Source organism: Amblyomma maculatum, unplaced genomic scaffold (genome assembly GCF_055883805.1).
Source record: "Amblyomma maculatum isolate TAMU_Amacu unplaced genomic scaffold, ASM5588380v1 scaffold_39, whole genome shotgun sequence".
NCBI lineage: Eukaryota > Metazoa > Arthropoda > Arachnida > Ixodida > Ixodidae > Amblyomma > Amblyomma maculatum.
This window is the reverse complement of record NW_028146764.1, coordinates 487740-750100: the sequence shown is the minus strand read 5'-3', so window position 1 is coordinate 750100 and position 262361 is coordinate 487740. Positions and strand designations below refer to the sequence as shown.

At 46.3% G+C, this 262361-nt stretch overlaps 1 protein-coding gene, 1 long non-coding RNA gene and 1 other non-coding gene across 3 annotated transcripts; 1 reads left to right on the top strand and 2 right to left on the bottom strand.

The window, feature by feature from the left end:
- The first annotated feature begins 38683 nt into the window (after positions 1-38683).
- LOC146170822 (uncharacterized) lies at positions 38684-150425 on the top strand. The gene is made up of 6 exons (XR_014703103.1): positions 38684-38806; positions 60319-60415; positions 66251-66423; positions 91477-91559; positions 119310-119393; positions 150309-150425. It is a non-coding gene; the product is annotated as an uncharacterized LOC146170822 (long non-coding RNA).
- Positions 150426-232891: 82466 nt separating this feature from the next.
- On the bottom strand, positions 232892-233473 carry LOC146170821 (uncharacterized). The gene has a single exon (XM_084586754.1). It carries the CDS (start codon positions 233471-233473, stop codon positions 232925-232927), a length of 549 nt encoding a protein of 182 aa, XP_084442880.1. The 3' UTR covers positions 232892-232924.
- A 13725-nt stretch (positions 233474-247198) lies between these two features.
- Positions 247199-247271, bottom strand: TRNAA-CGC (transfer RNA alanine (anticodon CGC)). The gene has a single exon. It is a non-coding gene; the product is annotated as a tRNA-Ala (tRNA).
- Between the last annotated feature and the right edge of the window lie 15090 nt (positions 247272-262361).

Here is a 262361-nt window from a genome sequence, read left to right as displayed (position 1 = left end):
GTATAACGGTTATCCCCTAATGGTTCAAAATTTTTGTAACTAGCAGCTAGTTAGAGTTTATTATAGTAAAGCTTCAGACATAAATTTGTAAAATATTAGTTTGGAATAAAATTAGAATATTAAAACATTTTGAAACTAAAGGAGGCCTTGCCTCGGTAGGTCGCGAAGTTAGGGCCGCTCGTATATTGAGCGGGCCCTCCCTGGTCTGATATTGGCTGCGGCGGCCTAATTTTGATGCAGCTTTAATTTAACGATCACGCGTGAGAACTCGAGCAGTTGATTGGGTAAAGTTAATATTTTCGAAGCTCGATGCAATGTCTGGCATGTTTGCTGAACCCGCGACCACGATTCATGAGTTTTAATGAGTTAAAAACGATATTTATTATTAATAAAATCCCACTTGCTCTCTTAGTTATTCTCGCTAGATAGCAGTATGCGAAAATAAAATTAGGCCCCGCTGTTTTGCGGATACTCAGCCATGAATCGCTTTGAAGATGCCGCCGTTAGTAAATCAAAAGACACGTAACTTTGAGTTTCTTGACGATTAAAAGTGCTTCGATGCTGGGTTATGTTTTCTGAATATGGCGTGCGCGGCGCCCTGCAATTTGAAATGATTTATTTAATTGTTACCGTACAGCAACGCAGTCCTTTTCATTTCGCTTAGGGAAGCAATTTGACTGATTTAATTTATGTGCCGGTCAATAGTACTCTACAAGAAAAACCAGCTGAAGGGAAAGGAACGTCCAGCTTAGTCCTCAAATCGGGCCGTTACTCCCTAAGGGGAGCAACTGCGGCGAAAAGCGTGCCGTAATGTTTAGCCCTTGCTCGAAAAAGATTAATGAGAGCAGGAATGGAAGACGAACTATTCACTTGCTCCCTGGCCTATCCCCCGTCTCTCTTCCAACCTTTTTCGTTGCGTATTTCGGGTCCAGAGGATGTGTTTCTGGCTCGGTGGAAAAACCATGCATACTGTGTTTACAGCATGGGAAAGATAAGGGATTCCCTATCCTATTCATGATATCATCATCAGCCTGACTATACCCACTGCAGGGCGAAGGCCTCTCATATTTCTCCACTTAACCCGGTTCTGTGCTAGCTGCATCCACTTGACCCCTGCGAACGTCCTAACCTCATCCGCCCACCTAGCTCTCTGCTGCCCCCTGCTACGCTTTACTTCCCTTGGAATCAAGTTTGTTACCCTAAGCGACCATTGGTTATACTCTGTTCGCACTGCATGTCCTGCCCATGCCCAATTCTTCTTCTTAATTTCCACTAGAATTTCAGTAACTTGAGTTATTTCTCTGACCCACTCTGCACGCTTCCTATCTGTTAATGTTACCCCTACCATTTTTCTTTCCATAGGCCTCTGGGTTGTCCTAAACTTAAAAAGAACCCTCTTAGCTTCCATGTTTCAGCCCTATAGGTGAGTACAGGTAAGATGCAACTGTTGTATACTTTCTAGCGATACCGGTAAGCTGCTAGTCATAATCTGCGAGTGCTTGCCAAATGCGCTCCTTCCCAATCTTTTTCTTCTTGTTACTTTCTTTTCATGGTCTGGATCAGCGATTAGTACCTGTCCTAATTAGACATATTCGTCAACTACTTCCAGTTCTTCGCTGCCTAATGTAAACTGCTGTTTCTTCCCGAGGCTGTTAAACATTACCTTACTCTTCTGCATATTGATTTTTAAGCCTACTTTTCCACTTTTTTGGTCTAGGTCATCAATCATTATTTGCAATTCATCCCCCGATTTACTTAGCAAGGCAATATCATCAGGAAATCGCAGATTACTGAGGTATTCTCCATCTACCCTTATCCCTAACTGCACCCATTCCAAGTCTCTGAATACTTCCGCTAAGCAAGCTGTGAACAGTACTGGGGAGATCGTGACTCCTTGCCTAACAAATTTCTTTATGGGAATTTTGTTACTTTCGTGTATATATATATATATATATATATATATATATATATATATATATATATATATATATATATATATATATCTTGAAGGCTCCGCCTTCTAGAATACGGGTCCGCGAGCGATGGTCTCACCCGACGAGTGAAAACCAAGTCTTTCTTAAAAACACCGGTTTATTCCGGATTAACAGATAAGTATAAAATAGAAAAGAAACAGCATTGGTCAAAGCTGCGCTGGAAACATTCCGTCGAAGTGCGCGACAATGGACTATGCAGAATAAAACGAAACAAGGGTCAGGGCTTCACCGCGACAACACAAAACACACTGCGGCGCGGATAGCGCGAGTAATAGGGCCAAAGCGTTGATCACGGTACAAAAGCATTGCTACTCGCGTGGCATCACTCACACTAACACTCTTAAGGCTTCTTTGCAGGCGCCGCTTCCGTCTTCGCCTCGCAGGACTCCGCTCCGTCGTCCGTGTACATCCCGCCGGCTTGGGACGCTGCCACGCCGCCCCTCTATGGCCGGCCGCCCGGCGAAAAAGCCACGAGCCCTGCTTCCGACGCGCTTATCTACCCTCTGTCTCGCGCTGATAACATGCCGCCCCCGCTCCGGGCCGCTCGCTTATGCGTACTCGCGCTGCCCGGGCGGACACCAACACAAACAGAAAAAAGCACGCGCGGCTCGAAACGCTAGAAGGGGCTGTGGGGCCCCACACTCCCCCCCCCCCCCCCCCCCTCTCAAGACTGGACACCTCCCGAGGTGTAAAACAAAAATAACGCGGGATAAGGACGGAACTGGCACTGCTGCTGGCGGGGCGCATGCTTGGAGGTATCCGCCGAGCGTGGGTACCCATTATGCCTGGTAGGTCAAGAGGTTCTATGTGGCTAGTGGACGGCCGTGGTAAGCTTGGAGATCGGCCACGTTGACTGGTCCTGCTTCTCGACCACCCTGCACATGGCGAATAAAGTAAGAAAGCCGAGACGCGAGCTTTGTTATCGTGTAAGGGCCAATCCATCGTGGAGCGAGAGAAGCAGCAAACCCCTTTTGCTGCATCACTTAGTGGGTGCGTGCGGCGAAGGACTTTGTCGCCGACTGTGAATTCCGAAGGTCGCCTTCCCTTGTTGTACTGGTTCAGTGTTCCAGGCGGGCAAGGTCCAAGTTTTCCCTTGCCTCCTTCAGAGTCTCGGCCAAGCGGCTGGAAAGATCATGCGCAAATTTAGAATGGCTAAGACCCGGTAAATCAGAGCCATTCAGAGCATGCTCAATAGGGAACCTGAGCTCACGACCAAGGAGAATGGCTGCTGGCGTAAAACCTGTTGACAGGTTTACCGTGGTTTTTGTGGCGAAGGCCATCTCCTGGATACGAGTGTCCCAGTCCTTGTGCCGCTCCGTGAATGCCACCATCATAGTCTTGAGATTTCGATTCACTCGCTCTGAATTGTTTGCTTGAGGATGGTAGGGCGTAGCCTTTTTGTGCTGCACGCCAAGATCTTTGCAAGTGGCAGTGAATATCCTACCGATGAAATACGTGGCATTATCAGTGATAAGCTGAGCTGGGAAACCAAAGCGAGTGAATGTTTTTAGTAGCTTATCCCAAATTATTTTCGAGTCTAGCCTACTAAGGGGATACAATTCTACCCATTTCGAGAAATGATCAGTGATTACTAACAAGTAGCGATTCTCTTTTATTGATCTGGAATAGGGACCCATTATGTCGCAAGCTAAAATTTGCCATGGGTATCGGCTCTCTACAGGTTGCATGAGGCCCGGTGGTTTCCCTCCCCTCGGCTTCGCGGTCTGGCAGGTATGACAAGTGTGGACCAATGTCAGGACATCCCTTCTCATGCGGGGCCATGTTGCAACGAGACACAATTTGTCATATGTTTTCTTGCCATCGCTGTGACCTGCGAGGCGTGTATCGTGGAAGTGCTCTAGAAAATGCTTACGTAGGCCCTTAGGAACGACCACACGAAATGCGGACTCACCACTCTCGGTGTCCGCAGCAGGTATATACCGCAGGATCAAGCCATCTTCTGCTTCCACATAGCTGTCGTAGCTTCCGTTAAGCGCCCGGCTCCCTGCAGGATTGGCGCTGTTCAGGCTTTGGCGTATCTGGTTGCACTGTTCGTCTGAGAGCTGAGCGTCAGGGAGCTGTTGACGGGACACTTGTGTGCCCCAGGTGTCGGCAGGAGCTGTCACAGCATGGACCGCGGGTGTTCGCTCTCCCTCACCAGGAAGTGGAGCTCGTGAGAGGGCATCGGCCGCTTTGTTGAAAGTGCCTCTTCTGTATTCTACCCTGTAATTATACTTTTGGAGAGCGAGTGACCAGCGGGCTAGACGGCCAGCTGGATTTCGCAACCTTGAAAGACACGATAGGGCCTGGTGGTCGGTCTGAATAGTGAATTCTGCGCCATCGAAATACATGCCAAATTTCTTGAAGGCAAGCACAATCGCGAGACACTCTTTCTCTGTCACAGTATAGTTCCTTTCCGGTGCCGTAAGTGTATGACTAGCAAACACCAATGGGCAAAGCTTTCCTTGATGTTCGTGAAGCAATACCGCCCCAATTCCGTACTCACTTGCATCCGTTTGTACTGTGAATGGCCGGTTAAAATCTGGAAGCCGCAGGCGTGCAGTATCCGTGGTGGCTGCAGACAGTGATCGGAATGATCCCTGCTCGGGTTCTGTCCATGACCAGCGGGCACCTTCCGAAGGAGCTGATGGAGGGGTCACGCCAGGTCAGCGCAGTCCGGGATGAAGTGGCGGTATAATCCCACCATGCCCAAGAAACGCTGGAGGCTCTATGTTGGTGGGGAGAGCTGCAGAATGGCTTGAATCTTCTCTTCATCCGGGCGAACTGTGCCCTGTTTCACAATGAACCCAAGAAGGTTGATTGTGCTTGTCACTAACTGAACCTTGCCGGGGTTAATGGTGATGCCCGCCTTCTGCATTCGTTGGAGGGCATTTGTTAGATGAAGGAGGTGCTCTTCTAAGCTTTCTGAGAACACTACTACGTCATCCATGTAGGCCATAGCGTAGTTAAATTTAGCGTCTCCGAGCACAATATCCATTACCCGTTGAAAAGTAGCAGGTGAATTGCTCAACCCGAAAGGCAATCGCACAAATTCGAACAGTCCTCGGTGGCAAGTGAAAGCCGTTTTCTCAATGTCGCAGCGGTCAATCGGGATTTGCAGAAATCCCCTACTGCAGTCAAGAGTTGTAAAAAATTTTGCTGACCCAAGTGAGTACATGACAAAGTCAACAGACAGAAAAGGGTAAGAGTCTCGCACTGTCACAGCATTCAGACGTCGATAATCGACACACAACCGTGCTGTTCCATCCTTCCTAGGCGCGAGAACAACAGGAAACGCCCAGGGGCTTTTTGATGGTCTCACCGCACCGGTAGCCACCATTTCGTCGAGGGCCCCATCCAGGAGCGCTCGCTTGTGGACACTCAAGGGCCTTGGATTGAATCTTATTGGACGAGCATCGCCGGTGTCGATCCTGTGGGTTAGTACGTTGGCCTTCCCCGGAGCCTCCGTGAACATTGCTGCAAAGGGCCTGAGCATTGTCTCGATTCTGCTTTTTTCCGCTGGTGACCCCGTGAAGGAATTCAAAACGGTTAGAATACCACTTCCTGTGATATTGGTCGAATGGCCGTTCGTGGCAAGCAACTGTGACTGTGGCTCAGCGGCCTTAGTCTTGAACTGAAATGCTTCTGTACCGGTGCCATACCGGTAGGTTCCCTTATCGAGATCCATCACGATTCCTGTCTGCACTATGAAGTTACGGCCTAGTATGACTGGCCAGGATAGTCCGGGGAGGTGTAAGAAACGCTGTCTAATCTTTCGACCATTTATAGTAACTGTTAGGCGAGCTGCTGAGGTTGCGGGTACTATGTGAGTCGACGCCATTCGAAGGTTAGTGTTTACACTCCGCAACCGGACGCGTTTTGTCTCAAAGGAATTCTTCACCTGATCGCCGAAGACTGACACCGTAGACCCTGTGTTTAAAAGGGCTGGAAGTTCCAGTCCAGCCATTTTGACCAAGACCAGCGGGGTCTTGTCTGGTTGGCTTTCCTCAAAAGAAGTTGACGGGACTGCACTCACCGAGTGTTTGTAGGGTTTCTCGGGGTCTGCCTCACGCATAGCAGGTTGTGATGATGGCACCAGCATCAATGGCACCTGGGTCGAAGGCCCCTGGGTCCGTTCAGGCCGGAAAGGTAGCGACTGGATCAGCTCTCCCGGTAGTTGGCCACGTCTGTGCGGCCTGGCCGCTGGATGGTGTTATGACCAAAACACCCTCCCCTGCGTTGTCCTGAATCTACGAGTCGTAGGACAAGTTGTGCCCGGGGGCGACACCCACTTCTCACCTGATGGCGACACCGTTGCACCCGGTGGTGACACCCACGCTGCACCCGTAGGTGACATCAACGTTGCACCCGGTGGTGACACCCACGCTGCACCCATAGGTTAATGGTAGCCGGCAGCCGCTGCAGGTGATGTCCGGGATTGGCGCGCTCCGACGTGGGGTGTCCCAACTGCTGCCACACAACGGGTCCCAGCGCCTGCGTATGGCAAGAGGACACGGGGCCCCGTCTGACATGTCACCCCATGAAATCTGCTCGTCACCTGAGTAGACGCATCAGGGCTTGTGACTCCGTGCAAGCCGCCAGCCCCCGTACGGCAGCCTGGCGTCTCCAGGCTGCGTGCTGCAGGCCACGCACAGGACGGCTCAAGGCAAGTCTCTGCAGGGGGAGGTGGTTTGTACTGGAGCTCCGCCAGGAAAGATGCCTCGATGCGGGATGCTTCTCTAGCCATGTCATCGAAGTCCGCGAACTGGCGACGCCGGAGATATGGCTGGTACCTTGGATGACACCGATGTATAGCATGAGCCACCTTCTCTGGTTCCTGAACTGCAGGATCTGCTCGCTCATGCAGCTCTTGAAAATTGCGCAAAAACTTTAGCAAACCCTTGTTTTCGCCTTGCGTCCTGGTGCAAAGCTTGTCTTTAATACGGATGTCATAGTCAGGCGGCAAAAACTCTTCTCGAAAACGGTGTATAAAATCCTGTTTTGTTGTGAACGGCCGCTGTCTACGCCTCCAGGTTGCTGCGGAACCTAACAAAGCTACGGGAAGCACATGCGTGACCAGAGCGCTGTCCGAAATTTCCATTGCAATCTGATAATCGTCGATTTCATAAAGAAAATTGCAAACAGATTTCTTGTCGGGATATCCTTCAAACCTTGGCACGGCCAAATTCAGCCGCAGCTGATTATCGCAATACAAGGGAGTGGGCGTTAACGAAACTGCCTCGCTTCCTACCATTTCTCTGAAATGTGCCTTTGATTCAAGTAGCTCGAACAGGAGGCCAAGAATTCCGCTACAAATATCCGACGGTTCGCTTTTCCTGTCTTCTGATTGCTCATGCTCGGAACCCGCCTGTGTGGGAGGGCGAACTGTCTCCGTTAACTGGGCGCTTGCGCCCGGTAAGTCCGACATCGCTACGCACGAAACTGCATGAACCTCAAATTGGTACACTCGCGGGGCAAGCCAAAGGTCCAGCAGAAATCAACTTGGGTGCCAAATGAAGGCTCCGCCTTCTAGAATACGGGTCCGCGAGCGATGGTCTCGCCCGACGAGTGAAAACCAAGTCTTTCTTAAAAACACCCGTTTATTCCGGATCAACAGAAAAGTATAAAATAGAAAAGAAACAGCATTGGTCAAAACTGCGCTGGAAACATGCCGTCGAAGTGCGCGACAATGTACTATGCAGAATAAAACGGAACAAGGGTCAGGGCTTCACCGCGACAACACAAAACACACTGCGGCGCGGACCGGGCGAGTAAAAGGCCAAAGCGTTGATCACGGTACAAAAGCATTGCTACTCGCGTGGCAGCACTCACGCTAACACTCCTAAGGCTTCCTTGTAGGCGCCGCTTCCGTCTTCGCCTCGCAGGACTCCGCTCCGTCGTCCGTGTACATCCCGCCGGCTTGGGACGCTGCCACGCCGCCCCTCTCCGGCCGGCCGCCGGGCGAAAAAGCAACGAGCCCTGGTTCCGACGCGCTTATCTACCCTCTGTCTCGCCATAGAGAAAGAGATTGGTAAAGAGCGGACACTCCCATAGGGCCCAGCGGCTCATTTGACTGTAGTGCACCAAGCGGCCGGCGGCAACTACATCCGGTCTTGCTGAAGGGCGCGCGATTTGAATGCTAGCCAGGCGCTGCGCCCTTCCCTGCCCTTTTGGCGCATTATTTTGGTTTTAAATGGTCTGCTAGTGTTTCTATTTATTTTCAGCAGGCATAAAAACAGGAAAAGTAGATTCCCAGTCCTCTAAACTGCCCATCAACGAAGCTGCGTCACAACCTTTGCAAAACAGTAGTGCAGAAAAGACGCCAAGTGCTTCGTGAAATGAATTTATTTTGCTGCATATAAAACACGAGATGCAACAGATGTAGACGGATGCATTGACAATATTTGACACACATTAGGCGATGTGCACAATACAGAAAAATAAAAATACACAAGGGGAGAAACAGCACTTAGGTAGAGACAAAAAATAGCATAACTGTTTTCCGAATTATTGCAAATGATATATAACAAAACAGGCATTATACATAAACTACACAGTCCTAGTCGCGGCTACCTTAGCAAGGGTAACTTGTATTGTCCAGGGCAGAGAGGAGTACTGACGCTTGAGGAAAGGCCACACCATTCACTCGTCGCATCTGCCGTGCTTCGGCTGCAGTCCGTCGGTCCATGCAGTGCTGTTGGAAAAGGAATGAACAGGATGCAAAAGGTTGCAATGAAATGTAAGGCCACTGCACCGCGCACACATCTGTGCATGTGGGTGGGTACTGAAAACTTGGTGAGCAGCTGTTATGATCCAGAACAAAAAAGCTGTCATTCGTAAAATTGATACAAAAGCTACTCTTGCAACGTAGAGGTCAGGAAATGCAGGCTAACCGAACCTATCTGAAAATGCATGTCTACAGAGCGTGAAATAACAGCCACTAAACTAACAATAATCTTCAAGAGCACTGAACAGCTGAAGCAATGAAGCTTGCCGCATAATAAAACATTTTTCACTTTAACGTTGTCCTATTAAATGTAATGCGACACCACGCAAAACTATCCGTTCGCAAAACCGCGGCCGGCGAGCACGCCATGTTGGCTTGCCTTTCATACGCGACTTTGTGAAGCGCAGACCACCGCGCTGAGCTAAACTGCCCGAAATGCCTCGCAGTTTCACAAAAATGCAACATTTCTCACCTTGCGGTTGCCCTGTTAAACGCGACACCACGCAAAACTAGCCGTTCGCAAAACCTCGCGCCATGTCACATGTCATCGCGGCCGGCGAGCCATATTGGCGAGCGCCTTGTCATGCCTGCTGGCTGCCCTTCATGTGCGACTTTGTGAAGCGCAGACCGCCGTACTGAGCTAAACTGCCTGAAATACTGCGTAGTTTGACAAGAAAGTCAAGAATGAAACGTTTCTCACTTTACCGTTGCTCTGCTAAACGCGACACTTGGCAAAACTAGCCGTTCGGCAAACTGCGTCACCATGTCCGCACCGGCCGGCGAACACGCCATTTTGGCGCAACGGCGTGCCTTGATGCCTTCACATGCCACTTTGTCAAGCGTTACGAGCTAAACTGTTCAAAATGAAGCTGTTTCCCGAGAACACAACATATTACACCTCGCTGTGGTTGGGAACCGCCAGAGTTACGGCGTAACGAACTGCGCCTGAACAGCTGGCGCGGCTGTTCACGAGCTGCGAAACTTATTGGCACCGGCCGGCATGGTCAGCGTAAACTGCTTGAAATGCAGCGTAGTTAAGCGAAAAACGTTGCTCACCTTGCCGTCGTTTCAAACCGCTGTCGTTCCGCGCAGCAGCCCACGAGAGGTCTGTGCCGCACAAGCGCGGCGAGGCACGAGCACACAACCGCTCCCTTCGACAACTTCTTGTCGTCTGCTCCAGCGAGTGCCGTCGCGCGCGCGCCCGCGCATGCGCACGTTGGTGCCGCCATCCATCAATCGGCGGCAGCGCAAAAAGTTGCGCGTCATTTCCTGGGGCCAGTTTTCGCCGAGTGACCGCTCTTTACCAATCTCTTTCTCTATGGTCTCGCGCCGATAGCATGCCGCCCCCGCTCCGGGCCGCTCGCTCATGCGTACTCGCGCTGCCCGGGCGGACACCAACACAAACAGAAAAAAGCGCGCGCGGCTCGAAACGCTAAAAGGGGCTATGGGGCCCCACAATCTATATATCTTCCGGCACTTTCGCGTACCTATCGTCTACCCCTGATTTCGCAATGCCTGCATCACCGCCAAGGTTTCAACTGAGCAAAATGTTTTTTCGTAATCAATGAATTCTATGTATAAGGGCTCGTTATATTCCGAGCATTTTTCTATCACCTGGTTGACGGTAGGGATATGATCGATAGTAGAGCACCGTTTCCATAAACCTGTTTGATCCTTTGCTTGTTTGCAGTCTAAGGTTGTCCTGATTCTATTAGCGATTACCTCAGTAAATACCTTATAGGTATTTACTGAGTAGTAACCTATAGTAAACTGATTGGTCTAATTATTAAGGCCCTTAGCGTCCCCTTTCTCATGAATGAAAATAATGTTTGCATTCTTCCATTGTTCCGGTACCATCGATGACACAAGGCACCGCGTATACAGAGGCCTGTTTTTCTAGCTCGATATCCCACCGTCCTTCAACAAATCTGTAGTTATCTGGTCCACTCCAGCTGATTTCTCCATTTTCATGGTTTCTAATGCTTCCTTGACCTCGGCCTTCGTCACTGGTGGAATGTCTGACTGTATCTCCCTACCGTCAATCGTACTACGGTCCTGACTACTTTGGTTACTGTAGAGATCTGTATAGAACTCCTCGGCCACTTTGACTATCTTGTCCATATTCCTGATGGCGTTGCCCGCTTGTCCCTTATAGCATACGTCTGGTTTTTGCCTATGCCCAATTTCTTCTTTACTGCTTTAAGGCTTCCCCAGTTCTTTACAGCAGGCTCCTCCATGTTATACTTCCTTATATCGGCCACCTTGCGCGTATTGATTAGCTTTGATATCTCGGTCAATTCTATCTGGTCTGTTGGATTGCAATCTTTCATACTCTGCCGTTTCTTAATCAAATATTTCGTCTGCTTAGACAGCTTACCGGTATCCTCTCTAACTATCCTACCGTCTACTTCTACAGTGTACTCAGTAATGATATCTCTGAAATTATTGTTCATTGCTTCTTGGGTAATGTTGCCATCTTCGGTTACAGCTTAATATCTATTCTGTAGCGAGATCCTGCACTCTTCTGCCCTCCCCCGCACCGCTAATTCTTTGATGTGTTTCTTTCTTACTAATCTGTTGCGTTCCTTCTTCAAATTTAGGCTAATTTGGGACCTCACTATTCTGTGGTCACTGCATCGCACTTTCCCGATTACCTTTCATCATCATCATCATCATCAGCCTGATTATACCCACTGCAGGGCGAAGGCCTCTCCCATGTTTCTCCACTTAACCCGGTTCTGAGCTACCTGCATCCACTTGACCCCTGCGAACTTCTTAATCTCATCCGCCCACCTAACTTTCTGCCGCCCCCTGCTACGCTTTCCTTCCCTTGGAATCCAGTTTGTTACCCTCAGTGACCATCGGTTATCCTCTCTTCGCACTACATGTCCTGCCCATGTCCATTTCTTCTTCTTAATTTCCACTAGAATGTCGGTAACTTGAGTTATTTCTCTGACCCACTCTGCACGCTTTCTATCTCTTAATGTTACCCCTACCATTTTTCGTTCCATAGCCCTCTGGGTTGTCCTCAACTTAAGTAGAACTCTCTTGGTTAGCCTCCACGTTTCAGCCCCATAGGTGAGTACAGGCAAGATGCAACTGTTGTATACTTTCCTCTTGAGCGATACCGGTAAGCTGCTAGTCATAATCTGCGAGTGCTTGCCAAATGCACTCCATCCCAATCTTATTCTTCTTGTTATTTCCTTTTCATGGTCCGGATCAGCGGTTACTACCTGTCCTAAGTAGACATACTCGCCTACTACTTCCAGTATTTCGCTACCTAATGTAAACTGCTGTTCCTTCCCGAGGCTGTTGAACATTACCTTAGTCTTCTGCATATTGATTTTCAAACCTACCTTTCTACTTTTCCTGTCTAGGTCATCAATCATTATTTGCAGTTCATCCCCCGAGTTGCTTAGCAAGGCAATGTCATCAGCAAATCGCAGATTACTGAGGTATTCTCCATCTACCCTTATCCCTAACTGCTCCCATTCCAAATCTCTAAATACTTCCTCTAGACAAGCTGTGAATAGTACTGGGGAGATTGTGTCTCCTTGCCTAACACCTTTCTTTATGGGAATTTTGTTACTTTCTTTATGCAGAACTATGGTTGCTGTGCTGCCACTATATATATCTTCCAGCACTTTCACGTACGGCTCGTCTACCCCCTGATTTCGCAATGCCTGCATCACCGCAGAGGTTTCAACTGAGTCAAATGCTTTTTCGTAATCAATGAATGCTATGTATAAGGGCTGGTTATATTCCGAGCATTTTTCTATCACCTGATTGATGGTATGGATATGATCGATAGTAGAGTACCGTTTCCGAAACCCTGCTTGATCCTTTGCTTGATTGCAGTCTAAGGTTGTCCTGATTCTATTAGCGATTACCTTAGTAAATACCTTATACGTAACAGACAGTAAGCTGATTGGTCTGTAATTTTTAAGGTCCTTAGAGTCCCCTTTCTTGTGAATGAGGATAATGTTTGCATTCTTCCATGGTTCCGGTACCGTCGATGACACCAGGCACTGCGTATACAGGGTGGCCAGTTTTTCTAGCACGATATCCCCCCCGTCCTTCAGCAAATCTGTAGTTATCTGATCCTCTCCAGCTGATTTCCCCCTTTTCATAGTTTCTAGTGCTTTCTTGACCTCGTCCTTCGTCACTGGTGGAACGTCTGACTGTTTTTCCCTACCGCCAATCTCATTACGGTCCTGACTACTTTGGCTACTGTAGAGATCTGTATAGAACTCTTCGGCTACTTTGACTATCTTGTCCATATTAGTGATGACGTTGCCCGCCTTGTCCCTTATCGCATACATCTGGTTTTTCCCTATGCCCAATTTCTTCTTTACCGCTTTAAGGCTTCCCCCGTTCTTTACAGCATGCTCAATTTTCTCCATGTTATACTTCCTTATATCGGCTACCTTGCGCTTATTGATTAGCTTTGATATCTCGGCCAATTCGGTCCGGTCTGTTGGATTGGAAGCTTTCATACTCTGGCGTTTCTTAATCAAATCTTTCGTCTCCTTAGACAGCTTACCGGTATCCTCTCTAACTATCCTACCGCCCACTTCTACCGCGCACTCAGTAATGATATCTCTGAAGTTATTGTTCCTAGCCTCTAGGGTAATGTCACCATCCTCAGTTAGAGCTGAATACCTATTTTGTAGCGAGATCCTGAACTCTTCTGCCCTCCCCCGCACCGCTAATTCGTTGATGGCTTTCTTTCTTACTAATCTGTTGCGTTCCTGCTTCAGATTTAGGCTAATTCGGGACCTCACCATCCTGTGGTCACTACATCGCACTTTCCCGATTACCTCTACATCCTGCACAATGGCGGGGGTTGAACACATTATGAAGTCGATTTCATTTTTAGTCTCTCCGTTAGGACTTTTCCATGTCCATTTCCGGTTCTTCCGTTTGCTGAAGAAGGTATTCATGATTCGGAAGTTATTGCGCTCTGCAAACTCAACTAGTAACTCCCCCCTGCTATTCCTAGAACCAATGCCATAGTCACCTACTGCCTTGTCTCCTGCCTGTTTTTTCCCTACCTTGGCATTGAAGTCGCCCATTAGTACAGTATACTGCGTCTTTACTTTTCGCATTGCCGATTCTACATCTTCATAGAAGCTTTCAACTGCCTGGTCATCGTAACTACATGTAGGTGCATAGGCCTGTATAACCTTCAGTTTATACCGCTTATTAAGCCTAATTACGATGCCTGCAACCCTCTCATTAATACTATAGAATTCATCTATATTACCCACTATATCCTTATTGACAAGGAAACCTACTCCTAGTTGTCGCCTCTCTGGTAAACCTCGATAACATAGTACATGCCCATCCTTCAGTACAGTATATGCCTCATTCGGCCTCCTAACCTCACTAAGCCCTATGACATCCCATTTCATGCCCTCTAGTTCCTCTAACAGCACTGCTAGACTAGCTTCACTAGCTAGGGTTCCCTTACATTACCTTTACATCTTGCATAATGGGGGGTTGAACACAGTATGAAGTCAATTTCATTTTTAGTCTCCCTGTTGGGACTTTTCCATGTTCATTTATGGTTCTTCAGTTTGCCTCAAAAGCAAAAAACAAAGGCAGATGTATAGTTGCGCACAACTCGTAACGTTATCGGCGGTAAGCCAAAGCACACAATCTAACCTGCCAGACATGTGACTCAAATTATTAATGAGAGTCAACCGTCGTTGCACATTACACATAGCTTGCTTTTGAATTCCTTGATATCGTCGGGAAGTATCAGTGTACTAGGAAGGCAGTTCCACTTCGATGCTGTTTCAGCTATAAAGGAATATAAGGGGAAACTAAAAAAATTAGTATTCCCACTATAGAACAGTTATTGATACACGATGCGACATATACCAGGGCGTGATAAGTCAATTTTTGGAGGTTGGATTATTGTGATAAATTTCAAAGAAAATACATAACGGGAGATTTTCTGTCATTGCGACAAAGGTGCTAGTGACGCTGTAGCTTTCATGAGTGTCACGCTCTAAAAACAAACATAAACCCGAGAATAAAACGTTATTAACATAGTCTTTGCTCCATGCGCACAAGCTGTGTTGGCTGAAGTCCGCTGCATAGGAAAACGTCATGATCTCTATTCCAGAATCTCCAGCTACATTGCGCAAACGAAGTCTAGAAAAAGCTTTATGTAGCCATTGGGTAACGCTGCTAGTGCGGGCCAGCCACTTCACAGTTACATGCAATGCACGGGTCACGGGCTTAAATAACAACATCATCAACACAAGATATTGTGTAATGATGGTAAATTATCGCGCGTGGCTTGTTTCGTCAGCTAAAGATCACTACTTGTAATTAGCAATATAAATAATACGTTTTAATGTTATGTAAAGAAAAAGATGACCTGACGCGAGCACCAGCTGTTTGAGCCAACCTGCAAACGCCTACCTTGACCTAACCCGAGAAAGCGAACTCGCACTACAATAAAGCCCGTTATAATCTTGGTGGAGGAGGAGGACGAGGAGCAGGAAAAAAACTTTTATTTAGCGCATTACTAGCGTCAAGAATGCCCTGGACTAGGGTAAGTAAGGCCAACTGATATTTCAGCTGATCAGAGGCTAACCAAGCCCACCACATTGTGGGAGGAGTTGATTTAATTGCGGCAGGGCATGAAAAAATGCAATTTTCTAAGTCTCCATAGTCTTCAGAACAATTTGGGCATGCCAGGAATGTCCGATTGGAGCCGGAAAAGCTTAATGGCAGGCCCGAAAATAATATTGTGGAGTGCAAGTTACAATGCCCAAACCAACGAATGAACAGGTTGGCGTCTCTGAAGTTTTTGTAGGCTCTATTACTACTTTTTCTAAAAGTGGTCGCTGCTCAATGAAACCATCTGAACCACGGGGAAGAATTGTCTGAGGTGCTCGGTTGCTGTCAAGTAGCCGGTAACTTGAATATCGTGATTTTTTAGTTGTTGTGAGCTATGGATGGGTACTCCGCTTCTCATTCAGACCTCTAGAATTTTCAGATTTCAAGTTGCACAAGTCCTTTGTCATTCGATTCCTGAAGAGGAGGTCTTACCGGTTTCCTCTATTCACATTCCCCACCTTGTGTCAAGGAGTTCTCTCGACACTGTCTGGTAAGGGATCTATTCGAAAGGCGTTTTCACATATAGTTTGAGAATTAAGATTTTGTTCCACTTGTTGACAATGTCACTGACTTCCTCTTTCAGTAGTAATAGGGCACACTAAGTTATAGGTTCGGCAATTACGTGACGCCTACGCACTCGAAGGTGTAGAGGATACTGTCCGCTTTTCGGTGGAGGCGAAAAGCAAGGCGCCCGTGTGCTGTGCGATGTCAGTGCACCTTAAAGAACCCCAGGTGGTCGAAATGTACGGAGTCCTCCACTACGGCGTCTCTCATAGCCTGAGTCGCTTTGGGACGTTAAACCCCACAAAACCAAACCAAACCAAACTTTTATGTAGTGTTGTAGAAAACAAAATAGAGAGCAGAATATGTGTAAGCGAAGATATCGCTTGGCAGTTTTCATGCTCTAGCAGGCCACTGGCCGTTTCCGCCTTTTGTAGGTCGTGGTGAGTGTAGTCGTTCCATCAGAGCATAAGTATATCCGGGTAAGGCAATAGTCGAAAAAAAGCGGCACAGAAAATGAAGGTATCATCTTCGCTATACTAGGCCATAGCGCCATTAAGATAACAGCGCAAACTGCGCAGTCACAGGCCTCAATGATACGATGGTGTGACATGGCATTGCAGAAAGCGGGAGTGAACAGTAGAATGTGCGTCAGCAGGGATCTTGTGCCGATTTGTAAGCTTAAAAGAAAAACATGCACTTTCTTTCTGACACTACCGTATCGTCTAATCCATAATGCAAAAAAAAAAACAGTTTAGCCACAGAATAGTAATTGAATCCAATGTGAGTAGCTTACGATGCTGTAAAATTTAGTATGCTTTTCTATTATTGAAGATGCCCTATGAGATTTGAAATGCATGTCCTAGAGGCAATGAAAGCTCAATATTGTCCCTGGTGTTATGGACATTTATTTGCACAACACATTTTTGTTTCGTATTCAAAACCTCCTGCAAGAACATTCACATTTTCATGTTCGTGCTCTTCCAGTCTCAAATTAACTTTGCAAGGAGGCATTAATCAGAGTTATTGTGACACACCAAAGCTTTTTCCAGATATTTAGTTCTACTAGTTGCCGACATCTAAGTGGAGAAATTATTATGGTAAAATGTTCTAAATGCTGCGTGTTTACATTTTTGTCTGCTGGGCTTCGCACAGAGTGTGGAAGATACATGCATTGGTGAATAGCGTACTTCTGCGGAAAGGAAAGCGGTGTCTGTGTGGTATCGCTAAAAATATGCATGTCTTTACGTCAGTGTGTTGAATGTGATCATATCAGGAAAATTGCAATAAGTGAGCACACAGCGAAGGCACGATAAATATTGCATTCCCCAAGAAGGAGAGAGATGAGGCAGAAATGTTACCGCGCACGTGCCAGTCAAAACTACTTGTTCTTTACGTCTGGGTACACTCTAAGTTCAGGCAGAAAAATGAAATGTCAGGCAGCCCTTTGAATATTTGCTTTTTATAGCCTAAGTATTCTTGAAGCTGGCTACACGGCCAGTTCTTGGTCTCTCCTAAGATCAAAATTCTATTAGCCAGTGACGACGGGGCTAAAAGACTTTACGTTCACTACAATAACTTCCAACTGCCATACATTTCGTTACTCCTTTTATATATTTCAGGTAAAACTGTGCTTCATTGTAAACGAAGGAAATGCTACTTCAATTCTGGCAACCTTAGGAAGCAGCATTTTGGATATAAAATATATTGTTACGAAGCGGCAAGCCGATGAAGACAGGAGACAGAACATGACCGATGACGATGGTAGATGACGTTTAATGAATGTTCGAGGGCCTAGCGTGAGCGCTCCTGCCCGCGCCACTGCCCGCTTCTTCTTCCTTGTCGTCCGTAACACGACCCGGGGCCACCGAGCGATCGTCCCGATCGTGGACGAGGAAGTTTAGCGATGTTAATGATTTTATGGCATGATGATGGGCGTGTCTGGATGCTTGAAGAAGAGGAAGAAGGAAGAATAGAACGGCTTGCCGGTACGATGTCTGATGCGTGGGTGATCCGCCTCCCTTGGAGCTGTCAACCATCCGGGACCAGAGTCCATGGGACCGATGGCTCGAGGTCCCGTCGGGCAGCTTAGGCGGGGGTTGCGTGTTCGTGTCCATCGGTTCCTTCGGGTCATTCGGGTCTTTCGGGTTCTTCGTCTCGGTTCTGATTCGTATGTCTGTTCTCCTTGTCTTCAGGTCCGGGCTGGGGTCTGGGCTGTGGTAGTTGTTCAGGTCTGGGCTTGAAGGGCTGGGGCGAAGCTGCTCGGCGATGTCCCTGGGCCCTCGGTGATGGTCCCGGCTTGAAGATGGCCTCGATGCTCCAAGGCGAGGATGGGGATGTCGTACGCCGCACCTCCAACCAAATGTTACGAAGCGGCAAGCCGATGAAGACAGGAGACAGAACATGACCAATGACGATGGTAGATGACGTTTAATGAATGTTCGCGGGCCTAGCGCGAGCGCTCCTCGCGCTCCTGCCCGCGCCACTGCCCGCGCCACTGCCCGCTTCTTCTTCCTTGTCGTCCGTAACAACATCTAAACACTAACATGTGTTATTGATTGCGAATTTTTAAATTTTCTGCAAATATCAGATGCTGTCTTATAACCTCCATCTGTAAGTTTGCAAAGAACTCTAATGATGGAATTATTTAAAAGCATTCGCGCTAATATTTTATAAACATATCGTCTGAAATTACTTTTCTTCAACTTCACATTAGTTTGCGTTGTACAGGATGTAGTCAATTGCCTTGACCTGGTTCCGGCTGCTGGACGGCCGTTGCCTAGCTGCGGCGTGTGTTGTAAAGTCGCTTCGGCACTGGTGGCGGTGGTAGAGGGATTGACGGCGCCGCGTCCCCAGAGCTTTTCGAGGGCATTTGTTGCGTGAAAAGAATGGGATCGGCTGCCAACGTTGAAGCGGCTACTCGAACTCCGCCTTCAAGTGGGGAGCATGCAATCCGACAGCTTCACAGTTCATGTGGCGACCATCAGCAGCAAGGAAGCGCCAAAGAGGCTTGGTTGAGAACCAATGTATGACATAACGGATACTGGGAGCCCGTTCTCTGCACATACAGAGATGCCGAACTTCAGTCCTGATCCTCACCACCTGACTGTTAAACCATATCACAAAATGTTAGTTCGATTCCCTCTGATGACAATTTGGGGATTGGGAAAAAGCAAACTGGTGGTCATCTTTTTGATGTCCGGTCGGTTATGTCAAATGGCCTGACGAGTTAACGCCGGTGAACAAGCGGCTAGGATAACCGATTTCTGGCAACACCAACAATCCCAGCGGGTAGGATTTGTTCACTCTCCCAGGCACGTACTCCAACATCCTGGGGATGTCTTTAAACGTTAGGCCCCAGTACGAGATGACACAGGATCAACAAATGGTTCTGAACATACTTGATGACGGAATCACCGATAGCAGCACATTTTAAGAATGAATCAGGAAGTCTGCAGTTGTATTGCTGACAATCATGGTGCGTTGGTGTATGCAGTAGGTTTCAATGAGCCAGTTGACTGCAAATGTAGAACGTTGCGAACATCTTGCTTCTTTCACTGTTATTTACATGTAAATTAAATATCGGCCCCACGATGCTCTGATTTTATACTGTGCCAAGCCGGTCGAAATATTCTGAATCTTCATTTTGTTTCCGTACATATTTTTTTTAGTAACATTAATGCCGTTTTTGTACCTTTCGTTCTCCTCTTTCCTTTGACCAGCATTCCTTCAACTGTTTTTGTTGCGAAAACTTCACTGCGGTAGGTACTCAAGACCTCGGGTGGACGCAGCTACGTTGTGAAGAGGCGTATAGCTACGGTCTCCTCATAAAATTAAGCCTGCCATGACATTGGAATCGCGTTAAGCTCTAGCGCCCTCTTGTAGGCTATGCGAAGTATGGTTTCGAGTTTCTTGAGATCGTTCTTTCGTAACTTGAGGTGTCGGATTGCGTACGTTATGCGGTTGATGATAAAGGCCTGGAGTAGTCGCAACGTGTCGGTCTCTCGGATAACGTTCATCTTTTTCGTAATAAGTGAGATCATTCTGCTGGCTTGCTCACACGTCGCCGCATTGAAGCCTTTGTTGCTAATGCGCAGTCCGAGGATGCGAATGGTATGTCTTTCGGAAACGTGTGTTTCGTGAATCTTAATTTGGATCGGTTCGTTGCTACCACGGGAGCGCATGACTAAACGTTTTGACTTGCTAGAAGACAAGGTGAGTCGGCAGTTGGTGATATAGTTCTTCACAGTGTTGGCGGCTTCTTGGAGCGCCTTCTCTATCTGTCCTGCGTTACCTCTTGTTGCCCAGATGGTAATGTCCTCTTCATATAAGGCATGTTGTATGCCTTCTATGGCATTGAGTTGGTCCAGTAGAAGCAAAAAAGCCAGAGTAAAAAGAAGCGGTAAGTGTACTGCTGCTTTCGTGTACACCTCGTGTCATGGTGGGCGAAGTTGTATCTTCTATCGCCTACACTGATATGTATTTGACAATTCTGCAGGAATGTTTTTACGTAGTTATAGGTCCGGAATCCTCAGTGCGTGCTTAGAAGTATTTTCCAATATTTGGAGTGCCTGATATTATCGAATTCTGCCTTTGAGTCGAGTGCCAATATGGCGCTAAGTGTCGTCTACGGCCTGAGTCAATGCCCTCATGTTTGAGTTTCAGGAGGTCATCTTTTGTTGATAGGTGGTTTCCGAAGCCAAACATACTGTGGGGCAGCAGGTTGTTGTATTAAAGGTAGCGAGAGAGGTGGTGTTGTATAGCTTCCTCAAAGAGCTTGACTGTGCGAGTTTTCTGGGATATCGGGCAAGGGTGCCGGAACACCAGCACTCGTTGATATATAGCGTGAGGCTTTTGAGCGCTTTGCTGTTGAGGTTAGCAAGGAGGTCAACTGTGATCATGACATGGTCAGTGCCATGATGCATTGTGATGAGTGCGGCTTGTATTTCGCTGATGCCGAAGACGTATATGGTGATATGGATTGTTGTTGCCTCCGTATTTTTTTTTGGGGGGGGGGCGGCGTCTTGGTTGGTATAGAGGTAGGTCACTACTTCCAAGACTGCTCCCTTACTGCTCCTTTTGTTTCTCACCTAAAGTCTTTGCTCATCACATATAACAACATCTCAATACCCGCCGTTGCTTCAAAATCCTGTCGCTTGTGCAATTTTATTTCAAGTGGTTCAACATATAAGCAGCACTCTACCTGAGTATTGTCGCTAACATTCTTCTGGTAAGTGAACTCAGTTCAGTTCAGTCGTTCAGTCATGTCCGACTCTACGTGGCCCTATGGACCATATCACGCAACGCTTTCCGGTCTCTCACTATCTTCTAACATCACATATCTTCATCTGCAGCGCCTCGAGGATGCCATCTAACCATCGCGTTAGCTACCTACCCCTTCTCCGGGGACCCTCAACCTTTCCCAACATCACATCTTTCTCCAGCGACTCCTCTCTTCTCATCAGATGACCAAAGTAGCTGAACATTAACTTTAGAATTTCACCCTCCAATGAGCAGTCAGGGTCTATGGTCGACAATATCGACTGATTTGATCTTCTGGCCGTCCAAGGAACTCTCAAGATTCTCCGCCAGCACCACAATTCAAACGCGTCAATTCTTGGCGGTCAGCCTTCTTCACAGTCCAACTCTCGCATCCATACATCACAACTGCAAATACCATAGCACGAGTTATACGGATCTTGGTTGGCAGACTAATGTCTCTGCTCTTTACTAGGTGGTCAAGGCTAGCCATGACTCTCTTTCCCAGAAGTAGGCGTCTCCTAATATCATGGCTGCAGTCTCCTTCCGGGGTTATCTTGGAGCCCAAGAAGAGAAAATCTGTCACAGCTTCCACTTCTTGTCCCTTGATGCTCCAGGCCTTGAGGGGCAAGACGCCATGCCTTTGTCTTTTTAATGTTCAGTTTCAGCCCAAACTTCTCACTCTCTTCTTGTACGCGCATCAGAAGTCTCTTGAGTTCCACTTCACTTTCTGTCATTAAAGTGGTATCATCCGCATGTCTAAGGTTGTTGATACGCTTCCCAGCAATCTTCACTACAGCTGAAGACTCGTCCAGACCGGCCATCCTTATGATGCACTCAGCATATAGGTTAAATAGGCAGGGCGACAGTATGCAGCCTTGTCTCACTCCTTTCTCAATCGGAAACCAATCCGTAAGACCATGCCCAGATCTGACTGTGGCCTCTTGCCCTTCATACAGGTTCCTGAGGAGATAGATGAGGTGATCTGGAACTCCAATCTCTTGGAGAGCTTGCCACAATCTGCTGTGATCTACGCAGTCAAACGCTTTCGCATAATCAATAAAGCAGAAGTAGATGGGTTTTGTGGAACTCTCTTGCTTTTTTCATGATCCAGCGAAGGTTGACAATCTGGTCTCTAGTTCCCCTGCCCTTGCGAAACCCAGCTTGCACGTCCGGAGCTCCCAATCCACATACTGCTGCAGCTTACCTAGCAGGATTTTCGTCACCTTGCTAGCATGCGAAATAAGCGCGATCGTGCCGTAGTTGGAACAATCCTTGGCACTGCCTTTCTTTGGAATAGGGATGTATACTGACCTCCTTCAATCCTGTGGCCCCTGCAGGGTTGTCCAAATTAGCTGACATAATGTATACAGAACGTTAACAGCGTCGTTATGGTTGAGCTTTTGAAGCAGCTCAGCTGGAACGCCATCAATTCCGCTAGCTTTGTTCTTGGCAATGCTGGCTAAGGCCCATTCAACTTCTCTCTTCAGGATGCCCGGCTCAAGATCAGTAATCACAGCAGTCTTATGTTGGGTTTGCACATCCGGGTCCTTCTTGTGCAGTTCTTCTGTGTATTCCTGCCACCTCTTCTTTATCTCTGAGGCATATCCGTGAGGTCCCTGCCTCTTTTGTCCTTTATCACGCCGAGCTTAGCACAGAAGCTTCCGTTGATATCTTTGATTGTCTTATACAGAGCTCTTGTGTTCCTCAATTGGCTGTTGTCCTCAACTGCGTGGCACTGTATGTTCAGGAAGGCATTCTTATCTCTTCTTGTGATTTTCTGAAAATCCGCATTGAGAGCCTTGTATCTTTCTTTTCCCCCATAACTTTTGCCATCCTCCTTTCCTAAGCTATTTGCAAAGCCTCTTCAGATAACCAGTTTGCTTTCTTTTCTTTTGCTTTGGAACTACATTAGTAGAAACTTCTTGTATTATATCACGCACACCAGTCCACATCTCTTCAGGCTCTCTGTCGTCTAGATCTAATTCTTGAAATCGATTCCTCACTTCAACAGGATATTCTGATGGAATTTGATCCAGATCATACATGAAAGGCCGTCTAGTTTTCTGCGTTTTCCTCAATCGAAGCTTAAATTTGGCAACAAGAAGCTGATGATCGGTGCCACAATCGGCTCCAGGCCTGGTTTTTACTGCTTGTATAGCGCTTCTCCATCTCTGCCGGCAAAGAATATAATCAATCTGATTCCTGTACATACCATCCGGTGAAGTCCATGTGTACAGGCGCCTCTTGTGCTGTTGAAAATGAGTATTCGCTATGGTCAGGTTATTTTCTTGACAAAACTCTACTAGCCTCTGCCGAGCGCCATGCGATGCTCGACCTCTAGCTCCTTGATCACCCCGGGTCGGAAGGAAAGGTGCTGGTCTATGTCCAACCCCAGGTACCACACCGAACGTCGCCTCGGCAAGAGGGTCCCGTCCAGAGCGGCGGTGGTCGCTTGCGCGAGCTCGGAACACAGGCCATTGCGACGGATTTATCCGCGCTGAGCAACAGACCTAGGCCGTGCAAACAGTCGCTCACCGCCGTCAGAGCTGCCTGCAGGCACGCACGCACCCGTGCTGTCTCGCCCGGCGGCACCAGGCACCACAGAGCAATGTCATCTGCGTATATGGAGATGTACACATGATGCCGGCATCCTGCAGGCAGGCAGCCCGGCACCAACGACATCGCCACATTGAACAGAAAAGGTGACAGGACAGAGCCCTGCGGCACGCCTAGCCCGACCGGGCGAGGCGCCGAGAAAGTACCCCAGTTAAATTGCGTTACGCCGGATGATGACTGTCGAAGTGATCACAATGACGTTGGTGATCGCATAGGGCGTCAGTCGAACGAAGAGCGCCAAGCTCCTTCCTCCGCTCGTCCGGCGACACGTTGCAAGTTGGAGACTTCTTGAATATGTAAGGCGTTTATTTAAGACAGCCAAAGACAGACGTACAGGGCAGAGGAAGAAAGGCAGTTGAAACGATGGCTGTCCAGAGGCGGCCGAGACCCGGCGTGCTCTCCCCTATTTCGCACCAAAAAACCCTTATACAGTTTTCCCAGGTTTCTGGGGCACCTCCTACGCATCAATCACAGTCCTACTTTTGGTAGCCAATCCGAGAATTTAGTCAAAGTGAAATAGGTCAATGGCGTGTCGGGGCAAACGAAGTTTTTATTTTTCAGCCCCGCGCGTTTCCTCGAAACTGTGGGATGCCTAAACACATGGCCACAGCCCCGCGGACCGACACGGAAAAGCAATCAACGAACAAAAGCATCTCGCAGCAGGAGCCACACCTACGGTCCAAGGAGCAGTAGCCGTAGTAGCGGTCCCCATCCCGTCTCCATTTCTGGGGCATTCGTGCACCGCATCTTCGAGGGCCATAAAACACAATTCTCAGAAACACTGCGGGGTGTCCCGCCGGACGCAGAAGGGCTTGCTTGTCTTCGTCCGAGTCGCACACGGCGACGGCCATTAAAAGAGGGGGACGAAGTCAGTGAGCAAGGGGAGGAGGGGGAACCGGGACGGCCGGAGGCTCGCAACCTAGCAACCTCACACGCGAACGCGCATAGAGCGCGCCTGGAAAAAGTTCCGAACGTATTGTAGCAAGCGTCCGCCCACGCCAGCCCTCTCAAGCGTCGCGAGAATGGGAGCGCGGCAGACGTTATCAAACGCGCCCGACACGGCCAGCAGTAGAAGCAACGCAACCTGCCTAACTGCATTCGCGTGCTCGAGCGCTCTGACAACATTGGAGGTGGAATCCGCAGTGCACCGCATTCCGCGAAAGCCCGTCTGTTCACGTTTCGCAGTTGTCCATTTTCGTGGTGAGGATGTGCATCTCCACGGCACAGAACCGGGACCAATCCGAGATGCGAGCTTATTCCCGGTGTGTGCGTTGTTAGTTAGATGCAAAGCTAATGGGGAGTATATAATTATCGCTACCCAGAGCTTCCTGCGTATTGCGCCATTCGTAGTGTTCTGCATTCTTTACTAACGAAAGGCCAGGGCAGGTATCTCTGTAGACGATGTTTCCAACTCACGTGGGAAGCTGCGGGTGCGGTAATATCGCCAGGACGACGTCAGAAATCGCCGCTGTTTATTGACGACCTTTCACTGGTCTCCTTACTTTAGTCCCACATTCAGTTATGTGCGTCAAAATTCCTGACTATAAAACGAGGATATGCTTTCGCCATCCTTACAGCCTTTATAAACATATCTTCAAAGGTCGGCATTCGGTGCTGCAGTCGACTAAAGATATTAAGTGAAAACGAGCTTATTCTCATGCGCGTGCTTGTTTATAGTTGAATAAAGGTATAATGTACCCCATTTCTGGGTTCCTAATCTATTGTAACTGCTATAGGGGCAGTCCTTGTGAATCAAAATACATGTAGAAGAGTTAGTTTGGTGTTGTAGGAGCTAATACGAGGAATACCCAGCTCTGACAGCGTTGGGTTTCGAAATGTTTTTTTTTTTATTGCTGTGGCGCATAATGCCACCTCTCTTTCAACCAGTGCCGTGTCATGGCTTGCGATTAGAGCGTGGCGTGAACGGCGCTACATTATGTAAGAAGGAAGAGACAATCCGGTCAACGCCTTCATGACCACACTAGAATGGTACTTCAAAGGGGTGGCAGCGACATCAACCACGAAGCAACCTGTTCGTCAGGACCCAGATCGTGAAAATATAAACGGCCATAGCAATGGGCAAGTACAAGTCACCCTCACTGTCTTTGAGGGACAAGTCGTACCGAAGCGGGGTGCTACTACCGGGGAGACATCCCGTGCATTCCGTACAAGCTAACGAAGCAATTGCCAGGGCAGCCAATGAAACAACGAAGCAAGGACACCGAGCATACGTATGCCCGAACCCGTCTATCAGGGCATGCAGAAAATGCAACAAGCAAGATCCGGGGGATGGTCATGAGTGCGAACCCCAGTGCGCTCTTTTGTGGAGGAGTACATGCGACTGGCGTCCCCGGCTGTCGAAGCAAGCTCAAGGAGATCTCAAAGAAGTCAGAGGGCACCCAAAGCCACATCGGAGCCGCCCATAGACGAGAGCAATCATGAAGAAGCATCCGAAGTAGTCCAGAGATGGTGGTGAAGTTGATATCGCGTGAGCGGTTCAGGTCCCCATCCCATCCCAGGTTGGAGACCAAGGCGGAGTCCAAGACGCCGGCAAAGAAGAGTAAGCCAGTGTCTGGGAGAAGAAAGAAGAGAAGAGAGAAGACCTTGATCAGGTGAGCTGGCCAGCATTTGCTTCCCAAAATCAGCTAGAGAAGGAGAGAATAGAAATTCTAGCAGAGCTTAAAGCAATAAGAATGGAGAACGTATGAATAATAAACGATTAGATCAGGTGCAGAGCAAAAATTAACATTACAAAAAAACATTCACAAAAATCGATACCCTCGGAAACTCAAAGACCCCTATGACTGCCGAAAACGTAAGAAGGAAGGAAGAAGAGAAGCTAACGCATCTGCTCCCGTACATAATTGACCAAATCACGAAGAAAGCCATGGAGCAAGTAAAAGCCTCTATAGAACAAGGGTTCCAGGCGATGCAAATCGAGATGAACAAACTCATTAGGAAGCAAAGAGCAGCCTCCACACTAAGAGAAACGGCCAAGAAGCCGTACTACAGGCCGGGACTGACCTGCTTGCAATCTGAGGCTGATCACTACTAGACACTACAAGGGCGAAGTAAGACCGCTTAGAGATATGCAAATCGAGATGAACAAACTCATTTGGAAGCAAAGAGCAGCCGCCACTGTAAGAGAAAGGGCCGAGAAGCCGTACTGCAGGCCGGGACAGACCAGCTTGCAATCTGAGGCTGATCACAAGGGCGAAGCAAGACCGCCTAGAGATTTGGCAGTGGAATATTGTAGGAACATCAGACGCAAGAAGGGGATGCTGTCACAGTTGCTGGCCTCACAAGCGGAACTATCGGCTGTGATAGCTCTACAACTAGTATGAAGTTCCCCTTCATTTCGCGGGTACGAGGTCTTCGCTGCAGACGGCGAGAGCTGGAAGGTGGCGACAATGGTAGAGAACACCATTATAAGAATTCGGCATGACCCACTCAGAGGAACTTAAACACCCTATCTGCTGCTGGAGGCGGTGCAAACGTGTGACAAAAAGGGCACTTTTATTCTAAATGCCTACAGCCCCCTCGCAGCGTAATATGGACTTCGACAGGCTGCTTGAAGAAACATTGAACTTGGCAAGAGGATATTAGCTAAATATATTAGACAGCTTTAAAGCAAAAGACCCGAGCTGGGCATACATGCGATAGGGCAAGAGAGGCCGCCTAAATAGAGAGCTAATAGGCAGGCATGACTTCGCACTGGTAACGGTCACGGGAGTAGCCACGAGAAAGGGCAACAGTGTGCGCAAGGACACTACCCCGGACCTTACGATGGTGAAGAACTGCCGCGACGTTGAGGGGATAAACACACTTAACGATCTGGATAGTGATGACTATATAGCGAAGACGACCATTCGCACGTACAAGATCGGGCATAAAATTGGTGCAGTCAGGATTACAAACTGCCACAAGTTTAGGGGAGAGCAGGAGGAGGACCAAGGCGAGATCCAGGATATTGATAACTGGTTGCGGGTCGCTCCGCAAAAGCAAAAAGAGATTTATACTGGAATTGACACGCACAAATAAGGCCCTGGAAATAGACGCCCATCTACTGCACCTGTGAGAAGCGAGATGGGGTATGTAAAGAAGACGGAAGAAACAAAGGCAGAATCGAAGGCTTAGGCTCAAGATCGTGGAGATAACACAAAATGCGGCGCTGTGCACCGAACAACTGGCGCGAGGCAACTAGGTCCAATTCCGCGATTCTCTGCAGGGGACGCTCATCACTTCCAATAAAGGCCATCATGAACCCAGCAAAGACGAATCGAGAGCGACAGAAGTCGATGGAGCGGTTGCTACAGGCATTCCCAGGCACGAAGAAAGATTTGACCAAGACTGTCCATGGCAAATGCTACTGAGTAGAGAGAGGATCCATCTCCACACACAGAAGAGTACAAAGGGGACTCATATCTGAAAATGGACGAGTCGATCACGGAGGAAGAAGTCCGGGCAGCAATAGCCAGCGCAATTCGAAACACGGCGGCTGGCGACAAGATGGCTAAAGGCATACATCGAAACATGAGCAACAGCGATATCAAGGCACTGGCAGAATTCATGAACAAGCATTGGGAAGCAGGAATGGTTCTAGTGGAGTGGAAACACTCGGTGATCATCATGATCCCGAAACCGGGAAAGAAATTAGCAATAGAGAATTTGAGGCCTATTTCGTTAACCTCGTGTCCGGGGACGATTTTCAAGAGGGTTGTCAAAATTACTTGAGCGGGCAAGGCGGCAGGCTTCCTCGGCAAGGCAGACTGTCTCCGCGAGAGAGGAATCTTCATCAGGTCCAGCAGGAAGGGGGAGGATTGTGTTTAAAGTGTACGGTGGGGAACGAACATGAAGTAAACATAATAATCTAAAGATAGTAGTCTCACAGTTCCTGCGCGTGGAATCAGCGTACAGTTAGGCCGTTCGTCTGAGGATTGTAAGGCGATCAGAGCAACTTCTCCGCAGCGTCGGCGTAGAACTGGCGAGCACGGTCAGTAATAATACCTCGCGGGGATCCGTGGCTGGTCCGGAGGCCGGACCCACCACGGGGTCCGGAGAAGAAAATATTACTTGAGATGCAGTAGCCGCCGGTAGGACTACCATCTCTCAATACCGAGTCAGGTAGTCAACACAAACCACAATCCAGCGGTTTCCATTATAGGACTGCGGTAGGGGGCCGAGGAGATCAACGCCCAGTTGCTCAAATGATACACATGGCAAAGGTGCCCCACTGCAACGCATGTGGCAAGTTTATAGCGCTGACACCGAGGGCAGCTAGCTTCGTATTTCTCAATCGTCTCTCGCATTTTAGCCAACAGAATCATTCCTGGGCGCGGTGGAGATTTCGCGCTGTTCCGAAATAGCCGGATGTAGGTTCATCGTATATTGCCTGCAAGACAGAGGTATACAGCCTCTTCGGAACAACTAGGAGGAAGCGGGGGCTCATAGAAGAATAGTTTTACTTCCATAGCAGGCCACCACGGACACAAACGTTGTGTCGACCTGATGGGTGTTGAGCTTCTGCGAAGAAAGACTGCAGGTTTAGATCTTTTGCGCTTTCTTGAACGCTGGCATGTCATGAAGAGCCGGTGGCACCGACGCGACGCAATTGTCGAAATTATCGGCAGCAGGCTCCGTCGCAGAAAGGGGCAGGCACGAAAGACAGTCCGTCAGCGTGCTGCGGACCATTTCTGTACACGATTGTGGAATAATACTCTTGTAGCCACAGGGCCCATCACGCAAGGTGGCCGCATGGGACCCTGAGGTTGAATTAACCAACAGAGCGCATGCTCGTCGGTAATGGCATTTAACCGGTGTCCATCAAGATAGGATCGAAAACACTGCGTAGCAAAGACGACGGCTAGGCATTCCTGCTCTGTAATGGTGTAATTCTGTTGCGGCCTACTAAGTGATCGACTGGCGCAAGCAACAACCTGCTCGTTGCCTTCGGGGTGTTGAAAAAGACTGCGCCGATTCTAACACTACTGGCGTCGGTAAGAACATCTGTGGGCGTTTATGAATCAAAGTGTCGGAGCACGGCATGCGACGTGAGAAAAAAAATTAAGTTGGTGGAATGTGAAGTCGCACTCAGATGACAATTCGAAAGGCACATCATTGTAAAGGAGGCTTGTCAGGGGGCGCGTGATGTCCGCAAAGCGATGAATAAAACGGCTTAAGTACGATCATAATTCCAGGAATCTCCACAGCTATTTGACGGATTGGGGTAGCTGGAAGGACGCGACCGCTTCAGCCTTGACGGGATCAAGTCTTACGCCGTCTTTATCCACGAGGTGCCCGAGAACAAGCATTAACGAGCTCCAAAGCGACATTTCTTCAAGTTCAGTACAGTGCTTGCTTTACGCATACAGTCGAACACAAGATCTAAACAGTGTGCTCGCTAAATGTCTCCCCGAAAATTACCACATCGTCCTGTAGCACAAGCAGACCTACTGTTCTATTCCGCGAAGTATAATATATATGAATCTCTCGAAGGAGGCTGGTGCATTACAGAGGCCGAATGGCATTGGCTTAAATTCGTAAAGGACAACGGGTGTAAAAATGCAGTGTTTCCTTTTTCGGCTGTATGCATTAGAATTTGCCAATAACAGGATCTCAGATCTACAGAAGAAAAGTAGGACGCTGATGAAAGGCAGTCAATGGCATGATATATACGGGGAAGAGGATATCCGTCTTTCCGAGCGACCTCATTTAAACGACGATAATCAACACAAAATTGCCTTGTGCCGTCCTTCTTGCACTGGTGCAGCCCAAAAATTAAAAGACTCTTGATAAACGCCCTTCGTTAACATCTCCTGAACTTGTTTGTTCATCACTTTTCATTCAGCTGGTGCCACTCGGTAGGGTTGTTGTTGGATTGAATGTGGGGCACCGGTGTCGATCCAATGCAGGGCCCAAGAAGGAATTAAAGATGGCCCATTTGACCGAGAAAGTCAAACAAGGAACAGTGTCTCCCTAGAATAGCCAACAGAGCACGGCGCTCATTCGTAGAGCGCGAGGGGTCAATCATGCAAACTAATCGCGATTCATCGGGGAACTCAGTCACTTTCGTGTCGATGGCTTCTGTAAAAAAGGCTGCAGATACAAGCTGGTCGGCTCTAGGGGATGCAGTTTCAAGCCTTTGGGCTGAGCAACAGGCGCGGTGGAACAATTCACTATCTAGATTGCAGTGCGACCTTTGGCGACAGGCACCACGAGTGAGGTTTTATTGCCCGTATGAGAAGCGCCGGAAGCTTTAGTCTGCTTGCTAGGTCCCCCAGCACGAGCCGACCGTTCGTACTGTTCACTTTTTCACGATCGTCCCTTTCTCTTCGTTATCTTAACCTGGGCGTCCCAATATATCACTGTAATAATGGGTTTCTGTTTTTATAGACTGCGAAGTTCCAGTGTAGGATCTGGACTCCCTTGGCATCATCGGAGGTGGAGGTTGGTGACATCGAACAAAGCGCTAATACCCTAGGTAAAGTTTTCGCTGCAAGCGACCTGCAGTTCACATGGCTTATAGGTTTGTGCAGTTTTGAGCAACCGCGATTGCGGTTGCTCAAAACTGCACACTGATACAAACTCATACAATCTCATGTGTTTCTCAACGCTGAATGATATTTGTATGAGTTGATATGACATTTGTACGAGTTTAGTATGCGATTAGTATGAGAAATTTGTATCAGGTTATTGTTACTCATAGAGGTTTTTCACTAGGGGAATCTTGAGTTCTGGAAGTTTACGTTCAAGGCTCATCTCAATGGCTTTAAGGTTTGAAATAACAGGCAGTTTTCTGATCAACTTTACTTCTACGGCGATAAATCTCGCGACAAATGACTGTATAAGTTGTGCTGTCTTCACCACGAGGGGACCGAGGTAGTTGTTTAAGGTTTCGTGAACAATTGCTGCTACCCTTTTTGAAGGTCCTGATTTTAAAGATTCTATATTGAACTGGAGGAGGCCTGTGGTGTACTCAGCTACCCGCCCGCGAGTTTGGCAGTTTTTTTTTTTCGATAACTGAGATGAGAGCTTGCTCAGTATTGTTTGGTGGCGGTGCGCTGGCTACTGAATCCCAGTTTTGGCTCACCTGCATTGGTATAGGGGTTTGCCCGATTAGGCAAGGCTCCGCTTTGAGGTTCTAGAATGTGGCAGTAGTGGACTAGGCGTTTCTACTATCGGCATCCTAGCATGCATGGTATATATCGCTAGTATATATTGCATGGCATTTTCGCTAGTTCTCCCTTAAGTATTACATTCTCTTCTATAAATGTGTGTTGAGCCAATATGGGAGGTAGTGAAGCGGCAAGACCAGCTCCCGTTATTTCCGTTCACACCAGTGCCTCCCAAGTTGACACTGTGGTTCTCCTTTTTGGGTGTTCTACGCCATGTAGCGGGCGGAGTAGTGTGCGGGTGGCTGACCGGCTACTTAGTTTTGATTTTGGGTTCAGTTCTTTCGTGCATTCTTTACCTTCTTTATCATTTCAGGGAGTTGATTACTTACACAAGTCATTTGTTGGACTATTTTTAGAGCGTCTTATTCCGCTTTTTTCCGCACTTTAGGAGCATTCTATATCGTGCAAAATCCGCATTGAATGCGCCTTAGCACAACTTGCAATTACTGATATTTTTGCCAGCTAAGGAAAGCTACGGCACGTGTTCAACATTGGCTTCTTTTATTCCGCGCAAATTCAACGGGCAACTCACCCTCCCCTGTCCACATGGACTGGCAGACTGCGCTCGTTTTTTCAATGAAGAAATGGCACATTAAGTTAAATTCGGGGCTCATGTGCGCACAACTCTGCCCCATCGTGCACAACTATGTCTGAGAAGCGGTGAATACTCGTCTGTTTATGCACGCAGAGAGCAAAGCGCCTTACTTCATAGACTGCGTCACTCCTTCTATGCACAAGAACCTGTATTTTAGTCTATGTGCCATCGATACATCCCTCATACATCGTCATGCTGCAGAGAAAGAAATTTCATTTCATAAAAGCATGCTCGGGTGGTGGCCTGTACCTTTAGCGAGCCACTGTGTCTGCGCAACTTTAGATGTGTTGCGCACTTACGCTAAGGATCACTGATAGATTCAAATGCATCTGCATGTATTAACGCTGATCCTATTCGTCTTCCAGGCGTAGCACAGGTAGTGTGAATGTATATTTGGCAGTCGAAATTACTATGGAGCTCTAAGTCAGTCACGCTGACGTTTGCCGTAGCTCAAAGGAATAGTCCACGCTGCGCCTCGCCTAGCCATGACAGTCCATAGATTATCAGTGGAGCTTTAAAATTCAAGAGTTTCGCCGGAGTTTTCGAGTCAGGTGAAACCATAACTTACGAACCGAGTGTGTCGTTTAAACGTTATTCCCGCAAATGCTAAGGCGGGCCTCGCCCAACGAGCCTATCGGCTACGGAGAAACTGCGCTCTCGGATATCAATATACTTGCCCGTCGAGCTTTACAGGCGCTAGCGAAACCGTCGCAAATGCATTCAGAACAACTTTGCAATGCACATAAAGCGTCCGCTGACGCTGTTGTTACATCGGACTACGATGGCATACCAGCGCTATAGCCTGTATTGTAACCGTGCAGCACACAGCACAAAGCGGTCGGCACCTTACTCCAGGGGCTTCTAAATCGTAGGGCGCAAATTCGACGAAAACGAAGCGGCGCTACGGGGAACGCACAATGCTACAACAGGAATGTGTCGCGCGTGTCAGTATACATCAGATCGCAAACACTGTTCAGATCGCAAACACTTGTATGGTATTAACAAGGAAATTCAAGAAATGTTCGCTGTCGCCGCAGAGAAAAGGAAATCGAATTTATTGTAAAATTATTCCACATTTATGCAAATAATGACATTGATGAAGGATTGTGATGGCACTCATATGCGCTGATTCAACGTGACAGCACGGCTTATTAAGCGAACCATTTTTCGATGCACTGTGTATCGCTTAAACATTCATTTGCTTTGTGATGTTGGCTCTACCTTTGCCTCGCGATCTTTGTCTTGCGAAGGGACTGTGACACATCGTTTGAGCGTTAGAAGCGAGGACCTTATCAGCTATCAAACGCCTGAAGTCCACTCGAGCGAAGGTAGCAAACATGAACCGCATAGCAGCGCCTCCGGTGACATCACACCGTGAAAAATTCTTCGTGTGTTCGGCAAGTTAGGCTTGGTTGCCTGCAGAGTGGGTCTCACTCCACTCTCGCCACTGAAGACAGAATTGGCCTATTTTCGGCCCTCACCTCACGCTTCGATTTTCAACAGAACTTACTTGCATTTAAAACTCAAAATACTGAATTCATAGATAAAGTATTCTTAATGATATAACTTATGCTTTAGCACATCGAAAAAAAGAAAAGGGTTGCCGGGAGCGCATATATCATATCGACTGTTCGCCTTCGATAGTCGATAGACGATTATGGTTCAAAGAGGGAACACGCCCTCGATCCACCCGAAACAGGCATAAGAAGCGGATTTCATCGTGTGTCAATAGGGATAGTGGGTAGGTATTGATAATGTGATTTTTAGTGCTGTGTTGATAGTATAAGCGGGCGTTGTTCAGTCCGCTTTGTTTAAAACGAGGAAGCAGCCTGCGCAGGGTGCTCTAATCTTCTGTTAAAATGGTCGCTGTAGTACAGTACTAAAAATGACAGTACAAGGCACAAGCGCAGACTATCATCTACTCTTCCTTTCGTCCTCCCCAACATCAACAAGTTTAATATAAACCAAAACCAAAAACATGAAAACAGAGCAGAAGAGAAAAAAGCAATAGTAAAAGTAGAACTACGAATAAAATTATGTGACAGCCTTCACACTACATTTCATTTTGTACCTTTCGCTGTCAACGCAACGAAGGACTGCTCACGTAAGACAACTTCATTTTTCATCAATGCCATTGAAAGTGCCTCCCATATCAAATGTGTGTCCTGATGTCTTGATCTCAGCAAGATAGACGTTTTTTTAAACAGTGGTTCCCATTCGTGGTCGGGGAACTTCGTTGCCAGGTTGCCAGTGCCTCGCGAGACTTTGTTGCAGAGCTCTCGCAATCTCTCAATCACGCGCTTGCTCGTCTCACCCAAATATGCTGCACCACAAGAACGTGGTATGATGTACACCACTCCCTCATAGGTTACAAATGAGCTACAAACGTTTTCTTGTGATTTAGTGCGCAATGCCATTCTTGCGTCCCATTTTTGTGCTGTCAAGTTTTGCGCAGACGATTTTCAGCCTTTTTGGTGCAGAAAATGTCACCAACACTTCATGCCTTTCTGTTGTTCTGCCCTATGTTCATGCGCCTTCAGACAGGTTGAAAAATGGGCAAGAAGGGATGCAGTATTGACAGTATTTTCTGTGCCATGCAGGTGAAAACCTTATGCGCAATAGTTAGCAACAGAAAAAAGGAGAAAACGAGTGGTACTGCGGTGTAAAGCACAAAGACTAAATTTGTGTCTTGTGCATGAGGAGTGCTGCACAAGGTACAACTTTAGTCTTTGTGCTTTACATTGCAGTACGACTCTTCTGTCTCCTGTTTACTGCTGCTAACTATTGCGTATAAGATTTTCTCCAAGACCAAATTTGTATATTGTGCATGAGGAGTGCTGCAAAAGATACCACTTTCCTTGTGGTGTGGCATATGTGGGTGAGACGAGCAAGTGCATGAATAAAAAGTTGCGAGGCAGCAACAATATTTCAGAAGTCATGACTATCAACCTGGAACCACACTGCTCAAGGCATAAATGTGAACCCTTATTTAAAAGAACATCCATGCTGCAGAGATCAAGAAATCAAATCACACGTAAGATATAGGAGGCTTCCTCCATGGCTTTGATCAAACATGAAGCCAGTTAATTGAATGATCTATCATTTGTGTTTAGTGCGAAAGAGAGAACATTTCTATCAGAACAAAGGAGGACGGTATGACGACTGTAATATGTTTTTTATAGTATCTTTATATTTGGTTTATAGCATCCTCATTGATATTTCGAACATAGAAACGAAGTGTAGTCGTAACTTTGTCGTTCTGTCTTGTCCTTTCTTCTTCAGAATTATGCTAGTCTACCACTAAGTCAAGCAAAATGAAGGCAAATTAACTTACTGTAAAGGTTTGCTGGCGTTTAGGGAGCGCTCATGTGTCTTTATCGCATCAATTTATTGCCTACTGATTTTTCTCTTTACAGGCTACCAGCGTTCGGTGACTGCCGGCCATGCAAGCTGGAATAAAACTTGGGCGAGCGGGGAACTTGGTGCAAACTGCATTGAGCGGGTAGGCCTTGCTTAATGTAATGGCGGCAACCCACCTCGTTCCTCCTCTCCTGTCCTAACCCATCCCGGCACGCCCATTGTTATGCCATGCATCTGTCAAATTTTTCATTCGTCACTGTACACGGTCGGAGCAATTGAGCCCTGGGTAGTTTTATACAGAGGAGAAAGAAGAAGCTGGGAGTGGCGTTCGCAGAAAGCGCGATTCCGCTCTCTCAACGGTGCGGTCCTATTAGCAGCGTCACTTGGCGACAGATAGCGGAAATACTGTAAAAATGAAAACGAGCGCATTTAAAGACTGCCGTACTCTTTGCTTCATGGCGCAATGGATTGACACTACATACATAAGCATGGAGATAATGAAATATCTGTTCGAATCCTGTATATGCAATTTTGTTTCTGAATTTTTTCATTTCAACGTTAAAATAAGCTACCGAGCTGTTTTCTGGGGGGCGTTCCATTTTAGATTGCATTATGCAATCATTTTATTCTTAATAGCCGCAAATCATCCGTGAATAGAGCCACGAGATGACGGCATGATATATTTAACACTATTCCTTTACCTTTACCGTAGTCATTTTTTGCCTTCAGTGAGTGTATGTTACCTTTATATCGACACCTCCCGGCAACACTCGCCGGTTAACCCGCTGAGAGTCAACCAGTGAGGAGAAAGAAGTTACGGAACCCTACCGTTGAGGAAACGGAATTTCGCAGGCCGGAACGCTCGCTCAGGCCCGCCGACGTGATCAAACTGATCTCATTCGCGTCGGTCATGCTCTGCCTCCACTTATTCGCTCGAAATAACCATATCTAATATTCTTCAAATTTAATTGCGGCTTTCAGAGGAGTTTCTAGCTTTCTGGTGAAAATAACAGACAATAACTAAACCACGTTGCTGCATTTGTCCTCCTAACTTAGTGCCGCAACTCTTTACGTTTTTCTTCTCTGAGTATGCACAAATTTTTATGGCTTCGATTACATGCAAATATTTGATGTTTGGGTCATTTTATGTCAATTGATTACGTGTTTATTCAGTAATGTTTCGGGTAATATTTATCCAAATTTTCGGTAGATAATTACAGGTTACTGGTTATTTCTGTCTAGAAGAAGTCTACAGAACCGAAGCGTCTGTGATGAAGTCAGATTGTTCTGCTACACAAACTGTCGCATGTTGCCTGGTATAAAGCGCGCTCCGCGGTGTGCATTTCATAGTAATGTTTTTCTGACATATCTTAGAAATCGAGATTAACGGCCAAAATATTGTAGTTCGAAAGACCACTTCAGTAACTCTGCCAGTATTTGGCAGGAGAATTATGTCGAATTTGTTGTTTCCATACGACAGGCCGCACCTAATGTGCCATACAAAACAATCGACACGATTTGTTCAGCTGTATGCAACCTTACGTACAGTGCGTTTTCACAGTGTAAAACATTGGAACGGGGCGGTTCATACTGTATGTTTATATGTTTTGTTTTTCAATGGACTGCAATATTTGAAGTTCGAAAGGAACTCAGGCGCTAGTCGGAGAGGCCTTAGTGAATGGTCCCGGAAAGTTTGACCCCCTGGGGTCTTGATTGTGTACTTGATGCTTGATGGAGAGGCCGTCAACTACTGGCGTGACATACTGATTGCGGTTCTGCGCTCAATAAAGGCGGTATGATATCGGGCCTCGTATAATCAATTTCCGCCAGTAGCTCTATATAGAGTTGCATACATTGCAGGTAAGGTTGCTGCTGAATTCGTGGCATATATATCTTATGCGTGTTGGAAACAATGAAAGCGCATGATGCGGGAATGTATCGCATTCAGTCTGACAGGTCGTAAGTAGAGCTGCTGTTCGCACCAAGTTTCCTGCGTGTAAGATCAGTTTTGTGGTACGCTTTATGCGGAAAAACCGCTAGTTTTGCTTTTTGCGGCAGGAACATGAGATATTGTCTTTTAACTTTTTTAATAAGGAATTTCATAACTTGATCTGCGGTTTGGAACTGGCCATTTTCCTTAACCACCAATCTCTGTTCACAAATGTGCTTTTAGGGCACTTTACATAGCAATATAATGTCAGAGGTCCAGGTGAGTGACGGCCGCAATTGCGGATATGTTGTTGGTTGAAATGCCTTTTTTTTTGCTCTGAATTCCCAATTTTGAGTCTTTTTTAGTATTTTTGCTCAATTCTACGCTATTCTGGACGCAGGCATTAGAGCAGAATATAACTGATTCTAGATTTCAAACTTGTAAGTTATTGTTTAGAAGTGTGTCTCAAAAGGGTAGCCAGAAAAGGCCGAAACAGTTTGTAAGATACTTTTTTCATGTTTCGAATTTGTTTCCAGATATTAAAATATCAAACGGTGCTAATTTTGAAGTCAACGAGGTGATGATTTGCCATGATGTCCTATAACTAACAATGCAGATACGTCATAGACATCTGCAGGCGGCGCTTCTCACAGAATCGCAGCATTTACTCTGCTCCCGGATTAAAATAAAAAAATGCTTTCCTCCTTGCTTCATGCTGAATGAAGACACCCATATGTCAAGCTACATTTCAATGGAGAATAAATGTAGGAACTCGTTTGCCCGTGATCGTCACAACTAGCGTTTTCTTGATGGTTTCACCTTGTAAGAAGGCGGTGGAGAATGGTTGATTTCAAATGAGCATTGTTTGATATTCTACGAATCGGCCTATATATTTGTATGCAAGCCGCATTTTTGGAAAGTTCTCCGCCTTATGCATCAACCCTCCAATTTCTCAACGACAACCTTTGAACGAAGAGGCAAGTTAACAGCAGTTAGACTTCTCCAAAAAAGGTATTGATTGCCGGTTCATATTTTTGGCCAATTTCGACCACATAACTTCCATGACATTCTATAATTATACTGTTAGGATAACGATGACTGCTAAAAATTGTTTTCTTTTATGTGTTCTTCCTTTCAAAGACGCAGCATCGGCTCTTTGCGAAAGATTGGAAAAAAAACTACAGTGGATGGCAAACGGCGTTTTATTTGCAAGGAGTGAGAAGTTGGTTTATGTCTCATTAGGTTTAAACAAAAGGCATACGGAAACAGGAATACGGCTGCTTTTCATTGGATCATACAACAACGCCGGTGGTATGGGGATAATATCTGTATTGATCAAAAAGACTTTAATTGACATGCACAGTGGTGGCCTCTAAATAACCACATTCTGAGATAACGTTGTGAGAAACCCACATGCCATACTGACATGCTCTGATGAAAGAAAATATTTCATGGCGAAATAAAAATTTAAGGTAATATTGGTGTTGCATGTTTAGTGTAACCACCTTATATCTGCAGACAAAAGTAGATTGTTCTAATAACAACGCATTTTTAGAGTGATATAATGAGTATTTGCATATGGGATTAAAAAGTCTGCAAACGGAATCGACGACCCTCAAAAAAGTAACTTGATAACGAGGCACCAGTTTGGAGGTGCCGATGATACCTCTGTGAAGAGAGAGAGTGCCATTCAGGTATATTGTGTGTCCTTTCATGAAAGTGCTTCGTATCGCCAACCATTTGTCTGCAAGAAGTTTTGTTAAAACAACCTATTTCCACTATCTCTTAATCACGCTGTATCCGCCGTATAGGTTTATTTCCGGTGTATTACAGGGAACAGCCTACTAAGTATCTGTCGCGGAGATTTCGTGTCTCACCATCGACCTATGATATTTCATGTCCATCTCGATTTAAAAGTATAGCTTCATCCGGCGTGAGCATATTGTAACGACAGAAACTGACGTGGGGCTTTCGCCTCGCATGTGAAGTGCCAGCAACATATGCGTGCGGCTGTCGAACTATAGGTCAAAACAATATCTGCCACACGCTGCATGCGACCTCCGCCAAAGAGGCCAAAAGAAGGTATAAATGAAGTAGCCTGCACTGCTCCAGAGCGGACGCGTCAATGAATGCTTGAATCCTCGTATCCTGCAAAACTTACAGCCATGTCTATCGCGCTCTGTCCCTTTGGATGCTTCATTCTCTATTGTTTTAGTACCGTTGTTACATGCATTCTAATAATATGCCTGGCATGTGGTAGCCGGCAGGAAAGCAGCTCGGACATGCCGGTAGGAGGCCCAGGAAGAGTTTTCTTTCTTCTGTAATAGGCTATAGCTCTTTGAATTTGTATACCGGAGATAGGGATGATGGTCTTGTAGACCAGCGAGGCTCTTGCGTTCTCCAGTGGGCGTCTGTCGGAAGCTACAAATTCTAGAGAGGAAATGCGGTTTACATGCTGAACAATACCTATATCCGCCGCAGGTTTCCATAATGAACAGTCTCTAGTTTCTACACCAATGTAGAAAATGAAAGTCGGTAAAACAGACCCCTAACCTTCCATAAAGGATATCCTCTGAGGACTGAGGCTGTTTGGCTGGGGTTAAGAAAGCAAATTACACGGTACCAGGGGGGGGGGGGGGGGGGGGACTTGATGAGGCTCCTCGCCTTCAAAAGCTGTGAGGCAATGCCCGGGCCAGCGTCTGCAGCTTTGTATGGAAAGACATGTGCAGCGTGACTATTCCGGGGGCTTCCTGCCCAAATCCTTGCTCCAGCTGGCAGAAAGCGGCAAACGAAAAATTGGCACGGATCCGGGAATTCCAACTGCCTAATTCTAACAAGACATTGGATTGCTGTTGATTGCTTTTGAAGTCATATAGCGTTTTTCCACTGCTGCTATGGGAACACACACGTTAAACCTCACGAACCTAATGGGAACACAAAACAATTTAAAGAACTCGTAGTAAAGGGCTGACGTTACTACTCAAGTAGCACTCCATAAAGGATCCTGAAGAGATGAACCATGGGCGACAATTCGCGGGCATATGGATCCTGTCTTGTTATTTTGGCAAAGTCAAGCTTTTTACCAACGTTGCCCATGATTCACGGAGATAAATAGGCAATGCTCTGCCACAGTTGTTCATTGATCTTCGCCAGTGCTTGAACCAACATGGGCTAACAGTGGTTTACAATTATTGGCATATTCTGGCTAGCCGTCGACATTTTAAATATAAAACAATGTCGGTTTTCCCTTTAAAACACCAGAGAGAAATCACTGGACACAGATGTCCCGTCTCGTGTTTAACGTTGTGGCGCTTTTATGTTTATTCTGTAATTGTCCCTCATAACGGGAAAACTCTTTCATGTTAATATTGGGTTTGTTCTCCATCATCAGTCAGGAAGGAAACGAAGGTACTGCCAGTAAATTTTTATTTTTCATTTGAGTTTTGTCGTGCTTGACATTATTGCTGCTACCCGCTTGCTCTACCGAAGCCGACAATCATTTGGGGTTGAGTCCTTGGAATAAAAATGTACAGGTTTATTTTTCAAACAGATCAAGCAGAAAAGTTTCAGCATGCATACAAATATAGCTAATATGTTTAGTAGTTGAAGCAACGTTCCCGAGAAAAATAGTATTTTTACATTAATATAATTTTGTCAGGAAGCGCTGAAGAAAGAAACGAGGAAGAAGACTGCCATCTGTCCGTCAGCGCACAACGCGCGCAAGGCCCCCGCTTCGCACCATTATCGTTAGCTGCAGATCTTTTCTGCCAAGGCTGGGACGGCGTGGGATGAGTGGCTAACCAATTAGCAGCAGGTGAGCAAGTACACTTGCTAGTATGCCGCAGTCAAGCTGGACAACGTAGTTTTTGTCTTGAACTCCACAGAAGACATGGTTTGAGAACCATGAAGCCTCTTTAACTAGCTGAGGCCGCTTTGAAGAGGAGATTCCAATTATTTCGGTGATATCGCGGCAAAACGGAAATGCGATGAGCAGACTTTACTCCAGCGAGCGCAAGTGTCGGGTGAAACGTATGCAACGCACAGATAAGAGGTTCTAAAACTGCCAAGTGGTGAATCCCGCATGTCTGGGGAAGACAGAGTTGGAACCTCTTAAATGGCATCGAGGAGAACGTATATAACCTCTTGATCACAAAAGATACCTTGGATTCTGCCACGGCCGTTTAAAGCTCTATCGCACGTTCGAGGCTCTAAAGCTGCGCCGCATAGCACTAATGTCGGCCGTTTGTGTAATGTAACCACTGTGGCAAGCATGGATTCTCATCAGCATTCTCATTAGCCTCCGAGTTTACCTGGCGTGATTCGCCAGATTATCCGTCATCAACTCTCCCGCCATCAACATGTTGTGAACCGCTCTGCACTCCCTTGTGACAACTGCACCGTGCAGGCAGCTCCAATCCAGAGCTCCTCTTCTTGGGGTACTACCGCTCACACTCATCCGCTACGTGAACCCCGGAACGACTCCTACGGCTCTGCTCTAGTCGCTCGTTCCTACTACAGCGGCGCCACCTCCTCCGCAATGAGACCAGCGCCTAGACTTTGCTGATCGCTTCAATCCTGTCTCCGAGCACTATTATCCTGACCGCGCTCGTGAAACACAGCTGCTACCGCCGTTGTATATTCTCGGCCACAGATCCCGATTTTGCCGTCATCTTAACCAAGTTCGACGCTACCAGCACCAATGGTCGAATAGTGGATCTAATGTTAGTCCAGAATTCCGTGACCCGATGTTTCCACCACTTAGACCTCCTGCCGCTACGCACCACGAGGAAACGACCCTCCAGCTTCTGACCGGAGTCTGACTCCCCTGCTCGGCGTTCCCAACGTTCACCCTATGCCCGCCTTTCTTCTCTGCCCCCCCCCCCCCCGGGAAACTAGCTTGCGCGACCCGATGCAGGTGCGGTCACGAAGTCATCGATGTTGCCAATTGCTCTACCTGTCGTTATGCTAAAAGAACCACCCAGAGGTGTTAGTGGAGGGGGTTTTGCCTTAGTAAATACTGGTGCTACAGTGTCTGGGATGGGTTTAAATCTTAAGAATCGCCTGTGCAGTAAAATTATGTTTGGTTGAGATAGAACTGTCATATTTTGAGACGCAGGGAGAGAATCGTTGGTTTCATTTGGTATTTTTATGTAAATGTAGCGATTGCTGGCCACCTGTTTAGAACCGAATTTATGTGCTTCTTTGGTCTATGCATGACATTATTCTAGGCGATGACTTTTTAGAACAGGGTGGCGCAACTTTTGATTTCAACAGTGGCGTGATATCAATAAGCCCTAGCCTTCGATCGGCTCTAAAAGAGAGAGGAAACTTTATATTGGAAAAAGGTAATGTAGAGCGCCCGTGGTTGGGTCCTCATTCCAGGACTCCAGCGACCTTTGCTGCCCGGCTGGCCTGTTCAACCAGCCAAAGCTGTATCTTCGATTCCGAACTGAACTGCACCCTCCCATTGCTCCGAGGTGGTGTTGTGGATTATAGGCACTGCATCCATTTTCTGGCAGGCCCATGCAATGTGATGAAGTGTCGGTTTCTGTCCAAACCAGGGACGTGTTCCTGTATCTGGTCGGATGTACCTCGCTGTATAAAGACAGGCATGGATAATAATGTTTTTGCACCAGGCGCCAAGACATCGACTGCTCCCTGTTTAACAATTTGTGGGGTAGAGGATACCGCCTTCTGTCCCCCTGAAGTTCGACAAAATGTCTGCGTAGGTACGGGCCATGCCTCGATCTTTTCGGCCTGTGACCTCTCACGGCGTGCGTAACCTCGAGCTATGAGATCGGCCTGGATGTTACCGGCAATGCCGCCGTGCCCCGGAGTGCAAAGTATGAGTTGTGTTTTGTCGCTTTCCTCCTTTATCTGGAAATTGATCACCGTCACCCCCGCATCTATTTCTTTTCAGTACATCGCCGCATCTACAAAAACGGTGTTCGTGTTGTGATAGCTATTCGCTAAGTCATCCGCCCTGGCTCTACGCCTACCCTTACGAACGACAGGATGCGTGTTCTTGGGAACTGGAGCTACGGCAAATGTTGACCGAATCTTGTCCGGTATGTCTATCATTCGTTCAATCTCCAGTATCAGGTCATGATAGCCCAGATTCCGCCGGAGAGAGAGCTCTTCCGGTCGTAGTGCGTTGTAGCCTCATCGTCTGAGAGACATGCTGCGCTTCCCTGTGCTCTTCTTATGTGTTATTTAAGCCAAGGGCCAATAAATTTGCGTTTGCTTTTCTTATTGGTAACCCAAGCGCTGTCGTGTTCGCCTTCATGAGGATCGCTCCCACTTGCTCTTACTCCGTCTGGCTCAGGTTTTGATAGGGAAGACTAAGTTGCTCTGCATACCACAAGCGCCCTCACTAACTTAAGCGTGTCTACCTCCTTCATTCCATTTCCAATAAAGGTTACTCGCCTAATAATTCTCATTATATGAGCTGTGGATCCAGATAGCAATCTGGTCATGTGGTCTGAACTCTGAACTGAATTCACATTCCCAACACTCTAAGCAAGTGCACATCTGATATGCGAGCCCCGACTAGCATAACTTTGAGGGAAACTTTACTGTCGTATTATATACTCTGAGAATTTCAATTTTTTCGACGAAAATAAAAGTGTCCGCCCTTGCGTAGCAGTCGACTCAGTCGGCGGCTACTTGTAGCCTCTCCTCCTTGAGGCCTAGCGAACTATTCATCGTCCAAATCTGCATGTCACCGGCGTACATAGCGCGCCGAGTGCCCTGTATGGGATTCAACGTCTCCGGCAAACAAACCACATCAATTTTGAAGAGAAGGGGGGGGGGAGATTACAGATCCTTGAGGCGTACCCTTGTTAGGCGTTCTGAACTTGCTAGATCGCAAGTCGCGGATCCCTATAGTCACGGAACTATCCTAAGGAAGGCCCTGACGTAACCATCAATCTTTCGCTCGCGATTTAAGCTGTTCAGACCCAATAGCATGGCTTCATAACTAACATTTCTGAACGCCCCATTGAGGTCCAGAGCCATGATCACGTGCTCTCCGTACTTGGGCACGTTCCTAAGAACCTCTTTGAGGAGAAGAATGACGTCTTGTTTGGATAGCTGAGGCCGGAAACCAAACACATTGTGTGACATGAGATCTTTATATTTCAAATAGTTCTGATGTCAGGTCATCAAGATTTTTTCATACAGTTTTCCTGTGAGGTCAGTAAATAGGCCGCAGATTTTCCAACGTGTTTTCTTGCGTGGTTTGGGAAAGGCGATGATTTTCGCGTACCGCCACACCTCCGGCCCCGTCTCCTAGCATAATAGACGAATCGCCGCGGGCTGTCCAAGCATTTTCTGTCTTGAAATATACCGCCGTACCTGCGATGCCAGCCAGCTTCGTCTCAGTTGTGTTCCCGGGCGCGGGTCTCAATGTCTTTGACGAACTGGGGGAGCCTGCTTCCCTTGGGGCGCAAAAAAAGCGTATTAGTGACCTGCAGCGTTATTCGAGTGAACGAGGGCCGTGCTACGGTTTCGACTATCAATCGTTCCAATGAACCTCACATATCGCCTCATGATTTAAAACTTGCAGAGTTTGAAGAACGACTTTCTCTGCACAGCGCCGTGTTCAGTGAAGACGTTCGTCGTTCACCTTTATGTCCCAATCTGACTAATTCCCAATTTCTGTCCATGATGAGCAAAACGCTATCCACCAGCGACCTTCAAATATTGATGGAAGTGCTTTAGAAACAAGTGGAGGTGTTCAACTTTGTTCGAGATCAGCCACCACCAATTCCACATTCCCGCACCCATCACATGATCCACACGGGGTCTTCACACCCGATCAGACAGCCGGCATACCATGTCTCACTTTCAGAACGTAAGGTAACTGAGACATATGTTCGTGATATGAAGCAACAAGGAATTATTCAGGAATGCTCGAGACCGTGGGCCGCCCCTGTGATATTCGTGCAAAAGAAAGATGGCACATGGCGATTTTGTGCCGACTATTGCCGCCTCAACTCTGCCACAAAGAAGCATGTTTGCCTGCTGCCTAGCGTTGGTGGTGATATTGACTGCCTCCATTCAGCTTCGTACTCTTCCTTTGTTGATTTACGGTCTGGATACTAGGAGATACCCATGCATCGGAAAGACAAAGAGAAGGCTGCGTACGGGATTACATATCAGTAATATGAATTTAATATAATGCCTTTCGGGCTATGCAACGCTCCAGCTACCGTTGAAAAATTTATGAACACCATTTTGCTTGGATTGAAGGGGCGAATTTGCATGTTCAACCTAGAGGACATAGTGAGTTTCGCAATAACCTTCGCCGAGCATAACAGCCGTTTAGCTGTTGTTCTTAACCGCATGGAGAAAGCCGGTCTGGTGCTTAACTCTAAGAAGTGCCGCTTTTGTGAACGCCAGATCATTGTTCTTGTTAATCTGGTTGACAAAGACGTTGTTAGGCCCTACCCACAGTAGACTGAAGCAGTAAACCGCAACAAAGAACCCAAATCTGTGAAATAACTGACGAGCCTCTTGGGACATTGCTCTTACTTTCGGCGCTTTATCTCCAAGATTGCTGACGTAGCCTACCCGCTATTATGTCTCTTGCAAAAAGATATTCCTTTGAAATGAACTCCCGAATGTGACTCTGCGTTTCGACAGCTCGTTTCTTTTTACCTCGTGGCTCATACTGTGTTACTTCAACATAACAGCTACCACTGAACTCCACACTTATGCCAATGGCATCGACGTAGGTGCTGTGCTCATACAATGGATTAGCGGGAGTAAATCCGTTGTCGCTTACGCAAGTCGTACCCTCAACAAGTCTGAACGCAATTATAACGTGAAAAGTACCTTGCCGTCATTTACGGCATACAGCGGTCTCGCTCGTACATTTATGAACGTGCGTTTACGGTCATCACTGATCATCATTCGCTTTTCAGGCTGATGCATCTGCTCGAACCGTGCGGTGGGTTCGCCCGCTGGGCATTGCGCCTTCTGGAGTTCAGCTTTACAGCGTCGTACAAACGAAAGTGGTTGCCAACACGCTAACGCTGACTGCCTCTCGCTGCTCCTTCTCGCGACTACTGTTTGTGATGAGAACTTTCACAGCTATCTTGCTGCCGTTTCCATACTATTTTTGGGTCTTGCCCCTATCAAGTGACAACAACGCAAAGATCAAGGCTTGGTACTGGTTTTTGCAAAAAGCTTGTGATCCAACATCTCAAACCCTTTTTTCCGTTGCGATCGTTTGCTCTACCGGAAAAATTACTCGTCTCGCGGTGCAAGCTTTCTGCTTGGCACTGTGGCTAGCTCTGCACCTCTGTTCTACGCGCAATGCACGAGCCCATTGCAGTTGGGCACTTGGGCTTTACCAGAAACCTTACCCGCATCAAGGAAAGCTTCTACATGCCAATTATGCGTCGAAAGACAACGTTACGTGAGCTCCTGTGTGCAATGCTAATGGTTCAAGTTCCCCATGTCTTCTCCGCCGGGCCGCTTATATCCGGTGACATAACCGACCACACCAGGAGCAAGTTGGTGTTGACCTCATATGCGCGCTTCCCCGCTCGTCCAAAGGCAATTGCTGGGTCATCATATGCGCGTTTCGCGATGTTTTAAAAATACTTCGGCTCGGCCATGAGATTTCATACTTTCATGATCTGTTCTAGGATGTTCACGTTTACTGTGCACCAAATAAGGATATCATAGGTGTCTCGAGTAGTTAAAACACTGTTTAGAAATATTTCGGTTCCATGTATTCCTAAGCGCGCTAACCCTATTTCTTCACCCCCAGTCGGCTGCGACACAGCGAGCGCCCCTTTTGTTTGTAAACACGGTGTTGGTCTATAAGGATTTCCTGCACAAAATAAACAGAAAAGTATTAAAACCACTTTCTTCTCAGGTATGTGCGCTAATAAATTAGAAAGTCTATTGCTGCATAGGCATGAAGTGAGTGGTTTCAATCACAAGCGGAACGCAACTTGCATGAGAGCGGAGATGCCGAAAGCTCGAAGGCAACAAATGCAAGTAATCAAGAGGTCTACTAGATGCTCTGCTGCGGTGATGAGCATATCAGCCTGCTCGACGCGGAGCACGTAAACTGAAATCGTGTAACGGGTTAAAGAGCACGTGGCCTAAGTTAAAAGGATTATTGATATGACCGCGTGTCATGATACGCATTCGTTGCCCGCTTGTTTCCTCATAATAGGGAAAAGCGCAATTTTCATGCTCTCGAGAGCGGAAAAAACGTACCCAAGTGCTCAAAACCTGCCATGAAAGTTCATAATGCCTGCGAAAACATGAAATAGTTCGCAGAAGTCTAGGTAACATAAGTTACCTCGCCAACGCACGCCGAATTTCAAGTGCTTTAGAGCGTACGTTGGTGAGTTAGAGCACGCTGACACCATGTCAGAGAGCGAAATAGCAATTACACGTCCACAAAAACCTTTCAGAAACACAAGCAAACAATGCGTGCTCTACCGCGATTTGTGTCGAGTAACTTGCCAACAAGCAAAACGATTAGAGAATACACATTGACAGCCCCGCATGCTGTGAAAGAGCGGGTGTCAAGGTAAACGCATGTTATCGCATGCCAACAAAGCGAAAATTACGCAAAAGCGCAAACTAAATATGTCACCAACAAACGTAGAAAGCAGAAGAAAAACCGAGCTGGCACTTTTAATGAATCGAAGCCCGAGAGACGTAGACGACGCTCAGCCGCGTGCCAAGACATGTTTCGGCCACTTGGTGGCGCCAGAAGATGGACAGCCGTGCGGCACTGCTCCCCTTCAAGGAGGCATCGACCCGATGCCGCAAACGTAGAGGAACGATAGATAAGTTGAGCAGTTATACGAGGGAGTCTGTGGCTCTGCTTTGGACCGTACAAACGGTTTAACGATTATAATATGGCTTCATTCTGACGACGTTAACTATTTCAGTGACACACCGCTGGCCACCTTCTGGCGCCACCAAGTGGCCGAACCATGTCTGGGCACGCGGCTGAGCGTCGTCTTCGTCTCTCAAGTTTCGATTCATTAAAAATGCCAGCTCGGTTGTTTTGCTGCTTCTTAGGTTTGTTGGTCACATTTTGTAGATTGTGCAGGGTAAAATCTCATGTACGTTGCCCCCGAAGACGTCAGTGACGCCGCTCATCGACACGCAGACGCCACTCCCGACCACAAAGCAAGCCGTTGCGTCCGAGGCCTTCAACGAGAGTTTGAACCACTGATCACACCTCTGCGAACCATGACATCTACGACCGGCAGCTAGACAAGTCAGTATTCCCGCAACGCCCACCGTTCGTCCTTCTTGCACTTCGAACACCGCCATCATTTCACGGGGACCGGTTCGAGGATGTGGAAGACTGGTTGGCCAGTTTCGACCGTGTGCCCGCGTTCAGCCAATCGGATGACGAGCGGAAGCTAATTAATGTATACTTCGCGCTGCAAGACTCGGCTAAGACATGGTGCGGCCACTTGGTGGCACCAGAAGATGGACAGCGGTGTGGCATTATTGATTGAAACCAGCGTCACCCTTACTCTGGCGAACGGGTGTCTGCTGCATCACGGGCTGCAGCGCAACTTAATCCAGAGAAGGTAGCGCGAAAGTGCGTGCCGCACTATCTTCTTCACTTCTTTGCCATCATGGAGAGCGAGAAGGGGCCTCCTATTGGGGCCTGACCACCTCTCATCGCATACCCTCAAATCCGGCGCATCGCAGGGCACGCATCTGATAGCAGCGCCACGATAGCAGACAACAGCCGCTACCCGGCTATTCAGGGCAGTCTGGGAATTTCTGACTACACCTGTATATACTCAGGACTCCGCTGAGGCCTGCGATACACACGTAGCCATTTTGAATTTGAATATGCACTGAGAAGTCTAAAACGGCAGTCTAATCTGTATTTCCTCTAGATTATTCCAATGTGGGAATTCATAAAGGCTGGCTCATGTCAGCTGAAATAGGTAACGCACATATTGTGAGGAAACATACTTTTACTCATGCGTGCGTCCCTATACTATTCCACAGGGCTGCGAGCAGCGGTATGTGACAACGAAGCATCGCACGTAGTTCATGCAGGTGTGTCAGCTTGTCTTGCAAAGCTGTAACCAATACAATATGCACTCTGGTAGTAGTTAGTGAGTTGATAAGAGCACGCAGAGAACCTAGCGCCTAGCAACACAGTTTGCAGTTCACCATTAGGATATGCAAAAGCAAACGGTTGTTCAATCACGGAAACCAGATGAAAGGATGAATGGAGTAAACGGCAATTTTTTGGCCAACTGACGCCTTGTCGTGCCAATAACGCTAATCAAAAACCTTTCGGTGCGCATTGGCCACGCCGGATGGCGCCACCCATCAATGGTTGTCCACTAATGCCAAATTTTCTAACTTCGCAATTCGTCATTGTAGGTAGTACGTTCATAGACTACTCACAATTAGTACATCAGTATGGGCCTATGTCTACTACAACAATAGACGAGAATTGCTGAAAATAGTTTGATAGCGAGGGTGCCACCTTGGGATATCCATCTGTCTTAATGAACAAAACCGTGCCGTCAATAGAAGCTGAAAACATGGCCTTTAAATGCAATTTTTTTATTAGTATGCTTATCTAAAGCAATTTTTGTCTCTGAAATAAATATAAAAAAAATAATGGTTCACAGGAAGGGAAAGGCGCAGTATCTGTCACACTTACTCTGTGGACACCTGAACTGTCGAGCAGTGAGGCAAGCTCCATTCCGGCCGTTCGCGCGGTTGCCTCGCTGCCCGACAGATGACGCACCATGTCAAAATAGCTTTTCGACTCTCTTCTGCGAAAATTGTGCACGCCACCGAGAACAGTTTTTTCTCGATTTCGGAAAATCTAGGCAAGCACCGATGTTGAATCACTTATCAGATAACGTAGACTATATTTTGCTACTTTGTGAACGTTATTTCAGCACGAATGGGGTAGTAGATTTTGCATAGGAATTTTTTAAATCCCAGCCCCCAAATATTCAAGACCCTGTAGAGCTGTACTTCGTGATATAATCGCTCTGATTAGATTCAACATTCAAGTTGCGGCTTGATGTCGTGGGACGCGTTAATGAGCTGTGTTAAGCTGCTTTACATTGCTTTTTGTGTTTTTGCAATATTTTGGGCTTTTTACCTTTTTCATTGTGTTATCTGTTTTACCGACTTTATCTGCTGACCGCTAGTAAGTTTACTCTGACTTGTGCATCAACAATTTATTTTTTCTTTCGGACACTGTCGGCGCACTCTAGAATGGGCATTCAGTGCTTAAGGACCCTTCTGGCCATATTTGCCATGCAACCCCCAAATTTTGCAGACACCAAAAAGCCTACTACCTTAAAAACCTTTAGGCCTTTGCATCATATGCTGCATCTAATTAATGACATGCGTGAAATAAGCTTCGAGATTCTCCCTCCCACTATCTTATATTATGAGTAGCTACAGCCAAGGAATAAGTATTCTCATCACCAGCCGGTAAAGAAGACCTTGTTGAGCTTGACTGTAGTCTCGCTTTGTGAACAGGCATGAGAGGCAGAGCATATGTTAGAAGTCGTGAGGAACCTCGCTTCAGTGCGGTCCACGCGACCATAATTGAAATACCACTACCCTTCATCGGGTTTTGCTTACCCGAGTGAGTGCAAAGCGGACAATTTGGTTGTCCACTATCCTAGCGTCAAACACGGGGTCCTATGTTTCTTTCGAGGCTTTGCACGATCTGGTCCAAAGCGAGTGCCAAGCGGAGAGATTTCTTGGGTGGTACATATGCCAAACAGCAACACGGGTGCCTAAAGGCGAGTTCAGTGAGTGCGGAAATCTATCTTGGAGAGGAAAGTGCTGATGCTTGCTCTTTCCTAATTTCAGTACGATTCGAGAATGCAAAAGCTTGCATCCTCGATACTTTTCGCTTAAAGAATTTTAAGCAAGAGGTCTCGAAATGATTGAACTGGGATAACAGGCTTTTGGCCGCCAAACATGCATTGTTCACCTACTAATAGAGAATGTGAATTAGTCTTTAAGCGTTGTGAGACATTCATTTCATCCACCAATGAATAGTTGATGCGATATCAATGCTGCGACATACGAGAGGAACTCCACATTCGGAAACTTGCTTCCCTTGCTTGTTCGAGAGACCCGTGGGGTCAACAAACACTGGCGCGAGAATATCAGATAACAAACAGCCGGAACATTCAATCCTCCATTTTAAACCCTGCTGCTTCAACGAGTTGTAAGCATACCTCTGGTGAGTGATAGCTGGGAGTTGAGAAGTTTGGGCTTACAGATATCAGCGGTGCAACGTCGTTCAAGCATTGATTACTCTGTCGCTCACGTGATTCATTGCCGGGCTGTGTAACAATACGAGGCAGGGTGGCTGGTTTCAATTGGAAGCAGGTGAATACTTAGGCTGGTACTTTCCTCAGGAGGCAATGCTGACTTGAGTCTTGACCAGCCTAACCTTTCTCCTTTTCCAGCAGGCTGGAATCCTTTCGGATTCAGTGGTGTCTAGGGTCAAATCAATGATTTCTTTCGGAAGAGGAGCTTCGTGTTACTGGGTGGTCAAGAAAGCCTCCCAGGACTGTATATTACTGCCTGGTTCTTTGTAGCTAGGAGATATCCACACCATGTGAATCATGCCTTCAATTTCGGTACTGTGTTTACACCCAGGGTCCTGAATCGTTGGATGTCATCTGGTTACCGCGAATGGGTTGGGAAAAATACCCGCCTGCAACATTCCGCACAAGAACTCTTCCTTTCGGATCATGCATTTGTCTGCTCGTGGGTATGTCAGTCTTAACCTCTAATGAGTAAGGAAATCATGACGTGTGTTGCAGCACGTCGTTCTGAAGAGGAACCAGGCTCGAACTGGGACCCTGATGTATGTGTCCTCGAGTCTATACATGCGCTGTTTCGCTCCAACACAATCCCTCGCGATTCGAGCCCATCCTCCCTGGATGCTACAGCTACGAAACCCGTTCTGCGCACATGTAAACCATGTCCTTTGTGTTGGCTAGGTTTATCTTCAGAGCTTTCACTCTGTTCCTACCTCTATCCTCATGTGCATGCTTCTTGGAGTTAGTGAGTTTCTTTTTTGTTCCTTATGTCTGTTGAGATGTTCTCGATGATTTTGAGATTCGGTCAAAGTTCGAAGCTCAAGGTTTCCAGAGGTTTTAGCCCGATTGGCTGCGTAGAAGTCGTTGGTGTTGCACCACTGTGGTAGCTTGATGTGCTCGTCTAGTGTACTTGAAACTGCCAAACTAAGAATATTCTGGTTGGGTGTATATGGGGAGAGGCTATGACGTCTTTCCTGATTGGGAATTCAATCCGGTTCTTCTCTGCTTTGGCTAGCCATTTATATCTTGCCACGTATTTGATTCTCCCGATTATGAATGCTTAAATTATGCTGAAGAGGTTCGTATCCTTCATTTCCACGTATTTAATTCCAGTTATTTTGTGTAGCGCACGCGTCTGCCCTACATTCGATTCGAGGTTTTGTATCAGTCTGGTGATTTCACCTTTCAATTCTATCCTTTGACCCAGCACTTTATTTGTGTCTACCGAGGGTATTTGTCTTAATTATTCTTACCGTTATCCAATGTTCCTCGGCCTTTCTTTGCCTATTTTGTAGACCGCGGGAGACCGCTTCCGAGTTTTCGGCGCATCATTTGAGCCCTATTTAGTTTAGGTACGACTCAGTGTCCTCGATCGCTGTTTGGAGGGTGTTTTCGATGTGCGCCTCACTGCCCTGCTAACATAGAGGATGAAGCCGTCCGCATATAATGTGTGGTTGAGTTCTTGTATACCTGCTACTTTCTTCTGTATGCCGATCATTCCAATGTTGAACAGTTTTGGTGATAGCACCAAACACTGGTGAGTACTTGCGTTGCCCATCCTTACGCATTTCTCTCCCCTTCCTTCTGGGCTGATAGTAACGGTTCTATATGAAAGTCCCTGGCATAGTATATACCTTTGCCATACATTTGGAGTTTCTTGGCTTTCTAGTGTGGCGGCGTGTGGTCAACGTGGTCGGAAGATTTGGCTGCGTCATGTTGACTAATAATCTCTTGTATTTCGTTTCATTGCCTAGCACATGCTGAATAAGTTGAAGCATGACCTTTCATGTGCAAAAGAAAGGTGTGTCCCGAATTCGATCATAGTGTAAGGTTCAAGCTCGTGTTACTGATGAAATCTGTTAAGTCTCGTTTTGATTAAAAGTTACATTGCCTCACCTACACATGAGGTAAGCGAAATGGACCTCAGAGGTTCGCCGCATTGTTTCTTACATTGTTTTTGAATAAGGAATGTGTTGACCTCTTTACATGCAGGCAGCATTTGGCCTTTGTCCCATAATTCCCGCATGTAATCTATATTGATACATCATCCAAATATATTTGCATGTGACTGATAATTCTCTATGGACCTGCCCGCTATTGCGTTCTACGTATGTGGTGGCGCATGGGTACGACGTCCGACAACTGTACCGGAGTGCCCACGTTCGAATGCGACCGCTAGCGGCTGCGTTTTCAATAGAGGCGAAACGGGGTCATGTCCTTATGGTGTGCGAGGCCAGTGCATATTATTGAACCTCAGATGGTCGAAGTTTTGCGGAGTCCTCCACTATGGCGTCTCAAACAGCCTTAGTTGTCTTACGATCTCCATCCCTGCAAATCAAATTAATGACTTACTCTTTTAGATGCTGTTCGGACGTACGCAAGCATGTGCGGACAAAGAAATGGAAAGCAGTCATTGAAGAGCTTACTGCCTTATTGCCATAATTTGTCCACTATCCTCAGTGAAAGACACGTTTTTGGGCACCAGCCCAATGCTTGTTCTCTTTTGACGCACATAAAAGCAACAAGACTTTTGTTCGCTGTAGCCGGCCGAAGTCCATTTACAATCGGCGAATGAATGTAGAGACTAGAGTGACATTCTTTTGCCTGAAGCGCCTGCTGTGCCTCGGGTTCTATCGATGTACTGTACTTGTTTTCGAAGCCTTGTCTCCTGGATGCCAGGCTCTGGCCACGTAGGTGTTTAGTGGAGCCGCGGGATGCGATCTAGGACCAGGGAGCTTTGCTATGATCATCAAGCCAGTATCGCCAACCTGACACCAACCAGCGATCCTGACACGTGTCCTTTCATAATTATGGCAGCGGCCTGCGACCTTGATAATTTTCTAGCACTATAGGTACAGATGTCGAAGATTGGCTAAGCCGCTAACCTGCTGGTACGATATTGCCGCAAGCGTTTATTTGTGTTTTCAACTGCCACCAGCATGCGCGCCTATCATTTTAGGTACAGCGAATGACCGGAATCGCACTCTTTGCTCATGCCCGGTATCGCGAAAAGCGACTTTATCGATTTTATAGAGAAAGATTCTCCGAGATTGTACCCGAGTAAGCACAGCGAAGCAGAAATGTTTATTATTGTTCGAGACGTTTACAGGGTTCCTTGGTGGGTTATCTAGACGATTCTTTGTCAGCTTTAAATTGAGCGCCGCCGAGTATTTTACTTATTTCGCGGGCGCAGTCAGCCCAAATAAACTGTTAATTCCAGTCGTACACCTGTCTGTTCATTTGTGGCCTACGGCACTCCCACCCCCACGTGACAAGATTACAAATAGATATTACAAAAGAGTTGTCGTAATGTATTATATCTAAATTGCAGGACAAGGATGGCATGAAACCCACGAATAAATTCTAACAATTTAGGAGACGTGCAAATATATGCTTTGGATCCTGCATGGAAGCCCTGTTGGTGAACAGGTCAACACAAAACAGCTCGCATGTGACGTAAAATAGCTATGGCAACATACTTTGCCTACATCTAAGTGGTCTCGAACATTTGCTTCGAGCTTAACGCCATCATAAGGACAGACTAGGTGGGCCACAAGCACAACGGAGTTGCCGATTTCATTTGTTTGCCTGCAGATATCGCTGTACTGTAAACTCCGTTATTACCAAACCGTGGCGGTAGCGTTAGGATGCAAAAATCCTTAGTGTGAGCTAGCAGTTCTCATTCCTTCAAAACGAAGCAGCGATACTACCCTCCTGTGAGGAAAAGCTATCATGATTCGGAGCTCTTCGACTATCACGTCACGGACGCTGTGACCAGATTGTATCTGCGTGAACTGTAGCCCCTGGCAACTGTGAGGCCACGGGTGGCCACAAAAAACACCACCTTCGCCTTTGCGTCGCTAATACGGCTATTTTCCACCTTGGATATCCCTGCCATAATATGTGCTGTCAGTAGTCAGTCTCTTCGCCAAAATATTGCCTGTTGTATAGGCCGAAAAACTATTACCCTTCACATTACCGCAGTGCAGTGGAATGGCGCAGTGTCTGCCTAAAGTTTAGATACCTCCTTTGCCGACATTGCCACAGATCTTGACCTTCGTCTCACTGTAGCGAGTATTTGCCCCGTTGCCATCCTGGCTAGGCTCAAAACGTGCTGCCCCGATCAGATTCCAGGTCTTCTGCACAATCATTTCATCACCCTCGACGAGTTCCGGTCCTTATCGCGCCTTCTTACCGCCGCAGCCAAACCTTTCGTCTGCTTCCATACGATCACTCTTACCTTGTAAATTTGTTGAAGCAGCTTCTACAGGTTGTACTGAAGCTGCCTCCAACTGTAAACCATATAAAACGCACTTAACGTTTCTCCCGAATGTTTCTGCCGGCAATGTGGCTGTACGTTCTCGTAATGACGCAGGTGGACAAACATCTATAATATGTGCTCCTATTGCCATTCATTTTTGCAGTTGATCACGTCTGCAACGTCTCATGTGCGTGCCGCGGATGGTAGAAATTGTGCAATAAACATGCTATGCCCCTCTCCAGTCCGAATGGCCGGCCGGTGAATGCGGGTTCAGTTCGCTACTTTGATCAGCTGTGCCGATGCCCTCTTCCACGGTTTCAATTTTATAGTCAGTTATTGAGACCTCAACCACTATTCACAAGGCGGCTTCCGCCTTGAAGCTCTTGCAGCAACGAGCAACACCGACACCGGTATTGTCTATATTATTCGTTGTTGACCATACAGTTGTCCTTATATTGCGCGAGATTATGTATCCCGACGCTCCGAAACGGTTTCCCAATGTCACGAAGCCTTCGAACAGTCTATGGGCCTCAGTACGCCTCTAGGTAAAGAGCAATGGCCATCGCGTTTTTCTTTGGTTACTTAGGACCTAAGTAGGGTCCCCAAAAAGACGAAATTCTGCTGGCACGAAAAACGACCCCCTCAACTGTGTCTATGGTTGAAGGTATTCTCAACAGGTATCCGCTTCGACTATTGTTAAATTGTAGTGTTTGGCTTGGATAAAGAAAGACAGCGTTCGTAACACATTTTGACCTTTACTTGCCTTTTGTAGCTGAGTCATTTGATAGCCTTCTGTTCGACTATTCATCGTCACCTCGTTGACCAGCGCACCATAATTTTACTTTCGTCCAGGCGACGTTCAGAATAAGACATTCAAGTGCCCTTTCGCGCCTAATCAGATCAAAATATCAGGCCACATTGTTAACGCTATCGCCATTGATTTTTAGTTTGCCATAGTTCGAACAGTGAAGGATATTCCCTGCCACGTTACTGCAATGCCCTGCGCTGCTTTCCGGTGCTGTGCTTATATTTAAGTAAATTTTTGTAACATGTGAAAATATTACACACTCTCAAAGAGCTCATAAACACCATTTCATACTATGTTAATCAGTTCAAAAAACGGCGCGCCGGCCTAGTTTCCAAGTTCACAATCTTTGCTGTCTAGCCACACTTCAATATGGCGGCCTTAGTTAAGTGCGTACTTATAGAATTGTCACAGGGCTTCCTCAGCGCTAATTACAATCACATCGTGTCATTTCTAACGTAAGCCGTCTCGTCTTCAACAAAAGATTCAGTTATTTGTTTAAATAATACATGTGATTAACTTAGGCATGTGTCATTGGAAAATTCCGTCCGTATTTATACTGCCACCCGTCTACAGTTGTCACAAACTACGACGCGCGTTCGACTTTCCTGTTTGACAGTCCTTATAGGTTGTCCACGTAACTTGCAAAACGTATACAACTTTAGAATTAAATGGTGGCGTATAGACTGGTCGGGTGGACACCGATGATCGAATGTCTTCGCCGTAAAGAGACAAACCACTGGTCATGCTGGGAGCGGCTGAAATGCCAACGCGTACTCGGTCTATTATTGTGCACAGTTGAAGAAGGGCAGGCATGCAACGGTGAGGTCTGCACCATTGTCAACCCCTTAGAGTGAGTCCTTAATGACCGCTCAATGTGCTAGTTTGTCCTTTTTAGTAACACCGTATACCACTGCAGGGTTATCCTAATACTTTTCACCTCTTCTGTTTGGGAAAGCACTATTGCACTTCAGTGACTCATGCCATTATCTACCCACTGAAAGGCATTGCCTGTCGCCATTACTTAGTACAGTGCTTGTCATCGATTCTCACGGCTGTCCCTCTATCGCTCCGTGCTCTCTCAGGCTGGGACCTGCAAGCTATGGCAGTGCGGAAACCCCTTACTTTATTTTGATGGGGCCCTCTCTATGTATGTTTCCTCCGAAACCTTCACCGTCTCAAATTGGACCTTGTTTGACCATTCTATGGCCATTAAGCAAAACAATGTTTTGCCAGTGCCCGAAACCATGCTATCGATCCTGCGTGCAGTTCTGGCCAGCATTGATACTTATATCGCTGATTTGCTTCTTCCAGACCTTGTTACACGTCCAGAACCCGCCCAAATTTAAGGCACCAAGACGATGATTTCTTCTCGTCCTATGCTGTCAAAAACATTCTCCGTGCCTGATCCATTCGACACAATTTTGCCCTTATCACCCTAACTCTCGGCCTCCCTGTGGTGTGCCTCTTTCGATGTGCTTTGCTTGTCTAGGGAGTGTTTAGCGCCCGGAACTTCATAGCGGCGGACAGAATAGTATTACAGATGGTGAAACAGTGATTTATGTCTGCAGTGAAGAATAACACAATTTAGCCTAGCGTGTCATCTGCCTTGTAAAACTTTGGCCGCCATGCTATGCAAGGTAATTCCTGTAAATTTGTTTAGATTACTTTCCATACATACATTCTATAGAATACATTAGTAGATGATGGGATATAATAAGAAAAACGACAATAAATTCATCGTTCCCGATTGGTATGACCACCATCCAGAGTACTTTAGTTTTGTAATGTGATAGTATTCATAAGCAAAAATTGTGACATCGGTATTACAAAATTCGTGGGTAAAGTACGCCAATGATTCTGGCGTTAAAGTGGTCATGATAAAGTGGTCATGATTATTTCCTTCCGCAGAATACTTTAAAAACAGCTAGTAAAGCTTCCATACTATTGGCCCAACTACTCAAAGCTTTGTTGCTTTTCAACAGCGGGAGGAATGCTGCCTTGTCAATATGATTGTAACGCGCGGACCGATTTTGTGCTCTTTATTTCTTCATGTTTCGTTTTGTGAAACACGCTTTTACCGCTCTCTTTCTAGCGCGAGATGCGTCAAGATTAGTCTGAATTGACTGCAGGCTCATGTGTACCTGGGTTATTCTGCACTACTCCAGGATACCTAAGACGGTTTATCTAGATGTTTCTACGGCGACAATAAATTGAAAGCTGCCGATTTCATTTGTCATTCATAACTCGGTGACGATAAACACGCTTTTGCTATTATTGCCGCCGCTGAGTTGATTGGTACTTTTACGGGCGCACGTAAGATAATAAAAGGTTCATTTAAGAACAACCTCAGTCTCTTCATTTGCTGCCTTCGGCATTGTACGACTACGCAACACTCATTGCTGGCCCTACTTCATTGGCCGCTTTAAGGGAGAATAATGTGGGATATTTTTAATCTTTACAGACACTGGAAGTATGCGGTAAGTTGTGACCTAAAGCTTGCAAGCCGTAGTAATGAGAAATGAGAATTTTGTATTGGGACTATGTGAGTCCTAGTAGAGCTACATGTCTATACCAGAACCTGCGCACCTGCTTCGGTAAATGACTGAGATGAATAAATGACAGGCGTGTGTAAACGCGTCAATGGTTTCGTTTCGAAGATCATGCTATTGTTACACAGCATCAATAAGTAACAAAAAGAAACGATTTCAGTGCGTGATGCCCGAAGCTCACCAGTTAATATGATGCTTTCATAAGTATAAATTTTTAAATAATTCAAAGAGGTTGGCGCTTACAAATATATATCTCTGGGTGTGTATAAAGCACCAAGAAATGCTACTTGCTAGACCAGTCAGTAAATTAAAACCTGGCTTTTCAGTAAGGTTCCTGACTTGATTTCCGGAAGAGAAAGCCGTTGGTGAGAGGTCAAAATATCTCAAATGCATTGGAAGCTGAACAAGACGGATGGTGCGAACTGGCTGTAGCTTAAAAATCTTAATAAATAATAGAAAATGAACTAGCGAGCAAGAATATTTTTGCTACAGATATTTTTTCATTCAACATGCAGCTATAATCATGACGGTAATGGTATCTATATTTGATGTATTGAATACTTTTTTTTTTTCAGAAACTCCCTTTTAAAAACTATGCTGCCGTTCCAAGTCATCATTTTCATTGACTTTGCTTTCTGCATTTACGGTGTTACCCTGGACGACGCCCGGAAAGTGAGAAAACACTTATTACGCCTATACAAACGTATAATTTAAAAGATGTTGCCGTCCTAGCTCACATTACTATTCATTTCACACTGCCCAAACGCCGGAGCCAGGGGTGAAAACCTACGTCAGTAGGCACCTGTTCTTGAATAAATATACATGAAACACGACTGACACAAATAGATAAAGAACGCACTTCGTCTGGGCTGATACTTTGCTTTATGAAAAAGAGACCATCTATCAGGAAATTTATCATAACACGCAAAGCTATGCTAAAGTCACAGAAACAACTAAAATTTGGAGAAAAACTAACTCATTAGCGTCGGTGCGAAAGGACACTTGGCTCCTTGATGCATATTGTAGAAGTCGTCATTCTGCATCTACACACCTGAGAGATATTTCAGCCAAGTGCAGCACGTAAAAAAAAATGCTTTAAAGTTTGCGTACAACTCACATTAACACAACAGAATGGCGAGCATTCATAAACAGTTTGCGCGTTTGGATGTTGCTTGCCTTCTGAAACCGCTTATGAAGGCACTGACAAAAACTTTTCTGAAAAATTTTAAATGTCGCCAAGTACTACTTACGGATCCAAGGATGACAGAACAGAAAATTTTAATAGGATCCTTGGTGTGCATATGGTTGCCCACATTGAAAAACATTTGTTGAAAGGGAAGGTGTCGATATAATTTTTGTCAGCTAAATGCTAAAACTTCAACCTTTACTCACCGTCCTGCACGTGGCTGCACTAGTCCAGTGTGTACAACGCAGCTTAAAAACTGATATTAGTGCTTGCTACATGTCTGGGGTGTGCAACTCCACTGCCTTGTACTAGCACCATGCAGGCTCGTGCTTGATCGACAGGCTGCAAGAGCACCAGAAATATTTATTCTCTACAGATGGATAAAATCCCACCACTGCTAAGAACGCAACTGCTACACGTATTTTCCAGCTTCAGCTTTCTTGCTAAGTCGGAAAGGAACGTTACCCGCAAATTTCTCGAATCACAACATATCATTCAATTTGCTTCAGCAATACCGCTTCATTAACGATGCCGCATGAAATAAAATTCTTTCCATAACGTCCACAGGGCTTCGGCTTATCTCCACAGTTCGTGTTTGTGATGGTTAGGCTGCGAATGTTTTGTTAACGTCTGGGTAGACGGTCTGTTTTCAGCAAGTTAGTCCCGTTAACATGGCTGCCTAGTTCCTTCTTTGTTGTTCGTTTGTGACTAGTTTGTTTATTCACAAAAAGTTGTCTTCGCGTTACTGTTTTTCCTCCCATCCTTTGGTCAGTCTGTCTATTAGTACATCAGCCCAACCTGCGTTTTCCATGCGTCCTCAGTCCGTCCATCTCATGATCTTCATAAAGCCCCTTCTTGCAGATGACAAGGGCGGGAAGATCGAACAGCGCGCTTTGTGATGTCACGGAGGGACCATTTTGGTCGAACAGTCAGTAGATTCGTTTCCGGTAACTGTTCTAATGAATCTTGACCACACGAGATTCTGGAACTCTGTACCTGACCCGCGACTCCCAGGTCATTTTCGGTCGATCGTGCAGCGGGGTAAAATTAAGCTTTTCTATCAGTGTCAATCCTAAGGACATATAGTATACATCCTAAATTTCAGTCGGTATAAATGAAGCCAAATTAAGCAAATTCAGGAAACGTCAAAGCTGCTCAATAAAACAGATGAATAACCTTGCTGTCAACGATATTTCGCTCAATGTAAACCGACAAGTCTTAAGGAAAACCGACAAGGATGTATATTCAGATGATTGTCAACAATGGGTGTAAGCAAAGCAAAGTCGACAACACTGCGCTATTAAAAGTGCCTAACCTGCATGTGAGTGAATCCCCTGTTTACATTGGAAATGATGAAATATATATCACCTGTTATATTAGTTTTATTACCTCAAGCTGACTTCAACAGTTGCAATGTCCCGTTTTTGCTTAAAATACCCATTTTCAATAACTATTTCGGCACCGGACGCTCGGAACACCTGCGGCAACATACTGGCTCACTAAATGGCAAACGAAATCGGTTTCGTTTGGATGAGTCGCAAGGAGAAGAAACTGGATAATCCAGGAGAGGCGTTAGTTATAAATGAGCTGAGTGCTCTTGAATTAACAAATTATCTGTGACTTTTGGTGTTGCTGAAATTGAAGCATGAACGGATGATTACAAGTTAGCCGCTACCGCCAAAAAATACTATCCTAATTATTGTCAACGCAAATGCCCATGGCCTCCACCGTGGAGGTAAGGAAGCTCAGAGTAAACATCACACAAGAGAAATAGTTGTGAGAAGATAATTGAGCATTGAGCATCAACCAAGAAACTGTAGCAAGCTTCACGACATTTCAGTAGTCTAATGGAAGAATTGTCCCTATGTTTTGGTGCGCAAATGTGTACTTGTATAACTGAAAATTAAAATCCACAGCTTCAACACAGTTTCCGCTAGCGCACAATGTGGCGATTGGAGCATAGATTGTTCGCATCCAAGGTTTACTCCACAGATAAGCGTTGCTTTGACATTGTAACCATCTCGTGCACACATCACAGGCATCCACAGCCAAAACACCCAGGTTCTCTTCCGAGTGCCTTAGGCGTATGCTAACCTACCCAGCGTCAGTGTGCCGTTGGTCTGGGCCATTAGTTGGCCGATATTTCTTGGCTCTTCTGAGCATTTTAGAGAGACGTTGATGTAACGGTCTTTCCTGTGTAGTGGTTACCAGACTACTGCAGTCGAGCTAAAAATAAACTCCCATTGTACTTGAGTGCACCCGATTATGGATATTGTTATCAGATATACGAGTGAATCACATTGTACGAGGTGCTTTCCCGTCACCAAATGTGATACCCTACTACAAGCCCTATGCCAGGCATCTGAGGGCAGGCGTCGGGGATTGTCGTGAAAACAACTGATGCCATGTTGAGCTGACAGCCGCATAAATAGGAGCTAACAGGTCAAGGTTGAATTTAAATAGTGTCGCGTGCGAATTTTATTTATATATCCAACTGGACAAACATTTTTGCTGGAGAAAATATTAATTACAAACCAATAATATACTTGAAGCATGTGAATGTAAGATGTATCAAGCATAAATGAATGCTATTGAACTCATACGTGATACCACCACTGCAGTGTCTGGGCGTTCGTTGCTTTACTGCATGAAATAAACATATATGATTTGGAATTAAGTACATGTTTTTCCCACCCTCACAAAGTAGTGAAAAAGTAAAAAAAAACAAATGTCGTCAATCAGATAGCACAGGCACGTGATAACTACTTTACCCATGCAGAGTTCATAACCTCATCTTTCAGCCTAATTTTCTGAAGCCCCCTGTTATTCATTCGTTTCCATAAAATCGACATTGTTACCCTTTGCGACCATCGATTATTCTTTCTTCCCACTATATATCATGCCAGTGTATTTTGTCTTCTTGATTTCTATTAGAATATCATAAATTCGAGTTATTTCTCTAATACTGCCCCACCGCGGCGGTGCAGTAGTGAAGACGACCGGCAACCCGCGTTCGATTCCGACAACCAGCGGCTGTGTTTCGATGGAGGCGAAACGAAGAGTTGTCAGTGTGCTGTGCGTTGTCAGTGCGTGTTAAAGGCCCCCAGTTGGTCGAAATTACTCTTTAACCCTCCACTATGGCACCCCTTTCTCTCTCTCCGCTTTAAATCCCTTATTCCTCCTCTTACAGCGCGGTACAGGTCTCCGCGAGAAAGTGAAAAATACGGCGCCTTTCCTTCCCAGTTAACAAATTATTTCTTTAACCTGTTCTGGACGTTTTCTATCTCTTAAAGTTACACCTACCATTTTCCTCTCAATAGCTCACTGCATCTCAAGTTAAGTGGAACCTTTTCCTTAGCTTCCACATTTCAGCAGCATAGGTGAGTGCCAGAAAGGGGAAGCTGTAATACACTTTTCTCTACAGCGGTACCGGTAGCTACCAATTATTATCTGCGAGTACTTGCAAAATGCACTCTGCCCCAGTCTCATTCACGTATTATTTCCGCTGCGTGGTCCGGGTCTCCGGTTACTACCTGTACTAAGTAGACATCTTTACCTGAAACGTCCCTATTGTAACCAATTAAAAGTGCTGCTCATTTCCGATGCCATTGAACATTACCTTAACTTTCTACATACTACTTTTCAAGTTCTGCTTTCCCTGTCTAGGTCGTTAATTATATGCTATTCACGCCAGAGTCTTCAGCGAATCGAAGATCACTGAGGTGTTCTTCTTAGCCGTAATTCCTAACTCCCCCGTTCCAGCACGTTTTCCCGCACTCTTGAAGTAGGGTTGAAACCCGTCTCGCGACACCAAATGCCTCCTCTCTAAACTACTTCTGCCCGGAGGAACTCGTCAGGTCTTCTGGCGTTAGCTGTGCTTGCGCATGTGTCTTTACACGGGCACCGCTTGAGAGTTCGGTGGACCGTTCCGGTGTAGTAAAAACGGCTGCAGCGAACAGTGTTCAGCAACAGGGTTTGCAGAGCTTCGTACAACATAATTATGAATGTAACCTGCTAGGATGAGATGCTTGCACACATTTTCACCAGTGAGGCTCCAGTGATGGTTGTCGAATCGACCAATTCACGCTGTCGATGTGAGCTGGAACGAAAATCAGCCATGACTCACATCTTCGGCAGCAGTCTCTTGTGTAAAGACGAGAAAACCGACCGGAAAAGCATGGACCGCTGGGTGGTAGTTATTTTAGTACGTGGTAAGATTAGCTGCGACAGTGAGCCCTTGGATTTTTTGTCATGCCAGTTAACGTGTCAATGGACTTCAGTGCAGGACATTGATGGTTTTTCACCTAATGAATAGAGACCCGTTTGTTTAGATTTTAGTCCCCTGTTTACAACACTGTATCTGGAACCAGGATTGCATGTTCTGGTGTTTAAATATAGTTTATCTATACCGTCTTTTATATTGTCACGTAGTGGTGACGAAGTCGAAGACACAAATGAAGGGGTCGATGATTGAACTAAAGAAACTCTTTATTTGGGCTGACTTGCGCCCGCAAAAGAACTAAGCAACTCGGCGGCGGTGATAGAAACAAACGTGAACGTCGATCGTCGAACAAAGTATCCTCGTCACACCCGAAAACGCTCAATTTAAAGGCTGCACCGAACAATCTAGATAAAGTCGCAAACAGCTACCAGCACGGGCTGGAACATCGTGGAAAGACACCCGAGTGGCCAGAACCTTCGAGACAGATCTCGGTGCATCTTGCGCTACAAAGAAACTGATAAAGGTGTGACTCGCGACATCGAGCATTAACAAACACAGATTACGGAACTGATACGCGGTCCAGGATCAGAGTGATAAGCCTGTATGCCGGCGGCTGTTAAAAAACAACAAATACAGTTTTGAAGGTTTCGCGGCAATATAGCGCAACGGATTATAGGAAGGCTCTTTTTGTGCCCACTCCTGAGTGGGCTGGACTCTGGGCTAGGGGACTGTAATACGCAGTTTGGTCGAAGATGTCCTGTGAGGGGAGTAGATAGAATCACTTTCCGTAGAAGAGGTGGACGCCCAAATCACTATGCCACGACTGATATCTTTCTTCAAATGACTACTCTCGGCCCATTATACTACACTGGATTTCGCAAGTGGGCAATAACAAGGACTAAAACATTCTTGGAGAAGCTATGCAGGACGCTGGAAAAAGGGGATGGGTATTTATTTGTTAGATGACAGTTATTATTTCTGGTTGTTTCTGCAATTGCATAGATGTGTACAATACACTGCAGTTATTGAATAAACTTAGTGATTTATGACTGTGAGAAAAGGAAGTATCGTTCAGTAAATTTAATAAAATTATTCGCAGGCTCTCAACACCAGTGGACAAATCTTTCTGTACATTCGAAGCGCACACAGTATGTATCGGAAAAGTGAGAGTTGCACAAATATTAAAGTGTATGACAAAGTAAACGAAGACTTGTATTTCCTGGAAGTGAAATATAACCTTCAAGCAGGCCTCCACACACGTAAGCTTAACTGGTAAGTACAAATTACATGACCTCGGTGATAGTATCGAAACTTTTTGAAGGTTAACAACAACGAATTTCAGCAAGACAGTACGTGGAAATTTTATTAAAACGGCGGCCGCAATATTTTTGTTATTGCATACTTATTTTACGCTTCTTGCCTTTTACTATTTACATGCAAAATGGAAGGAAGTATGTGATGTGTTAAGTAGAAATACCTGCCTTTTATGCACCAATTTATCTTTTGCGTTACCATTATACGAACGTTTTAAATATAAGAACAGTTCATGAAAAAAGTTCTTATCTCCTTCATTGACATAGCTATGGGAAACAGGTTAAATGTTTTTCAGCTTGAATTGCGGACGCTGATTAACTGTACGTAGCCCTACGACTATGTACAATTCACTATATTATCACTGCACAATGTATCTAATTACCTACATTCTTGAGGTCTCTTTTTTGAACGAAAAATTCAAACTACTTCCGGAAATTTACCTTTTGGCCACTCGCAGTTAGACTCGCCTTTTCTTACAACCTATGTAGACCTTTTTTGTGAAGATGTTTGGTAGTCGTGTTGAATTTGTTTTTTCGCTCTGTTACCATGCCCGCTTCTCCCCCAGGAAAGAATATCAGAAATATAAAGCTTTGAAGGATACAGCATGGTATGAAAGTGCCTTTTCAGTTCACTCCATCACACTGTTATAATAATCATCCTAATCAATTAAAAATTATGATAACTATCTCCGGCGAATGCGTGTACACAGCAATGTATGTTTTTATCATTTCTATTGCCTTACCGACTGTCGCAATCTAGACGTTTCTTTCGCGCCAATTGAAGCAAAGTTCAGCATAGGTCAGAAGCTCAGTTCAGACGTCATACTAGCCTGTCACCATTAAATTTACCCAGCGCAGGCAAGTCAAGTTTTAAGCGACAGCACCGACTGCCGCTGCGGCTAAGGGTAAGGATAATTTAACCTTAAAATGGTTTTACGTTGCAATTTTTATTATCATAATTTTTTCCCGCAGAGTATGACAGTGTTTTTTTACTCTGTACACATTTGATTTTGTTAGGTATTGAATATTTTTTTTTATTTAAGAAATTGAAGCCAGCGCCTGTTGTGTATCTTTTATCCCTTTCAGTTTGCATAGTCTGGATCTGCGGTTACTATATGCCCTAATTAGAGATATTCGCCTGCAATGTCCCGTACTTCGCTACCTATTATGAACTTATGTTGCTTCCCGATGCTTGTGAACATTACCTTTGTCTTTAGTACTTAGATATAAAGCCCACTTTTCTGCTATTCCTGTATGGATCATCATTAATTATTTGCAGTTCATCTACTGGGTTATTTACCAACGCAATGTCATCAGCAAATCGCCGACTTCCAAGGTATTCTCCATTAACCCCTATTCTAAACTGCATCCATTAATTCTCGGAATACTACCTCTAAGCTAGCTGATAATAGTACTGGAAAGATCCTGTCCTGTCTCCTTACCTAACACCTTTCTTTAAGGAAATTTTGCTATTTTATTGATTCAGAACTATGGTTGCTGTGCAGCACCTATAGATATCTTCCATTACTTTGACATATGGCTCGTCTACACCCTGATTTCGCACTGCCTGAATGACTGCGATGTTTCAGCCGAGTCAAGCGCTTTTGCTTAATCAATTAATACGTTGTATAAGGGCTGGTTTTATTCCGAGCATTTTATTATCACCCGGTTGATGGTATGGGTATGATCAGTAGTAAAGTACCCTTTCTGAAAACCTGCTTGAGCTTTTGCTTAATTGAAGTCTAAGGTTCTCTTGGTTTTGTTAGAGATTACCGTAATAAGCACTTTTAATGTAGCAGTTAGTGAGCTAACTTGTCTGTAATTTGTGACGTCCTTAGCGGTCCCTTTCTTAAGAATTAGGATAATGTCCGCATTCTTCCATTAGTCCGGTACCGTCGATGACACCAGGCATTGCGTATGCTGGGTGGCTAGTTTTTATAGCAGGATATCTCCCCATCTTCCTACAAATCTGTAGTTATCTGAGCGTCCCCAGCTGCTTTACCAATTTCCCTAGTTTCTAAAACTTTTTTAACGTCGTCCTTGGTTACTGGCGGAACGTTGGACTGCTTTTCACTGCTGCCTATCTTATTACTGTCCTTCCAGACAGTAGATGCGAGGCATCAAAAAGCAACTATTTGCTGACCTGTTGTGAAACTTTCCAAAAAAAGTGAAGGAGTTCGTGAAATAATGGTCTGTTTTAGAAAAAACTCCTCGAGCTCCGGGAACACCAGTATGAATGCGCTGCCGATGCTCTAGTTCCGCAGCAAGGTCTTTGAACACGGAACACCTGAGGGAAATTATACGAGATTTTCCGCGACGAACTGCTCCACGTCCTTCCTTCGGCAATGCAAACAGAAGTAGCATCACTTCCGGATGTCGTCTGGAAAGAAGTTAAGCTGCCACTGGGCATTTTTCATATGATGACCCCGAAGCAAGATCAAGCTATGAATTACGCCGCCACATTACGCAATCCTGCATCTCTGTGAAACACCTCAAGCTAGCCCCGATGCCAACAAGCCTTATCTGAACTCCACCCCCTGGCCTTCGTCCGCCAAGCCTACGAATAATTGTCAAGCGCAAGAAGATGCGATCCATGGTGGACTCTGAAGAACCCCCTGTTACTGCGTTTACGCTACGATAGGGCCGGATAAATCCTTCGTCATTGCCCGTACAGGAGATTCGGACTACGGTTTTCGAATCAACGTCCCATGACATCTATGGAGGCTGCACAGCAAGCATAGTTCTGCACAAGGAAAGTGACAAAATTACCATAAAGGTGGAAGGCAAGAAGTCAAAATCTCCCCAGTACTATTGACAGCTTTTTTTGAGGAAATATTCAGAGAATTGGGATCAGAAGTGTTAGGGATAAGGGTTCATAGAGAACACCCAAGTAATCTGCAATTCACTGATGACATTGACTTGCAAAGTAACTCAGGGGATGAACTGTAAAAATGATTGATGACCTAGGCAGCAGTAGCAGAAAGGCAGGAGTGAAAATCAATATGCAGAAGACAAAGGTGATGTTCAACAGTCTAGGAAAGGAACAGCCTTTCACAATAGGTAGCGAAGCACGGGACGTTGTAGACGAATAAGCCTACTTAGCATAGTAGTGACTGCAGATCCAGTTATTGAAAAGGAAATAGCTCCTAGAATGAGATTAGTATGGAGCGCATTTGGCAAGTAGTCGCAGATTATGACTCTCAACCTACCGGTATCACTCAAGAGTGAAATATGCAACAGTTGCATCTCACCTGTAGTCATCTATAAAGTAGAAATACGAGGCTAATGAAAAATTGTTGTACTTATGTTGAGAGAAAGCAGAGGACTACGGAACGAAAAGTGGCAGGTTTAACATTCAGAAATAGGAAGCGTGCCTAGTAGGTCAGAGAAATAACTCAAGTTAATCACATTCTATTCGAAATCAAGAAGACATGGGCATGGGCAGATCATGTAGTCCCAAAACAGGATAACTTTGGTCGCTTATGATAACAAATTCGATTCCCAGGGAAGGAAACTGTAGCAGCAGGGGGGGGGGGGCAGAAACTTAGGTCGGGAGATCAGATTAAGAAGCTCGCAGGGGTTACATGTATGCAGCTAGCACAGGAACGGGTTAGTTGGTGGAATATGAGAAAGGCATTCGCCTTGCAGTGGGTATAACTCGGCTGATGATGATGATGATAATTTTGTGTGAGGAATATTCTCTGTTCTCCGCAGGGGAAACTGGAGAGGGCAGTAATGGGAAGAGAGGTTGTTTAATGGCAAAATACGAATATCATCTAACTCCGACTAAGTCATTAAACCATGGACCTTGACAACGAACTGACCAGAGATCAAACTTACACACGAAGCCCCAACAGTCTGCCCTGAACACGATTCTAGTATGCAATGGAGCCTAGATCAGATGCCGTGGCAAACTCGTAAAGCAAGGAGGCGAACGAGGAATCTGAAGTGGCTGTGACCGTCACCTGGTGACCGCCCTACAGAACATTAGATGGCACTCTTCAGCTATCAGTGTTCCGTTCGCCACTGAGCTCAAGAATGCAACGATCCCTTTAGGATGACCGGCTTATTCACACCGCTGGTGGTAACCTCATTACACTGTTAGAGGGTGCACCGCCAGAGTTGCCCTGAATGGACGTACCTATCCTGCTAACTTCGTTATCCTACAGCAGTGCTGCCTCGACGTGATATTGGGTATGGAGAGAGAGAGAGAGAAAGAGAGAGAAGGCAGAGAAGTTAACCAGGCAAGCTTCCGGTTTGCTACCCTGCACTGGGGAAGGGGAATGAGGAGTTTAAAGGAGAAAGATAGAAGAGAATTATAGGAAAGGTAAGGCGGCGAGGAGCACAGTCACAGTTTTTCAATCAAGTTTGTGTCTCTCATAAAACACATAAGTGCTTTGAAGGCTTTGCTGTTAGACGCCTTCTGTGCCATGGGCGGAGGATTTTCTCCTCTGTGAAAGGACGGCTGTCAAGATAGTCCAGAGCCGAACGCAGCGCATATCTTTCGCTTGAAAAAGCAGGGCACTCGCAAAGGAGATGCTGTGTGGTCTCTTCGCAGCCGAATCTTTCACAGTTAGGGCTATCCGCCATTCTCATCACATAAGCGTATTTTTGGTGAATGCAACACCGAGCCACATACGGCACATCAGTGTTGTTTCGCGCCGCCCTTTGTTAGGGGGAACACGAAGGCGCAGCCCATGGTCTAGTTCCCTGAGGCGTCGATTGGAAAATTCTCCTTTGTTCCAGGCTGAAAGCGTTAGCTACGCCGCTAAGGAGCGAAGTCAACAAGCTGCGTCAACTCTACATATAGGAATGTTCACTGTAGTTCCGTCGTTGTGTGCAGAACGGGCAACTTGGTCTGCCTGGTGGTTTCCTTCAATACCGCAATGTCCAGGTAGCCAGTGGAAAATTATATCATGACCTTTTGATGTAGCGTCGTGGTATAGCACGCGGATCTCTGCAGTTAGTTGTTCATGTGATCCACGACGTAGCGCAGCTTGAACGCCTTGAAGCGCTGCTTTCGAGTCCGTAAAAATGGACCAGACACCTGGAAGTTCCTGGCCGATGTATTCAATAGCTGCACGTAAGGCAGCCAGTTCCGCGCCAGTTGAAGAGGTGGGGTACGTCGTCTTGATGCTCAGCACGATGGACCTCGAAGGTATCACTACGGACCCCGCGGAGCTTGTTGAAGCAACTGAGCCATCGGTGTAGACGTGTTCACGATTATTGTGCATAGAATACAGGTGACCCAACGTCATTTGCTTCAAGACAGGCAATGGCACACCCGTTTTCTTTTTTACTCCCGGCATAGATAGGTAAAGTTTCTATTCATGTAGGCTCCATATGGGTAAACTCGGTCTTGAAGCTGGAGTGAACTGTGAAGGAAGGTAGGTGCGATGAGCTGCTATGGTTTTGGCAAATGCGGTATGTGGTCTAATTGTTAGGATAGTTGCCAGGTGGTGACGGGAAACCCGGGTGAGGTGTCGTATATGTGTCCTCATGGTGTCAACAGCAATATATGTAGCTATGGAATGCTCGCGGGAGAGAAGAACCGTTGCTGCCGTTGAGGTGCATTTTGGGAGTCCAAGGCAGATGCGGAGAGCTTGAGCTTGCACGCTTTGGAGGATCTCAATGTTCGTCTTCCTTATATTATTGAATATTGCAAAGCTGTACCGCATGTAACCCAGGAAAAGTGAACGGTATAGTTGCAGCATAGAGTGCACTGACGCGCCCCAGGACGTGCCTCCTAGAAAGGAGAGAACATGGGCAATCGCCTTCAGTCTTTTCTTTATACCACTGATATGTGGACTCCACGAGAAGTTCCTATCAATGACGATTCCAAGGAAGCGATGACTCTTCTCATAAGGAATAGCTTTGCCATTTATGTATACTGCGTAATGTGACATTGATTTTCGTGTGAAGGCCACCACAGAACACTTCTCTGTTGAGATAGTAACACCCTGTACACGAAGATAAGACGTCACAATCGATGCCGCTTTTTGTAGTCTTGCACGAACTTGGGGTCGAGTCACGCTTGAGGCCTAAATGCAAATATCATCCGCATATATGAGATCTGAGCTGACTGAGGCAGCAGGTCGACTAGGCCGATGAGCACAAGATTGAATAGAGCGGGGCTCAGTACCCCACCCTGCGGAACTCCGCGAGAGGTTCTATGTGAGGATGTTCGTCCGTCCTCCGTCTGGATGAACAGTGATCTGTCTGATAAATAACTGCGTATCCAGCTATAAGTTCGTCCTCCGATATCAGCAGTTTCCAGTGCATCTAGGATGGCTTCATGCGTTACATTGTCGTAGGCACCTTTAATGTCTAAAAACAATGCCGCAGTCAATCTTTTCAGATTCTTTTGGACATTGACTGACGTAACCAGGTCTACGACATTATATATGGAGGAGCGGCCGCGTCGAAACCCAGACATGAAATCTGGATATTTTTCGTGTCGTTCCAAGTACCACTCAATGCGCGTTAATAGCATCCTTTCCAATACTTTACCGACACAGCTGGAGAGCGCAATGGGGCGGTATGAATTAATATCGAGCGGTGATTTTCCGGGTTTTAGAAGTGGAATGATACGACTTGTCTTCCATTCACTAGGAACTTTGCCGTCGCTCCATGACCTGTTGTATGTCTGCAAGAGAGCCTGTCGAGCTTCTTGGCCTAGATTAGCAAGCGCAGAGTACGTCACACCATCTGGCCCTGGCGAACATGACCTTTTACAACAAGCGATAGCAGCGTCAAGTTCTTCCACTGTGAACAGCAGATCCATCCGTGAATCCCTCGATGGCGGAACATCACTACACTGCTGTGGCGCGAGTGTGTTTAAAGGTATTGTTAGTCTTGCGCAGAATTCTTCGGCTACGTCGGCCTCACTGCATCTCTGGTGAAGCGCGATTGATTTGAAAGGGTGTCGTTGTTGAGGTGATGTACGAAGGCCGCGAATGACAGTCCAGATACGTGACAATGACTTCCGTGGGTCGAGAGTTTCACAAAATGTCCTCCAGCGGTTAGACTCCAGTGATTGAACTTTGCGCTGGATCTTTTTCTGTATGCGCCTTGCGTATGTGAGGTCTAGACGAGACTTTGTGCGCCGGTATCTACGTTCCGCCCTGCGCCGAAGCGATCGTAGTCGCTGTAGTTCAAAGTCAAAATCTGTGTAGTTTGCGACAGGGTTAAAGGTACAGGTTGCACTCTCCATAGCGTCCTTAATTTTTTGTTCGAGACTTGTAGACAAGTCTTGGGTGCAAGTATCTTCCATAATAGTTTTAAAAAGTGTCCAAACAATACGCCGCATACGTGTCGCTGTGAGAGATGTCGAATGGCCGGTAATGTTGAGGTAGGTTGGGATATGGTCGCTGCCATGAGTTTCTATATCTGTAAACCACCGGACATGTTTTGTAAGGCAATGTGAAACGAAAGTCAAGTCCAAGCAGCTGCTGTAATTAACACCTCTAATATAGGTCGGCGTTCCATCGCCAAGTAAGAGTAGACCATTGTCAGAGGCGAAGGACACAAGCTTTCTACCTTTAGAGTTCATCCAAATGCCTTCCCAAACGGGGTGGTGAGCATTAAAGTCACCTGTGATTATCCGTGGTCCAGAAGTGATGGCTATAAGATCACCTAATCGGTCATCGTCGAAGTGACTTGATGGTTCCAGGTATGCAGCCACTAGCGTAAATGTCAGGGCGCGACACTTCACGGTCAAACACACATACTGGTTGTCATTGTTCGGGGGAACACAGTGGAGCACATATGTTAGTTCACGTCGTACGTAAACGACGACTTTGCTGGGTCTGTTGAGTGTTGGCGAAGGAAATGCCTCGTAACCGGAAATTCGCAAAGTATTTGGTAGATTCGGCTCGCAAATGACGAGAACAGGGAACTCATTTTCATAAACATGGCGTCGAATATCTGAAATCTTGGACTGTAGTCCACGGGCATTCCACTGAAAGATGAATGCTTGCTTGATCTTTCTGTGAAAAGGTAATCCCGAGAAAGCCATGGTACTGTCTACTGTAAAGCTGCAAGAACCGGTTGCAATGCGTCCAGTACTTGCAAGGCGCTGTTCGCTGCTGGCGTGTGCATGTTCGAAAGCAGGATTCGCATAGCGCTCATCAGAGACTTAAGCATGACAATCACTTGCTTATCTTGGCCGCAGTCTGAAACTTGCCCTTGGGATGGCTCAGTTGGACGGTCGGAGTGTAACAAGGTCTCCGGACGAGTGGGCTTACTTGGATTCGGCAGCGGTGGCCAAGACGTTTCTGGGGCTCCAAGTATCATGGTACGAGTGTGAGGGATGTTGTGGGTGGCTGTGGTTTTTGGTGGGCAAGCCGCAGTAGCGCTGGAGACCTGATCTTCAGAGCTGGTTACCTTCTTTGACAATCTTTTTCGATGTGAACGACGTCGTCGCACCTTAGCTGTGGCTTCCTTGTGTGTAGAATCGTCTCGAACCATCTGTCGGAGTACTGCCCGCTCAGCCTTTTGCCGAGGGCAGTCCTTCGAAGAAGCGTCGTGGGGGCCATGGCAGTTGGCGCATTTAAAGGAAATCTCTTGGCAAGCGTCACCACTGTGTGCCTCGGAGCATCTTGGGCACACAATGGAGTATTTGCAGACGCTGCTGACGTGACCGATTTTCATGCATTTCCTGCATTGTAGCGGTTTTGGTACGAAGGGTCGGATTGGGTGTCGGAAGTGCCCGACCTTGACGTGTGATGGAATGCAGTCACCCTGGAATGTGAGTTTGATGCAGGGAGACTTTACAAGGCGCTGAATTCGAATTATTGCAGTGCTGTTAGTCGCGGGCCTGATTAGCATGGGTAAATCAGCGTCACTGATTTCGACGCACACGTTGTAGATTACGCCAGCCCTGGTCCCGCTCTCTTGCACATCAAGAGGACGGACGTTAATGCTGCCGAGTTTGTTGATTTTACCCAAACTGTCGAGTGCGCTTCGGTCCGTAACATCAATTGCAATGATGTTTTTGTTGGGGTTTATCCTCACGTCCTTAACTCGTCCTGATACGAGGCTGTCAAGATATATTGATGTGACTTGCCTGTTAAGGAGGTTCAGGTTGTCCGTAGGTTGTGGCACAAACAAGGCAGTATGCACCACTGCACGACGCTCCGTGATGGTATGGACATTCTAAGAGAACACTGAGCAACCGTCGACCTCTCAATCGAGGCTCATCAAGCTTTTGAGAAAACAATACCAGCTAAAACAACTGTAAAGCAAAATTTTGCGTAAACCCTGAACGTGGGAATTGTATGTCCCGCCACAATGTGCCGTTATCGTTCAAATTTCTACCCAGGATCACAAATGCCACAGACGTTATTGAAGGAAGCACTCAGTTGATTTTTGATCTAAAATTCGGTATCTTAGAATAAGCGTGCATTTAGGAAGAGACAAGATAGCGACGAACTTCACCGAAAGATATCGGCATCTCAACACGGGCATGATATTCGCTTTCCTGGACGGCTTAGAAGACATTCACGAATTAGCCCTCATCGACCAAGCCCCATAAAATGCACCTGATTAATACCGAGTGCCCAAGTTTCACATTCACCAAGCACTACACCAGAGCAGACAAGAATAAATTTGTAGTCTACTCAAAACTACAGCAGGTGCTACTCGTAAGCTTAGAAGGTGAGATAAAAATTACTTGCCAAGCATTGCATTGTCCCCGAAGAACGCACCCGACCGAAAAGCCTACCCTGTATCGCCGCGGGTATGTCGATGATTCGTGAGGACATCATCCAGCCATCGAAGAGCAGCAGGGCAATACCAGTCTTTCGGGTCAAGAACGTCGGAACATTTAGCTAGTTGAGGTCATCAGGTTTAACATCCAAAAAAAACGCAGGCTATGAGGGAAGGCATAATGGAAGGATAAGGAAATCACGACCACCTGGGGTTCTTTAACGCGCACTTACAGCACAGAGCGGAAGAGTGCCTTGGTTTTCGCCTCCATCGAAATTCACTTGCCGCGGCCGGGGTTAGCGGAACGCACCGCAGCAATCCGCTTCGTGTTTCATTAGCATAAAGATGAATTATGTTTATCCCCTCTCCGTATCGAAGACACACTTGACGGACTCAGCAGCGCTGGGCAAGTCACCTAGAATTAGTTGAAGAGCGGCTGCTGCCTGTTTAATGGACGTAAGAGGTTTCGAGATGAACGCGTTCATCACGCCAGGCAAGATGAGATCAAGATGATGTCATTTAGCATCTGCTTCGTATAAGCGATGTTCTAGCGAATAATGAATACCATATGGGAAATTTGAAGTTGAAAATTTGTCTAGAATACGTAGAGCTCGTTCTTGGTTTTCTATCAAGCCTTGAATGCAAACTGAAACGACTTTTGATTTGATTTGATTTTGTGGGGTTTAACGTCCCAAAGCGACTCGGGCTATGAGAGACGCCGAAGTGGAGGACTCCGGAAATTTCGACCACCTGGGGTTCTTTGGCGTGCACTGACATCGCACAGCACACGTGCGCCTTGCTTTTCGCCTTCACCAAAAAGTGGCCGCCGAGGCCGGGATTCGATCCCGCGTCATTGGGAACAGTAGTCGAGCGCCGTAACCACTGCGCCACCCCGGCGGGGTGGAACGACTTTTAACGCTGCTGAAAGCAATGAAGTCGTCAGTTCTAACACTGAAACCGGAGAAGTGTCACTTCGCCTAGAAAGAGCCGCTGTTTTGGGTCATATTGTTGGCGGAACGTGTTCGGCTAGACGCACAGAAAAGAGCTGCGATCGGCTGTTTTCTCATGCGGCTTATAAAAAACGTATGGGCAGATTCCATAGACCATGCGCGCACTACCGACAATTTGTCAGGGACTTTATCTACATCACGGAACCTTTCCCCCAAATTACAAAGCTGACGCAGGTTTTAAATGAGAAACGTCGCGAGCAACGCTTTGATGGAAATTAAGTGCCGCCTATAGACCCTTCCTCTTTTTGGGTACTTTGGTGAAAACATCTAGATTGAAATTAGTACCAACACAAACAGCTTGTGCTTAGAAGCTGTGATGTTTTCGAGCACTGATGGAGAGGGGAACGCTATTGTGCACTCTATCTGGTGTCTGTCGGAAGCAGAAGCCAACTATTTGAAGCCGAAAAAGAATGTCGACGTCATCTGGGCAATGTCGAATTTCGCCTCTGCTTCTATAGACGACTATTGAAATTTTTAAGCTACCACCGTACTGTGTACTGACTCGTCAATACGAAAGATCGCAATGAGAGCCCTGCTCGAAGGAGCCTGTGTCTTCGGGAAATTGACATCAGTGTAGTTTACAAGTCTGACCGCAAGCATTCAATCACAAGCCCTCTTCGAACGCCTTCAAATGAAGGCGACAACGCCGCTTCTTTCGGCCCTCAAGCACCAGTCATTTCGAATGAACAGCAGCGTCTGTACCGTGGTTTGAGAAATATAACGATTACCTAGATGAAAAGAATGCATCTGCTCCTGCTGTCTTCAGGGTTCAGGTGTCGTCCTTCGCATTACGCGATGACAATCACGTGAAAACGTCTACATCCAACAGGACCCACACGTCTTTGCTCAAAATCATCAGAGAGGACATTTTACAGGCATTCCACGAGGACCCAACAGCTAGGCATCCCGTAGTTGCAAGCACGTGGCAATAAATCCGTGAAACGTATTATTGGCAGCAAATAGCTTCCGACGTCGTTCATTACATCAAACATTCCCTGACTGGTAGCCTCGCAAGACACCCTCGAAGAGACCGGCTGGGGTAATGAAACCGTTGCCTCTCCCAGGTAAGGCATTTAAATATTTCCCCTCCGCCCATTCAAAATTTTATCACGTAAAGTACGGTCGGTGCCGATTAGGGAGGCGCTACAGCGAAGCAAAAGACGTATATTCAACACTGCAGCAGATGTTGCTGAGCGTTTCGTGAATATATTGTCCTGCAACACGGCGCCGCCGAAGAGCTCGTCACGGACATGACTGTTTACTTCTAAACGGAAACTCTCGTATGGACATTTTGCAAGCTGGAAATAGCTTTTTCATGGCCCACAGGAAAATAAATTTTTAGCGCTCATCCGAAATCATTGAAATCGAAGCCCACTTCATCGGTATATAGAGCACACTCTATAGAAGACGAGCAGCGAATACCCGCCCACACATCTCCTGCGCAATACTTTCTACGAGGCCCACCCCAGGCTTTAACACTGAGTGGTATTCAGAGAGTGGACGACCATGTACAGTGTTTTGCAGGAGCAAAAAAGGAGCTATATAGCAGTCTCCAGAATTGTTGTGCGCCAAGTAAAGTTCTGTAGCAAGTTTTGCAGCTGAACAATACAGGCGCGTTTTTACAGCCAGAAAATCACTCAATGGCTTGTTGTGCCATGGAGCCTTAGGTTTCGAGAATATTGTGTATTCAGGAATATATATCTTGTTAGGTACTCAAATGTTTTTTTCCAACAATGTTCCAGTTTTCCTCAATGCTGCATCGAGGCTTTCCAAAGCGCATTTAAGAATGAGCATGCTGCATCATAAATAGCATCAACATATGCATGTTATTATCATTGATTATTTTGATTCTGTAGATGGTTATCATGCACAGATAGCGTACACTGCCTACAATATATCATGTGAGAAGCTATTATCATTCATCATAAACCATCATTATGGTTAGACACGGATGTGAGTTTTCTCTAGAAGGGAATGAACCGTAGCTGTATGATTTTTCTTAAAACAAGGCTAACAGATTGATCCTACCCTATACTGCAAAAGTATCAAAGTTCCTGTAAAAAAAAGAAACACAATTCTCTAGGCGCGTATAACAAACACTCACCTTCCTGTCTCACATAAGTGCATTGAGAAAGAAAGCTTCTAAATCTCTTAAGAATCTTAATGCTTTCAAGCTAGCTCTGGCGTTGTCACATGGGGTGCGGTTTACAGATTGACGGATCTGCTCAGTGCTAATCCCTACGCTATGGCTGCATAGTGCATAGGCTGCATGCATAGCATTCGGGCAGGCAGTTTCAATTGAAAATATTTAGACTCAGTATATGCCCCAGGAATGCGACTTTCATGCGCAGTGATAAAGCATTTCTTATTTCTAGCCTGCTTGCAGAAACAATGAAACTTTTCTCAAAAACAGAACAGCACCGTGTAGGTATCAGCATTCTAAAATTTTGATATCTGCATGAGCCCATCTGCTATTTTATTTTACTCAATTGTTAGTCTAGAACTGCATTCATCGAACACCTGAAAAATGAGAAAATGTGTCAAGATGATGGCCTACTTGATTTTTTACCTGGCATTGACAAAGGCTGGAACCCTCTATTAACTAGGTAGAATTTTCCTGCGACCTATAACTCCACCATTCCAGAGTTCTGAAATTCACCAACTGCGCTGTAGCGTATTGCCGTTCCCCGAAAAGTGCAGCCACGGAAGTGCCGGGTGCGCCACTCAAAATAAAACACAACCTTACGTTTTATTTGAGCATGAAGCGAGGTACACAAAACTGAAATGCAATATTAAAAATATAGTTTTATAGATTTAAATTACTTACTATAAAGAGCGTAATACATCGGTGGCGTCCGTCGCGCCATCTTTGCGAAGTTGAATAAGTTAACTTGAAACCTCTCCGTGGCGTAAATCCATAAAAAAGCGTTTAAAGAATGTTAAAAGGCGATTGTTGCTGAGAGCTGTCTCTGAATGCAACCTAAAGGTAACATACACTCACTGAAGACAGGAAATGATTACCGTGAAAATAATTGTATAGTGTAACTGGGGTCCTACCGTCCTATACTGGCTGCTTTCGCGCCGGGTGGTGCACATTTTAAATGCCTCTTATTCGTTTTGATTCACAGTACCAAAGATGGCGCGACGGACGCAACTGGTATGATCAGAGGATTACTGCAAGCAATTTTAATCCAGCAAACGATTTTATTGGGCATGCATTTCAGCTTATGCACTGCAATATATACTAAAAAAAAACATATAACTTTATTGACAATTTTTGTTGTTTAGTGACGCCACCCGGCACTTCCGTTGCTGCAGTTTTCAGGGAATGGCAATACGCTGCGCCGTAACATATCGACACATCCCATATATAGAAGGCGATGGAAACTGACACGGGTGATAGAGGAAGACGCCGAAGAACTGAAATTGTGCAAAAAGCCAACAAGAACAACTTCGTCTCATGCTCACCTGACTGTCTACTTACGTTTGTCCGTGCAAAATCACCTTCTGTGTAACTGTACGTCATTTGAGGCAGTGGCGGGTACGATTCCAGTCCTGCATAACCTACCGCGACAACGGGGATTACTCCGGTTCATCAGGGGACTCTGCCGGCGCCCACGCGGAGAGCCCTTCAATTTGGAACGTTTCTTGCCTCTATCAGGACGACGTATTCTCAGACGCCGTAGAACCAGCAGCAATGATATCTGAGAGCATACTTCCCACCACGCCCTGTCATCAGCCGCGGACACCACCTTCTTTTCAGGTGAGGCGTTAGAGGACGCCGAGGACTGACTTGAGAACATCAAGCGGAAGCTCCACAACGTCTACTTCGCTGTTGAAGAGTCTGCACGGACATGGTTTGAAAACCATCAAGCTTCTTTTCCATCCTGGGAAGACTTCTGTCGTGACTTCATGGCCACTTTCGTTAGTCCTGACCGCCGTCAGTGCACAGAAGCAGCGCTACCCCAGCGCAGCTAGCACCAAAATAAGAACGTGCTGCATTGTTTCTGAACATGACACGTCTTTTCAAGCGCGAAGTGTCAGACATGATGGAAACGAAGAAGCTCCGCCATCTGAAGCAAGAGCGTTTCGAGAGTTTGATACGCAACCCACCGTGCACTGTGGCGGCGTTTCTCAGTGAGGCTTGCACCATGAGCACATCTAAAACCGAGCGTGCCATTAAAACTCTGACGGGAACAATAATGGGTCCGATGCACTCTCTATGCGTGTCGGTGCCGACACGTACGCACTACGCAAACTCCTACTTTCGGTCGTGAGAGGGGAACTGGAAGCCCTTCGGATGCCTTGCAACAAGCCTGCCTTTCCTTCAATGGCTGAAGTCGTCTGGGAGGAGGTGCATATGGCAGCTGGGCAAGTACCTAATATTCCCTACCAGTTCGACGCGAGACCGATCTACGCGTCTGTCCTTACGTAAGACACCCAAGCCAGACTATGGTATGTGCGTCACAGCTCCAGCAGTGTTGCCACAGGGTCCTCCCCGTTACTGCACTCCGCCGACTGACGAGCGGCCACGTAAAGGTCAAATATGGCAGGTACCAGGTTGACGGCCCTTCTATCTTTATGGTGAAGCGGGTCACCCGTACAGGGCATGCCCTTACCGCAGCGTCGGCATGAAGAAGTTTTGCTTTGACGACCCCTACCCTCAGAATAGAGAACGGGATCTTGAAATCGCAAGCCACCTTCCTGCGCGACAGCAACCTATCACGTCTGGCTACACAGAGCGTCCGTTTCCATCCCCACCGATCTACTGTCCCAGCTATCCCGGCGCCTCTCCCAGTCCTCGCTTGGAAAATGATATGCCGTGAAATGCGAAGATCCGCCGTCATCGTCACGCCGATTTGATGAGATTTCGCTGGGGAAAGTAGTGAGCGCATCCGATGTGCTATCTCCAACCGATACGACGACATTTCGCTTCGTATAAGCAATTAGTGTAATCCGTCGTGGTACATCTGATTTGATGTCACGGTTGATGGAGTCGATGTCACTGCCTTACTCGACACCGATGCCTAATACTGAGTACTGAGCGATGGCCTCTCTCGAGAATTGAATGTTTGATGCACTGGTGTGGCCGAAGCATTCGCACGGCAGATATTCCCTTGATTACTCCAACAGGTAAGTCAACAGGGCTGATCAGCATCCGTGGTTTTGTGTATGTTGGTTAATTCGTGACACCTCCCGAGTGTTTGAAGGACTTGATCCTGGGCGTAGACTTCCTTGATAGAAGGGATGGTGTCGTTGATTTGAAAGAATTGCGGGTGACTTTATCGACGAAGCGGGCCGTGGCGCGCAATGAAAACAGATCCGTGACTTACCGTTTTGTGTCTAGTGGACGATGACGTGAAATAATTCATGCCGTAGAAGAACCAGCACACTAGACTGTGCTGGTTCTTCTAAGGCATGAATTATTTCATGACTACGAGGGCATCGCGCATGAGCGCGTTCCACTGGTGCTCCCGAAGGAGACAGCCGTCATTCGAGGACTCGGCCAACTCCATAACTGTTGTGCTGCTAGCCTTCTGACGAATTTCACTAAGGAGATGCGATGCGGCACCTAGCCAAGGGCATGGCTCTTGGTTCCTTCACAATGTTACAGCTTTGCCTCATTTATGCGCCGCCGGAGCCAGTAATCAAGAAGAGGCCACACCTTGCCCTGTACTTCAAACTGTTAACATCAGCACGTAATAGACGCCCGATCAGAGTAATTTGCTCTCAGCTCTTCTGACACATTTCGCAAATTTCTTTTATACGGGCAAATGTTGGTGAACTCCGTTCCGAAGTCTTACACCATCACGAATGAGGCCACGGTGCCTGTATGCCAACTCTCATGTCAGGTTTCGCCTAGAAAAAGTAATGCCATTAAAGCGCAAATAGATGAAATGCTTGAGTCGATTTGATCCAGCCTTGAAACATTGGCCGTCGCCAGTGGTTCTTGTCAAAATGAAAAATGGCACCTTGCAATTCTGTGTAAATTATGAGAAACTAAATAACGTGGCCAAAAAGGACGATTATTCACTCCCCAGGAGATTCTTTCTGCCGACCAAGCGATGCTAGGTACTACCCACCACACCCTAAAAGTGAATACTTGCAGATACAGGGGAATCAGAGAAACCGAGAGAATATCATTCGTCTCGTCCGACGGCCTACATGAGTGCTTCGATTTCGTCTTTGCTCTGCGCCAGCCAGGTTCCAGTGTATGATCGACACTGTTTTATCAGGTCTGAAGTGGTATCCGTGCTTGGTGTACTTAGATAATGCTATTTTCTCGCGTACTTTCGAGCAATATATGAAGAGGTTGCGCATTGGGCTTCAAGCACTCAAATTCGCACAACTAACGATCAAGTCTGAGAAATAACATGTCAGTTTCAAGGAACTTCGCTTTCTCGACAATGTCAGCGCGTAAGGCTTTCTTCTTTACTCGGCAAAACAACCGCAGACTCAAGCTTTCTACGCCCCACCGACTAAAAGGTATTCGGCGATTTCTCGGCCTTACTCCTGCTACCAACGCTTCGCCCAAGCTTTTTCCAAGACAGCCGAACCGCTGACATTATCAACCACAAAATGCATACTCTTGCTGTGGGGAGGCGACCAAGCACAAACCTTCCCGGAGAACCAATCCAAAGTTACATATACAGTCCCCCAATACCCGACCATTTCGACGAATGTGCTGCAACGGACATACAGCCTTTGTAAAAAATATACGGCCCAAGGGTATCGCTTCTAAGCCCCGTAATGAAGCTCGTTTTGCGTTTGCAGAATTCAAAATCTCGCAGATGACAAATCTTGTCCTATTCTACTCAAGCTCACTTGTATATGCCAGTACTGATTTAATGAGCCTCATTACAAGGCTGACAAGCGAACTCCTTGGGCCGTAAATATTTTTGACACAGATTGTACATGCTGATGTCATTAACGTTGGCCTTTGGGGCGTCACTTATCCAGTGAAAGACAAAGTAGAACGAGTTATCGCTTTCGCGAGCAGAATACTGCTGCGATGGGAGGTGAACTATTCGACGACGGAGAAGGAGTGTGTTGCGGTAATATGGGTTATAAGCAAGTTTCGACCGTATCTGTCAAGACGACCTTTTCTTATTGTCAGCGATCATCATTATGTGGGCTGGCTGGCACGCCTTAAAGACCCGTCTGGCCATGTGATTTGATGTAGCATCCTTCTGCAGGAGTATGACGTCACTGCTGTTTACAAGGCGGTACATAAACACCAAGATGTGCACTGCTTTTCACGCGCGTCCGTGGCCTCCGCTCCACTGAAAGTCGGCAGCGATTTCCCGGGGTCATTGCTCAATTCTATATGGCTGATCTTCAACTGGAGGATCTGTATCAGGTTCCGCTGATCGAATACCTTAAGGCCGTAGTGGTCGGCTACCGCTTGTTTTTCGTCATATCTTGCTGTCATACTTTTTATGAAGTGCCATTCTCCAGAAGCGCAACATTGAAAGATGAAATTAGACATTCCTACCAATAGAACTTACGCGCATACTGCCTGATATCTTGAGCGGTCGTAACGACAAACCGCTGGCTACTTTGCAGCTCGTCGTATGCTCGCACGAATTAGGGAAAGGTGCTTTTGGCCGAAATGATTATCCTCAGTATGAACGTACGTTAACACGTGTCGTGACTGTCAACGCCGGAAGTCTCAAGTCGTGAAACCAGCCGGATGTCTTCAACCCATCGCTCCCGATAGGTCATCATCATCATCATCATCAGCCTGATTATACCCACCGCAGGGCGAAGGCCTCTCCCATAATTCTCCACTTAACCCGGTTCTGTGCTAGCTGCATCCACTTCACCCCTGCGAACTTCTTAATCTCATCCGCCCACCTAACTTTCTGCCGCCCCCTGCTACGCTTTCCTTCACTTGGAATCCAGTTTGTTACCCTCAGTGACCATCGGTTATCCTCTCTTCGCACTACATGTCCTGCCCATGTCCATTTCTTCTTCTTAATTTCCACTAGAATGTCGTTAACTTGAGTTATTTCTCTGACCCACTCTGCACGCTTTCTATCTCTTAATGTTACCCCTACCATTTTTCGTTCCATAGCCCTCTGGGTTGTCCTCAACTTAAGTAGAACTCTCTTGGTTAGCCTCCACGTTTCAGCCCCATAGGTGAGTACAGGCAAGATGCAACTGTTGTATACTTTCCTCTTGAGCGATACCGGTAAGCTGGTAGTCATAATCTGCGAGTGCTTGCCAAATGCGCTCCATCCCAATCTTATTCTTCTTGTTATTTCCTTTTCATGGTCCGGATCTGCGGTTACTACCTGTCCTAAGTAGACATATTCGCCTACTACTTCCAGTATTTCGCTACCTAATGTAAACTGCTGTTCCTTCCCGAGGCTGTTGAACATTACCTTAGTCTTCTGCATATTGATTTTCAAGCCTACCTTTCTACTTTTTCTGTCTAGGTCATCAATCATTATTTGCAGTTCATCCCCCGAGTTGCTTAGCAAGGCAATGTCATCAGCAAATCGCAGATTACTGAGGTATTCTCCATCTACCCTTATCCCTAACTGCTCCCATTCCAAGTCTCTGAATACTTCCTCTAAACAAGCTGTGAATAGTACTGGGGAGATTGTGTCTCCTTGCCTAACACCTTTCTTTATGGGAATTTTGTTGCTTTCTTTATGTAGAACTATGGTTGCTGTGCAGCCACTATATATATCTTCCAGCACTTTCACGTACGGCTCGTCTACCCCCTGATTTCGCAATGCCTGCATCACCGCCGAGGTTTCAACTGAGTCAAATGCTTTTTCGTAATCAATGAATGCTATGTATAAGGGCTGGTTATATTCCGAGCATTTTTCTATCACCTGATTGATGGTATGGATATGATCGATAGTAGAGTACCGTTTCCGAAACCCTGCTTGATCCTTTGCTTGATTGCAGTCTAAGGTAGTCCTGATTCTATTAGCGATTACCTTAGTAAATACCTTATACGTAACAGACAGTAAGCTGAGTGGTCTGTAATTTTTAAGATCCTTAGAGTCCCCTTTTTTGTGAATGACGATGATGTTTGCATTCTTCCATGCTTCCGGTACCGTCGATGACACCAGGCACTGCGTATACAGGGTGGCCAGTTTTTCTAGCACGATATCCCCTCCGTCCTCCAGCAAATCTGTACTTATTTGATCCTCTCCAGCTGATTTCCCCCTTTTCATAGTTTCTAGTGCTGTCTTGACCTCGTCCTTCGTCACTGGTGGAACGTCTGACTGTATTTCCCTACCGCCAATCTCATTACGGTCCTGACTACTTTGGCTACTGTAGAGATCTGTATAGAACTCCTCGGCTACTTTGACTATCTTGTCCATATTAGTGATGACGTTGCCCGCCTTGTCCCTTATCGCATACATCTGGTTTTTGCCTATGCCCAATTTCTTCTTTACCGCTTTAAGGCTTCCCCCGTTCTTTACAGCATGCTCAATTTTCTCCATGTTATACTTCCTTATATCGGCCACCTTGCGCTTATTGATTAGCTTTGATATCTCGGCCAATTCAATCTGGTCTGTTGGATTGGAAGCTTTCATACTCTGCCGTTTCTTAATCAAATCTTTCGTCTCCTTAGACAGCTTACCGTTATCCTCTCTAACTATCCTACTGCCTACTTCTACCGCGCACTCAGTAATGATATCTCCGAAATTATTGTTCCTTGCCTCTAGGGTAATGTCGCCATCCTCAGTTAGAGCTGAATACCTATTCTGTAGCGAGATCCTGAACTCTTCTGCCCTCCCCCTCACAGCTAATTCGTTGATGGCTTTCTTTCTTACTAATCTATTGCGTTCCTTCTTCAGATGTAGGCTAATTCGGGACCTCACCATCCTGTGGTCACTACATCGAACTTTCCCGATTACCTCTACATCCTGCACAATGGCGGGGGTTGAACACATTATGAAGTCGATTTCATTTTTAGTTTCTCCGTTAGGACTTTTCCATGTCCATTTAAGGTTCTTCCGTTTGCTGAAGAAGGTATTCATGATTCGTAAGTTATCGCGCTCTGCAAACTCAACTAGTAACTCCCCCCTGCTATTCCTAGAGCCAATGCCATAGTCACCTACTGCCTTGTCTCCTGCCTGTTTTTTCCCTACCTTGGCATTGAAGTCGCCCATTAGTACAGTACACTGCGTCTTTACTTTTCGCATTGCCGATTCTACATCATCATAGAAGCTTTCAACTGCCTGGTCATCATAACTACATGTAGGTGCATAGCCCTGTACAACCTTCAGTTTATACAGCTTATTAATCCTAATTACGATGCCTGCAACCCTCTCATTAATACTATAGAATTCATCTATATTACACGCTATATACTTATTGACAAGGAATCCTACTCCTAGTTGTCGCCTCTCTGGTAACCCTCGATAACACAGTAGATGCCCATCCTTCAGTACAGTATATGCTTCATTCGGCCCCCTAACCTCACTAAGCCCTATGACATCCCATTTCATGCCCTCTAGTTCCTCTAACAGCACTGCTAAACTAGCTTCACTAGCTAGGGTTCTAGCATTAAACGTTGCCAGGGTCAGTTTCCAATGGCGGCCTGTACTTTCGATAGGTACTTTCGATCAACTGAGAATGGGTATTTTTTGTCAATTCCCCGAAGTCATCTAATGGAAAACTGCATTTTTGTCGCGGTGGACTACATGACTGGGTACGCTCAGACCGCCTCGCTCGCAAATGGTACTGCCACCAAAGTAGCAGAGTTTTTGTCCGCACTATCGCATTGCGTCATAGTGCTGCGGCAATTAGTATTACCAATCGTGGGGCAGCCTTTCGGCCCGCATATTGCTGTCTGAATCTTACACACGCTAGCCGTAGACGGGCCGCGGCGTACCGCCCTCAGACAAATGACTTGGTGGAATGGCTAAACAGAACTCTGGCCGACAGGCTGTCCATGCACGTGGTTGTAGAGCATAAGGCCTGGGATGAAATTCCCCCGTACAACACGTCCGCATACAATACAGCACTTCAATAAATGACATGGCTACCCCATTTGAGCTTTTCTTCAGCCGTCGAGTGACGACTGCCCTAGATACTAAGCTGCCCGTATATCCCGACTTCGAAAGGGAGTTTGTGTGGACGCCAGTAGTTTTGTACAGCTGGCGGAAAGCGCGGCAACTAGCAAGATAGCGTATACCCCTACGACACCAATATACGCTGACCGTTACAACCAGTGACGGCGCTTCGTTGCCTTCGAGCGTGGAGACATGTCTGGACTTGGACGTTCGTTAGTCCGACAGACTGTCAAAAAAATTACTGCACCGGTACTTGTCATTCGCAGTGTAAACGACGTCACTTACGAAGTTGAATCCTCAACCCAAGAACCCTCAGGTCGTAGATGATGCAAGGTCATTGAACGGCGTTCGAATGAAGCCCTACCACGACCACGCCCCCCCTCCCGCCTGATCTTGCCACTGATGGTGCCCAGTTCTGCGTTGTGGTCTTCCCGTCCTAGCACACTGTGTCAGCTTATCAGCCTGCTCCAAGTCGGCTGCATCGATGAGAGGCTGCATATAAGGGGGGCAATGACACATGCATTATACAGAAGGCTATGAAGAGCGACATGGATGATTAAGAAGGGTGGCGAAGAAGTGAGCCTATGCTCCGTATTGTGATTCCTGACAGCCTTCTGACATTCCTCGGTGCCAGTTTGCTATTTGTGTAATGTTATGATACAATAATATTCAAGGATCGTTTTAGTGGAAATAAAGGCGTAGCCGCTTCATGGACATTTACACGAACGGTTCAAAACAGCTGTTTGTGTTGAAAGTGAAGTAGTGCGAGAATAATATGAGGAACTGATAAGTCTACGCAGTGTGATTCGATCTAGCGGCTGAACGCAACACTGAATGCAACGCTATGCTTGTTGACAAAAGAAAAAAAATAAAGGGCATCAGAAGCAGCATTATTTATACACAGTTTTGAGTACAGTAATAGCACGTCACTCAAAAAATGCTGTTACACCGAGACTTCAGGACATCATACACAATATAACACTTACAGATGCAGGACGAAGAGTATATCTAGTGAGTCCCTAGTGAAGTTTGATGCAAATGTAACGACAGAAAATACATATTCGCAGGTTGGGCTCAAGAAAAGAAAATAATAAACATTAAAATAGCAATAAAAGTCTGTAATTCAACTTGATACAATCTTAATTTGCACTAAGCTGGTAAATGTAAATTGTCGCATATTGGCAGTGAACTTGGAACACTCATGTAAAAATAAACTGCAATTCTAAAGTCTACGGTAGAAGCGTGGAGGTCGAGCAACCATCAGGAATGTTGCAAAGAAGTGACTTTATGCCATCACCGAATAGGAAATATATATGTTGGTTCGTTGGTTGATTGTTTGTTTGGTTTATTGGGTTTTACGTCCCAAAGCGACTCAGGCTATGAGAGACTCCGTAGTGGAGGACTCCGAAAATGTCGACCATCTGGGGCTCTTTACCGTGAACTGACAGCGCACAACACACGTGCAACTTGCTTTTCCTCTCCACCGAAAAGCGGCAGCCGAGGCCGGGATTCGACCCCGCATTCTTGGGCACAGTATTCGAGCACCGTAACCACTGAGCCACCCCGCCAGGGAAACATATATGCAATGAATACCTTCATAATGATACAGGATGTGCTCTTATGTGATGCGTGCAGACATGAACTAACATTCAGCCATATTTTGCGGCCACGCAGGGAACCTTAAAGCTAAAATGTAAATATGTTGCGCTATCTTACAAGGAATATTTCCTCTTCACAAAGCCTTGATTTTAATTGAAATGCACTTATTGTTGTGTACGGCATATTTAGGATTTTAAGAGAAGCAATTAAAAACAAACATATATTACATACACAACATATAAATGCAACATACACCTAATGTTTTATTTGCCGTATGCTAGCCTCAGTTGCTTATGGTCCATATAAACAACACAGCACACCACCGGTCCGTCCTTAACTCCATCTATGAAATTCGGCGCTTTCTCTGTTTTCTCACCTGGTTGCCGTCTTTTGCTATATAGGAATAACTGTATGAACTTTGCTCAGGTTTTATAACAAAAACAATACCGGTGTGTAATGGCATCTCAACTACTTAAATTTAGGAGCTTATGAGCGCATGAAAGCTTCGTTTTATTCAGACTAAACAAAATTTAGTTTAAACTTGGTTATGTGCCCGTACAAACGACCTTTGAGCTGCTACCAATAATCCTAAAATATGTCACGGCTTCACAAATCTCCGTTCTTTAGTATCTTTTCAAATTCGTCATCCACCCAACATTAAATGATTTCTTATAATAAAAGCAAACGCCAAGCACCTTATCATCGTATTTTAATTTCGCGAACAATTTTATGTGCTTTTTACATTGTCCTTTTGAAATCACATCCGCAGTAGTTCACTTTTTGTTATACATATAAAATTTGTCAGAGGTACAAATGCCGTCATTTTAAATTTCTATTGCATATTAGTCTCCATAAAGACAAAAAAAGTAATGTTAAACAATAAATGAAATTATTTTACAGCAACCTGAACACTGCACAATGTATGGTTCGTGTCAGTTTTTATGTGTAGACGTCTAAAGTTCCGCTACAGCGACGGCGATGGCGACAGATTTTCAGGCAAACGAGCTCTACAACTTGGCGTAATATAAGTTCTTATCGTTTTGGACTTTTTCTTTGACATGCTTGATAAGGCTTACGTTGAAGGAAATAGGAATTTTCAAAGTTGTTTTTTGTGCACCGCCTCTGCAGACAAAAAGCTATCGCCGTGGTCTTAGCAGAAATAAATAAAAGGGTACCTTGAATTTAAGCACTAGATTGTCTATCAAATATTCGACAGCACTCTTCTTTGTGCAGCATAAAGGTTAGAGTCATGTCATTTTGTTTCTCATTTAGCATTTCGAATTAGGATAGTCGCAGGTTCCTTTCCAACAGGGATTCAAGATGACGACGTATGTACCTCGGATAAGTGTAAATGTCCGTTTTTTTTTCACTGAAAAGCGAGATAAGTAAATCGACTTACATTCCACAAGACCTCAACTAAGATATTAGATTATTAGAAGATCCGACGACCGGATTTCGAGAAATTCCTGTCCAGTTTGGAAGCAGAGCTTGAAGATCCTTCTAGCTTTAGCCCCTTTCTTATGCTGTGTTCTATTATGGTGAATCAATATAAACACTCCTGAACAAAGTGGATAGAGAGTGCACTTATAGTCTAATAATAGGCTCCTAAGAAAGCTCCCTTTCGTGATAACTTAAAATGTCATTTTTCAGGAACTATGATTATAAGGCCGCTACAATAGCAGCAGGAACCGGCATGGATGCGAACGCTACACTTACTGTAAGCCCTTTAGTTGGTAAGTTATAATTAAAGTAGGTGACTGTACAATTGCTTTGAGCTGAAATATCTATAGGCCTTTGGAAAGTCGGTACCTTGAAAACTGGAATGTATGAGCTTTCGTACCCGAAGCACAGATTACTATGCGTGTAAAAATGCAACGCCTGTACGTCCCACCATGATTGATAAACCTGCCTGTCTTTTTTGAATATTTATACATTTTAAAATAATATGTGCGTTATGTTTGGAGTGTTATTTTTCCACACGTCATAAACATTGTTCCATCGTGAGATGTTTTGCACAAGCAGGGTGACTAATAGATAGTGATAGATTGATCATTGGTATCTCGCAACAATTGGCACAAGTATGTTATTTGTGTGTCCTACGCATTCACCCGCCAGTCACTCAAAAGGGATAGCGATCGCATTGTGTGGGTATTGGGCAGGAAACGACCATGTGCAATTGGAATTTTTATTGCACCAGATGCGTTTACGTATTGTTACCGACTGCTTAAAGTACAGACATCATTAGACTTGGGAACAGTGGATTCAGCTTTGAATGTTCTTTGGTCATTGGAAGCACGGTATGAAAGCAGCGATCTTGTATTATCGCGATCCTTATTAAGACGCTCTGTTTTTTACGCTGCCTGCCGTGCCAACCAGCATATAATGACATGACCTCAAGAACACTTAAGAGCAAAGGACATCCACACTGGTCTCTCTAATTCCGGAGGAAAACGGCTACTCAAGTGGCTGCGACGCGTGATTCCGATATCTCAACTGTACGGTCCTCTGAGCAGCGTCAACTGGCGACAAATAGCGGAAATATTGTCTAAAATAATAAGAGAGCATATAAAGCCCGTCATTACCGTCGGTTCCGTTGAGCGGTATCAAGATTTTTTCTCATTGACAGAATGCTTCTCTTGGCAGTGTTACGTTTACCACCTCGTGCAGGTCCAGGAGAGGATGGGCTTAAGCGAGTAAAGAAAATGCCGCTATTACCACCTGTTAAAAAATTCTTCAAACTCTACACAGGTACACTCCCCATTACTATCTTTCATCTTGAAAGGGGTATATTCGTACCATGGACGAAGAGCTTTTTATTTGCAAGAAGCCGATACAATATAGCACGGATTCCTGCACCGCTGAGACCCAATACTTTTCTGGGATGTATTATAGTGGACAAAAAAGAAACGACTCCCTCTAGACTTAAATGACATACGTTTCTTTCCCGGTAGATGTATCGGATGATATGCCACGCAACTTCATTATGGTGCTAGAAAACGAAGATGCGGTTTAAACATGTCTAGTCAATTGTCAGCACTTACGCGAACACTCCATTAAAAGTGTTGTCTGTCTTCGAGAAGTGTATCGAGCGCTTCCAGATTCGCCTGAATGGAAGGCTGTACTTGGTTTTTTGGGATCACTGAGATTTTAAGGTTGTGCTAGCCGAAGTGAAGCCAAACGTTCCAGCTGGCAATTAATAAAAGAATAGCCTCTGTGTTGTAATGAATTAACACTACCTATCTCAGCACAGAAACAACTGTTCGAATCCTTTGAGTGAATTTTTTTCGGATATTTTTTCTAAATTCACGAAATTAAAAAAATACTAACGTCATTCCCTGGGTGTCTTTCCCTTTGGGTGGCAACCACCTAAAATTGATGTATATTCACAGACTCAAAGACTGCATTACAAACTTTAGAAAATTTCTTACTCCACACCACCTGCTTGTCTCTGGCACTAAACATAATGGTGCACCTTACATCTACCCGATTGCAAGGCCGCAGAAAAATATTTAAAGGGATCCTTGCTTACAAAGTCACGATGCTTTAAATACTCGGTTGATGGTCCTTTAGTAAAGTTATTACTACTTACATACCTATGTACTTGTACACACTACAGTCTTGCAAGTCTGTATTTGACACGCTCAATTCGGGAATTAGTAATTCTTATCCCACGATTTCAAACATGACTGCAGTGATCATATTCAACATAGATGAAGTGCAAAAAAAAACAACCTATATGTTGTGCGTTATGAGCGCACGTTTAGGGCGGGAAACAAAACTTTTGTTCCTACAGGTCATTGTAATGACCCGGTGGATGTCAAATAACAGCAACACCCACGTGGATGACAAGTAAATTAGGAAAATAATTATAACAAAATTTTTATTTTGTTCAGTTCCAATTTCTTAAATCGTCCTTTTCTGCTGCTACGTCTACAGCAACAGATATGCAGGAACGTAAGTGATTAGCTACGCATTATTTCCCTTGGAATCAACTTTGTTAGCCTAAGCGACCATCGGTTTTCCTCTCATCGCACTACATGTCCTGCCCATGCCCATATCTTCTTCTTGATTTCCACTATAAAGTCAGTAACTTGAGTTATTTCCCTGACCCCATCTGCACGCTTTCTATCTCCTAATGTTACCCCTACCAATTTTCGTCCCATAGCCCTCTGCGTTGTCCTCAACTTAAGTACAACCCTGTTGCTTAGCCTCCACATTTCAGCCCCATAGGTGAGTACAGGTAAGATGCAACTGTCGTATACTTTCCTCTTCAGCGATACCGGTAAGCTGGTAGTCATAATCTGCGAGTGCTTGCCAAATGCGCTCCATCCCAATCTTATTCTTCTTGTTATTTCCTTTTCATGGTCCGGGTATGCGGTTACTACATTTGCTAATTAGACTTATTCACCTACGACGTCTAGTTCTTCGCTACCTAATACAAACTTCTGTTCCTTCCCGAGGCTGTTGAACATTACCTTAGTCTTCTGCATATTGATTTCCAAGCCTACCTTTCTACTTATTCTGTCTAGGTCATAAATCATTTTTTGCAGTTCCTCCCCCGAGTTACTTAGCAAGGCAATGTCATCAGGAAATCGCAGATTACTGAGGTATTCTCCATCTACCCTTATTTCTAAATGCTCCCATTCCAAGTCTCTGAATACTTCATCTAAGCAAGCTGTGAATAGTACTGGGGAGATCGTGCCTCTTAGCCTAACACCTTTCTTTATGGGAAATTTGTTATTTTCTTTTTACAGAACTATGGTTGCTGTGCAGCCACTATATATATATATTTTCCAGCACTTTCACGTGCGGCTCGTCTACCCCCTGATTTCGCAATTCCTGCATCACCGCCAAGGTTTCTACTGAGTGAAATTCTTTTTCGTAATCAATGACTGCTATGTATAAGGGCTGGTTATATTCCGAGCATTTTTCTATCACCTGGTTGATGGTATGGATATGATCGATAGTAGAGTGCCGTTTCCGAACACCTAGTTGATCCTTTGCTTGGTTGCAGTATAAAGTTGTCCTGATTCTATTAGTGATTACCTTAGTAAATACCTTATACATAACAGACAGTAAGCTGATTGGTCTGTAATGTTTAAGGTCCTTAGCGTCCCCTTTCTTATGAATGAGGATAATGTTGGCATTCTTCCATGGTTCCGGTACCGACGATGACACCAGGCACTGCATATACAGGGTGTCCAGTTTCTCTACCACGATATCTCTTCTTGTCCTTCAACAAATCTGTAGTTATCTGATCGTTTTTAGTTGATTTCCTCCTTTTCATAATTTATAATGCTTTCTTGGCCTCTTGCTTCGCCACTGGTTGAATGCCTGACTGTTTTTTCCTACCGGCAATCTCGTTACGGCCCAGACTACTTTGACTACTGTAGAGATCTGTACAGAACTTCTCAGCTGCTTTGACTATCTCGTCCATATTCGTGATGACGTTGCCCGTCTTGTCCTTTATCGCATCTGGTTTTTGCCTATGCCCAATTTTCTCCATGCGATACTTCTTTATATCTGACACCTTGCGCTTATTGATTAGTTTTGATATCTCTGCCAATTATATCTGATCTATCTGGTCGGATGAGGTTAAGAAGTTCGCGGGGGTCAAGTGGATGCAGCCAGCACAGAACCGGGTAATTGGAGAAATATGGGAGAGTTCTTCGCCCTGCAGTGGGTATAGTCAGGCTGATGATGATGATAACAGAGATTAGCATCATTACCTGAGTTCAACGCACCCCCTATCTAGGGAGCGTCCGCTAATATGTTATTTCGGTTTTGCATTCAATCGTAATGCGCGTAGCGGCAGTTCAATCAGTAAATGGTCATGGAAAAAAAACTGTTCTTAAGAATGCATAATTATGTTGTATTATAAGTAGTACGTCATATAGGAAAATAATTTTTTTCTTTGACTTCGTATAAATGCCTTCGAAAGGCGTTGTTTCCAGATTAATTTGTTTTGATTGGCCGTTGCAAGCTCTCCGTGCCCTCTTCCATAGGTTTACTTTCTGGTTACTGGTAAGTTCCCCTGGAAGCGGCTGATTTCCCCAAAACTGCCTTTGTAACGCCCGAAGGCTTGTACGAATTTACAGTCATGCCGTCTGGCCTTTGTAATGCTCCGGCAACATTTGGGCGCATGATGGACACCATTTTGCATGGCCTAAAGTAGAAGACATGCCTCTGCTACCTCGACGACATTGTCGTATTTTCTGACTTTGACACACACCTCTACCGCCTGAAGCACGTTTTGACCTGCCTATCTGATGCCGGACTGCCTCTGAATTTAAAAAATATCCTTTTGCCGCCCACCCGCTCACCATCCTCGGCAAAGTTGTCTCCAAAGAAGGTCTACTTCTAGACCCTGCCGAATTTCGGGCCGTAGCAGCCTTTCGTAAACCGACTTCCATAAATGATCTACGTAGCTTCCTCGGGCTGTGCTATTACTTTCGCCGCTTTATTAGAAATTTTGCTTCCATTGCTTACCCCTTGACAGAACTTCTGTTCGGCAGTTCCGACCTATCGTCGTGGTCGCCAACGTGCGACCATATCTTCAATGCTTTACACTGCATCCTCACGGCACGGTCTGTCCTACGTCACTTCGACCCCACAGCGGCTATCGAGGTCCACACGGACGCCAGTGGTGTTGGTCTCGGCGCAGTGCTCGTTCAGCGCAAGTGAGGTTGTACTGAATACGTTATCGTCTATGCTAGCCGCACACTCAGGAAGGCTGAATCCAATTATTCTGTTACTGAAAAATAGTGCTTAGCGATTATTTGGGCTCTTACTAAATTCCGTCCTTACCTCTATGGCCGCCCTTTTGAGGTAGTGACGAGCCACCATGCACTTTGCTGGCTTTCCTCACTGAATAACCCGACCGGCAGACTGGCAAGATGGGCTCTTCGCCTTCAGAAATATGATATCCGCGTTGTTTACCGTTTTGGCCGAAAGCATCACGACGCCGATGCACTTTCTCGCTGCCCCCTTACATTACGCTGCCTCATCGCAATCGCTTCACATCAATGACATGCCGTCAGCACAGCGGCAAGATCCTTGCATAAATTCTCCCCTCGATTTTATCACCAATCCTACAGCTGCTTCTCCATCGCATGCTCTCCGCCGCCATGCTTCCCACTTCGCCATTCGTGATAACCTCCTCTACCGCCGCAACTACTGCGCAGATGGCCGCAAGTGGTTGCTAGTTATTCCCCGGCAGTTACGTTCCCAAATATGTGACTATTTCCACGCTGACCCCCCATCCCGTCACACTGCTCTCCAGCTGCGTTAGTACTTGCGAGGCATGTACACCTTCGTACTCAAGTACGTTCGTTCATGCCTCACCTACCAACGTCGCAAGCCATCTCCTGAACGTTCTGCTGGAGAGTTGCTGCCATTTCCTCCCAACCACGTCCTTTTGACTGCATCGGCATTGATTTGTACGGGCCGTTTCCCTAAACTGCAGCCGGCAACCGCTGGGCTATCGTATTACAATATTTTTGCGGGCGAGTTGGTTCATAGCAGATAAAAATGTAAACTGCGCGAAAAAAACGGGACAACAGGCGAAGGAACACAAACAAGACAATTCACGGGCGCACACTTCCAACTGTTTGTTGGTGAACGAAAGCACATGATATATACATGAGGGAACTCAGGCGCGTAACCACTGCTAAAGATAAAGATAGCAGTGGTTACGCGCTTAGTTCGCGTTAAAGATAGCAGGGGTTACGCACCTGAGTTCCCTCATCTATATAGCATGTGCTTTCGTTCACCAATAAACAGTTGGAAGTCTGCGCCCGTGTTGTCTTGTTTGTGTTCCTTCGCCCATTGTCCAGTTTTTTCGCGCAGTTTACATTTTGATCTGCTATCGTAGCGGTTGATCATCTGACGAGATATGCACAAACCTCCACACTTCCATCTGCCACAGCGTCAGGAGTAGCTTCTTTCTTTTTACAGCGATTTGTTCTTCGCCACGGCGCACCTCGAAAGCTGCTCAGCGACAGAGGACGCGTTTTCGTGAGTGGCGTTGTGAAAGCCTTGCTCACCAAGCGCAACATTATTCATAGAACCCCCTCCGCCTACCATCCCCAGACTAATGGCCTCATTATATATATTGAGAAAGAAGGCCAGGTCCAGACGGCAAGGTCGTGAAGGCAAGGCAAAGTATGCCATGTCAGCATTTATTCTGATGGAGAAAACTCAAGCGCGTGCCGGAGCCGGCGCCGCGGGACGATGATGATGGTATGTACAAGAGGAAGAAGATCATGGTATGTACAAATGAAAGAAGATCCGTGCAGGGCTCACACAATCTGCCCGGAGGGTCAGAAGCGGTCAGCCTGGCCGCTCCTAACCAACCAATGTACAGCGGCGCACAAACGGCTTCAAGCGATATACATGAACAATTTCAGTTCCACGGTGGCGTTGGTCGGCTGGGGGATCAACAGGTGTGACTTGATAGTTTACTGGGGAAGTTTGGTTGATGATCTTGTAGGAACCAAGATAGCGGTGCTGAAATATATCACTAAGGCCAGCGGTGCGCGGTGGTGTATAGAGCAGTACTTCGTCACCAGGACGAAAAGAGACCCCGCAATGCTTCGAATCGTAGCGAATCTGGCGGTCTTGCTGGCACGCTTCTGTGTTGAGGCGTGCAAGATGACGGCATCTGGCCACACGGGATAAGAGCTGGGCTGGTAATGATGAGGAGTAGCCTGGCGTAGAGAAGAAGAGTGTCAAGGATTGTAGTGAGAGGACGGCCGAAAACGAGGAAAAATGGGGAGCAACCGGTAGTCCGCTGTACTGCAGTATTAGAGGCGAATGTGACGGATGGTAGAACAGTATCCCAATTTCGATGATCCGGTGTGATGTACATGGATATCAGGTCCGATAGGGTGCGATGAAATCGCTCAGTCTGACCGTTAGTCTGGGGATGGTAGCTTGAGGTTGTCTTATGGAGGGTGGTTGACGCACGAAGAACTTCGGATACGACTGTCAATAAGAAGGCCGTCCTGCGGTCACTTAGAAGCACCCGAGGAGCGCCATGACGCAATACAATTGACCGCAAAAAGAAATTAGCTATCACTTCAGCGGAACCAGTCGGTACAGGGACCGTCTCAGCATAGCGTGTGAGGTGGTCGACAGCTGTTATAATCCAAGGGTTACCCCTTTGGAAAGAGGTATGGGACCATATAATTCGATGCCGACTACGTCGAATGGTGCGGCGGGACAGGGGAGGGGCTGTAGGAGGCCAGCCGGGGAAGAAGTCGGCCGCTTGCGACGTTGGCACAGGTGGCAGGAAGCAACGTATTTAGGTCGTGAAGGCAAGGTAAGGTATGCTATGTCAGCGTTAAATCTGATGGAGAAAACCCAAGCGCGTGCCGCAGCCGGCGCCGTTGGACGATGATGATGGTATGTACAAGAGGAAGATCATTATATATACAAATGAAAGATGATCCGGCAGGGCTCACAATATATATATATATACATATATATAGTGTAGGGGGGTGTTTATTCAGATGGATATAGCCGCTCAGGAGGAACTCACAGCGGAGCGTCAGGCGTGGCGAATCAGCAAATGCAGCGACCAACTTCTTCGTCCCCGAGCGCACCAGCATGCGATGCATGGCAGTGGCTATGAAGACGAAGATTACCGCACTACATGGGGGGAAAACCCCATGTAGAGAAGGAGCCATCCTGGCGACTTAGGAGCCGACAGAACAGACAGATCGTAGTATGGCTTGATTCGGTTCACATGAAATGTTTCGCGTCCACGGCGACGCAAGTCCGCAAAGGGCGTAACAGGCTCAACTACGTAATTGACTGGATATGTTTGTTGGAGGACTCGGTATGGACCTTGATATCGAGCAAGAAGCTTCTTTGAAAGGCCGGTAGTTGTGGCAGGGACCCAGAGCCATACCAGGCAGTTAGGTGCATATGTAGAAGGCTCGCCGGTGTTGCGGTGGTGTTTTTGTTGCCACTGGTATTCCGTTGTAAGCTAACGGGCGAGCTGACGGCATTCTTCTGCGTACTGGGCGGCGTCCGAGAGTGTCGTCGATTCAGAGACATCAGGGCGGTAGGGAAAGAGCGCGTCTATTGCACAGGTTGGCTCGCGCCCGTAAAGAAGAAAGAAGGGAGATAATCCAGTGGTGGTCTGTATCGCAGTATTGTATGCGTAATTTACGAAGGGAAGAACTTGGTCTCAGTTGAAATGAGCTTCATTGACGTACATGGCAAGCATGTCACTCAGAGTACGGTTGAAGCGCTCGGTCAGGACATTCGTCTGTGGGTGGTAAGAAGTTGCGGGGTGGTGAATGATGCGGCATTGTTTCAGTAGGGCCTCAAGTGCTTCGGACAAGAAAACGCGTCCGCGGTCACTGAGCAGTTCCTTCGGAGTCCCGTGGCGAAGAATCAAGTTGTTCAGAAGGAAGAAAGCAACGTCTCTTGCGGATGCAGAGGGTAACGGTGATGTTTCAGTGTAGCGAATAAGATGGTCTACCGCCAAGGTAATCCACCGGTTTCCAGCGCAAGTAGTAGGAAGAGGGCCATAGAGATCTATGCCGACGCGGTCAAACGGACGAGCAAGGCAGGGTAACGGCTGCAATAAAGCAGGGGACTTCTGTGGAGTTTTTCGGCGTTGACAAGATTCGCAAGCGCGCAAAAAATGTCGTACAAAGTGGTACATTCCACGCCAATAAAATCACAGACGTAGACACGTGTAGGTTTTCAATACGCCACCGTGGGCACACTGTGGGTCACCACGGTACGCAGCACAAATGTCGGCGCGGAGATGACGCGGGAGAACTGGAAGCCACTTCCGTCGATGAAGCAAATAATTGAGGCGATAGAGAAGACCGTCACAAATGGAAAAGTGGTGGGCTTGCCGGACGAGCGCTTTGGATGAATGCCCGGGTGTAGGATTTGAAAGAAAATGCAAAAGTTCACTGATCCACGGGTCATTCCACTGCTCGGTAACCATGTCGACAGTGCAAAGAGTTGACAAATGGTAAGCACAGACATGCTCAAACGAGGTATCAGCGGGAAAGAGCATCCGCGTCCGTATGCTTCAGACCTGATCGATAAATGACATGGATGTCATACTCCTGGAGACGGAGAGCCCAGAGAGCAAGGCGACCGGATGGGTCTTTCAGAGGGGACAGCCAGTACAAAGCGTGGTGATCGGTCACAACATAAAACGGTCGGCCATACACATAGATACAAAATTTTCCGATGGCCCAAATAATGGCCAAACATTCCCTTTCTGTGACTGAATTATTGTACTCTGCTTTCGTCAATGTTCAGGTGGCGCATGCCACAACATACTTGCTGTAACCAGGCTTATGTTGGGCAAGGACGGCACCAAGCCCAATACCGCTGGCGTCAGTGTGAATTTCCGTAGGCGCAGTCGGATCAAAGTGGCGTAGAATGGGAGCCGAAACCAAAAGGCGGCGTAAAGTGTCGAAGGCTTTATCGCAGGCCGGAGTCCAGGCTGAAAGGTCGGAGCTGCCGGCAAGGAGCTGTGTCAGAGGAGCGATGATAGAGGCGAAGTTCAAGATGAAATGTCGAAAGTAGGAGCAGAGGCCGATAAAGCTCCGCAGCTGCTTCAGGGAGGCTTGCTTCGGAAACTCTGCAACTGCGCGAAGTTTAGTGGGGTCGGTAAGAATGCCGTCCTTAGAAACTACGTGGCCTAAAATGTGAGTTTTCGAGCGGCAAAGCGGCACTTCCTCAAATTCAACTGAAGCCCAGTGTCGGCGAGACACGTGAGGACGTGCTTTAGGCGGAGAAGGTGAGAAGAAAAGACAGTAGAAAAAACAACGATGTCATCCAGATTACAAAGACAGGTCTGCCACTTGAGTCCACGAAGAACAATGTCCATCAGGCGCTCGAAAGTAGCCAGGGCATTGAAAAAGCCAAAGGGCATAACGTTGAGCTCGTATAAGCCATCAGGGGTTATAAAGGCAGTTTTCGAGCGGTCATCGTCAGCCATCGGAACTTGCTAACAGCCAGAGCGCAAATCCAAAGAGGAGAAATACTCGGCTCCCTGTAAACATTCCAAGATGTCGTCGATTCGTGGCAGAAGGTAGACGTCTTTGCGCGTGATCTTGTTTAGCCTACAGTAATCGACGCAAAACCGGATGAAACCATCTTTCTTGGTGACCAAAACAACCGGAGAAGCCCAAGTACTCTTTGATGGCTGTATGACGCCCCGGCGAAGCATATCGTCCACGTTATCAGCAATGACTTGGCGCTCAGAGGCCGACACGCGATAAGGACACTGTCGTAAAGGTGCGTTTGTACCAGTGTCGATTGTGTGCGTAACGACAGACGTGCGACCCAGAGCAGTATAAGGAAGGTCGAAGGCAGAAGTGAAGCTCTGTAGAAGGGCAGAAAGTTGATCGCGTTGCGCGGGTGGAAGATCTGCGTCAATAGCTTGTTGAAGGTCATCGGGGGATGTCGAAGGGGTCGCTATATCGCAAGAGCTGATAACATTAACGTCCAATGAAGTAGGCGTGGCAGAAAGAGTATTTACGCGCGGGGGTCAAGTTCTTCAACACGACCGAGACACTCGCCCCGTAGCAGGACGGATGGGTACGAAAATGAATTCGGTACATACATTGCACTAAGACCTTCTTCGAACTTGAGAACAGCAAATGAAAGCAGGAGGCACGGATGGCGTGAAGCGGCATCCGACGGTGTGAAGAAGACAGTCGAAGTAGTAACACTTTCACAGGATAGTGGAACGAGGGCAGCAGAAAATGGAAGAATGTCTGTGTCATTGACGACAAGGAGTTTTGCAGACCGGGTAGGGACTTCACACAAGACAGTATCACACACAGGAAAAAAGGAAACTTCCGCGCGGGCGCAGTCAATAACGGCACGATGAGTTGAAAGGAAATAGTAGGCCAGGATGATGTGTGAGCAGTGAGCCAGTACAATAAACTCGATGGTGTATAAGACGTCTTCGATGAGAACACGGGCCGTGCACGCTGCTGAGGGATGAATGCGTTGGGATGGAGCGGTGCGAAGCGAAAAGTCGGGTAGTGCGGTGATCACCTTACGAAGACTACGGCAAAGAGATTTACTGATGACGGATACGGCAGCGCCTGTGTCAATAAGAGTGAGTATTGCGACACCGTCGACGAACACTTGTATTACGTTAGCGGGAGAAGACGGAGGACTTGAAGTGTTCGAACCAAGCGCAGTTCTTGCCCCGGGAACTGCGACTGTTAGTTTCCCTTAACAGCGCTGGTAGAACGTCGGGGAAGCGGTGATGGTGAACGGCGACGAAGGGAAGATGATCGGCGAGAGGTATATGTTTGATTGTCCCGAGAAACGAAGTCGGAACAGGGTTGAGTTCTCGGCGAGGGTTGGCCGACGTCGTACGAGTCAGGAGTCAGGGCGAGAAGGTGGAAGGCATTGGCAGCAAAGACGGGCTGCATGGCCCGGTAGCCCGCAAGAGTAGCAGATTGGCCGGTTGTCCGCGGTGCACCAAGGGTTCGTAGGGCGTTGCCTTACCCTTGGAATAGGGACATGGAATGCCGACCCAGGCAAAGGTGAAGGATGGGTGGAAGGGGCGGGCTGGCAGGAAACAGGTGAGGTTGGCATTAGCGGCCTGGCTGTAACTTGGGCGTACATCAATGGTGCCGTTACTTGCGCCTGCACAGGGCTGGGCGGGAGCACGGGGCTGGTCGGAAGGACATCAGCGATATGGTCTTGCACGACACGCTATATGATACGGGCCAAGGATGGAGCCATGTGAGGAACAAGGCGACCAGTGTCTTGTAATTGAGGGACCAGGGATAGCTGGCAGGTGACCTCTTCGCGAACGAATGCTTTGATCTGTTGAATCAAAGGGCTGTCCTCTGATGAAGTAGAACCTCCTATTGCTAGTGTAGAGAGATGGTGTCGTCACTAGCACCGGATCGCACGGTAGAAGCGCGCTGCTTTCGAAGCTCGTCGTAGCTCTGGCACGTCACTGACGAAAGCAGGATTTTTCACCCAGAGCATCTGACACGCCTCCTCGGAGATACCTTTCAATATGTGTCCAATCTTAGCCGCTTCGGACATTAGTGGGATGACACGTTTGCACAGGTCAACGATGTCCTGTATATAACTTGTTAATGACTCTTCGGCATGCTGAGTGCGCTCACGCAAGCGTTCTTCTGCTCGGAGCTTGCGAACTGCAGGACGGCCGAACATTTCCTCAAAATTCTTCTTAAATGCAGACCAAGATGGCAGGTCTGCCTCATGGTTGCGAAACAAGAGATTCGCCACGTCGGTCAGGTAAACGATTACGTTACTTAGCTTGACTTAGCTTGATAGTGTCGCCCCATCTTTGTAACTGCTGACACGTTCATACGCCGACAACCAGTCGTCGACGTCTTGATTAGCCGTGGCACTGAAGAGGCATGGATCACACTGCCGTAGAACGCCAGAACAGAGTACCGTGGTTGGTATGGGCGGCGATGTCGAGGTGGTCTCGTCCGGTATGGTGGAAGCAGAGGGCAATGTGCGGCTTCTGAGTTCCAGGGTGGATTTGAACGTACCCAGCACCTCCTGCACCAATTGTAGGGATGTATTTATTCAAATGGGTATAGCCGCTCAGGTGGAACTCGCAGCGGAGAGTCAGGCGTGGCGAATCAGCAAGGCAGCGGCTATAAAGACAAAGATTGCTACACTACAATATATATATATATATATATATATATATATATATATATATATATATATATATATATATATATAATATATATATATATATATATATATATATATATGTGTGTGTGTGTGTGTGTGTGTGTGTGTGTGTGTGTGTGTGTGTGTGTGTGTGTGTGTGTGTGTGTGTGTGTGTGTTGTTCGGTTTATGGGGTTTAACGTCCCAAAGCGACTCAGGCTACGAGAGACGTCGTAGTGGAGGGCTCCGGAAATTTCGGCCACCTGAGATACTTTAACGTGCACGGACATCGTACCGCACACGGGCTTTTCGCCTCCATCGAAAAGTGGCCGCCGAGGCCGGGATTCGATTCCGCGTCCCTGGGAACAGTAGTCGAGCGCCCGTAATCCCTGCGCCATCCCAAAGGGGGGCTAAATATATATATATATATATATATATATATATATATATATATATATATATATATATATATATATATATTGTAACAAGTACAAGGCAGCGATCACTGATCGGAACAGTTCCACGCGCTACACTCAGTTTTGTCCTCTTTGTCCTCTGTTCTTCTTTGTCCTCTTTTTCAGAGAGGCACGAGGCATTACCCCCCTCTTCTAAAGCGGCGACTCGACGCTGGGAATGTCCTCAGATTATGCACACAGGAGAAGCAGGGAACACAAAGCTGCACATGCGCAAAAGATCACTGCCTCTCATAATACGGTTTCATCCGCACTACATGAACAGTTTCAGCACTTGAGCGCCGCCGTGTTGAAGGTCGGTGGCTCCGAGCAACAATTTCGTAAGTCACGTTACTAAGACGCCGAATGATCTCGTATGGCCCAAAGTAACGGCGAAGTAGTTTCTCGGAGAGTCCTCGACGGCGCACTGGTGTCCACACCCATACAAGATCGCCAGGTTGGTAGTGAACGTCTCGGTGTCGGAGGTTGTACCGACTGGCATCGCGATGTTGTTGTTTTTGAATACGGCATCGTGGGAGCAGGCGCTCTTCTGCGGCCCGCTGTAGAAATATGTCGACGTCTGCATAGGCGTCGGTGACATCGTCGCCATGACTTATGGGTAGCAGAGCGTCCAACATTGTGGTAAAGGGACGACCGTAGACTAGCTGGAATGGCGCAAGACGCGTCGTCTCCTGTTCAGCCGTATTGTATGCAAAAGTTGCATACGGAAGGACTTCATCCCACGTGCGATACTCAACGTCGACGTACATGAAATTCATGTCTGCAAGCGTTCTATTGAGGCGTTCAGTCAGTCCGTTTGTTTGCGGATGGTAAGCAGTAGTCCTACGATGACTTGTACGGGTAAGACTGAAGGAAGCCTGCATTAGTTCAGCCGTAAAGGCTGTACCGCGGTCAGTGATAATAACCGATGGGGCACCGTGGCGCAGTACGATGGTCTTAAGAAAAAACTGGTGCTACTTCTGCAGCCGTTGCACGGGAAAGTACCTGTGTCTCGGCGTAACGCGTTAAGTAGTCCTTCGCCACTACTATTCATCTGTGCCCTGGTGCGGACGTTGGGAAAGGGCCCAGAAGATCCATACCCACTTGCTGGAAAGGGGCTGTTGGCGGAGGTATCGGCTGAAGGAGCCCTGCAGGCTTCAGCGGAGGTGTCTTTCGCCGCTGGCAATCTCTGCATGTTCTCACGTAGTGCTGGACTGAAGGCAGCAACTTAGGGGTAATAGTACTTTTGTCGAATGCGTGGTAATGTTCGCGTGACGCCTAAATGTCCAGCCGAAGGCTTATCGTGGCATGCGTGCAAGATTTCTGGCCTGAGGTCGGACGGCACAACGAAAATAAAGGTTTCGTTGTTGTGCTGAAAGTTTCTCTTATATAGGATGCCATTGCGAATGCTGTAGGAGGATAAAACCCGTGCGAAAGCACTTGGGACAGCAACATCAAGGCCTTCGAGATGCTCAATAAGCGGGCGTAAACCGGGATCAGCCCGTTGACGTTGGGCTATGTCGGTGGTCGTGACGACAGCAAGAAACGGGAAGTCATCGTCTTCTCGGTCGGGAACGGCAGCATCAACTGGTGCACTAGACAAGCAATCGGCGTCGCGGTGCTTACGGCTGCTCTTGTATACAACCGTAATGGCGTATTCTTGGCGACGGAGGCTCCACCTTGAAAGCCGTCCACAGGGGTCTTTGAGGTTGGCTAGCCAGCATAACGAATGGCGGTCGCTCACAGCCCTAAAAGGTCGGCCGTAAATATAGGGTCGGAACTTAGTTATGGCCAAAACTACCGCGAGATATTCCTTTTCCGTGGTTGAGTAGTTTGTCTCTGCTTTTGAAATAGAGTGACTTGCGTAAGCGATAACTTTCCCAGTGCCATTTTGCCACTGAATCTGAACGGCACCGAGTCCAAAATTACTGGCATCGGTATGGATATCCGTAGCGGCATTATCGTCAAAAGGGCAAGTATAGGAGCGGCCTGCAGTCGCCGGCGCAAATCGTTGAAAGCATCCTCTTGATCATCTTGCCACGCAAAAGGAACATTGTCTCGGTTAAAACGCGTAAGAGGCTCGGAAATCACTGAAAAATTCTTTACGAAACGCCTGTAATAGGCACAAAGCCCCAAAAACCTTCTAACGGACTTTTTGTCGGTTGGGCGCGGAAATTTTTTCACAGCTGCAGTCTTGTCGGGATCTGGTTTCACGCCCTCAGAAATAATAACATGGCCAAGAAAGCGTAGCTCCTGGAATCCGAAATGGCATTTCTGTGGTTTTATCGTCAGTTGGGCTGAACGCAGTGCCTGTAGTACCATTCGCAGTCGGTCAAGGTGCTCCTCAAAACTAGCCGCGAAAATGATGACCTCGTCGAGATACACTAAGCACGTTTGCCACTTCAGCCCAGAGAGAACGGCGTCCATCATCATTCGCTGGAAGGTTGCTGGTGCAGAACAGAGACCGAAAGGAAGCACTTTAAATTCATAAAGGCCGTCGGGGGTGACGAACGCTGTTTCCTTTCTGTCCCTTTCGTCCACTTCTATCTGCCAGTAGCCATTCGTGAGGTCAAGCAACGATTAATATTTAGCATTCGGTAACCGGTCCAATGCGTCGTAACACGTGGGAGCTGGTATACGTCCCATTTCGTTACCTGATTTAACTTACGATAATCGACGCAAAAACGCAAGGTGTTGTCTTTTTTCTTCACCAACACTACAGGCGAAGCCGAGGGGTTGGTAGACGGCTGTACCACGTCATCGGTAAGCATTCCCTGCACTTGTCTTCGAATAGGCTCTCGTTCCGTTGACGACACTCGGTATGGGTCTTGGGAAATCGGCTTGGTCTCCGCGTCAACCATGATGCGGTGTTTGGCTACTGGGGTACGCCCAACTTTCGAAGACGTTGCAAAGCATCCAGCAAATTCCTGAAGGAGGTCTAGGAGTCACCGCCGCTCAACAACCGACAGATTGGCATTAATGTCCACAGTTGATAGAATGTCGGATGCATTACATCTGGCTGGCGACGGCGGCGCCAGAGTACAGATGTTCCCTGGCTCAATAAAGTCGGCAACATACGCGATGGCCGTTCCTTTCGCAATGTGCTGAAACTCGGTCCCGAAATTCGTAATTCAGAGCTTCGTACAACCGTCCTGTAAGCGCACAAGTGCTCTTACAGCGCAGATCCCTTTCTCAAGAAGCAAGCCCACGTTCGTCTCTGCCAGTACGTCTCGGTCGCATGGTTAGTCGCTTTCTACCAAGACAATGCTGCACCGTGGCGGGACCGTGACGTCAGCAGATGTAATACATAAAGCGGACGTTGATGAACCGTCGACGCTAGATCTCGCAATGGCTTGGCTCGGCGAAAATGTCACTCGTGATTCTTGCAAATTAATTATTGCACCATTACCCTGTAAGATGTCCAAGCCGAGTATGACGTCTCGCGAACAGTGGCTAAGTACAACGAAGTCGCAAACATAAACACATCCGTCAATTCCAACTCTCGCACCGCATCTTCCAGCCGGGGTAATAAGGTGTCCCCCTGTAGTGCGGATCTGAGGCCCAGTCCTCTCGGTTAAACCTTTCTTCAATTTCCTGGCTAACCCACTGCTCATAACTGAAAGTCCGCCCCCGTATCAACTAAAGCTGTATTGAGACAATCGTCGATAGAAACCGGTATGTCCCAAACTGCGCACTCAGGATCATCGTTACATGTCGCCGTCTGATAGCCGTTATCTTGTACTAAACTTGATGGAGGATGTTCAGCACTTCGCTCGTCAGCGGCCTCACCTCCGCAGGTCGCTGTTTCTAGTTTTCCCGAAGCCTCGGGGAGCGGGGCTTGTCGAGCGGCTGGTGCGGTATGTAGAGGGCCGTGGACTTGGAGAACGATAACGGGAAGAGGTAATGACGCGGGACCCATATTGTGGGACGTCCGGAGGATTCGTATGCGTCGACAGGTACTCCTCGATTTCGGGTGGTCGTTCACCACTACGGGGGCATCGTGCACGCGGATGGAAGCCAAGAAGTCCGGCGCGGCGGTATGGACAGAACCTTAACATGTGACCGGCCTCATCACAGTGGTAACAAAGAGGCTGATTGCCAGGAGCATGCCAGACGTCAGTCCTTCGAAATCGTGCCTCGGCTAGAAGAGGAGGATGGCGTGTGCTTGGATCAAGATTAGGGGGGTTCACTCTGGCTCTGGGAAAGCCGTAGTCACTATGGTGTTGGTTTGGATGCGGCACAGTGGGGTTCCCTCTTGGAGGATCACAGAGGTTATGCTGCTGAAGCACGGCCGCGTACGTTGGCACACTCGGTGGCGGTGGCTGGACACCAGACACAGACGGTTCCGGGACGGCTTGTCTAACTTCTTGACGAACGACCTCCGTGAGTGATGGAAGCCTCGACGACGATGTTAGACCCGTAGCTGAATATGTCTCATCTCTTCTCTGACCACAGATCGATTAAGCTCCCTGAGGGCATCATCAGAACCGTTGAAGCCGGAAGTGTAGATGATCGGTGACATGGCGGACACGTTACGGTTATAGTGGTGAGCCCTGTGTCGAAGTGTTTGTTCTATCGTGGTGGCCTCCGCTAGAAACTCTGATGCCGTGCCAAGTGGATTGCGCTCAAGCGCAGCAAATAGTTCTTGCTTCACCCCGCGCAATAGGTGGCGCACTTTCTTCTCCTCTGACATATTTGGATCAGAACGCCTAAAAAGGCGGATCATGTCCTCGTAGAATATTCCAATGCTCTCGTTTGGGGCTTGGATACGAGATTTCAGCGCCGACTCCGCACGCTCTCTTTGGCGGTGTAGGTCGCCAACAGCGAAAGAGGTCCCATGTTGATACTGCCGTCTCGTGGTTCACGAACCACGTCCGCGCTGAATCTTCGAGAGCAAAGTAGACATTATAGAGTTTCCTTCGCTGATCCCAGCCGTTGTAATTGGCGACTTATTCGAATTGGTCCAGCCAGTCTTCAGCGTCCTCATAAAGCTCGCCATGGAAGGACGGTGGCGTTCGAGACTGGAGGACGACGAACTGGGGTGAAGACTCTCCGTTAGCAGCAATGTTCGTGTTGGATCTATGCATGTTGGCCACAGGCGTACAGGAAAGAGGCCCGAACTCTGGCGACTGACCTCGAAGGCGGCGGCTGCAACTGCGATGGATCGGTGTCAAATCCGCAGTGGCTCTCGGTTGCCCTTGAGGGGTTGCACTCAGCAAAAAGGGAAATCGCACCCAGCACCTCCACCAGAAAACGTAACGAGTGCAAGGCAGCGATCACTGATGGAACAGTTCCACGCGCTACACTCAGTTTCGCCCTCTTTGTCCTCTGTTCTTCTTTGTCCTCTTTTTAGAGAGGTACGCTGCAATATTTATATATATATATATATATATATGTGTGTGTGTGTGTGTGTGTGTGTGTGTGTGTGTGTGTGTGTGTGTGTGTGTGTGTGTGTGTGTGTGTGTGTGTGTGTGTGTGTGTGTGTGTGTGTGTGTGTGTGTGTGTGTGTGTGCGTGTGTGTGTGTGTGTGTGTGTGTGTGTGTGTGTGTGTGTGTGTGTGTGTGTGTGTGTGTGTGTGTGTGTGTGTGTGTGTGAAGGAAAGAAGCAACAGTCGGCGAGGCCAAGGAAAGCATTGGGGATGGTACTTTGTGTCTTTTTTTAACGTTTACTTGAATACTCACAGATATTAGTAATGTAATCTGTTTAGGGGAAAGATAATTAAACACGAAGTAGAAGAAAAAACAACGTGCCGATGGTGGGAACCGAACCGGACGACCTCCGAATATCGCGTACCTATATATATATATATATATATATATATATATATATATATATATATATATATATATATATATATATATATATGGATGCGAGAACATTTAACGTACTTGGCCGCTTAAAAAATTATAGAGCGAAGGGTACGCTTCATTTAAAGAAACATTTTATTAGACTCGACGTTTCGACCAGAAGCTGGCCTTCATCAGGAGTGTGAATGCAAGCAATGGGAGTAGGTTTTATATGCAAAGAGTGGAAAGAGAGACAGGTGCGCAGAGTACAATGGCATTGTAGTGATGGGTGGGGTAAAAAGCAGGGGCAGGCGGGGAGTGGAAGAAAGTGCAGGTGGGGAAAAAAAAAACGGCACATGGAAGGAAGCACAGTAATAGGTATGACCCCAGGCGACAAAAGCAGGAATTGTGTGACCTTCATTGTGTGTATGGTGGGGGAGGCTGACATTCCTTTGGGCCACCTGCAGTAAGCTTGACTTGGATATTTTGGGTGTGTTTGAGGAAGGAATTTAGGGGGTAACTGAACTTTGAAGTTGAGAACGAATACCAGGGCTCTCATTAATACCAGCATGCAGGGCATTAAATTTAAATATAAAGTACGATTCTCGCTGTTCCCGTTCGCGGTTGCTATGGAAGCCGCTCTGGAGCAGGAAAACTAAGTTTGTCGAATTTGTGACTTTTATGTTGCAGGTGTTTGGACAGGGGAAGGTGGGGGAGAGATTTGGTGTGTGCGCGATGGTTGTTGAAACGAATTCGGAAGGGGTTCTCGGTCTGCCCTATGTATTGCATTTGACGCTCGCCACACTCGAGCATATATACCACGTTCCTGGGGTCACAATTCAAATTTCCGCGGATGGAGTGTTTAAAATCAGAGTGTGTGCTCTTTGCCGTGGCCGTTGTTTGCATGTGTTTGCAAACTTGACACCTATTTTTTCCGCACGGCATACAACCCACAATATCTGCTTTATCGATAGTAGAGTGTACTACATAATTTTGTAATTTTTTTGGTCGTCTGTATGTAACCCGCGGAACCACAGAAAAAATTTTGGAGAGGCGATCACTTTGTTCGATGATGTTAAAGTGTTCTTTTTTAGTATTTTGTTAATGTTCGGAAGGTTGTTTGCGAAAGTTAAGACCAGGTTTGAGCGGTGTTCATTTTGTGCTGCCGGCCGGTCTTCCCCAAATATTTCATTGCGATCAATTAACCCCGCGTTTTGGATGACGCTGGTGACGCTGGTGAACTCTCTCAAGGTTCGTATGCAGACAACATAAATACCCAAGCAAGTAGCAGGGGGAACAGCGGCCGAAGTAGCTCAGTATATTCGCTGTCTTTGTGTGGGGGTCAGTATGGGAGAGGACAAGCCGTACAAACCTCTTCCGTAGTGTTGGTAATGGAGGCCTTGGCTTGTCGCATTTATTCCTTCGGCAGGTAGTTAATCGTTTCTGCTTCCTTCGAGACGTGAAGGACACTTTTCTACGCACTGTGTTACAGATCAGATTAAGCAAACTCCTACTCGATTTTGTTGTTTCTACCGAATACGAAAGCAGCGCGTTTTGTTGGTTTTCTCAAGGAGGCCGCGGCGGCCTGTAATTTCTTAAGTGCGCGATTCTCACGCGATTATTTAGCTGTAGTAAAGCGCAAAAAGTTGTACAAGGACATTGCAGACGCAGTTTTTCCTGTATCTCTGTATCGCACCATGTACAGAGCCAATCCCGGTAGCGACGTTTTCAAGCGCGTAAAGAGATTGCATGTGGCTCCAGCCGCAAAGTCCTTTTTCTTTAGGCTCCACACCGGAACCTTAGAGGTAAAAACCTGGATGGAGGAAAAGGGACTGTACGTTCCCTGGGGTGTGCATTGTTTTTTATGCAGAAAGGCCGAAAGCGTCGAGCACGTCTTCTTGGAGTGTTTGGGTGGCGTGTTCGTTTGGGACATACTGCAAAGAATACTGAAAAAAGACCTGCCACTAGACCCCCGAGGAATTCGTTTCCTAGCTGTGGATAATGATGAAGGCATCCTTTTCGACGCAGTAATGCTGATGGGATTCCACTGTATATGGAAAGCCTGCATGGCAGCGCGACACGTCGACATTGATGCAAGGCCGGCACGCCAGTACTTCTGCGAATCCGTTGCGGCGTTCGTGGCAACCCACAAGAATGTGCACCCGGTGCCCGAATGGGTATCGAGAATTGAGTCCCTTAGGCACATGAAGAGTTTTTAGCCCATTTACATCAGTCAAGGTTTGGCTGGAAGTTTTAGCCCATACCGACGCTATGTACATTCTTCTCAAGTGTTCTTTCACTTTTGTTGTGTAGCGATGTATGTCTGAGTAGGCAATAAAAAAATGTAGCTCAGTTGGAAGAGCACCTGACGCGATATTAGGAGGTCGTTAGTTCGGTTCCCACCATCGGCATGTTGCTTTTTCTTCTACTTTGTGTTTCATTATGTTTCCCCTAAACAGATTACTTACTAATTTCTGTAAATTATCCAAGTAAACATTTAAAAAAAGACAAAGTACCATCCCCAACGCTTTCCTTGGCCTCGCCGACTGTTGGCTTCTTTCCTTCATGTATTATAACGAGCACCCTCATTTCCCCTCAATTGATCTGCTTGTAGCTTGCGGGGGTCTCGGTACTGGCAGTCTTGAAGCCATAGGTAGCATAAGAGGGTTCTAGCACAGCTTTCGCCCTCGCTCTTGAACACGTTCTACGTGACGCTGGCGGTAACAAAGGACGTTCCACGTCCGCCGCTATGGCTGAGGGGGGCGCTGGTGAACACTCTCAAGGTTCGTATACAGAAAACATAAATACCCAAGCAAGTAGCAGGGGGGACAGCGGCCGAAGTAGCTCAGTTGGAAGAGCACCGGACGCGATACTCGGAAGTCGTGGGTTCGGTTCCGACCATCGGCACGTTGTTTTTTGTTCTACTTTGTGTTTAATTAAATGTACAGATTCAACACTGATATCTTATGTATCAGCGAGCTCAAGTGGACCGGAATGGGAGAATTTAACTCCGGCGACCATTATGTCTTTTATTGTGGGCACGAATCCAAGAGAAGGAATGGGGTCGCTCTCATAGTAAACAGAAGAATGGGTAAAGCAGTGCTAGGGTACAACCCCAAAAACGACCGAATGATTTCACTTCGGATCCAAGGTCAACCTTTCAACATAACAGTTATCCAAGTCTACGCACCGACCACTACTGCTGAAGAAGCTGACGTTGAGATATTTTATGCGGACCTACAATGCCTTTTAGACCGCACCCCACCATCAGACGTCGTTTTTTTCATAGGAGACTGGAATGCTAAGGTCGGGAGTGAAGAAATATCCAAAATTATAGGCAAGTTCGGTCTTGGCGAGCCAAATGAAGCTGGGTAGAGGCTAGTAGAGTTTTGTCACGAAAACAACCTGACCATAGCGAATACTTATTTTCAACAGCACAAGAGGCGCCTGTACATATGAACTTCACCGGACGGTCTGTACAGGAATCAGATCGATTATATTCTTTGCCGGCAGAGATGGAGAAGCGCTATACAAGCAGTAAAAACAAGGCCTGGGGCTGATTGTGGCACCGATCATCAGCTTCTTGTTGAGAAAATGAAGCTTCGATTGAGGAAAGCGCAGAAAACTAGAAGGCCTTTCAGGTATGATCTGGATCAAATTCCATTAGAATATGCTGTGGAAGTAAGGAATCGATTTCAAGAATTAGATCTAGAAGACAGAGAGCCCGAAGAGATGTGGACTGATGTTCGTGATATAATACAAGAAGTTGCTACTAAGGTAGTTCCAAAGCAAAAGAAATGCAAGGAAGCAAACTGGTTATCTGAAAAGGCTTTGCAAATAGCTGAGGAAAGGAGGATGGCAAAAGTTATGGGGGAAAAAGAAAGATAGAAGGTTCTCAATGCGGATTTTCAGAAAATGGCAAGGAGAGAGAAGAATGCCTTTCTGAACATACAGTGCCAAGCAGTTGAGGACAACAGCCAATTAAGGAACACAAGAGCTCTGCATAAGACAATCAAAGATATCAAAGGAAGCTTCAGTGCTAAGCTGGGTGTGATAAAGGACAAACGAGGCAAGGACCTCACCGCAGCCTCTGAGATAAAGAAGAGGTGGTAGGAATACACAGAAGAACTGTACAAGAAGGATCCGAATGTGCAAACCCAACATAAGACGGTTGTGATTACTGATCTCGAGCCGGGCATCCTGAAGAGGGAAGTTGAATGGGCCTTAGCCAGCCTTGCTAAGAACAAAGCTAGCGTAATTGATGGCATTCCAGCTGAGTTGCTTCAAAACCTCAACCATGACGCTGTTAACATTCTGCATACATTACGTCAGAAGATTTGGTCAACCCTGCAGTGGCCACAGGATAGGAGGAGGTCAGTTTACATCCCCATTCCAAAGAAAGGCAGTGCCAAAGATTGTTCCAACTACCGCACGATCGCGCTTATTTCGCATGCTAGCAAGGTGATGTTGAAAATCCTCCAAGGAAGGCTGAACCAGTATGTGGATCGGGAGCTTCCGGACGTGCAAGCTGGGTTTCGCAAGGGCAGAGGAACTAGAGACCAAATTGCCAACCTTCGCTGGATCATGGAAAAAGCAAGAGTTCCAGAAACCAGTTTACTCCTGCTTTATTGATTATGCGAAAGCGTTTGACTGCGTAGATCACAGCAGATTGTGGCCAGCTCTTCAAGAGATGGGAGTTCCAATTCACCTCATCTGTCTCCTCAGGAACCTGTATGAAGCACAAGAGGCCACAGTCAGAACTGGGCATGGTCTTACTGAGTGGTTTTCAATTGAGAAAGGAGTGAGGCAAGGCTGCATACTGTCGCCCTGCCTATTTAACCTATATGCCGAGTGCATCATGAGGAAGGCCGATCTGGACGAGTCTTCAGCTGGAGCGAAGATTGCTGAACAACGTATCAACAACCTTAGATATGCGGATGATACCACTTTAATGGCAGAAAGTGAAGTGGAACTCAAGAGACTTTTGATGCGCCTACAAGAAGAGAGTGAGAGGTTTTTGGCTCAAACTGAACATTAAAAAGACAAAGATTATGGCGTCTTGCTCTATCAAGTCCTGGAGCATTAATGGACAAAAAGTAGAAGCTGTGACAGATTTTATCTCCTTGGGCTCCAAGATTACCTCGGAAGGAGACTGCAGCCATGAAATTAGGAGACGCCTGCTTCTGGGAAAGAGAGCAATGGTTAGCCTTGACCGCCTAGTAAAGAGCAGAGACATTAGTTTGCCAACCAAGATCCGAATAACTCGTGCTATGGTTTTTCCAGTTGTGATGTATGGATGCGAGAGTTGGACTGTGAAAAAGGCTGACCGTCGAAGAATTGACGCGTTTGAATTGTGGTGCTGGCGAAGGCGCTTGAGAGTTCCTTGGACTGCCAGATCAAATCAGTCGGTATTGTCGACAATAAACCCTGACTGCTCATTGGAGGGTCAAATTCTTAAGTTAAAGCTGTGCTACTTTGGTCATCTGATGAGAAGAGAGGAGTCGCTGGAGAAAGATTTGATGTTGGGAAAGGTTGAGAGTCGCCGGAGAAGGGTTAGGCAGCGAACGCGATGGTTAGATGGCATCCTCGAGGCACTGCAGATGAAGTTATGTGATGTTAGAAAGATAGTGAGAGACCGGAAAGCGTGGCGTGACATGGCCCATAGGGTCACGAAGAGTCGGACACGACACGACTGAATTGAACTGTGTTTAATTATCTTTCCCCTAAACAGATTACATTACTAATTTCTGTGATTATCCAAGTAAACATTAAAAAAAAGACAAAGTACCATCCGCAACGCTTTCCTTGGCCTCGCCGACTGTTGGCTTCTTTCCTTCATGTATTATAACGAGCACCCTCATTTCCCCTCAATTGATCTGCTTGTATCTTACGGTTGTCTCGGTTCTGGCAGTCTCGAAGCCATAGGTAGCGTAAGAAAGTTCTAGCAAAGCTTTCGCCCTAGCTCTTGAACACGTTCTTCGTGACGCTGGCGGTAACGACGGACGTTCCACGTCCGCCGCTATGGCTGAGGGTGACGCTGGTGAACTCTCTCAAGGTTCGTATGCAGACAACATAAATACCCTAGCAAGCAGCAGGAGGCACAGCGGCCGATGTAGCTCAGTTGGAAGAGCACAGGACGCGATATTCGGAGGTCGTGGGTTCGGTTCCCACCATCGTCACATTGTTTTTTCTTCTACTTCGTGTTTAGTTATCTTTCCCCTAAACAGATTACATTACTAATTTCTGTGATTATCCATGTAAACATTAAAAAAAAGACAAAGTACCATCCCCAACGCTTTCCTTGGCCTCGCCGACTGTTGGCTGCTTTCCTTCATGTATTACAACGAGCACCCTCATTTCACCTCAGTTGATCTGCTTGTAGCTTATGGGGGTCTTGGTTCTGGCAGCCTTGAAGCCATAGGTAGCGTAAGAGGGTTCTAGCAGAGCTTTCGCCCTCGCTCTTGAACACGTTCTACGGGACGCTGGCGGTAACAAAGGACGTTCCACGTCCGCCGCTATGGCTGAGGGTGGCGCTGGTGAACACTCTCAAGGTTCGTATACAGACAACATAAATACCCTAGCAAGTAGCAGGGGGGAAAGCGGCCAATGTAGCTCAGTTGTAAGTGCGCAGGACGCGATATTCGGAGGTCGTGGGTTCGGTTCCCACCATCGGCACGTTGTTTTTTCTTCTACTTCGTGTTTATTTATCTTTTCCCTAAACAGATTACATTACTAATTTCTGTGATTATCCAAGTAAACATAAAAAAAACACAAAGTACCATCCCCAACGCTTTCCTTGGCCTCGCCGACTGTTGGCTTCTTTCCTGCATGTATTATAACGAGCGCCCTCATTTCCCCTCAATTGATCTGCTTATATATATATATATATATATATATATATTGTGTGAGCCTTCCACGGATCTTTCATTTGTACATACCATAATCTTCTTTCTTTTGTACATACCATCGTCATCGTCCCGTTCCTGGGTTCGCCATCAGATTAAAACGCTGACACGGCGTACCTTGCCTTGCCGTCACGACTTTGGCGTCTCGACCTGGCCTTCTTTCACAATACATATATATAGTATTGCAATGTATAGAGAGCTACAGCATATGTAACAAATATTTTGATGAATTTTATCCTGGAACCGGGCGGTGTAAGGCAAGCACTCTCGTAGAGCTTGGAGTTTATTCAGTGTCCTCAAAATGTATTTCTAGCCGAGGTTGGTATGTAGCCAGCAATATTTATTCATTTGTAAAAATACCACGAACTGAAGCTCACTTCATTAACTAAGGAACATTTGGTAGGACATATTCGTAAATAAATGCCATAAATAAACGAAGCGCGCGTAATATTCAACGCACTACAGACTGGAAGATGTATGCATGAGTCACTAAATAGTATAGCATACTTGGTCCTCCTGCTTTAGCATTTTTATTGTGCTTATGATATGAGATGTAGGTGTCGGAATCTTGAGCGCTGGATCATAGGCTTGGTGCTTGTAGGTGATAGCTTCTAACTGGCATGGCCGAGAACTGATCCTTCGAGAGTTTTTACGACCTAATGAGGCCACATGATATGAAAACGTTTAGAAGTGCTTCTAACTCGCGAGTTTCATTGTATTATGAATCTGGCGCGCTACACCTAAGTTACTCAAGCAAGTACACAAGGCAGGTACACAAGGCTTGGATAAGAGGTGCTTTGTATAATTCCAGTGATCTGTCGCTGTATACCATTAAAGCCGGTGCTTAAGTGCACCTCACAATTTTGAAAAAAAGAGACTTGTCGAGTCATTGAACGCCACGAAAGCGCCTAATTTGCACCGGTTTTTTGTAGCAGGGAATAGGAAACGCTCAAAAATTACAATGACTAGAATTCGTTAATTTATAGTGGTCTAAAATTTTTTTATTTCGATCTTTAAATATAAACTGTTCGAAGCTTTGAAGCTGTAATAATTTTTTGATTCTGTAAGAAAAATAAAGCAATCTCTCTTCCTACTCTACACAACGTTACAACCATCATAATGAATTATACCTCTCCAGTTTTCTATAGTTGATTACCGCATGAAATGTTCGCAAGCATTGCACGTTAATGATAGAGGCGAGCCGTTCTATGCTATATAACTAGTCTCGTAGGATATTTTTCGCACTTCGAATCCAAAGTCTAGTTTCATCGTGCTTAATTGCTCAGCTTAAGCAGCTGAGACTGTTACCGCATTGAAATGCGGTGCAATGAAGATGCACAACGCGGCCACGAAATGGCCGTCATGTCAAAACTATGCAGCAAAAGCAGCGCATTGGAGTGGTTGCTAAACGTGTATACATCTGCCTACTAAAGATCTGAACGACGCCATTATCTGATAGAGCAGTACAACGTGACTTGAAATCAAATGCCCTAATCTGGTTTTAAGTGCTGCCGCTATCACTTCCATCATCGGGAAGTATGGTACGGTAACATCATCCTTGGGGATGACGTTACCATGCCACACGCATGCTGGGTTTTTCGTATACATTTGGCGAGAGGTTTCCTGAAGGTCACTGAAAAACGCGAGTTGAACGATTTCTTAAATGTTCTAGGTACACAGCCTGAAGTGTCATACAGAATGGTATTCTGGGATGAGGAACAGAAGTGCTTTCTACTTGTATTTCATAACCATAAAGGTAAGAACCAAACGTGGAGCGGTTTTCCTTTTATATACGAGTGATATTGATACCGTGCTGTGCATGGCACTGTAGTGTCATGCGCGTCAAAGTGGCCATTGAAATTGAAAATATTGTTAAGGGGCATTTCAGCTTGGAGCAGAGGGCGGACATGGAAGACAAGGCTTTCAAACAACAGACGTTTTCCGCAGGCACCAGCCGACACTGCTCGAACGTGTTTGTTGTCGTTGTTGTTCTCCTCTAAAGTGATGGCCCGTACCCACCCAGGGGGTCGGCCCAGAATTGGGGTGCAGAGATATTAGATATTGAGATGTTTAACTACATCGCAAAAAAAAAAAATAAAAAATGCTAGGGAATAGAGAAGAAAATGTAAATATGATAAACCAAAATGTAACGCACGCAGTAGGAGAATAGTAAGATTTATATGTACAGATTAAAACTTCAAAGCATTTTAGCAAAGTAGACGTTTTGTTTCTATTAAGAAGTTTTGAATGGCGGTAAAAACATGCCTGTGGCTGTACCCAAGCATGGTGGCACCGAGCGATAATAAAATTTGGCTGCTCAAATTAAGACCCAGCTGTTGTAACGGCTTCTCTAAATACCGTTTTCTCATCATGGTACAACGGCGGCAAAATATCAAGAAATGATCTATTATTTCCGGTTCCCCGCAGAATGCGCAGACAGAAGAAAGCGCCAAACCAGACCTCTGCATATAGAAATTTAGGGGCGGAATACGACAGCGTAGCCTGGTTAGAGAGACCTCAGTCTGCCTTGATTGACATGATTTCCTATTCCAGGAATACTTGAGATGCAGGTAGTCATCTGATGATAAAACAGATCCAGACTGCGTGCTTAATAAGGCACGCCGCCGAAATCGTGCTGCTGTTATGTACGCTGTTGCCGGGAGGATGGGCAATACAGGGCCGTTCAGAGAATCTTTAGCTAGTCTGTCAGCAACCTCATTGGCTGTCACATTGCTCTGTCCTGGTACCCACACTATATGTATGAGGCTCAAATGTGAGGGGAGCAATGAAAGAAAGGTTTTTTAAATTGGCGCATCCATATTCGAAGAAAGCGACAAGCACAAGGAATAACAGTCTATAATTACAGCCACTGTTGAGTATGTTGGGTCTAGTTTGCGCAGAGTAAGCACCACCGCCAGCAACTCCGCCTGGAAAATTGGAGTAAAATCCGGAAGACGGACTGAAAAAGCCGTCTAAAAGCGGACAGTATATTCCCACGCCGGCTTTTTCATTAAATTGAGAAGCATCCGTTGCTATCGTTATGTTAACGGGAAGACTTTGTAAATGATCTTCCAATAATCCATTTAAAATGTGAGGTGATAAGTGTTTTGCATTATTTGGGAACATGTCATCATAGACAATTTGAACCGACGATGCACTTACTTTTGTTGGAAGGATATTAGAAAGGACTACGTGCAAAGCTTGTAACAGGTTTTGCACTAGAATTACCTGCGGGGTATGAAACCGAGGCCATCCGACTCCAAAAAAGGAGTCTGGCTCGCAACAAAAAATTGATATGGAGCGGTGGAATTGTGATTCATATATTTTTAGATGCGTCTGGAGAGTCAAGAATTGTAATCTAGTTAACAACGGTGGTATTCGGGCTTCAAGGTATAATACATTATTAGCCACAAATTTGGGGAGGCCAAGGCATAATCTAAGCGCTTCCCGCTTTAAAATAACAAGCGGACGAATTTTGTAAGCAGGTGAAGCAGAAAATAACACAGATATAAATTCTATAATTGGGCGGACACACATAACATAAATCATTAAAAGTGCGTCTCGCCGCATCCCAGACTTTGGATTGCTTAACCTGCGCAACATACCCACAGCACGTGTCCCCTTCGCTGCAACATGTTCAATGTGATCCCTCCATGCCAGATCGTCATCGTAAATCACCCCTAGATATTTCAGACTTAACTTGAGGAATCATTTCCTGCTTAAATTTTAGTGAGATTTACCGGATCATGAATTTGGAAAACAAGGAACGCGCACTTTTTAACGTTTAATGTAAATCTTAAGTCACATAAGCAATTTTGAAGGGAGCTTAGGTACGATTGCAGGTGCTTGTTGAGGGATTGAATGTCAGGTGCAGCCGTAAAGAATGCGATGTCATCCGCATAGACATACGTGCGAACCTCCTGATGAGTTGGAATTGAACTCATTAAAATGTTAAAGAGCACGGGCGAGAGAACTGCCCCTTCAGGGACACCTGTGGTTTGTTGATATTTGTCAGAATGCACTCCATTCAATGAACAGTAAAATTGTCTGTTTTGTAGGAATGTAGATATATAATCAATTAAGTATTGTGGAAAATGTAGAGATTCTAATCTGTGCAATAAAATTTGGGGCTCTACACTACCATAAGCCTTCTCTATATCGAGAGTCACCAATGCAGCATGCATTTTTTTGCGCCGCGCAAGAAGTCGACTCTCAAGGTCGGTATGTGCATCCCTTATTGAAAATTTTGCTCGGAATCCGATTTGACAGGGACTAAGAATATGGTTTTGTTCGACAAACTCGGCAACCCGTCTGAGTACGACCCTTTCTATTAATTTTACCAAGTTTGATGTTAAAGATATTGGTCTGATATTTTCCAAAGTATAGCCACCACCATTATGTTTCCGTAAAGGAATCACTTTGACTAGTTTCCAGTCGCCAGGTATCCAAGAATGAATAATTGAGTAAGTTACCAATTCTAACAAGGAATTTGGAGACACCTCAAAGAGGATCTTTAACATTTTTGACGTTACTCCATCAGGGCCAGGCGCAGTTGGCAACGGCATTACAATCGAATGAAGCTGAGAAAATGTAATTTTAGGGACATCCTTAACCGTATATACTGGGCCTACAAATATAGGGGATTTGGGAAGTGTTGACAAAAAACGCTATTCTAAACCTTTAGCGATGTTTTCTACTGTTTTAAGAGCTTCTTTAGGAGTCGAAACACATGAGGATAAATTTTCTGAGACAGAAATCTTTTTCCGTGATTTTAAAAACCTGAAAAGTGCACATCGGTTATTAGATTGTGAAAGGTAATTGAAATACTCATTATCATAATTATCTTTCGCTTGTGCGACTGTGCGTTTAAATGTAGCTGCAAAAAATTTATATTCATCCTGATTTTTGGGGCACTGGTTGTAAAGGAGCTTCTTCCATGCAGCCTTTCTTCTATAATCGCGCGAACAATCTGCATTGCACCATTTTGTTGATGTATTGCCTTTAGATGCACGTACTAAGAATTCACACTTCTTACGACAGGATGCAATAGCCTGGCATAATGTTTGCGATTTTAACTCCTCCGTAGCCTCAACCACTGACTCAAGAGACGAAATCAAAAATGAGTGAAACTGGTTATAATTTACGTATTATCTCAACTGAGATGTCGGCGGAGTTAAGCGGCAGTTAACCTGAAAAACAATACGCGCTAGAGGTGTCACCCTCAATTCTCGACCAATTTAGTGTAGAAACATTAGTGCTGGATAAAGTTAAATCTATCACAGATTGACTGTGAGCACGTACAAAAGTTGGTGCCAGAATTCATGCTGTTAAGGTTATTGTCTGAAAGCCAATCCGACAGACGCTTGCCGCAGGGATCCGTCTTGTAACCCCACGAAGCATGGTGCGAATTAAAATCTCCAGCCAAGATAACCGAATTTTGACAATTAACTAGTAGGTGGTCTAGAGATCTGGTGTCCTGAACACCATGAGGGAAATAAACATTCGCTAATGTAAACCGACTGAACCCTGGAATTTCAAAATCTAGAGCCAATATTTCAGAATCTAAAGTAGCATATTGAAAAGAAATCTTAGCCCAATGACAAAATTTTGAAGAAACTAGAATTAGTAACCCACCACCTCTTGACTGCCGATCTTGTCGGAATGATCGATAATTTTGTAAGTGAAAACGTTTTTCAGTTGTAAGCCAAGTTTCTTGCAAAGCGATTATTACTGGATTATGTTTTAAAGAAAGATAAACTAAATCTGTAGTAGCTGAAAGAAGAGATCTACAGTTCCACTGAAGAACTTTAAACTTTCCTATGGTTATGTAATCCGGGCAGCAGCAACAGCCTGCCCCAAAATGTTTTCCTTTGGTTTAGAGCCTAGCTGTTGCTTTTTTGAATTTGCTTGTGGGCGAGGTGATGACGGGTTTGACAACGGCGATCCACTGCGTTTTAGAATTTGCGTATCTGTCTCTCCCATATCTGCATCATGATCCTCGTCTGACTTGTAAGAAAATTGTATAGGTGATGCGGAAAGAGACTCATTTTGCGAACAAGACATTGCAGCTAATGAGTGCTGCACTGATAGTGAATGCCCAGGTGCCGTAGGAGAAACCATAGCAGTTTGCACAGTCTGAGAAGTGTGAGCTGCTAGAACGTTAGATATGCATTCTGCGACTGTTGTCACAATCCTATCCACCATTTTGGTCATGGTTGCTTCCACAGCAGTTATTATGGTTTTAGACATCGTGGAATCTAATGATGATCCTAAATGGGCTGGGACACCTGCATACCCATGGGCTCTGTCTTTAATTTCTTGAATTGCCTCACGCCTCGAGCAACGTTTGCGGTCAATAATCTCCAGAATTTTCATTTCATGCGCTCTAGAAGGACATTGCAAAGAGTTTGCTGAGTGAAGTCCGCCGCAAAGACAACATGTGACAATTTTATCAGAGCATAAGTGTACTTTATGTGCATCACCGCATTTGCAACACCGCAAAGTGGATTTTCAACCGCCTGCAGTATGGCCATAATGCCAGCAGTTGTTGCACTGCAGAGGCTTTGGTGGTAGGGGATCTACTCTGAATATTAAAGACCACGCTTTAATCTCCGATGGACAGACTGTGCCTGCAAATGTAGCAATAACCGATTCTGTCGGCACACGAACATTATTGACCTCCCGGCTACAGCGGTATACCGCAACAACGCCTGCCGCGGAAAGAAGGTCAAGGGTTTCTTGTGGACTTAATAAGGAATCTACACCTCGGACTAGACCTTTTGTGCAGGCCAGGTGTGAAAGTATAAAACTGCTTACCTGATGAGAGGCAAAAGTAAAGCATTTTAGCAGGTCCTTTATACATGACAGGTCTGGTGAACGGCAAAGAATCCCGCCGCGACCAAATATGCGCACCTCTGCTATTCCTTCGTAGAAAGAAGTGATTTCCTGAAGGGCAGCTCGAACAGCTCCTGGGTTGTTCATTTTAATGGTGCCCCCATCCTTAGGTATGAGTGCCACAGGGATGTTGCGGACACCGGAGCTCTGAAAAGCTTCCAAAGGCAGATCATCGGTCAGGAGGGAAGCCGACTAAGGGGAGCGCCCTTGGCCGGGGGACTGCGTCGACATTACCTTAAATTGACAATGTCACCGCGTGCGTTAGTCAACAGAGAACAAATTAAACACAAGGGAAGGATAAAACCGGGACCAGCAACCCAATACTTAGCCGATCGTCAAGTCAGCTGCGCTGGGTGCTTGGTTCTGATGTGCGAACCAAGATAACGCCTTGAGGCAAGCTCTTCTACTTACTAGCCTTACTAGCTTACTGGAGCTTGCTGGTGATCGTTTTCTACTCTTCTTGGAAGAAGAAGTGGAGGTTTTCGAACGTCTGAAACTAGCGCTCTTCCACGTTTCTGGATTTTATATCGCTGTGAGCTATTTGTGATCTCGTCATCCTTCGGGATGGCGGGCGCACAACCCCTGCGCCCAGCCGCCACCATCCAACAGGCTACGGGTCACCTCGACGTCGCGGGCGTGGAGCTTCCAGACTCGGCAGATGACTCCACAGTGACTGAGATGGATTCTAACAACAGCTACAAGCCTGTACAGTCGCGCCGCCTGAAAAGGAAGCTGTGCCGAATATCAGTAATGAGTGAAACACCAAAGAAGAATGCTGAAAAACAAGGGATCTTTTCCGTGGCCTTCGTACCAACAACGGCAACGGCGAATCTGAATGTGATAAACAGACAGCACCTGACCCAGTTTTCGACCAGCTGGTTCGCGGTGAAGTTGACGAAGTCAGAATTAATCCCTGGAAGAATGTCCTGATCGTGGATGTCAAATCCCAGGCTACAGTGGACAAGCTGAAAGGAATTGGTGCGCTAGGCAACATGCCGGTCTGTTCCTTTCTTGCACATGGGAAAAAGACTACTGCAGGTGTAATCACAGACGTTGACCCCGAGTAAGTGAAAGCGATCTCTGCACGCTGATCAAATCTACGGCGCGCATTGTGGATGTTCATCGTTTCGGCCGCTCAAAGTGCGTTAAATTAGTCTTTGAAACTGAATCCCTCCCATCCCACGTTAAAGTAGGCTATGTGAGACACCCAGTTCGGATGTATGTTCCAAGACCTGTTCAGTGCCACAAATGCCACAAGATCGGACATGTGAGCGCCGTTTGTGGAAACGAGGTATTCGGCCGTCGATGCGGCGGTACACATCCTCATGGCACATGCCAGACGGAGACTGTCAAGTGTGCGAACTGCTCGGGTGCCCATGTAGCGACGGCTAAGGACTGTCCTAAAATTCGGAATGAAAAGCGTATACTAAAAAAGACGGTGAGAGATAACTCGACTCATCAAGAAGAGGCCGCGTCTATTCGTCGTCCTGTGACAGATTTTCTGTTCTTGGGCGCCAAGATTACCTCGGAAGGAGACTGCAGCCATGAAATTAGGAGACGCCTGCTTCTGGGAAAGAGAGCAATGGTTAGCCTTGACCGCCTAGTAAAGAGCAGAGACATTAGTCTGCCAACCAAGATCCGTATAACCCGTGCTATGGTCTTTCCAGTTGTGATGTATGGATGCGAGAGTTGGACTGTGAAAAAGGCTGACCGCCGAAGAATTGACGCGTTTGAATTGTGGTGCTGGCGAAGACTCTTAAGAGTTCCTTGGACTGCCAGAAGATCAAATCAGTCGATATTGTCGACCATAAACCCTGACTGCTCATTGGAGGGTCAAATTCTAAAGTTAAAGCTCAGCTACTTTGGTCATCTGATGAGAAGAGAGGAGTCGCTGGAGAAAGATTTGATGTTGGGAAAGGTTGAGGGTCGCCGCAGAAGGGGTAGGCAGCGAACGCGATGGTTAGATGGCATTCTCGAGGCATTGCAGATGAAGCTATGTGATGTTAAGAAGATAGTGAGAGACCGGAAAGCGTGGCGTGACATGGTCCATAGGGTCACGAAGAATCGGACACGACTGAACGCCTGAACTGGAACTATTCGTCGTCGCAAGCACCGTTCCCGACACCGACACAAGGAATCGGAAGGCAAGCCTAGCCTGGATAAGTCAACTTCCGAGCTAACGTCAGCTCAGATGCCACAACAGATTGAGTCTAATCCCGTTAAGAGTACTCTAGCTGTAATGTCGCAGGGCCAAGGATCAGACAGAAGCTGTTGTATTACCTACCGCCACTGATGGTGAGTGGCCTGCTCTACCATCAAAGGCCGACGCCAGGCCTCATCCCAGTTTGGTTGCCACGCGTACTGAAAATTCCGACAACGCCGACAGCCAGCAGGTGAAAGAAATGCTGAAACAGCTGGTTCGTTCAATGCGGGTGCTGCTCTCCAGCATCAACACGCAAACAGCAAAGTTTGCTGTTCAGTTTTTGGACGCATTTGAGCCGCTCTTGGCGGCATTGCAATAATTCACAATGGCGGAACAAACTAACCGCACCTCTGTGACGATGCACTTGCGCCGCAGTGTAGTGATGCAATGGAATGCCCGAGGCCTGCGTGGTCTACTAAGTGACTTCCGACAGCGGGTACAGAAGTACCGCTTTCCTGTGATTGTGATCTGTGAGCCCAACATGCCAGCTGCTTTCCGCATTTCTGGGTATGTTCTGCTATGGTCTAGAGAGGCAGACGAAACAAGCAAAGTGCTGGTATGTGTACGCCAAGACATTGCGCACGTCCGCCATGCTCTGCAGCCCCACAACACGAACCACTACATTTTTTTGACGTTAACCCTGAAAGGACGAGTATGTTCTCTAATTGGCGCTTATATTTCACCGAGGGATGGCGTGGACAAATCATATCTATTTTCAACAATCCATTGTTGTGCAGCTCCTCGTATTATTGTGGGGGACTTTAATGCTCACCACCCTCAGTGGGGTAGTGCCATAATGAGCAATAGAGGAAGAGACCCGGCAGACTTTATGCATACGCAAGATCTCGTCAATATAAACGACGGCTCACCGACGTTTCTACGCGGAAAAACCTACAACAGCTGCTTGGATGTGGCGTTTGTTTCCAGAAGCCTCCATCCCTCCGTTTCTTGGTGTAGTGATGTGGAAACACATGGGAGTGATCACATACCAGCATACATATGCATCAAGTGGTTTGCACCTGCCACTTTACCTCGTGTGCAATACACAGACTGGCCCGCCTTTAGGACAGCTGTGGAGACTTCCAGCGTGGACCTCCAGTCACCATCTCAAATAGAGGAACTCGTTACTTCCTCTCTCAGTGAGAACACTCACTATGTTAGTGTGCCAGTGTCAGTGTCCAGCATCGACATTGAATTCGAGCTCCTTCGCGCGATCCGTCGGCGGGCTAAAAGGAAGTACAGAAGAACGAAATCCGCGCAAGATCGCGTACTTTCTCGCCGAGCTAAACGTGCCCTTTTCGTGCCCTTGCCCTTTACCAACGCCGCAATGAAGTTGACGTAGCTGAAGATTTTTGTAAAATGGTTGTGGGCACAAACCAGGCACAGTTACCAATTTCAGAGGTTTTTGCGCCACCTTCGCCGAATGATCAATACGACGTGCCCTTTACAATAGCTGAAATAGACGCCGCTCTTGCTTCTTGTCGGCATTCATCAGCACCTGGTCCTGACGGGATTACTTATTCAACCTTATCAAACCTAGGCAAGGATGGTAGAACTGCACTACTTAATTATTTCAATGATACATGGGCTTCTAGTACTGTTCCTGAACACTGGAAAATTACCCCCTGGTTGCTCTTTTGAAGCCTGGAAAGCCTCCTCTCGAACTTACCTCATACCGGCCAGTTGCCCTAGCAAGCTGTTTTGGAAAAGTTATGGAGCGCATGGTGCTGGCAACACTTGAGTGGTATCTAGAGAGTAATGATCTTTATTCGAATATGATTACTGGATTTCGCCGCGGACGCTCTTCCATTGACAGCGTCATCGACCTTGTGGCGACGGTAGAACACGAAAAGCGTCACCGTCGACTAGTAACTGCTGCATTTTTAGATATAAAGGGAGCTTACGACAATGTCCTCTATAAAGCTATTGTTGATGGACTTGACGACGTGGGAGTTGGTGGCCGGCTGTACTTGCGGATTGAAAGTTATATCAGCGGCCGCTCTGTTTACATGACTACGCCTGAAGGAGATACTACCCGCTTTCAGGTCGGTCGTGGAGTTCCACAGGGAGGAGTTCTCAGCCCAACTTTATTTAACATTGCGCTAATTGGCCTGGTGAGTGAACAGCCAACTAACATGCACATAAGTGCATATGCTGACGACATCTGCATCTGAGCCTCTGGTTCGAAGCGCCCACAACTACGTGCGAGACTGCAACGAGCTGTGTCATTAAATCGATGTACTTACGGCGTCAAGGTTTATTTTCAGCGGCAGAAAAGTATGCAGTGATCGCGTTTACGGGAAAATGTGTCAGCCGCTACCCGATTACCCTTCATGAAGTCGTAATACCATACGTCTCCAGGCACAGATTCTTGGGAGTAATTATTGACCACCGACTATCTTGGTCGAAACATATTGCTATGGTGAAGAAAAGGCTAATTAATGTTTGCTATGTACTTCGTTACATAGCTGGCATCAAATGGGGTCCAACTGAGCGCTCCTTAATACGGCTTTACGAGGCTCTGTTTGTTGGCTACATCCGGTACAGTCTCCCAGTACTCTCCAGTATGAGCATTTCCTGCTTGCGTACTTTAGAGAGCGTGCAAGCGCAGGCACTGAAAATATGCCTTGGACTGCCCAGATGCGCCTCTAACAAAGGCACAATTGAAGAGGCACACGCTCGCCCAATGTCCATATACTTGTCACACGAACCACTTCGTGTATATTTACGAGCACTTACAAGACACCGTTTTCACCCACTCAGTAAGAGTCTGGATGAGAGGCCAGACTGCAGTTTTACAAGTGCACTCCGCTGCCATGAGTCACAAATACCGGCAGGATATGCCCTCCTATATCGTCCCACCCAACCACCATGGACGATGGATAAACCTTTGGTGCACCTTCGTATTCCCGGAATACCAAAGGAATCAATGGTACCAATTAGTCGACTCAAACAACTTACTCTGGCACACATCTGGTCAGAATATCCCATATATATTCACGTATACACCGATGGATCTGTGTCAGCACAGGCATCCGCTGCAGCTGTGGTCATACCAGCTCAGAAAACAACTCTGCATTTCCTTTTGGGACATACCTCTACATCAAATGCTGCCGAACTTGTAGCCCTTCGGGAATCTATTCGCTATATATGTAGGGAACCACCTCAAAAATGGTGTATATTCACGGACTCGAAGACTGCATTACAAATTTTGGAAAACTTCTTGCGCCACACTGCCTATCAGTTCCTGGCACTAAACATTATGGCGCTCATCCCATCTGCCCAGCTGCAAGGCCACATGATAATGTTTCAATGGATCCCTGCCCACTGCGGCCTCCATGGGAATGAGCAGGCCGATGTTGAAGCGAACAGCGCACTCATCAATGGCTTCCAAACAGCTGTGCCTTTTTCAAGAGCGGGTACGACGTGCCTTCTTACGAGTTGTATAAATAATGCTACAGCAGCTTACTGGGCCCAGCCAGACGGCCTACACATTCGTCTAAGAAGGCTCGATCGCACATTTAAATTTAATGTTCCGCGTGATATTCCGCGTCATCAGGCATGCTTGATACATAGACTTCGTTTAAACTTGGCTTTCACGCGCAAGTGCTTAAATTTAATTGGACAGATGGACTCACCGGAATATTCAACTTGTGGCATCCCAGAGACTGTAGACCGTGTATTATTGGGATGCCCAGTGTATGTGGCCGAAAGAAGTGTGCTAGCCGCTTCATTGAAGCGTTTGGACAAGAGGTCTCTGTCGGAGGAACTGCTGCTGGGCGCTTGGCAGGTCAAGGGGAAGACGTCCAGGCAGTGCGTGCTCTTTGCCGTTATTTGGGAGCCAGCGGACTTGATTCGCGCTTGTAAAGCAAGCTGCTGTGTCTGTATATATATTTCATATGCCTTCTCCCACATCGTCACCCATCATGACCTTCTTTCTTCTCTCCATCCCCTTTCCCAGTGCAGATTAGCAGGCCAGATTTGAATTATTCGGGCCAACCTCTCTGCTTTTTCATTTCAATAAATCCATCAATCTGTCTATCTACTCTTCTTCTTCCTTGCTTATGCGTATATAAGTGCATGCACCGCTTAATGTAACAATATTGTGAATAGTACAACACACACCTTAAATGGTATGTGTATTCTTCCTAAATTACAGTTCATAAGCAGTGAGTGCTACTAAAACGAAAAGCGAGGACTAATCTGCGACTGTTTGCAATGACACCTCTCTTATTGTCCACTCAACTACGTCGTGGATAAGGGGACAGGTTTAGAGCTGGAGCTCCATTCCTTCCAAGAAAATCTGAAGTCATATCGTTCCACACAGGTACTTTTAAAGCAACCCCCTAACCCCCTGACTTACTCGCTCGACGGGTATGCTAAAACATGATTCGCCGCTTGCTAGACGTCGCGCGCTCGCTTGGCATCAGGGTTGACAGCAACTAGATGACTCACCATCCGTCTGATATAAGCACTAGTGGTGCTTAATGTTTCGCATATCTATGGAAGAAGCGGTTCCAGGTGCTACTGTCTAGGCTATGAATCGAAGATGCCGGACAGAATATGATCAGCCAGCAGATGTTGAGCCCTGTTTTATATTTGCACCCCTTCACAACGTCGCAGAATAATGTGTTACTTTCACCTATTTATGACTAGGCGTTCCCTAAACGTGACATGAGTATTCGGAATTTCCTTCCCCTAAAACTATATTTAAAAATATTGTACGGAGAGGAACGAAGCGGGTAGTGGAGTTGGCAGGATCGGTCGTGCAATGAACATTGGCGGGACTAGTGCGAGCGCTTACAGACAGTGAGCTGATTGGTCTGTAATTTTTCAGGTCCTTAGCGTCTCTTTTCTTATGAATTAACATATCAGACACTGCGTAAACAGGGTGGCCAGTTTTGCTAGAACGATATCCCCCCCACCCCGGCGCGTCCTTCCACAAATCTAGTTACCTGATCCTCTCCAGCTGATTTTCCTTCTTCATAGTTTCTAACGCTTTGTTAACCTGTTCCTTAACCACTGGCGGAACGTCTGCCTCATTTTCCTTATTGCTAATCTCATTATTGTCCTGACTACTTTGGCTACTGTTGAGATCAGTATAGAACTCCTCGGTTACAATGACTATCTTATCCATACTTGTGATTACGTTGCCCGCCTTGTCCTTTAGCGCATACATTTGATTTTTACCTATGCTCAATTTGTTTTTCACCGCTTTAGGGCTTCCCCCGTTTTTCACAGCAATTTTCTCCATGATATATTTCTTTAAATTGGTCACTTTGCGCTTATTGATTAGCTTTGACATCTCTGCCAATATTATCTGGTCTGTTGGATTGGACGCTTTAATACTTTGGCGTTTCTTAATCCAACCTTTCGCCTCCTTAGACGGCTTACCGGTGTTCTCTGTAACTATCCTACCGCCTACTTCTGCAGCCCACTCAGCAATGATATCTCTGAAATTATTGTTCATTGCTTCTAGGATAATGACGTCCTCCTCGGTTGGAGCTGAATATCTATTCTGTAGCGAGATCCTGAACTCTTCTTCCCTCCCATCACCGCTAAATTTTTAATGGACTGCTCGTTTACTAATCTGTTTCATTTGCTCTTGAGATTTAGACTAATTTGTGACATTATCATCCTGTGGTCACCGTATCGCACTTTTCTGGCTCGCGTGCTTGTGTGAGCACTGTGTGAACGCAGAATTGGAGTACGCCCGCGTGCCCGTCGTGTTGTGGCAGCGGGGTACACAAGCGCTGCTGGCTAGGCAGGACCCTCAGGTTTAGAAAGGCGACCTGTGTGCAATATCTAAGCCCCGTTTTACTGCTGTGAATGGCCGTTCACGTTGGACGGCACTACTTGCCACTGCTGTGCCCCCGGCCGGCCTCAATGCACATTGACTGGACACTGGAATTTCCCCTCTCTTCACGGGGTGAAAGAAGAGGAAGCGCAGCGCTTGCGCGTGAATAAGTGATGATAGACGAAAAGGACGCTGGGTCGGTACCTGTGCATGCCTCTGTCCTTACTGGAATGATCACACTGCAACAATATCCTATATAAATACCCCAGTCACTTCCAAACAAATGTGGGAGCAGGTGCATACACTAAAAGTTACTGACTCTTCTTTCACAGTTCCGGTTTTACCAGCCTCAGAGGTGCGAATAAGTATGGATGAAAAGGCGGATGTACTAGATGAAGAAATCTCCAAACTGTTCAGTTATTCAATCTCCCCACGAAATAGACTTTCAACATTTGGTGGTAGAAACGAAGAACACAATAACGTATACACTTCAAGAAGTAAAGAAAATCTCAGCAGTTGGTGAATAGAATGCGCCCAGCAAGAATATGAAACTACTGAAATTAACTCTATATTGTGCTGACGTGCGCCCGATAAAGCACTAAGCAACCGCGCGGAGGCGATAGCAACAAACGTGCTTGTCGATCGTCGAACTAAGAATGCCGGTTTCACGCGTCAATGCTCTATTTAAAGGCTGAAAAAAAATCGAGATAAAACCGCGAGCAGTGGCTAGCCCCATCTAGAATATTGCAGAATTACACACGAGCGGCCGGCATCTTTGAGAAATATCTCGAAGCATCTTGCGCCACAACTGACAAACCTGTTTCTCGTAACAACGAGCACGATCAAACAAAGAAAACCGAAGTGATACGCATGCCAGAATCGGAGTGATTAAGCCACACGCCGGCCACTGTCGAAAAAAGAACGAATGCATATTTGAATGGTTTGCGGCAATATGATATATCATGAAATACTTCCATACCTGTCTGGTTTCTCGACGCACTTTTCAAATGATTAACAAGCTATAGATACTTAGAAAAATGCGCGAAGCCCAAGAAAGCTATAACCATTATTGGAATCCGAGAACCAACCACACACTTCGTAGTTGGAGGCCCATAGCTCTCACTAGCTGTTTAGCAGAATATTTTGAAACATTTTAAACATCTGATTAACTTTCGTTTCAGAATCTCGCCAACTTCTCATTCTTCATTAATGCGGTTTGAAAAGCATACTCAACCACAGATAACTCATCTCGACATGAAAATACATTCAGAGATGTTTCACATAAAAACAGCACTGCCTTGCTGTCTATGATCTGGTGAAGGCGTACAACACTACTAGGAGATTTAGAACTCTGCGCGACCTAGAAGAGTTGGGCATACGCTGCAAAATGCTGAACGTTTTCAGCGCTTTCCGGTCTTACTATAGATGTTTCAAATGCTTCTTGGTTTAGTCGTGTCAAAACTCCTAAAAAAATGGAGTCATGACATCTTTTTGAAAACATAATTTCAACTAGCAGAGTAATAACAAAGCATATTATGTATTCGGTCTATTTTAATGGTCTCCAGATAGCAGGCTTTTTAATTTATCAATATGTGAAAGACAAGTAAATAAACAACACGTAAATTAGTGCCATGGGCAGAAAAAAGGGAATTTCAGTTCCCCTACATAAGCTTTGACAGTCTTCTTTCTCAAACGAGGAAAACAAGTCATCCCTACCCTGCACGGAATTGAGGGTAAACTATCAGTGACTAATGAGCACAACTTTCTTGAGATTACTCTCGGCAGAAAACACTCTAGTGCACATATCAATGCCGGGAATAGAAACCTTCCAAATTCTTGAACCTACGCAGAGCACGTTCGCGAGAAAACTGGCGGTCCGACCGGTCATTTCTGTTGTGCATTTCTCGCTTTGTTGTACATCCTTGTTTAGGCTATGGTTGTGTAGTGTACGGATCAGCAATACCATCTTCAAGCCTAGGCTTGAAGCTATCATCAAGTGCTTACAGGACTTCTCCCATCAACAGTCTCTGTTGAAACAAATGAACCTATTCTTGAATGCAGCAGATCCATACCGAATGCTGATATAACGTAAAAATATGCTTCACGCCAAAACATATATGTTACACAATATTTATAAAAGAACATCCAAAATAATGTTGCAGGAAAGCTCAGCCAATCAGGACTTTATTTCCGTGCTTCAAAGAAAAATGTCAAGAACAAGGAATACTGGACAGATGTCCTCATATTGTCCCGACAAAATGTTTTACCAACCTTGTTAAACTCCCTTCTGTGTGAGATTTCACAATAACACATTGTCACTAAAAAGCTATCTCCACGTGATCACATGCTACAGCAGTTATTGGGTATTTAAGAAAGGTATATCATATCGGAAGCTCTATATTAGAGGACGAAGGGGAAGAAAGAATAGGACTGCATAAATGTGCATCTGATTTCACTGGTAAATTCTATGCCTTTTTGCAACAGTGAAAAATACAATCATCACTAACGTACATAAAAAGGGCATGTTCTTCAGTGATTTCACCAGTGCTATCGCAGTTCTACGCTCAATAGATTCAGTAGAGGCTTTAGTAGGAGACGGAATACACGCAATATTAGCCGCGTAAGAAATTTCATGGCTGCAGTCACCTTCATGGGTAATAGGGGAAGACGCCATGATTTTTGTCTTTTTATTGTTCAGTTTAAGTCCAAAGTTCTCACTCTCTTCTTGTACGCGCATAAGAAGTCTCTTGAGTTCCACTTCACTTTCTGCCAATCAAGTGGTATAATCCGCATATCTAAGGTTCTTGATATGTTTTCCAGCAATCTTCACTCTAGCTGAAGACTCGTCCAGACCGGCCTTCCTCATGATGCACTCAGCATATGGGTTAAATAGGCAGGGCGGCAGGATGCAGCCTTGTCTCACTCCTTTCTCAATCGGGAAGCAATCAGTATGACCATGCTCAGTTCTGACTGTGGCCTCTTGTACTTCATACAAGTTCCTGAGGAGGCAGAAGAGGTGAATTGGAACTCCCATCTCTTGGAGAGCTTGCCATAATCTGTTTTAAGGTACGCAGTCAAACGCTTTCGCATAATCAATAAAGCAAACGCAGATGGCTTTCTGGAACTGTCTTGCTTTTTTATGATCCAGCGAAGGTTGGCAATCTGGTCTCTCGTTCCGCTTCCGTTGCGAAACAGAGCTTGCACGGCCGGAAGCTCCCGATCCACATACTGCCGCCGCCTACCTTGGAGGATTTTGAACATCATTTTGTTAGCATGCAAAATAAGCGCGATTATGCGGTAGCTGGAACAATCTTTGACACTGCCTTTCTTTGGAATGGGGATGTAAACTGACCTCCTCCAATCGTGTGGCCACTGCAGGATTGTACAAATTTGCTGGCATAAGTTATACAGAACGTTAAAAGCGTCATCGTTAAGATTTTGAAGAAAAACAGCTTTAATGCCATCAATTTCGTTAGCTTTGTTCATAGCAAGGCTGGCTAAAGCTCATTCAACTTCAACCTTCAGGATGCTCTGCTCGACATCAGCGATCACAACCGTCTTATGTAGGGTTCTCACATCCGGGTACTTCTTGTACAGTTCTTCTTTGTATTCTCGCCACCACTTCTTTATCTCTGGCGCTTCAGTGAGGTCCCTGCCTCGCTTGCCCTTTATCACGCCACCTTAGCACAGATGCTCCCTTTGATATTCTCACCAACACACGTAGCAAACAGAAGAACAGCCGAGCTGCCATTTTTTAATCAAGCGAAGCTCGAGACAGACGAGCACGACGCTTAGTCACGCGCCAAGACATTCGGCCCCTTGGTGGCGCTAGAAGATTGGCAGCGGTGTGGCATTGCCCCCCTTCCAAGAGGCATCGACCCCATGCCGCAAACTTAGGGGAACAATAGAAAAGCGGCGCAAGTTATACGGGAGTCTATAGCTCCGGTTTGGACCCTAAAACGGTTCAACGAATGTAATATGGCTTCATTCTGGCGACGTGAACTATTTCAGATTTCGGATGCCAAGAGGAGCGGACAGTGCCTTGTGGTAGCACCACGTAGTTCACCACGCTCAGGCGGTGGAGCACCTCGTAGGGTCCAAAGTAACGGCGCAGAAGCTTTTCAGAGCGCCCTCGCAACCGTAATTGACTCCAAACCCAGACTTGATCGCCGGGTTTGTAAGTCACCTCTCGGTGTCGCAGGTTGTAGCGCTGGGCGTCGTGCACTTGTTGGTGCCTAATTCGCTGTCGGGCAAGTTGGCGTGCGGCTTCTGCGCCACGAATATAATTGGTCAGCCCCCACGACAGTTGAAGGAGCAGAATCCGGAAGAAGCATGGCATCCAGCAATGTCAAAGGTTCGTGTCCATGGACCAAATGAAATTGAGTGTAGTTTCCTGGAGCGCAGTGTTGTATGCGAACGTGATGTACGGCAGAATTCGGTCCCAGTTCCCATGATTGTCGTCTACATACATAGAAATCATGTCGGCAATTGCCTTGTTAAGCCACTCTGTTAGTCCATTAGTTTGAGGATGATAGGCAGTTGTCTTGCGGTGGGTGGTGCCACTGAGCTGAAGGACCTCGCTCGTGAGTGCCGACGTAAACGAGGTTCCCCTGTTAGTTAAGGCGACTGTTGGGGAGCCGTGACGGAGTACAATGTTGTGAATGAAGAAATGCGCGACTTCCTCTGCGGTACCACGGGGAAGGGCCTTGGTCACGCAGTACCGGCTGAGGTAGTCAGTGGCAACCGCTATATACCTGTTACCCATGGAGGACTTCGGGATTGGGTCCAGTAAGTCCATGCCGACTTGTTGAAATGGGAATTTCGGGGGATCGATAGGCTGCAGGAGGCCAGCTGGTTTAATTGGCGGTGTCTTCTGACGCTAGAACTCACGGCAGGTACGAACGTGGCGGTGCACAATAGCAACTAGCCTAGGCCAGTAGTACTTTCGGCGTATCCATGCCAATGTGGGAGAAAAACCGAGATGGCCGGAAGAAAGGTCATCGTGGCACACACGAAGAACTTCGTCATGAAGCGTGGTGGGTAGTACTAGTAGATAAGCAGTTTCTGTTCGACCGTAGTTCTTGTAGAGCACACCATCACGCAAGCAAAATGACGAAAGTCCGCGCCCGAAGAGCTGAGGAGGAGATTACACGGTTCCTTCGAGTATTCGATGAGGGGCAAAAGTTCAGAATCGGCCCGCTGCTTTCGGGCTAAGGTGGACGACGTGATAACGCCGAGGAAAGCGGTATCATCATCGGAGCCGTCTGTGTGGCAGGAAGTAGGGGCGCGTGACACACAGTGAGCATCACTGTGTTTCTTGCCGGACTTGTGCACGATAGTAACGTCAAATTCTTGCAACCGAAGGCTCCATCGAGCAAGCCGACCCGATGGATCTTTCAGGTTTGCCAGCCAACACAGTGAGTGATGGTCGCTCATGACACGAAACGGACGACCGTATAAGTACGGACGAAATTTCATGACTGCCCACACAACAGCGACGCACTCCTTTTCCGTATTTGAATAGTTAACTTCCGAACGGGACAAAGTGCGACTGGCGTAAGCAATGACACGTTCTGCACCGCCCTGCCACTGAACAAGGACCGCACCGAGGCCAACGTTACTGGCATCCGTGTGCAGTTCCGTGTCGGCCTCTTCGTCGAAGTGGCCAAGTATTGGCGTACATTGAAGACGGGACTTGAGTTCCGTGATGGCTTTTTCCTGGTCGGGGCCCAAAACGAATGGTTCGGCGTCTTTTGTCACGCGAGTCAGGGGCTCAGCGATCTTAGAGAAATTGTGAACAAAGCGACTATAGTACGCGCAGAGGCCGAGAAATGGACGCAAGCTTCGTTTATCTTCTGGTTTGGGGAACGAAGCGACAGCGGCCGTCTTTTCTCGGTCTGGACTAACACCTCGAGCGCTGACAATGTGGCCGAGAAATTCCAGCTCATTAGAAGCAAAGTGGCATTGTTCGGGTTTTAGAGAGAGACCGGCACATCGGATGGCCTACAAAACAGCGCGCAAACGTTTTAGGTGCTTGTCGAACGTGTCCGAGAAAATTACAACGCCGTCGAGATATACGAGGCATGACTGCCAAAATAACGGCTTGAGGGGCGAGTTGGGGCATCATCGTATTCAGATATGTGGCGCAAACAAACACAAACACAGGAGAAGATACAGAAGGAGAAGGAGTGTTTTCCGGTTCTTCTTACAGTTGGTAGTGTGCGCGTGTGTTGTGTATCTTCTCCTGTGTTTGTGTTTGTTTGCGCCACATATCTGAATACCATGACTGCCACTTCAGGCCAGATAGTACGGTGTCCATCATTCGTTGAAAGGTGGCACGGGCCGAGCACAGGACAAACGGGAGCACTATAAACTTATACAAACCGTCAGGCGTAAGCAAAGGGATCTTCTCACGGTCTCGCGCGTCAATCTCTATTTGCCAATATCCACTGCGGAGGTCAAGTGACGAAAAGTAAGTGGCATGGCGAAGGCGATCGAGGGAGTCGTCTATGTGCGGCAGGGGGTACACATCCTTTTTATGAGGTTGTTGAGGCTTCTATTATCCACGCAGAACCTCAAGGTGCCGTCTTTCTTCGCGACGAGGACAACAGGAGAAGACCAGGGGCTCGCCGACGGTTGGATAACGTCGTCCTGGAGGATTTCTGTTACTTGGCGGCGGATGGCGTCACGTTCTTTGAAGACACCCGGTAAGGACGCTGACATAGTGGACGTTGGTCGTCGGCAACTATAATTCGGTGTTTCGTTAGTGGCGTCTGTCGGACCTTGGGAGGTTGATGCAAAAGAATCGCGGAACGAATTGATAAGATCCTCTATGCAGCGTTTCTGACTAGGCAGGAGGTGGGGGTTCATATCGGTCTGAATGGCTGTAGACATCGCATTGTCGAGGTCTGACATGTTGAATAAAGGGTACTGGCCAGTACATTCTCCAAGTTCTTCAAAATAAGCGACCGTTGTGTTCGCCGTCAAATGTTGGGATTTACACGTGAAGTTTGTCACTAACACTTCGGCTTGTCCACGGACAAGTTCGAGAAAGCCCCGAGCTACACAAACTTGTTGAGAAAAGCAGTGACATGTTAGCTTCGACAGTGCCACGTGTTTTGGTGCAATGATCACATTTGATTGTGACGAACTTGCTCGCCGGCGGAGGAATTATGTGGTCACCAGAGACGCGCAGCATCGTTTTCCGGAGGTCCGTGTTGCTATCAACGGCTCGCTTGGTTGAAAAAGATACCATGAGCTGCTCCCGAAGGTCTGCAACAGCACCATACTCTTGCAGAAAATCCATGCCTAGAATCGGATCTTTACAGCAGTCTTCTAATACGGCAAAGGTTCCAGTGAAAGTAAAACAGCAGATCTCTATGCGGCAAGTGCAAATGCCAACCGGCGTCATCACATGGCCACCGGCAGTGCGCATCAATGGCCCAGACCAATGCGTCAGAATCTTACGGAGTGCCGTGGGTAGCTGGCTGCTCATGACGGAAAAATCGGCGCCAGTATCCACAAGTGCGGTCACGTCCCAACTGTCGGCGGTTACAAAAATTTCACCGGAAACAATGTGTTCGCAGCACGTCGGTACGTTCGTCGGATCGGGTCCTCGTCGCTCGGGCCGTCGCGTCAAATCGTCGAGGTGAGGCTGTTTAATCTGAGACGTAGCGGCGGCCTCACTCCCGGAGGTCGCTGTGTTTAGTTTTCCCGGTGAGGGGGCGTGCTCTGAATTGCCCAGAGAAGGAGTATCGACTGGGTGACGCAAAACGCCTCGGGGATGACGATCGCAACTGCCGTTGCGGTGACGTCGGGTGCATCTCGTTAGCAGCCAGGTATTCCTCAATCTCCTGTGGTCTTTCGCCATAGCGAGATCGAGGCACGTTTGCTGAAATCCTCTTAAGCCTGTTCTCCGGTATGGGCAATTGCGAAGAATATGGCCAGGATCGCTGCAGGATCGCTGTTGGGTGTGCGCCACAAGTGCGCATTGCTGATGGCGGGACGTTGGTATTGCTGCGGCTCGACGGGGCTCAGATCTTGTTGCTGCTCAACGGCGCGCAGGTAGCGAGGCGGTGGTCCGGCAACGGGGCGGAATGAATGTGGCTCGGGGGCAGGTCGACGTAGGACATCACTATACATCATTATGCATGGCTCTTGTTGTGGTGGTGGTGGTGGCTGCACCGCTCGCCGGCGTTCATCACGAATGACGTCGCCGGTAGAATAATTCACTGCAGGTGGTGCATTCAAGTGGAGGTTCTGCAGTTCTTCGCGGACACAGCTTCTCACAAGCTCCCGCAATGCCTCGTTCCTAGCTGCTGGCACGGACGCGCAGTAGGGTGTGGCCGCTACGCTTGCCTGACGGCCGTATTGGGTACAGCGTTCCTGCAGTGAACGTTCCATGCTCGTAGCTTCTCTCGCGAAATCTGCGGCAGTTCTTGGAGGGTCGCGAATGAGGCCAGCGAACAACTGTTCATTTACACCGCGCATGAGGTGCCGTACTTTCGTTGCCTCGGGCATGGTAGGGTCAGCTCAATTGAAACGTCGCGTCATGTCCTCTACAAACATGGCCACGCTCTCATTTGACTGCTGAGACCTCGAAAGAATTGCTATCTCAGCGTTTTCTTTGCGCGCACTCGAGCTGAATGTTGTGAGCAACTCACGGCGAAAGACGGCCCAGTTGACTTAGGACGCCTCGTGGTTCTCAAACCACGTCTTGGCCGAGTCTTGTAGCGCGAAATACACATTCATTAGCTTCCGCTCGTCGTCCCGTTGGTTGAATGCGGCCACAGGGTCAAAACTGGCCAACGAGTCTTCGACATCCTCGAACCGGTCACCGTGGAATGATGGCGGTAATCGAGGTGCGAGGAGGACGTACGGTGGGGCATTGCTGGGATGCTGACTTGTCTGGCTGCCCGTCATAGATGTCATGGCTCGCAGCGGTGTTGTCAGTGGTTCGAACTCAGGTTGTAGGCCTCGGAGGCGACGGCTCGCTTTATGGACGGGAGTGGCGTCTGAGCGTCGATGGGCAGTGTCACTGACGTCTTCGGGGGCAACGTACATGGGATCCTATCCCGCACCTCCACCAACTGTCACCAACACACGTAGCAAACAGAAGAACAACCGAGCTGTCCTTTTTTAATCAAGCGAAGCTCGAGACAGACGAGGACGACGCTCAGCCACGAATCAAGACATTCGGCCACTTGGTGGCTCTAGAAGATGTGCAGCGGTGTGGCAATATCTTTGATTTCCTTATCCAGGGCTTTTGTGTTCCTCAATTGGCTGTCCCCAACTGCTTGTTTACATGTACCCCGTATAAGGCGTTAGCATTAATTGGCGCATGCGCGCTGATCGTGTCCGTCCATTCATAACACTTTCGTTCAATGAGGGGCGGTAACTGGCAGCTGACATGACCGAGCGCTAACTGACGTAGGGCTTACTGACATTACTTTTAGTAGGAGCACGCGTAATATTGTTACGTGGTGGTGACAAGCTCGATGATGCAAATGAAGCCTTGGAGTGCAGGGAAGAAACTCTTTATTAGGCTGACTTGCGCCCGCAAAAGAACTAAGCGACAAAACGTGCTGGTCGATCGTCGAACTAAGAATGTCTGACGGTAACATCAGCGCTCAATTTAAAGCCTGCTCCGAACCATCTAGATAGCGTTGCAAACTGTTACTAGCACAACCTGCAACGTTGTAGAAACATACACGACTGGTCGGTATCTTCGAGACAGACTTCAGCGCATCTTCCGCGACAAAGAGACTGATAAAGGTGCGTCTCACGACGTCGACCATTAGCCAACGAAGAATACAGAATTGATACGCGTGCCAGAATCATAGTGATAACGCCGGATGCCGGCGGCTGTTAAGAAACAACAAATACAGTTTTCAAAGTTTCGCGGCAATACTCGCCCTTTGAAAAAGCATCGCCTCGATGTTCCAAAACAAAGCAACTTAAACAAAAACATTTCAAAGTTTAAAGAGCACAGATTCCTTAACGCGCGCAGTATGGCTTCAGTTGTAAAATATGTACGATTTCTGGGCGTGTGCGTCGCCGTAGTGATGCTGACGTAGCGTCGAAAATAACTTCATAATCCAGTGGTCCGACGCAGCGAATGATCTGATACGACCCGAAGCATCGGCGCAACAACTTTTCACTTAGTCCGCGATGACGAATTGGTGTCCAAACCCCAACTTGGTTTCCTGGATTGTACTCTCCATGGCGTTGTTGTAAGTTGTGCCGTCGGGTGTCGGTGTGCTGTCGCTCTTTAGTACGCAGCCGTGCGAATCATCGGGCTTCCTCTGCGGGCTGCAGGTAGGCGGCGACGTCAATTTTGTCCTTGTTGGTTAGGTACGGCTGCATTACGTCGAGCGTCGTAGGCTCCCTGCCGTACACAACCTTTAAAGGGGTCGCTCTAGTCGTCTTTTGGACTGCCGTGTTATACACGAAGATCACGTACGGCAGGATGGCGTCCCAGGTCTTGTGTTCGGCGGCCACGTATGTGTGGACGTACATGTCTGTGGTCGTTTTGTTGAGGCGCTCCGTAAGTTGGTTTGGGCATCGTAGGCGGTTGTCCTCCTGTGACTTGTCTGACTGTACTTCAGGATGGCTTGAGTGAGCTCTGCCGCAAATGCTGTTCCCCTGTCCGTGATGAGAACTTCTGAGGTGCCGTGTCATAGGAGAATTTGGTCGACGAAAAACTTGGCGACTTCCACGGCGGAACTGTTAGGTAGTGTTTGGCTTCGACGTAACAGGTAATGTAATCTTTAGCCGCGATGATCCACTTGTTTCCCGTCGATGAAGTTGAGAAGTGTCCGAGGAGGTCCATTCCTATTTGTTTAAAATGATTAGTTGAGGGTGGTATCGGGTTTAGTAGACCAGCAGGTCTCGTCGGAGGTGCCTTGCGTCGCTGGCACTCATGGCACGTTTTAACGTAATGGGCGACGTCGGCAGTTAATCGTGGCCAATAATACGTCTCCCGAATTCAATTAAATGTGCGTGAAAGGTCAAGATGTCCTACTGTTTGCGCATCATGACATGCCTGTAGAAGTTTGTCTATGAGGTTTATAGGCACAACAAGGCGTGCGGTCCTGTTGGATGCAAAGTTCTTCACAAAGACATCGTTTTCTAACACGAAGGACGACAGGTGATACTTGAACACAGCAGGAGGGGAACGGTCTTTCCTTCTAAGTAATCGGCAAGAACTTTCAGCTCAGGGTCTGATCGCTGTTATTCTGCGAAATTGCTGGCCCTTACTGGTCACAAAAAGGCGTCGTAATCATCTTCTTCCGGCGGCGCATCAACAGGGGCTCGTGACAAGCAGTCGGCATCGGAGTGCTTGCTGCCGGACTTGTAGACGCATGTGATGTCGAATGCTTCAAGACGCAGGCTCCATCGCGCAAGGCGGCCTGAGGGATCTTTTAAGTTGGTGAGCCAGCAGAGGGCATGGTGAGCGCTCACAATCCTGAATGGTCGTCCGTACAAATATAGGCGATATTTGGATGTGGCCCAAATGATGGCAAGACATTCTTTCTCTGTCGTTGAATAATTGGATTCAGCTTTCGAGAAGGAACGGCTAGCGTAGGCGATAACTTTCTCCTGTCCGGTGCTCTTTTGAACGAGAACAGCGCCTAGGCCCAAACTGCTTGTGTTGGTGTGAAGCTTGGTGTCGGCGTTTTCATCACAGTAGACTAAGACAGGAAAAGACTGCAGGCGGCGCTTAAGTTTGGCGAAGGTTTGTTCTTGCCGCGCTTCCCATTGAAAAGCTACGCCACTCTTTGTAAGCTGCGTCAACGGCTCGGCGATTTGCGAAACGTTGCTGACAAATTGTCGATAATAAGCGCACAGCCCAAAGAACCTACGCAAGGCTTTTTTTTCTGCGGGAATTGGAAGTACGCGATCGAAGCCGTTATCTAAGGGTCAGGGCGAACGCCATCCTTGCTAACGATATGATCCAGGAACCCAGTTCCTTGTAGGCACAGTGGCATTTATCTGCTTTCAAATTTAGCCCTGACGACTTGATAGCTTCTAGCAGTGTCCAAAAGCCTTTTTAGGTGGCCTTCAACGCTAGAGGAAAAGACAACGACATCATCCAAGTATACGCGAAAAATCAGTCGCTTCAAGCCCGCCAGCACAGTGCCCGCTGCTCGTTGGAACCTCGCTGATGCGGAGCAGAGGCCAAACGGCATCACCTTCAACTCGAAAAGGCCGCCCGCTGTGATGAATGCGGTGTTCTCGCGATCTTTTTCGTCGACCTCAATTTACCAATATTTGCTTTTCAGGTCCATTGATGAAAAATACCTTGCATTGCAGAGTCGATCGAGAGTGTCGTCGATGCGAGGAAGAGGGTAAACATCTTCGTTATGCTGTTAAGGCGGCGGTAAATGATGCAGAAGCAAAGTGACCCGTCTTTCTTCTTCATCAGAACAACTGGTGCCGCCCAGGGGTCTTTGATGGCTGGATAAGGTCGTCACGGAGCATTTGATCGATTTGCTTGCGGATGGCTTGGCGTTCTCGCGGCGATACGCGGTAGGGGCTTTGGCGCAGAGGTCGGGCGTGTTCGTCCGTTATGCGTGTTCGTACGTGCTTGGCCAGTGGTGTTGTCGTACTTTCGATGATGATGAGAAGCACTCACTGTAGCTTCGAAGAAGACTGCGAATCTGGTCTTTTCTGCTGTGGGTTAATGCCGGGTTGATGCCAAAGGTAGGCTGACGAAATTGGTCCTGTGCGTCTTCCAGGGGTTGGCTGTAGAGGGTGGATACATCTCGGAGGTCCGCTAATTCATCGAGGAAGTCGATCGTCGTGCCCTTGTTGAGATGCCGGTATTTTTCGGTGAAGTTTGTTACCGTCACTTGAGCATGTCCACTCCGGAATTTTGCGATGCATCTTGCTACGCCAATCCCTCGTTCCTAGAGCAATTGGATATTTTCTTCGACAATGCCTTCAGTGGTTTCAATGTCTGCGCTATCCACGCAGATTATGACGCTTGATCTGGGCGACACGGTAAATACTGCGTCGAAGATGTTTAGAGCGACGTGTTGCGTCGAAGTTGTAGCAGGTATGGCTTTGCCTGCAGAGAGCTTGATGAGCTTAGATCGCTGGTCGATGATGGCTCTATGCTCATTTAGGAAGTCCATGCCGAAAATCACGTCACAGGAACAATGCTGCAGGATCACAAAGTTGGTGGGGTAAGTACGCCCATTTACAAATATTCTTGCAGTGCATCGTCCCGATGGAGTAATGAGGTTACCACTTGCAGTGCTAATCAGCGGGCCATCCCAAGCGGTCGTAACCTTCCTGAGCTGGGAGGCTAACGGTCCACTGATGACAGAGTAGTCAGCTCCGGCGTTTACTAGGGCAGTGACTCTGCGACTGTCGACAGAAACGTCAAGGTCGCTTGTTCGTGTCCTCGAATTGCACGTGGGCCTTGGTGTCCAATCTCGGCTCCGTCGTTTCTTCAGGTCACGGCCGGGGCATACCATTGTTACTTCACTGGGTGGCGGTGTCGGCTTGCACTCTCGTCGTGTTGTCGTCGATGTCGTCGTGTGGAACAGTGGTGAAAAGGCTGCGTCGTCGTTAGTGGTCATTGGCGGCGGAGGATCGTCTTTTCGTCGTGTAGCAACATCACCTCCAAAGGTTGCTCTATTTGATTTCCCGTGCGCGGGCTAGGGGACCTTCCTCGTACGTAGCTCTGGCCTGGAGGCGCAAAGTGGGCCCTGAACGGCGAGGGTGAGCGTGACAGACGACTTGGCGATGCGTGCTCTCGCCTCCGCAGATAGTCGTCGATTTCTTGCGGTCGCTCGCCAGGACGAGGTCGTGGGGCGTCGTATGTAAATTCACGGAGGCCTATCCGTCGGTATGGACAGTGGCGTACAACATGGCCGGCCTCACGGCAGTGGAAGGATAATGGCCTGTTGTTCGCAGTTCTGCAGGCGTCGCACTTCTTAGGACTTGGAGGCCGTTGGTAGCTTTGGAGGGCGGGGCCAAGGGGCGATTTTCAGGATCAGGACGGTAGCGGCGAGCGCTGGGAAATTCACGCCGGGGCGCAGGATGACATAACGCAGCAGCATAGTTCATGGCTGCTGCTTCTTGCACTGGAGCAGTAGGAGCGGTCCCCTGAGGAACATCGAGTGCCTGCTTGACTTCTTCACGGACGATGTCCGCGAGCGTCGCCACCTGGGGTTGTTGTGATGATGGCAGCAATCGGCGGAGCTCCTCTTGTACGATCTCCCGGATCAGGTGCCGAAGGTTCTCTCCGCTTGCAGATGTGCTGGTGCAATGGCTTGAGTAGTCCGGTTGATGTGTTCGCTTGTAGTCACGCATCCGGGTGTCCAACGTCTTCTCGATGGTCCATGCTTCACTCTCAAAATTGTCCACAGTTTTCGGCAGGTTCCGTACATGTCCTGCAAAACGTGACTCTACGCTTCGCATTAAAAATCTGATCTACTCACATATTTACTGATCTCTACAGCAGCCAAAGTAGTCAGGACCGTAATGAGTTTGGCAGTAGGGAAAAACAGTCAGACGTTCCACCGGTGACGAAGAACGGGGTTAAAAAGCAATTAAAACTATGAAAAGGGTGAAAGCAGCTGGAGAGGATCAGATAGCTATAAATGTGTTGAAGGACAGGGCGATATCGTGCTAGAAAAATTGGCCACCATGTATACGCAGTGCCTGGTTTCGTCGAAGGTACCGGAAACATGGAAGAACGCGAAAATTATCCTCATTCATAAGAAAGGGGACGCTAAGGGCCTTAAATATTACAGAGCAATCAGCTTACTGTCTGTTACGAATAAGATGTTTACAAAGGTAATTGCTAATAGAATCAAGACGATCTTGGACTGCAGTCAAGCAAAGGATCAAGCAGGCTTTCTTAAATGGTACTCTACTATCGATCATGTCCTTACCCTCAACCAGGTGATAGAAAAATGCTCGGAATATAACTAGCCCTAATAAATTGCAATCATTGATTACGAAAAAGCATTCGACTCAGTAGAAACCTCGGCGGTGATGCAGGCTTTGCATCAGTGCTATATGGGCATTGCCAGGACAATATATGGGCATTGCCAGGACATGCAGTGCGAAGAGAGTATGCCCGATGGTCGCTTAGGGTAACAAACTGAATTCCTAGGGAAGGAAAGCGTAGCAGTGGGCGGCAGAAAAAATGGTGGGCGGATGAGGTTAAGAAGTTCGCAGGGGTCAAATGGATGCAGCTAGCACAGAACTGAGATATTTGGAGAAATATGGAAGATACCTTCGCCCTGCAGTTGGTATAGACAGGCTGATAATGACGATGATGATTAAAAATCTGACTCTGTCACCTTCGGTTATGGTAGGATCGCGCGGCGAAAGAGGAGCTTCATCTCCTCAACGTACGCCAGGACAGGCTCGTTAGGGAGTTGGATTGGATTGAAGGACGGCCGTAGCTCTCTCCTTCCCAACGACACTTGCGAAGACTGCCAAAAACGTTTTCTTGAAAATCTCGCAATCCTTCAATTTTCGAACCAAATATAGGCAGACCTTTCAAGACCAAAATAGACTTGCCCTACCTTCGCTTTGTCATTCCAGGCGTTGAACCAGTTGCCACGCGTTCAAAACTGCAACGGTCGAGCCAGTCTTCTGCATCCTCGTCCGGTCGTCCTTGGAAGCAGGGTTCTCACGGGGTTGGACGAAACCCAATTGCGCTTTCTGCTCAACAGGTGCCATCTTCGGTGTCCGTCACGATGTCGGGGATCAGCACCTCCACCAGATATCACTTGGTGGTGACAAGGTCGATGACACAAAAGAAGAGTCTGAGTGCAAAGCAGCAACTCATTATTGGGCTAAATTTCGCCCGCAAAAGAACTAAGCAACTCGGCGGCGGCGATAGCAACAAAACGTGCTCGTCTATTGTCGAACTAAGAATGCCTGTCGCACACAACAGCGCTCAATTTAAAGGCTGCTCCTAACCATGTAGATAACGTCTCAAACTGCTACTAGCACAACCTGTAACATTGTAGAAACATACGCGACTGGTCGGAATCTTCGAGATTGAACTCGGCGCATCTTGCGCGAGAAAAAATCTGATAAAGGTGCGTCTCCCCACCATAAAGCATTAACAAACAAAGAATACAGAGTTGATACGCATGTCAGAATCAGAGTGATAAGGCCGCATGCCGGCGGCTGTTAGCAAACAAAAACAGTTTTAAAAATTTTGCGGCAATATGACAACGATAACGAGAACCGCGCAGAGAGCTATGGAACAGAAAATAATAGGTGTAACTTTAAGAGATCGGAGGCGTGCAGAGTGATCCTGAGAAAGAATCTATGGTACTGAAATTTTAATAGAAAGCAAGGGAAAAGAAATGCGCATTGGCAAGCCATTTAGTGCGAAGAGGATAACCCCTGGTTCTTAATGGCATCAAACTGGATTCCAGGGGATTGAAATAGCAGCAGGGGCGGAGGAAAGCTAGATTAGCGGAGGAGATTGAAAAGTTCGCAGGGATCGAGTAGATGCAGCTACCTCAGGACCACTTCACTTTGGGAAATATTTGGGAGGCATTCACCTAGATGTGAATATCCGGAATAATCACAATGGTGATGAAGTTGATGTCACATAAATTTCCGCTTCCAAGAATTTTCGCGGAGTGCAGTGGGAATATACAAGATAACCTAAATAGTAATGGCGGTATATATGAGTATATATCATGAAAAAGGGGAAGCGGTACCGCGCAACAAGAGGAGCCACGTAGATGAAGGAGGACTCCATGGCCAGCTTCCGAACAGTGACACATCGGCCGCAAGTGTGAATCACCTCGTTACTAGATAGGCCTTATATGCAGGGCCTAATGAAGGTGAGAGATTAGGTTTAATGTTGTTTCAGAAGTATGACAGAGGGGGAAACAATACTCGACAAGTGCAGCAATATATATAGCCTACTCAAAAATTGAGCTCTCATTTAACATTCGATTACTAAAAAAGAAGACCCGTGCACATGCGACAAAGGAAAGTAGAACACTGGCGTTGAATGCATGCTCCGTATCGTTATTTCTACGCGGCAGCATAATTTCGTTGAAGAAACCTTGGCGCTATCGTCGGCGTAAGCAGCATGAGCAACAAACTCCCAAATATGATGTGAAGTGTGTATTGGTATAAACCGCCAATACGTCACTGCCATAGCTTCGCGTTGGAACTTACAACATTCATTCCACTCGTATTTACACTTGACATCAGGCTTGAAATGGAAGTAAGTAATAACACATCTTGCAATAGGAAATAAATGTTGCGGTAAGCCTAAATTCATTCAAGGAGGAATTTTTAAGTATATAATATAATTTAGGATTGATTTCAACGCGCGGGTTATTGAATATGAGCTTCAGAAAAGCTGCCAGATATGTCATTCGAGGTAAGTTTGATATTCTTCAGAAGAAGCTCCGCTTCATATGTACCTACTTCGGGCGTTCTTTCAAGTTAATAAACTGCGATAATTAATCTTTGTGTAATTATCAAAGATGATATCGCTACACGCACCTACGGTGGAGGTAAAGCATCCCCTTAATCTCTCAACATTTTTATTCGTTTCAAGACGGCAGAAATCGCCAAGCGGCGCTGTTTGAGCCGAAATAAAGCAAACGTTATTGATACGCTGACATGAAATTGCTTTATAACATTAGTCTATTTGGCCAGGCGGGAAGGTATTCGCTGTCAGTGTTCTGTATGACATTCTGGAAATGAAATCAATGTTTATTGCCCCAACTTCGCTGAATTATTCAACTGCGTTCTGGGTTTGTTTTCAGATGAACCAAAATGTGAAATGTACCAGTGGGCATAAGAAGTTCACAAACGCCGCAGTACTCTTAACCCACCTGGCGAAATTTATCGGAGCTGTGAATTGGAGTTCTACAAATACTGCGGCAGTGATGTGAAGATTGTTTACTTTTATTTAAAGTGCAGAAATGCGCGGTGATGAACTTTGGTCTTAATATATTCCATTTTATTGCAACATTGGTTGTAATTGGCTCGGGAGCACCACTTCTAGTAAAATGCCCCGCCGGAGTGCACAGTCGTTAGGGCGCTCGATTGCTGTTCCCAAGAATGCGGTGCTGCATCCCGGCCTAGGCGGCCACTTACTGTTTAAGAGAAATGGCAAGCCCCCGTGCACTGTGCAGTTTGAATGCACGTTTAAGGACCCCAGGCGGTCGAAATTTCGGGACCCCTCCACAACGGCGTTTCTCATAGCCTCAGTCGCTTTGGGACGTTAAACCCCACAAAGCGAACCAAACCATTTGAAACAACATAACCCACGCACCCCATCTTTTCCTTCGTAGGCGATAATCGCGTCTCTGCTTCTACTGTGTCCTTACCGGCATACTGAGCGCTAGAACCACCCATTCCGTTTACAGTATCAAGCAAGGTCAAAGTGTGTCAGCAAACCGGCAGCTATCTTCTTCCATAGCCTCTGCAATTATTGCACACGACCTACCGCGCAATATCCTAATCGACGGTGACGTCGCATTGGAACACCGATTTAAACTGCTGTCTGAGCGGCAGTCCCTTCAGTTGGCACGGGAGCAGCAGTTGGAGTAACATGGCTCACACATCCCATTTTTCTGCTTCGCAGGCGGCCTGCGCGTCTCGGTTTCTATTGTTTTCCCGGCATAATCACTTCAAGACCAATCCATTCGTGTCTATGTTTCATGCAAGGCCAAGGTCTATCCCCAAAGCGAAAGCTATCTTCAGCTATACCGTCTGCAATTAACCCGCTCGACCTGCCACTCAATATCCTCATCGATGGTGACGTCACAACGTAGCACCTATTTAAACTTCTGTCTGAGCGACAGTAACTTCAGTTCGCACGGGAGCAGCATTTGGAGCAACATGGCTCACACACCCCATTTTTCAGCTTCTCAGGCGACATTTGCGTCCCTGTTTCTATTGTTTTCCCGGCATACTCAACGCAAGACCCACCCATTCGTGTTTATGTTTCATGCAAGGCCAACAGCAATCAACAAACCGGCAGCTATCTTCATCTACACCCTCCGTAATTTCCGCACTAGACCTACCACACAACATCATCGAAGGTGACGTCACAACGCAACACCTATTTAATCTTGTTTGAGCAGCAGTGCCTTCAGTTGCCACGGGAAGAGCGTTTGGAGCAACATGGCTCGCGCACTCGCAGGCGTGTTTCAAATGTGCTTTGCAGACGTGTAAAAACTTTTCGCTCTTTACTAAGAAAATCGACCACCCATCTTGCAATGTCTCCCGTGCCAACAAGTGCTCTGTGAAGTTGCCTGTTATTTTTTTTTCCAGGGCATATTGGATATTACGCGTCGGTGATGTTGAAGCTAATCCGGGACTCATTGCACGATTAGAGTCTCCATTTGACCAGCAGACTTCGCCCGGAAAGACCTACAAAAAGATTTAAGTAATTTTCGCTTGTTAAAAAAATCCAGACTAGATCTGCACAGTGCGAAAAGGGTCAGGCAGAGTTCGTAAACGACGTTAAGGCTTATTAAGGTCTGTCAAGAAAACATCAAAACAAACATTGGCTATATCCACAATAGATTGCGCGATCTGGAAGAAAACGCAAAACTATGGGACCGCCTTGACGAAGAAATGCCCGAAGTTCAAGCATCGGCTCACACTTTTACAACTACGCGTTTACGAACTGGATGACAGGTAATTACGCAACAATCTTATTTTAATCGCATATTTGACTCTCGAGAATTGTCGGCAAAGCCTAAATCTCGTGTAAGCGAAGCACTAACAGGCATAATTGTCAGCCTGCCCGACACAGCAGATAACGCGCCTATGGCATTTGTCAATACTCGCCCGATAAGCACCGTGCAATTATTAGTAAATTTTCCAGCACCGAAACACTAAGACAGCACTTTCTAAACTTGTAAAGCTAAGCGAGAAATAAATGTTTACTGCCGGGGGCTTTCGCCTGCCACAAAGCAAATATAAAAAAAAAGCTGATTAAGTACGCTAAAAGCCAGCCCTAGCCATGTACCTATCACTTAAGGTGCAACAAGCTAATCACGAATCATCATCATCATCATCAGCCTGACTATACCCACTGCAGGGCGATGGCATCTCCCATATTTCTCCACCTAGCCCGGTTCTGTGCTAGCTGCATCCACTTGACCCCTGCGAACTACATAACCTCATCCGCCCACCTAACTTTCTGCCGCGCCTTGCTACGCTTTCCTTCCCTTGGAATCCAGTTTGTTACTCTAAGCGACCGCCGGTTATCCTGTCTTCGCACTACATGTCCTGCCCATTTCCAATTCTTCAACTTAATTTCCACTAGAACGTCTGTAACTTGTGTGATTTCTCTGACCCACTCTGCACGCTTCCTATCTCTTAAAGTTACCCCTACCATTTTTAGTTTCATAGCCATCTGGTTTGTCCTCAACTTAAGTACAACTCTCTTGGTTAGTCTCCACGTTTCAGCCCCATAGGGGAGTACAGGTAAGATGCAACTGTTGTATACTTTCCTCTTGAGCGATACCGGTAAACTGCTAGTCGCAATCTGCGAGTGCTTGCCAAATGCGCTCCATCCCAGTCTTATTCTTCTGGTTATTTACATTTTCAAGTTCCGGATATGCGGTTACTACATGTCCTAAGTAGACGTATTCGCCTTCTACTTCCAGTACTTCGCTACCTAATGTAAACTGCTGTTCCTTCCCTAGGCCGTTGAACATTACGTTAGTCTTTTGCACGTTGATTTTCAAGCCTACCTTTCTACTTAGCTTTTCTAGGACATCAATCATTATTTGCAGTTCATCACCCGAGTTTCTTAGCAAGGCGATGTCATAACAAATCGCAGATTACTGAGGTATTCCCCATCTACCCTTATCCCTAACTGCTCCCATTCCAAGTCTGAATACTTCCTCTTAGCAAGCTATGAATAGTACTGGGAAGATTGTGTCTCTTTGCCTAACACCTCTCTTTATGGGAACTTTGTTACTTTCTTTATTCAGAACTATGGTTGCTGTGCAGCTAATAAATATATATATCTTCCAGCACTTTCACGTACGGCTCGTCTGCCCCCTGATTTCGTAATGCCTCCATCACCGCCGAGGTTTCAACTCAGTCAAATGCTTTTTCGTAATCAATGAATGCTATGTATAAGGGCTGGTTATATTCCGAGCATTTTTCTACCATCTGATTGATGGTATGGATATGATCGATAGTAAAGTATCGTTTCCGAAATCCTGCTTCAACCTTTGCTTGTAGCAGTCTAAGGTTGTCCTGATTCTATTAGCGATTACCTTCGGTTCAGTTCCATTCAGTCGTGTCCGAATCTTCGTGACCCTATGGACCATATCAAGCCACGCTTTGCGGTCTCTCACTATCTTCCTAACATCACATAACTTATCTACAGTGCATCGAGGATGCCATCTAACCACTGCGTTCGCTGCCTACCCCGTCTCCGGTGACCCTTCCCAGTCGAAAAAAACTACAGAACTGTGTCAAAAATACGACAAAATATCCTGTAGTTCTGTCGAAACCATCAGATTTTTCTGTAGTTCTGTAGTACTTTTCTGTAGTTCTGCAGTCTTTCTGTAGTATATTTCTGTTGTCTGTAGTTCTGTAGCACTTTTCTGTTGTAACTACAGAAATTTCTGATGTTACTACAAAATGTTCTGTTGTCACAACAGGTTTCCCGTCAAAAACCGCACAGAAATCCTGTCGAAACATCAGAAAATTTTCTGTAGTTTTTTTCGATTGGGTTTACCTTTCCCAACATCAAATCTTTCTCCAGCGACTCCTCTCTTCTCAGCAGATGACCAAAGTAGCTGAGTTTTAACTTTAGAATTTGACCCTCCATTGAGCAGTCAGGGTTTATGGTCGACAATATCGACTGAGTTGATCTTCTGGCAGTCCAAGGAACTCTCAATAAGTCTCCGACAGCACCACAATTTAAACGCGTAAATTCTTCGGCGGTCAGCCTTCTTCCCAGTCCAACTCTCGCATCCATACATCACAACTGGAAAGACCATAGCACGAGTTATACGGATCTTGGTTGGCAAACGAATGTCTCTGCTCTTTACTAGGCGGTCAAGGCTATCCTTGGCTCTCTTTGCCAGAAGCAGGCGTCTCCTAATTTTATAGGTGCAGTCTCCTTTCGAGGTAATCTTGGAGCCCAAGAAGAGAAAATCTGCCACAGCTTCCACTTCTTGTCCATTGATGCTCGAGGACTTGATAGGGCAAGACGCCATGATCTTTGTGTGTTTAATATTCAGTTTAAGCCCAAACTTCTCCCTCTCTTCTTATACGCGCATCAGAAGTCTCTTGAGTTCCACTTCACTTTCTGCCGTTAAAGTGATATCATCCGCATATCTAAGATTGTTGATACGTTTTCCAGCTATCTCCACTGCAGCTGAAGACTCGTCCAGAAGGGCCTTCCTCATGATGCACTCAGCATATAGGTTAAATAGGCGGGGCGACAGTAGGCAGCCTTGTCTCACTCCTTTCTCAATCGGAAACCAATCAGTATGACCATGCCCCGTTCTGACTGTGACCTCTTGCCCTTCATACAGGTTTCTGAGGAGACAAATGAGGTGAATTGAAGCTCCCATCTCTTGGAGAGCTAGCCACAATCCGCTGTGATGTACGGCGTCAAACGCTTTCGCATAATCAATAAAGCAGAAGTAAACTGGTTTCTGGAACTCTCTTGCCTTTTCCATGATCCAACGAAGGTTGGCAATCTGGTCTCTAGTTCCTCTGCCCTTACGAAACCCAGCTTGCACGTCCGGAAGCTCCCGATCCACATACTGCTGCAGCCTAACTAGGAGGAGTTTCAACATCACCTTGCTAGCATGCGAAATAAGCACGATCGTGCGGTAGTTGGAACAAGCTTTGGCACTGCCTTTCTTTGGAATGGGGATGTAAACTGATCGCCTTCAATCCTGTGGCCACTACAGGGTTGTCCAAATTTCATGACATAATGTATACATTACGTTAACAGCATCATGGTGGAGGTTTTGCAGCAACTCAGCTGGAATGCCATCGATTCCGCTAGCTTTGTTCTTAGCAAGGCTGGCTAAGGCCCTTTCAGCTTAACGCTTCAGTATGCGCGGCTCGAGATGAGTAATCACAACTCTCCTATGTTGGGTTTGCACATCCTGGTCCTTCTTGTACAGTTCTTCTGTGTATTCCTGCCACCTCTTCTTTATCTCTGAGGCTTCAGTGAGGTGCCTGCCTCGCTTGTCCTTTATCACGCCCAGCTTAGCACAGAAGCTTCCTTTGATATCTTTGATTGTCTTATACAGAGCTATTGTGTTCCTAAATTGGCTGTTGTCCTCAACACTAAATGGGTAGAATTATACTAGCTGCGTAACTGGGCTGGAAGGTAATCTGAGATAAGTTCCTAGACGAATTCAGCCGGTTCGGATTCTCGGCGCAGCTGATCACTCACCATGCGGCGTATTTCACGCGCATAATATTTGCTGACACCGGCAAAGCTCTAGGCGTGAAGCACAAAAAGATTACCCCTACCATCCTCAGGCTAAAATCACAAATCGGGTCAGCGGAAACCTGAAAAACGTGCTCGTGGCTTTCACGGAGCGTCTCGAAAACTGCGATTCGCGCTTGCAGGAGATAGCCTTCGCCACAAGGAGTACGGTAAACCGATCAACGGCCTTTACGCCGGCAGATGTTCTCTTCAGGCGTGAGCTCCGGTTTCCTACTGAGTATTCATTTCAACTTGCCTGTAAATTAGACTCCCAGCTATTCCATGTTCACCCCAGATCTCTCCAGTCGATTCGTTGAAACCCTAAAGGAGGCCAGGGAGTACTTGTACGAAGAGCGCTTGGAGTACTGCGGCCATTACAAGAAGGCAGGCGTTCTTTTCAGTCCGAGGTTGGGGATAAAGTCATCCGCCGCTCGCACCCACGAAGCGATGCCGCTAAAGAATTTGCTGCCCCTCTCTGCTCGGTGGACTGGCCTTTTCGGGGTAATAAAGCGTCTTTCGCGCCTCGCTTGCATGCTTCGTCCTGTGCAGGGTGGTCGTGAGACCGTACCAGTCAACGCCGCCGACCTCAGAATGTACTACGACTGGGCAGAAAGTACGTAGCGGCACTCGGTCTACCAGATGTGAGCCACCTGGACAATCGTCTGATGAATCTCTGCAACCCAGCGGATGACTTCAAGCGGGCACATCGTTGGAAGCAGCATTGTTTTTGTACTGCTCCCGGTCCCTTTCTTTCGTTATTTGACGTCTCAGGAAGTGTCCCGTTTAGAGAGGGGAGTGTGGGCCTCCGTAGCGCCTTTATTTTTTCAAACCGTGCGCGCTTTTTCCTACTTGCATTAGTGTTTGCGCGGGAAGCACGAGTGCGCATGTTCGAGCTGCCAATTTTAGGGGTGGCATGTTAGCGGCGAAAAGAAGAGGCTAGATAAGCGCGTCGGAAGCAAGCCTCTTGGCTTCTTGCCCGGCTGGAGACCAGCGTAGGGCGGCCAGCGTAGGTCAGCGGCCTGCGGAATGTGCAGACAACGGTACGAAGATATGCGAGAAGACGACGGAAGTGCCTGGAAGAATGGGTTAAGGCTGGTTCACATGTAACTGATTGAGCGAACTGAGCGGCGAGCGGCTACGACAAGAGCCAAAAATTTCCAATGAGTTGCAACTACGTCGCTCTCGTCGCTCGTGCCCCCGCGAAAGCTCAGAACAGGTTTTCGCGTCGCCTTGGCAGAAATCGCTAGCGTTTTCGTTGCATGTGAACCAGGCTTTAGGCGTATTTGCGTGAGTTGGTGCCACCCGAGCAGGAATGTCCATTGTGACGCCGTTAGCACTTTGGCTCTGTTGCTCGCCCTATTCTTTCCGCAGTGTGTTATGTTTCGCCGCGGCAAAGCCCTGATCCTCTTCTTGCTTTATCTTTGGTGTTCTATTATCGCGCGCATGAACAGCATGTTTCTAGCGCAATAGCGCCCGATGTTGCTCCTTTTTAGTGACTGCTTTTTTGTTTATCCGGAATAAACTGGTGTTTTTAAAAGAGGCTGCATTTGTCACCCGTCGGGAAAGACCGTGGCTCGTGGACCCGTTTTCTAAAGGCCAGGCCTTCAATATATATATATTACACAATTCTTTGCAAGTTAGCACGGTAAAAGAGAGTCGGCAAATATTGCATTATATAGATATAAAGATATGCCCTAAGTAAACTTTGGGAGGCTTAGTATAGTTGTGTAATTTACTGCAGTTTTCGTTTCAGAATCAGGACAACCAGCGTACATAGGACAAGCGAGCACTGATAACTTGCATGTATTCATCAGAGGGTTATTATTCAAAAAGGCCACGCTTATGCTCTGGTCACAGAAATTTCGCGAACGTATTGCATAGGCAGTGTAACATCCTTCGCACCTAGTACAATTTATTGTTTTATATCTTCTCGGAATAGCTAACCAAAAGCTACGTTCGAACATTGTCTTTTACAGCTTCCCATATCTGAAACGCTTGTGTTATTTCTCATTTCTCTCTGTATTTTGAACACCCTATGATGGTAGTTTCTTCCAAATATGGGGTACGTTTTTTTTTTGTACACTGAGCGGAAGGTTCGCAAAGTTCGTAACTTTAGCTTCCTAATTTCAGTGCTTCTTTAAACTTGTGTTCGCTCCCCAGCCGGTTTGCCATATGTAACTCCCTCCGCAAGGGCAAGGGCATGTATGCAAAATACCATTATTCCGATGAAAAGTTATTGAGCCTCTAGCATAAAGTAAGTTAGTGTTGACATTTAGAACAAAGCCTTATTTGGTTGGCTAGTTCAATGGCCAATGGAGTTTAGCAGCCCAGACCAACTTGGGCTATGAGAGACGCCGTAGTGGTGGCTCCGAAAATTGCAAAAATCTTGAGACCAGGAAGTTCTGGAGCTGCAATTGGATCCCGCATTCTTGAGCCCCGTAGCGGAGCGCCCTTACCAAGGCAGCATCGCTGCCGGACAAGGAAGACTTGTTGATTGTGATGCAGGCAGGTGTGTAATAATACCATGTCATGAGGAATAGTTACAATCTCAGACCGGCAAGAATGGGAATAAGAGGTTTCAAAGGAGTACAGTAAATATGTAGGTAACGTTACGAACCCTGCGAATCTTACACACCATTACTCAAAACACAAATGTACACCGGAAATTCAAGAAATCACCGTCGTAGGACATATAAAAGACAGAAAGGAAGGAGAAATAATAGAACCGTTCGAGGTATTGGAAGCCACAGAAGACGAGTGCATAAGCCCATCTTAAGTTCTGGTATCAAGTCAAGAGATCAAAAAAAAAAGTGCAAGTGCATAGGTTGCGACACTGCTTGTACAATAAATTCGTTAGATTTCTTTAAACAGAGCACGCGCGTGCGTTGTTTATAATGCAACTCTTTCATGAAGAAACGCCAGTCGACAGTGGGAGTATATCGTATTTTTATTAATAGTTCGGTATCGTTGTGTGAATCTCTCGCAGCGCAGCGCGTGATTTAAGCAAAGTGTTCAACCAACTATACACCATCGCTGCTCTGCTTACAGTCTGCCGTTTTAGGCCCAAACTAATTTCTGCGTCTGTTGTCGACTAACTGCTGATGCAGAAAACGTGACGCCGAAGAAAAGGAAAACCCAAACAAATCGAAGCCTAAACTTAATAACGAAAGAATGTTCTTATGTTATTCCCCATCGATATCGGTGGAGCAACATGCAAATCAGCATATATTTTCTTCAAGTTATACCTATAGTCAATTTTTCACTGACACTATACGCCAAGCCCCTAAAACCAGGACAACAGAAGTAGAGAACAAGGAACGCCTTGCACCGCTAACAAACAGGATCAATAGCGTCCGAAACTATGTTACTCACGTGCTGTTATGAACATGTTAACAGTAATAGTCAGTGCTTCAACTGCCTTCTAGAATTTCATTTAATGTACTTTTAGCCGCCAACGAGCAGTGAAATCTCCTAGCAAATTGAAAGGCTGTGCTTTTTAATGTGTTTGAGACCACTGCTGAGTATTGTGAAATAAGTTTATTTCTTTCTCAGTATACTTTGAGCCGCTGTTTTCTCTGAACTTAGGGAACGGAAGCTCCTCAAGACATTGTGTTCGTGTCACTGTCTTTCTATTCGGCCAAAATAAAGGCAAATTTAAATATTGAAGGAAATCGTATAACGCCATATTCTTCGGATACACAGCGTAAAATTATTTTTTACGTATTATATTAACTTCAAAAATAGGGGACATAGCTCTTATGCTAAGAAGCTTGATAGCGTTATGTCGGTGGAATAGTAGAGACGGAATAAAGGTGTTGTTGCCATGTAAAATATTCATGTTCACAAAATCCACAAGACCCAACATGTGAATCCAAGTACTCCCTGAACCGACGATATTCTGTGGCCGATAACGCAAATATTTAAATAGGCATGAGGAATTATGAGAAGCATAGATGCATGATTTATTTGTCGGAGTGAAGTTAATTTGACATCCTCATTTCGGCAAATTTGTTGTCGGCATGCAACTTGCAGCTTGTTATTCTTCACCTAATCTTCGGCCCTGTGAGATTCATGGGTACTAGCCTAACGCGATAGGGCTAAACGCCCTCTTCCAAAATATACACCATTGCTGTCGTTCTTGATGTTCTGAGGTAACAATTACGTGGTGATTTTGATTAGGCGAGCGAGCGGCCTGGCGGACGGACGGCTTTCAGTGGTTACACAGGAGATAATGCGCTAAGTGGCACAATTCGTCGGAGAACAACCGCTTATCAACCGCAAACAAATTGACTCACCGAACGGCCTAATAAGACAATCGCCATTTGATTTCAATGTATGTCGATAAGGACAATAAAAAATGGCACGCAAAATTTCCCTAGGGGACCTTTACGTATTTACTGCGCCGCACGAAACAACGCCATTCATTCCCAAAGTAGCACGCCATCAATTAACTGCCCAATATTGGCGAAAACCGGCCCCAATATTGGGACCAATAATGGTGTTTCGTTGGGGAGCTACTTAAGCCAAGATTTGATCCAATTTACTGCACTGACATTCCTACAATGGCCACCAATGGCCGACTAGGTTATGCATGGTAATGCAGCTTCATTTAACGGCTACCTAACATTTTCCACCCAAGCATACCCACTGGCTTTTATAGAACATCCAATACATGCAACCAAGTTTACTCACTGTATCTTAAGTACTTCTATCTTGCTAGGCTCATCGGCTGCTCAACATAGCCCATCCAAGCTTGTCCACGGTCTTTGCATCATAAGCATCCAGGCAATACCATTATTGCTGGATGGTTTTTTCTGTGTGGATATTTTTTATTTAGTAGGTGTTACGGCAAAGAGGCAGCTAAGGCCAAAATGCACCAAACAGAAGGTTGAGCGTGTTTTTATGCAGGTATTTTACATGCATATCATAATATATATATATATACAGCATCCTGAAAGTATACATGCCCACAAAAAAAGCCAAAATTGTTCGTTTCTTGAATGCTAATTAGGTGCGCATTTGGTACTTAGTGAAAAAAATATAAGCATAATTATTTCGGACTTCCAGGACTTCCCCTTCGGTTGAGTCCATTGACAAGGGGCCGACAGATTCCAGGCACCCCTTTTACGGTGTTTTGAATGCCTTGCATTCCGAAATAACGGAGTGTACAGTCTTCAGCAGCGATATGGCTGCTGCATCCGATTTCATGCAGGTACTTCCTATCCAAAAATCAAAACAAAAAACAGCATATCGAACATTGTATGAAATTTATACTGGATGTTTTAGTAGGGTGTGCAGTTCTGTGTAATTCTTGTTTATTTAAGCTTAAGTTCATTTTAAAGAAGCGTAATATGGTTCAAACGAACCATGACATTTAATGTCAACACAATGTCAATATTGTGAAATGATTCAAACGTTTCATGTTCCAAATAAAACATGCATATTCTTTTCTGACCAGCTTCACCGGTCAAAAAAGAATATTGATGCTTTATTCATAAACATCCTCCGATGAATAGCACTTCCGTAATTGCGGCTGACGTAAGGCCACCCCGCTCTCCAGCAGGAAGCAAGCGCGAACAGCAGTAGACATCATATGAACTTTATGACATATTTTTATTTAGACCGGCAGTTCATATTTTAGAAATATTCATAGCCGACGCCGCATTAATGGCAGCTTCTGCTGTCTGCCAAGCCACCAAGTCTAGCATGCGCCTTTTACTCTCGGTATAAGGCCAGCAGCTTTCAGCAGCCCTTGCCGATGTATGCTCGAGCAGCTTGCATGTCACCGTCTTCACTTTCATACAAAACATCTTCAAGCAAAAATAATAATAAGAGGCAATATTGTGTAGAATTGTTTTTTAGTACAACTTGGGAAAACTGTTCATGAACAATAAAATTTCCCACTGGTACCAAATTTGTGTGTCGAAGTCAGTGTGCTGAAATTGGAATTCATGAAGAGTGCATATTTTCTGTTGTGTCCATTAGAGTTGAAGCAAAAGCTTTTCTGACTCTTGGCGAGCATAAACACAGATAAGCACATTCTGTAATCTTATCAGGTGTCAATAACTGACAAATATTAATGTCCAGTTAATAAGCAACTCTGTACAAAAAATGGATATCTTACCGGTCGCCCAGCACAGCCTTGCATACAGCGTCAACCAAAGCAGCCCAAGAGGAAATGTGGCATGCAAAGGTAAGTTCTGGTGATCCTGAGACTGTATTCCTGCAGGGAAGTTTAGCAATATGGCAGGCAAATAAAGCAACTAATGCTCCCCAAAACCTACTCCATTACTTACATATATCATACAATAAAGGGTCAGTGGTACTCACAATGAGTTGGAGACTGTTCTAAGATCCGCGAGACAGGACGAGGTATGTCCTGGTTCTACTGTCTCCGAGTGCGAGTGGAGCTGCAGCAGACAAGTTACAACACGCGAGGCGCGCCACGGCGCTTGTAGAGAGAAGAGGGAAGAGCGAAGAGAGAGAGAGAGCGCCAGCGTCAGTCGTACCAGCGCGGCAGTGCTGTCCGCCTGGTTTCATATGACAGCGCAAGTTTGCATTCCACCGACGTTCACTGCACGCTGCTGAGGCGTGGGAACGAAGTACGCGTACGCTCCCACGGCAAAGGGTGGCGCCGCTGCGTCGCAAATAGCCGCCTGTTTAAAACTGCTAGAAACAATGTACGTTTTTATCTAAACTATTAGACAAAATAAACGAAATTTCAAGTTTGAAATACCCTCGGTCTGGCAGCAATATGTTTTGATAATATTCCCACAAAAGCGTGGAAACAAGCTATTAAACGCGTGGTCTTCAGCCGACTTCGCAAAAATATTACAAGGCAAGTTTTGAGAGTTATAAACACGCTTAAGAGTTTTCGCACAAAAGTAATTTCCTCGAAGAGCAGCATGACCAGACAACAATAATTTTATGCACATATTTCGGTGGTGAGCACGTATTCATTACGTGATATTTTTGTTTCTGTAAAGCAAACAAATAACTCACTGACACTTATTTTCAGTCCCCAATTGTGGGGTTTCTATGCTTCCAGCTTCTTCAATAATTTCTCTATGAAATCTTTACTCGCAAACGTTAAGCTCGAACTAGTTAAACAGCTGCCACAACAAGTACAAAACGCGTAGTAAAAACTTAGGCAGCGTGCAATGCTTTTGAACTGAATACACTTCATTCCAGAACATCTGAGAATTAAAGCTAGATTTTTTTCTCTGCCAGGCAAAGCTAGAGAACATATAATAAGTGCTCTTATGTTTTTATGCCGGCAGATATACCTTATGGCTGACCTATGCTGAATAAACTGCCGAAAGAGTTTGTTCATCATTCGTCCCTTGTTGAAGCACCCAGAGAAAATCACGCCAGCATTTAGGAATCGAGAGCACGTTTATGGCTGATGTAAATTTTAATACAAAATATGCTGCAGCTAGCCCGTCTTCTGTGCTTACGAGACCAACTACGGCGCAATACAGTAGGTGCTGGCGCCGAGTTAGCTAGCTTACATGGCGAAAGGATGCAGCATTCGCCTTCGCTAGCACAATCTCTTTACCTCTGTTTTCCAGCAATTGATCATATTAAGTTTTCTTCCACAACGCAAATGAATAGTGCATAAATAAAGCATTTATGTGTCTGTTTCCAGTCATGGACAAAAGTTTTCAGGACTCGGATGTAAAACCTCCTCGCTATGAGTTAACCCGGGCTGGCAGCCTATAGCATATATGGTTTTGAAGGTGCTACGTCCTAATGCCTTACTGCAGATTGAAGAAGTGTATATGCTTGTATACTGCGCCGTATTTTGTTTCTATACGTAGGCAGCAAGCGTCAGCTTCAAAACAATTTAAGCTTCTGTTACGAATTTATCCAAGACGGCGACAAAGTATTCTTAAAAATTTGAAGTATAAATGGCCTCACGCATCCCGCTGGAGACGTATAGAAGGAATGGTAGAGTCTGTAACTGCTGCGCGTTCCAGCTAAGTGCTAAACGTTTTCACAGTTGAGAACTGCGTACACAGTCGGGCATTTCTAAGCGCTTCTTAGCCGGCATAAGCCACGCGTCCGACTCCATAGCAATTACGTGCACATTGCACGAGGCATGCCCTGTGCGCATGCGTAGTGCCATCCAATCATGCCTTTCGAGGATTTCTGAATGTTTTAGATCAATAATGTCTGCCTTTATCTCATGGCATGGACTTGTCAAGAAAATGAAGCAATACCACGGCAGGGGTTTCGCCACAGGAGCAATGGGGGAGGACCTTATACCAACCGCGCCCTTACCGCCTAAACCGTTTTTCTTGAATAAATGTTCTTAGGGCACTGGCAGCCACGTCCGCCTGGTTGTTTCCATTGATACCGCAGTGTACGGGCAGGCACTGAAAATTAGTTTCATGACTTTTTGGTATGGCATCATGGTAGAGCTGGTAGATCTCTCCAGGGGGTAAGGCTGCGACCAAAAATATGTTCCAACATGTAGTGCCGCCATTAGCAAACTCAACACTGTAGCCAGGGTGTTTTGTTTTCGTAAAGTAAAAAGTGAGCAATGTGAGAAATTTACTAGGACCACAAATTGCGATATGGGCTTTTAGTGTGTAGCACTACTAGCCGCAAATACGCATTTCGCCGATGTCTCTCCGAAGCCCCTCACTCTCTCTCTTCATGAACTTGAAGCGGAGAAAGGGAAGGTGGCTACACGTGCGTCTCTCGGCTCAGCATTCAGGAGGTGGAGCGGCCCGGCCGCACAGCTATAGTAGAAGCCGCTCTCTCTTTTTTTTTCTCTCTATCTGTTCATCTTTCTAGGCACTTGAAGAGGAGGAATGGAAAGTGGCCACGCCCGCATCACGCTGCTTAACACAGAGGGGGCGGAGCAACCGCATGGAGTAAGACAGTGAAAGAAGGGCGTGTCTGTTGCGGACATGGCTGGCGTCGTTGGGCAGCGTTGCATAAGCGTGTGTGCGTTTGCTTCGCGTCGCAATGAATGAAGCCGGGCCATCTGGCACTACGGCGCAGGCGTCGAAGTGCTGAAGTACAATGGTTACGAAGGCAGAACCGGAAAGCCGGAGGCCCATAAATCGACAGTTAAGTTTGCGGCCTTCTTCCAGAAATGAAGTGTTCACCGCGGGTTCGCTGTCACGGGGGATATTTCGAAGGGGCGGCCAAGGTTAAGTGGCATCTTGATGAGAGTTTATTTATGACGGTCGCGCATGCGGCCACTCTTCGGAAGTGGTATAGGAACACATGGAAACAGGCAACGCCGGCGGTCCGGTCCATTCCGATTCTCGGAAAAGTCGCACTTCGACCGTGCCGCGAAAGAGGCAAACCAGAGCAGTTAAAAAACAGCGTAAGCGCAGTGGTTGTGGGTTCGGCGCTAACTGCTCTGTCTCTCGGTTTGAGGCGAAAGAGCACAGAGACCATAAATCGCGGCGAAACACGGGCTGGGAAGAATGCGCGGCAGAGGGAGCTGCGATCTGTATATTGTCGGGAAGACGCCTGGACATACGTTCCTTTGAAACCGCCGCCTGCGCGCAACCGAGCAAGGGCAGCGATCGGAATGTTTGGGCCTTAGGTTTGTGTGTCGTGTGTTTTGGAAGCGCAACCGTCGGTGCTGTTTGTCTTTGTGACTGCTGGCCACCTCTTGCGTTGAGCTAAGGGAACATATTAGAGAGAATGTAAATCGCAGATGTGTGTGGTAATGCATGAAAGGTATAACCGGTATAAGCGGTGCTACGCACCTACTTTGCAGTGATTAACTGTTCAAATCGACCAGATTTGTTTTTACGCAGCACCCGATTATTCATGACATATTACACCGACCAGTACGGCCATCCTGACGGCTTTTTCTTTCAAAGGAGCAGTATAAGCAGTCACTTAAAACAGCATTTGCTGAAGTCGTCTCGAAGGAAGCAATATGCACTAGTGAAAAAAGTATTAAGAATGGCTTTGGCCCAACCTCTTTTCTCTACTCATTTAGCCGCAGACGCTTTGAAGCCAACATGAGCAATATTAAACGAAGAGGCACTTCTGTGATTCCCGAATATTGTGCGCATTTGTGTATTGGCAGGAGAGATAATTGCTGTATATATGTTGAAAACTTCTGGTCAACAAGGGATTGGGTCTCATAAACCACATGTCATAAATCAAAGAAGAATGCATGTTGTGCGCTTATGCAACTACTGACACATAAAATAAAAAGGGTAGCAAAAAAATGCTAACTGAATATGTATGTCGTTTGAGGTCCCAGGAATATGTCTACCATCTCAAAAATCTGAAACTGGAGCTGTATTCAAGAGTTCTTTTGGCATGAAAGATAATGAACGTTAATTCGCCCACCCTTATATCTCTGCACGCGGCAGTAAATGATTTTTTTTCCAATATTTTGCATGCATCAAAAATAATTCTCCTTCTCACACTATACATGAAAAAAATGATAAACCTCAGCTTGAACTACATGCTCTTTGCTTTCCTTCTTGGCACAACCTTGTTTCTCACACTGTTACGTTTTAAAAATCAGCAAGGGGATCAAATGGCAAATGTATTAGACCTTGCTGCGTTGCATCGGAAGTGGATAAATAGCATGCTTACAGCCAATATTATCATTGGAGGCTACGTTAACAGGAGGAATGACAAGTGTTTGCAGAAAACGATGCACTATGTATCAATTTTTTCAATAATAAAACCAGTTAGCTATTTCTGCCTAGAAGAGTGCAATGTGTGGCGAACCACTGGTAAAGTTTCAAAGGTAAGAAAGTTCATACGCACCTTGTGTGTTTGCAAACTGATTCATAATTTCTGATAAGCGACTTCCTCTTACTGACCTTCTTACAGAAAACAACAGTGAAACCTTCTTAATTCTTAGTTTTTTTGCACACAAAAGTTAAACAACAGAAAATATTAAAATGGAAAGTTCCCTGGATATGCGATTACATTGGCTCTGCATTATTAAAAGCCAACTTGTCTTGTGCACTATTGACCCCAGCCTGTCGGCACCGACAGCTGCTACAAAGTGGGTAACAAAGAATGCTTTTCTGAAAAAGAAATCAACACTGAGCCTGATGAAACGCTGTCATAAAAAAGCCTAAAATTGATATAAATGCCACTAGTCTTTTCACTTCAAACTGAAATTTGAATATAAAAGAAACCACTGTGTTTTGTTGTAATCATGCGTCTGATTTGATATTACAATGGCATAGAGAAGAAAAACAGTATTTCCTTAATAATTGAAACAGACAAAAATACCTAATAGTTATCTCACTTGTCCACCCTTTCATACGTCTACATATGAGCTGAACGACAGGCCCCATATCGCAGCTTTAAGCAGTTTAGGGCACAAGGTGACACGCATGTACAGTAGCTATAATATGTTTTGTTGAAACAACGCCATACAATGCAACTTCACGCATGCACGTATTAGACACTTCATTCATGAAATGCAACATCTATATGGTCAGGAAAAGTATACATACTGCTCTAATCCCCACATAATGTGGAAATTCCGACCACCATTTGGCCTGCAGATAGAGGTAAATATATAGGGGTGAATCTATTCGAACAGCTTCAATGAATAGTCTGTACTGTCTAGCATGTTGGTTCATGATACAGAAGAATACAGCACTGTAGTAGCAGGGACAAGACAGAGAGATGCAAACACAGGCGCTCGCTAATAACACTGTCACACGGCCAGTTTCAATGCCCATTGAGTCGATGGAGTGTCGTGACGCTGGGACTTAGTCGACCCGGCCTTCACTTGGTAGCGTGCAGAGACTCGGGGTTGAAGTAGGATTGAATCTTCGAAGTTGGTGAAATATGTACAAGCAGGTTTAATGGCACTTTGAGAAACTTATTTACAAGATTATTTACACGAAAAAGAAGGGTACATCAGCAAAATGGCAAGCGTTAAGAGTTCATAGCGAGAAGCGACTGGATGAGCCGTTTACCCAGGGCCCAGAGCGCTTTTTTCGGGCTCTGCACTGTCCTTAAAACCCCCTATGTCCAGCCCCCCCCTCTGAAGATGCTGACCAATCAGTTCCAGGGCACGCCCCTCAGATATCGGCATCCAATCGAACACATCACTGCACTGATGGTCTGAGGCACTGACTGGTCCGGCATTAATTCGTTGGGCGTGATCACTTGTTGGCGGGAAAAGCTTGGGAACGGCGAGGAGAGGAGGTACATTTCTATTCTTCAGCAAAGAAACCACAGGCTGGTTCTGACAAGTGGGTTTCCTTCTCAGAAACCCAAGCGCACGTGCGCGCCACATAATGATCCCAGCATTGTCCCTTTCCGACAATTGCAAATCTTTCCTGCATTCCTGGGAAATCACTTAATGGCCGTATGCGTCATGCTCCTTTCTTGTCCTGCACGTCAGCGGACATGTCACTCTGTCGTCTCCTTTAGATAGTAGGCATTCCTCACTGGACGTTGGCGCTTCTCGACTGGAAGGGTGAACAAAAGAAAGCACTTCCCGCTATTTCCCGCAGGGGGACATTTCTTTGTGTTTTTCTAGACGCTCTCTTGACAGGGTCAATTTGGCATTTGCAGGGCGTCCACAAAGCAAAACAGGCTTACAAAACAGGATTCCTGGAAACAGGCTCACTTGGAGCCATTGTACCAACACCACATATCCACAGCACTTATCCATGCCCACAGGCGAACAATAGAGCGCGCAAGTGCGGATGATGCACGGTCGTAACAGCCTCCTCCCCCGCCAGAAGAGTCTCGGAGGGCAGCAGTCGCAGCTGCTGCATGAAGAGACGACTTAATGGCCTGCACATGAACGCTTGAAGCTCGCTGTTGCTTGTCGCGTTGTCTTGATTGTCGTAGGCCAAATTGCTCGAGCTGTCTGAAACTCAACCACATGTCGAAGCAAGCACTCGGCTCCCGTCTGAAGAGACCAGGTTAAAAGAAAACTGCCATTGTTGTTCGAGAAAAGCCCACTCTCAAGACGTTCAGGACCCACGTATTCCTAGAAAACCAAACGTGCTGCTTTACATAGTCACACATATACAAGTGCACGAGAAAAAAAAAAAACCTGATTATCAATTTGGATACATGGTGAGGAACACCTCGGACCGCTTAGAAACAGCGGCTAAGCGCGTCCGCATTCCCATTTAATTTCCCCTTTTTGTATCTTATTTCAAAATTGTACTGCTGTAAAATCAAGCTCCACCTAAGAAGGCGACTGTTCTTCGATGTCGCAGTTTGCAGCCAAGCCAGGGGACAATGGTCCGTCTCTACGGTGAATTTGGCTCCTCCAAGATAGCACTGCAATTTTTGAATGGCCCATACAATGCAAGCGCACTCTTTCTCTGACGCGCAATAAGCCCTCTCTCTAGAACTCAGTTTTCTGCTCAGGTAGAGCACGGGGTGCTCATTACCGTCGTCATCTCTCTGGCAGAGACCAGCACCTAACCCTCGATCACTGGCATCACACTGGACCGTGAATTCTCGGGCATAGTCTGGAGCTCGCAATACCGGACGACTAATCAGCACAGCCTTCAGGTTTACGAAGGAGGCTTCCTTTTGTTCGTCCCAGACTACATTTGTCGGTTCTGTCTTGCGGAGAGCGTCGGTCAGAGGGCTAGCCAAAGCTGAATAGTTAGGGATGTAGTGATTGTAGTATCCCGTCAGACCCAGGAATGCTCGAATTTCCGTCTTCGTGCTCGGCCGCGGGTAGTCTGCTACCGCAGAAATCTTAATCTCGCTGGGTTTCCTGAAACCTTGACCTACATTGTGACCCAAGTAGTCCACGGTCGCCCTTGCCAGGCAACATTTCTCGGCCTTTACGGTTAGTCCAGCTTGACGCAAAAGGCTCAGTACAGCTCTAAGATGTACCAAATGGTCCGCCCATGAGTCGGAACAAACCGCAATGTCATCTAAATAAGGCACCGCGAATGTTTCACACCCCTTTAAAACCCAATCCATTAGTCGAGAAAAACAAAATGGAGCATTTTTGAGCCCGAAACTCATCATTGTTGGCTGGTAGCTGCCCGTCGGAGTGACGAAAGCCGCGTATCTGCTGGCGCGTTCAGTGAGCGGTACTTGCCAGTATCCTCGAGTAAGGTCCAGCGTAGTCACATATGCCGCTCTACTGACCTGTTCTACTCTCTCCTCAATATTCGGAATAGGATACACTTGATCCCTGGTGAGAGAATTTAGCTTTCGGTAGTCTACCACAGGCCTAGGGTCTTTACCTGGAGCTTCTACTAAGTTCATAGGCGAAGCATAATCGCTTTCCGAGGGTTTTATTACTCCCAATTCCAGCATGCGAGTTACTCCCCTATCCAGAATTTCTCTTTGCCTTGTAGAGAATCGGTAGCACCTTGATCGCACTGGCACGTCTGAAGTCAGCTCAATATCGTGCTCAGTCAAATCAGTCCTGCCTGGCCTGTCCACGAAGCAGGCCTCAAACTCTGTTATTATCTCGCCCAGATCGGACAGCTGGGATTTCTTTAGTTCTCCTCTCTGCTCCGTCTTTTTGAGAAGCTCCTGAGCGTTGCTTCCTTTTTCGTTGAGGCAAATCAAGTTGTCCCCCATCTCCTCGGGAAGGTTTAACGTTAGATTTACCACGGCTTGCTCCATAGCTAGGTCCTCTCGGGTTCCACTTAAAAGTCTCGTGAGATTACTAGACACTGGCGGCAAGAGGTTATTCTCAAGAACGTCCTCATTCCGCGTCTCATCAAGCGCACTTTCAAGTTGACTTATTTGAGATGCCTCGCTCTCAAAGTTTTCTGACCTGCTATCTTCCGCATCGACCACTGTTTTAACTGCCGTTTCCTCCGCTGCGGCTTTTTCTGGAATGAGCAGTGTAGCTAGTTCTCGCGCCTTTGAACGTGTTAAGGCTTGCACAACTCTGTCTCCGAAAAGGATGCCCCTCTTTCGCAGTAGCATGTCCGATTTGTTGGAAAACAAATACGGATAGCATTTAGGAAGCTTTCCTGAAACGGCAGCCTCGGTTGTTAACTCGCCGAAAGGGCCCTCGATGACCACGTTCGCGATTGGCAAGCACACACTCTGTTCCTCCACTACCTGGCGGATCCATGCACACTGTCCTGTATAGTCGGAAGGCGACACATACGCCGGATGGACAACATCCATCGTTGCGGCCGAATCGCGCAGTACCTTGCAAGGCTTCCCGTTGACTACTATGTCATGCAGGTAGGGTTCCAAAAGCTGCATATTTTCATCGCAGTCACTGACATACGAGAAAACAATCTTTTCTTTCCGGCAGTTGACGGCAATGTGACCCTGCTCATTACACCTAAAGCATGTGAGCGGCTTCCTAGCCTCAAACTTTTTCTTTGTGTTCTGCGCGTTGGTCACTTCCCCACCTTTCTCACTGCCGTCCTTTCTAGGGCGTTTGCCTGAAGAAGCCTTCCTTTCTTCGTTTGCAAATCTAGCAAAGTGCCTTTTCTGACGGTTATTCACCCTCAACTTGGGATTGCGGGGTCTATCCACTGCTGTGTTGCTGAATTGTCGGCGCGAAGCATACTCCTCAATAAGTCCGGCAGCTTCAGTTGCCGACTTAATTTCGCCTCGGTCCTGTAACCAATTTCTTTCTTTTTCTGGGAGGCAGTTATAAAACTGCTCCAAAAGAATTCGCTCGACTACAGCGTCCCTATCACTGTAGGAATCAGTGCTCTTTAGCCACTCGCCCAAATTAACTCTTAAATTGTACAGGAATTCAGGGTAACTCTCGTCCCTGGACTTAGTAGCATTCCGAAAACGTTGTCTGAACGCCTCGGCGCTAAGCCTATACTTTCTCAGAAGGCAAGCTTTGACCTTCTCGTAGTTGTCCGCGTCCTCCTTGCTTAGCCGCGCGACAACCTCCGCTGCCTCGCAGGGCAGAACCGTCAATAATCTCTGAGACCAAGTGTCTCGCTGGAAGGACAGTTTTTCGCAGGTTCGCTCAAAGTTAGCCAGATACAGACCGATATCCCCTGATATCACATATGGCTGCATGTACTTTGACATCTTGAAATCTGCCTCCTTGTTGAGACGAGGTACCGCTAGCTGGGGACAATCGCCCGACCTCTTGCTCAACTCTAGTTCTAATTTCCGGAGCTCAATTTCTTGGTCCAGCTTTTTTGCTTCTCTTTCACTCTTCTCACGTTCGTGCTCCCTTTCCTCTTTTTCCATCTCAAGTTCACGCTCACGCCTCTTTTCCTCTTTTTCCCGCTCTTTCTGCTGTCTGAGCTGCTCCTCCTTTTTTTGGGCGATGAGGTTCCATGCTTCACTGAGCTCCTCATCATCGGCTCCCAAATCTGTGATTGCCTTTATAATCAAAGGTTTTCGTGCCAAACCACTTGTATCAATTCCCAATTCCTCACACAACAGCAACAGGTCCGGTTTCTGCAGCTTTTGTAGGTCCATGATCGCTCCGAGTGTCGGCTACTTCCAAAACAACTGTGCAAACTACCAAACCTAAAGGCGTTTCCACACTCTCTTTACCAGTTCTAAAATCTAACCCTGTTCTAGAACCTGGTCCACATCAGAAGAAAAGCCAAGCACTCACCCACACATGCGATCGATGTTCCGAGCTGCCCTCTTGTTGGCCGATTGTTGCTCCTGCTTGTTGCTTGAGATGCCACCTCCGATCACCAGATGTTGTGGCTTGTAGATTCTGATCCACCTCGAATCACCAGATGTTGTAGCTTGTAGATCCAGATCCAATCACCAGATGTTGTGGCTTGTAGATTCAGATCCCAACGCTGGTCACCAGTTGTCGTGACGCTGGGACTTAGTCGACCCGGCCTTCACTTGGTAGCGTGCAGAGACTCGGGGTTGAAGTAGGATTGAATCTTCGAAGTTGGTGAAATATGTACAAGCAGGTTTAATGGCACTTTGAGAAACTTATTTACAAGATTATTTACACGAAAAAGAAGGGTACATCAGCAAAATGGCAAGCGTTAAGAGTTCATAGCGAGAAGCGACTGGATGAGCCGTTTACCCAGGGCCCAGAGCGCTTTTTTCGGGCTCTGCACTGTCCTTAAAACCCCCTATGTCCAGCCCCCCCCTCTGAAGATGCTGACCAATCAGTTCCAGGGCACGCCCCTCAGATATCGGCATCCAATCGAACACATCACTGCACTGATGGTCTGAGGCACTGACTGGTCCGGCATTAATTCGTTGGGCGTGATCACTTGTTGGCGGGAAAAGCTTGGGAACGGCGAGGAGAGGAGGTACATTTCTATTCTTCAGCAAAGAAACCACAGGCTGGTTCTGACAAGTGGGTTTCCTTCTCAGAAACCCAAGCGCACGTGCGCGCCACATAATGATCCCAGCATTGTCCCTTTCCGACAATTGCAAATCTTTCCTGCATTCCTGGGAAATCACTTAATGGCCGTATGCGTCATGCTCCTTTCTTGTCCTGCACGTCAGCGGACATGTCACTCTGTCGTCTCCTTTAGATAGTAGGCATTCCTCACTGGACGTTGGCGCTTCTCGACTGGAAGGGTGAACAAAAGAAAGCACTTCCCGCTATTTCCCGCAGGGGGACATTTCTTTGTGTTTTTCTAGACGCTCTCTTGACAGGGTCAATTTGGCATTTGCAGGGTGTCCACAAAGCAAAACAGGCTTACAAAACAGGATTCCTGGAAACAGGCTCACTTAGAGCCATTGTACCAACACCACATATCCACAGCACTTATCCATGCCCACAGGCGAACAATAGAGCGCGCAAGTGCGGATGATGCACGGTCGTAATAGGAGATTGATCGCAATAGGGATCGACCACATCCACACAGAGGATTTCAATGACGCTTGAACGCGAGCAGTATTGACTCAATATTGTCACGTAGTGGTGACGAGGGCGACGACACAAATGAAGGGTCGATGATTGCACTAAAGAAACTCTTTATTTGGGCTGACTTGCGCCCGCAAAAGAACTAAGCAACTCGGCGGCGGCGATAGAAACAAACGTGCTCGTCGATCGTCGAACAAAGAATGCCCGTCACACTCGGCAACGCTCAATTTAAAGGCTGCACAGAACAATCTAGATAACGTCGCAAACAGCTACCAGCACGGGCTGGAACGTTGTGGAAAGACACCCGAGTGGCCGGAACCTTCCAGACAGATCTCGGTGCGTCTTGCGCTACGACAAAACTGATAAAGGTGTGACTCGCGACATCGAGCAGTAACAAACAAAGATTACAGAACTGATACGCGGTCCAGAATCAGAGTGATAAGCCTGTATGCCGGCGGCTGTTAAAAAACAACAAATACTGTTTTGCAGGTTTCGCGGCATTACTCCCCCCTTAAAAAAACATCGCCTCGATGTTTCAAAACAAAGAAACTTAAACATAAACACTGCAAAGTATAAACACCACAGATTCTTTAACGCGCGTAATATGGCTTCAGTCGTACAACACGTACAATTTCTGGGCGTGCGCGTCGCCGTTGTGATGCTGATGTTCCGTCGGGAATGACTTCATAGTCCAGGGGTCCGACGCGGCGAAGGATTTTATATGGCCCAAAGTATCGACGCAACAACTTTTCACTTAATCCGCGACGGCGAATTGGTGTCCAAACCCACACTTGGTCTCCTGGATTGTACTCTGCGTGGCGTCGTCGTAAATTGTATCGTCGGCTGTCGGTGCGCTGTTGGTCTTTAATACGCAGCCGTGCGAGTCGTCGGGCTTCCTCTGCACGCTGCAGGTAGGCGGCGACGTCAAGGTTGTCTTCGCTGGTTACGTGCGGCAGCATTGCGTCGAGCGTCGTCGTGGGCTCCCTGCCGTACACAAGCTTAAACGGGGTCGCTCTGGTCGTCTCCTGGACTGCCGTGTTATACGCGAAGATCACGTACGGCAAGATGGCGTCCCAGGTCTTGTGTTCAGCGTCGACGTACATAGCGATCATGTCCGCGATCGTTTTGTTCAGGCGCTCCGTAAGGCCATTGGTCTGGGGATGGTACGCAGTTGTTCGTCGATGGCTTGCGTGACTGTATTCCAGGATGGCTTGCGTCAACTCTGCCGTAAACGCCGTTCCCCTGTCCGTGATGAGCACTTCTGGGGCGCCGTGTCGCAAGAGAATTTGTTCGACAAAAAATTTGGCGACTTCTGCCGCGGTACCATTTGGTAGTGCTCGTGCTTCGGCGTAACGGGTAAGGTAGTCAGTGGCCACGATGATCCACTTGTTACCCATAGACGAAGATGGAAAGGGGCCGAGGAGATCCATCCCAATTTGTTGAAAGGGCAGGATTGGGGGCGGAATCGGGTTTAGTAGTCCTGCTGGTCTGTTCGGCGGCGTCTTGCGTCGTTGGCACTCACGACACGTCTTCACGTAGTGGGCAACTTCGGCAGGCAGTCGCGGCCAGTAATACTTCTCCTGGATTCGACGCAACGTGCGCGCAAATCCGAGGTGGCCTGCTGTTGGCTCATCGTGCAACGCCTGCAGAATTTCTTGCCGAAGGGTTTTAGGCACTACGAGAAGCTGCGCGGTCTTGTTAGGTGCGAAGTTCTTCTTCACGAGGAGGCCATTGCTTAACGTGAAGGATGATAAATGTCGTCTGAACACACCAGGAGGGGAAGCGGTCTTTCCTTCCAAGTAATCGGCTAGCGCTTTCAGCTCAGGGTCTGATCGCTGTTGTTCTGCGAAACTGCTGGCGCTTACCGGTCCCAAAAAGGCGTCGTCGTCATCGTCCTTCGGGGGAGCATCGACCGGAGCGCGGGATAAGCAGTCTGCGTCTGAATGCTTCCGGCCCGACTTATAGATTACAGTCATGTCAAATTCTTGAAGTCGTAGGCTCCATCTGGCAAGGCGGCCAGAAGGATCTTTCAAATTAGCCAGCCAGCAGAGCGCGTGATGGTCGCTTACCACCTTGAATGGTCGGCCGTATAGGTATGGACGAAACTTAGAAGTGGCCCAGATGATTGCAAGGCACTCCTTCTCGGTCGTCGAGTAATTGACTTCGGCTTTTGTGAGGGATCTGCTAGCGTAGGCGATTACTTTCTCCTGTCCGGCACTCTTCTGGACAAGAACGGCGCCTAGGCCCACACTGCTCGCGTCGGTGTGAATTTCGGTCTCGGCGTTTTCATCAAAGTGGCCAAGTACAGGAGGGCATTGCAGACGGCGCTTAAGTTCGTCGAAGGCTTCTCCTTGCGGCGCTTCCCATTTAAAAGGTACGTCAGCCTTTGTAAGCTGCGTCAACGGTTCGGCGATCCGCGAAAAGTTTCTGACAAATCGTCGATAATAAGCGCACAGCCCAAGGAATCGGCGCACAGCTTTCTTGTCGGCAGGCGGTGGGAATTGTGCGATTGCAGCTGTTTTCTCCGGGTCTGGGCGAATACCGTCCTTGCTAACGATGTGACCTAGGAACCGGAGTTCTTCGTAGGCGAAGTGACACTTCTCTGCTTTTAGCGTTAGTCCCGATGACTTGATGGCTTCCAGCACTGTCTGTAGTCGTTTTAGGTGGTCTTCAAAGTTTGACGAGAAGACAACAACGTCGTCCAAATACACCAAACAAATTTGCCACCTCAAGCCTGCCAGGACTGTGTCCATTACTCGTTGAAACGTGGCTGGTGCGGAGCAGAGCCCAAACGGCATCACCTTGAACTCATAAAGGCCGTCCGGTGTGATGAATGCGGTCTTTTCGCGATCTCTTTCGTCGACCTCAATTTGCCAATATCCGCTCTTCAGGTCCATCGATAAGAAGTACCTTGCATTGCAGAGCCGGTCGAGAGTGTCGTCGATGCGGGGAAGCGGGTAGACATCCTTCTTCGTTATGCTATTCAAGCGGCGATAATCAACGCAGAAGCGAAGTGTGCTGTCTTTCTTCTTGACCAAAACGACTGGTGCCGCCCAGGGGCTTTTCGATGGCTGGATTACGTCATCACGCAGCATTTCCTCAACTTGATCGCGAATGGCCTGGCGTTCTCGCGGCGATACACGATAAGGGCTTTGACCCTGAAGAATGACCACTGGAATGCTAAGGAACATTGAGAGCAGTTCGCATACATCCTAAGGTGAAAACAGAAGGCGAAAGTAAAAAAAAATCAAAATGTATTCTAATTTAAAGGATTGGCACTAGATCAAACAGTTGTCAACTATTTTTTAGGGAGTCAAAATGATCACTATTGCTAATGTGCGGTGTTCAGATCTAAACAAACTGACAACTTTCGTATATGGCAGTGCGGCACGCTGCAGCGCGTCGCGTAAGCAGTGCCGGATTATTAGGCCAGCAAATGAAGAAAAAGGAGACAAGCTGTGCCAGGCGAATCATGTTTTTAGGTGTATGAAGAAACCGCCATACTGCGATGCATTGTTTAGAAGGAATGGTGCATTCGTAAACATTATTCAACAATGAAGCATATGCATCTACAGTTAGAGTAAATATTATATTTCTACATTGCGTCACGCTCCATGCATACCGCGGCAATTCTCCGTTCATTATCGGGAGAGGTTCGGTCTTTCGCTACGTAATTGCTTCTGAAAACGCAACCTTCGCGCCATACAGGCAGTCGGCCTCGAAAGGCTGAAATACTGGCCCGCGCTAGTAGCTTCGCGAGCCTACCCGAGGCCTGAAATAGCTGTGCTGCGGGTGCTGTTGTTCAAGTGTTGAGAAAGTCGGTCATGCTTAATCATGTCGATGCTGGTCACTGCGTACAGGAAGTTTGCATGGGCAATTATTATTTTGCTATGTCGATCTCGCTCATTGCCTTGTCCGATGGAAGCTAGCTTTACCGTCCCAGGAAGAGGACTGCCACGACACCATGGCTCTGTGCGAGATCAGACATTGCGCGAAGGAAGATTCTGTGTGTTCTTTTCTTTCGCACGCAGGTTAGTTTCGTTTGAGGCAATTCCCATTGCAAGTAATTGTTCCTAACTGCTGCTACACACCTCTAAGCGGAGCGCCCTTGTTTGGTGTAACAGTGGCAAAGTTTGTTTGCAATTGAAAACTGCATTTTATTGGTGCAACCCAAGGCCTTGAAGCGTTGTATTTGGACATATTTCCGGTATTAGTGGTGCGTTCTTTTCATCTTCAGCTATATAGTAACACAGCCTTGGTTTGCTGGGTTCTTTTTCTGATTGACTCACCGATTACTGCATCTGTGATAAAAATGAATATATAACAAGAATGAAAAGAAGCTGAATTGGTTATTACTTATCAAATCCTTTTACAATTTAATGCTGCAAGAAACACTCTGCAAGCTCGTTGCACCTGCGTAAGGGGAGTCTACGGCAAATGTAAACACACTGCAGCTCTCATTGCATATATAAACACTGAAGAGTCGGCCACAAAAACAGCTCGGACTTTACAAAATTCTTTCGAGTTCTTCAAAATGATCCGCTCAATGCAAGCCCTGCTGAGTTTTGCTCGTAATTCTCTCCCGCAGTCCTTGACATGAGCAGCGCACAGGGGACTATGCTGAGAGCATACCTGCTACATTAAGGTAACTCGAAGGGGCTTTGACAGCTACTTCCTCTCATTGGGAATGCATAACCCTAATTTTCATGATTTGAGTGCACCCTCAATGGCTTAGAACGCATTGGTCATGCAATGTGCTAGATCAGGCAACCCTGTTGCTGAAATCACAGTGCTGCATAGTCTGCTCCTAAATTGCGCCGGCTGAAAAAAAAATACTTTCGTGACCTCAAAAGCCCACATAACCCGAATGAGCCACGGAGATTTCGAGATGCCTACACAAGATTTTTCTAACCATAAATAAGTTTGTGGAGTCGCATATATAGTAATCAAACAGAACCGATTGCAAGACAACTGTGCAGTAAATGAAGACCACACTGTGATCCGGAGAAGACTTGCAAATAAAGGGCAATGCTGGCTTTGCTGCAGCCCAGACTGCTTACCGCAGGGAAACCAAACCACTTTGCTTAAAATGGCGTACTTAGAGGCACCGGTACAGGACCATTAGTGTAAAGAGGGCACTTTGATGACTACTTGGAAAAGGAAAATGGCATGCTGCGATTGAAAGAAAAGCATATGTATTGCACGGAAGTGCAATACCACTGTAATTTTTCAAACTTACACTCTGTACATTTTGTATCATCATCATCATCATCATCAGCAGCAGCAGCAGCAGCAGCAGCAGCAGCAGCAGCAGCAGCAGCAGCAGCAGCAGCAGCAGCAGCAGCAGCAGCAGCAGCAGCAGCAGCAGCAGCAGCAGCAGCAGCAGCAGCAGCAGCAGCAGCAGCAGCAGCAGCAGCAGCAGCAGCAGCAGCAGCAGCAGCAGCAGCAGCAGCAGCAGCAGCAGCAGCAGCAGCAGCAGCAGCAGCAGCAGCAGCAGCCTGACTACCCACTGCAGGGCGAAGGCCTCTCCCATATTTCTCCACTCAACCCGGTTCTGTGCTAGCTGCATCCACTTGACCACCCAAAACTTCTTAACCTCATCTGCCCACCTAACTTTCTGCCGCCACCTGCTACGCTTTCCTTCTCTTGGAATGCAGTTTGTTACCCTAAGCGATCATCGGTTATCCTCTCTTCGCACTACATGTCCTGCCCATGCCCATTTCTTCTTAATATCCACTAGAAGGTTGGTAACTTGAGTTATTTCTCTGACCCACTCTGACGCTTCCTATCTCTTATGTTACCCCTACCATTTTTGGTTCCGTAGCCCTCTGGGTTGTCCTCAACTTAAGTAGAACTCTCTTGGTTAGCCTCCACAATTCAGCCCCATAGGTGAGTACAGGTAAGATGAAACTGTTGTATACTTTCCTCTTGAGCGATACCGGTAAGCTCCTACTCATAATCTGCGAGTGCTTGCCAAACGCGCTCCATCCAAATCTTATTCTTCTTGTTATTTCCGTTTCATGGTCCGGATCTGCGGTTACTACCTGTCCTAAGTAGACGTATTCGCCTACTACTTCCAGTACTTCGCTACCTAATGTAAACTGCTCTTTCTTCCCTAGGCCGTTGAACATTACCTGAGTCTTCTGCATATTGATTTTCAAGCCTACCTTTCTACTTATCTTTTCTAGGTCATCAATCATTATTTGCAGCTCATCACCCGAGTTGCTTAGCAAGGCAATGTCATCAGAAAATCGCAGATTACTGAGGTATTCTCCATCTACCCTCATCCCTAACTGCTCCCATTCCAAGTCTCTGAATACTTCCTCTAAGCAAGCTGTGAATAGTGCTGGGGAGATAGTGTCTCATTGCCTAACACCTTTCTTTATGGGATTTTTGTTACTTTCTTTATGCAGAACTATGGTTGCTGTACAGCCACTATATATATCTTCCAGCACTTTCACGTACGGCTCGTCTACACCCTGATTTCGCAGTGCCTGCCTCACCGCCGATGTTTCTACTGAGTCAAATGCTTTTTCGTAATGAATGAATGCTATGTATAAGGGCTGGTTATATTCTGAGCATTTTTCTATCACCTTATTGATGGTATGGATATGATTGATAGTAGAGTACCGTTTCCGAAAACCTGCTTGATCCTTTGTTTGATTGCAGTCTACTGTTGTCCTGATTCTATTAGCGATTACCTTAGTAAATACTTTACACTTAACTGACAGTAAGCTGATTGGTCTGTATTTTTAAGGTCCTTAGATTCCCCTTTCTTATGAATGAGGATAATCTTCGCATTCTTCCATGGTTCCGGTACCATCGATGACACCAGGCACTGCGTATACAGGGTGGCCAGTTTTTCTAGCACGATATCCACCCCATCTTTTAGCAAATCTGTAGTTATCTGATCCTCTCCAGCTGATTTCCCCCTTTTCATAGTTTCTAATGTTTTCTTGACCTCATCCTTCGTCACTGGTGGAACGTCTGACTGCTTTTCCCTACCGCCAATCTCGTTACGGTCCTCACCACTTTGGCTGCTGTAGAGATCTGTATAGAACTCCTCGGCTACTTTGACTTTCGTTTCCATATTCGTGGCAACGTTGACCGCCTTGTCCCTTGTCGCATACTTCTGGTGTTTGCCTATGCCCAATTTATTCTTTACTGCTTTAAGGCTTCCCCCATTCTTTACAGCATGCTCAATTTTTTCCATGTTATACTTCCTTATATCAGCCACCTTGCACTTATTTTAGCTTTGATATCTCGGCCAATTCGATCTAGTCTGTTGGATTGGTTGCTTTTATACTCTGGCGTTTCTTAATCAATCGTTTGTCTCCTTAGACAGCTTACCGGTATCCTCTCTAACTATCCTACCGCCTACTTCTACCACACACTCATTAATGATATCTCTGAAATCATTGTTCATTGCTTCTAGTGTAATGTCGTCATCCTCGGTTAGAGCCGAATATCTATTCTGTAGCGAGATCCTGAATTCTTCTGCCCTCTTCCTCACCGCTAATTCGTTGATGTGTTTCTTTCTTACTAATCTGTTGCGTTCCTTCTTCAGATTTAGACTAATTCGGGACCTCACCATCCTGTGGTCACTGCATCGCACTTTCCCGATTACCTCTACATCTTGCACAATGGCGGGGGTTGAACACATTATGAAGTCAATTTCATTTTTAGTCTCCCCGTCAGGACTTTCACATGTCCATTTCCGGTTCTTTCGTTTGCTGAAGAAGGTATTCATGATTCTTAAGTTATTGCACACTGCAAACTCAACTAGTAACTCTCCCTTGCTATTCCTAGAACCAATGCCATAGTCACCTACTGCCTGGTCTCTTGCCTGCTTTTTCCCTACCTTGTCATTGAAGTCGCCCATCAGTACAGTATACTGCGTCTTTATTTTCGCATTCCCGATTCTACATCTTCGTAGAAGCTTTCAATTGCCTGCTCATCATAACTACATGTAGGTGCACAGGCCTGTACAACCTTCAGTTTATACCGCTTATTAAGCCTAATTACGACGACTGCCACCCTGTCATTAATACTATAGAATTCATCTATATTACCCGCTATATACGTATTGACAAGGAAACCTACTCCTAGTTGTCGCCTCTCTCATACGCCTCGATAACATAGTACATGCCCATCCTTCAGTACAGTATATGCCTCATTCGGCCTCCCTCCCTAAGCCCTATGACATCCCATTTCATACCTTCTAGCTTCTAGTTCCTCTAACCCCCTTCATGGATCACTGCCTTGTCGTGGCGGAGGGGCTTGCGAAACTCGATGAAGTCGTGAGCTCTGCTGTGTAGGGCCACCCAAGATAGACAGGTCACGGCAGAGAGTTCTGACAAAATGTGATTCACTGGAGAAGGTAATGGCAACCCACTCCAGTATTTCCTGCCAAGAAAACCCTATGGCCAGTCACAATACCATTATCGATATGGCGCCGGAAGATGAGCCCCCCAGGTTGGAAGGCGTCCCACATGTTACTGGGGATGAACAAAGGGCGATTCCTAGTAGCTCCAGGACGAATGAAGCGGCTGGGCTAAAGCCAAAAGGACGCTCAGTTGTGGATGTGTCGGGAAGCGACCGGAAAGTCCGATGTTGCAAGGAGATATATCACATAGCAACATGGAATGTAAGATCTATGACGCAAGGTAAACTGGATATCGTCAAGCGAGAAATGGACAGATTGAACATTGATATTTAGGGTATCAGCGAGCTCAAGTGGACCGGAATGGGAGAATTTAACTCCGGCGACCATTATGTCTTTTATTGTGGGCACGAATCCAAGAGAAGGAATGGGGTCGCTCTCATAGTAAACAGAAGAATGGGCAAAGCAGTGCTAGGGTACAACCCCAAAAACGACCGAATGATTTCACTTCGGATCCAAGGTCACCCTTTCAACATAACAGTTATCCAAGTCTATGCACCGACCACTGCTGCTGAAGAAGCTGACGTTGAGAGATTTTATGCGGACCTACAATGCCTTTTAGACCGCACCCCATCATCAGACGTCGTTTTTCTCATAGGAGACTGGAATGCTAAGGTAGGGAATGAAGAAATATCCGGAATTAAAGGCAAGTTCGGTCTTGGTGAGCCAAATGAAGCTGGGCAGAGGCTAGTAGATTTCTGTCAAGAAAACAACCTGACCATAGCGAATACTCATTTTCAACAGCACAAGAGGCGCCTGTACACATGGATTTCACCGGACGGTCTGTACAGGAATCAGATCGATTATATTATTTGCCGGCAGAGATGGAGAAGCGCTATACAAGCAGAAAAAACAAGGCCTGGGGCCGATTGTGGCACCGATCATCAGCTTCTTGTTGCCAAAATTAAGCTTCGATTGAGGAAAACGCAGAAAACTAGAAAGCCTTTCAGGTATGATCTGGATCAGATTCCATTAGAATATGCTGTGGAAGTGAGGAATCGACTTCAAGAATTAGATCTAGAAGACAAAGAGCCCGAAGAGATGTGGACTGATGTTCGTGATATAATACAAGAAGTTGCTACTAAGGTAGTTCCAAAGCAAAAGAAATGCAAAAAAGCAAACTGGCTATCTGAAGAGGCTTTGCAAATAGCTGAGGAAAGGAGGATGGCAAAAGGTATGGGGGAAAGAGAAAGATACAAGGTTCTCAATGCGGATTTTCAGAAAATAGCAAGGAGAGATAAGAATGCCTTCCTGAACATACAGTGTCAAGCAGTTGAGGACAACAGCCAATTAAGGAACACAAGAGCTCTGTATAAGACAATCAAAGATATCAAGGGAAGCTTCTGTGCTAAGCTGGGCGTGATAAAGGACAAACGAGGCAAGGACCTCACTGAAGCCTCAGAGATAAAGAAGAGGTGGCAGGAATACACAGAAGAACTGTACAAGAAGGACCCGGATGTGCAAACCCAACATAGGACGGTTGTGATTACTGATCTCGAGCCGGGCATCCTGAAGAGTGAAGTTGAATGGGCCTTAGCCAGCCTTGCTAAGAACAAAGCTAGCGGAATTGATGGTATTCCAGCTGAGTTGCTTCAAAACCTCAACCACGACGCTGTTAACACACTGCATACATTATGTCAAAAGATTTGGACAACCCTGCAGTGGCCACAGGATTGGAGGAGGTCAGTTTCTATCCCCATTCCAAAGAAAGGCAGTGCCAAAGATTGTTCCAACTACCGCACGATCGCGCTTATTTCGCATGCTAGCAAGGTGATGTTAAAAATCCTGCAAGGTAGGCTGCAGCAGTATGTGGATCGGGAGCTTCCGAACGTGCAAGCTGGGTTTCGCAAGGGCAAAGGAACTAGAGACCAAATTGCCAACCTTCGCTGGATCATGGAAAAAGCAAGAGAGTTCCAGAAACCCATTTACTTCTGCTTTATTGATTATGCGAAAGCGTTTGACTGCGTAGATCACAGCAGATTGTGGCAAGCTCTCCAAGAGATGGGAGTTCCAATTCACCTCATCTGTCTCCTCAGGAACCTTTATGAAGGGCAAGAGGCCACAGTCAGAACTGGGCATGGTCTTACTGATTGGTTTCCGATTGAGAAAGGGGTGAGGCAAGGCTGCATACTGTCGCACTGCCTATTTAACCTATATGCAGAGTGCATCATGAGGAAGGCCGGTCTGGACGAGTCTTCAGCTGGAGTGAAGATTGCTGGAAAACGTATCAACAACCTTAGATATGCGGATGATACCACTTTAATGGCAGAAAGTGCAGTGGAACTCAAGAGACTTCTGATGCGCGTACAAGAAGAGAGTGAGACGTTTGGGCTTAAACTGAACATTAAAAAGACGAAGATCATGGCGTCTTGCCCTATCAAGTCCTGGAGCATCAATGGACAAGAAGTGGAAGCTGTGACAGATTTTCTGTTCTTGGGCGCCAAGGTTACCTCGGAAGGAGACTGCAGCCATGAAATTAGGAGACGCCTGCTTCTGGGAAAGAGAGCAATGGTTAGCCTTGACCGAGTAGTAAAGAGCAGAGACATTAGTCTGCCAACCAAGATCCGTATAACCCGTGCTATGGTCTTTCCAGTTGTGATGTATGGATGCGAGAGTTGGACTGTGAAAAAGGCTGACCGCCGAAGAATTGACGCGTTTGAATTGTGATGCTGGCGAAGACTCTTAAGAGTTCCTTGGACTGCCAGAAGATCAAATCAGTCGATATTGTCGACCATAAACCCTGACTGCTCATTGGAGGGTCAAATTCTAAAGTTAAAGCTCAGCTACTTTGGTCATCTGATGAGAAGAGAGGAGTCGCTGGAGAAAGATTTGATGTTGGGAAAGGTTGAGGGTCGCCGGCGAAGGGGTAGGCAGCGAACGCGACGGTTAGATGGCATTCTCGAGGCATTGCAGATGAAGCTATGTGATGTTAAGAAGATAGTGAGAGACCGGAAAGCGTGGCGTGACATGGTCCATAGGGTCACGAAAAGTCGGACACGACTGAACGCCTGAACTGAACTGAGTTCCTCTAACAGAACTGCTAAACTAGCTTCACTAGCTAGGGTTCTAACGTTAAACGAGGGTCAGTTTCCAATGGCGACCTGTCCAGCGGAGCCAGAAGTTCTTAGCACCCCCTGCTGAGTCACAGGTCTGACCGCCACCGTGGTCAGTTGTTCCGCAGCCGCTGGTGACTGAGAGCCGGGGTTTTATGGAGCTTATCATGAGAGGTTGTGGCCAATTACTCCACCAGGGTGGCCAACTCCTGTTTTGGTGAGGGAGTGCGTTGCCGAAGTATATACAAAATTATAAGGGAGTAATTACTCATTGCATCCACCCAAGCGCAGCCATACGGCTACAAAGGAAAGCTATACAGCTTTCTCAGAAACTTCGTAGTTAAAGAAAAATTCGTCCTGATCCGGGAATCGAACCCGGCACCACCGCCTTTCCGGGGCAGTCGCTCTACCGACTGAGCTAACCAGGACGGTCAGCAGAACAGATGGTAGGGCGAGAGCGAATTGATCTATAACTCGAAGTGGGAATGGTGTTGGTCAAATATTTAGGGGAATCCCCCAAGGTGGAGTAGTTTTGTTATAAGGGAGTAATTACTCATTGCATCCACCCAAGCGCAGCCATACGGCTACAAAGGAAAGCTATACAGCTTTCTCAGAAACTTCGTAGTTAAAGAAAAATTCGTCCTGATCCGGGAATCGAACCCGGCACCACCGCCTTTCCGGGGCAGTCGCTCTACCGACTGAGCTAACCAGGACGGTCAGCAGAACAGATGGTAGGGCGAGAGCGAATTGATCTATAACTCGAAGTGGGAATGGTGTTGGTCAAATATTTAGGGGAATCCCCCAAGGTGGAGTAGTTTTGTTATAAGGGAGTAATTACTCATTGCATCCACCCAAGCGCAGCCATACGGCTACAAAGGAAAGCTATACAGCTTTCTCAGAAACTTCGTAGTTAAAGAAAAATTCGTCCTGATCCGGGAATCGAACCCGGCACCACCGCCTTTCCGGGGCAGTCGCTCTACCGACTGAGCTAACCAGGACGGTCAGCAGAACAGATGGTAGGGCGAGAGCGAATTGATCTATAACTCGAAGTGGGAATGGTGTTGGTCAAATATTTAGGGGAATCCCCCAAGGTGGAGTAGTTTTGTTATAAGGGAGTAATTACTCATTACGCTCTCGCCCTACCATCTGTTCTGCTGACCGTCCTGGTTAGCTCAGTCGGTAGAGCGACTGCCCCGGAAAGGCGGTGGTGCCGGGTTCGATTCCCGGATCAGGACGAATTTTTCTTTAACTACGAAGTTTCTGAGAAAGCTGTATAGCTTTCCTTTGTAGCCGTATGGCTGCGCTTGGGTGGATGCAATGAGTAATTACTCCCTTATAACAAAACTACTCCACCTTGGGGGATTCCCCTAAATATTTGACCAACACCATTCCCACTTCGAGTTATAGATCAATTCGCTCTCGCCCTACCATCTGTTCTGCTGACCGTCCTGGTTAGCTCAGTCGGTAGAGCGACTGCCCCGGAAAGGCGGTGGTGCCGGGTTCGATTCCCGGATCAGGACGAATTTTTCTTTAACTACGAAGTTTCTGAGAAAGCTGTATAGCTTTCCTTTGTAGCCGTATGGCTGCGCTTGGGTGGATGCAATGAGTAATTACTCCCTTATAACAAAACTACTCCACCTTGGGGGATTCCCCTAAATATTTGACCAACACCATTCCCACTTCGAGTTATAGATCAATTCGCTCTCGCCCTACCATCTGCTCTGCTGACCGTCCTGGTTAGCTCAGTCGGTAGAGCGACTGCCCCGGAAAGGCGGTGGTGCCGGGTTCGATTCCCGGATCAGGACGAATTTTTCTTTAACTACGAAGTTTCTGAGAAAGCTGTATAGCTTTCCTTTGTAGCCGTATGGCTGCGCTTGGGTGGATGCAATGAGTAATTACTCCCTTATAACAAAACTACTCCACCTTGGGGGATTCCCCTAAATATTTGACCAACACCATTCCCACTTCGAGTTATAGATCAATTCGCTCTCGCCCTACCATCTGTTCTGCTGACCGTCCTGGTTAGCTCAGTCGGTAGAGCGACTGCCCCGGAAAGGCGGTGGTGCCGGGTTCGATTCCCGGATCAGGACGAATTTTTCTTTAACTACGAAGTTTCTGAGAAAGCTGTATAGCTTTCCTTTGTAGCCGTATGGCTGCGCTTGGGTGGATGCAATGAGTAATTACTCCCTTATAACAAAACTACTCCACCTTGGGGGATTCCCCTAAATATTTGACCAACACCATTCCCACTTCGAGTTATAGATCAATTCGCTCTCGCCCTACCATCTGTTCTGCTGACCGTCCTGGTTAGCTCAGTCGGTAGAGCGACTGCCCCGGAAAGGCGGTGGTGCCGGGTTCGATTCCCGGATCAGGACGAATTTTTCTTTAACTACGAAGTTTCTGAGAAAGCTGTATAGCTTTCCTTTGTAGCCGTATGGCTGCGCTTGGGTGGATGCAATGAGTAATTACTCCCTTATAACAAAACTACTCCACCTTGGGGGATTCCCCTAAATATTTGACCAACACCATTCCCACTTCGAGTTATAGATCAATTCGCTCTCGCCCTACCATCTGCTCTGCTGACCGTCCTGGTTAGCTCAGTCGGTAGAGCGACTGCCCCGGAAAGGCGGTGGTGCCGGGTTCGATTCCCGGATCAGGACGAATTTTTCTTTAACTACGAAGTTTCTGAGAAAGCTGTATAGCTTTCCTTTGTAGCCGTATGGCTGCGCTTGGGTGGATGCAATGAGTAATTACTCCCTTATAACAAAACTACTCCACCTTGGGGGATTCCCCTAAATATTTGACCAACACCATTCCCACTTCGAGTTATAGATCAATTCGCTCTCGCCCTACCATCTGTTCTGCTGACCGTCCTGGTTAGCTCAGTCGGTAGAGCGACTGCCCCGGAAAGGCGGTGGTGCCGGGTTCGATTCCCGGATCAGGACGAATTTTTCTTTAACTACGAAGTTTCTGAGAAAGCTGTATAGCTTTCCTTTGTAGCCGTATGGCTGCGCTTGGGTGGATGCAATGAGTAATTACTCCCTTATAACAAAACTACTCCACCTTGGGGGATTCCCCTAAATATTTGACCAACACCATTCCCACTTCGAGTTATAGATCAATTCGCTCTCGCCCTACCATCTGTTCTGCTGACCGTCCTGGTTAGCTCAGTCGGTAGAGCGACTGCCCCGGAAAGGCGGTGGTGCCGGGTTCGATTCCCGGATCAGGACGAATTTTTCTTTAACTACGAAGTTTCTGAGAAAGCTGTATAGCTTTCCTTTGTAGCCGTATGGCTGCGCTTGGGTGGATGCAATGAGTTATTACTCCCTTATAACAAAACTACTCCACCTTGGGGGATTCCCCTAAATATTTGACCAACACCATTCCCACTTCGAGTTATAGATCAATTCGCTCTCGCCCTACCATCTGTTCTGCTGACCGTCCTGGTTAGCTCAGTCGGTAGAGCGACTGCCCCGGAAAGGCGGTGGTGCCGGGTTCGATTCCCGGATCAGGACGAATTTTTCTTTAACTACGAAGTTTCTGAGAAAGCTGTATAGCTTTCCTTTGTAGCCGTATGGCTGCGCTTGGGTGGATGCAATGAGTAATTACTCCCTTATAACAAAACTACTCCACCTTGGGGGATTCCCCTAAATATTTGACCAACACCATTCCCACTTCGAGTTATAGATCAATTCGCTCTCGCCCTACCATCTGTTCTGCTGACCGTCCTGGTTAGCTCAGTCGGTAGAGCGACTGCCCCGGAAAGGCGGTGGTGCCGGGTTCGATTCCCGGATCAGGACGAATTTTTCTTTAACTACGAAGTTTCTGAGAAAGCTGTATAGCTTTCCGTTGTAGCCGTATGGCTGCGCTTGGGTGGATGCAATGAGTAATTACTCCCTTATAACAAAACTACTCCACCTTGGGGGATTCCCCTAAATATTTGACCAACACCATTCCCACTTCGAGTTATAGATCAATTCGCTCTCGCCCTACCATCTGTTCTGCTGACCGTCCTGGTTAGCTCAGTCGGTAGAGCGACTGCCCCGGAAAGGCGGTGGTGCCGGGTTCGATTCCCGGATCAGGACGAATTTTTCTTTAACTACGAAGTTTCTGAGAAAGCTGTATAGCTTTCCTTTGTAGCCGTATGGCTGCGCTTGGGTGGATGCAATGAGTAATTACTCCCTTATAACAAAACTACTCCACCTTGGGGGATTCCCCTAAATATTTGACCAATACAAAATATACATTTTGTATATACACCACATAAGGTTGGTGAACTCCTGTTTTGGTGAGGGAGTGCGTTGCCGAAGTATATACAAAATATACATTTTGTATATACACCACATATGGTCGTCAGATTGTAAGTGGCAAGATATAACAGCTTCTAGAGCTGGCTGATTCCTAAGATAGAATGGATTTATTTCAGGTTGTAAGTAAAAGAACTGGTGCAGACACTCAAAGATTCTTCTTAAGTACACAACGTAATGCCAAAGTTCGGAAATGTAATCTTTCGAACCCCTTGCTGTTCAGATTTGAACTTTAGCTGTTTGCGAGTTTGAAATGAAAATCCCTACCTGAATATTTATGTACCTTGCACTATTTTTTTCTACCATTTCAGTATTGTTGATTTCAGGTGCCAAAACTAGGAAGTGCAATGTTTTATTTATTTTAATGTGTTTTATTTGCAACCAAACATGTATTAACCTACTATAAAATAATTACTACTGTCCTCCTCACTGTAGACCTCATACCACATAGCAAAAAGTTCTGCAAACTAAATGCCAGGCAGGTGCAGATTGGATTGGTTTCATTACATGTCTTAATTATGAAAACAATTGGTGAAAGCACTCACAGATCCCTGTTAAGAAGACAGAAGGTAACGCCAGTGGTTTAGTAGTGCAACTTTCTTTTAATGCTCATATTTTTCCAACCTCTAGTACAATGCAAATTCTAAAGTATCATTATTTGAGACAACAACCTGTACCTGAGAGGTTATATGCCTTGTAAAATTATTTTCACCATTGCCTTACTGTGGACTTTAAATGGCAAAGCTTGGCATTATTAGCCATTGCAATTTTCGGTTTAATAAGATATGCTATGCGAATGTGTGCTCAAATATTTATTAACCGACTCTAGAAGAATTGTAAATGTTTACCTCATTGGTTTCAGGCCTCATGCCAGAGAGTACAAACTTCTCACAAAAATGAGATATATGCAGAGTCAGCATTACACTGATGTAAAGAAAGAAAGTGAAAGTTCATACAACTTAATTGGCATGACCATTTTAGCTTCTGTTTCCACTTATGTGAGCTTTGATGACAAATATCAAGTTAAAGAAAAATGCATCAAATATATTCGGATGCTCTTTATCATTACACGAGCCCCTTAAAGATGGGTTTCTGCATGTTTGCAAGGGCACAGTACGTCGTCACAATTTTTTCAACATGGTTTCTCAGCTCATAAGAGAACTTTGCACTGATGATGTTAGAAAACATTTATATTTTGAATGCAGCATTCCATATGCAGACCGTGTGAAGTATTTTGCAGGTCTTCTCCCCTTCGTATGTTGTAAACTGCTGATCATTCATGCAAATGAGGAATTGCCAGTGTAACATGCTATGTGTCTAACTCTGTTGTAATGTGGGGCAGCGCTTTATCTACCATGACAAGATCACCAGGTTCAAATGAGGGTTGGAGCCGAACGCTTACCGTCATGTATGTGCCACATGACTGCCGACCAAATGCAGCTGAAAAAAATGAAATAGAAGCCCTGAGTGTGGTGCCAATAAAAAAATTTAACTGAAATTACTTTTACATCCACTTCAACATAGTACCTGTTCCTTATCCCTTTCTGGCTTTTCCATAGAACTTTCAGTGCAGAATATAGTGAATCAGCAGTAGGGTAGGTTTCTTAAATAAAGCAGCTGTAGTTTCCTGAACAAGGTCCCTAGAAGAAAAGGTGTCGAGGATCCCATAAAAAGTGCGGGAATCCACAGTGCGGTGCACACAAAAGGGAACGCCCGGTGCGGCAAATGTCGGCCTATGCTTCAACTTCATGAGGAAAAGCTTAGAAGCAAGAATTCTGTGATCTCGCCACATTTACTTGCACAGATAAAACACAAGTAAGTTAACTGAAAAAGTCATTAAGTGCTGTGGTTTCTTTTGCTCCCTGTAAAACCACTCATCTTGCAGTACCATGCTTGCAGAGTAAAGTGGAAAATACATGTTACAGCCACAATAGTCTCTGAGCAAAAACATTTGATGGCAGTGATTGATAAAAGTCGGGTGTTATATTGGCACAGGGAGGTAAGCATAATGAATAAAAGCAGAAAAAAAGAAAAAGAGAATAAAGGAAGAAGTGTCTTCCTACTAATGTGGCTTAGCATCACTCCTCTAAAAATCTCGCTCCTCTAAAAAGCTCCGAACCTCCTCGTGTCGTCAGGTTGCGAGACCTTGAGAGCATGGTACCCATACATAATTGCAGCTGAGCTGGGCACTGAGGCTATGCCAAGTGCTTCCGCTGCCATGCTGGCAGAGGTAGCTTCGCCGGCGTCGCTTGCGGCAATGCCAACTCCCGCAGTGAACATCTCAACCTGAAGCTCTGCCCAAGTCCAGCTTGGTGCTCCCGGTTCATCAAAAATTGCGTCCATCCCGCCTGCCCAAAATGCCCAACAGTCCGTAAGTCATCTGTACCCTGGGCGAACCACGGCATTGACAACGAGATGAGTACCCAACCCTATGACATGAGTAGGCGTGCTCTCCAATGTACTTATCGGTACCACAATTCGTGTCAATAAGCCTCCACTCCTCTCACAAACGTCCTTTGAAAGGCGATCAAACAAATTCGTCTTCGGCAAATGATGGCTGCACACGAAAGCACTCCTGTCCAATGATCGAGAATTAGTTTTCGCCAACACCCGAATCGACATCATATAAAACGACGATTAAATGTGTAGTCCACAAAAGCCTGACGGACATATTGAACAGGATTATCCGGTGCAACTTGGACGCATTCCGGAACCACAGGTTTTCGGGCTTCGCGGCCAGGAAGAAGTGAAACATTAAAACTGTGTGGCTTCCGACACCCACTGAGGTTGAACGCATTCAAACGGTTATGTGTATTTCAATCACAAGTCTCAACTCAACGTCTGCGCCAGATGCGACAGCCACCCAAGGAGCGGTGAGTGTCCACATGCAGCCTTGCATCGGGCGCTTTTCCTTCAACGCCTGCCCCAGTCATTTGCTTTGTTCCCGCTGCATTAGTCGACATCACCCTCGATTACCAGATGAAATTCGCCGATAAGGTTTATGACGCCGCTACTCCATTCATCACTGATGTCTTGCCGCAGCATGACTCCGCGTTTGCGTACCTCGAGATCTGCTGCAATAATCTCAACACCTTAGTCACCGCAGTCTGAAGTCCACCCAAAGAGTATCGCGTTCATCGCGTCCAAGCATTCGCTCTCTTTCACGCTCACATCATACTCGCAGCCTTAGCCGCCTGCCTCTCTGGTGGTACCACCAGCGTTTATGACATCGAGCCACGAAATGCAGATCTCAGTGTTCGTTGTCCGGAATACCGGCTGAGATTTGAGATCACTGCCAATGGCGTGTGATCTCTCCCGTCCTCCTAGCCATCTCTTTATGGTAACTGGCAAGCTATCTGTCGCCACATTCCTAATACATAAGAGTCAGGAGGCCCGTGATGTTCCTCCCGACGCGGACTGACAGATCCAAATCAATGGGTCTGTTACTACCATATTTTTGAATAGGTCTTCGTTATCACCGATGCCGCAACCCGGAAGATTATCACCTCGGATTACGCATCTTACTTCTAATTGCACGTCAGTTTGCGTCATCATCGCCTGACTGATGGTTTGAATCGCCTCTCCATATCTGGGTGCTGTCGAACTTTGCTGCCATCGGCATCCACACCTTGATAGCTTATCGCGATAATCCTGGAGGAATTTCCGGAGTTAACCTCACCTTGCAACCTCTTCGAGACAACTAAACGTACAGTGACACTTCAAATCGCTGCCCGTTGCCCACCTGCTGTCGTTTAACCATCCCATTACTTCGTGAACCGTCTGCCTATCGCCAAACGGGTATTTTACCACATGCTGCAGCTCGGCATTATACGCCCCATGTAGTACAATGCGTGGGCTTCTCCGCTGCATTTACTGGCCAGCTGGATCTCTGTGCCCGGCGTCCCTGCGGGTTCTAGTGAGCGTTGAACGCCAAGACTATCCACTGCCGCAGAAACAAGACTTAATAGCTCACCTTGATGGCTGTGCAATATTTAAAAAGTGGACGTTTTTAAAGCGTACCGTTGGATTTACATCGAGCCAGCCGATGTTCTTATGACAACAATCACAACACCATTTGGTTTGTTCCAGTATGCACAAATGCATTTTCGGCTCCCCAAAGTTTTCTAGCGCTTTATTGCGGAGGTCTGGCGGGGCCTGCCTACTGTGTTCGTGACACCGATGACATCCTGATCGCCAGTACTACGCCTGAAGCTCACGAGCCGCATCTGCGCGGCGTCTTTACCGCCTAAAGCAGTACGGCCTGGTCGTAAATACCACCAAGTTGTTTTCGGCCCGTCTGAGGTGGAGTTCTTCGGCTATCAAAACTTATCGCATGGTATCAACCCTTCCCAACCCACGGTTATTCCTAGGCACACCCTGCGCCGTTTATGACAAAAAATAGGGCTGGTAAAGTTTTCTGGCTGCTTTGTGCCACACTGCGAACAGCTACTCTGCCTACTAACAGGCTTTCTTCGGTACCCCGCTGGTGCATTTTGTGCTGTTAATCCGCCTTTCCTGCTCCCAAGCCAGCTGTTGCAAACGTCGTGCTTCTGACCCATCTAATCAGCATTGCTATGTTGATGATGCATAGAGCAGTACACCAACCCAGAGAGGCAGCCGTTGTCAATTTAGTCACGCAAGCTCTTGCTGCTGTGATTCACTACAGTTTCCTAGACCCCAATATGCTCGCCATTTATGCTGCGATGCAGCACTTCAGACGTATCCTGGAAAGATGCAAGTTTCACGCGCTTACTGATCGCAAGCTAGTGAAATATGTATTTCATATCAACTCATCGAGGCACGAGTCCAACGAAATTTGCCATCTCGCATATATTTCGAGATTACCTCCTGACATTCGCCATGTGAAAGGCGGTCAGAGGATCGCAGATGACGCCCTTTCTCGCCTAAATGCGGTTAACGCTCCATCTTCAACCATGGATTGGCCCGCATTCCAGTGCACAAAGCAAGACGATAGCCAGCCAAGGGCTTTATGAAGAACCAGTTTTCACCGAACGGGGCTTGTGCCCTTTGCGCACTAGCACTAACCATTATGGTGCGATTTCTCAGCCGAGATTCGCCACCGTTTTTGCTCCGGCTTCATAAGCTACACGACATTTGTGACCCAGGCGTTCATGTTACCCAGCGCGTTATCTCCCTGTGCTATGTCAGCCAAGACATTAACGGCTATGTCCGTTAGAAACGAACAGTATAAAAGAACTTTGCACAGTACTATACAGTTATTGTTTTAAACAAACCACACACTCCATGAAATAAAGTTAGGACATTTTACTAAAGGAACCATTCAGTGCAAATAAAAGACAACTTCTTTTAACCATGCCAAACACTGCCAATAAACAGTGCTTTAACATGCATTGATCGGTTTATACGGAGTTAAACCGCGACTAACTTATGTCGGGGACAAAACAAAAAACTCCAGAACCGAAGCGGGTACCCCGAGACATACAGCCTTCGTCAAAAATTAGAGCCCGGATGGTTTGCTTTTAAGCCGCATATTATGACTTTTTTTACAATCGTGAAAATTCCAGTCATTGCAAAGGGTAGGACGAAAAATCGTCTGGCCTTCAGCAAGTTTTCAAACCTGGGAATGCATAACGAGCCGCATAGTATGGCTCAGAAGTAGACTCCCTGGGCTCTAAGGATGTATGTCTCGGGGTACCCGCTTCGGCTCTGGCGTACGCACTCGTTTCCGCACAGTTTCGCCGTCCTGAACGCCGGCCGAGCGGCTACTTGGGAATGTAGGCTTATGCACGTGTGGGCGTGCGTGTGTATGTGTGGACGCGGTGGCGGCTGAACTTCGACATTCAAACCGACAAGGGTGCTGCGAGCGGGCGCTGAGTAGGCGACGACAAGAATGGAACCTGCTTTCGCCGCCATTTTTGAATGAAGCCATGTATCCGCCTGATGTCATCGACGGTACCGGAACCATAGAAGAATGCAAACATTATCCTCATTCATAAGAACAGGGACTCTAAAGACCTTAAAAATTACAGACCAATCAGCTTACTGTCTTTTACGTATAGGGTATTTACTAAGGTAATCGCTAATAGAAACAGGACAACCTTAGACTGCAATCAAGCAAAGGATCAAGCAGGGTTTCGGAAACGGTACTCTACTATCGATTATATCCATACCATCAATCAGGTGATAGAAAAACGATCGGAATATAACCAGCCCTTATACATAGCATTCATTGATTACGAAAAAGCATTTGACTCAGTTGAAACCTCGGCGGTGATGCAGGCATTGCGAAATCAGGGGTAGACGAGCCGTACGTGAAAGGGCTGGAAGATATATATAGTGGCTGCACAGCAACCATAGTTCTGCATACAGAAAGTAACAAAATTCCCATAAAGAAAGGTGTTAGGCAAGGAGATACAATATCCCCAGTGCTATTCACAACTTGCTTAGAAGAAGTATTGAGAGACTTGGAATGGGAGCAGCTAGGGATAAGGGTAGATGGAGAATACCTCAGTAATCTGCAATTTGCTGATGGCATTGCCTTGCTATGCAACTCGGGGGATGAACTGCAAATAATGATTGGTGACCTAGACAGGAAAAGTAGAAATGTAGGCTTGAAAATCAATATGCAGAAGACTAAGGTAATGTTCAACAGCCTCGGAAAGGAACAGCAGTTTACATTAGGTAGCGAAGTACTGGAAGTTGTAGGCGAATATATCTGCTTACGACAGGTAGTAACCGCAGATCCGGACCATGAAACGGAAATAAGAAGAATAAGATTGGGATGGAGCGCATTTGGAAAGCACTCACAGATTATGACTAGCAGCTTACCGGTATCGCTAAAGAGGAAAGTATATAACAGTTGCATCTTACCTGTACTCACCTATAGGGCTGAAACGTGGAGGCTAACCAAGAGAGTTCTACTGAAGTTGAGGAAAACTCAGAGGGCTATGGAACGAAAAATGGTAGGGGTGACATTAGGAGATAGGAAGCGTGCAGAGTGGGTCAAAGAAATAACTCAGGTTAGCGAAATTGTAGTGGAAATTAAGAAGAAGAAATGGGCGTGGGCAGGACATATAGTGCGAAGAGAGGATAACCGATGGTCGCTTAGGGTAACAAACCGAATTCCAAGGGAAGGAAAGCGTAGCAGGGGGCGGCAGAAAGTTAGGTGGGCGGATGAGGTTAAGAAGTTAGCAACGGTCACGTGGATGAAGCTAGCACAGAACCGGGTTAAGTGGAGAAATATGAGAGACGCCTTCGCCCTGCAGTGGGTATAGTCAGGCTGCTGCTGCTGCTGATGATGATGATATATCCGCCACGACTATACGAGTTTCGAAAACTCCACACAGGTGTATGCCTGCCGAGTACGATGGAGGTTAAAAAATGGAGACAAAGGAAGACCTGGAGAGGGGAGGGGGACAAGGCCAAGTGAACCGAGGACAGTAGCTTGCGAGACACCGTAGAAAACAATCATCCTGCCATTTTCTGTATAGTTTGCTGCGTTCGTGTAGCCAATTCAACGAGTTGTCAGATTTCACCTGAGTTTTGTTTTGTGGCCAAACCCCCACGCATAGACGACAACGACCAAAAAATAACATGTATTTTTTCACTGCTCTGTGGCACCAAATCCCGTTTTCTGCGGATTATAGCGTCGATCAATCCAATAGCACCATGAGCGCCCTCAAAATTGTCGAAGTGCCCGAGGTGAGCTGTGCGCTGCGCCGTAGTACTGCTCAACGAAAACAGTGTATATTTTCAGCCTTAAAACAAAATTTTTTCAAATAAACTATATCGAGTTAGAAGGAGATATATTAGACTATGGGCAGAGTTTATTATTTTCAGGTGCAGACCCTATGCGTGCATCCTGCAGCCAATTTTTCTGGAAATAGCTGTTTGTCGCGTACTTTCTGTTTTGTTCTAAAACCAATAGAGATCATGAGCACAATTTATTTTTTCTTTAAAGCACAGGATGTTGAAAATGTTTGAACACAATTTATTCAACCACAATACGAGCATGCTTTTCAAATCAATGCGAGAAATAACGCCCTTTTCGAGGGATATAAATAAACAAAATTTAGTGATGAAATGTTTCATTGCTGAGTGAAATGTGAGCGTCAAGGAACTTGTGTACATGTGGGAAAATATGTAAATATAGTAATGAGATCAATATAGGTGTTAAAAAAATCTGGTTCCTCCATTCGCAGCAAGCCTTATATTCGCTTCAAGATACATTTTGTCTGTCGAGAAATATTCGGCAGATTTCAAATATTATACCCACTACCACGAACGTTTTCTTTTTTTTGGGCGGGGGGGGGGGGGGTGAGGGGGGGGGCGAGATCTATGAGAGTCCCGTGCTTAGACAGTCCGCACACCTGGGATGTTTGAGATAGAATGACCCATCTACAACGATGTAAAAGCAGCTGGAGTGCTTAAACTCTAGTACCAATTTAGTTGTCAGAGAGAACGCGCATTCAGAACGAAACCGTCGGATCATGTCACGATCATGCGACATTCACAAGATAGCCTTTTTGTTGCCGAGAAGGTAGACGTTACCTTAAGGGAGGTTCATCGAACAAACGGCTGGGCTCACTGTCCCTTTCTTTTTCTTTGGTACGCTCTTACATTATCCATAAAGCACTTCGCGCCGCGTAGTCTGTTTACCTGGGGAAAGGGCAAAATCCGCTGTGCGTGCTTTCTAGACATATGACGTGCAAAATGAAAAGCAGGAAGACTCTCCCGGTTACCATTTTAGTTTCTTGAAGGCCAAAATAAGCGAAATGGCAGTTTCTCCCGCAGGCAGCGAGCATGACAAGTCTTGGCATGTATACATGGCGCACAACTCATGCATCGGCACGGCTAAACAATGAACTTGTTTGTCATACCAACCGCGCTGCGTGGTTGAAAATAAATAAACAAATACCACAGAGAAGGAGCGGTTCCTATGATTGGGAAGGGAAAGAGAAGAAAAGTATCAGTGCGCGCAACTATATGGGTTCAGACAACTTTATTGCGTTGCCAGAAACTATAACTTGATTGAGGACTGGGCGAATCTTCTGGTCATGACAAAATTTAAAACATTATCCTTTGAAGCTGCTGCAAGAGTTGTATAATACTTGCAGATGTGTGCATGCCTTTTGTTAGAAGCGTGGTCTACCACGCCAGGTCTTTGAAAAAGGGTAGGGATGGGATGATAGAGTCAGGATAGGCTCTTACAGCGCGCACGGTGCGCCCAGGATAGATAGGCATCTCTATGTAGGGCTTTACAATGGTACCACGGCTCAGTCGCTCCCTCCCTTTCTCACGATCCTTTGTAGCTCTCAGGCTGCCGTCACCTCAGATGCCAGGGGGAACATTCAGAAAGAAGGGATGTGTCTTTAGCGAAACCCAGTAGGAGAAGCCAAAAATGGCAAAAAATAGAAAAAAAAAACGTTTGAGGGCGGATGGGGAGGCTGTTTATTTTTTTTTTTTATACCAAGCGCTAATAGCTGTTACTGCGCGGATGCGCTGCCTCGTTCATAAGCGTTCTCTTCAGAGCTTCTTGGACTTGCTATAAGACCTATGATCCCTTGTTATGCCTTTTTTAAATTTTTCCCTTTGTTTTTTCTTGTCACATTGTCTTGTGTATAATTTCGTTATTTGACGCGTATACATGTTACATTTGCTCTAGTTTGTGCATGCCAATCATTTGTGAATAGCCGAGCTGTGAAATGTTGGCGACGTACGGAGTATATCCACGGCGGAAAACCATCGCCATTCTCTGTGAATGTTGTCATCTTAGATTGTGAGTATATATCCTTTCAGCATGTCTTTGGCCCATACGGAGTTCTGTATAATCTCCTACCAATAGCATATGTTCTTGCTTTCGTATCATGCTCGCAATAACGGCGCAAAGCATGACTTTAAAGTACTAGGCTACTTTTCGTCAGGAATACACGCAAGCAATTGCGTGGACTTAATTTGCTGGCTTTGATGTGAACAACATTTGCTCTGAAAATTGAGCAGCCACTCATAACAGGTGCGCGTGTCACCAAAGTGCGACCGAACGCAAATCAGCTATTTGCCTGAACTGTCCTGAATGCGCGGCGCGCCGCAATCATTTAGTAACTAGATGCTACGCGCCCGGCTTTGTACATTATATTTCGGGCAATGTCTCTTCTGTTCGCAGTAGCCCACTCGCAGGAACCCATGCTTGCTCGTGCAGTTTTAGTATTTTTAAGAGTGTATACAGGGCGATTTTTTGTTTTCATGTGTACACAAATTGTTTTGAAAACTTTTCTGTGCGGTCTGTGCAAACGAATTTTACAATGGGGCGGATATTATGTCCGTGATACCGCTTGATGAATAGGCTATATCCCATTCGAATAAAAGAATTGTATTGAATTGAAAGCCGTGAACAGCGAAAGTGAGCTCCGTTTTAAATTTTTCTGAATCGACCTCCGGTTCCCCCCCCCCCCCCACCCCCCTCCACCCTTCCCTCCGAGCAAGCTTCTTCGTGATTCCTCCCCAAGTACGCGCCTTCACATGCAGTACCGAACCTGTTTCGCCACCGCGGGCGGCCGCTCTTCGGAGGAGGAAAAAAACAAAACAAACAAAAAGGCCCACACGCCGCGTGTGCACCATACCTAGTGTGCACTGCGTCCATGTCACTGCGAAGTAAACAACGTGCACGCGCACTGATGACCGGTGTAAGGAGGCCATACCGTCCGAGATATATCCCTCGGTCACGGAGCCTACTTTCTGGTGAATATAGACAGGAGATCAGGTCCGCCTGTTTGGCAATTACGGCTCCTTGTGCCTAACTTGCCGCATACGTGAAGTGCACGTCATAGCCACCGCAGAAATGTTGAAACCGAAGCGGAGTCTACCAAGAATTTATATTTTGTTACAAACTATTTAGCTTCCTAGGTGAATACCAAAACATCATTTCGGAATAGAAACACTAACTGAAATCGGATGTCAACGGTACTTTTTTGAACAATACGCCTAAATAGTAGGCTCAATAGTTAAAATATGCAATGGAGTGTTGTGTCAGAATTCTTCACGACCGTGACTGCAATAAATATTAACCTTATTGCTCTGAGGTTTTGGCATTTGGATCCCTATGCAAAGAACCGACCAGCAGTCACAAGGTTTACAGCTGCTGATGAAAAGGTAGGTAATCATCCTATTAATGCAAGCATATTTTCTCCTTTTTGTAGCTCTGTTGCAAGCAAAACTTAATTTCATTTCCTATTTCTAAAGACGCTCGATCTCTTGCCATACCCACTGTTCAGTCGCTTTCAGTCAAGTTACTAAAAAGGAGTAAATGTGCATGCATTTATAGGACAGCAGCAAATAACATACCACTGCTGCTCGGTTCTTTAGATGTGTAATTGTCAATAAGAGTATCTGAGATTCCGAGCAATTGTCGTAACATTTATAGCAACCCCTGCAGTTAAAAAACAGGTAACGCTGCACCACTGTAACTGCTGCATCCACCCCATAATTGGCCGTAATTTTATTGCATTTTTCTATAGATGGTGAACCTCTTGCTACTGGCTTTGTTCCGTAACTGCCTTTCATTGTTTCAGTTCCTATCTGTCCACCACTTTCTTCTCGCTCTGATTGCAATCATTTCATTTCATTGCTCAAATCTCTTTATCGCTTGTGAATGATTTCTCCTAAACATACATTATTTGTTTTCTTATTATATGCACATCTGGAGTGGTTTTCACGTACAAATGGATCCATTGAGTTGATTCAATTATGACCCGTGTCCGGAAGACACGTGGTCTGTGGTTGGAAGGGGAATTAAGGAGGATAATCAATGGAAAAGCCGGCCTAAAAAACTTAATGATGGCACAAAAGCGAAATACAGATCAGCGTGAGTGTTTGATTTCTTTTCAGTTGTCCCACTTCACTTGCTAGGTGACGTGACTATAGATGGAGCACCTTAGTGTAATTTTGTGGTATACTCGCTGAAAACTGTGTCAACGCCAAATTTTTCCTCGTGCAATTTTTTCGTTGCACGCACTATGTAATACAGTAAGGTCACCCACGCAAGGCATTAGAGGCGTGGATGACCTCATTAGTAGTCTTCCTATGTGCATATGGAATAATTTGTAAAATATACGTCATGCCCCGTTAATATGACCCCCGTTAATATGGATGACCCGAATTATGGACAGTTTTTCTCGGGACGAAATCTTTTCAATGTATTTATGCCTCGTTAATATGGAAACTCGCTGCCCGGACAACGGACAGGAGAAGAATGCACGCGCCCCACTTTGGCCCATGTATTTTTGTCTCGTTAATATGGACAGTGCTTGAAAAAAAAAAGTAGAAGAGTCCGAACGCAAATTAAAGAAGGGCGCGCCGCTACGCGACAGCCTATACGGCGGGATGCCTGAACGAGTCCTGTGGGGTTGCAAAGAACCAAAGCGGGCGTAAGGGAGGGGGAGCGCAAGAGCGGAGAAGAACGTACACAGCAAACAGAGGGTCAGCGTAAGTAAGACCCCGAAAGGGGGGAACCAAGAGATTTCTGGGTGCAGCGGAAGTGCCGCCGCAGTCGGGAAGACAGCGACATGTGGTTGCAATAAATTCTGCTGAACGTGAACAGAGAGGCCGGTAAAAGCGTAAGAAAGAAATGACAGGAAGAAGGACAAGTGCCTACAGTGGCGGTGGGAACTGAAGTTTTCTTTCCCAAAGCGCAATATGTGTTCCATGAAGCCGTTAATGCTTTTCGGTGAGAGTTACGACCCACTCACAAAGTAGAGCGACAAAAGAAAGGCGACGTACGAACACGCTACCGGGACCGGGCGTCCCGTCCTGGACGCGCCTCCCTCTCATGCTCCTGGTTTTCGTCCCTGTTGCGCTGCCGAACTGCCAAACTTTGTACACTAGGCGGTCCATAAGTCGGCTGCGCTTTGAGGCAGCGATGCGGCCTTGACAAGGTCTGAGCTCTTCGTAGTCGGCTAGCCGTCGTTATAAACTATACTTCACCTTCCAATGTTTGTTTTATGGGAACACATAAAAACGGCACCAAGAAGATGGGATGCTCGATAACGCTCTGCATAGCAGCTTGCCAAGATGACTCCCTTGCTTCCTTACAGAAACAGTACAAGGCAAAAAAAGAAAGAATCAGAAGAACGAAAAGGCAGAAAGGTTAACTAGGCAAGAACGTGCACAGCGTCAGGAGCCTGTAACCCTCAACTTGAGTCTGGCTTTTGGCATGGCGGAAGTTAAATGCAAAAAAAAATAGAGCTGAAGGCAGGCGCGAAGAAATCTGTGAATATAAGCGGTAAAAGAAATCTCAGTCAATCCAAGCTGCGAGGGACTAGTATCGACGGCTCAGCTGTTTCCTCGCCTCAGGAGAATCTCAAGCAGCTACTTAGCGGCTACTTTGCTCAGTGAATAGGCCATTTTGGAAATGGCGGTGAGTAGAGAATAAGACCCTGATTCATCGGCCAATGAGGAGTTCGTGCTCGCAAGTTCGACCAACACAAAACCCAACATCACGGGTGTCATGGTAAGCGAGTCGCTTCCGACTGCGCTGCTATTTTTCGAAGACAACAGTGGCAATGATAATGCACTCAAAATTGGCGGTGTTCTGTGAACTTTTGAGTCCAGTGCACACCGTTGTGTACAAAAGCAGTCGTTAATTACATTTCTATTTTCTCAACAAAATTCTTTTTGTTTTTATTCATGACTCATTATTATGGATGACTCGCTTTATGGACAGGTTTGGTCGGAAACCAAAGTGTACCAATGTTATAAATCGACAGTGTTTACTGCTAAGCGGAGTAATACATATGCTGCATATCCAACCTTTAGTTTTCATATAATTAGTAACTGCTCTTTTATAAAATTTGCTTTGCTATGGTATGCGTAGGTTATCCCATACTTCTATTTAACTTGTAAACAACTTGCAATCGAAGTCATTTTGTGATTTTTCAACTACAAATAACGAATGACGGCCATGACATTATAGGGGGTCTTGGATATACCGTAAGGTATGAAAATTAAATATTCGATTATATTTTTATTCCCCCCATTGCCTAATCCAGCTTTCTTGAACAGACGATGTGAACATAATATGGATGTGTTGCAATAAGAATGATAACCGAGGCTCGATGACCATTTTGTAGCTTTCAAATAATTTTTTATATGTGGCGGGCGAATGCCTCGACATAAAGGAATGACTCTTAGGTTTGCAAAATGCGGCGTATTGTCCTCGGACAAAAAATTGTATATCGCTAGAGTAAGAAAACGCCTTTTTTGTCTTTACAAAAAGCTGCAAGTTTGGAGTTCTGCTGCTTGCGCACAAAACGGTTTCATACGTCGTTTCTTACTCATCACGTCTACGTGACGTTTACTTTATAAGAGGTATTAAAAGCTTGTTTTGTTAATGCAGTTGATTTAGTAAAGGATTGCAAAACTGCTTCGGAGCAGCACACTACATATATGTTCATTTTCAGCATCACATACAGACATGATGTTTTGTGTCTGCACTAAAACATTTTCCAGGTTATATCGCAGGTTATATCGTTAATTTAGGGAAGAATTGTGAGCTCTGCCCCCAGAATAGGTTTTCAGCTCTAACTGAGGATGGCGACATTACCCTAGAGGCAATGAACAATAATTTCAGAGATATTACTGAGTGCGCAGTAGAAGTAGGCGGTAGGATAGTTAAAGAGGATACCGGTAAGCTGTCTAAGGAGACGAAAGATTTGATTAAGAAACGGCAGAGTATGAAAGCTTCCAATCCAACAGACCAGATCGAATTGGCCGAGATATCAAAGCTAATCAATAAGCGCAAGGTGGCCGATATAAGGAAGTATAACATGGAGAAAATTGAGCATGCTGTAAAGAACGGGGGAAGCCTTAAAGCGGTAAAGAAGAAATTGGGCATAGGCAAAAACCAGATGTATGCGATAAGGGACAAGACGGGCAACGTCATCACTAATATGGACAAGATAGTCAAAGTAGCCGAGGAGTTCTATACAGATCTCTACAGTAGCCAAAGTAGTCAGGACCGTAGTGAGATTGGCGGTAGGGAAAAACAGTCAGACGTTCCACTAGTGACGAAGGACGAGGTCAAGAAAGCACTAGAAACTATGAAAAGGGGGAAATCAGCTGGAGAGGATCAGATAACTACAGATTTGCTGAAGGACGGGGGGGATATCGTGCTAGAAAAACTGGCCACCCTGTATACGCAGTGCCTGGTGTCATCGACGGTACCGGAAGCATGGAAGAATGCAAACATTATCCTCATTCACAAGAAAGGGGACTCTAAGGACCTTAAAAATTACAGACCAATCAGCTTACTGTCTGTTACGTATAAGGTATTTACTAAGGTAATCGCCAATAGAATCAGGACAACCTTAGACTGCAATCAAGCAAAGGATCAAGCAGGGTTTCGGAAACGGTACTCTACTATCGATCATATCCATACCATCAATCAGGTGATAGAAAAATGCTCGGAATATAACCAGCCCTTATACATAGCATTCATTGATTACGAAAAAGCATTTGACTCAGTTAAAACCTCGGCGGTGATGCAGGCATTGCGAAATCAGGGGGTAGACGAGCCGTACGTGAAAGTGCTGGAAGATATATATAGTGGCTGCACAGCAACCATAGTTCTACATAAAGAAAGCAATAAAATTCCCATGAAGAAAGGTGTTAGGCAAGGAGACACAATCTCCCCAGTACTATTCACAGCTTGTTTAGAGGAAGTATTTAGAGACTTGGAATGGGAGCAGTTAGGGATAAGGGTAGATGGAGAATACCTCAGTAATCTGCGATTTGCTGATGACATTGCCTTGCTAAGCAACTCGGGGGATGAACTGCAAATAATGATTGATGACCTAGACAGAAAAAGTAGAATGGTAGGCTTGAAAATCAATATGCAGAAGACTAAGGTAATGTTCAACAGCCTCGGGAAGGAACAGCAGATTACATTAGGGAGCGAAATACTGGAAATAGTAGGCGAATATGTCTACTTAGGACAGGTAGTAACCGCAGATCCAGACCATGAAAAGGAAATATCAAGAAGAATAAGATTGGGATGGAGCGCATTTGGCAAGCACTCGCAGATTATGACTAGCAGCTTACCGGTATCGCTCAAGAGGAAAGTGTACAACAGTTGCATCTTGCCTGTACTCACCTATGGGGCTGAAACGTGGAGGCTAACCAAGAGAGTTCTACTTAAGTTGAGGACAACCCAGAGGGCTATGGAACGAAAAATGGTAGGGGTAACATTAAGAGATAGAAAGCGTGCAGAGTGGGTCAGAGAAATAACTCAAGTTAATGACATTCTAGTGGAAATTAAGAAGAAGAAATGGACATGGGCAGGACATGTAGTGCGAAGAGAGGATAACCGATGGTCGCTGAGGGTAACAAACTGGATTCCAAGGGAAGGAAAGCGTAGCAGGGGGAGGCAGAAAGTTAGGTGGGCGGATGAGATTAAGAAGTTCGCAGGGGTCAAGTGGATGCAGCTAGCACAGAACCGGGTTAAGTGGAGAAATATGGGAGAGGCCTTCGCCCTGCAGTGGGTATAATCAGGCTGATGATGATGATGATGATGATGATGATGATGTGAGCTCTAGACCGCTAGGTGTATTTTCCATAACGCCACCAAAACTTTTGCGCCAAACCTATTTGCTATGATAATACACGTAAAGTGCACATTAAAAATCGTCTTCCAAAATATCAGTTCAGATCAGTTCAGTCGTTCAGTCGTGTCCGACTCTTCGTGACCCTATGGACCATGTCACGCCACGCTTTCCGATCTCTCACTATCTTCCTAACAACACATAACTTCATCTGCAGTGCCTCGAAGATGCCATCTAACCATCGCGTTCGCTGTCTACCCCTTCTCCGGCAACCCTCAACCTTTCCCAACATCAAATCTTTCTCCAGCGACTCCTCTCTTCTCATCAGATGACCAAAGTAGCTGAGCTTCAACTTTAGAATTTGACCCTCCCATGAGCAGTCAGGGTTTATGGTCGACAATATCGACTGATTTGATCTTCTGGCAGTCCAAGGAATTCTCAAGAGTCTTCGCCAGCACCACAATTCAAACGCGTCAATTCTTCGGCGGTCAGCCTTTTTCACAGTCCAACTCTCGCATGCATACATCACAACTGGAAAGACCATAGCACGAGTTATACGGATCTTGGTTGGCAGACTAATGTCTCTGCTCTTTACTAGGCTGTCAAGACTAACCATTGCTCTCTTTCCGAGAAGCAGGCGTCTCCTCATTTCATGGATGCAGTCTCTTTCCTAGGTAATCTTGGAGCCCAAGAAGAGAAAATCTGTCACAGCTTCCACTTCTTGTCCCTTGATGCTCCAGGACGTGATAGGGCAAGACGCCATGATCTTTGTCTTTTTAATGTTCAGTTTAAGGCCAAACTTCTCACTCTCTTCTTGTACGCGCATCAGAAGTCTCTTGAGTTCCACTTCACTTTCTGCCATTAAAGTGGTATCATCCGCATATCTAAGGTTGTTGATACGTTTTCCAGCAATCTTCACTCCAGCTGAAGACTCGTCAAGACCGGCCTTCCTCATGATGCACTCTGCATATAGGTTAAATAGGCAGGGCGACAGTATGCAGCCTTGCCTCTCTCCTTTCTCAATCGGAAACCAATCAGTAAGACCATGCCCAGTTCTGACTGTGGACTCTTGCCCTTCATACAGGTTCCTGAGGAGACAGATGAGGTGAATTGGAGCTCCCATCTCTTGGAGAGCTTGCCACAATCTGCTGTGATCTACGCAGTCAAACGCTTTCGCATAATCAATAAAGCAGAAGTAGATGCGTTTCTGGAACTGTTTTGCTTTTTCCATGATCCGGCGAAGGTTTGCAATTTGGTCTCTAGTTCCTCTGCCCTTGCGAAACCCAGCTTGCACATCCGGAAGCTCCCGATTCACATACTGTTGCAGCCTACCTGGGAGGAGTTTCAACATCAACTTGCTAGCATGTGAAATAAGCGCGATAGCGCGGTAGTTGGAACAATCTTTGGCACTGCCTTTCTTTGGAATGGGGATGTAAACTGACCTCCTCCAATCCTGTGACCACTGCAGGGTTGTCAAAATCTTCTGATAAAATATAGTATTGTTATTATTGCCAAAATGGAGAAATGGAATAACATAATTACGAAACTGGATTGAATGCTACTGCACCTCGCAATAAAAAAAAGGCAGGATAGCGCAAACAATCAATTTTCACTTGCGTTCTTCCAAAAAATGTTCAGAATTAACGATATTTCACCATTTTAGGCTATATTCAGTACTTCGCCAACAAGCTGAAAAATACTTGTATAAGCACTGAGAAGCCTTAATTTATTAAATAAAATGTAACTAAATGCTGCAAATACTAAACCGAAGTTTTGATACCTACTCCGTAAGGGGAAGCCATCAGCACATCTATATAATAAAAGCATGCGTTTTGTATTGATATTGCCACGTAGTGGTGACAAGGCCGTTGACATCAAAAGAAGAGACAGGCTTGATGGTACTGAAATTAACTCTTTATTGGGCTTATTTGCGCCCACAAAAGAACTGAGCAACTTGGCGGCGGCGATAGCAACAAGCGTGCTCGTCGATCGTCGATCAAAGAATTCCCGTTACAATCGTCAACTCTCAATTTAAAGGCTACTCAGAACTATCTGGATAACGTCGCAAGCTGCTACTAGCACAACCTGGAACATTGTAGAAGCATAAGTAAGGGATCGGAGCCTTCGAGACCGATCTCGGAGCATCGTTCGCGACAAAGAAAATCCTATGCTCTTAGTGACTGATAATACTAAAGTATTCTGCATTGTTCCCATAACTTTCAGTAAAGAACGCAGTTGTGGTAGTTTCTTAAATTCAAATCACCTTTTCATCTTCTGTTATTGTTGTATTTTGGCTATTTCAAAATAATATCCAGAAAAAACAAACAAACATAAAGTTTCAAACTTTTCCAGGATTTAAGAACAGAACCTGGATAATATAGAGAAATAATTTCAGTTCCTACCTTTTATTGCGAAAGCAATACTACTATAGGTTTTGAGCCTTCAGCGTAGTGCGGCTGGGAGCGTCTTACCCACATGACGCTGTGACGTCACACCCCACGAGACACTAGGGTGAGAGCTGGGCTACCAACTGAAGAGTTCGAGAGGAGCTGCCAACTTGGGTCTGTCGTTTCACATGGGACGGTTATGTTTGAATCAGCCTTCTAGGACCCTGGCATTCGCGTTATCCGTATAGGCCACCAAGGCACATTCATACGGCTTGGTTAAAGCTGGGCTCAATATGGGGGCTGGGGAAGAAGAGAGAAGAAGAACGGTCGGTCGCCCGCAGCTAGTGCTTTCACTCAATATGTGGTTCATCACCGTTGAACCCTTGTAATATTTTTATTGTATTGTGCCGGAATGCAGGGATGAATTTGGAAATTTGAAGAGAAGCACTCAGTTTTATATTTATTGTTATATTTTTAATCATTGTATTGCAACACTTTTTATTCCGTGATATTTCGAGATACTTATGACTCTAGAAAAAATTTGATCGAAAAAAGATTTTTTTGTAATTGGAATCAAATTTGGCCTATTTTTTCTATCTCCGAGTTTTGGTCGATTTTGATGCGTTGGGGAGAACGCACCTAGTCGTCTAGAGCTCTAAATGTTGCCTGAAATTAGGAACGTAGCGCGCGTAGGAAAGAGAAAAAGATTTAGTACAAACAACGTAAACGCGTCAGCCATTATGAAAGGTTCAAAATGGATACTTTTGCAGTTCGTTGCTCCTGAAACAAAGCTCGCTATGTGTACTAAACTAGCTGCAACAACTAAACCTGCTTATAGTTCTCCTAAAACTAAAAGTTACGTTGATTTAGGGAATAAAAAATAATGAAGGACAAAAGTTTGTTTCGCAAGCAGGTCTTCGAACTTGCAATTTTTGAAATTGTAAAAATGGCGTTTTCCACCCCTAGTGATATAAAATGTTTTCCCTACAAAACTACTCTGGATCTTGTATAACTAAGGATAATTGTTCTTTTCGAAAGAATTGCTCAGCACATATAAAACGTCCATTGAAAACAAAAAACAAATGGTCATGGGATCCGGATTGCCGTTCTTATCTGAGCACACTCATATATATGAGCGGGTTTGTTGCGTTTCTTAGTGCCTTAGTAAGCACCATTGAGGTCAAAACCATTGTTCACTTATTCATACCGAAAAAGTAGATGAGAAGAATATCACTTGCAAATTAAGCAGTCGCCATTGGTTAATTTCATGTGCTTGATCCTTACGCGCATTTTCAATACATTATTATTTAGGGTGAAACTCGAATCTAAATCTAGGTCTGCGTTCAGCTACTCTTTTGTTGTTATGGGGCGCTTGCATTCAGTGGAGGAAAAACGAAAAAGGCGCCCATCTGCTATGTAGGCAACAGTGTCAGCCTGTGTCGCCATGAGAATGCTTAAATATGCCTATAATGTCATACCTCCTTATGATCCTTTTCTCAGCTGTAGCAGTATGCGCCTCGGATTAATGAATAATTACGATTGATATCTTCTACACGCACGTCGCAGAGTTGTAGCTAATCAGTTTGCTTCTAGTGTATATGATGCTGGCTACATTTGTTTCTTATTGAAAATAAGAGTTGGAAGTAACTGCTGCTCTAAACATGTTTTCGCATGAATTTGGCATGACCGGGTCATGAACGTGCTACTAATGTCAATGGCAGAACCCGGAGAGCCAGTTTTTCTCGGTTTTCAGGAAATGCATAGGATGTGAAATTGTGTTGATATTCGTTACATGGCTTATATTAATCAATTTTCTGCTACCTTCAGGAAGCACTAATTACGCCTTAACTAAGACCCACAGTGGGTGGACATTGACTGCCTCAAGTGCTAAAACAAGCCTATGACTTTTATTCTTCTCCACCTGTTGAGTCAGAATAAATAATTTCACATATTATATTGGAAGCGAGGGTCATAGATCAATGCACATAATGCCTGTATTAATTGCATACTCCCTCAAGGTACTGATGCTGGCATTGTGGTATATTTTGTAGCGGTCTTATGAACCGTAACTAGGGTGAGCTGTGCTGACGAAGTCGCATATCTGTGTGATTTATCATATGGCATAATGTATTCGGATTTGTGATATTATATTGGTGGTATCTATATGAGTGTACGATATGATTAATTACTCACCTAGATCCTGGTATCATGGGGATCATATAGATGACATTTGGCTGATCTCCAATAGAATCATATAGGATCATAACGATCATATACATCTTATGTGTATGACGCAATAACCTCGCATAACTGATTTTGTGTGAGGTTTGCAAATATTATGCACACTTTATTCAGAAGGGATGGCACCGTTAAAGCAGATCGTGGGCGCCAGTATGAGTCGACGTTGTTTGCTTCCCTCAGCCGCATCCTCGGTGCCAGGCATTGCCGCACCTCTGCGTATCACACATCCACCAATTGTATGATGAAACGCCTTTATTATAAATTGAACGCCATTCCAGCAATCAGGCTCAATTGTATCAATTGGATTGGTGCCTTGCCGCTTGTACTCCTGTCTTTAGGCGCCATCCTTAGAGAACGCCTACATCGTTCTGAACCAGAGCTGGTGTATAGTATTTCCCTGCATCTCCCCAGAAACCTTTTTACATCAGCGCAGCTGCCATACCAGCCACAATAGTACCTTCAGGGTCATGTAGAATGTCTTAAAGAAGTCAGGCCTGTTCTGCCTCGCCTTTCCCGTCGCAATCTGATTTTTTTTATACCCCATTTTCCACTTCCACCCATGCTTTCTACGCCACGACGCTGACCGGCCACTGCTGACCTACCATGGTCTAATTCGGCGTCATTCGCCGCACACCAAAATCTGCCACCATTCTGAAAATCGCCGTTAATATAGTCAGTTCGGACGGTCTTGAGCCGGTGTTGCTGGAGACCACGGGCAAGTGCCGTGCAAAGCCGCCTAACATCGGCAAGCCCCCATCCGCGGTTTCCGACTGCCCATTGCCCCTCCTAGGCCGCCGGCTTTTAGTTCACCTAAGACTTTTTTACAGGTAGGGGGTGGGGGACTATAGCGTCCACTCTGACTGCGCCACAGCGCCGCCAACGCGAGGCCACCGGAACAACAAAAAAAAAGGCTCAGCGGCACCACATATACTGCTCCCACTCCAATGAGTTAAATATGTATGTCACGTGGTCTTTAAAGTGGTTTAGTTGCTCTGGCCTGTTTTATAACTTTTGTGTTGAGATAAGAGCCACAAATTAAAACATTGATTTTTAATCAATTACCAAAATGCATGGAAGCAAATAGACATTTGCAACTGTAGATGTTCTCATAAATAGACTGCACAGGATAAGTCACCGCCAACAGTTCTTTAGAGGTTTTGTTATCTTAAACTTGAGCGTCTTAATTAAACGAGGAAATAGACACCACCTGTTTTCGACTGCTTGGTTTCTGTATTACAGCACTAGTGCATGTGAGAAAAGCATATACAAGCGATAACTCAGAGAAACGCAATGAATTCAATATTTAGGTAATTGCGAGAATTTGCAACAGTGGTAAAATTAGTCTACTAGATGCCTTGTACCAATTTCAGGGTAATACACTGAGTGATAGCCTAGTTTTCAAAATAGCATGCTTCACACAAATAGGCTAAAAACACTCCGGCCTTAGCGCTGATATATTTTTTTCACTGCGCACATACTGGCAATAGACAAAAAACATCAGGGTTTAACCTCAAAGTTTCCGAAATAAAGCAGTTTTATACTAGACTGAGTGCAGACTGGGTCAGAGAAATAACTCAAGTTACCGACATTCTAGTAGAAATTAAGAAGAAGAAATGGACATGGGCGGGACATGTAGTGCGAAGAAAGGATAACCGATGGTCGCTGAGGGTAACAAACTGGATTCCAAGGGAAGGAAAGCGTAGCAGGAGGCGGCAGAAAGTTAGGTGGGCGGATGAGATTAAGAAGTTCGCAGGGGTCAAGTGGATGCAGCTAGCACAGAACCAGGTTAAGTGGAGAAATATCGGAGAGGCCTTCGCCCTGCAGTGGGTATAATCAGGTTGATGATGATGATGATGATACTAGACTGAAAATGAAACCAGATCGCTTGGTTTTCAGATTTTTACACTTTTTAAACCTGGCAAAATTATCGCGATGGCGTTTTTCCCCTCCTTTAAACTTATTGTTTAGTGCTGAACATCAACCTCGCTAAGAGGATAATGAATGAATTGAAACTTTATTTCCGCAGAAAAGGAGCCATTCATCTCCCGCCCCCGGCACTCAGGCCGGGGAGCGGGTCAGGAGGGCCCCGCAGGCTGAGGTCAGGTGAGGTTACAAGCACTCTTCACGGCCTCAGCAGCCAGGCGGGCCGCGTGCCGCTGAACGGTGGGATCTCCGCTCCGCAGCCAAACCTCCCAGGCTTCTCTACTATCAATGTTAATGCCGGCGCCTGAGGAGTAGGCGCATTGCCATATTATATGATCTAGCGTGCCTTTTTGTCCGCAATTTTTACATTTAGAATCTTCTTCCTCCCCCGTCTGTGTTAAGAAAACCCAGACAGGGCAGATGTAGTTATCGGCTTGTAATCGCTTCCAGATGTGTGCTTCATTGATAGTGAGAGACCGATCTGGGGGAGGGTATACTTTTCTATGTAATTTGTAAGATTGTGTGATCTCATTGTGTGTGATAGAGCAATCTTTATTTCCCTTGCATTCGGACTGTTCTACTGCTGCCCGGTGGTAAAGATCTCGGGCCAGCAGGTGCGCAGCTTCGCTGCCAGGGGCAGACTCGTGTGCTGGTATCCATATGATGGATATGGTTCTAGTAATGGGACTTGTGAGAAGAATATTTTTTGCCTCCTCTGAGATCCGTGAGAATCCATTTCAAGAATTAGATCTAGAAGACAAAGAGCCCGAAGAGATGTGGACTGATGTTCGTGATATAATATAAGAAGTTGCTACTGAGGTAGTTCCAAAGCAAAAGAAATGCAAGAAAGCAAACTGGTTACCTGAAGAGGCTTTGCAAATAGCTGAGAAAAGGAGGATGGCAAACGTTATGGGGGAAAGAGAAAGATACAAGGTTCTCAATACAGATTTTCAGAAAATAGCAAGGGGAGATAAGAATGCCTTCCTGAACATAAAGTGCCAAGCAACTGAGGGCAACCGCCAATTAAGGAACACAAGAGCTCTGTATAGGACAATCAAAGATATCAAAGGAAGCTTCTGTGCTAAGCTGGGCGTGATAAAGGACAAACGAGGCAAGGACCTCACTGAAGCCTCAGAGATAACGAAGAGGTGGCAGGAACACACACAAGAACTGTACAAGAAGGACCCGAATGTGCAAACCCAACATACGACGATTGTGATTACTGATCTCGAGCCGGGAATCCTGAAGAGTGAAGTTGAATGGACCTTAGCCAGCCTTGCTAAGAAAAAAGCTAGCGGAATTGATGGCATTCCAGCTGAGTTGCTTCAAAACCTCCACCATGACGCTGTTACAATTTGCATACAATCGGTCAGAAGATTTGGACAACCCTGCCGTGCCCACAGGATTGGAGGAGGTCAGTTTACATCCCCATTCCAAAGAAAGGTAGTGCGAAAGATTGTTCCAACTACAGCACGATCGCGCTTATTTCGCATATCTAGCAAGGTGATGTTGAAAATCCTCCAAGATAGGCTGCAGCAGTAGGTGGATCGGGAGCTTCCGGACGTGCAAGCTTGGTTTCCCAAGGGCAAAGGAACTAGAGACCAAATTGCCAACCTTCGCTGGATCATGGAAAAAGCAAGTGAGTTCCAGAATCCCTTCTACTTATGCTTTATTGATTATGCGAAAGCGTTTGACTGCGTAGATCACAGCAGATTGTCGCAAGCTCTCCAAGAGATGGGAGTTCCAATTCACCTCATCTGTCTCCTCAGGAACCTGTATGAAGGCCAAGAGGCCACATTTAGAACTGGGCATGGTCTTACTGGTTGGTATCCGATTGAGAAAGGAGTGAGGCAAGGCTCCATACTGTCGCCCTGCCTATTTAACCTATATGCAGAGTGCATAATGAGGAAGGCCGGTCTGGACGAGTCTTCAGCTGGAATGAAGATTGCTGGAAAACGTATCAACAACCTTAGATATGCGGATGATGCCACTTTAATGGCAGAAAGTGAAGTGGAACTCAAGAGACTTCTGATGCGCGTACAAGAAGAGAGTGAGAAGTTTGGGCTTAAACTGAACATTAAAAAGACAAAGATCATGGCGTCTTGCCCTAGCAAGTCCTGGAGCGTCAAGGGACAAGAAGTGGAAGCTGTGACAGATTTTCTCCTCTTGGGCTGCAAGATTACCTCGGAAGGAGACTGCAGCCATGAAATTAGGAGACGCCTGGTTCTGGGAAAGAGAAAAATGGTTAGCCTTGACAGCCTAGTAAAGAGCAGAGACATTAGTCTGCCAACCAAGATCCGTATAACTCGTGCTATGGTCTTTCCAGTTGTGATGTATGGATGCGAGAGTTGGACTGTGAAAAAGGCTGACCGCCGAAGAATTGACGCGTTGGAATTGTGGTGCTGGCGAAGACTCTTGAGAGTTCCTTGGACCGCCAGAAGATCAAATGAGTCGATATTGTCGACCTTAAACCCTGACTGCTCATTGAAGGGTCAAATTCTAAAGTTAAAGCTCAGCTACTTTGGTCATCTGATGAGAAGAGAGGAGTCGCTGGAGAAAGATTTGATGTTGGGAAAGGTTGAGGGTCGCCGGAGAAGGGGTAGACAGCGAACGCGATGGTTAGATGGCATCCTCGAGGCACTGCATATGAAGTTATGTGATGTTAGGAAGATAGTGAGAGACCGGAAAGCGTGGCGTGACATGGTCCATAGGGTCACGAAGAGTCGGACACGACTGAACGACTGAACTGAACTGAGATCTGTCCTTTTGCAAAATTTCAGATAGCCGTTTTGCTGTCGCTGATTATAGTTTTGGCCTGTGTACCATTGCATGCGAGCGCTATAGCGACCTCTTCAGCTGTACTAATGTCACAGGTGCGTGTTGAGGCCGCAGTTTTAGGGGCACCTTCTCCATTTACTACTGCTGAGACAGCTGCTCCGTGTCGTCCGCATGATGCGTTTACATAAGCAACTTCATCGACTGCTTTGCGTTTCATTCTTTTAACGATGGCTTTGGCTCTGTGTTCTATGCGTTCTTTGTTGTAGTCTAGGTGCATGTTGGGTGGGATAGATGTTTTCGTCTGTGGGCCTCTGTCTGATTGGAGTCCGACCCAGTCTAGGATGGTTCTGCCTGTATCCGTCTGACTTAGTCCTTCCAGTTGAGAGATTCTGACTGCATCAGTGAGCTCTTGCCATGTATTATGAATCCTCATTTTCTCCAGCTTCTCTGTTGATGTGGAAAAAAGGAGGCCTAGTGTGCGTTTGACGCATTTTCGAATGATGAAATCGATTTTTTCACGTTCTGTCTTTTTGAGATTGAGAAAAGGTGTTGCATAAAATATGCGACTGATGATGTAGGCCTGTGTCATTTTGAGTAGACTACGTTCCTTGAGACCGTGTCCTCTAAGCGCTACTCTTCTGAATATGCGCGTAACTTGGGCTGTGTAGTTATCCAATTTTTGATGGTGTTTGTGTTCTGCTTTCTTGCTTGGAGGATCATTCCTAAGATTCTATTTTCCTCTACTTGTGAAACCGGGTAGTTTTCAACATTTATCGTTATGTCTGCTTTATGTTTCTTATATTTGGGGTTGTAGACGAATAGTTCTTACTTTTGCGGCGAGCAGGATAGACCGCTTTCCGCAGCGTACTCAGCCACCTTATTTGCGGCAGCCAGGAGTTTTTTCTCTATTTCTGCGTCGTTACCTTTATTTATCCAGATATTTATGTCATCTGCGTACATGCTAAATTTTAAGTCCGGTGTTTTGTTTAGTTGTGCTGGTAGCCCTCTCATAGCAATGTTATATAGAAAGGGAGACAAGACAGTGCCTCGTGGCGTTCCCTTGCTACTAAAGGTGGTTGTGGGTGATTTGGCGCTTTGAAAGCTCATGGTGACTTCTCTTTTATTGAGAAAATCTTTGTTATATTTATAGGTTCTGATTCCAACCCCAACTTCTTGGAGACCTTCGAGCACTGCCTTATGCTTGACATTGTCGAAGGCTTTGGTTAGGTCAAGTCTAAGAATAGTCTTTGTATCTGAAGATTCATGTGTTACGATATCGTGTCTAAGTCTGAGCATCACGTCCTGTGGGCTTAGACCCGGCCGGAAGACCACCATTTCGTGTGGCCAGAGGTTCTCTTGCTCCATGTATTTGGTAAGTCTCGTCTCAATAACGCGTTCCATTAGCTTTCCCACGCACGAGGTCAGTGATATGGATATTAGGTTTTCTAGTTTTGCGGCTTCCCCGGTTTGGGTATGAGGACTATACTGGCATTTTTCCATGCCTGCGGTAGTTTTCCAGTCTCCCATACCTTATTCATGTATTCTGTCGCTAAAAGGATAGCCCTTGATCACGCATAAAAAAATGGAACACCACTTAGGCATCGCTTTTGTTATAAATAAAGTAGTGACTCTGCGCACGTATTGGGGTATTCGGTGTAAGGAAGATATTAGGGGTGGACTATTCGTAAAAGGTAGTAATCATAGATAATTAATGACAAGTTTACAAGCTGTACCTTCTTTACACATTACCGAAGCAACAGCTTTTAAAAAACAAAAGAAATAGCTAATTATCCCTCTGAAGCAAGGGAACAATTAAAAAAGGTTTGAACAAGCCGTTGCAATGTTTAGGCAAAATATCGCAGAATATTAGTCGTTTATTAGGACCAATATTATCTGTTTCAAAAGATTTTTATATCAAGCACACACAAGCAGTGACTTTGAAAATTCCTTTAGTATTAAAATGATTGTTTAGTGTATTTTAGTAGACACGTATATAACGGCTTCAGTCGTTTCCTTATCTAGAGGGAACATTATTTCGCCGGCAAAAGCAAACGATAATTAATAATTGCTTTGTCAGTTAATGTGTAGAGCACAATCATATTTTCTATTTGTGATTCATTACCTGCTTGCAATACGGCAAGAAGGTTTGACTTAGCTTGATTTTGAAAGACAAAAAACTCAATCTGCGGAGACACCATAAATACAAGCCTTAATCACCTAGAGCCGACGGGAGTGCCATTATCTCTTCGTTATTTCCCTGGGTTGGTATCTAGATCATAATTGCTTAACATATACATGTTGGATGTGGCTTCACCATCTCTATGTGTTTTTAACGTCCTCCATTCTAGCGGATAAACCCAAGAGAGCGTTTTAAATTCCAAAGAAATCGTTAATTCATTTTAGTATTGTTAAAGAATTTGCGAAGACGTCACTCGACGGGGCATGCCAAGAAAACAGCGCTCCAAGGCAGCTGTGGACTATCCGAGTGTTGAGCACATTGTAAAGGTTCTAATACAAGATGTTTCGGCGTTGACATTTTTCAGTGGCAGGAATATAAATCTAGTATATGTAAAACATCTGTTGTCTGAAGGAACTAACCTTTTGCTCGTTTTTCCGTTATACTTCTTCCCAGAAAGGTAAAAATTGTTCAGACACACTCAATGTTCCCGTACTAAAGACAGTTGCGCAGATTACTTAAAACTGTGTATACCTCCGAAAGAAGGGTGATTGTGTTGAAATGCTACTAGTTCTTTACAACTGTAGCAAAATAGACACAAACGAGAGAGATTTTGACGGAATCAGCGCTTACTTGCATCTTTATTTTCGAAATATCCACAATTTCGAACACAATATATCAAATCACCACTATCAGTCAATGACTTCACGCTTTTTTCATGCAGTTTCATGACTCACTCCAATTCATTGCCACATCAAATCCGCGTGCATCTTTAATTATATTTGCGACTTTAATTTCAGTTCGACATTGTGCAACGACCTGGCAACATTACGTAAGCACACGATTGAAAGTGATTTCCTCATATTTGGCTTATCTCATCTCATTACCAAGCCGCAAGGCAAGGCAATCATTCTTTTAAAGTTCACGACCAGTGCTCCAAACTGATCATACATATAATACCAAACACCACTATTATTCAATAACCTTACACAAATAACAACGCGATCTTCAGAACAGCGCGTGAAGACGAAGAAAATCACGGTACTGAGAAATAAACAGAATAAGGAGACGAGCTAGAAAACTTGATCATTGGGAAACTGCGGCTCTTAAAAGTTGTAGTAAAATATCAAAGCTGAACAAATAACACTAAAATAAAGCAAACGCATGAGTAAAATGCAGATCAAGAAAAAACAAATATGAAAGATACGTACAAAGTTCATACGCTAAAGAAGCATGAGATATTAAACAACAGCCCCTTATAAGAAGTAATTAACTAAAAAGATTACAATAATGTACAGGCCTCCGCGCAAAGTCAACCTTGTAGGGTAGAGAGACGAAATGGCAGTGAGGAATAGGGTATAGAGAAATGAAAAACATAAGGGAGAAGGAAATGAAAATGTGACAGAAATTAGGCCTAAACAAATAGGAGGTGTAAATGAAAATCTATAAATAACGGAAACAGCAACGACAAGGAAAGGAGGAAATTAAAATAAAGGGAAAAGAAGCAGACACAGTATAAGACACGAGCAGTACTATACATGGCTCCACTGAAAAACATATGGAACGGAAGGGGCAAAATTACAATGGGCGAATGACATATACGATTATAAATATTGAGCATAAAGAGGGAAGTAAATGCTAACAGAAAAAGTGCAAGAGAATAAAAAAAAAAACCCGAAGGGAATATGAAGCTATCCTAGTTCAAAGACCAATCACGCTTGAAGAATTGGTTACTGCCTACAGATTGCGAAAGAAGAGTTCAAACTAGCTTTCAAGAATATTAACAAGGGTGCTGACGCACGTCTCCCTACCATGTATTCGTTATGAAATGAGCCTCGATGACTTTACGCGGTTCTTCCCTTACCAAATGTTTGAATATGGCATTGATCATCCTTGGATAGTATCTATTCTCTTACTCTGCTTCACATGCGTTTCTGTGATTGGCAGGGTATTTCCCTCAGTTGTTCCCTACGTTCGCTCGGCAGCACGAATATCTTGACCCGATGTAATAAAGCCCGCTGCTATGGAATATTTGTGCGCGGTTTTTGTCTTGTACACCATAAATTGCTATTTACAAGTGTTCATATATTTTCTCGTTTTTTGTTTATTTTGGATACTTTGAAATGCTGGTTCGATGTTTCTAAAAAAACTCTCACATCTCAATAGGTACGAATTGTTTTCAAGTTTATAAGGAAAACTAAGGAAGTATGCTACACTTACTTTGGAGTATTCACATCTCTGTGCAATGTAAGAATTCCTTGATGATTTCCGGTTTTGTAAAAAGGTTTCACTGACTGCTAGTTCAAAATTTCTGAGGAATCTTGCCTCTTGAAGACGCCTGCTTTATTGTTGGAAGCTAGCGTCTATGAAGTGCATAAGGGATATTTTACGGCTCTGTATGAGCACTGATCCCCCGCATACATGCCTTCGGGTAAGAGCTGTCAACGCACCACAGACGCCTTCTTATTTATGTTTACTATGTCCACCTTATTTTAAGGTCCAGCAAATCCTATTCAATATCTGATTAAGGAATAAACCAGTGTAGATAATTGAGTCAACAGGGCAGGGCGCGCTCCCTTTTAAACATTAGATATTGATTAAGTGCGCTATGATAAAATAAAAACTCTCACATCTCAATAGGTACGAATTGTTTTCAAGTTTATAAGGAAAACTAAGGAAGTATTCTACACTTACTTTGGAGTATTCACATCTATGTGCACTGCAAGAATTCTTTGATGATTTCCGGTTATGTAAAAAGATTTCACTGACTGCTAGTTCAAAATTTCGGAGGAATCTTGCCTCTTGCAGACGCCTGACTTGCTTTTGGATGCTAGTATCCATGAGGTTCAAAAGAAAATTTGACGGCTGTGTACGAAGCACGGATCCCCCGATTAACTCCCTTAGAGTAGGAGCTGTCAACGCGCAACAGCGCTTTCTTGTTTATGGATAATATATCCAGCTTATTTTGTAGGTTCAGCAATTCCTATTCAATGTCTGATTAAGGAATAAGCCACTCTGTAAGTAACTCAGTAAGCTCGGCAACTCGCGCTCACTTCTAAATACTAGCGATGTTTTAAGGGGTGCTATGGTAAAATAATTGCCTGCGGAAAACCCAAGGTTAATCCCACCTGTTGTTAGCAACCTCAACCTCGCGTGATGGCACGTGCTAATTCTGGTCATCTACCCCTTACGTAAGTTGTGTAAGTTGTCATGCTGATGTTCCCTTCGGAAAAGCCTTCCCCATGCCACCGATGTTATTTCCTTCCTGCTGATAATGTCCTCAGCAAATCCTCACCCATCCGTGCCAGCCTGCTACCCGTGAACCGGCAAAGGACCTATGCCCGTGGTCCAACCACTGCTCCTCAATATGACCGCTCTGCAGAGTCCCCAAGAGGACTTCTCTTTGAACTGGCATCGTCTTTTCTCCCGACCACCCTCAGCCGGAATGAAGCAAAGATCAACACATCAAAATAAAAGGACCTACATGTTCGAGACATCCGAGAGTGGTTCCGGTCATTTACTCCTTACCGAGGTAATACCGAGCTTTACTTATTCGCCCCACATACTAATTATTGTGGTTTATGGATGCGGTCACACCCACGCCCCTGTCTAAATATCACCCACGATCGTGCTCAATTTTTGTTTTCTTAGAATATCCGGCGATGTTGAAGCAGCTCCTGAACACTACTCCTGTTTTATGTCTACGTAGAGCTCTTCCGACCAAAATGAATGAAAATAGAAATGGTCAAAAATTGCTCCTCAATGAAATTAACTTTTTCATACCAAGCTCTCAACTGACAAGGCTGTCGATGATGTGAACAAAGTAGTAGAAAATTTAAAATTATATGCCTTATTCCAATAAAGACAAATGTACTGCTCCGGCGAATGCCTTTTTAGGTTCGTCAAGTTTGAGAACAAAGCTTACACACTTCTTTATACGAACGTAATCAAGGATAACTTGACGTACGTTTTCGGCCACTCTTCCCTGACTGCAGTTCCACTTAAGACTGTCTTTCTCCAATAGGTATACCTACAGACCTGATCACGCCCCAAACCCCAATTTAGGCATTTACCTCTCATGCATACAAACATTAGAGGCATCTCAACAAAGTTACATTCATTACGCAACTTTAGTGACACCACCTAAAGTAAATTGCTGTACTAACAGAAACGTGGCTGTTATCAATCCGTTTCTCACCCCAATTATCTAACGCCTTTCCAAAGTATGATATTTTCGCCACAATCGCGACAACAGGAATGGGGCCGGTATACCCACTGCCGATCATCAAAGTTTACTTTTCTACTCCAAACATCTCACCTCATTCTTTGAAATTCTACTTGCATTTACCCGATTGTGTTGCATCGATTGTGTTGAAATGGGCTGGTCTCTGGTAGATAATAAAAAACACGAAGTCACCCGCGCCCACATCCCCATCAAACCTATCACCATACGGACATCAAGACCACTGGTAATCCAAAAGTTAAAAAAGCTGATCTACAAAAATGAAAAGACTCTTCAGTAACGCGAAGCAGTCTAGCATCGTACAAGCAAGGGCAAAGTACCTTGCTGCCGAAATATGTCTCTCCCAAGCAAAACAAACAAAAAACCGCAACTACCTGCCACGCTTCGAAGTTAGCGTAGCCAATTTTAGAAGGTTATCATTCTGGAACCACTCTCTCCAATATTTTTTGTGCGACGTACCTAGTTTATGCATCCCACACAGTGACACGACCCAAACAATAGATTATGCTTTTTCATAGAAATTTGTAATGATCCTGAAGACTAAATTTCTTTCTACTATTGTTTTGATCATCCTTCGTTGCTGAACATACGTTTTAACTCCGACGAATAAATAGCTTTAACTGATTGCCTGAAACAAATTTTATGAGCGGGCATACACAAAATTAACTAAAAATACTAAAAGTCATTAGAGAACGGTACAGTCTCTGGCGACTGGATAGTAGCAAATATCATCCCCATGCCTAAAAAGGCCCTTCCTCATCACTTGAGAATTCCCGACCCATATATCTCCACTAGCAATTACAAAAAATAATTGAGAATGTAATTTACTAACACATCATGAATTTTTTGAAGTCTGTCAATTTCTTTCATCCCTGTTCACATGGATTTCTAAAAAACATATCCTTCTCTATCCAGCTGGCTCTCTGTACCAACGACACCAGTTCTGTCATGAATACAACACACCGATGAATGCAATTATCTTAAAATTTGATACAGCTTTCGGCAAAATTGCCCTCCAACTCCGCTTATTCAAACTTTCTCGCCTATTTCCTTAACCTAGTGGTGTTTGACTGGCTCGAAATTTTCTAAAACTCACAAACAGTTTGTATCGTCTAACAACACATTTTTCATGTCCCCTGTTACGTCAGGGGTGCCAAAAGCTACCATTTTAGTGTAGGCCCTCTATTATGTTGAATCTACATTAATCTTCTTCGAAACAATCTATCTTCTGCCGTTCGTGTTCGCCAACGACCGTGTCATTTACCTGAGCATTACTAACATTAGAAACGCTTTAGAAACGCTTACCTTCTGTCATTTAACATACAAATTGTGCAAAAGTGGTGCGCTAACTGGCTAGTGTCTTTAAACGCTAATAAAACAAATATAATCTCATTTTATCGCCGTCAGTGATACCCTATGCCTGAAATACTATTTACAGAGAGTTGATATGTCGTGCATCTACATATGTATACTCAGTAATCAGCCAGGCGCGCGATCTTTTTGGATAACCCAACTTACTTTTGGCAACGGCTCCAGTAGAACTTTCCGCATATTTACCTCCTGTCTGCACTAAACTAGAATACTCATGCCCAATGTTGGGCCCTCCACACAACATCCGTTCCTAAACATTCGAGTCCTTTCAAACCCGCGCCATATGATAGCTATATTTTGATTATTCATATGATACGGTCATAACATCATTTAAAAAAAAACCTAAACTCCCCAGCCTTGCATCCCGTCGTAATATAGCCACACTTTCGCTTTGCCTCAAGTTTCATCATTCCTTTATAAGCCTTGTTCATGGCGCTTCACTTGGCACCAGTCACTAAAAAGCAGTTCATATACCCCAGTCTTGCACTTCTACGCATCTCAAAATTATTTTTCTTCCAGACTGAAAGAGATTGAAACACCATGCCAGCTGAAGCTTCATTCTATCCTGGCCAAGAATATTTCAATTTATGCATCACCGAACAAGTTAAATGATCTCTAGCCCAGCCTTCAAGGAACGTGCATAGTGGGTTTTGAGGTGCGAACAAATAAATAAAAACCATGTGATTTTTCTCGCCTCTGTTCTCTAAAAATGGTCAACTTCTTGTCAACATCAGATGCGCAATCATACTGTTACTGAGAGGGGTTCAGCAAAACTAAGAAAAGGAAGAAAGAGGTGTTTTATGGGTGCGCGCTCCGTGGGACCTTGTCTGGTGGTGCATATGTTACTGTCCTTTTGGCTGTGTGAAACTGGCCTGTCAAACCTGTGTGAAGGTCATATTGGTTACGTTACGGACATGCAACTGAGGTGGAAGTGATAGGTAAATATCCTAGGTACTACATTGAGCACAGCTAGAAGTGGAGTATCGTAGGAGTTATCGCCTTGCTGGTCTTGAACTAATGACCCATGCCGTGCAACCTGCCGATGACCCGCCAGCAGCTAACGGTGACACTGCAATCCAGGCTCGAGACCAGTCTGGGTAGCAGGGATTGGTTTCTCGCCACATTATCGAGATCACTGGACTTTCGCAGCAGCGGTGAGCGAGGACGTCCACGAGTGGCTGACCTACTACCATCGGGTGAGCCGCTATAACCGATGGGATGCCGCTCCTCAGTTAGCGAACGTACTTTTCTTCGTGACAAATATCGCACTGGTCCTGTTAGAAAATCAAGAGGACTCTGTGACAATTTGTGGAACGCCTTTGTTTTGGTCCCTGTCTTACGCAGAAAAAACGCGCTGAACCCCGGCTCGCACACAGAGCTCAGCTACCGGGAGAAATGTGCAAAACCTACATAGAGACCTTGAAGCTCAGTGAAGCAAGGAATGCTTAGATGACCGAAGAAAATAAAATATGAGATTGCTGAAAAGCATCGCTAACGATGTGTATAATTTCTTGATAGCAAAAGGTGACCTGGACGCCGTTTCTGATCTCATTCGCCATCTCCGCACTTTTGAGATATTGAAGACTCATCTAATAACACCGAAATCGGGGTGGCTAGCCAACATTCCAACTGTGATAGCATTGAAAATATCTTCAGGGACTTGCCGTCAACGATGCGGCAAATAGTTCGCTAGGAACTACAGCGGGTCGAGCCGTCAGCATGGTTCCCACCGTTCGTGCCTGCTGACGTTATCGTTGCTCGAGAGGCTCCCTTGAGCTCCGAGAGGAATTCCGTCAATGCAGCACACAGAGAGGCCTACCGCCAACCGACATAAGTCGATAGCCATAATCATTTGTCTCCAACAGCTCTCGTACGGCTCATTACTCGCAGCCCTAGGAGCCACGTTATGCGTTCCGCCCGTGGCCACACCTGCCCGCTCTTCCTGGCATCCAGTCCGAACACCTGCAGTTACGTTTGGATATAAAGTGGCCTCTACCTACTTGGAGGCTTCCAGGGAACCAGGTTTTCGCTTTTGAAAAATACATTCAAGAAGTCTTTAACATATCTCAACCCGTTCGAAACAGCGTTGTCAGAAAAAGTCACTGCAGTGCAATTTTCCAGCGCTGATAACCAGGCACAAACATAAAACGTATCCAAATCCCTCTTAAAAACGCTGCGGTCACTTGGCCTACTAACGTGCTGTGTACTCAGCATTATGGTTAAGATATCAAAATAGGACTAAATTGCGCTGTGTCTGATGGGCATGGGAGTCGGAGAAAACACTTATTCTGTTTGACGACTGGGACCAGAAATCATCACACTTAGTCGCGCACGTAGTAGCATACAGTGGCACACACAACACAAAAAGGGTAACTACTTTAGCGTAGTGGCGGGTAGAATTGTACGCACTGCTATAATGTGCAAATAGGTGCACCTTATGCTCGTACCCTGTAGAAAAAGCGTGCAGAAATCTACGCGTCGTTCATTTAACGTATGTTAATAGTTAAATAAACGTTTTTGTATGTACAGTTCAGTTCAGTTCAGTCCTTCACTCGTGTCCGACTCTTCGTGACCCTATGAACCATATCACGCCTCACTTTCCGGTCTCTCACTATGTACCTAACCTCACATAACTTCATCTGCAGCGCCTCGAGGATACAATTTAACCATCGCGTTCACTGCCTACTCTTTCTCCGGTGACCCTCAACCTTTACCAACATCAAATCTTTCTCCAGCGACTCCTCTCTTCTGATCAGATGACAAAAGTAGCTGAGCTTTACTTTAGAATGTGACCATCCAATGAGCACTCACGGTTTATGGTCGACAATATCGATTGATTTGACCTTCTGGCAGTCCAAGGAGCTCTCAAGAGTTTCAGCCAGCACCACAATCAAACGCGTCAATTCTTCGGTGGTTAGCCTTCTTCACAGTCCCTCTCTCGCATCCATACATCATAACTGGAAAGACGATAGCACGAGTTATACGCATCATGGTTGGCAGACTAATGTCTCTCTTTACTAGGCGGTCAAGGCTAGCCATGGCTCTCTTTCCCAGAAGCAGGCGTCTCCTAATTTCATGACTGCAATCTCCTTCCAGGGTAATCATAGAGCCCAAGAGAAAATCTGTCACAGCTTCCACTTCTCGTCCGTTGACGCTCCAGGACTTGATAGGGCAAGACGCCATGATCTTTGTCTTTTTAATGTTCGGTTTAAGCCGAAAGTTCTCATACTATTCTTGTACGCGCACCAGAAGTCTCTTGAATTCCACTTCAATTTCTGTCATTAAAGTGGTATCATCCGCATATCTAAGGTTGTTGCTACGTTTTCCAGCAATCTTCACTCCTTCTGAAGACTCGTCCAGACCGGCCTTCCTCATTATATACTCAGCATATAGACTAAATAGGCAGGTCGACAGTATGCAGCCTTAATTGTCTCACTCCTTTCTCAATCGGAAACCAATTAGTAAGACCATGCCCAGTTCTGACTGTGGCCTCTTTGTCTTCATACAGGTTCATGAGGAGACAGATGAGGTGAATTAGAACTCCCATCTCTTGGAGAGCTTGCCACAATCTTCAGTGATCTACGCATTCAAACGCTTTCGCATAATCAATAAAGCAGAAGTAGATGGGTCTCTGGAACCCTCTTGCTTTTTCCATGATTCAGCGAAGATTGGCAATCCGGTCTCTAGTTACTCTGTCTTCCCGAAACCCAGCTTGCATATCCGGAAGCTCCCGATCCACATACTGCTGCAGCCTACCTTGGAGGATTTTCAGCATCACCTTGCTGGCATGCGAAATAGGCGCGATCGTGCGGTAGTTGGAAGAATCTTTGGCACTGCCTTTCTTTGGAATGGGGGTGTAAACTTACCTCCTCCAATCTTGTGGCCACTGCAGGTTTGTTCAAATTTGCTGATATAATGTATGCAGAACGTGAACGGCGTCATGGTTTAGGTTTTGAAGCAACTCAGCTGGAATGCCATCAATTCCGCTAGCTTTGTTCTTAGCAAGGCTGGCTAAAGCCCATTATACTTCACTCTTCAGGATGCCTGGCTCGGGATCAGTAATCACAACCGTCTTATGTTGACTTTGCACATCCGGGTCCTTCTTGTACACTTCTGTGTATTCCTGCCACCTCTCCTTTATCTCTGAGGCTTCAGTGAGGTCCCTGCGTCGTTTGTCCTTTATCACACCCCGCTTAGCACAGAAGCTTCCTTTGATATTTTTGATTGCCTTATACAGAGCTCTTGTGTTCCTCAGTTAGCTGTTGTCCTCAACTGCTTGGCACTGTATGTTCAGGAAGGCATTCTTATCTTTCCTTGCTATTTTCTGAAAATCCGCATTGAGAGGCTTGTATCTTTCTCTTTCCCCCATACCATTTGCCATCCTCCTTTCCTCAGCTTTTTGAAAAGCCTCTTTGGATAACCAGTTTGCTTTCTTTCATTTCTTTTCCTTTCGAACTAAATAGGTAGCAACTTCTTGTATTATATCACGAACTTCTCTCCACACCTCCTCGGGCTCTCTGTATTCTAGATCTAAATCTTGAAATCGATTTTTCACTTCCACAGCATATTCTAATTAAATTTGATCCAGATCATACCTGAAAGGTCTTCTAGTTTTCAGCGTTTTCCTCAATTGAAGCCTAAATTTGGCAAAACGAAGCTGATGATTGGTGCCACAATCGGCCCCAGGATTATCTTTACTGCTTGTATAGCACTTCTCCATCTCTGTCGGCAAAGAATATAATCAATCTGATTCCTGTAAAAACAGCCCGGTGAAGTCCATGTGTACAAGCGCCTCTGGTGCTGTTGAAAATGAGTATTCTCTATCATCAGGTTGCTTTCTTGGCAAAACTTTACTAGCCTCTCCCCAGCTTAATTTGGCTCATCATGGCCGAACTTGCCTGTAATTCGGGATATTTCTTCACTCCCCACCTTAGCATCTCCGTCTCCTATGAGAAAAAGCACGTCTTATGATGGATTGTGGTCTAAAAGGCATTGCAGGGCAGCATAAAATCTCTCAACGTCAGCTTTTTCAGCAGTAGTGTTTAGTGTATAGACTTGGATAACTTTTATGTTAAAAGGGTGACCTTGGGTCCGAAGTAAATCGTTCGGTCGTTTTTTGGGGTTGTACCCAAGCACAATTTTGCTCATTCTTCTGTTTACTAAGAGAACGACCCCATTCCTTCTCCTGGATTCGTGTCCACAATAAAAGACATAACGGTCGCCGGCATTCAATTCTCCCATTCCGGTCCACTTGCGCTCACTGATGCCCAAGATATCAATGCTCAATAAGTCTATTTCTCGCTTGACGACACCCAGTTTACCTCAAGTCATAGATCTTACATTCCATGTTGTTATGTGATATATATCCTTGCAACATTGGACTTTCCGGTCGCTTCCCGATACATCCACATCTGGGCGTCCGTTTGGCTTTAGCCCAGCCGCTTCGTTCGTCCTCGAGCTACTAGGGACCACCCTATGTTAATCCCCAGTAACATGTGGGACGTCGTCCAACCTGGGGGGTTCATCTTCCGGCTCCCTATCATTAATGCTATTGTGAGTGGTCATAGGGTTTTCTTGGCAGGAAATACTGGATTGGGTTGCCATTACCTTCTCCAGTGAACCATATTTTGTTCGAACTCTCTGCCGTGACCTGTCTATCTTGGGTGGCCCTACACAGCAGAGCTCACGACTTCATCGAGTTTCGCAAGCCCCTCCCCCAGGTCAAGGCAGTGACCCATGAAGGGGTTTTATATGTACACTGCTGAATTAATGCCTCCGCATTGCTGGACTATTTTCTTCCCTTCGGGTGTCCCTCGTTACATTTTATTGGAGCAGCCTGAAAACTGCACCCGCCAGTGAAGCTCCAGGATCTGTGGCCATCGAGTTTTACTCTGAGCAAATAATGAATATTTCTTGTTTTCCTGAAGATAATATATCGTGCTTTGAACAATAACACAACCTTCGTAGCTGGTATCTAAGCAGCTGTAAGATGTTTCAATTATGCACCATCAAGTCCTTGCCTTGAGTGTCACTACAAACGGAAGTGTTCCAAAACACCGAGCTCGGATTCTTAGTCCTTGCTGTCCAGAAGTAGCAACATTCACCCTTTTCCAGATTATTTCTGCACTCAGGCTTCAAAGCACCGCGAGCGAACGGCAGTGTGGTTGAGCAGCTGAAGGTTGTAAATGTCTTGCAAAAGGTTTCGTCTTATTTCGGCTGCTGTGAGTTCGGCCCTTTAGATTACTTCGCGAGCGGCATCAGCAATTAAATCATGCCAAACTGTCTTCTATAAAACGCTTAGTATTTAGGCATATCACGCTCCTCCTTGAAAGCGTCTATTGGCTCGCGCCTCTGTTATCATCTTTAGTTTTATATGGACCAAAGAAGCATACGTGCACGAGGAGCCAGCGCGAATGAGCTGAGTCGTGGGATCGTTTGTATGGCACCGCCTGCCAAAATCAACGGACGAATGGAGATTTCACGGTCACTTAACCTTTACGCTACTTCATCCCAGAGTAGAATCACCAACCAGCAAATAGTCCGGGACTAGAAAACCTACTGCATCCAATGTGTTCTTTCATGGCGCGTTGAGCTCTGACCTCCTTTTGTTTTATATCTCGCATTGTGTTGTGGCGAATCTCGGCCCCATGCTTTACTGCGGAGTAGCATCAAAGTTGTACCTTTGCTGGGTGCTGTTTGTTTACGTAGAAGAAAAAAAGGTGTTTTTAGAACGACATGCTTGGTCACTAGTCGGTTGAGACTACAGCTTGCGGACATGGTGTCTAGAAAGACAGCCATTCAAGTGTTTCAGGAATTTTATTTAATCGTTATACCATAGAGGTCCACAAAAATATATTTGAGGCAGGTTGTAGCACGACTACAAAAAGCCTAAAGAATGCAAAAACCGTTTTTTGAAGAGATGATGAAATGCTTTTTATAACAAGTGTGTCCTAAAAGATATGAGGTGACGCGCTCTCGATGTAATATGCGGCTTCGTCACGTAACAGTTACCGGTGGATATCACTAAGACGGAGAATATTTTCCATTACACGTAGACCGGTACTTTTTCAGATAGTGCCCCTAATCATGGTTGCTTATTTGCCGCTATCACTACGCATTATGACAGCAGTATATAGTGCACAATGCAACAACTTAGGAGGAAACTGAAGAGTACTACGTATTTTAAGTAGCTCAAGTACCACCTTACGTGCATAGTGAACGCCGAAAAATGTAACTAAAAGCTTCAAGAAAGCTTCAAAATCGCTTGAAACATGAGGGCGTATGTAGCTTCTCAAAGCAGTAACCTAAAAGACTGGTGATTCATCCAAATCCGCGCCTTATTATACTTTCATCCACCATTACACTCTTTAATGTTAAACCTTTTACACCCCATCAGAAACGCTCCAGATACATCCATCCTAATAAATAATTCAGTCAAGCTTCTATGTGAACCCGCTATTTTCACATCGATAAAAGAGCTGGCGCTTCCATGGCCACGGCTTCGTCTCCAGAACACACCACGCACAATGGTAAGGAGGTATAGCGCCCCCATGTGCCTTCAAATAAAGAGGCTTTGCTTTTCAAAATGAATTAGGATAGTGTTGCACTCTTCCATGATTGCGGTATTTTCGATGTCATCAGGCATTGCGTATACATGGTGGCTTGTTGCTCTATCACGAATTTCCCTCCGTCCTTCAACGAATCTGTAGTTACCTTATGATCACAAGCTGCTTTCCGCCTTTTCATAGCTTCTAATGATTTCTTAACCTGGTGCTTCGTTACCGGCACGACATCTGAGCACAGCCCATTCATTTTCGTCCTGACTAGGTCAGTTTATAACTGCTCGGATACCTTGGTTATCTTGTCCATGTTAGTAATCAGTGATTACTGACGCCCTTGTCCCTCAGTGCATATACCTGATTTTTGCCATAGCCTAATTTCCTCTTTACCGCTTTCAGGCTACTACCGTTCTTTAGAGAATTCTCAATTTTATTCGTGTTATACTACCATATATCGGCCAGCTTGCGCAGGGTCGCGCAATCTCCGGAAGCTGAAGACAGAAACGGGTCTAGCGGACGCTGGCGAGCGACCGCTGCCAAAGCCATTGAAGTAGCGGCGCCAGTGGTAGTGTGAACGTTTGTCTACTGATGCGGCGGCCAACCTTCCACGCCTCCCCCCCCCCCTTCGGGACGGAGACGGGCTGCCTTTCGAGCCTTAATCCCCCTTGGCATCCACGGCGGCGACAGCAGGAAACGTGTCCTTGTTTATAATGGACCAGAGGCGCTTCACCGAGCAGCCTTGATGGTGACCCCGCTCGCCGAATTCTTGAAGAAGGCGGGTGACCTTGAAATTATGCGGGGCAAATGGCCACCGCCAGCAGGCGAATTCGCGGGATGTTTCACATTAATGCAAGATCTCCATCACTAGCACAAGATCGTCATCGACACTGGAGAGGTTTGCCCTCGTCACCGAAAGATGTGAGAGGAGGTTTGGGCACAACCTTCGGCACTGGACACCTCTAGTGACCTTTCAGTCGCCTCTCAGAGCTCGGTGGGAGCGGATGCGTGCGGCTCTTGCTCCGGCAAGCTCGTGCGTTCCCGCTCTCGCCGCGCACTCATCGGCCTTAATCGTCCCTCCCGTGTTCGCACGTCCTGCTCGCCCCCCTTGCGGGGTCAGTCCTCCCTGCTCCAGTATCCTGGTGCGCATTCCCTGGGCCATCGGCCCCATCTCACTGGCATCTGCCAGCACTCCTGCCGCGGCGGTGCCCTGGACCAGTGCCTTCCTTCACGCACCTCGTAGCTGCAGTGTGCGAGGCGCGACCCAGTGCTGCACTGATTCCAGGATCGCCGGATCCTCTCAGTACGCCCCTGCCGCCCTCGAGGCGTCGTCCCAGGGCTGTGCCGGTGACCTGGATTTCCCCGTGGCACACCTCTCGTCACCTCCACGTTTGCGGCGCGCCGCTGTGTTGGACCGGGCTGATGGCAACTTCGGCGGCCCCCTGCAGCTCCTCCATGGACGCAGCCTTACTGGCCACTGCAAGTCTCCCGCGGACTTCACGGTCCGCGGGACCTGACGCACCTGCGTCTACTGCCGCTCCAGCGGTCCCCCCGCTGCTTCGCCAGCACTCCCGTGGACCTTGTGTTTGCGGTCCTCGACGCGCAGCCTTGCCAGCGGCTTCTCCAGCGTCACCCGCCGCACCTCTGCAACGGCAGAGGTATATCAACGGTCCTCCCTGCTGCGGCTCGGATTCTCCAGCGACAAAGCTTGTCGTGGGCTCCCTGCTCGGGGGCCTCGGCGTGCTGTCTATAGACGGTCTCCTCAGCGCCACTCGCCGCGCTGCTGCCTTGGCAACAGTGTATCGCGGTCCTCACCTGCTGCTGCGGTAGACTCAATCAATCAATCAATCAGTTTATTTCCAGTTTTCTTTACAAAAAAACTGAGGGCGGCAAGATAAAAGCAGTCGTTACGACCGCTTGACAAGCCTCGCCACCCCTACAAAGAGGCAGTTTTGTAGCGACTGAAAGGGCGAGATTGATAAACACTTGTTGTTACACACGGAATAGAAGGTAAAAGACGCATACACTCAAAATTATCAGGGTACATTGGACGTTCTAGAATAAAAAGAAAGAATAAGAAAGGAAAAAGAAACATAGTGGTTACATAACATTACAATTCAATACATGTTGGCAGAAGCACAGTACAATCAATTTATTCAAGGAATGTGTTCCGAATAGCTGCGGAAGACATACTCTGCAACTGGTCATAAAACGGTGTGTTTAAATACTTGGGGAGTATATATTTTAGTGTAGAAAGACCGTAATTTGTTCGGCATCGCGGTAAAGAGTAGGTAGGGCTTTTTCGTGTCGTATACGGCGTTTGGTGTCGGGAAAGTACCACCATGTTAGAAAAGAATTTGTTATTGGCCGTTGTTTTTTTATAGAACGATGCAAACCTGTAGTCAAACATTTTGTTTATCGGTATTATTTTGTATTGCAGGTAGATCGGACTTGTATGTGCGGCATATGGCACGTTGGCAATTACACGAAGTACTCTTTTCTGCAGAATTAAGATCTTCTGGATGTTAGAAGCTGTAGTTTTTCCCCAAACAAGGAAGCAATACGATACATAGGAATAAAAGAACGCGTAGTAAAGGTGCAGCTTTGTCTTGACAGGAAGAATATACTTATTCCGTGCAATAATCCCGACATATTTAGAGAGAGCTGCGCAGACTTTGCTCACATGGGCATCCCAGGACATAGTGGCTGAAAACACATAGGACATAGTGGCTGAAATCGTCGTGGCGTCCTGCTGTCACCAGGTGTCCTAGCTGTACCTCGCAGAAGCGCAGTACCAGGCTTCGCCTGGAGATACCCCGGAATGCCTCCACACCGGACTGCCGACCTGCCGATGTTCACCGGGCTGTTTTCTTGGTGCGGTCCATGACGAACTCCCCCACCCCTCCCCACGTCCCATCTCCCCATCCCCCGGACACCAAGAGTGTCGCCGCGACTTTAGGCCGGCATAACCCGTGTACAGTATCTCCCGCCCCCCTCAATATCCCACAAAACCCTAGATAGATAGATAGATAGATAGATAGATAGATAGATAGATAGATAGATAGATAGATAGATAGATAGATAGATAGATAGATAGATAGATAGATAGATAGATAGATAGATAGATAGATAGATAGATAGATAGATAGACAGACAGACAGACAGACAGACAGACAGACAGACAGACAGACAGACAGACAGACAGACAGACAGACAGACAGACAGACAGACAGACAGACAGACAGACAGACAGACAGACAGACAGACAGACAGACAGACAGACAGACAGACAGACAGACAGACAGACAGACAGACAGACAGACAGACAGACAGACAGACAGACAGACAGACAGACAGACAGACAGACAGACAGACAGACAGACAGACAGACAGACAGACAGACAGACAGACAGACAGACAGAGACAGACAGAGACAGACAGACAGACAGACAGACAGACAGACAGACAGACAGACAGACAGACAGACAGACAGACAGACAGGCAGGCAGGCAGGCAGGCAGGCAGGCAGGCAGGCAGGTGGATGGATGTGTGGATGGATGGATGGATGATTGGATGGATGTTCCTTAGAAGGACAAGAGCTGGGTTGGCACTTACCACGTCGAATATGCCGATGAGATTCTCAAGAAGACATGAGGCCCACTACATGCCCGAAGTGTTCGACACCATCTGCAGAAGTGGATGTTCGTCACCTGCTGTGGACTTGCGCAGGGACAATTGCATCAAGAACTCAGGTTCTGCAGGAAGCGGGACTAACCGCAACAAGGGAACAGGACTTCTTCAAATGGGTCACTGACAACAATAAGAGCAAGAGCCTTCTTCGGTTCCTTACGGAAAACAATTTACATGGACTTTTATAACCAGCTTATTGACAAGCTTGCGTAATAAAAAAAGACTTCTTCCTCGCTAGCCTTTTCCGCTTGCTCTTCAAATCCCCATTAATTATTTTCCTTTGCATCTTGTGGCCACTGCATCGAACCTTTCCGCTACACCTACATCCTGCACAATTCCAGGGTTAGAGCACAGTATCAGCTTAATTACATTCTTCTTCTCCCATACGGCTTTGCCATGCCCACTTCCGGTTCTATCCTTTGTTGAAGAAAGCATTCATGATTCGCAAGTTATTTCATTCAGCCAACTGAACTAAAACCTTCTCCTTGCTATTCGTTAACCCAATGCCATAGCTGCCCATTGCCTCCTTTTCAGTTCGCATTCTGCCTAATTTGGCATCGAAGTCGTCCATTAGAACAGTATATACTTTGTTTTTACTTTCCCCATTGCCAATTCTACGTCCTCGTAGAAGTTTACGACTTCCTGGACGTCATAAGTACATGTAGTCGTGTAAGGTTGTACAACCTTCAGTTTATACCGCTTATTAAGCATAATTTCGACGCCTGCCAGCCTCTCATTATTGCTATAGAGTTCATCTATGTCGATATGACAACAAACCCTAGTCCTAGTTCTCGTCTCTCCGGTATAACTCGATATCACAGTACATACCCTTACTTCATTAAACTATAGCTTAATTCGGCCTCCTAGCTGCACTAAGTCCTACAATATTCTATTTCATGCCCTCTAGTTCCTACAACAGTACTGATAAACTAGCCTCAGTGGCCAGGGTTCTAGCATTACACATTGCCAGGGTTAGTGTCCAGTGGTAGCCTTTCCGGAGCCAGAACTTCTTAGCACCCACCGCTGCGCTGCAGGTCTGACCGCAGCCGTGGTCAGTTGATCCACAGCCACAGCCATCGACACGCGGACTGTTCTGTTCTCTTTTTTTTTCTGATTCGGTGGACAGTTACGCAGCACCGGCATTAGAACCACAGTCCCCTCACATACGAGGCGGGCATTCTACCTCTGCGCCAGCGCTGCGGTCCTCAGAGGCATTTAATCAGTGTTACTCACAAATAACATAATAACAAAATGTTTCAGCTAGCCTAACACAGGAGATATCCATGATTAAAATGGCCTTCCTCTCTCCCATCTGATCTCAACACTCCAGATACAAAAAAAAAAACAATGAATACAGTTCAAAAGCCCCGCCCCGCTCATGAAACCATCATTTAGTAAACCGCAGACTTGCGTTGTCACACCTATTTTCCCGAGTGTCGCCCGCGCATTTATCTCTGTCTGCCCTTCTGTTCCCTTATGCGCTTGCATAGATTTCAACGTTATCTGGTGTCTTCCTTGGCCGGCGGCTTCCGCATTTCCTTGACCACTCGGAATTGTGTGTGACAGCAGCCCGAACGACCCGGGCCTTTCACGAGGGCATGCCTGCAGCTAGGCAAGGGGCTGTGAAGTACTTACCTCAATATCCTTGTCCAATTGAGCGCCAATCTGCGTGCACTCCTACCCAGTACGGCTTTCTAGAAGACCCCTTTTTACTTTTGCCCTGCCTGTCAGTCTCCCATGTATGTAACTGTAGTACCGTCTTCTGTGGCTAGCCAACGGCGACTGGTCTCCTCATGTATAGTTGACGCGCAGCAACGACTGTGCATGGATTCTGGCGTACGACTATGAGAGTTGTCGCTTTTAGCCAGAATTGCGCTTTCACAATGGTCGGCGAGACGCATCTCTTTGGGGTGCATAACAAATGGAATGTATGTATTATAGGCGTCAGCATGGACTGATCATTTCAAAAGATCGCTAAAAAATTTGGATATCGTGTTACAGGTGTGCACGATTTACTCATCCGCGAATCTTAAGAACTAAGATTAGCACGAGGGTAGTGGTCGTGATTTTTGTTTTTGCAATCGCACATCGTTTAGGAAGTGCTAACCTGCCGCGTGAACGCGTGTTTTATATCGTATGAGGCTTTATCTCATGTGATGCATACAAAAATGTGTATGCATAATCCGACCAGATTCGACACCGCAGAGCATCGCAAAGCAGGTCGGCACATGTAGTTCGGCAACGCAGGTTGACACCGATTTCCACAGCTACACGCAACACGGGGTTACAGGAGCCCGCGAGTGGCAACGCTGAAGAGGCAACGAAGCGGCCGATTCCAAAAACCCATCCGCCGTGGCTTCAATGCTAAACGAATAAGGCCTAGCGACGACCAGGAAGCCGCGTACGGCCGGATTACCCTCGGCCGCAGCGCTCGCTGATGACATGTCTGCGGGAACCTGGTAGTATCCGGTGCTGCTTTTAACCGGTGCGAGTTTGGGTACTTTGGCGAGGCAGCTCAGGGCAGGCATTTTTGGACACACGTTCCATTTAATATCAACACGGCGCACTAACGGTCGATGCTGCAAAAAGAGCAGACAACAGTGCTCTGTTGCTGCACCATCGATCGCTACTCCAAGGTTGACGCCGCCTATTTTATGAGCTGCTTTTGAAAAATGATATGAAGCAGAGGTGTACAACCGGTAGTATTTTGAATCGGACAAGCTGATGCGCTTTTCGCACTCAGGTGCCGACCCGCACGTTCAGTCAGACGCCTCCACTTTTTCGGTTAACATCACGAACCAAGCGCCAAACTCAGGGCTTCAAGCATGCAGTGCATGCAGGGCTCGAACAGACGATTTTAGCAGCTCCCGTGTGTGTGTGAAAAACTTTTTTCCACCAGAATGAAGACCCCTACTCTCCGCCCCCGGCACGCAGACCTAGGGGACGGGCCTGGGACCTCCGCGATTAGAGGCATGCAGATAGGTCTTGGTTCCTTGCGGCCTCTTCCGCCATGCGGATGGCTTGCTTTTGACGATTTGGGTCTTCGCTCCGCAGAAGTGTTTCCCAGGCTTCTCTACTAACTATTTTTGTTTTAGCACCTGAGAAGCTAGCGCATTCCCAAATTACGTGGTTGGGGGTCCCTTTTTGTTCACATTGCTTACGTTTATCGTCCCCTCACACATATTTCTGGACGTGATAGGCCTAGACCGGGTGCATGTAATTCACTGCCTGTAGACGCCATCATGCGGTCGCCTCTGTTTCTCAGGCGCTTATCCGGTGGTGGCACCAGCTTTCTCGTTTGTCTGTTATTTTACACTATTTCTGTGTAATTTAGTAGACGTTTGTCTATGGTACGGTAATCAGGCGGTTCCACAGTTACCCGGAAATAGAAAGCTCAGGCTAACTCGTGTGCCGCCTAGTTACCACAAACAGATGCGTGTGCTTGAGTCCATATTAAGCTGACTTTTCTATTAAGCTGCTTTCCGGTCAGCATTCTCACCGCTTCCAGTGCGATTATGCCCTTTGCGTAATTGTAGAAAGCTGTTTTGTTGTCACTAATCATGAATATTGCTTCCGTTCCTACGCAAGATAGCGCTACTACCACTTCTTCAGCTGTTGCGGAGTTCTGGCTTCTGATAGTGGCTGCCGATAACGGGGGCCTCGGACGTTGGCTACCAAGGCTACCGCCGCACCCGAATTCCCACTCACCGCATCAAAGTATGCAACTGCCTTGCTGTCCAGTGGCTACAAGCTATTTTTGAGTGCTTCTGCTCTCTTTTGCCCCCTTTCCGCATTGTATATGGGGCGCAAGTTTCAGGGAAGAGGTGCGGTGGTTAGTTTATCTCGGTATATATGTGGGATGCTCGACGTTTGTTGTATCACCTGTCAGTCTGTCTGTCTGTCTGCAGGCCTACCATATATACAATTGCTCTTCCTGTAGTTCCTTGGCTTAGCCTTTCGAGTTGCGACACTAAATCTGCCTCTGCTATTTCTTCCCACATATTGTGTACCCCAATGTGCTCATTGATAAGCCCTGGGCCCTCTTTGTGCATCGTCAAGTGAGCGCTTCTAATTTTTGTTCTCACTGCTTTAAGGCTTAAATATGGCGTGGAGTAGCTTACGCGGCTTTTGATATATGCTTGCATAAGAGTCATCAAGCCCGATTCTTTTAAGCCTCGGCCCTTTAATGCTATTCTCCTGAATATGCCTAGGATTTGTGTGGCGTAGCCTTCCAGTTTCTTTTGTATCCCGTCGTTGTATCCGTTCTATTGAATGTATAGCCCTAGGATTCGTGTTTGGCCAACTATTGGTACGGACATTCCTTCCACTTTGATATCAACGTCTCTGACTTGCTTGCACCAAAGAGATTTAGGATTTTAGACTAATAGTTCTGATTTCTGCGGTGATCACGAAAGCCCCCTACTAGCCGCGTTGTCCTCTACTCTGTCTGCAGCAGATTGCAGTTGTCTCTGTATGCTCGCATCACTCCCCTGGGTTATGCTAAATTTTACATGCTAAATTTTAGCCCCTGGATGTTGCGCAGCGCTTTTGGGAGACCCCTCATTGCCACATTGAAGACGAATGGGGAGAGAACCGATTTCTGCGGTGTGCCCCTGCTTTCTAGTTGCAATGTTAGAGACGCAATGTCTTGGAATTTAATACAGCCTGTTCTGTCTGTTAAGAAGTCGCTTATGTAGTTATATGTTCTGTATCCCACTACAATCTCCTGGAGACCGCTGACAATCACCTTACGTCTGACGTTGCCGGAGGCTTTCGTTAAGTTTAGTCCCAAGTTTACTTCGGCGTCCCAAGATCGTGGGTATATATGTTATGTTTTAATCGGAGCATCACGTCCTGCGTGCTCAAGTCTTGTCGGGAACCAACCATTTCTTGTGGCCATAGGTTGTTTGGCTCCATGAAACGCGTTAGTCTGCTTTGTACCCCGTGCTCCATTAATTTCCCTACGCACGAAGTTAACGAAATGAATCTTAGGTTTTCCCAGCTTTGAAGGTTTTCCCGATTTTAGTATTAGTATTACGTTTGCCGCCTTCCAATGCTGGGGTATCTCTCATTTGGTTCAGATTTTTTGCATGTACTCCGTTAGGGCACCATGGAGTCATTATCCATGTTTCTCAGGCTTTTGCTGGTGACCCCGTCGGGTCCTGAAGCTGATTTGACTTCCTAAAAGTCCTAAAAGTTCTGCTCTGACATCTGCTTCTGTGATAGGCGCGTTACATTCCTCGTTAGCGGCTCCACTGTACTCTGGGAGTGCGATCCTATTGATGTCCCCTATGCACGTGTTTGCCACTTTGTCCACGAACTCCTCAGCCGTCCCCTCGAAAGCATGTCTAGTTTTCGATAGTCTGATTCTTGGTTGGGTTTTTTATTTAGTTTGGTCAAGCAGGTGCCTCAATAGACACAACGTCAAGACAGGCTCATGCCTTTTTTATATTGTCGCATCGGCTATACTAATTTTATTTGCAAAGCTTGGTCATGCAATCCTCTATCTTCCTATTCTCCCTGGCAAGCCTCCTTCTAAGGTTGAGATTCCACCTTTGGTTTTTAAGCCTGCGTTCAGTGCAATGTTCGGCCTCCCAAACGTGCAGTAGTTTTGATATCTGCTGTTTCTGGGGTGTCTTCCCCTTCGATCGTTTTTGTTGCTTCTTCAACAAGTCGCTTGAGGGATTTTTCCATTCCTCTGAGTTCGTAATTCTTCATATGGAGTGCCCTTCTCGTATCTCTCTGAACTTCTCCTATTCCATTACTTTCGGTTGACGCGCTCGATGTGTCCTGACCCCTTTTTGAGGACAGAGGCGAGGGTGAAGTGGTCAGAGCCAAAATGTTGTTTCGAGTTATACCAATTTAGGTTTGTCAGGTTGTTGTGAAGGTTAGCTCTGGGCAGGGATCTCCACATACGCTATTTCCCACTCTAGGCGGACACCCGGGGTCCGTGTGCAGGGTGAGCGCTAGTTCGTGCGCGTCCTCCGAAAGTGGCCTGCCTTTAGGATGATGCATAGCGTAGCCCCATTCTTGATGTCTAGCGTTAATATCTCCCCCTATTTTCAAGGAGTTGGTTCCTGTCACTTTCATCGTTTTGAGAGAGAGGGTCCTGACCCTCACCTTCTATTGCTTGGGGATAGTGTACATGTTCCCCTTCCTAGATCACTGCCTTGTCGTGGCGGAGGGGCTTGCGAAACTCGATGAAGTCGTGAGTTCCTTTGTGTAGGGCGCCCCAAGATTGACAGGTCACGGCAGAGAGTTCTGAAAAAATGTGATTCGCCGGAGAAGGTAGTGGCAACCCACTCCAGTATTTCCTGACAAGAAAACCCTATGGCCAGTCACAATAGCATTAATGACAGGGCAGCGGATGATGAGTACTCCAGGTTGGAAGGCGTCCCACAGGCTATTGGGGATGAACAAAGGGCGATTTCTAGTAGCTCCAGGACGAATGAAGCGGCTGAGCTAAAGCCAAAAGGACACTCACTTGTGGATGTGTCGGGAAGCGACCGGAAAGTCCGATGTTGCCTGGAGATATATCACAAAGCAACATGGAATGCAAGATGTAAGGGAGAAATGGACAGATTGAACAATAATATCTTGGGTATCAGCGAGCTCAAACGGACCGAAATGGGGGAATTTAATTACGGCGACAAATTATATATTTCATTTTGGGCGCGAATCCAGGAGAAGGAATGGGGTCGCTCTCATAATAAACAGAAGAATGGGCAAAGCAGTGCTAGGGTACAACCCCAAAAACGACCGAATAATTTCACTTCGAATCCAAGGTCACCTTTTCAACATAACAGTTATCCAAGTCTATGCACCAACCACTACTGCTCAAGAAGCTGACGGTGAGAGATTTTATGCTGAGCTGTAATGCCTTTAGGCCGCAATCCATCCTCAGACGTGCTTTTTCTCATAATAGACTGGAATACTAAGGTGCGACGTGAAGAAATATCCGGAATTAGAGGCAAACTTGGTCTTGGTGAGCCAAATGAAGCTGGGCAGAGGCTAGTAAAGGTTTGTCAAGGTAATAACCTGACCGTAGCGAATACTCATTTTCAACACCACTAGAGGCGCATGTACACATAGACTTCACCGGATGGTCGGTACAGGAATCTGATTGATCATAATCTTTGCAGACAGAGATGGAGAAGCGTTATACAAGCAGTAAAAACAAGGCCTGGTGCTGATTGTGGCACCGATCATCAGATTCTTGTTGCCAAATTTAAGCTTCGACTGAGAAACACGCACAAAACTAGAAGGCCTTTCAGGTATGATCTGGATCAAATTCCATCAGAATATGCTGTGGAAGGGAGGAATCGATTTCAAGATTTAGATCTAGAAGACAGAGAGCCCGAGGAGGTGTGGAGTGAAGTTCGTGATATAGTACAAGAAGTTGCTACCTATTTAGTTCGAAAGGAAAAGAAATGAAAGAAAGCAAACTGGTTATCCAAAGAGGCTTTTCAAATAGCTGAGGAAAGGAGGATGGCAAATGGTATGGGGGAAAGAGAAAGATACAAGCCTCTCAATGCGGATTTTCATAAAATAGCAAGAAGAGATAAGAATGCCTTCCTGAACATACAGTGCCAAGCAGTTGAGGACAACGGCCAATTGAGGAACACAAGAGCTCTGTATAAGAGAATCAAATATATCAAAGGAAGCTTCTGTGCTAAGCTGGCCGTGATAAAGGACAAAGGAGCAGGGAGCTCTCTGAAACCTCAGAGATAAAGGAGAGGTGGCAGGAATACACAGAACTCTACAAGAAGGACCCGGATGCACAAACCCAACATAGACGATTGTGATTACCGATCTCGAGCCGGGCATCCTGAAGAGTGAAGTTGAATGGCCCTTATCCAGCCTTGCTAAGATCAAAGCTAGCGGAATTAATGGCATTTCAGCTGAGTTGCTTCAATACCTCAACCATGACGCTGTTAATGTTGTGTATACATTATGTCAGAAGATTTGGACAACCCTGCAGTGGCCACAAGATTGGATGAGGTCAGTTTACATCCCCATCCCAAAGAAAGGCAGTGCCAATGATTGTTCGAACTACCGCACGATCGCGCTTATTTCGCATGCTGACAAGGTGATGTTTAAAATCCCCCAAGGTAGGCTGCAGCAGTATGTGGATCGGGAGCTTCCGGATGTGAAAGCTGGGTTTCGCAAGGGGAGAGGATCTAGAAACCACATTACCAACCTTCGCTGGGTTATGGAAAAAGCAAGAGAGTTCAAGAAACCCATCTACTTCTGCTTTATTGATTCTGCGAAAGCGTGTGACTGCGTAGATCACAGCAGATTGTGGCAAGCTCTCCAAGAGGTGGGAGTTCCAATTCACCTCCTCTGTCTCCTCAGGAACCTGTATGAAGGTCAAGAGGCCACATTCAGACCTGGGCATGGTCATACCGATTCGGTTCTGATTGAGAAAGGATTGAGACAAGGCTGCATACTGTCGCCCTGCCTATTTAACCTATATGCGGTGTGCATCATAAGGAAGAGCGGTTTGGGCGAGTCTTCAGCTGGTCTGAAGATTGCTGGAAAACTTATCAACAAGCTTAGATATGCCGATGATACCACTTTAATTGCAGAAAGTGAAGTGGAACTCAAGAGACTTCTGATGCGCGTACCAGAAGAGAGTGAAAAGTTTAGGCTTAAACTGAACATTAAAAAGACAAAGATCATGGCGTCTAGTTCTATCAAGTCTTGGAGCATCAAGGGACGAGAAGTGGAAGCTGTGACAGATCTTCTCTTCTTGGGCTCCAAGATTACCCCGGAAGGAGACTGCAGCTATTAAATTAGGAGACTTGTGCTTCTGGGATAGAGAGCCATGGCTAACCTTCACCGCCTAGTAAAGAGCAGAGACATTAGAATGCCAACTAAGATCCGTATAATTCTTGGTATGGTATTACCAGTTGTAATGTATGGATGCGAGAGTTGGACTTTGAAGAAGGCTGACCGTCGAAGAATTGACGCATTTGAATTGTGGTGCTGTCAGAGACTTTTTAGAGTTCCTTGAACTGCCAGATGATCAATTCAGTCCATATTGTCGACCATAAACCCTGACTGCTCATTAGAGGATCAAGTTCTAAAGTTAAAGCTCGCTTACTGTAGTCATATGATGAGAAGAGAGAAGTCGCTGGAGGAAGACTTGATGTTAGGAAAGGTTGAGGGTCACAGGAGAAGGGGTAGGCAGCGAATGCGATGGTTAGACGGCATCCTTGAGGCGTTGCAGATGAAGTTATGTGATGTTAGGAAAATAATGAGAGACCGGAAAGTGTGGCGTGATATGGTCCATAAGGTCACGAAACGTCGGACACTACTGAACGACTAAACTGAGCTGAGTGTACATGTTTAGAAGGAATAAGCTTGGTTTCCCATTTCGTCCCGTTAAAATGTGCAGCCGTACGGCTTCCATGTCCTTCGTGTTGACCTCGTGTTCGACACTGCGATGTTGCTTTTAACGAGCGTGGCGACTCGTGATTTCGCCCCCTATTACTATGAAAGGCCTGACAGCCTGAGAATGCGGCTTCTTTACCAGTCTGTTGTAAAGGTATGGCTAGTGGGTTTTCACTTATTAGCTCTAGGTATTGTTGCAGTAGCGCTCGCCCTCATTGGAAGCCACGGCAGTTCCGCTGGCAGATATTGGAAGCAGTAGTTGCGTTTTTGGTAGTTGTGACATATTATCTCACGGCGGAATAGTTATAACTATCACCGTGACTCGAAAACCGACCATCCCGCGAGTTTAAAAACACGCTGTTGTTAAAAATATTAATAAATTTCTGGCTTTGTTACAAGGAGTTGGACATTGCTTGAATGCTCTGAAGCATTCGTTGTACACGTTAAAACTGTTTATCAGGGCTTTCTAGGGAGTTCATAGTCCTTTTTTTAAGCTATTGCGTGTTTTGCTAGGACCCGATTTCCTAACCCTACTAGTACCATCTAAACGCACTGACCAACTATTTCTTTATCCTGATCCTTGTCTAGCATTGCTGCCGTTTCGAATAACGATGCACTTTGTGTAAATGATCGTGATAAATCTAATGATGATAATGACATTCACACTGTGACAACGGGAAATAAATGTGCACGTGACAATGACGCCGCGTTTAGTTGATATTTCCACTAGTGATGATTATGATTGCAGAAATGAAAATTATGATGTAGTTTTCGAAAACATTGTTTAAAGTGCTTTTCTAGATTTTCGATCTTCAACAGATTTAAGCACATTTGTGTAATTTTTTTCTTTAATGCCCTAACCAACGAAACCCACTGCGTTGCATCTCAACCACTGTCCTAACTTTCATTCTCCCAAATATTTTATTGATTCGGCTAGAGGTATTAGAGGCTTTAGAAAACTCTCAAAACTTTAGAAAATACGCACTGTTATCAACAAGTTTTCATGGTTGTATTTGGTGTGTGCTGTCAAAGGTCTACAAAATTTTCAAACACAATACACACTTCCAGCCGCCTGCAGAGATCACGCACTTGTATTTCGCCCTGTCAGGCTGATGATGAAATGAGGCTCCTAACTACAGAAGAATAGTGTGTTACTGTGCGTAAGTCTGTGCACATGAAAAGATACGAAGGTTCGGGAAAAGGCCTACCGTGCCCTAAACACGTGATGCATTGAAGATATTGAAGATTGATGCATTGTGCCAAGGATATGTACATGTGCTAAAATGGCATTCATGAAGTGCGTGAAATGACGACGCTATTTAAGCACCTCTGTCGCTCACAACCATGAAGTCAGATGCACTGGGCAAAACCTGCTGCATACACCTTATAGGTTGAAGTAAGTACGAAAGTATTGATGTTTACTTCTTCATGTTTTAAATGATGGTATATTGTATTCCATATGTCCAGTGCAAGATTACAAAGCCTATCAAAAGCTGTGCTTCTTATAGTAAAAGAATTTGTTTACTGGAAGGGAAGGACACAGTATCTGCTACACTTGTTTCTTTGGACACCTCTACAGCGCGTCGGAAGTGAAGAGAGCAAAGTGGGAGTTAAAATGGAAAAAGAGAAAGAGAAGCCACCCTGGAGGACTACGGAGTAATTTTGTTTCCTTGGGGATATTTAACGTGCGCTGACATTGCACAGCATACGGACGCCTCTTCGTTTCGCCTCTATCGAAACGTAGCCGCCGAGGGTCGGAATTGAATCGGCCATTCCATGCTGAATACGCCGGTTCTCGTCCGATTACCGAAGCTGTGCGTCTACAAAAAGCACACTTCAGAGAGTACTGTTCAGCGATAGAAATATATGACGTAAAGAAGCGATAGACCGTTCAAACAATAGCACCTTTTGAGGCACATTAAAGGTATGATATATATATATATATATATATATATATATATATATATATATATATATATATATACATATGTGAGAATAAACACTGGTGCTTTGGTGGCCATGGAGGAGAAACACCATCATAGGCTCGAAGGTCGCCGGAGTGCTATGGAGGCGAATTGGTGCGAAATTAAATATATATATATATATATATATATATATATATATATATATATATATATATATATATATATATATATATATATTAAAGGGAAATGAGGGTGCTCGTTATAATACATGAAGGAAAGAAGCCAACAGTCGGCGAGGCCAAGGAAAGCGTTGGGGATGGTACTTTGTCTTTTTTTTATGTTTACTTGGATAATCACAGAAATTATTAATGTAATGTTAGGGGAAAGATAATTAAACACAAAGTAGAAGAAAAAACAACGTGCCGATGGTGGGATCCGAACCCACGACCTCCGAATAACGCGTCCGGTGCTCTACCAACTGAGCTACATCGGCCGCTGTCCCCCCTGCTACTTGCTTGGGTATTTATGTTGTCTGTATACGAACCTTGAGAGTGTTCACCAGCGCCACCCTCAACCATAGCGGCGGACGTAGAACGTCCTTTGTTACCGCCAGCGTCACGTAGAACGTGATCAAGAGCGAGGGCGAAAGCTGTGCTAGAACCCACTTACGCTACCTATGGCTTCAATACTGCCAGAACCGAGACCCCCGTGAGCTACAAGCAGATCAATTAAAGGGAAATGAGGGTGCTCGTTATAATACATGAAGGAAAGAAGCCAACAGTCGGCGAGGCCATGGAAAGCGTTGGGGATGGTACTTTATGTCTTTTTTTTTTTTAATGTTTACTTGGATAATCACAGAAATTATTAATGTAATGTTAGGGGAAAGATAATTAAACACAAAGTAGAAGAAAAAACAACGTGCCGATGGTGGGATCCGAACCCACGACCTCCGAATAACGCGTCCGGTGCTCTACCAACTGAGCTACATCGGCCGCTGTCCCCCCTGCTACTTGCTTGGGTATTTATGTTGTCTGTATACGAACCTTGAGAGTGTTCACCACAGCCACCCTCAACCATAGCGGCGGACGTAGAACGTCCTTTGTTACCGCCAGCGTCACGTAGAATGTGATCAAGAGCGAGGGCGAAAGCTGTGCTAGAACCCTCTTACGCTACCTATGGCTTCAAGACTGCCAGAACCGAGACCCCCGTGAGCTACAAGCAGATCAATTAAAGGGAAATGAGGGTGCTCGTTATAATACATGAAGGAAAGAAGCCAACAGTCGGCGAGGCCAAGGAAAGCGTTGGGGATGGTACTTTATGTCTTTTTTTTTAATGTTTACTTGGATAATCACAGAAATTATTAATGTAATGTTTGGGGAAAGATAATTAAACACAAAGTAGAAGAAAAAACAACGTGCCGATGGTGGGATCCGAGCCCACGACCTCCGAATAGCGCGTCCGGTGCTCTACCAACTGAGCTACATCGGCCGCTGTCCCCCCTGCTACTTGCTTGGGTATTTATGTTGTCTGTATACGAACCTTGAGAGTGTTCACCAAGGTTCGTATACAGACAACATAAATACCCAAGCAAGTAGCAGGGGTGACAGCGGCCGATGTAGCTCAGTTGGTAGAGCACCGGACGCGTTATTCGGAGGTCGTGGGTTCGGATCCCACCATCGGCACGTTGTTTTTTCTTCTACTTTGTGTTTAATTATCTTTCCCCTAACATTAGATTAATAATTTCTGTGATTATTCAAGTAAACATTAAAAAAAAGACATAAAGTACCATCCCCAACGCTTTCCTTGGCCTCGCCGACTGTTGGCTTCTTTCCTTCATGTATTATAACGAGCACCCTCCTTTCCCTTTAATTGATCTGCTTGTAGCTCACGAGGGTCTCGGTTCTGGCAGTCTTGAAGCCATAGGTAGCGTAAGAGGGTTCTAGCACAGCTTTCGCCCTCGCTCTTGATCACGTTCTACGTGACGCTGGCGGTAACAAAGGACGTTCTACGTCCGCCGCTATGGTTCAGGTTGGCGCTGGTGAACACTCTCAAGGTTCGTATACAGACAACATAAATACCCAAGCAAGTAGCAGGGGGGACAGCGGCCGATGTAGCTCAGTTGGTAAAGCACCGGACGCGTTATTCGGAGGTCGTGGGATCGGATCCCACCATCGGCACGTTGTTTTTTCTTCTACTTTGTGTTTAATTATCTTTCCCCTAACATTACATTAATAATTTCTGTGATTATCCAAGTAAATATTAAAAAAAAGACATAAAGTACCATCCCCAACGCTTTCCTTGGCCTCGCCGACTGTTGGCTTCTTTCCTTCATGTATTATAACGAGCACCCTCATTTCCCTTTAATTGATCTGCTTGTAGCTCACGGGGGTCTCGGTTCTGGCAGTCTTGAAGCCATAGGTAGCGTAAGAGGGTTCTAGCACAGCTTTCGCCCTCGCTCTTGATCACGTTCTACGTGACGCTGGCGGTAACAAAGGACGTTCTACGTCCGCCGCTATGGTTGAGGGTGGCGCTGGTGAACACTCTCAAGGTTCGTATACAGACAACATAAATACCCAAGCAAGTAGCAGGGGGGACAGCGGCCGATGTAGCTCAGTTGGTAGAGCACCGGACGCGTTATTCGGAGGTCGTGGGTTCGGATCCCACCATCGGCACGTTGTTTTCTCTTCTACTTTGTGTTTAATTATCTTTCCCCTAACATTACATTAATAACTTCTGTGATTATCCAAGTAAATATTAAAAAAAAAAGACATAAAGTACCATCCCCAACGCTTTCCTTGGCCTCGCCGACTGTTGGCTTCTTTCCTTCATGTATTATAACGAGCACCCTCATTTCCCTTTAATTCATCTGCTTGTAGCTCACGGGTGTCTCGGTTCTGGCAGTCTTGAAGCCATAGGTAGCGTAAGAGGGTTCTAGCACAGCTTTCGCCCTCGCTCTTGATCACGTTCTACGTGACGCTGGCGGTAACAAAGGACGTTCTACGTCCGCCGCTATGGTTGAGGGTGGCGCTGGTGAACACTCTCAAGGTTCGTATACAGACAACATAAATACCCAAGCAAGTAGCAGGGGGGACAGCGGCCGATGTAGCTCAGTTGGTAGAGCACCGGACGCGTTATTCGGAGGTCGTGGGTTCGGATCCCACCATCGGCACGTTGTTTTTTCTTCTACTTTGTGTTTAATTATCTTTCCCCTAACATTACATTAATAATTTCTGTGATTATCTAAGTAAACATTTAAAAAAAAGACATAAAGTACCATCCCCAACGCTTTCCTTGGCCTCGCCGACTGTTGGCTTCTTTCCTTCATGTATTATAACGAGCACCCTCATTTCCCTTTAATTGATCTGCTTGTAGCTCACGGGGGTCTCGGTTCTGGCAGTCTTGAAGCCATAGGTAGCGTAAGAGGGTTCTAGCACAGCTTTCGCCCTCGCTCTTGATCACGTTCTACGTGACGATGGCGGTAACAAAGGACGTTCTACGTCCGCCGCTATGGTTGAGGGTGGCGCTGGTGAACACTCTCAAGGTTCGTATACAGACAACATAAATACCCAAGCAAGTAGCAGGGGGACAGCGGCCGATGTAGCTCAGTTGGTAGAGCACCGGACGCGTTATTCGGAGGTCGTGGGTTCGGATCCCACCATCGGCACGTTGTTTTTTCTTCTACTTTGTGTTTAATTATCTTTCCCCTAACATTACATTAATAATTTCTGTGATTATCCAAGTAAACATTAAAAAAAAAGACATAAAGTACCATCCCCAACGCTTTCCTTGGCCTCGCCGACTGTTGGCTTCTATCCTTCATGTATTATAACGAGCACCCTCATTTCCCTTTAATTGGTCTGCTTGTAGCTCACGGGGGTCTCGGTTCTGGCAGTCTTGAAGCCATAGGTAGCGTAAGAGGGTTCTAGCACAGCTTTCGCCCTCGCTCTTGATCACGTTCTACGTGACGCTGGCGGTAACAAAGGACGTTATACGTCCGCCGCTATGGTTGAGGGTGGCGCTGGTGAACACTCTCAAGGTTCGTATACAGACAACATAAATACCCAAGCAAGTAGCAGGGGGGACAGCGGCCGATGTAGCTCAGTTGGTAGAGCACCGGACGCGTTATTCGGAGGTCGTGGGTTCGGATCCCACCATCGGCACGTTGTTTTTTCTTTTACTTTGTGTTTAATTATCTTTCCCCTAACATTACATTAATAATTTCTGTGATTATCCAAGTAAACATTAAAAAAAAAGACATAAAGTACCATCCCCAACGCTTTCCTTGGCCTCGCCGACTGTTGGCTTCTTTCCTTCATGTATTATAACGAGCACCCTCATTTCCCTTTAATTGATCTGCTTGTAGCTCACGGGGGTCTCGGTTCTGGCAGTCTTGAAGCCATAGGTAGCGTAAGAGGGTTCTAGCACAGCTTTCGCCCTCGCTCTTGATCACGTTCTACGTGACGCTGGCGGTAACAAAGGACGTTCTACGTCCGCCGCTATGGTTGAGGGTGGCGCTGGTGAACACTCTCAAGGTTCGTATACAGACAACATAAATACCCAAGCAAGTAGCAGGGGGGACAGCGGCCGATGTAGCTCAGTTGGTAGAGCACCGGACGCGTTATTCGGAGATCGTGGGTTCGGATCCCACCATCGGCACGTTGTTTTTTCTTCTACTTTGTGTTTAATTATCTTTCCCCTAACATTACATTAATAATTTCTGTGATTATCCAAGTAAACATTAAAAAAAAAGACATAAAGTACCATCCCCAACGCTTTCCTTGGCCTCGCCGACTGTTGGCTTCTTTCCTTCATGTATTATAACGAGCACCCTCCTTTAATTGATCTGCTTGTAGCACACGGGGGTCTCGGTTCTGGCAGTCTTGAAGCCATAGGTAGCGTAAGAGGGTTATAGCACAGCTTTCGCCCTCGCTCTTGATCACGTTCTACGTGACGCTGGCGGTAACAAAGGACGTTCTACGTCCGCCGCTATGGTTGAGGGTGGCGCTGGTGAACACTCTCAAGGTTCGTATACACACAACATAAATACCCAAGAAAGTAGCAGGGGGGACAGCGGCCGATGTAGCTCAGTTGGTAGAGCACCGGACGCGTTATTCGGAGGTCGTGGGTTCGGATCCCACCATCGGCACGTTTTTTTTTTCTTCTACTTTGTGTTTAATTATCTTTCCCCTAACATTACATTATTAATTTCTGTGATTATCCAAGTAAACATTAAAAAAAAGACATAAAGTACCATCCCCAACGCTTTCCTTGGCCTCGCCGACTGTTGGCTTCTTTCCTTCATGTATTATAACGAGCACCCTCATTTCCCTTTAATTGATCTGCTTGTAGCTCACGGGGGTCTCGGTTCTGGCAGTCTTGAAGCCATAGGTAGCGTAAGAGGGTTCTAGCACAGCTTTCGCCCTCGCTCTTGATCACGTTCTACGTGACGCTGGCGGTAACAAAGGACGTTCTACGTCCGCCGCTATGGTTGAGGGTGGCGCTGGTGAACACTCTCAAGGTTCGTATACAGACAACATAAATACCCAAGCAAGAAGCAGGGGGGACAGCGGCCGATGTAGCTCAGTTGGTAGAGCACCGGACGCGTTATTCGGAGGTCGTGGGTTCGGATCCCACCATCGGCACGTTGTTTTTTCTTCTACTTTTTGTTTAATTATCTTTCCCCTAGCATTACATTAATAATTTCTGTGATTATCCAAGTAAACATTAAAAAAAAAGACATAAAGTACCATCCCCAACGCTTTCCTTGGCCTCGCCGACTGTTGGCTTCTTTCCTTCATGTATTATAACGAGCACCTTCATTTCCCTTTAATTGATCTGCTTGTAGCTCACGGGGGTCACGGTTCTGGCAGTCTTGAAGCCATAGGTAGCGTAAGAGGGTTCTAGCACAGCTTTCGCCCTCGCTCTTGATCACGTTCTACGTGACGCTGGCGCTAACAAAGGACGTTCTACGTCCGCCGCTATGGTTGAGGGTGGCGCTGGTGAACACTCTCAAGGTTCGTATACAGACAACATAAATACCCAAGCAAGTAGCAGGGGGGACAGCGGCCGATGTAGCTCAGTTGGTAGAGCACCGGACGCGTTATTCGGAGATCGTGGGTTCGGATCCCACCATCGGCACGTTGTTTTTTCTTCTACTTTGTGTTTAATTATCTTTCCCCTAACATTACATTAATAATTTCTGTGATTATCCAAGTAAACATTAAAAAAAAGACATAAAGTACCATCCCCAACGCTTTCCTTGGCCTCGCCGACTGTTGGCTTCTTTCCTTCATGTATTATAACGAGCACCCTCCTTTAATTGATCTGCTTGTAGCACACGGGGGTCTCGGTTCTGGCAGTCTTGAAGCCATAGGTAGCGTAAGAGGGTTCTAGCACAGCTTTCGCCCTCGCTCTTGATCACGTTCTACGTGACGCTGGCGGTAACAAAGGACGTTCTACGTCCGCCGCTATGGTTGAGGGTGGCGCTGGTGAACACTCTCAAGGTTCGTATACAGACAACATAAATACCCAAGAAAGTAGCAGGGGGGACAGCGGCCGATGTAGCTCAGTTGGTAGAGCACCGGACGCGTTATTCGGAGGTCGTGGGTTCGGATCCCACCATCGGCACGTTTTTTTTTCTTCTACTTTGTGTTTAATTATCTTTCCCCTAACATTACATTAATAATTTCTGTGATTATCCAAGTAAACATTAAAAAAAAAGACATAAAGTACCATCCCCAACGCTTTCCTTGGCCTCGCCGACTGTTGGCTTCTTTCCTTCATGTATTATAACGAGCACCCTCATTTCCCTTTAATTGATCTGCTTGTAGCTCACGGGGGTCTCGGTTCTGGCAGTCTTGAAGCCATAGGTAGCGTAAGAGGGTTCTAGCACAGCTTTCGCCCTCGCTCTTGATCACGTTCTACGTGACGCTGGCGGTAACAAAGGACGTTCTACGTCCGCCGCTATGGTTGAGGGTGGCGCTGGTGAACACTTTCAAGGTTCGTATACAGACAACATAAATACCCAAGCAAGTAGCAGGGGGGACAGCGGCCGATGTAGCTCAGTTGGTAGAGCACCGGACGCGTTATTCGGAGGTCGTGGGTTCGGATGCCACCATCGGCACGTTGTTTTTTCTTCTACTTTGTGTTTAATTATCTTTCCCCTAACATTACATTAATAATTTCTGTGATTATCCAAGTAAACATTAAAAAAAAAAGACATAAAGTACCATCCCCAACGCTTTCCTTGGCCTCGCCGACTGTTGGCTTCTTTCCTTCATGTATTATAACGAGCACCCTCATTTCCCTTTAATTGATCTGCTTGTAGCTCACGGGGGTCTCGGTTCTGGCAGTCTTGAAGCCATAGGTAGCGTAAGAGGGTTCTAGCACAGCTTTCGCCCTCGCTCTTGATCACGTTCTACGTGACGCTGGCGGTAACAAAGGACGTTCTACGTCCGCCGCTATGGTTGAGGGTGGCACTGGTGAACACTCTCAAGGTTCGTATACAGACAACATAAATACCCAAGCAAGTAGCAGGGGGGACAGCGGCCGATGTAGCTCAGTTGTTAGAGCACCGGACGCGTTATTCGGAGGTCGTGGGTTCGGATCCCACCATCGGCACGTTGTTTTTTCTTTTACTTTGTGTTTATTTATCTTTCCCCTAACATTACATTAATAATTTCTGTGATTATCCAAGTAAACATTAAAAAAAAACGACATAAAGTACCATCCCCAACGCTTTCCTTGGCCTCGCCGACTGTTGGCTTCTTTCCTTCATGTATTATAACGAGCACCCTCATTTCCCTTTAATTGATCTGCTTGTAGCTCACGGGGGTCTCGGTTCTGGCAGTCTTGAAGCCATAGGTAGCGTAAGAGGGTTCTAGCACAGCTTTCGCCCTCGCTCTTGATCACGTTCTACGTGACGCTGGCGCTAACAAAGGACGTTCTACGTCCGCCGCTATGGTTGAGGGTGGCGCTGGTGAACACTCTCAAGGTTCGTATACAGACAACATAAATACCCAAGCAAGTAGCAGGGGGGACAGCGGCCGATGTAGCTCAGTTGGTAGAGCACCGGACGCGTTATTCGGAGGTCGTGGGTTCGGATCCCACCATCGGCACGTTGTTTTTTCTTCTACTTTGTGTTTAATTATCTTTCCCCTAACATTACGTTAATAATTTCTGTGATTATCCAAGTAAACATTAAAAAAAAAGACATAAAGTACCATTCCCAACGCTTTCCTTGGCCTCGCCGACTGTTGGCTTCTTTCCTTCATGTATTATAACGAGCACCCTCCTTTAATTGATCTGCTTGTAGCTCACGGGGGTCTCGGTTCTGGCAGTCTTGAAGCCATAGGTAGCGTAAGAGGGTTCTAGCAGAGCTTTCGCCCTCGCTCTTGATCACGTTCTACGTGACGCTGGCGGTAACAAAGGACGTTCTACGTCCGCCGCTATGGTTGAGGGTGGCGCTGGTGAACACTCTCAAGGTTCGTATACAGACAACATAAATACCCAAGCAAGTAGCAGGGGGGACAGCGGCCGATGTAGCTCAGTTGGTAGAGCACCGGACGCGTTATTCGGAGATCGTGGGTTCGGATCCCACCATCGGCACGTTGTTTTTTCTTCTACTTTGTGTTTAATTATCTTTCCCCTAACATTACATTAATAATTTCTGTGATTATCCAAGTAAACATTAAAAAAAAAGACATAAAGTACCATCCCCAACGCTTTCCTTGGCCTCGCCGACTGTTGGCTTCTTTCCTTCATGTATTATAACGAGCACCCTCCTTTAATTGATCTGCTTGTAGCACACGGGGGTCTCGGTTCTGGCAGTCTTGAAGCCATAGGTAGCGTAAGAGGGTTATAGCACAGCTTTCGCCCTCGCTCTTGATCACGTTCTACGTGACGCTGGCGGTAACAAAGGACGTTCTACGTCCGCCGCTATGGTTGAGGGTGGCGCTGGTGAACACTCTCAAGGTTCGTATACACACAACATAAATACCCAAGAAAGTAGCAGGGGGGACAGCGGCCGATGTAGCTCAGTTGGTAGAGCACCGGACGCGTTATTCGGAGGTCGTGGGTTCGGATCCCACCATCGGCACGTTTTTTTTTTCTTCTACTTTGTGTTTAATTATCTTTCCCCTAACATTACATTATTAATTTCTGTGATTATCCAAGTAAACATTAAAAAAAAGACATAAAGTACCATCCCCAACGCTTTCCTTGGCCTCGCCGACTGTTGGCTTCTTTCCTTCATGTATTATAACGAGCACCCTCATTTCCCTTTAATTGATCTGCTTGTAGCTCACGGGGGTCTCGGTTCTGGCAGTCTTGAAGCCATAGGTAGCGTAAGAGGGTTCTAGCACAGCTTTCGCCCTCGCTCTTGATAACGTTCTACGTGACGCTGGCGGTAACAAAGGACGTTCTACGTCCGCCGCTATGGTTGAGGGTGGCGCTGGTGAACACTCTCAAGGTTCGTATACAGACAACATAAATACCCAAGCAAGAAGCAGGGGGGACAGCGGCCGATGTAGCTCAGTTGGTAGAGCACCGGACGCGTTATTCGGAGGTCGTGGGTTCGGATCCCACCATCGGCACGTTGTTTTTTCTTCTACTTTTTGTTTAATTATCTTTCCCCTAGCATTACATTAATAATTTCTGTGATTATCCAAGTAAACATTAAAAAAAAAGACATAAAGTACCATCCCCAACGCTTTCCTTGGCCTCGCCGACTGTTGGCTTCTTTCCTTCATGTATTATAACGAGCACCTTCATTTCCCTTTAATTGATCTGCTTGTAGCTCACGGGGGTCACGGTTCTGGCAGTCTTGAAGCCATAGGTAGCGTAAGAGGGTTCTAGCACAGCTTTCGCCCTCGCTCTTGATCACGTTCTACGTGACGCTGGCGCTAACAAAGGACGTTCTACGTCCGCCGCTATGGTTGAGGGTGGCGCTGGTGAACACTCTCAAGGTTCGTATACAGACAACATAAATACCCAAGCAAGTAGCAGGGGGGACAGCGGCCGATGTAGCTCAGTTGGTAGAGCACCGGACGCGTTATTCGGAGATCGTGGGTTCGGATCCCACCATCGGCACGTTGTTTTTTCTTCTACTTTGTGTTTAATTATCTTTCCCCTAACATTACATTAATAATTTCTGTGATTATCCAAGTAAACATTAAAAAAAAGACATAAAGTACCATCCCCAACGCTTTCCTTGGCCTCGCCGACTGTTGGCTTCTTTCCTTCATGTATTATAACGAGCACCCTCCTTTAATTGATCTGCTTGTAGCACACGGGGGTCTCGGTTCTGGCAGTCTTGAAGCCATAGGTAGCGTAAGAGGGTTCTAGCACAGCTTTCGCCCTCGCTCTTGATCACGTTCTACGTGACGCTGGCGGTAACAAAGGACGTTCTACGTCCGCCGCTATGGTTGAGGGTGGCGCTGGTGAACACTCTCAAGGTTCGTATACAGACAACATAAATACCCAAGAAAGTAGCAGGGGGGACAGCGGCCGATGTAGCTCAGTTGGTAGAGCACCGGACGCGTTATTCGGAGGTCGTGGGTTCGGATCCCACCATCGGCACGTTTTTTTTTCTTCTACTTTGTGTTTAATTATCTTTCCCCTAACATTACATTAATAATTTCTGTGATTATCCAAGTAAACATTAAAAAAAAAGACATAAAGTACCATCCCCAACGCTTTCCTTGGCCTCGCCGACTGTTGGCTTCTTTCCTTCATGTATTATAACGAGCACCCTCATTTCCCTTTAATTGATCTGCTTGTAGCTCACGGGGGTCTCGGTTCTGGCAGTCTTGAAGCCATAGGTAGCGTAAGAGGGTTCTAGCACAGCTTTCGCCCTCGCTCTTGATCACGTTCTACGTGACGCTGGCGGTAACAAAGGACGTTCTACGTCCGCCGCTATGGTTGAGGGTGGCGCTGGTGAACACTCTCAAGGTTCGTATACAGACAACATAAATACCCAAGCAAGTAGCAGGGGGGACAGCGGCCGATGTAGCTCAGTTGGTAGAGCACCGGACGCGTTATTCGGAGGTCGTGGGTTCGGATGCCACCATCGGCACGTTGTTTTTTCTTCTACTTTGTGTTTAATTATCTTTCCCCTAACATTACATTAATAATTTCTGTGATTATCCAAGTAAACATTAAAAAAAAAAGACATAAAGTACCATCCCCAACGCTTTCCTTGGCCTCGCCGACTGTTGGCTTCTTTCCTTCATGTATTATAACGAGCACCCTCATTTCCCTTTAATTGATCTGCTTGTAGCTCACGGGGGTCTCGGTTCTGGCAGTCTTGAAGCCATAGGTAGCGTAAGAGGGTTCTAGCACAGCTTTCGCCCTCGCTCTTGATCACGTTCTACGTGACGCTGGCGGTAACAAAGGACGTTCTACGTCCGCCGCTATGGTTGAGGGTGGCACTGGTGAACACTCTCAAGGTTCGTATACAGACAACATAAATACCCAAGCAAGTAGCAGGGGGGACAGCGGCCGATGTAGCTCAGTTGTTAGAGCACCGGACGCGTTATTCGGAGGTCGTGGGTTCGGATCCCACCATCGGCACGTTGTTTTTTCTTTTACTTTGTGTTTATTTATCTTTCCCCTAACATTACATTAATAATTTCTGTGATTATCCAAGTAAACATTAAAAAAAAACGACATAAAGTACCATCCCCAACGCTTTCCTTGGCCTCGCCGACTGTTGGCTTCTTTCCTTCATGTATTATAACGAGCACCCTCATTTCCCTTTAATTGATCTGCTTGTAGCTCACGGGGGTCTCGGTTCTGGCAGTCTTGAAGCCATAGGTAGCGTAAGAGGGTTCTAGCACAGCTTTCGCCCTCGCTCTTGATCACGTTCTACGTGACGCTGGCGCTAACAAAGGACGTTCTACGTCCGCCGCTATGGTTGAGGGTGGCGCTGGTGAACACTCTCAAGGTTCGTATACAGACAACATAAATACCCAAGCAAGTAGCAGGGGGGACAGCGGCCGATGTAGCTCAGTTGGTAGAGCACCGGACGCGTTATTCGGAGGTCGTGGGTTCGGATCCCACCATCGGCACGTTGTTTTTTCTTCTACTTTGTGTTTAATTATCTTTCCCCTAACATTACGTTAATAATTTCTGTGATTATCCAAGTAAACATTAAAAAAAAGACATAAAGTACCATTCCCAACGCTTTCCTTGGCCTCGCCGACTGTTGGCTTCTTTCCTTCATGTATTATAACGAGCACCCTCCTTTAATTGATCTGCTTGTAGCTCACGGGGGTCTCGGTTCTGGCAGTCTTGAAGCCATAGGTAGCGTAAGAGGGTTCTAGCAGAGCTTTCGCCCTCGCTCTTGATCACGTTCTACGTGACGCTGGCGGTAACAAAGGACGTTCTACGTCCGCCGCTATGGTTGAGGGTGGCGCTGGTGAACACTCTCAAGGTTCGTATACAGGCAACATAAATACCCAAGCAAGTAGCAGGGGGGACAGCGGCCGATGTAGCTCAGTTGGTAGAGCACCGGACGCGTTATTCGGAGGTCGTGGGTTCGGATCCCACCATCGGCACGTTGTTTTTTCTTCTACTTTGTGTTTAATTATCTTTCCCCTAACATTACATTAATAATTTCTGTGATTATCCAAGTAAACATTAAAAAAAAAGGCATAAAGTACCATCCCCAACGCTTTCCTTGGCCTCGCCGACTGTTGGCTTCTATCCTTCATGTATTATAACGAGCACTCTCATTTCCCTTTAATTGGTCTGCTTGTAGCTCACGGGGGTCTCGGTTCTGGCAGTCTTGAAGCCATAGGTAGCGTAAGAGGGTTCTAGCACAGCTTTCGCCCTCGCTCTTGATCACGTTCTACGTGACGCTGGCGGTAACAAAGGACGTTATACGTCCGCCGCTATGGTTGAGGGTGGCGCTGGTGAACACTCTCAAGGTTCGTATACAGACAACATAAATACCCAAGCAAGAAGCAGGGGGGACAGCGGCCGATATAGCTCAGTCGGTAGAGCACCGGACGCGTTATTCGGAGGTCGTGGGTTCGGATCCCACCATCGGCACGTTGTTTTTTCTTCTACTTTGTGTTTAATTATCTTTCCCCTAACATTACATTAATAATTTCTGTGATTATCCAAGTAAACATTAAAAAAAAAGACATAAAGTACCATCCCCAACGCTTTCCTTGGCCTCGCCGACTGTTGGCTTCTTTCCTTCATGTATTATAACGAGCACCCTCATTTCCCTTTAATTGATCTGCTTGTAGCTCACGGGGGTCTCGGTTCTGGCAGTCTTGAAGCCATAGGTAGCGTAAGAGGGTTCTAGCACAGCTTTCGCCCTCGCTCTTGATCACGTTCTACGTGACGCTGGCGGTAACAAAGGACGTTCTACGTCCGCCGCTATGGTTGAGGGTGGCGCTGGTGAACACTCTCAAGGTTCGTATACAGACAACATAAATACCCAAGCAAGTAGCAGGGGGGACAGCGGCCGATGTAGCTCAGTTGGTAGAGCACCGGACGCGTTATTCGGAGGTCGTGGGTTCGGATCCCACCATCGGCACGTTGTTTTTTCTTCTACTTTGTGTTTAATTATCTTTCCCCTAACATTACGTTAATAATTTCCGTGATTATCCAAGTAAACATTAAAAAAAAAGACATAAAGTACCATCCCCAACGCTTTCCTTGGCCTCGCCGACTGTTGGCTTCTTTCCTTCATGTATTATAACGAGCACCCTCATTTCCCTTTAATTGATCTGCTTGTAGCTCACGGGGGTCTCGGTTCTGGCAGTCTTGAAGCCATAGGTAGCGTAAGAGGGTTCTAGCACAGCTTTCGCCCTCGCTCTTGATCACGTTCTACGTGACGCTGGCGGTAACAAAGGACGTTCTACGTCCGCCGCTATGGTTGAGGGTGGCGCTGGTGAACACTCTCAAGGTTCGTATACAGACAACATAAATACCCAAGCAAGTAGCAGGGGGGACAGTGGCCGATGTAGCTCAGTTGGTAGAGTACCGGACGCGTTATTCGGAGGTCGTGGGCTCGGATCCCACCATCGGCACGTTGTTTTTTCTTCTACTTTGTGTTTAATTATCTTTCCCCTAACATTACGTTAATAATTTCTGTGATTATCCAAGTAAACATAAAAAAAAAGACATAAAGTACCATCCCCAACGCTTTCCTTGGCCTCGCCGACTGTTGGCTTCTTTCCTTCATGTATTATAACGAGCACCCTCATTTCCCTTTAATTGATCTGCTTGTAGCTCACGGGGGTCTCGGTTCTGGCAGTCTTGAAGCCATAGGTAGCGTAAGAGGGTTCTAGCACAGCTTTCGCCCTCGCTCTTGATCACGTTCTACGTCACGCTGGCGGTAACAAAGGACGTTCTACGTCCGCCGCTATGGTTGAGGGTGGCGCTGGTGAACACTCTCAAGGTTCGTATACAGACAACATAAATACCCAAGCAAGTAGCAGGGGGGACAGCGTCCGATGTAGCTCAGTTGGTAGAGCACCGGACGCGTTATTCGGAGGTCGTGGGTTCGGATCCCACCATCGGCACGTTGTTTTTTCTTCTACTTTGTGTTTAATTATCTTTCCCCTAACATTACGTTAATAATTTCTGTGATTATCCAAGTAAACATTAAAAAAAAAGACATAAAGTACCATCCCCAACGCTTTCCTTGGCCTCGCCGACTGTTGGCTTCTTTCCTTCATGTATTATAACGAGCACCCTCCTTTAATTGATCTGCTTGTAGCTCACGGGGGTCTCGGTTCTGGCAGTCTTGAAGCCATAGGTAGCGTAAGAGGGTTCTAGCACAGCTTTCGCCCTCGCTCTTGATCACGTTCTACGTGACGCTGGCGGTAACAAAGGACGTTCTACGTCCGCCGCTATGGTTGAGGGTGGCGCTGGTGAACACTCTCAAGGTTCGTATACAGACAACATAAATACCCAAGCAAGAAGCAGGGGGGACAGCGGCCGATGTAGCTCAGTCGGTAGAGCACCGGACGCGTTATTCGGAGGTCGTGGGTTCGGATCCCAAAATCGGCACGTTGTTTTTTCTTCTACTTTGTGTTTAATTATCTTTCCCCTAACATTACATTAATAATTTCTGCGATTATCCAAGTAAACATTAAAAAAAAAAGACATAAAATACCATCCCCAACGCTTTCCTTGGCCTCGCCGACTGTTGGCTTCTTTCCTTCATGTATTATAACGAGCACCCTCATTTCCCTTTAATTGATCTGCTTGTAGCTCACGGGGGTCTCGGTTCTGGCAGTCTTGAAGCCATAGGTAGCGTAAGAGGGTTCTAGCACAGCTTTCGCCCTCGCTCTTGATCACGTTCTACGTGACGCTGGCGCTAACAAAGGACGTTCTACGTCCGCCGCTATGGTTGAGGGTGGCGCTGGTGAACACTCTCAAGGTTCGTATACAGACAACGTAAATACCCAAGCAAGTAGCAGGGGGGACAGCGGCCGATGTAGCTCAGTTGGTAGAGCACCGGACGCGTTATTCGGAGGTCGTGGGTTCGGATCCCACCATCGGCACGTTGTTTTTTCTTCTATTTTGTGTTTAATTATCTTTCCCCGAACATTACGTTAATAATTTCTGTGATTATCCAAGTAAACATTAAAAAAAAAAGACATAAAGTACCATCCCCAACGCTTTCCTTGGCCTCGCCGACTGTTGGCTTCTTTCCTTCATGTATTATAACGAGCACCCTCCTTTCCCTTTAATTGATCTGCTTGTAGCTCACGGGGGTCTCGGTTCTGGCAGTCTTGAAGCCATAGGTAGCGTAAGAGGGTTCTAGCACAGCTTTCGCCCTCGCTCTTGATCACGTTCTACGTGACGCTGGCGGTAACAAAGGACGTTCTACGTGCGCCGCTATGGTTGAGGGTGGCGCTGGTGAACACTCTCAAGGTTCGTATACAGACAACATAAATACCCAAGCAAGTAGCAGGGGGGACAGCGGCCGATGTAGCTCAGTTGGTAGAGCACCGGACGCGTTATTCGGAGGTCGTGGGTTCGGATCCCACCATCGGCACGTTGTTTTTTCTTCTACTTTGTGTTTAATTATCTTTCCCCTAACATTACGTTAATAATTTCTGTGATTATCCAAGTAAACATTAAAAAAAAGACATAAAGTACCGTCCCCAACGCTTTCCTTGGCCTCGCCGACTGTTGGCTTCTTTCCTTCATGTATTATAACGAGCACCCTCATTTCCCTTTAATTGATCTGCTTGTAGCTCACGGGGGTCTCGGTTCTGGCAGTCTTGAAGCCATAGGCAGCGTGAGAGGGTTCTAGCACAGCTTTTGCCCTCGCTCTTGATCACGTTCTACGTGACGCTGGCGGTAACAAAGGACGTTCTACGTCCGCCGCTATGGTTGAGGGTGGCGCTGGTGAACACTCTCCAGGTTCGTATACAGACAACATAAATACCCAAGCAAGTAGCAGGGGGTTCAGCGGCCGATGTAGCTCAGTTGGTAGAGCACCGGACGCGTTATTCGGAGGTCGTGGGTTCGGATCCCACCATCGGCACGTTGTTTTTTCTTCTAATTTGTGTTTAATTATCTTTCCCCTAACATTACATTAATAAT

Excerpts from the sequence above, each read along its gene's own strand:
- LOC146170821 (XM_084586754.1), bottom strand. The coding sequence starts at position 233,473 with ATGTCCTGGGATGCCCATGTGAGCAAAGTCTGCGCAGCTCTCTCTAAA.